At 52.3% G+C, this 283,577-nt stretch overlaps 3 protein-coding genes across 5 annotated transcripts; 2 read left to right on the top strand and 1 right to left on the bottom strand.

The window, feature by feature from the left end:
- Positions 1-11,590: 11,590 nt before the first annotated feature.
- Positions 11,591-49,510, top strand: RXRG (retinoid X receptor gamma; the record flags this gene model as incomplete). Its single annotated transcript, XM_084266110.1, has 10 exons — positions 11,591-11,687; positions 37,746-38,005; positions 40,973-41,117; positions 41,800-41,979; positions 45,201-45,361; positions 46,219-46,348; positions 46,957-47,089; positions 47,820-47,911; positions 48,125-48,230; positions 49,069-49,510. The coding sequence occupies 10 exons, from the start codon at positions 11,591-11,593 to the stop codon at positions 49,214-49,216; spliced, it is 1,452 nt and encodes a 483-aa protein (XP_084122236.1). The 3' UTR covers positions 49,217-49,510.
- A 7,881-nt stretch (positions 49,511-57,391) lies between these two features.
- Positions 57,392-99,236, top strand: LMX1A (LIM homeobox transcription factor 1 alpha; the record flags this gene model as incomplete). The annotated part of the gene is made up of 8 exons (XM_084266254.1): positions 57,392-57,467; positions 58,086-58,272; positions 93,032-93,264; positions 97,999-98,168; positions 98,321-98,398; positions 98,512-98,581; positions 98,694-98,864; positions 99,076-99,236. 8 exons carry the CDS (start codon positions 57,392-57,394, stop codon positions 99,234-99,236), a joined length of 1,146 nt encoding a protein of 381 aa, XP_084122380.1.
- Positions 99,237-141,334: 42,098 nt separating this feature from the next.
- On the bottom strand, positions 141,335-271,719 carry PBX1 (PBX homeobox 1). 3 transcript variants are annotated; one of them, XM_084266155.1, is made up of 9 exons: positions 271,370-271,719; positions 268,550-268,623; positions 167,437-167,681; positions 164,435-164,625; positions 163,442-163,577; positions 160,205-160,364; positions 152,453-152,565; positions 150,912-151,001; positions 141,335-144,279 (listed from the first exon to the last, which is right to left on the bottom strand). In XM_084266155.1, the coding sequence occupies exons 1-9, from the start codon at positions 271,558-271,560 to the stop codon at positions 144,187-144,189; spliced, it is 1,293 nt and encodes a 430-aa protein (XP_084122281.1). In that variant the 5' UTR covers positions 271,561-271,719; the 3' UTR covers positions 141,335-144,186. The 3 variants fall into 3 exon arrangements, with proteins under 3 accessions (XP_084122281.1, XP_084122283.1, XP_084122282.1); XM_084266156.1 differs by lacking the exon at positions 152,453-152,565 and having other exon boundaries at positions 144,229-144,279; XM_084266157.1 differs by lacking the exons at positions 152,453-152,565; positions 160,205-160,364.
- Between the last annotated feature and the right edge of the window lie 11,858 nt (positions 271,720-283,577).

Below are 283,577 nucleotides of genomic sequence, written 5' to 3'. Positions count from 1 at the left end.
CACATCACTTACTACACTGCTGGAGATGTCTTCTCTGGACACATGCAGAAATAGAATAACTGGGATGAAAAAAATATTCACTGAATAGCCTTGAAACCATTGATCTGGTCTGTTGTTGAAGTCAGTATGTTTTAAGAGGATGTCCCAGTCAATAAATATGCCTGTAGTGATATGGGCAGTTATTTGAGTTTCTCCCAGAAAGCTTAAGGACTTTAAACTGGGTTTTCTCTTTTGTGGTAGCACTAGGAACTGCACTGCTTCTACTAGGCACTCTGGTTTCTGGATGCAGTCAGTAGATCTGAAGTGATCATCCCTGTGGGATTATGCACTGTAATACAGGTGTATGCGTAAATACTTAATTGTATGGTGTTTACTGTGGCTCTTTCTGTGCTGTTAACTGTAAATGTATTGTAAAATACCTGTTCCTGAGTAGGTCTGTGCCCATGGATCTGGGCCCAGGTGGCTGTAAAACAGAGAGGTGTTTGTTAGAATTTCATGACTGCGTGTTATTTACAAAGAAATTGGAAGCCTGAGATATGTCTGTGTGTGTATATATATATATTGTGAGTATGATTTATTAAGCTGTTAAAGGACTTTAAACAAGAAAGTAATTCTTAAGTTATGCTTAAGTTATAATAAATTAAGAAACTCTGACTTAGAATCTGAAATGTATTGTTCTATTTGTAACAGTATTTAATAAAATGTTTTAAATTTAATGGTCCTCTTTTTTGGAAATGTATGTCACTTAAATGATTTAGGTCAGCCCTGGAGGGATATGGCTTCAGCAGCAGAATGAGGGGCTGGGGGAAGACTGGCTGAGTAGCAAAGCAGTCACTTAGCTTTTTTTGTTTTCAGAGTGGTCAAAGAAACAGTAGCCAGCAGATGGCACTGACTGCCTGGGAGCCAGCACAGCACTGCAGCCCAGAGCTGCACCCCAAATCAGCATCCCCGGCCCGGAAAGGAAGGAGGAAGGCTCAGCGATGTAAGTAAGGTGCCTGGACCAGCAGTGCTTAGGGGGGAGAGGAGAGCAGAAAGAAGCAAGTAGGTGATCTTGGTGCACGGGCAACAGCACAAACCCGTTGTGTCCTGTGAGTCTTCCTCGCCCTTCCTGCTGGGAAGGTAGTTGAGTGCTGGGAGACTGGGGGGCTGACAGGTGAAAGCACAGCACTGGGGATTAGCAATGACTGCTGTCTAGGACTTCCACTCCCACCCTGGCTTGGGCTATAGCCAAAGACTCTCCTGTGAGCCAGTGATGGCCAGACACCCCTGTGGCCACCCCTCCCCAACCCAACATAGCTGAGGCAACTGCACTGTGGCTCTCCATAGCTACAGCCAGCTGCCAGCCCTTGATGACAAACTGAGATGCATTCACCCTAGGCAAGGCACATCAGGCCTGTGCACAAGGGAGTCAATTAAGAGGTGCTGCACCACGGTGGATGGGGCCCATTGCTCTTTATCCCAAACCGATTATCAAACTGAGAGCGGCTGTCAGCACTTCCCCCGCCTTGACAAGGTGGGGCCCAACCGTGTGAGCAGATGTAGAGCAGTAATCCTTCAGGTTCCCTGAGGGGATGTAGAGATTAGCCCGAAACGCCCTGCTCTGAATCCCTGCAGGAGCTGTTTTGAGAGCTAAACCACCACATGGGTCCCCCAGCCTGTCCTTGTTGTTGTCCTCTACACGCGTGGTCCTGTAGCATCCTCTGGAGAGAGCTGCTTGGGCCAGCATTGCTCCCACACCGCTGCAGTCAAAGAAGCTCAGCTTCTTCTTTCCCAGGAGCTGAGCAGAGGTTGTGCTTCTAGCAGCCATCACTGGGATCATACAGGGGCTTTATTGCCAGAGAAGACACTATAAAATTACTCCTGTTCCCCCAAACCTTCATCCCTATTCCAGAGGCAGCAGGAATGAAACCTCATTTGAGTGGGAGTAGTCTTCTATCTCTCCCATGTATCCCTTAGATCAAAGACTCACAGAAGTGGGGGATCCCCTTCCTTCCAGTGACTCACAGGTTGTACCTCTCCTCGTAGCTAACCTTACTCCAGGGCACAGCCAAAATCCTAACCTGTGTTTCTCCAGGACACTTGATTCCTGACCCTCTCCTGTCACTGGGTTTTTTTACTGCTTGAGGGTATGAATTACAAGTTACAAAGGCATGGTGTGTCCGGGCCTTTAGGATTCTCAGGAAGTTACTTGCCATGGATGTGTGCCTGTGTTGCGGTGCCTGTGATCACAGCTCCTCTGTTGTTTGCTAGCTGTGGAGTTCCTGTGCTGCCTGGAATGGGCAGGGGATGCTTGCTGCCAGGTGGTCATTTTGTAACTCCATTGTATCGCTCCTCTGTATGGTGCTGTGCAAGCAGTGAAGGGCCACAGGGCCTTTACTGGAGCGACACTATTTCCTGTTGCCCCATTTCCCTTAAATTCCTTGGCTCTCCCCAGGCCCGTAGCCTCACTCAGAATGGGGGTCCATGTTTTGCCTGGCATCTTATTTCAGAGCGGATGTCTGTTTGCTCTGTGACCTATGGAAGCTGTGAAGGTGACATTAACTGGGAGGCACGCATGTCCTTTCACAGCTCTGCGTGTTTGCTGCTTGGCAAGGGGATGGTTTTTGTGGCGTAACTTAACACATTCCTGCTGAACCCAGCTACCCGGGTGGCTTTAGCTTTTTACATCTGCAGTCTGACAGGAGGGGACTTGGAAACAATATTTCATTTGAAGTCTCAAACAGACAGGTAGTGTTTGATTTTGGGCCCTTGGTGATACAGTGTAACTCCTTTCCAGATTCGGGTTGTGCCTTCTGTTTTCACAAGCAATTAGCCATCAAACAAGCAGTCATTTACTAGGGCCTGGCTGAAGATGCTTTCCAGAGCTCCAGTTTTCAAGGGCTGGACTGGACCCAGTGTTTGGCCAGCAGTTCTTCACTCACATAGAGAGGTCACAGCTCCAGGCTCTGGAGACTGGAGGTCTTTGCAGCGCCTTGCGTGCTTTGCTGAGGACTGGCAGCAGGGACTTTTGAAGCAGCAGCGGCTCCCACAGGAGCTGGTGTCGTGATGAAATCACTATCCTGCTCAGCTCCTGCTCTGGGAGCTGTCAGAAGATATTAGGGCCAGGAGGCCAAACTGCAATATAAAATGTCTGCACAATGCAATATACTCAAGTCTCTGTGAATCTGGTTTCTACCCAGAGTCTTGCTCCTGCTTGAATTCCTCTGGTTCTTGCTGGGGGCTGACTCCCTCCTCTTGGCTTGAGCATGCTGCTGATGTGTGGCAGGTATTTGGTGAGGGTCTTCAGCACACAGTCCTGGAGGGGAAAGTTGTCGTGTTGAGCTTTTGGTCAGGGACAGAGGGGACCACAGGACTGCTGTTCCCTGGGAGTCGTAACTCACATCAAATAAGAAATATAGCATGGACTTGCCCATGGACAGGGAGGCCATCCTGTGGGCAGCAGAAGCTTGGTGGAGGGCAGAAAAGCAGGGCCCACCATCAGAACAGGGGCACAGCTGCGCTACAGAGCTCCCCAGCCTCGTTCGCAGCCTCTCTTACCCAGCATTTGGGGTGAAACAAGCAAAATTGCCAGTTAGATTTACCTGGTCCAGTCAAAACATGCTGGATGGTTATTGCTACTCACCTGCCACTATTAAATCTCATCTAGGAGGGAGACAGACTTGGCCAACATTGTTCAGCTGTGGTTCCAGTGTGAGAAAGAAATCCACTGCCCAGAAAGTGTTTCCACAGCTGATGATGGCCAGTGTTTTTTTCAGCTCAGGAAAGCTGCTGCCAAGAACAGGACAGTGTGCAAAAAGCACAAATGCCTCCTCAGCAAGGCAGCAGATGCCCCCGGGCAGCTGCCAGCAGGTTTTCTACCTGCTTTCCCACTTCAGGGAAGGACATTCCCTGAAAAGCCCAACAGTTGCTTTGACTTTCAGTCTGGGCCAAGTGGGACCTTCATCAACTTCTCGCCTCGCCAGCTGCCATGAAAGCGGCAATGGCAGGTGTGAAATTGCAGGTGACTTGCTTGCTTCTGGCACCCCAGTGCTGTCATTTTGGACTTTTGACAACCTCTGAGTGGTGAGGAAGATGGAATCACGCTGAATCCATCCCTTCTGGAGCAGGCCTAGAGTCATGGGAAGGGAAAGGGTTAAAGGCAGGGAGAGGAAACACTTTGTTCGGTGCTTATTCCACAGGGTGGTTTCTGGGAAAGGAGGGGCTGCAGTCAGCAGGATGCATTCACTTTGGGATCTTGGGAAATCAAGTCCAGCCTGGCCTAAACCAAAAGGAAAATATAACACAGCCCACAATGCATGGAACAGTGATGTCCCTACCTCACCTCATCTCACGTCAGTGCAAACAATCCAGATAACATAAAAACCAGACATGGTGAAATGCTGGCTTCACACAAACCGCTAAGGTATCCCATGGTGAAATGATAAGGGTTGAGCAGAAAATGGCAGGGGTAGTCCTAGAAGGCTCCATCCTGAGAGAGAAAGGGTCCTCTCCAGCCCTCACTGTACTTTCCTCCTCCTCCCTTACCTCAGTTGGTGTCAGGGACTCCACATTGATCCCTGGGTGGAGAGCGGGAGATGCTCTCTCTGTCATGCGGCTGTTTCCAGACTGGAGTCTGATCTGGATGGCCCTCAAAGGCAGCAGAGGAAAGCTCTGCAGAGGAGTAGGAACTTCTGAGGAGTTGTCAAAGAACACAGAAGATCTTTGCTCCTTCACAGCAGATCACTTTTCGCCAGCACACCCTGCAAACAACCAGATATAGAAGAGGTTCTTCTCTGTCAGGAGCATTTTTGGAGATAAGCCCACCTGTGTCAGCTAAAGGCCAAGGATTTGGCTGGAGCGCTTGATGGTGATAAAGTAGTCATTATGGAGTCATGCAGGAGAGAGCAGGGAGATAGCCCATGTTCTCCTCTGCTCCCCCTCCTTTCCTAGAGGAAAGAATAGCTCCATTTCTAAGACCCCTTTTACCTGCCACTTGCGCTCTTCTCGCTGACTTGTGTTTTTGGTGGGTACAGGGCTTGGAGTAGACGTGAGAGACCCTCACTGCATGCCCTTGGAGGGACCAGCAGCAGTTTGTGCTGTGAGGGCAATTGGTAAAGCCGCAGTGGATTCTGCATGCACTACTCAGACATGCAGAGTTTGCTCAGGCTGGTGGTTTATTTGCACTAAAGACAGGGCAGCCATTCACCTGAATGCATTTGTCACTCTGCTCTTTTGAGCCAGGGCAGCGGGATATTGCTGCTGAGGTCAGGACAGATCGATCTGGTTCATTTTCTTTTTCATCCCTTAGCAATTTCATGGAGAATATTCAGTGCCCCGTTTAATTTGCCCTGCCGGAGTAGAGGGTTTAGCTTCTGCTCGGGGTGGTATAAAATCCCAGCCAATGTGCCAGGAGGAGCCTATGTTAATACTCAGTGTGTTTAAAAAAAACCCCAAACAACCCCATGCCTTTCCTAACACTGCCTGTAAAACCCAGACTTTAAAAACACACCGGATATAAAAAGTTTCTTGTAAAGAAACTGTGCTTACAAGCAAGCTCCTGGCTTGCTGAAAGCAAGCAGCTGCTGGGAAGAAGGCAGGCACCCAGAGCTCGCCCTGTCCTTCCGACTGTGATAGGCTCCATTCAGCCGTGTTAAATCCAGCAGCGGTTCCGTTAGGTGCTGGCAAAAGCATTCCAAATGCCACCAGACAAAGCTGGTGACACACATAGGCACGTGCCTGTGCACCAATGCACCATAGGGCAGTGGATGCTTTTGTTTTGCCACTTTTTGCTTCCAGGGTGGATTTTTGGTTCTCAGCCTCTTAAACAGGGAATGGCCCCACGGTACATCCTTCTCAGCATGCTGAGTGGGAGCAAGGTTTGCAGGTCAGGTGACAGAAACAGGTGATGGTGACACTGTGATCTTTTAAAGCACTTCATTCGCGTTCCCTCTGTGAGCAGGGGAAACGGAGGTGGTTGCAAACAAGAGACAGATGCTCTTTGCTTTCATGTCAGCATTGAAGTCTTGCTCCAGAAAGTGATTCTGCCTCAGAGAAATGCACTGTGCAGGGGTGAACCATCTGCCTTGGAGGAGCTTTGGGAGTGCGGACTTTGCAAGGAGCAAAGCTAACTGAGGCTGTACCCTGGAAAAATGAATGCTTGGTTTAATTGCCAGTGCTGCTGAGGGCCAACTCTGGGAAATTTGTGCCTCTGCCCTGTGTCTTAACCAGAATGATACTGAACTCCTTAGAGAAGAGCTGTGGGACCTTCACAGACGTGCTGTACCAGGGGAATGACAACATGCCCTGTTCTTGTCCTCCTGCCCTTTCTATCTGCTGCTGGAAGCGAGGCCAAGCAGGCTGCTGTTCTGATCTGGGACAGCCGTCCTTCTGTTCCCATGTCTGGAGCAGGAAAATCTAAGCCTTTGAGGTATTTGAATGCTGTGGGAACAGGTGCAATAGGGGACCTAAAACCCAACAGATCAGAAAACATATGGGACTGCCCCAGCTCTTAATTAACCTAATTGCCGCAGCTTCCACAGAGGCCTGCATGTTTGCATAGTGTGTTGTTTCCGGTGCAGGCACGCACCGGTCGCTGTGACAGACTGCAGACCCGGTAATGCTATCAGCAGCCCTTTCCTTCCCAGAAGGCACCCAGTGGACCAGATCCAGCTGGTGGGCCCACTCCTGCTTAGATTGTACAGCCCACCCCTCCAACGAGGTGCTGTAGGCTTCTCTGGAGGGAGACTGCGGGTGAGGAACGGGATTTGAAAGCCAACAAGGGATATTTCAGCCCAGAAGTTTGGCTGGTCTGCCCATCCTCCATCTGAGGATGTCACCTGCTGCAGGGGCAGAGAGTCATTCAGGCTGCAGGTGGTTGGCTTATAAACACACCAAGCCAGCTCACCTGCGTGTTCGATGGCACAGTAAACCCACTAGATATTTATAGAAAGAAATCATGTCCTGGCTGGTGAAGAGAGAACACAAAACGCTGTTTGGTCACAAGCATGACCTGCTATACTCCATCCTTCAGGACTTCAGAGCACAAGAAAGTGTAGTCAGGCACCTTTACTAATTTCTTTGGATGCTCAGACAACAGCAAGGTTTTATTTTTTCACTTCACTCTTCCTCACTAGAAGTATTTGGAGAACAAAGTCACTCCCTGTTTAGTTAAAGATTTGTCTTTCCATGGCACTGAATTGCAAATAAAGCTGTTGTCCTAAAAATATGAGATACCTCCAAGTTTCCTGAGGTTGAAAGATGTCCTCTAACAGCAATCCATGCATTGTGCTGCAAACTGAGATGTGAAATCAGCTGTCCAGATGTCTGGCATAGAGCAGCCCAGCCAGACGGCTCTTTGTAAGGGAGCAGCTATTCCCACAGATGCATTTCACTCCGGCAGAGCCTGTGTCCTCACTGAAGCTTAGGGGCTGGTGTCTTGGAGTGCAGCAGAAGGAGCTGCTGTGAGAGGCATGGAGATGCTAGCGAGAGAGGAAGGAGAATGCAGTATCTGATGTGGGCACATCTTGTCTGGTCGGCTGAGCCAAATGTTTATCACCTTTGGATTTGCCATGCTGCCCAAAAACCAAACCAGACGTGTAGTAGTGTTGGCAATCTCTGTAGGAACCTCCTGTCTGCCAGATTCTCTCTCCCTGCCCTCCCAGCAGGTGCCAGCTGGGTTTTTGCTTTCTTTCATCCTATGATCATGTTTATCAAAGCAAGCATGGTCAGGGGATGCAGAGCCCAAAGGCTTACTAAAATTAGGCCTGATCTTTGGTCCTGTTTGTAAGTAAGCATGTTGACGTCTGACATACAAACTGGCTAAAATCAGGGTTTGCAAGTCCTAAGTGCAGCTCTGTTTGTATTGTTGTTTGCAAAACCCTTTGGAGCAGCAGCGCCTGGTAGAACAAAACAGCAGCGCCCAGGCACAGATCAAAGAGCCCCTGTGAAACAGATTTCAACACCGACAAGCAGCCTACGCTATCGAACCAGCTGACAAAGGAGGATCACGGGAGGAGCCCTATGACTGCGATTTTGACACAGCCAAACCACGTCGCACGCCCGTGACTCAGTACCGGAGTCACACAGGTTCACTGCAGAGACCTCTGGGTCTGCTCTGCGAAAACAGCCAACGAAGACGACGTTACGTCCCAATTAAGTTAATGGGGCTCACACAAATCTTTCAAGTTAAACACAGTGGTTTGTGTTTTAGTGGGTCTGGATCTTGCTAAAGCTTCCCTTCTCCCCATCAGAGCTACTAAAACAACAGTGGTTAATAGGGAAGAATTACAAATGGCAGCTCAAACCCCAAAGCGTGACCAGAATGGGTATTTGGAATGGCTGTAAAAAATACCTTCAGAGACTTGATGAATAAACAGCAGGAACAAGGAGGGAGAGGGAAAAGTGGGGCTTGAGCCCGTTTTGTAAACTTAGCTCCTGTGGGTTTATTGAACAGAGAGGAAGTGTGGATATCATCTGTCTGGTGTGGCTCACTGCCTAACATGCCATGGAAATCAGTGCCATGGGGTAGTGCTGTCCTCACACCTGGGCTAGAAGAGCATTCCTTCAGTGGTGGATCTGAAACAACAGATCATCCCAACTCCATTCTGCTCTTTGGGTGACCCATTTGGTCTAGTTCAGGTCTTCATGGGGATCTGGACGGCCAGCAGTGCTCCTCCAAGCCCGTGTTCAACCTGCCTGCTGCAAAACGGCTTCCAAACAGCACATACCAAGGTGAAGTTGATCTCATTTTGCAGCAGCTTGGGTGCACTGCGACACGCCACTGGTACCAAGCACTCTGTTTTCCTTTCCCCTGCTGCATGGAGTCCCCATATGCTGCAGCTTGTGAGAAGGAAAGGGGTGTATGGGGTACATCATCCCCCAGGACAGGGATGGAGCTCTAGTATGGGTTATCCTCATGGGCACTGAAAGGCTGCAAGATGGAAATACACAAAAGGAGGTGTTTTCCACTCTTCATTCACCTGTCCTGGAGATTGCCCTCTCAGCAGCTCCTTCTCTACTCTAGGGAGACACGAGGGAAATCCTGGTTGCAGTTTTAGCTTGGAGTAAGGAGCAACTGCTCAAACAGGCTGCTGTTAGGAGCTTTATAAGCCAAACCCAGTATCATAAACTTCACCTGGCAATCAGGCCTAATGAACATACTCCCAGGAAGCTTTGCCAGGCCTGCTCCTATTGCGATCTGGCCATAAAGGTCCACAGCCTCTCATCTGACGAACAGGCAACAGCATTTTTTATCCTCCTAACAAGGTTTCCTTAGAAATGGATCCACCGCTGAATCCCAAGTCTGCCTGGCATATTCCGGGGGACATCTGGCATAAATTCTTCATTATTAGATTACATTAGTTGCAGCGATAATCATTCACATGGGATTATTACATCCAAGCTTGTCTTGTTGCCTTTATCCTTTCACACATTGTCTTTCCTGGTTCCCCTTCAAAGGGCTGTTGTGAGCCTGCATCGGAGCAAGAAATTAACTCCTTAGTAATTTATGCATCATTTCCTCCAGCCACCTGTATTTAGGGCAAGAGCAATAAAATATAATCAGGAAGTGGGTGGGTATTGTCACCGTGAGGCTGATATAATTCCTTTGGTATTGCTGCAAGTCCTTCCTGTCCCTCATCAGCTTATTTCGCTGGGCTGTATCAGCAGGACATCGATTCAGCTCGGCTGCGCGTTTGCAGAGTTCACGCCGTGTCCCGCTACTCGCGCTTGCAGAGTGCTCCGAGCGGAGGTGTAACGCGTGGAGAGAGCGGTGTTTCGTAGCCTTGCTTCTGGCTCCCGCCCTGTAATCAAACCCACGCCACCTAACTCTGCAGATTCATTTCTGGAGTGGCTCCGTGCGCCGGCGTCTGCTGCGGTACATTAGGTCTGAGAAAGGGAAAGGGACAGCAAGAGGGATCTGAGCACCCCAGCTCAGGGCACAGAAATCTTGCTGTCTGTGAGAACTGGGAGAGGCGAATCTGAGCGGATCTGAAAGGTCAGTGGCAGGTTTGAGAGGCTCTGGAGCCCCTGACCAGTGACCTGACCGCTGAGCAGCCCTCCCAACCTAAAAACAAACTAACAAAAGGGATCTTGGATCCCCCTTACCCACAGCAGTGTAAGGATACAAGAGGGGTGATGCTTTTGGGGAGAAGAGGCAGCAGACAGAGCACACTAGGCTTTTTTTATGGCTCAGCTGATGCCACAGGGTATCTTACCTTTCCATATCTCTTTTCCCACCTCCTAGCTCCAATCCAGACTACCCTGCAGGGTTTCAGCTCCATGAGAACATGAATTTGGAGAATTTGTTGCAATTTCAGATTACAAATTCCCTGGAAGTGCAAGCAAATCAAACTAGCAGTTCAGCACCCTTGCTAGCTCTGCCTGCCTGGACTCCCTGTGGCTCTTTCTCCTGCTGGAAATGTCTCTCAGCAACATGGAAGGAGCTGTGCGGCCCACCTTGGCTTTAGCAATGCTCTGCCTGCCAATCTGAGGGATTACAGCAATGCCAAGGCTCCAATTTCTGCAAGTCTTTGTGAGGAGAAGTTCAGAGACGATTTTGCACTCTGAGACCCGTGTGTTTTGTTTCTCTGGAGAAAACGAGGAGAGGGAGGTGGTTAAAACCCCCTGGCAGGTCTGACTCACATCCCAGGGGAATATAGTCTTTGTGCGGTTGTGCTGGGCTGGGCGGCACGCAGTGTACGGGACATGGGGCAGCGAAGTCAGAGCAGCCCTGCCCTCCACAACCCCAGCCATGTTGACATAGCCTGAAGGGGAGCACAGAGGAGACAAGATCCAGAGATTATCAGCACAGACAGGGGAGAGGAATGTCGTTTGCTCATAGCTCCTTTCCACCAGGACTGGCAAAATCCAAACACAGAGGGAAAGCGCAGGCAGACGCCCACATGTGGTTTGGGAGTGTGACGGAGATAAGGGACAAAGCTGGAGGGGCTCTAACTTCAGCACAAATAAAACTGGTTGCAGTGCAGGGCTGGTTGTCTTCTGAAAGCCTGCTGGAGGTGAGGGTCTGTCCAGGTCACCTCCAAGCAGCTGGTGATGCTGCCCAGGAATGAACACACAGGACACTGCTCCCTTGCCACCTGCCCCCTTGCTCCTCAGACAGCTTTGGTGAAGCGAAAGCCAGTCATGCTTGGTGCCCACTGGAGTCCAGCACTGATGTGGCTGACACTACTGCCTTTGCAACGGCAAAGCTTGTCATCAGAGCAGGTATGCTTGCAGATAACAGAAAAAAGACCAGCGAGGAAGAAAGCAGAGCCAACAGATGCTTAGGCAGGATGGCAGTTGTTTGCTTGGGTTTATTCCATAGAGAGACAGGGTTAGAAAAGAAATTGCTTCCAGAAGACACCTTCTCAGCAGAGCGGCTTCAGACTGACTCTTTTCTGCAGCAGCCAATCCTCCCCAGCCATTGCAACATCTCCTGCTTTCCAGAGAGACAAGAGCCCAAAGAGCAAACACAGGAAGCCCCAGCCCCGGTCAAGGTCTGGGAGGTAAATTTGTAACTGGGGACAGATCGTGAGGATGCTGCTCTGTAATATGTAAACACTCCTTTCTTTTCCCAACAGCCCAGCTGAGAGCTGATCCCAAACCTCCCTTCATGGTTGAGTCCGCTGGAGAGACAGGACGCCGGTTGGAAATGCAGCCGGGCACACAGGCTCCTTATTCCCTGGAGACGGGCTCCTTCCCTCACTTTTGTAAGTCCTCACCGCGACCTGACGTGAATTGGCTTGCCCAGCCTTCTGCAGCAACAGGCACGGACTGAACAGGGCCTTTATGGGAGCTTAACTGAGCCACAGGCTTTGGAAAGAAACCCTGGTAGCGCTGCGGTCCCCGTTGCAGGAGGGTACGGCTCAGATTAAACACCGGGAAAAGCTGTTTAATGGGAGTGATGGAGATGTGATGGGACAGCTGGGCTGGGGAAGGAGGCGGCAGCTCTGTCCCTGTAGGCCTCTGTCTGATTTGGGGCAGGGAGATGGGTGAGATGAGCTTTCCAGGTCTTTTCCAGCCTTGCTTTCTGTAAGTCTGCGCTTTCCTCCCACAAACAGGGAAAGAACGGCATTTGGGGTGTGGAAGGGGAAACTGTATTTAGGGGTGAGGGTGGCAGTGGCTTATTTGGGAGTTCTGGGCACCAGCTTATAAAGGTTAATAAAGGGCAGGTGGAAGTTACATGTAGAGCTCGTCAGGAATCTTCCATGAGATTAATACTTTTAAGAAAATGGTGTTTCTCCAAAAACCGAAGCTCTCCCTGGATAAATAGTGGTTTTGTCAAATATATCAAATATGTGTGCATGTGTGTACAGGGAGAGAATTCCACTGGGAAAAAGCCATAAGGCTCTAATGCATTTCAGGTCCCTTTGAACCTGGTTTGTGTTTTGAACGGACTCAATGTGTTTCGCTCTCTTTGCTGCATACTAACACTTTGCAATATGTGTGCAACAATATTCTGACCAGAAGGAATATATTTACGTACCTTTATATTTAAAACAACTTCCCTCCCTGCTTTTTGCAGGAAATACGTCACATATTTGTATCAAGTTTAATTAGCATCAGCAGATGACAAACTGTCTGGTTCCTGTCACGAGGCAAACTAGTGGCACAACGCTGGAACTGATCCAGTGGGATGCAAAGTGACCTTTGCACCAGGGGCTGAATCCTGGGAATCCAAACCCACCTGTCTTGGGCAGATCAGAAGGCTGGAGAGACTGCAGTGAAGTTGCTTCCCCCAATCGTTGACTCCCTTCCTTTGGCTGTGCAGAGCATGGCTGGGCTTTGTGTGTGTGAGCCAGGCTTGGGGAAAGGGAAGCAAAAGGCAGGACTGAGAGCTGGGCAGGAACTTGAAAGCATTTCGGAAGAGCCACCTGGGCTGATAGCACTGACATACAGGTCCCCATATGAACCCTGAGCGATTCTAGTGGGCTTTCAGTAGGGCCACACGAGTGAGGCAATGCAGGGCTGTAGGACATCCTTGGTGTGTTTCTGTGGGGGCAGAACCCATTTTATAACCACCTAGGGCAGCAAGGAATCATTGTAATTAAAAAAAAAAAAAAAAAAGCCCTATTTAATTATTGTTACAAGTAACCCAGACCCTCAACATATCTGGAATCTGAAGCACTCCCAGTCTGAAGGGAGTTTGGATCAAATTCCATCAGTTTGGGAAGGTTTTCTGGCTTTTTAGTGGAGTGATTCAGTTTATACATGAGGAACTGCCAGCAAACACCAGGATGCCAACAGCTCCATTTCCTATAGAAACCTGGACAAATAGGTGTGTGTGTAAGGGAAGGACAGAGATGGTGTTCAAGGCTCAGGGATCTGAAAAGCTGATCTGGGTCATAAGTGCCAGAAGGGCTTGCAACACACCAGTGTACCCCGATCTCCCAGGATGAAGGCAGGCTGCACAAGAGCTCAGCCTGGTCCTCAGCCCCAGTCTCAGCCGCAGCCCCCAGACTCCAGAGGTCCCCAAACGGTTTGTCATCAGCCTCAGCTGACAGAGCCCAGAGTGGAAGTCTAGCGTGTGCTGCCAAAACCAGCTTGCAGGTACTCACAGGTTAGCCCCTTCCACTCTGCATCTGTCAATAAAACGAGCGTCCTTCCTATCCTGACTTTTCCCAGCTGACCTTTTTAAGCCCGGTTGCAGGTTCTGCCCGATCTTCCCCTTGACAGCTCTGAAGATTCATTCCGAACTTTGCAGAGGCAATTGGTTTACAGGAGAGATCAGCAACCTTTCGTGGGCCCAGGGCTGGCCTGCCTTTCTCTTTCTCAAAGACAAGCTCACGCCATCCCTAAAAACACTCACAGGGAGCCAGAAGATGTTGCTTTAACAATAGACAAGACTGTAGGAGAAGACTTCTATTGCTGAGCCTACTCCCTGGAGCAGCAAGGGGACAGTAAAAGGCCCTTACTTAGCCAATGAGGGTTTCTTCTAAGATAGACCCAGAGTGTAGTAGCAGGCATTATTGCAACGAGAACAGCAGGGGAAAGGGTGGGTGTTTGCTGCAGGTGTTTTGACTCTCCTCTTGGATGTCTTTCAGCTGAAAACCTAAGGCCTTTTTTACCCAGAGGGTGGTTTGGAGTTAGATTTTTCTTTTCTTGCTATGGTTTTCTTTGGTTTCTCTCCTTGCTTCTGTTGTGGTAGTTTGCTGGGGTGGCTCAGAAGTTGAGCTGAAGGTCTTTGCTGTGTGTGATACCTGGTTCTTCAAGTAAGTTGTGCTGAGCAATATCCTGCTGCCTCTCTGGGGAGGGGTGCTGGGTTGCCCTTGGAAAAGGGGGAGGATGGGGCAGCAAGGTGCTATCACAGGGCACCACTCACTGTTTACTGGGGCTGTTCAGCCTTGAGAAAAGAAAACTGAGGGGGGATCTGGTCAATGTTTATAAATATCTGAAGTGTGGGACACAGGGGGAAATGGCCAGCCTCTTTTCAGTGGTCTGTGGGGACAGGACAATGGGCGATGGCCTCAAGTTGGAGCACAGGAAGTTCCACACCAATATGTGGAAGAACTTCTTCCTGGTGAGGATGATGGAGCACTGGGACAGGCTGCCCAGGGGGGTGTGGAGTCTCCTTCTCTGGAAATATTCCAGACCTGTGGAGGCACCTACCTCTGTGACTTGTCCTAGGGACCCTGCTTTGGCAGGGGGGTTGGACCTGATGATCTCTGGAGCTCCCTTCCAACCCCTACAATCCTGTGATTCTGACAGTGTGAGCAGAGAGGAAGCCTCTGGGACACTGAAATAGTGCAATAAACAAGAGCAAACCTGGATGTGCCAGGATGGGGAGGCACAGGGTGGTGTAGCAGTGCATTGCTGTGCCCTGCAAGCAACAGTGTGCAAGGTCTTCTCTATCTTGGTGATGTGAGCTGTCTGAAGTAGGTTTCTCTGGAGGAGCATCACACAGGAGTGAGCCTGAAAAAGCCAAGCAGCAGCCAGGATGTGAATGCCTGCTCTGTGCTTGATGGTGGTGGCTGCTGAGTGCCGCTTTCCCCTTGGATGGCTCCTGCTGCTATGGGGGGTTTCTGCACCCTCTGGTTTGCTGTCTTCTTATGGCTTTTTAACAGGAAGCCTTTGATGTGATTTTTGGGAGCAAGTTGCTCTTGCTTTGGCCTGCCCCTTCTGAGCTTTCTCCAGAAATGTTGTTGGATCCTGAAGGAGATATTTTGGGACTGGGACCTGGATGGCCTGTAGATTACCTGTGAGGGGTGTCTGAGGTGGCAGCTGTGGTGGTGGGAGGCCAGGCTGCCTCCACCCTGACAGGCAGAAGTCCTGTGCCATCTGGAGTTTTACAAGGGCTTTACCTGTACTATTTGGCATACCTTATGTCACTGTGGTTACATATGTGTGTTTATTGCTAGAAGAAAGTCTCTGTTTTCAGTCCTTTGAGGAAGAGAGAAGCACAAAACTGCAAATCCTAGTTGGAGAAGTTGTGTTCAGAGACCGGGAGAGACTTGGGGGTGGATCCTCTTCTTGTTGGCACCAACCCTGCTGGGCTCGAGGGCACGAAGTTGAAGTGCACAAGGAATCTGGATCCCCTTCTAAAAACAAACAAGATCTGGATTTGTAGTCCCTCAGCACCCTGGGGAATACGTGGCATGTTGTCTGCTGCAAACCCAGAGCAGATGAAGTTGGCTGGGGAGTTTTGAGGCACAGGCTCGCTCCTTGGGTCCATCTCCTTGGGATCCCCAGCTGAAAGGAAGGTGTCAGGACAGAGATGTCTCAGGCTGGGTGCTGGAGAGCACGTTTGCTTGTCCTTGGAGTAGGAGCCAGCAAGGTTACAGGAGGATGCAAGCAGTGTTTTGGGAGGAGGGCTGCCTCTGTGTCTGGCTGGCCCTGGGTGCAGTGAAGGGGTTAAAGCCCACCCATTCTGCCCAATCAGTCTGGCTTGCCTGTAATAACCAATTAACAGAGTGTAATTGTGCAAATCCATATGTGGCAGTAATTACTGGGGAGATTAATGGATTCCTTCCTTTCTCAGTGGACCCCACCATGGCTTGCCAGCTTCCTCCCACCACCTGAAAGGACTCTGCGAGGGGGCAAAGCAGGAGCTGCTCTTCCCTGGACACTGTGATGAAGCTGAGCAGACAGGGAGGCCCCATGGGGACTGCCCAGTGCTTGTTTAAATAACCCTTTTCATCTCCCTGCATTTTCTTACTTAGAGCTTGCGGATCCCTGGCTCGGACCCGCCTTCCGAGGACAGTTCGTGCCCAGCCTGCTGGAGCCTGGGCTGTCCTGTCCCTGCCCTCCCATTGTCCATTCATTCCCTGTTCCCCTTTCCCCTCTTTAGCCCTAATTGCTGCAGAATATCGTGCTTGTTTGCCCTCTTCTTTTGTGGCTTTGTTATTTTAGTTGCAACGGGTAATCCAGCAAACTGTTAAAGGCACACACAAGGGGAAGAGGGGACAGCAGAGCACTTGGGGCAGGTTTTCAAGCCAGGCAAAGGGGTTGCGTTTGGGGGATGGTAGCTTGCAAGCAGGCTGGGTTTGCCACATCCTTTAGGATGGGTTTGTCTCAGGCATATAGAATCATAGAATAGTCTGGGTTGGAAGGGACCCCAAGGATCACAGAGCTCCAACCCCCTGCCACAGGCAGGGACACCAGCCTCTGGGCCTGCATCTACACAAGGTTGCCCAGGGCCCCATCCAACCTGGCCTTGAACACCCCCAGGGATGGGGCACCCACCACCTCTCTGGGCAGCCTGTTCCCGCACCTCACCACTCTCTCTGTAAAGAACTTACCCCTAACACCTAATCTAACCCTTCCCTCCTTCAGCTTCAATCCATTCCCTCTTGTCCTGGCACTGTCTGCCCTTTTAGATATGGATATATGGCGGCAGAAACAGTGTGACCCTCAAGCAGGTATTTCCCTCTTCAAATGCTCTGGCTGGAGAAACAGAGTGCTGATCCCTGCTGAGGGTGAAAGGGGGTGCTTTTGGGGACCTGCCCAGGTGGCAACCTGCTGGGGGACAGCATGGCGATGATCTCTGCTTGTGCAGAGAGCCAGGCTGTGGGGAGGGCTGATGTGCTGTCCAGGAAGCCATCCTTCCCTGGCTGCCTGCACAGCTGGGGATGGGGCAGGTGGCTGGGGAGCCAAGTGCCCTTAGAGCCTGGGATGGCAGGGAGCAGTCACATCATGTCTCGCATTGAGTATCCTTGCTGCCTTCCTCATCAGGTCAAAAAAGTGATGCTGGGGTTTGAACCTGGGTGATATTTAATTTTTCTTTTTTTAAGCTGGGGCTTGGAGTAGGACAGAGCTGTGTGTGCTGGGTGAGAGCATCCCGTGGGTGTAAAAAGCAACCGGATGGAGCCAGGCCAAAGGTCCATCAAGCAAATGATGGATGCTTACAGGGGAGGTGGGAGCAGGGTGTGCTTGAGTATCCTTCCTCCCACAGGTACCTCCCAGCAGTCTCTGCCTTGAAAGATTCAGCATCTTTCTTCGGTGATAACTGTGTGGGACCAGGACTGGCTGCCCCCAAAATATGTAATAATATCTGCACAGACATCCCTGCAGAGCACTGGCCTGGCTGTTCCCCAGTAGTCCTGGCTCCATTGCTGCCATATACACAGTGATGGATGCAAATGATCTTTTTCTTGTTGCTGACTTTTTTTTAAAGGCCAGGAATGTGGCTGTACAAGGTGCTCAACATAGAGGTGAGCAAGGCTTTTCTCCAAGGAGGGCTGCAGATTATGGGGAAGGTTTGGGGAGATCCTTGCCTAGAGGTGATGGGAGTGCAGAGAAAGGTGCCTTGTCCTAGAGGATAAGGAGAGGTGAAGAGGCCTGACAAAGATGCTGCTTGCTTGGGGTCCTGGGCACCATCCTGCACAGCTAACTTGGTTTCCAGCCAACAAAAGGCACTGGGGCAGGTCTTGGGTATTGCAAATGGGATGGGTTTGTTTGTCAGAGCTGTGTTCATTGGTGTCAGCTGAGGCCCCTGACTATTTTAGCTCTTCTGTTTCACCTGACCAAGGGTTCGTCAATACTTGTCTTCCCTTGTTGCTGTGTCATCCCAGGCTGGAGGTGATGTGTGCCAAAGCACAGCTTGTAAATGGTTCTCCTGGACCTGCTCTGCCTGCAGGAGCAGGTCCAGCTCTTGGGGGAGCAGCCTTCTTGGAAAACTTCCCACCTGGCCACCCATGAGGATTCAGAGAAGTACTTGGGGCACTGAGGGATGTGTCTTGCACTATTTCCAGGATGCTTGAATTTTTGGGTCTTTCCTGCCCTGGATTTTGGGTTCCAGGGCTGCAGGATTTGGTGGATAGGTGTATTTTTAAAAGCCTTGTTAATGAAATGAGCCAGGGGAGATTGATTTGTGTGGGTACAGCTTGACTCTTACCTGTCCAAAGTTCCCTGTTGGAACGGCCCTTGGTGTGTGCTGTCTGTGCTTGGGTACTGCCTGATGGAGGTGCCAGGGACCGTGTTTATAACTATCAGGGACATCCCCTATCCTGCTGCTGGTGAATTCACTGGTATAGATGAGCCTTTGAGGCTGTGCTGCTGGTCTAGGAAGCTTGAGACCTGCAAAAGGACTTGGCTACAAGAGACCGTATTGCTGTGCCCACATCATCCCAGGCCCTTTGTGCTGCTGTGCAGAGGTTGCTCCTCCTGCTTAGAGGCTTGAGAGGATGGGTCTGAAGCGTGTGGCTGTAGGCAGGTGCTCACTTCCTTCTTTCCCTCTCTATTGGGAGAGGTTGGGGGGCAGAGAGCAGATATTTGACAGTGCCAGCACATGTCATTCCACATTGCTGCAAATTCTTCATGCGTTCGCTCCTTGCTGCTGTGCTGGCTCAGCTCTGTGTGGTGTGGTCTGTGCTTGTCTTGAAATGGGGCTGTTCCTTTCTGTGGGGCACAGGCAGTTTTGTCATGCTCGTGTGGCTTTAAATACCAGTGGGTTTTCCATTTGGTGTAGGGAAACATGTGGCTTCTGGGAGGGGAATGTGTTTGAAGTGGAGTGGAGGGCATTGATGAGGAAAGGAATGCTCACTGTAGCTGGCTTCTTACCTGCCCTTCGGCTGCACAGGTGGGTGGAGGGTTTTAAACAGCTTCTGCAGGGAAACACTGAGAGGAACCAATCTCCTGGGAGAAGGTTTTGGCTGAGCTTCATGTTGTGTTTGTCTCCCTTTGGCTGCCACTGAAAGGTGAGTCTCCAGGGAATGGATGAGGGATGTGTGTATCTGTCAGGGCAAGGCAAAGAGGTGGCTCAGTCCCCTGAGCATCAAATGTACCAGGCTGCCAGAGTCTTCAACTGATGTTGGTTGGATCTATAAAGAGATGGTCATGAAATGAACCTGCTGGTTTTCTGTGAAGCAGAAGCCTACGAGGCTTAGGGGACAGCCCCAGACCACCAAGAGTGGAGCTGTCTGAGCTTCCAGTGGAGGCAGAGGCAGCGAGGTCTTTGTGTAACCCCATTCTCCTGCCTTCTTGCTGCTGTTTAGCAAAGGGCATCTTTGGGCTCCAGCTCATCTTAAATGAATTTTATGCCTTGTAGCTTGGGAAGGGAGACTTCGTTGTACTTTGTTTCTTCCAGTTGCCATGCCTAGGCTGTGTCCCTGGCTCTGGTATTTGTGGAGAGGCTGCACAGGCATTTCTCTGCAGCATGGCATTGAACCAGATGTCTCTGGGCAATGATGTTGCCTGGCTTATTGTTTAGGAGCTTTTTTGTGGTTGTGTTTGTTTGTTTATTTATTTATTTTCCTCCCCCTGGTGACTCAGAAGCATTATAGGCGTGAGCCAGGGGCTAGCAGCATGCAGGGTTGCTGCATGAAGAGGGCCAGGCCAGGGTTGCTGGATCAAAGTATTTGAAGCAACGGAAAGTCTTTCCAAGATTTGCTTGGAAGTCAGGAGAGCCATCCCCAGGAGCTGCCTGGCTCCCAAGGAGCTGCAAGCATCCTAAGAAAGGGGCAGCAGCCCCACCATCCCACCATGGTGTACAGACAATGACTCCTTGACTGGAGCAAGGACTAAACTATGAAGACAGCTGGTGGAGAAGTGCTAACTGAAGCTGCAGCTCAGCGATACTGTAGATGTAGTTTTCCTTAGTCCAGATCAACAAAAATCTCTGTGGCCACAGGATGCAAAGCACTAAACTGGTGCAAATGCCACCTTCACATCAGCACAATTTTTGTCCTAAATCCAAGGCACAGCACTGTACCAGCTGCTAGGAAGAGAATGAACTCCATCCTGGCTGAAACCAGGACAGTTTGCTTAGAGAGCATGGGTTAGAAACCTAAAGGTTTGTGCTGCTCTGCCCTCTCCTGTGGCAGGATATAGAGAGGCCTGGGATGAGGTGTCTTATGGTGGATATCAACCTTCTGGGCTTTTGGGGGCCTGGATGCTGTGGCTGGTGGTGGCTACTGTGCTCTCAGCCATGAAGGTATTGGTGCTAGCCCCTGATGTGAAGCTGTTCCTCTTGGATGCATCTAAGCCTTCTTCCCCTGAGAAAGAACTACTCGGAGCAGAAGTAACCCCTGTTACCTTGAACTCCACAATATCCACATTTGCCTGCCTGGTATAAATAGACCATCTGAGGCAGACAGATGTGATGGAGATTGACAGGTTGTCTCTGGAGTTTTGCACTTGCTGAAGCAGGAGGAAACGTAAAAACATGAACATGGGGATGCACAGAGTGAGAGCAGCAAGCAAAGCCCCCAGCTCTGTAGGAGGCTGTGGCATGTGCTGGGAGGGGGTGTGCAGGTGGGAACTCTTTATGGTTTTCTGCAGGGTAGAAGACCTTCCCCACCCTGTGCTGAGCTCTGGTGGTCATCAACAAATGCAAGGTCCAGCAGATACCTCGTGTGGCAGGGCTGTCCCCTGCCACCGTGTGTCAACCAGCTCAGGCCCTTGCCAAGGAGGGGAATGTAGTGGATTCATGAAAATCCAGGCTTGCCAGCCAAAGAGAGTGAAGAACGGGTCAGGATCCAGGAGAGTTGTTTTCTGAAAGTTTTCCAGGAGTTCCTCAGAGAAGGACAGAGTCTCTGTCCCCACATTCAATAATGCAGGGTTAACCTGGTCAGGGAGCCATCTTCTGCTGAAATGTTTCATCTGGGAGATGGTTGGTTGTTCTGGGAAATCAGTGAGATGGCAGGCAGTTGCATGAGCTGTCTCTTCTAAGAACCCTATTTTTTTTTCAAGGAGATGAGGAAATCTTGGTCTTCAGGGTGTAGTCTTCTTTGGAGGAAGGTAACCCAGCTGGTTTTGGGTGTTTTGCAAAACTCCTGGTTCCACATCATGTGTACACCAGGGTTAGAGGGGCTTGCATTTCAATGGCAACCAGTATGTCCTCTGGTGCTCTGATGGGAACATTTGCTTGCAGGAGGTACCAAGTGAACCTTTTCTTCCCTTGTTCTTTGGAAACCCCCTGCTGAACACCAAATGACATGTCGAAGTGTACTTGAAGAGCTGAGTGTTCATTTTGCACCCTCCTCTGGAAGTAAGCCAGGTGCTTGCCTGGAAAAGCGGGAAGGATGTGTGACTATCCTGGTCGCAATATTGAGGTTCCTTTAGGTCTCTAAGACCTTTATTCCAGCAAAGCTGAAAATGTGGAGTGACTTCTCTGAGAGTAGGTAGGGAGCCATGACCTCCCAGACCTTGAGCAAGCACTCTGTTGACCCAACCATTGCTCCTCAACGGAATGCATGTCCAAACCTCTGTCTGCTGTAACACGAATCTCGTGTATTGTGGGCTTGCAAACCCAACCTAAGGCAATGGATGCTTTTGATTTAAAAAAAAAAAAAACAACCAAGAAACAATTTTCTGAAGAGTACAAATGGATTTTTAATTTCTTTTTTGATCCACCTTCCCAGGAATACTTTGCCGCATGCTTTTCCGTGACGCTACCGCTGCTGACCTTTCTGCTCTGGCAAGGGGGAGTCGCTGGGCAGCACATAGGCAGCGATTCTTCGCTGTTACAAAGGCTGGGATTGTTGGCAGCTTGACGCCCCAGAAAGTGTCTAATTGACTTGACTCTCTCTAGCTGGGCTCCAAATGGATTTTCTGCCTCAGGATATCTCGGCGCTATAGTGGACCTGTTGTTTTTGCTCCTCGTGCGATATTAAAAAGCGCGTTGTTGGGGCAGAAAGCGTGAGTCAGAGCGGATGTGCAGAGGGAGCTGCCCGTTGCCCTGTGGATGAGTGCCGGAGCGGGGCGAGACCGGGTCACCTGCCATCCGCAGTCAGGGGCTGAGACGTTTCTTGGAGCATCCCGGAGAATGGGCTTGGCTTGGTGGTATAGAGAGGACACTTGGTGCTTGGAAGTGAACGGGTGCACGTCTGCCCTTTGGATCTCAGATTGGGAATGCTAGTTATTAAAATGTCTCCTCTTTTTGCAGTATTTGCCCATTCTGATGCAGGCTTGGTCCCAGGTGCCCTCTGGGCCGGGCAGACAGGTTGCTTGGCTGACTCCATCACCCTGTCATCTGGCACTGGGGTGCGTGTCACCTGCTGCATCTGTGACAAAGTGTGCTTGTGCCACCACTGGTGCCTGCCCCGGAGTGGGGTTGGGGGGTTAATTCCTTGTGAGGGGTGGGCAGCTGGGCCCCACAACCAGCAAAGCTGCTGGAGGCGCTTAGGCAGGCGTAAGAGGATTCAGTGACACCGCTGATTAGTGTCGAGGGCCTCATTACGGCGCTGGTAATTGAAGGTCTCCCAAGGTTTAAGCACACTGGGAATTATCTGCCCTCAGAGCCCGCTCTTGGCTGACTGTGACGGTGCTTTCTGCAAGGTAGGCAGTGCCCTCCCTGGAGCAGCCTGACACTGGGGATGGTGGCCTGTGTCCTCCAGACCCTGGGGAGGGGACCCATGGTGGGTGGCAGCCCTAGGGGTCGGAGAGCAGTGAGGAAGGCCTGGGGAGGAGGAGAGGGCAGGCTGCGCTACTGCAGGTGTGCTTGCTGTGCTGCTGCTCGAATATGCTGCTGCTGGTAATTGCATTAGCTGGGTGAGGCTCTGTGGCTAATTTTATTAGCTGGGTGTCTGTGCTTATTGCTTTAGAAAAGGCAGCAGTGAGAAAGGGTGAGGCTGGGTGGGAAAGGGATGAAGCAGTTGCTCCCTTCTTCTCCAAGGGGTCCCAGGGGATTAATTGCTTTTGGTGACTTTTGTCTATCCCAGGCCACTGCCAACTGGTACGGCAGGTAGAAGAGGTTAGCTCAGTCTGATTAAACTTGAGAGGCCCAGGTTCACATCCATACTCTGCCACTGACTTCCTCTTTGGCCCTGAGCATGTCACCTGGTGTCTGTGCAGCCTCCCTTGGAGGCAAGCAGGGAGAGGAATTGGCATTTTTTGCTCCTGGGACACTCAGCCTGGCATTCAGCTCCTGTTACACCTCACCAGCTATATGAAGTGAGTCCCAGGTCTGGTACCAGCACCCTGAGAGCAGTGGATTTTCTCTGGGACTCTGTAGGTCTGAAGCAGCATGCCAGGAGGGAGATGCATGTGCAGCTGTAGGGTTTTGAGGGCTGCAACCTTTTTTTGTATATGTTGCTGCCACATGCATAATTATAGGATGCCTCTGCCTTTAAATAGAGATGGGCTGGGGGGCTGATGGGAATTTTTTGGTCATGTTTGAAGTTTTCCAGGTACGATTTAGTGTGCAAGGAATAGGAAACCATACTTAATCTCTAGATTTCATGGTTCTGGGGCAGGGTGGGATAACATTATTCCACTTTAGACCTTCCTGTGTTTAGGGTCTGGCTCCAGAGACCAGCATCTCAAAAGCCTTGTTGGAGTAGTGCTGGGACCTCTTTGAGATATGATTCCAACATGGTGCTGCAATACTAGCTTCAGTATGTCAGCCTTGGAAAACTAATGAGGAGGTGAGTCGGGGGACCCAAACACATCATTAGACTCTCAACATTAGGCTTGAGTTGGCACTGCTTTCTGGGAGTCCCACCATAACTAGTGTCCCCCCTGAGTGTGGCTGCTGGAGAGCAGTCAGTGGCAGTGAGTCCCACAGACACTGTTTTCCTTGGTAAAATAATGACGACAGTCACAATGTCTTCTCATTTTATGTAACAAGGAGGGGCAATAGAAAGTATTCAGTGACTTGCAGCAGTGACTTGTGCCGTTTGTAGCAGGAGTTGAGGGGCTGTCTCTGTGGGGTACTCCTTCCCAAGAGAGGCTGAGCTGGATACTTTTGGGTACCAGGACTGACTTGATTGATTTGGGCTGGAACCTCTCCATACCCAAAACCCCATGGTAGTCCTCTAAATTAATTGCCCAATGCATTTTTTTTTTTCTGGAGGAAAACTCTGGGAGGGGGTTTCCTTGGGCTTGCTCAGTGTGTGCATGTGTTCTGCAGCACTAAGCGCTCACTAACCCAGATCTGCTAAAAATCAATAAAGTAATCCACTTACTGCTTGGGACTGCCGACCTTTTTAAGGAGCTCAGAGCTGTTTTGTCGTCTTTCCTCTTGCCTTTCTTCTGTGCTGGAAGAAAAAAAATGAGGGATGGAGAAGGGGGTGCTGGCAGAGCTGGACTCAAATCAGGCTCTTTGCTCTGGGCAGATCAATAAAAATAATTCCCCACTAAAACTTCATTAGCATGGAATTAAAGCTGCTGAGATCCCGTGTGGCCGTTAAGAATTAACGCTACTACTAAACCTCAGCACCGTTGGCGCTTAAAACATAAAGCTGCTTCTTTGCTCACACCTCTCTGTCCCAGCACTGCTGGGGCTGAACTGGGAGTGCAGCTGGCTCTGCCCCAGGGCTGCTCTGTGGGGACACAACCCTCTTGTCCAGGCTGAGGGCAAGGGACAAGCCAGGCTGAGATGGCAGCAAGGTTGTTGTGCAAGGGTGGATTTGTGTCCTGAAACAGTGGCTTGACTGGGGACCGTGGGGTCAACAGCCCTGGTGTGTCTCTGCAGGGTGATGGGCAGATGATGGGGAAGGTCTCTGGGTGGGCGCGGGACAGGCAGGCTTCCTGGCAGGCAGAGGTTTATCCTGACACCGGATCAGAGAAGCATCCCTCTGGTAGGCTGTGCCTGAGGCCACACAAAGTCTCTGTCTTTTGTGGAAGTCTTGGGTCTTTATTGGTGGGGGGGAGGGTGTGTGTGTGAGGGTGTTGAAAAATCACTTCTTTTGGAAAAGTGGATTGTTTGTTGGAGCTTTGATTGAAAAATGTTTCTGTCAGTCCTGTCACAGAGGGGAGAGGGGAAAAAAAAGCTTGCCCTGCTGAGAAATCCAATTTTCTATCTGAAGATTGAAACAAGCCCTTGCAGCAGGCTCCTCTGCAGCACTCTGGTTTTCTGTGTGCTGGGCTTTGGGGTATCCCTGCCTCCTGCCCCTAACTAGGGTCCCCAGTTCGACTGTGAAAGGACAGCACGGGAGGCAAAGCCAGCATTAGCCTGAGATAGTAAACTTTCCCGGCGGGTTAGAAACCCCTGTGGTTGGTGGTGATCGGATGCTGCTTGGATTAGTGCAGGGTGGAGAGGGTTCTGGGGGGACCCACTAAAACAGGAGCTGTGCCTATGGCTTCTGCATCTGGATGTTGCTGTGGGCATGTGTAGGAGGGCTGGCCATTGCTGAGGACACTTGCTGGGGATGTCCTCTTATTTTGGGAGGGTGGCAGGGGAGGACACAAACTCAGCTGAGCAGGGAGAGGGACAGGACGTGGCACCACGCAGTTAGACAATGCAATGTTACACTTTCATGCTGGTTATCCAGCTCACAGCCTGTGGCCCATGAGGGGCAGGTAAGCATGCTGCTCAGTTGCCTCTCCTCCTCGGAAGCCGCTCTGCCGTGCCATCGCTCTTTGTGCAGTACAGCAAATGAGATGTGAAAAGTGGCCAGGTAGAAGATACAGGAGCAGTCTTGTCTGTTTGTATTCCCCCTGCAAGACTGCAGTTACTTGTGGGTTTTGCCTCAGTAGAACTTACTCTGAATACTGATCTCTTTTCTTTTTCCATTTTTTTTTAACTGAGAGAAAAACCAGTGCCTGTGTACCTAGGCTGCAGCTAATGGGCTACGCAGAGCACTGGTGCTTGTGCCTGCGAAGCTTCTTGCTCCTGACACCACTCTGGTTATCTATTCATTCTGCTAAGTGGAGATGTGCTCCCAAGTGTTAGACTCACAGGAGTCCAGACAAACTCCAAGTCCTGGAGTGTCTCAGATGTACCTGCTACCCACAGAGCTGTGTGCCTGCAGCATGGCATCCTCCTGACATCATGCTGTGTGGAGGCAGATGCAGAATGGAAATGGGAGGAAGCTAAATCACCTTTTAAAAAAAGTTTAAAATAATTAATATCAGGGAGGGAGGAACCCCTTGTTTAAACTCTTTGGCAGAAACAGGTATGGCAACACCCAAGAGCCAGGCAAGAAACAGAGCTAAGAGGGTAACCTTTCCTTCTGTGCTGACAGCCCCTTGGTGAGCATCCAGTGGAGCTGCGGCTGAGTGCTGTTATCAGCTTGGCTGGCACGGTGCACGCCTTCCCTTGCAGCGTGCTTAGCGCTGAAGGGCAGCACAGGCCCTTGGGTGTCCAAGGAGGGACATCAAGAGCCAGCAGGCCCTTGAAGGATGCCAGACATCCTCGGCTGTTGTTGTGCTTCCCTCTTTTTGGGTTTTTTTATCTTTCTTTTTTCCTCCCTTTCCTCTCACCGCCTGCACAGCATGTTCCCCATCCTGTACACAGGGGTGGTTGGTGGCCTCTCTGGGAAGGCAGAGCCCCTTGCTGCATCCATGCCCCCTTTTTCTGCCACACAACAGGTGCCAGCGGCAGGGCTGCAACCTCCACCGTGGCCCTGTACATAAGTCATTGCAGACCTTGGTATCTGCTCGCTTTGCAACCTCAGGGAAAATTCCTCCCTCCTTCATTCCTTTGAGGTGACTTCATCCTAGGTCACCCAGACCAGAAAACAGAAGCAGTGGGCTGTGCTGTTGCCCGCATCCCTGCCTCTCCTCAGAATTGTAGGAGGCTTGCCAGGCAGGGAACTGGGACTGTTCCCCCCCCCCCCCCCCCCAAGTACCCACCACTGGAGAAGGCGTTGCTGGAGACTGCCATGTGGCTTTGCCTGGATCTGGCAGCTTGGTTGCTGCTGGTTTCTACTTATTTCCAGGAGTGCTTCAGTGTCAGGGTGGGTGGACGTCACACTGAAGTTGTGGATGTGTGTATGGGACTGTCTGTGAGTCCTGCTGCATGCTGCTGTCCCAGCTGTGAGCACTTTGCTGACTATACATGGCATGGATTGAGCCCCCGGGCTCTGTCCTGTGTCCCTGCCTCTTCTCATCCCATACAGTTTTAGCAACTGGGTAATGAAGCGTTCTGGGGGTGGTTTGGGTGTTTTCCAGACACCTTTGGCTGGAGTTGAGGACGGGAGTTGAGTTTCCAGCTCCACCAGCCCCAGGAAGGTCCTGGTCCTGCTCAGCCTGGCTGTGTTTCCTTGGGGTGACTGCAGTCGAGGATCACAGGGGCTGTGACTTGATGCCTGAGGCAAGGATGAGCGCAGGACAGGACTGCAGAGCTTCCCTGCCCTGCGCAGCCGTAGCTCCAGAGTGTACGGATGGCTGGAGGTGTGCTCCTGCCCTGTCAGCCAGCCCATCCTCGGGGCTGGCCCTTAGCGTGTCTGGAAAACACCTCCACATGGCTGGGGCTGGCGTACCCGATAAACTGCATCGAGTCTCCACTGGTGGAAAAGCAAAGCATCCCCCTCCTTCCCCACGATGCTCCTCCCCTAAACAACTTAACCTCCCACCCTCCTCCCAATTTCTGATCTATACTGGAGCCGTCATGCATTGATTGGCATTTTATCCGAGCGATTATGCTACCCGGACGGTACGGCGTGAATTCGCAGGGAGCCGAGACAGCTGAGCGCTGCAGCCAGCCCTGAGCGGCGGCGAAGAGATGTCTCATCCCGGCGAGCAGCTGCTGCCGGCGTGAAGCAAGGATGAGGCCACAGGAGGAGGCAGCTGCCCCGGCACCCTCGGAGAGCCCCTGCTCCTGCAGAGCCATGTCCCGACCCCGACGGGCTGCGCCGTGCTCCGGGCGGCTTTGAAGTTAGGAGGCGGCAATCGGGTTTGAAAAGGCAGGAGATGAACTGAAGATTAAACATGTATGGGAATTATCCGCACTTCATTAAGTTTCCCGCGGGCTTTGGCAGTAAGTATTCGACTTGGCTTTTTGCAATCTGTGCCTTCTGGGTTAGGTGGAGGAGCTGATCCCGCAGCAGGAGTGTTAGGGGGTGGGGGATGGGGGGGGGGGGGGGGGGGGGGAGTGTTAAAGAAACATATTTAACCTGACTTGTACACGGCTGTAACCTACAGTTGCTGTGTGTTTATCCCTGGCGCTGTGCTGTGAACTTCAGCGCAGCCAAACCGAGCTGCCTGTAAGCGCGCAAGCTTGCGCCGAGCCGGGACTCTGCCCTCGGAAGTTTAGTACGCGGCGTTTGAGATGCCGTGTGTACGTCTGCGTGGGATGGACCGGATCTCTGCATTGAAACAAGTGTCGGTCTGCCTGCCTGCATTTTCATTAAGTGGTGGTGGGGAAATAAATGACTTTTAAAACGTAAACCAGCCCCCTAGAAAATCTAAAGCGGGCTCTTGCCTTGCCCAGGGGGTTGTCTCCTGCCCTTGTGACACAGATACTGCCGTAATCGTGTGAAGCTGTGTCAGATTAGCCAAATGAGGCCGCACAGTGAGCTGGAGGTCTGCAAAGGGCCGGGACCCCGAGCTGCAATACCCCTGTGCCCGCCAGCGCTGCCTGAGCCCCAGTTGTAGAAACCAGCACCGCTCTTAGGCAACGGGCTCCACAATTCCTGCGGCTCGCTCGTTTTTATTGGAAGCTGTTCCTCTTTGCTGTAACACGGGTTGGGGGGGCGGGTGTGTGTATGTATGTGTGTGTGTGTAAGGGGAATGGGTTGAGGAGCTGTGGGGTGCTCCCCAAGCACGGTTGGGAGCGGGAAGGTTGGAGAACTTGGCCGGGAGCACTCACAGGTTGGCCGCTAGCAAAATGCTGCTGCAGCTCCAGAGAAGCTAAAGGGCATTGATGCTCATGGACATGCAAAGCCTTAGTATCTATGGAGGACTCAAATTTTTTTCCAGGCCCTTTAGGGTTGGATAAATGCCTCCGGGACTCGTGCTGGCAGCCCCCAGGCTGTACACATCAATCTGTTACTCCCCTGCTTGAAGAGAGGTTTGTGTAGACACGGGGTTGAACGTGGAAAGTTCCTGCTATGTGCGTTTTTAATTTTCCCCCTCCCCCTTGCTCCAGCTGCTCACCTCTGGTAATTCTCCAACTCCAGAAAAGTCATTGGTATTGCATCAAGTCATCCCCAAGTTTCATAAGCGCTTGACTTTCCAAAATACCTTTCTAAGGCAGTTTCTGCAGAAAAGAGAGGACTCATAGGAGGAAACTATTGCTCACAGGGGGTTTTAAGGAACACACGCAGGCAAGCCAAGCTCTCTCGTATTGCCACAATGAGAGTGAAACAATGGAACTGTTATTTGTGTTTAATTGGTTCGGGATTACAAATTTATGAGAAGGAAAAGTGCATATGAACTGGTCCTCACAGGAACGAGGCACCGATCCTTGTAGAGTCAGGGGTCACAGCTCTCTGCAGAGCCTTGGGGTTGGTTCTAGGAGAGGAAGTTGGTAGCAGGAGCAGGGATGTTTTTGTGCCAGAAACAAAGGCAAAGGCACTATTATCCAGCCCACCAACACTTCACTACACTGAGAGGTTAACTTGTGCTTAAAAGCGTAATTAACTTGTGTTTTTACCTGCTCCTAAGGATGGAGGAGGAGTTTCCTGCAGGAGAACTTCTGACAGCAATGCAAAAGCATTGGCCAAGTTTTGTTTTGGTGGCTTTCAAAACGGTTGCTTTGGTCTGTCCTGTGCTCCCTGGACACTACAGAACTGCAGGTCACCGCTCGCATCTACTTTCCTCTCAAAGCTGAAGGGCTTCCATTCTCCCAAGGCAGCTCAACAGGTCTAGGGAGGGCAGCAGATGGTGCAGAGGCTGCCTTTCTATGGGCTCTTGGGTCTGCAGAGAGGGATTTCTGGCTGTTGGGGAGGGCAATCCCTGCTTGGGCCAGGCAACTTTAGGGCCATGTGAAAGGTACTCAGCTTTTAGAAGGCATGGAGCAGGGTGGATCATGGTGACCATCAATGGAGACGTGATGGGGCAGCTTCCTTGCACCCTCACCACAAAGCCCGTGCAGGCAACCTGAATCTCTGGCATGCCAGCCATATGTTCATTGTCTTTGCTGCTCCCCCCTCCTCTAAGAATAGCTATGAAACTGTTCCTCATCCTGCCTGTACTGTCACCATGCAGGAGGGGATGTCAGGGTGGTGGAAAAGGGCAGTGTCCACACTAGACTGTCAGCTTGTTCTGTTCGTTGTTCTTGCAGTGTGCTGCTGGAGGGCAGGGTTAAGGTGATGTGGCTGCTTCTGTTCCATCTGTCTGGCTCTTACTGTGGTCACATTTCCCTTAGCACTGAAGTTCTGAGCTTCATTTTGAACAGAATGGTACAAAAAGCCAAATAAAAATATGCATTTGCTTTCTTTTAGCTGTCACACGTGCTTTAACTTCCTTCCAACCCAAATGCAGATAAAATTAAAGTACCTGTCTTTGATGAGGTGTGTTGGTCTTGAATGACTGAGTCACCTCACCAGATCTGTCTGAGAGTGTACGTGGACAAATTGGTAACAAGCACGTAATTCTGGATGCCAACAGGGCAGCCAGACCCTGCAGTGCTGCAGGGGAGTTTGTAGGGTAGCAGGGAAGTGTTCAGGGGAGGCACCCTTAGAGATGTGCGCTGGGGCAGATGGATTTGCCTTCGCAGCCTGGGCCACAGAAGCAAGGAAAGGGCTTCAAAAATGTGGTTTTTATCCTCCAGGAGGATGCATTTCATCCGGAGCCCAGCTCCCAGGGCAAGGAAGGATGCTGTGCTGGCTGTCCTCTCTCTCAGAGCACTCTCTGGCACAGTTGGTTGGGGACAAAAACTAACTTGGCTCTTCCACAAAGTCTCTTTTATTAGTACTCATGTAACTTGGCCCGTGGCCACGCCACCTCCGGCTGCAATCTTGTTCAGCTCCCACAAGCGAAGCAGGGTTAGGCCAGGTCGTTCGGGGGATAGGAAGGCTTGCAGAGGAAAAGCCAGGCCGTGCCTGGGGTTGCTGCCCAATTGATTGACACCTTTTTGTCTTTTGTGGTTCCAGGTTTTGCAACCTGTGGGGTGATTATTATTTTTTTTTTTTCCCTGGGTGTCACAGCTTGCCATGTCCATACATGTGACTGCCTATGAGAAGATGGAAGAGGGCTCTCTGACACAGCAAATGTGTGAGAAAATCCAGTGACTGGGCAACTCCTGCAGAGGGAAATGCAAGTGGTGATGTTGTTTTCATTAGTTTGGTGGTGTTTGTTTTTTAAAGCAGGAGATACTTCCCTTCAATTGCCTGGGGCAGCCACAGCCCCTGCCGAGGGCAGGATCCTTTCTGATAGGGACCTGTAGCCTCTCCAGGAGACCACAGGTGTCGACGCAAAACCCTTAAGACCTCAAATTCAACAACTTCTATTTCTTTGGGGATGAGAAACTTTATCTGACACTTGGAACTTTAGCTGACACTTTGCGTATCACATAGGGTTGTGATACCTTAGTAGGATGAGTCCTTATTTTAATTAAATGACAAGCAGTTGCTAAAGGAGTCTTGAGATCACCACAGCCACACTTACCCAGTAATGCATGGTTCCTGTCAAAATTATGGCAAAGCCTGTGTAGCTTCTGTGGATTTTGCTCCTCCTTTCCCCTCCTCCTAACCTCAGCTTCCTGGAGAGGAGAATATGGGGTTTCACTGCAGGTGTGTCTCATCCAAATGCCCTTGGATGTATTAAGCTATTGATCCGCTGTCCAATTTCAGTCAAATCAAACCAAGATCTCAAAATAGCATCAGATGCTGAGCCTTCACCGGGGTAGGTGGAAGTCTTGTGTGCTTCCAGCCCACTGCTTCTTGGGGGACAGGTTTTGGGTTGGCCACCATTTGCAAGGGCAGCGCAAACACTGAGAGGAGAGGGAGCAGCTCTTCCCACCACCTTGAGAGCAGAGGGAAACCTTCTTCTGCTTGTCGGTTCCATGTCCTGCACAAGACCCCTGTCGCTTGCTCTCATGTGTGCCAGCACACCTCCAAAATGTTTTGCTGCCCTGTGATGTTAGCTGTCGGGGAAGGCTGCATTATTTATTGACTCAGGAGTGGAGTGGGAAGCGCAAAGCGCAAAGGTTACTGGACCTTAAAAGCGAGGTGAAAACAATAACCTTTCTGTAGGATATTAGCCTGGCAAATCTGTGCTGCCTGTGGAAATCTGCTTGGATGGTTAAAAATATCACCAGAAAGGGAATAGTTTTTCGGTTGAGCTTCCATGTATTAAATAGAAACTTCTTCTACAGTCATAGCAGCAAAGCTTGGTTTGATTCCAGTTAACATGGGATGCTACATGACTGCGTTCAGCTTGAGGAGTGTTTTTCACAGGTATTTCCCCTTGAAGGTCATCCCCAAGGACAAGCTGCCTGCCAAGTTGCACCTCCCACACACGCCTGTGTTCCTCTGCTGAAATCAGCCCTCCTCTGCTTGTCTCTTCCCACTTCTCCGTGCTCTCTGATCTGTGGAGGATGAAGTATCTGCAAAGTTTTGCTAGTGATGTGTCAGGCAGCGCAGCTTGCACCTCCCATTGTGTGCACCAATGAAACGAGCCCTATCTGTGTGTATCTGAGGCCTTGGAAGCACAAAGCATTTCATTATATGAAGAGGGTTTTTCCATCTTTTTATTCTCTATGAAATTAGAAACAAAACTGTGAAGGTTGAAAGTATCATCATCTCTAGACTTGCCAGGGATCTGCAGATCTGAAGGGGTAGGATTGATTTAGGCTTTAACTGAAGGAAGACACCGGTGTTTAGTTAGCATGGTTACCTTTCCTGTCCAGACTTTGTAAGGGATTGGAGCTGAAGGGACGTTGGCCAAAGCAAACTTGCAAGCCGTGCTGGTTAACTAGACAGTGTGTGTAGGACTTGTATGCGTCTGGTCCCTGTGTGTTCTCATTCCATTTTCTGCTCAAACATAATTGCTGAGTCTGGTGTTTCCTGCCATAATTTGACTGAAAATCAGCCTGCAACTGATAAAGCTGTCTTGGATGCTTCTCTTCCCACTGCCTTTGCTGAGATGTTTGGGGTTGCTTGTGCTCACTTGCAGGTTGTCCTTGCTTCATCGTCTGGCCCAGCTTTACCTGTGAAGTGCTCACAGCACAGGTATCCAAGCTGGACTTAGCGAGCTAGCATTAGTCCCATAGTGGTTTAGCTGTGTTAGCCCAGACCTGGATGTGGTGGATCTGGAGCTGTGTGCTCTGCAGGTACACTTGCCAGACATCTACATGTCTTCTAAGGTGTAGACAGCATTCATCTACTTCCAGTTCTGTGAGGCTGTTTATGCAGGTTTTTCACTCGTGGGCTGGGATTTTGCTGAGATCAAGGTGAAACACAGATGGAAGTGGAGTATCAAAACTTTGTGTGCTTGCTCAGCTTCAGTGGGTGGTGGGTCAATGTAACACTGTTGCTTATGTCCTCAAGGATGCTGTTTTTAAATATAGAGACACAAGTGGTTCTTGGGGTCTTCCTTTATAACTTTTTCTGATGTCAGCTGAGTTGTCTATGCTGGCATTATTTCTGATTCTTAGTCTTTATGCTAAAGCAATGGGATGGACTTTGTGGCTCTTTGCATGCTTCCGACCCACAGCTGGTCCTTGCAGAAGGAGATTAGGTTTCAGATTAGATGTTAGGAAAAAATTTTCACTGAAAGAGTTGTCAGGGCTTGGAACAGGCTGTCCAGGGTGAGGCTGAGTCACCATCCCTGGATGTGTGTAGAAAAAGGGTAGATGAGGTACTTGGAGATATGGTTTAGCATAGGACAGGAACAGTTGGACTTGATCTTAAAGGTCTTTTCCAACTTTGTGATCCTGTGAGATGTGATGCATTTGCAGAGGCAGTTTAGAACAGCAGAGCACCCAGAAGCAAGTTTCTTCTTTTTAAACTTTGCTTTCTACAAAGACAAGGCGTATGTGTGTGTGTGTGTGTGTGTATGTCTGTACAAGAGAGCTGGGGTCAGTGGGGAGAGGTGTGTGTGTGTTTGCCTCGGGCACCAGGTTCTCAAAAACACCATGTGGTTTTGGTGGGGACATCAGAGAATCCACACAAGGCAGTTCCCTTCTTTCTCTCTTCCCTTGCTCCTCCAGGAGAGAAAGAAATACAGTGTCAGGCTTCCCTGAACCTCTCTTCAGGAAGCTACCTGTCTGGGCGTTAATGTGGAGCGGGGGAGATTTGGGGAGTGGGGGGGGGAAGACATAAACAACGTAAACAGCCCCATTTCTGTGTGTCAGAAATGAGCTGGCCTTAAACCTGGAGCAAGTCATTCAAGCAGTAGCAAGCCCTGATGCTCGTTGTGGGGTCTCAGCCAGTTTCCCCCAGCAGACACAGGGGGACCCTGCTGTCTGGGAGCCCCGCTCAGTGCTCACAGACAGGGGCTGCCCAGCGCAGAGCCCTCGCCTCCCGACGCAGGCTGCCCTCCGCTCCGTGGGGCCCTGCTGCAGCTGGCTGAGTCCCTGGCATCGCTTGTCACCTCGCATTACCTGACAGACGGACTCCGGGCCTGCTTTGGCCTGTGTAAATGTCACCTGTGCCGAATGCTGCTGAAGAGGTGGGGGCGGCCAGCTATGGCTGGCACGCAGGGCTGAGGCCCGTCTCCCCAGCCCCCCCACCCCACTCCATCCCAGAGATACTTCCCTACTGCAGAGCTGGTCCCACTCAGCTGTCATACTAACGTTTCTGGTTGTGCCCCAAACGATGGGAGAAGATGCCTCCAGGAGAGCCACAGCATCATGGCAAGCCCACTGCCATTCTGGCTGCTTTCTGCTGGGAGATGCACGTCACTGTTTTCAGACAGATGAATCAGACCTCCAACTTCTGTGGTTGGTGCTGTCCGAGCCAACCTGGCTCCTTTAGACTGAAACAGTTTTGAGGGTGCTCAGCTCAGGTAATTAGTAACCCCAGTGACAGGGATGCTTTGGCATGGCTCTTCCTGCACACTGTCTGCCAGCTGTGCAAGCTGTTCCTTGAGCAAGCTGATAATGGAGTAGCAGTCACACCTTGCATCCCTCTTGGAATGCTCCTGCTGGGAAATGAGCAGCTGAGAGATGTGCTTCTGCATCCTTGGGGACCAACTTGACAAACTTATGCCAGGGAAGGACTGGAAGTCCAAGCTTGGACCAAAAACTTTGACGAAGGTTGGTCAAAGTTACAGGAGTACTTTGCTTTTCTTCCCCACCCCTCCTTCCCTCCCTCCCCCCCCAGTTTCTAAATGAGGTTTGTGTAACAGTTTATAACAGATGGATATAAGCAGAGCCTGGATTTACACCTGTGTACTCTCCACTTTCATTTATCCATCTTTCTCTACCAGCAAACATTCCTTCATTCATTTGTGCTCCTGCTCTGGTGTCTCATTGCTGGGGCAAGAGAGGAAGGCACAAGCCCTCCAAGGAAGGCTTCCTGGCTTCAACCTTTCATCCCATCCTGGGTCTAGCATGTTCCTCTGAGTAGACCTTGGACAGTTATCTCTGTTGTGTACAGAAGCACCCCATGGGCCTTGCCCTGGCAAGCAGACTCCTTGGGTGAAAACCTTTCTCTGGGTCCTTATGAAAATTGGAGCCCTTCTAATGGAGAAGCATAGTGGTGACTGTTTCTGGGAGGTCTGGTGTAAATGGGAACAGTTAAACAGCTCTCCTGGGCAGCTTATTGGTTTACATCTTTTTCATGATGCTTTCCAAATATGCCCCTTTCCGTGTTAATGGAAAAGGACGAAGACTCATCCTTCTCCTTCGCTGTCCTGATGTGATAGACTTCAGCCAGGTCTTCCCTTCAGTGGTCTATTTTCCAAGCTGAAGAATCCTCAAAGGCAGTATTGTTTATCTAGATGTTTAAAGAGCCATAAACCCAATTTCATTATAAGTCTGTGCTACAGATGCTGGGGAGGACAGCACGCTTTGAAACCAGCCTACTTCAGGTGATGAAAAATGCGTTTGCTTTTCCCTGAAGCTGATAATGGCACAATTCGGGATGCTCCTTATAAGTCCCAGGAAACAACCAAGATGCCTCTGTGAGCTGAGTGCTTCGGTAAGGCAGGGTCCAGGCAAACAGCACGCCCCCTGCCCGCTGCTACAGGCTCTCCTGGCAGCTGTCTCTGGGGTGAAAAAGGCCGTTGCTCTTAGAAGTAGTTACAAGGTAGGGATTTTGCTGCCTGCTAACAGAAAACAGGCTGCGTGCCTCCGTGCTGGTGGCGGGGGATGTGGGGTGACTCTGCAGCAGCAGGCAAGAGCCCTGGCTCTGCCTCTAGACTGCCTCGCTGCCTCCAAGGCTTCTGCTGTTGTCATTGAGCCGGCTTCTTCTCGCTGCACATTGCTTTCCCACTGGGAGAATTGATCCAAAAAGCCAAAGCAAGAATTGACAAAGACCTTTTCTCCCCCTCCCTCTGCAGAATTAAGTCTGAGGTGGGTTGATAACGGCGGATCGAGTCCTCCTTGACTCTGACAAATGTCTTTAATGTTATTCAGCAAGCTGACCTTTTCCCGTCTTTATTGTGCATCTTCCCTTTGAATCAGATTTGATTGTTACTTCAGGTAAAATAACAAACGCTGTCACGTAAATAACTTTGCAATAATGTTAAAAGGAGGAAAAAAACCCCAAACAAACAAAACACCAAAGCGCTGCCTTACTTGCAAATGCAATGGGAACAAGCATCCTGTGTGCCAGCCAGGAAAACCAACTGTGTGACCTTCCCAGGCAAGATCTTTGCCTTGCTACTCCAGGGAATGATCCCCTGTGTTGGAAAAACCTAACAGAGAAACAATGGTTCATTGAAATGTTAAAGACAACTAATGCATACTGGGGTTGCTAAATTCTACATGAGGGAGAAAGTCATATAAATCCTCAAAATACAGATAGATACCTAACCCATAGGGAGTGGTGGGCGTTCAGTGCCCAGATACCCTCTGACTATTTGAGTTTGATCTCCTAGAAGACAGTATTTAGGTCTCTGCTCTGTCTCTTGCTAAGTGAGGAAGCGTGACAGAAAAGGTATTTTGTGGGTGCCTTGTCCTGTTACCTGCACTGTTAGCCATTCCTGCCCCACGTTACCTGCATTGCTAGCAGTTCCTGCCCCACATTGCTCTAGCTCCTCCTGATGTTGTTTGCTTTGAATTTTGAGAGCTGGGGGAATGCACGCAATAGCACAGTGGAGAGGTAAGAGGGTGGGAAGGCAAAGAGCTGAACCATCATGGGAAGAGGAGCCTGCTGAGCATGGTGCCTGAGCCATAGCAGGGAGCAAAGGTGCTTTGTAAGACACGGGGAGCTCTTAGGGTTTCCAGCCTGGTTGGTGGGGGTTTCATGGTTTCAGATGTGTGCTGTCTCCAGAGCCAGCTCTCACAAAAGAAATGGGACCTCTGGGAATAGCTCTGAGAAAACCAGCCGCAGGCAGGCAGTGGTGCCATCTTCCAAATCAGCTGAGGCACTGAGGCAGCGAAAGAAGATTTGATTATTAAGTATTATCTGCATAATATGTTTTGCTGCTGTGTGTAACTCTATTTCCTGTACCATAACTGATGTTTTACTCTTTCCCTTTATAGCATGAGGCGCGTTTGCTGGCTGGCTTTGGGCCTCGGCCAGCATTGAAGCTGACACAAGCGAGGCTGGGCAGCCGATCACTGGGCAGCCAGCCTGGCTCGCAGTGTATTTACTCGCTGCTCCTCCCTTTAGATTCCCCTGTTCACGCCAGCTCCACATCGGTGAGCCCCTCATCAAGCCTTTCCACGGGAAACTCGGTGGACGGGCACCACAACTACCTCGAGGCCCCCGCAAACGCCTCCCGGGCGCTGCCGTCCCCCATGAACGCCATCGGGTCTCCGGTGAACGCGCTGGGCTCGCCGTACAGAGTCATCGCGTCCTCCCTCGGCTCGCACCCCGTCGCTCTGTCCTCAGCCCCGGGCATGAATTTCATGACGCACGCTAGCCCGCAGGTAGGCAGATGCGCGCGCTTGCTTGGCTGCAACCACCAGAGCGGGTGAAAGCCCCAAAGCTCCAGGGAACGGGTGGGCTGGTGTGTTTTGGAGTTGTGCTGTAAGGAACAGTAGCCAGCGTGTGAATCTTTCTTTGTAAGTCCCCCTGGCACAGACATGGAGAAGACACCTGTATTTGTTTCAAAATACCTGGAACAATGAGGAGGAGAGCGCCGATGCCCAGGTTCCTCCTCAGTGCAGTCCCCATCCACAGCATCTATTGCAGTGTGTCTAATTACTGTACTCGGAAATAATTGAGATAGCCAGGGGCTGCAGCATGTGAAGCTTTCCCTTCCTTCCTGCAAAAGGATGCCTGCCTTGTTTCATTATTTGGGAAGGAGACAGGCTTTCTAGAGAGACAAATGCTGATGCTAAATGCCAGCCACATATTCTGTGTTGTGTATAAACTTTGCTGGAAGGAAAAATTTAAGCGCTCCTGCTCTTACTGCTTGAGCTCACTCAGGTGCTGAGGTTTCCTCCTCCAGGCAGCGGACAGACTTGGGTGTTAGGGTTGGTGCCTTCCCAGAGCTGAATTAATGCTCTGGGAGTTGACAACTAAGTGGAAATTCTGCCTCCTGTTAACAAGATTTTGCATTTTATTTGTGGGACCTGAGGACCCTCACGGCTCCTGCTGAAGAAGCAGTGAGGAGATGGTCCCTGAGCCCTCTCTGCTGCATACCCCACTGCTACTCCACAGTCCATCCGAAGCTCTTTATAGCACCTGCCACTGAAGGAGGGAGAGGATGGTATGGGGAAGTCCCTGAAGAGCTCAGAGAGTTTCAGGGTGATTTGGCAGGTTTGACTTGCCTTTACCCAGCATCATCAACTCCTGCCTGGGTCTGGGGTGTCTGCGGTGCATGGGCTGGCATCCTTCCTCCCTTCACACCACCCAACTATTCCCCATTGACTTGTCAATGTTTGTGCCCGTGGCATCAAGGGCAGGTACTTCACAGTGGTGGAGCTGGTGGCAGCGTCGAGTGCATGGAAGCCTTTTCCTTTGGGGCTGAGGATGCTCTGGGAAGTGGTTTCCCCAATCCAGGCACTGTGCCAAGTTCCCGGTTCCAAGGAGAGGGTTTCATTTGTGTTTCCTCTAATGCAAGGAGACAGCTGGGCCTTGGGGATTTGGCAAGGAGGCAGCTAATGGATTTGGGTTCAAGCAGTTGTCCCAGATATCATACATGATTGCACTTAACCTGCAGGAGCCAAGCTCTGAGGACACTGATGGCTAAAACTGCCCTGTTATTGTCTCAAAGTGCAGAGAGAGAGAAATAAAAGGTGGTACCTGTGCTCTGAGTAACATTTTTAAACCATGAAAAGTTTCTTCTGGCTCAGCATAATGCCAAAAAGAAGTTTTCAGGGTAAAAAAGAAAGTGACTGGACACTTGTTGGGGGGAAGAGGTTGATTTTTGCTTTCCTTGTGCCAAGTTCAGATTTCTGCAGCTGCCCAGCACCTGGGCTACGTCTGTGCTGGGGAGGGCAAACCTCTGTTCCTCTGGGCAATTTTTCCCTGTATGTTTTTATTTTCCAGTGGGGTAAACCAACCTGGCTCCTAATGTACAGTTTTTTGCTGAATAATTTGTATTTTCAGTATCATCAGACCTTTGAAGCCTTGGAAATGAAGGGACTGTAGTGAGGGAAGGTGAAAGCAGGCTTCTTTTCATCTTGTTATTTCTAGTGACAGGTCAAAAAATCCCAATGGGATGAGCCCTTCTTGATCTTTGCTGAAATTCCCAGTGGAAATAATACTATTTTATGGGAAATGGGCAATTTCCTGGAGCAAATGGAGAACTTGGAACAGCCAGCATGAAATCTGGGTGGTTTAGGTGTTACAGAGACTGCAGTGAAGGCTGTGGCTGAATTTTCATTCCAAGCCCCGTTTTCCATCTCTGCTTCTGCCCCCTTACTGGGGAGAACTTCAGCTGATAAATTGTCAGAAACAAGCTCAGTGAAGAAGAAACCATCTGCAGCCCTCGATGCACGGCAGTGGGAACGGTGATTTGATAGCGGCCTTATAGAGGCAGTGTCCAGCCCAGATGTGCTTAATGGCCCTTAATCCTCACTGCCCTGCTGACAGCACCTGGAAAGCAAATAGCAATAAAAGGAAGCCCTGGGCAGCATCAGGCTTTGGTCTCTAATCGATGTCAGTTTGTAACCTTTAGCTTGGAGCAGCCAGGAGCAGCTCCTCCAGATCTTGACTGGGGGCTGTTTGCTTGCATCTCGCTGTAGCTGGTTTTAGATGCTCAGCCTGTGTGTCTGTGTGTGTGTGTGTCCCTTTTTCTTTTTTTAATCTGGCAACCCCAAATCTGCTCTGTTCTCCAGCCTGTGATAGTGTGGGGGAACCTGAGTCCCACAGGGAGTGACCAAGGTGGCTGTGCTTTTGTGTGTTTAATCAGATTTGCATATCACAAGGCAGGGAAGCTAACATACTTAACATATTTTTTAAAAATATTTTTACTTAAAAGGTATTACAGCTTCCCCAGCCATGCAGTAGTGCAGGTTTAATTGGCACAGATGACGTGGCTGCAAAGCTCTTCCTTACTAAGCTGTTAGTGCTTGAGGCCATAAGGAGCCAGTGCTCAGCATCCTCTAATGAAGCAGGCAGGAATCCACTAGCCTTGTCGCTTGGAGGCTGTAACTGAGCAGCTGAGGATTGCTGCCTGCCCTTTTCCAGCTCTGCTTAGTCCTGGCTTTGGCTGTAGAATCAGGGAAGGGTGAGAAGCAATATCTGCTACCAAGCATCTGCTTAAAGCCCCCTCCAGCTGGATTCACCCGAGGATGTCTGTCTGCCTGTGGCAGCCCCATGAAGTTGCTGCGGATAAGCTTGTGGGACGAGCCCAGCAGGAGCAGCAAGGGAGGGATCAGCTTGATTTTTGGGGGTGGTTTCATCGAGGTATGTCAGCCCTCTAACCTGTCTTGTGGCTTCTGCAGCTCAACATCCTAAACAATGTCAGCAGCTCAGAGGACATCAAGCCCTTGCCAGGTCTTCCAGGCATCGGGAACATGAATTACCCGTCTACGAGCCCAGGATCCTTAGCCAAACACATCTGTGCCATCTGTGGGGACAGGTCCTCAGGTAGGAGGTTTTCCTTCTTGGGGAGAGCTTTGTGGAGTGAAAACTCCCCCGATGCTCTGAAGCAAGGCTCGTGCAAGAGGGAGCTCCACTGCAGAGGCATGCTGTGGCCATCCTGGCACTGCAGGCTTCATAGCTGGGTCTGGCTTAGCCACAGGCAAGCTGCGTGTTTTGCAGATGTGTTGTGTTGTGCCCAAAAGAGAGCAAATCTAACAGCCACACTCCTCTCCCTTATGTCAATAACCTCATTTCATGTTTTGTTCCCGTTTATCAAAGGTAAGCATATCAAAACCTCAGTATTCCTATTTTACTGGGCTTTGGCTGCACCTGGGTTTTCTGTCCTACCCCCATGACCTGCAGCCTGGACGTGCCTTGCAGAGCCCCTCCATATCAGTGTGCCCTGTTTACTACCTGTGGCTTTTCTGCTCTTACACTGCAGCTGAGATGTAGTTCCACATCCTTCTCTTGGGACACAGTGCCTCCTTATCGTAGGAAAGTGGCAGTCCTGTAGTTAGGCTGCTGCGGGTCACTATCACTGTGAAGAGCCTTAAAGCCAAGTCAGGCCTGCCAAGGTGATACCCTGCAGCCAATTTTTTTCAACTTTGGGGTTGGCTGGAGCTTTTCCCTGCTGGAGGGAAGGGCAGATGGCTGCCTGCCCATTGATGGCCTCTCCTTCCCTCCCCAGGGAAGCACTACGGGGTGTACAGCTGTGAGGGCTGCAAAGGCTTCTTCAAGAGGACCATCCGGAAGGACCTGATCTACACCTGCCGCGACAATAAGGACTGCCTCATAGACAAGCGCCAACGCAACCGCTGCCAGTACTGCCGCTATCAGAAGTGCCTGGCGATGGGGATGAAGAGGGAAGGTATGTGCAGCCTGGTGGAAGGAGTGGGCTCATAGAAACTTTCATTATGCTCATTAGAGTCAGTCTGGCTCTTGGTGGCCCTCTGATGCTGGAACACTCCAAAAACCCACACTGGTGGCTTCAGGGCACTTTTTACTTCATTTTGTAAAGAAATGAGGCTGATGGGGAAGCCATCACATTAAGTTTTCTTCCCATCCTACCTAAACATGCATACTGGTGACTGTTGAGCCTGCTAACTGATTTTGACCCAAGCTTGCCTTAAGTTAGTGACCCTCAATGGCCTGGATCCCTGTGACCCCTAAACCTCTGCTGGGACTGTGAGGAGTCCTGCAGCCTCCTTGTCTCCTGTGTGAGGAGCAACCCCCTTTTTTGTTTGCAGCTTACTGTCTTCTTTTGCTACTGCCTCATTCTTGCACTGGACAAAAAGAATGAACAATTCATTTCTGTCTTTTATTTTGCCATTCCCTGTCCTGTCCACTCTTAACATCACCCTTGGAGATGAGCTCTGGTACAGCTCGCATCCTGTACTGTGGTTCATGCAGCCTCTTCCCATACTCCTCATACACTGCAGGACTCTGTTGCTGGCCCAGGACCAGTACTGGTCTGGAGGAAGGATCTAACCTGAGGCAATTGGATTTAGAGAGATTTTATGCTGACTTGAAGGAAGCCTTCAGGAGCTGCTGAGGGTGACACGTGTCTGTGGCAGGTCCTGCTGCCCTACCTCTCTCCCACACAGCTCTTCAGGGTGCAAAGGTCTTCATAAAAGCCACCACTGAGTGAGTCTTTGCTGCAAGGGAAGGGAAACCCAGTGGAATGGGTGTTTGTCCGTCTACTAGCTGCTTCCTCCTCGGTGGTGCAGGGACCACTGAGCTGCACATTGTCTCTCCCAAACGTCACTGACAGGCACAAGGTCAGGTAGTGAGAACCAGCACAGCATTTAAGCTGCTTTTTTCTCCTGAGATAAAATAACTGTGCAGCCTCCATGATTGAAGGCTAGTGGGAAGTGTAGCTGTCCCCTTTGGAGGCTGTGGTGCTCCCCTGCAGATCATGCAAGCCATTCCCTGCATGGAGCTCAGACTGTGCAGGGCAGAGCCTGGGGAAGCAGCTGTAACACTGGGCAGAGGCTGAGCCTTTTTCTGTTCCTGGTAACAACATCAGCAGCAGCAGTGCTCTCCTGCCTTTAGGGCAGCGGGGGACTGCAAAATGCCAAGTGTGAATCAGAAACCTAATCCTGGGCACAGCTCTCCCTTCCAGCTGGGTGCAAAGTGGTTTGGAGGACCAGGGTGTCAAGGCGACTTCCCTTTGTGAGGCGTGAAAATTTAAACCCTGGGATGTTGGTGCATCCTGGGGGGGGTTGGCTGCAATAATCACAGGGGCTCTGTAGGGTGGGCAGAAACTGGGGGATAGATTGCAGCTCAGACAAGGAATCCTGGATGAGATTGGGGCTGAGTGATGGGACTGGTATTTCCTTGGCAGTTCTTTCTTCCACTAAGATTTTGATGACTTTAGAAACACTTCCCTGGCTCCTTTCTGTCCATTAACCAGAAGAGGGCGAATGCTTCCCCCAGCTGTCTGGCACATATGTGCATCCCCTGTTGCCTTCCCTCACTAGCACCAGACTGGATGCCCCACTGAGCTGTCTCCCTGAGTGTTGCCAGGGGCTGCCAACTCCCCAGCATCTAGGCAGCGCTGGGGACCACATCCTCCCATCTGGAAGAAACACGAGGAAGTTCTGAGCTTTGCAAAGTGCCAAGGAACCTCCCATGGCTTGGCCTTGCTCCCAAAAGCACCCTAATGTAAGCCAGGCTAAGGCAAGGCTGATGCAAGGGGTTATTTCTTGACACCACTGCAAACAGCAGAGCTTTAAAGACCCATGGAAAAGGCACCTCCCAATCCAAGTATCTGACCTGAAAGCTTGTCACACCCTGCTTCCAGCAACACTTACCAAATTGAGAAACTGGGGATCAGAGTCTTGGTCAGGCTCTGTCAGCTGACCCTTCCTTGGTGTCCCCTGGTGCAGGTCCCTCCTCCTCTTAAAGGACTCCTTACCCCTTGGCATCAGTGATTTTCCCCACTCCTCTGGAGTGCTTGGTACTTAGCTAACAGGCCAGGAGGCTGTTAAGCTGCTGCAGAGTGAAGCACCAATGTCTGCATGGTAGGGGCCAGCTTTGCAGCCAGCTTTTTCCTCAGTGAACCTTTTGTTTCAGGTATGCCTGTGGCTCAGTACAGGCCATTCTTGGACACCAGGCCAGCTGCTTACCTGTCCCCAGGGGTAAGGGTCCCCTGTGCTCAGGCAGGGGAGTGATGCTGGCAGGACTCTAGTTCTGGGACATTCCTCCCCAGGCCATGAGCTAAACTTGATATGACACCTGCTGGTCACCCTTTTTTTAAGCAAGATTTTCTTATCTCCCTTTTTGGACTTTTCCACAAAAAATGTGTACCCAGGACTTCTATTGAGCATGAGGCTTGGTGTGCCATGTCCTACACCAAGCTGTCTTCCACACACCCAGCAACCCTGGGTGTGTGGGGGCTGCATGAGGCTACACAGGGAGGTGTCAGTTGATAGCTGGGATCTAGAGACAGTCCTAGTGATTCTCTTCCTTCTGTCAGTTTTTGGAAAATATAGAGAGATGGGAGGAGAGAGTGAAGGTGTTGGGGCATTCAGAGGTGCTAAGAATCATCTTTTGGTGGAAAGGGTTTGGGAAGAGAGGTGGTAGGGGAGTGGTGACAAACAGAGCTGGGGACAGGCTGGGTAAGCTTTTGCTGAGGAATGAGATAAGCAATGCATGTGTATCCAACTGGGGGCGAGGCACCATCTAGCCCTGCTGCTGGGTGCTCTGGTCCCTGTGGGACACGCTATCAGAGTGGCAGACTTCAGTGTCAGGGTGCTAGGTCCCACCTGCCTCCTCCAGCATCTAGACAGACGGGTCCAGGCTGCCACCTGGAGGTATCAGCTCCCCTTTCCTCTGTTCTGGAGCTTCACACCTTGGAAATCACAACTTCTTGTCACATTTTGGAGGCCAGCGGTCTGCAGCAAGTACAGAATTACTGGGGAGCAAAGGGGGGGCAGCCAGTTTAATGGATGTTCATCTGGAATGTCCATTTATTTTCTGTCCTCCCTGTCCTGAGGGGGCTTTTCATCCCTCCCCCAGAGGAAAGGGGACCCGCTGCGAGCAGGTAAGTGTTCTGTGGGTGTCAGGAGCCACCTTTCTGTCCTGCAGCGGTGCAGGAGGAGAGGCAGAGGAGCCGGGAGCGGAGCGACAACGAGGCCGAGTCCACGAGCAGCGGCAGCGAGGACATGCCCGTGGAGAGGATCCTGGAAGCCGAGCTGGCAGTCGAACCCAAGACGGAGGCGTACAGCGACGCGAGCAGCGAGAGCTCAGTAAGGGCACTAACGCCACTTTCAGCTCGGGGTGAGAGCCTGTGGGGCGCAATTGGAACTGACAAACCCCGTGTGAACAACGTGCCTCTTCACAAGGGGTTTTTCCTTTGCGCCTCCTACAAATCATAGAATCACAGAATCATAGGGGTTGGAAGGGACCTTGAGAGATCATTGGGTCCAATCCCCCTGCCAAAGCAGCTCCCCAGCTCATATTGCACAGACAGGTCTTGAATATCTCCCGAGATGGAGAAATCACCAACAATTTTTATTTCAAAGCTGTTCAAACAGCATCTAGAAACCAGCCGGTGCGTTACTTTCCTCACACTTCTTTCCCAGATCCCTTTGGCTTCAGTGAGTAGGGAGGGCAAGAGCCAGGTGCCGGAGAGTCTGGGCCCTGTGCTGGTCCTTGGTTGCATAGCCCTTACTCTGCTGCTTGTCTGCCCCAGTGACCAATACTGGAACGGAGCTGTGAACTGCAGCTTTACTGGTGTGGTTTTATTGGTTTGGATAAAGCTGCTGCTCGTGCCAGCTCAGGGGCTGCTTGGTGGCTTTAGGTATGTGCTGGGGAGCAGGGCTGCAGCCTGCCTGTGGGACTTGCTTTGCAGAGAAGAGCAAGCAAACAGAGAAGTCTAGTAACCCACTGATGGGGCTGGTTGTAGGGGGGATAGTGGCAATAAATCTCTTCCCAACAGCACACTGCTGAGGTTATTGGCAATTTGATCGTTGTACTTGTGGCTCTGAGTCTCGTTAACTTGATCCGATGGTGTGTGCGGTGCAGACAGACATTATCCAAGACTTTACATTGACAAACTCCCATTTTTCTCTGCTCTTTTCCTTTTCATATTGCTCTTGATCAGACAAACGATCCTGTCACCAACATATGCCATGCGGCTGACAAGCAGCTCTTCACACTGGTTGAGTGGGCCAAGCGAATCCCCCACTTCTCTGACCTGACACTGGAGGACCAAGTTATTCTCCTCCGGGCAGGTAATGTCCCCTACGTGTGTGGCCTTTAGGGCTGTTTCTGGTACCACACTTCTATCCCTTTCCTGGGCTCTGTGTGCTGCCAGCCAGGCTGGGTGGGGGATAGGAAATCTGGAGCTCATCCATCCTTGCTGGTGCAGCGCAAACAACCTGTCCTGAGCTGGGATGAGCAGTTGGCAGAGGCTGTGGATGGGGTGGTGGAATCTGCTGCTTGTTGCCATTTTCATGCAGACATAGGAGGGATGGGGGAAAATGAATTAATGCAGTTCTCATAACCGCAGAACTTAGATCAGCATGTAATGTGCAAAATGATGTCAAGGGTTTGCTGATGCAAGGAGTGTGGGCTTTAGGACAAAAACCATGGCATCTCCTTTTTAATTATTATTTTTTGGTGGGTTTTTGGCACTTTGAGGTTGTTTTCTGCCCCTTCATTGCTGCTGGTCAGGGTTTGCCCACACCTTGCAGTGTTGGCAAGGGCGTGCAGTTGATACCAGGGGTCCCATCTCTTCTGTGAGCTGAAGCCAGCAGGGAGAAACCAGCTCTCCTACTCTCCATGGAACTGATTTATTGTTTTCTGAACTGCCTCTTATCCCACACACTTCCTTCTGCAGGCTGGAACGAGCTGCTCATTGCCTCTTTCTCCCATCGCTCCGTGTCGGTGCAAGATGGCATCCTTCTGGCCACGGGCTTGCACGTGCACCGCAGCAGTGCTCACAGTGCTGGTGTGGGCTCCATATTTGACAGGTATGTGGCCTGTTTCTGTCATTGCCCATCAGCAGTGGCCCAACTGCCTCCATCTCTCCCCTTGGGAAGGGAAACATATCATTAGTGAGAGCTAGAGCAAACCCGTGGTGATTTGGGGCAGAACTAGCTTAGAATGAGACAGGGGACACTTGACTGGCTTAAAAATCAAGAATGGGATGAAAGCACCTTGGAAAGGGGTTTGCAGCAGCAGAAGCAGATCCTTGAGCGGGTGTGCAGGGGGAGGGATGCTTATCTGCCTTCTAAGAATTTGCCCTAACTGGATCAAGAGCTAATACCGATCAGCTGGCAAAGCCTTAAGCCCCAACACGCTCATATACCGATGGCACACGCCTGGCAGGGCACTGCCGTCCCACTTACACAACTGGCACGATTATGGGTGGTGCTGTGTTTCACACAGCCAAATGCAGAGGGGAAAAATCCTGTGGTTTCCCAAGTGAATGCAGATTGTTCCTCCCAGTCTGAGCAGGGCGTGGAGAGCATGTGCTGAGCAAGGTGGGAGCGGGAGTGAATTTGATGCTGGGGTCTGGGAATGCTGCTGGTGCGCACATAGAAGAGCAGCGTGCGGTGTGGCTGTCCTTCAAAAGCTGCCTCTTCCTGCAGAGGGGAATTGGGGGTGTTCCTAGTACCTGTCCCAGATGCTTTTCAGCCTTCTGCCTTGCTGTCCCTACCTGTCTCTGATCATCTTCCCACCTGTGTCCCCCACATGTAGGGTTTTGACAGAGCTGGTATCTAAAATGAAAGACATGCAGATGGATAAGTCGGAGCTGGGGTGCCTGCGAGCCATTGTCCTCTTCAACCCAGGTAGGTCCAAGGCCTGGGGCAGGCCCAGGTGACAGGTACAGAGCCAGGGGTCTGTGGCAGTGAGCATCGGGACTGCGGATGGATTTGTCCCAGTCCCTGGGTATATGGTTAGAGAGCCCGAGTCCTCTCCTGCCCGTGCTCATGGTCATGCTGGCGCAGAAGGGTCTCTCCTGCAGTGATTCCTTCCCTATCAGTAACCTCTCCCTCATCCAGATGCCAAGGGTTTGTCCAGCCCCTCAGAAGTGGAATCGCTGCGGGAGAAGGTCTATGCCACGCTGGAAGCCTACACGAAGCAGAAATACCCGGAGCAACCAGGGCGGTGAGTTTCCCCAATTCCCACCCTGGAAAGGGGAAACTGAGGCAGGGGTCTCTGCTCTAGCTCTGCCAGAGCCACGCTGGGCTGCATCCTCTGGGGCGAAACAAGGGCAGGACATCAGCCAAAACTGCCCGAGCCGGCTGGCCTGTCCTCAGCGCCCTAATTCTGGATCAGAGCCTTTAGGGTGCTGGCAAGATGCAGTTTTCCTGCTTTCCAAGCCAATCCTACCCTCTGCTGGCCAAGCTCTCAAACCGCCAGCAGCCGAAGCCTTCCCCATCGCCGCCAGTCAGGGTGACGCATCCAAACAGCATCTTCTCCTATTTTTGGCTCCGGGTGTCACCGCAGAGCGTTGCAAGTGGGATGTGGGGAGGGGGAGGCAGTCTGCCTGCTGCACCCCCTTGCAGCTGCGCCTCGAAACAGGAGTCAGCGGCTGGCAGAGGCACTGCTGGGGCGGGGGGCGGGGTGGGGTGAGTCGCACACCCTCTCGGGGGGTCAGGGGTTTTTTGCAGGCTCTTTCAAGAAGGATTTCAAGGGCACCATGGAGGTGTAAGTCACATTCAGATTCTCTCCAAGACTCGAACCAGTATCTGATGTACTTTAAAAAAAAATTATATACATATATATAAATTTATAAAAATGCAAAATTCTCTTTTGAAAATAGATATCATTCCTTCCACACATGTGGAAAGAGATGCTTATTTTGAAAGCATAGGAGAATCTAAGACACAGAGCTCTCCAAAGCATTTTTGGAGAGGATTTTGGGCTCTGCTCTCCTGAGCAGGCTTGAAAACAAGTGTGAGAGAGTGGCCAGTGCCTCCTGCATGCCTCTGTTCTCTTCCAGGTTTGCCAAACTCCTCCTGCGCCTCCCAGCACTGCGCTCCATTGGGCTGAAGTGTCTGGAGCACCTCTTCTTCTTCAAGCTGATTGGGGACACCCCCATTGACACCTTCCTCATGGAGATGCTGGAGACACCTCTGCAAGTCACTTGAGGGTCTGGCTCCACCCTGGCCAGATCCTGGCCCCTGCACAGCCTCCCACCCCTCTGCTCTGGGCCTGTGAGCTCAGGACATGTCCTGTACCCTCCACTCCTCCTTGGTGGGATTGTTGTGGTTTTGTACAGCTGTAAATCACCCCCCTCTAACCCTGCCTGGCTGTGGGGAGGCTGCAGATCCTCCAGCCAGCTAACCACCCTTGTTTCCCCACCCTGTACAGATAATTGCTTTAAATTATTTTTTCACTCTCAATAAAAGCCAACAAAACAAATAAAATAATGTATGAGAGGGGCACTGACTGCAGCTTGAGCTCATGGTTCTGGCTTGGGATGGGGCTGAGGGACCTTCCCCAGACTCTGGGGCAGCCAAATTCAGGGCAAGAGCATCACTCAGGATATCACTGCGTGTGCTGATGGGCATGGTCCTCTGGCCAAGGCACAGCAGGTATTGCTGCTTCTTGCTCCTAAGGAAAAACCTGGAGAAGCTTGCTGCTTTGAACTGGAACTTTTCATGCTACCATCTTAAACAGAAACTTGTGGACTATTTGAAGCAATTAGATAAGTGATTTATTTTTTTTTTTAATATGTTGCTGCTTTTTTTTTTCCTTCTGAGCTAATCTAGCCACTAAGGGAAGAGCCAAAGTGCTAAATTTTGGTCCAGGGCGAGGATTTTGGGGTGCTCAGGAATAACTTCAATTTTTCTGAAGCTTCATGGATCCTCTTCTCAAACTCTTTCCCCCTCATTATTCTTGCTCTGGGAACAAGCTCTTCCACCCCAAATCTATAATCTCACGCCTCCCTAAGGGAACCTTGCAGAGAGGGGAAGCACAAGGCGCTCCAACCACGCCTGCCTTGAAGGTCTGCCTGGTCTTTCCCCTGCTCCCGCGGCGTTGCTGGAGCTCCCCATCGCAACCCAGCTCGCCAGAGCCAAACGAGTTAAAGACATGAATTTGTTCGATACATGGGGCTTATCCTGGTGGGAAAACGTCCTCCCAGGATCCCGGCACAACCGCCTGCGTTATTATTCATAAAACAGGTGTAGTGTTAAGTGATCTGCCCCCTCCGACCCCCTCAGCAGCCAGTGCGGTGAGACGCAGCCGCGCTTCGTCTGTCTGCCTGACAGATTGCAGCGCTGCCGCTCGGCGACGGGGGAAGTTTTGGGGGGAGAAGGAGGAGTGACAACAGAGAAGGAGGATAAAAATGAAACTCCTTTTTTCTTTTTAATTTTAAACTCCCATCCAGGGACATGATTAATTCTGCAGTATCTCATTGTGGAAAAGAGAACTGGGCGGGGGGGAGGGTTGGTGGGAAGAAGAAAAAAGCAGGAGAAACGTCAATCCAAAATTATGGAAAGTCTTTTATGATACAGGAAAAACCTCAAATTTCAAAGGGTGTGACAAGCATTTTTAGTTGAAAAACTGTGGAATTTAAAAGTTGATTTTCCATTTAATGTTTCCCTTTTAAGACAGAAACTGTTCAACCTGCTCCCTGGGCAACCTTCGTCATACTTTGAGATGCTGCTGTGTGGGGGCTGTGCTGGGATGGTACCTACACCATGCTGCTGGGCAGAAGCAGCAAGGGGTTACCTCCATCTTGGGCTGCTACAGCCCTTCCAAGAGGTGTGGGCTTCTAAGATCTGGTCCCCAGCTCACTGAGTGGGGTTTCTCTTTCCAGTTGTAAAGCCTTGTGTGTCTCTTTATCTCCCTGCTCCCAAGTTTGACGGTTTAATTCAAGGAGGTTGGTTGGGGTTACAGACTTAGCAGGAGAAAGGCTGCAGAAGGCGATGCTGCTGTGTGGAATCAATCCTTCTTGTTGAAGTATCTAGAGGAAAACCTGAAGGTCCTCGTGCGTGCTGCAGACCTTTTGCTAAGATGGTGTCCAAGTGCTGTTTTGGAGCCCTGCAGCGCTCAGTGGTGACTTGGAGTGTGCCTTGGGTCTGTGTTGAGCTGCTGCAGCACAGCAGGCTGAGCCAGCCAAAAAGGGCAGGATGCTTCCAAACCAGTCACCCACACCAAGTCTCTTTTGGGAGCTCACGGGCTGTTCTCAGCACACAGTTGTTGCAGCTGTGACCATAAGTGTTTACACAGAGGCACAAGGTTAGAGTTTATTGTTAGCCAAGACCTCTGAAAGTGGTTTGGGCCATGCTCCACGCTCTCTGATAGGAGCATGATGCCTCTCAGTGGCTTCATTACAGGTTGACAGGTGATAGGACAAGGGGGAATGGCCTTAAGCTGCACCAGGGCAGGTTCAGATCAGATGTTAGGAAAAAGTTCTTCACTGAAAGAGTTGTTGGGATGTGGAACAGGCTGCCGAGGGAGGGGGTTGAGTCACCGACCCTGGGTGTATTTAACAGACGGGTAGATGAGGTACTTAGAGATCTGGATTAGTAGAGGACAGGAAAAGTTGAACTCGATGATCTTAAAAGTCTTTTCCAACCTAGTGATTCTGTGAGTTGAGTCTGAAGAGGAAGTTGGAGTCCCTGATGCTCCACAGCAGCTGACCAGCTCAACACATGGGCAAAACAGAAAAATAAAGCTCAACACATGGGCAACATGAAAAATAAAGTGCCCAGGAGCATGAGACCCAGCACCTACCCCAGCTGGCCCCACACGTGCCCACTGCAGTCGGTGCAAGCAGCGTGCACTGAACCCAGTGAGCGGTTGACCTCGGCTTGTCTGGATGCTGAGTGAGCTGCTGTCTGCAACGCTACCAGCCACTTTTTGAAGTTGGAAGAGGTGGGATGTGATAACCAAGGCTGGGGCAGGAAGTCTCAAAGGGGCTGTCTGCGTTTCCCACACACCCTAATTCTTAGCAGTCTGCCTTGAGTCCCTGGAATGGTGGTGGCTGGGTTCTGGGCCACAAGATCTCCAGGTTGCACTTTGAGCAGGGCTTCTCCTCTTTCTCCAGATGATTAGTGTGGGGTTGGAGTTTTTTTGGAAAACTTTGTGTGCTTGATCATCTTCTTAACACATACTCCCCCACCCTGTCTGTCCCTGGTCGGGCAGCAAGAACGTGGGTCCCAGAGTGCAGCTTGCTTGTCTTAAAGTGTTGTTAGTAGACAGCTGTCCTATGCAGAGGAAAGAAATCATTGAGCAACTGTTCTCTGTCTGAAATTGTCAAGGACCTGAGGTTTGATGTAAAAACCCTGCCCAGGAGCAGTGCTCCCCTAACCTCCCGAAGCTCAGGGGCCAGCCTCTACAGCCACCCTCACAACAGTTAGTAACAACTCACTGGTGTACATTTCCTTCAGGGTTAACCGCTGCAGAAGAACACCAGCTTGGCAGGGCTGGAGCACACCTGATCTGCAGCCTCTCAAGAACCTAATTTTCATAAAATAGTAAAAATCACTGTCATGGATAAGCCAAAGAAAACCTCTGTCCTCATGCATTTATTCAGCCCTATCTTTTGGAGCACAAGGAGTTAAATAACACCACCACAGAACTAAAAAAAATAATCAAGAAATACTGAAGTTTAAGTCCCTTCCAACGTGTCTCCTTGCAGACACATGTTGTAATGATGCCTTCAAAAGCCAGGCACATCAGCCACTTTTCAGGAATACCAAGGAGAACATAACAGTGTCCACCTACCTCCCCTTCCTGCTGAAAACTGGATCCTCCTCTAACCTGGATCCTTCTCCCTCCTCTGAATTTTGCTCTGGCCAGATTCCAGTAGCTGGGTCCTGCCACCACTCTGAAGATGCAGTCACTGGTTTCTTCATGAAACCCCTCACAGCCTCAGATTAAGTCCTGCTGGTTTTTTCCTTTGGCTGGGACTGATAAATAAACCAGGGTCCAGCAATGACTGGTGCAGCACGAAGTGTCATATTCTCTTTCCCACCATCCATCATATCTCATGATCTTTCTGAGTAAGCAGCAGGTTCCTTCCACCACCAAAGCATTGATTAATTCTGAGCTGCTTGCTCTGTAGTGCCCCGCAGAGGAGACTTCAAAAACTAGTGGGTTTAACCACTTAGGATGAGGCCCTTGGAAAATGAAAAGAAACCCTTCAAACTCCACTGCTCGTGCTAAGCGTCATGGCTGGACTTGATGATCTCCAAGGTCTTTCCCAACCTAGGGATTCTGTGAGTCTGTGAAGCTGGATTTGTTTCTCACCCAGAAATGAAGTGGGTGTTTTCCTGCCCCATCTCCACTTGGGTCCTTTGCTTTGGTTCCTACCAGAGTTCAACAACCAAAGTTCCGGATTTGGATTAAAAAAGAGGAACTCTCAAGCATCAAAGGTCTGATGTGGTTTGTATTCAGTTTGGCTCTGGGCTCCCTGCTGAATTTAGTGACTTGAGGGCATGTCCTATATAGACCTGAGATGAGTTTCGGATACTGACAGTGTGGCTCTGAACTGAGTGCCACCACACCTGGCCTTTCCTTGAGGACTGCTGGGCTGGGCCATTGCACCTGAGCTCCCCCAAGATGCTCTCTTTGCTGCCTGGTTTCTCTGCTTGGTCCCTCTCAGCTCTCCACGGCCCCATCCAAGGCCAGGTGAGAACCCAGGGAGGCTGCTCTGAGCGGGTACCTTCCCGGGCACCACATGGCACGGGGAGTTGCAGTGATTAGGAGGCACATGGGGCTCCCAAAGCTGCTGGTGGTGGTGTCAGAGAGGGTGGCTGAGCAGCAGTGTGTGTACCCTCAGGAGGTGATAGCTTTTATTTCATAACAAGGTACATTGTGGTGGAAAGTGTGATACAACAGAGAAGCCCTGATAAATCCCCAGGCCCTTGCCAACATGGGCAACGACCAACCCATCCCCATGTGAGGCCAGCAGCTGCCTCCCCACACCTCTCATCTCTCTCCCTGTGCCCTCTGTGCAACCAGGTCTCCCCAGGGCAGGCTTGGTTTGGGGCTTTCAGTGGTAAAGGGAGAGGACTCTACACCCCAGGGATATTGTCATGCATTGTCATGGCATGGGCTGATTTCTGGCTTGCTTCTCTAGCCAGGGCCAGCCAGCCCAGCTGAGTGGGCAGCACCTGGTGCCTATAAAGGGCTTTGAACATGGCAGGAAGAAGGGGGGTGCTGTTTTGGTTCCTGAGTGGAGTTGGTTTCTGGTATGAAAGGCACCTGATGATGCATTATGGTCCTCAGTACCTCCTGTCCCAAGGGAGGTGGCTGGAGTATGTGAGCCTAAGGAGCACAACTCATTGTCTTCTTCAGACTCCTGACTAGGTCTAGCCCTTGCTGCCCCTGTGTGATTCTGCTTTGCTGGGCAGTGTTAAGGTGATACTGGAGGAAGGATCTGGCTCCTGCTGCCCAGGGCCATGTCTGTTGCTGTGACTGTGGTTACTGACCCTCAGAGCTGAGTGCTGCTGACCTCCTTACAGCAGCCAGTGGCAGGGACCTGCTGGTCCACCCAAGCTCCTTGGCACAAAACTTGTGAGCTGGGCAATGCCAGTAGGAAGACCTTTGGGGGAGATGTGCTCCTGCAGCACTGTGGGGTTGCTAATTTGGTAGGCAGCTCCTGTTTAATGCTGGTTTTCCCAGAGCACCCAGTTCTGGTAGCACCTGGTTGCCTGCAGACCCTACAGCTAGAAGGAGAAGGCCAAGTCCTGCTTCTCCTCTAATTTAATTTCTCTTCAGCTGCTGCTGATGTGACCTGCTGTACCTAATTCAGTCCTGAGTGAGCTCATCTCAAAACCCTGGCCCTCAGGTGTGTGCTCTGATACTTGCAACCTGTGTGCAGTGGGTGTGTAAATCATAGGCAGCAACACCCCACTGCAGACCCCTCAGCACTACTCCTCACCCTGATCTTTTTACAGACTGAGCCTAAGAGTTATGCAAGAGTGCTGTGACATGAGGCAGCCTCCAGACCACCCCTTGCCTGGAGAGGAGGAAGAGGAACACTACCACCACCACAGGGTAACAACATCTAGGCTGGAGTGAGCTCCCTCTCAGCTGTTTCTGCATCTCTAATCAGCCCAAATCAGGTGAGCAGTCTGATTTGGTAAATCAGGTACAGGACCACAGGTGATGGCAGTGCTGGAGGATGGTATCTCCAGCCCATGGGGTTGACTGCTGATTGTGTAAGGAAATTCTAGTGCTCTGCACAGCTCTGCAGCTGGGGTGGGGTGGCTGTGCTGGTTTGTACAGGAAGAATATGAAGCCTGGAGTCCCTGGTCATGCTGCAGTCATTGCTGGGCTGGTGCCTTGGCAGTGTGGCTCTGATAGCTCTGGCTAGAGCTGCTCAGAGACTTTCAAGAGAGACAAAGATGGAAGCATCAGTGTCCGGTGCCTCCCTGGTGCAGCTGCAGCTCAGCTTTCCTGGATGTGAGGGATCAGAGCTCATTCATACTGACCTGTGCTTTTGTACCCAAGCTCCCCCTCCAGTTGTACTGGGATATAGTGAGCCTGTCTCAGGACCCCATTTCCCCCTCCTGTGGGATTTTAGCAGGGTCATGATCCACCCATGCTAACCTGTGGCCTCTCTCCTTCCTATGAGCTCCCAAAGGACACGACCTTGGTTCCTGCATCACCCACGTCATCTGGGCGTGGGGAACACTCAGTGATGAGGATGCCCCATGGAGAGGCTGGGAGTGCTCCTGTCCCTGGTGCCAAGGTCACCAGTGAACACGGGAGGTGAGGCCCCTAAAACCCTCCAGGAGTTTGTAGCCGGTCCCTCGGAGCTCTGAGGCTGGTTTGTCCCCCACCAGCTGGAGAGGGAGGACCCCAGCCCTCCTCCGTGCCGAGGGGAGCCACTGCCCAGGCTGCTTCCGGCAGCGGCAGGTACGCCGGGAAACTGCCCCAAAATAGCGGCTGTCGCTCCCGGGCAGGAGCGAAGGGCAGAGCCGGGCGGGTCGGGGAATCGCTGGGGATACGGGAAGGCTCCAAGTTTCGGCTTCCCGGGCCCGGAGGGATCTTTCCTCCGCGGGTTTCCCCTCCCCGAAACCGATGCGGTTTGGCGAGGCAGGAGCGGAGCTTCCCCGGGGCCGCCGCCCGTAGCGGACTGGGCCCTGCTCGGCGCCAGCGGTCCCCGGGCGACGAGCCCTCCGGGGCAGCTCTCCGGCTTTGTTTTTCTGTTGTTTGGTTTTTGTGGGTTCCCTCCTCCCCGCATTCATTTTCCTTAAAGACTCCGTAGCGGCGAGAGCGGGGCGCCCGGGGCGATGCTCAGCGCGGGTGAGCGCATCCCACCCCGGGTCAGGAACCGGCTTTCCCCAAAAAACCCTCCCTGCCTGGGCTTCTCCTGGAAGCGGGGGGGGAGCCGATTTCCAGCCGGTTTCGCTACCGGGAGAGCCGCGTTGGCGGGGCACCACCCTCCACCTTTTTTTTTCTTTCTTTCTTTCTTTTTTCTTTTTTTTTTTTTTTTTTCCGCTTCTTTTTGGCTTCCCTTCTACGAAAAGAAGGAGAAAAGAAAGCAAAAAAGAAGCGGGGGAAAAAAAAAACCCTCCCTCCCCCCCAAAAAAAAGCCAGGGAGCGGAGCCAGGGCTGCCCAGCCGTGCCCCCCGGAGCCGGGAAAGGGCCGCCGGCCCCTCGAGGCGTGGCGGGGCCGGTGCCTGCAGCCAGGCAGGAGAGCGGGGAGGAAACTTATTTCGAGTGGGGTGGAGAGGGGAGGGCAGGGGGTGGGGGTCGGGCAGGGAGGTATCAGCTCCAGGAAATGTGCCTTGGCAGCAGTCGGACGGGCGCTTCCCCGCAGGTTGGTGCACTCCGCTCCGGAGCCGTCCAGGGAACCGCGGTTCGTTCCCCGCCCCGGGCAGCTCCGGCGGCGAGGAAGCCGGGGGAGGCCAGCCCGGGGAGGCAGAACCCGCCGCAGGACCCCTCCGGAGCGGTGGCTGCGGACGCTTCTCCCGCCGGCTCCCCGCAGAAAGGCACCGCCCGGGCCGCCCCAGGTAAGCGGCAGAGCCCCGGCCGACGGCAATCCCGCATCCTCCCGTCCCGCTGAGGGCGGAGGGGGGAGGTGGGCCGGGGCCGCCCGCCCCCCGCGTCGGGGTCGTGGGGCTTGGTGAGACGCAGCGAACCCACCCGGGACAACGGCTGCGAAGCCGGAGCAGGGGTCCGGGGGGTGGGTTTCCTCCCACTCGGCGGCAGGGAGGGATAGAGGGGAGCGGGCGGGTGGCCGGGGCGGGGAAGCCCCGGCCGGGGGCGGCGGGTCCGGCGGCCGGGCTGAGCGCGGCGTGTCCGGGCTGTGTTGGCAGGCGGGCGGTGCGGCCCCTCGCCCGGCCCTGTTCCCCACCATGCTGGATGGGCTGAAGATGGAGGAGAGTTTGCAGAGCGCCCTGGACCCCGCCGCCCCCTTCTCCTCCCTGCTGGGTAAGTCGGGGGCACCCCGCTTACCCTCCCGGGGATCCCCCCCGCCAGGGTGGGGCACGGCCGGGCGGACCCCGAGCGATGGGCACGGGAGGGTCTGGGGAAAGAGGGGGGTGCCCGGGGTCAGCTTCTCCCCCCGGCTCGTTCCTGCCCGCAGCCCTGCCCGGCGCCGCTCCCTTCGCCCGGCGAATGCCCCCGGCGCCCGCCTTCCCCGCTCCCGTTTCGTTACGCGGTTGCATTGTGTGCCGCCCCCCCGGCCCCAGCGCAAAGAAGGCCTTTCCTTCGTATCGAAAGAGAAATAATTTATTTAGTTTTATTTTCTCCGTTTTACTATCCGTTTCAAATGATCGCCTTCTCCCCGAGCTGCGGTCCTGCCGCCGCCTTTCCGAGAGGAACGAAATTGGGGGCAGTGTTCCCTTTCCGGAGCTCCCCTAAGGCATAGGTCCCCCTCGGATCCCGGAGCAGCGCCCCGCACACTCCCCCGGTCCCCCCCGACCCACCAGCCTGTACGGGGGAAGCCGAGACCAGCGGGATCCATCCATCCATCCATCCCTCGCCCGGTCCGTCTCCCCATCCCATCTCTCCCTCCACCCAGCCCTGCCCCCGGGTCCTTCTCCGCAGGCAGAGCCGCGACCCCCAAGTCCGTGTGCGAAGGGTGCCAGCGAGTCATTTCGGATCGGTTCCTGCTGCGCCTGAACGACAGCCTGTGGCACGAGCAGTGCGTCCAGTGCGCGTCCTGCAAGGAGCCCCTGCAGACCACCTGCTTCTACCGCGACAAGAAGCTCTACTGCAAGCTGGACTATGAGAAGTAAGTGTCCCGCTGCCTCCCAGGGAGCCCCTTCACCCCTCTCCCACCGCCCAGGGGCACTGGCGCTTTGCCGAAAGCCCCCCCGCCGTTTCCCCTGCCCTGTGTGTCCCGAGAGGCATCAGCCTTACGGCGCTGCGCGGTGACTCGTGCTGCTCCCCCGCAGCCTCAGTGCACCCTGCTTCTCCCCTCTTTAGAGGTGTTTTCGTTGTGCTCGGATTGTGCTTTGGGAATTTAGGAGTCTTTTGTTGGGAGACCCTCCAGTAACCCCGGGGCTGCTGAGGGACGGGGCCAAGTGTTTTCCTGTGTCCTTTGGCTTTATTTTCCTACTGAGTGTCCACAGGAGGAATGTTATGTCCTCCCAGATCTGATCCTGGATGGGGCTATTTTCCTTGTATCCCCACAGACAGGACAAGGCTCTTGCCTGCCCCACTCAGATGGGGAAACTGAGGCACTCGGCAGGGGCCAAGAAAGGCCCCACTGAACTTGGAACATTTACTGTCATGCCAGAGGCTTCGCCCGTGTCTGGGGCTGTGACAGAGCAGGAAATTGGATGTAGGTGTTTAACGCTTCCAGCCCTGACACATCCCCTTTGTAAGTGTGGGGCTGGGGGAAACAACACGACAACGAGAAATTTTTTCTTCTTTTTTAAAGAAGAACCTTTCTGCTGGGAACGAGGAGAAGGCTGCTCAGCCCTTCCTTTCCTGCAGCTGCTTTGGGCTTTTTCCTGCTTATCCCACTCTCGCCGTTCCTGCCGGACCCCCGTTTCCCTGGCTGGCTTTTGGAGCCCGTTAAATTTGTGTTGTCTACGGGCTGGTTTGTTTCTTGAGGAGGGTGTAGCTTAGGGGGCCAGATCCTTCACTATGGCGATAGCGCGGCTGCCGGAGCGAGCCCCACGAGCCAATTCCCAGGTCCAGAACAGTCACGGGCGATGCTCCCGTCCCCGGCCTTTCGTAGTTTTGGTGAGCATGCCGGGGTCCAGCCCTGCTCCAGGCCCTTTTAAAAGTTGGGGTTGTTTCTTTTCCCCCCCTTTAAATCCTGTATTGTGGGTCTGAGTTTAATCACTATGGATACAAGGCAAATTGAAAGCAGAATTTGCGCGCGTGACCTTGTTTTTGAATGTTTACGAAAGAGTGGAAGAATCAGCTGCCGCAGGAGTGGCGAGGAGATCGCTGCTCTACGGGGTTGGGCTATTGGTTTATATTATTTTTTAAGCAAAAAATGTATCGAGATTGGGTGTGCTGCTTGTTTGTCCATAGAAATTTGGCTACCGGTTCCCATCGGTTTCCAACACAACTCAGTGTGCATATTTCTGCGTGATCCGTGCCTCCGTGTGGAGTGTTAAGGAGAAACTGGGGGAAATATTCCCGCAGAAATGCCTCTCCAGCTTGCAGCACAAGGCTTTACTCTCTGTGTGTTTAGCCGCAGCTTCTGAGCTTTGGAAGCCGGCTCCCACCCGAAACCTTCCTCCTGTATCTCTCAACTGCGAAAGAAATTGGTGCTGCAGTTGTTTTCTTGCTGTGCACATCTTGCTGTTGGGATGGACTAGGACGATGGCAAAAATTTACTAGGCTCTGGCAGCGGCACCATTTATCCTGGTTATTTCCCAGCTGCATTTGGGCTGGTAACCTCTGCCTGAGCCAGGGAGCCGGCTTTGCGGCAGGCTGTTTCCCCAAGGTGTGATAGTTTTCACCCTGCTTGCCTCTACTTCTCTGCCCTTTTGCTCACTTTGTTGTCCCCTTAAATTCTAATTTAATTTTATTTTTATCAAATTTAATGTTTTTGGCTGTGGGGCTGCAGGTCCATGTCTCTGCTCCCTTCATTCCTCCACTGTGCCAATGCTGCAACTCCTTACCTGGGGGGCAGTGAGGGTGCAGGGCAGAGCCGTTTCCTTTGGGTTCTGTGGAGCTTTATACCCGACACTGTATTTAACAAAAACCCCTCTTTCTTTGCCCAAACTGCCTGTCCTGCCTCTGACCCGGGTGCAGGAGCGCTGTGCTCGTCTCCACTGTGGTGCCGATGATGCCGATAACGGGGGCTTTCGGCGCTATAAACATGCAGGAAAAGAGCTGCTGCTCTTGGATGGAGCTAATTATCTCAAGCCGTGAGCTGGTTAATTAACGCGGGTGGCTGACCCTTCCACGGCGCAGGGCGGTGGGAAGTGAATGATCCACCCCGCGGCACTGGCTGGCCGGGGGTCTCTCCATCAGCGCGTGAAGCATTGGAGCTGGGGGTGTCGGGAAAGAGGCTGGGACCCTACCTACCAGTGTCGGTGGTGGTGTTGGGCTGGATTTTAATCCAAGGAAGGGATTTCCCTTCCGTGCAGCGACTGTTGGGATGTTTTACCGGGGATGGGGAGGTGCGGTGTTTGCTGCCGTGTTCCTCGCTCGCGCTTCGTTTGTGACAAGGCTGTGGAGGGTTAACAGTAGAGCGTGAGACAGCCAAGCTATGCCTTTAGTTATAAATACACCCGTGGAAAGTGTTACGGATGGTTTTAAGTGAGCATCTGACTTGCCGGACTCGAGAAATTGAGGAATCATTTATTAAAACAGATGTTTTGCATTTCTTTGTCTTTTGTAAAGAGGAAGACCTTGGGAGAGGACCTGGAGAGGGATGGACTAAAGTCTAGGGGTACCGGGCTGGGTCTTGGTGTTTCTTTGAGGTGGCCAGGGTCGCGGCTCAGGACCGGTGGCAGCCAGGGCAGTGATGCTGGCTGGGGACTTGGGGGTCTGGGGGTCACTCTCAGACCAGTTTCCCTGGTGCTGGCGAGGAGGGCTCCTGGGGAGGGACCTCTCAAGCCCGTGCCCCTGGGACGGCGTCTATTTGGGGCAGAGGACGTTCGTTACAGAACATCCTGAATCGAGCGGCAGCCCCCGGCGCTTGTCCAAACCTGATAAGTCTTAACTATGACAAGGTTCAGGCTTCGCCCTGGCCGGCTCCCCGACTACAGAACGGCCCCAGCTGTGGGGCCCCCGTATTACTGACCAGGGGGTGGGCTTTCATGGTGTGAGGTTTTGTGGGGGAGAGCAAGGTCAAACCTGGCTATAAATGGGGAGGAGTGCTGGAAGCGATGGGCAGAGTGGGGATAGGGAAAAAGGAGCTGCCCTGAGGGGTCAGGATCCACGTGAGGGTCAGAACGGCTGAGCCTGTGGGTTTGCAAGAGCTGTAAGGAGGACATGGAGCCACAGGGACATCCCCATCCCGAAGCCCTGATGTGGGTGATGCCGGTGGTGTACAGAAACCCCACCGTCCGGTTCTGGGGGCTGGGAGCACTGACAGCGGTGCAGTCGTGACGGGGGGTGCAGCTGGGGAGCGTGGCGACGGCAGGACGGCTTGGCACGTCCCCAGCCACGGCGCAGAGCCCCGGCCCCAGCCCCGGCTGGCAGGAGCAGATGGCCAGCACATCTCAGAGCAGGCATGGCATGTGGGCGCCGGCAGCAGAGGGGCGGCCGCAGCCCCTGAGCCGCCACCACCGTGCCGGGCTCCCCGGCCGAGAGAGGGAGGCAGTTGTGTGATGCTCGCCTTGTCTTCGCACGGCTTGAGGGCTCTGTGCCGCTGCCAGCTACTGCGCTGTTGTGGCAAAGCTTCCCCTGCTTGGCTCTGAAATCCCCTGCTCCTGGAGTCATGGGGTTCCATGGGTGCCTCCACCTTCCCCTCCATGAATTAAAAATGAGGAGGTGCATCTGGCTGGGAAAGGAAAGAAACAAATTCACCCGGCCTCTGGACGCACACAAAAGAAAATGCCTGTCAAGGAACCCATCGATGTTGAGTTTTAAGATCACACCCCAGCATCTTCTGATGGGGGATGAGCCTGAATCCCTGCAAGCCTGGTCCTGGCACACCATTGCTGGCTCTGCCTGGGAGGAAGGTGGGATCTCGGGGCAGCGCAACCTCCTCTCACCCACTGGAGGCTTGTCTGGCAGCTGCTGCCATAGAGGACAGAGCAGGAAGAGGTTTGAAACGTGGTGACTGTTTGTCCTGCTTACCTTGGGTAATGAATATCATTGTGCAATTAGCGGCAAACCCTGGTGCTGCTTCCCCAGCCCGCAGAGGCTGAGAAGGGCATAATCCCAAGCAGACTGATTGAATGAATAAGGTGGTGCTGGATGCTTTACTGCAGCCTGGTCCCACCAGCTGGATGCTCCCTATGGTCTGGGGGCGGAGGGGGTGAGGTGGAGTGCTGGTGATTCACAGTCCTTTGCCTTCTTTTGCCTCGAGAAATGGGACTTTCTGCTCTTCCTGGGGCTGATGGGAGAGGATGGTCCCTCCGAGAGCTGTGGGTCAGCCCAGCTACAGTGCAATGTGCCCCCCAGAGATCCTTCTCCCTTCTTGTAAGGGCAGGGAGGATGGTGCTACATTGAGTTTCTCCATCTGGCTGGGTGCTGGGGGCAGTCGGGCTGGCCTGGAGCACGTAGCAGAGCACATGGCAGCAGCTCTGTGACGTGATGTCCTTCTTGCTGGTCTCTCTTCTTCCATCCCTCTATCTTCCGATGCTTCCCATCCTTACTGCCAGCACCACGTCTCCTGTAGCAAACCCCTCTCTGTCCTCACCCCCTTTCCCCCAGCTCCTGGAGAAAACATGCTGACTCCTCACAGGCTGGGATGGCTGACCCCACCCTTGTCCTGGCTAGGGGTGTGGTGGTGGGTCCCACTGGGCTGGGACCAGGTGCCAGTCCTTGGTGTTTTGTTATCAAGTCACCGTGTTGTAGCGGGGGGAAGCAGTGGGATGCAGTGACGAGAAGGGTGTTATGGGGGCTGCCATGGGATCTGTGCTAGAAATGCCAGGCAAATAATGCCTTGCCCCGTCTCTGACACCCCATCCGCCCAGTTGTGGGGCTCCCCCTTTTCCAAGGGAGTAGAGAAGAGATTTAGCATCTTGCCCTTTCCCTCTGACCTTGGTTAGATTTGTACCTTACAATTAACGTTTCATGGAAAGGCCTGGAAGGGACCGATGGTTGGGAGCAGGGCAGCTGAATCCACTTGTCCTCTGTCCCTCAGTGGTGGGGACAGGAGGTGGCTTTGGGGTCACCCTTGCTCATTGGCAATGGGGCCTTGGAGGCTGCAGGTTGGTGCTGGCAGAGCGGGGACCTGAGCATCCTTTGGGCCTTCCATTGTTTCTGCCATCTTATTTCAGACCTGCAGTGATTTATATATATTCCCCTCCCCTTTTTCTTTCCTACTCTCTTCCTATCCCCATGGCACTGTGCTCCCCGGTCAGCCTGGATGGGGTGCTTGGAGGTGGGGAAACCACTTTAGATCTCTGTGATCCTGGTGAAGGCGCCGAAAAGAAATTGGCTTGGGGAAAGAAAGGGGGGTTTGTTTCTGTTTGATGAGAATTTTGTCTTCACCAGCTGGAGAGACAGCTGGGGTCCTCTCCTGCCCCGGCTCGCCAGCCCTTGCCTCGCCGGTTCTTCACCTGCTCGCAGCCGCCAGGCACAGGGAGGGATTTTTCCGAGCTGTGGATTTAAGAGAGGCCAGAATGTGGTTTCTTGCCCAGGCCTTCCTTGGGGGGGGATTTCTGGCAGGGTCTTGCTCACCCCTAGGTGGGTTCAGGGAGGGTGGTAGTCCTCAGGCGTTAGCCCTGCTGATGGCTGCTCAGTGTGTGGGTGGGATTTTCTGGTGGCTGTGCACGCTGTTGAGGAGGCTGAGCTCCACCAGCCACCCCCATCCCCACCAGCAGTGATGGGGTGGCCCCAACCTGTCCAAACCCACGGTGTTTTCCGACTCTGATTATGCATGCTTGCCCCAGGGAGTGGCTGGAGAGGGGAGAAAGGGCAGTTTGAGGATGAGGGTTGGTCACTCCTGCTTACAGGAGTCCTGCTTCTGGCTGAGGAAGGGGAAAACCCAAAGGGTTGCATCAGGTCTGGGTTCGTGGTTCCCCGCTGCAGGTGAACCCCACAATGTGCAGCCGTGGGGGGCACTTGGCATGCCCCAGCGCTGGAGGGTGTCTGAGGAAGAGGAAGCTGTAGCCAGGGCCGAGGGAGGTGGGAATGAGGGAGGTTCTGGGGGTGTTTTTCATCTGAAGGTGCTTTTTGTCCCTTTGTGCTCATTTTTGCCTGGCTCCTGCCCACTGCGGGTGCAAAGTGAAGTGGGGGACAGGGCCCTGGGCTGGAGCTCTGGGCCTCTGCCAGCCATTTAATAAAGCATCTCCGCTGTCAGGGGGGTAACAAATCTCTCTAAAGCGTGGAGGAAATATTTGGATTTTATTAGGGTAAAATACTGGGGCCAACCCAAAAGAATACTCTTTTCCATAATTGTGTTTTCATGATGAAAGTTGAATTTCTGTGTATTTGTGTGATAATCTGGAAGGGAGAGGCTGGGGTGACTGAAAATGCTCCCTGATGTCACAGGCACTGCGTGGCCATTTGTGAAAGCCTATAGCCCCAGCATCCTAGCCTGTAACTTCAATTTTGTTCCTCAATACTTTTACCCTGGAAGGAATCCTGCCTGGGCAGGAGGAAGCCAGCTGATAGCCAGGTATCTTCTGGTGCTGTTGGTCTTCAGGGGCCATGGGTGCACCCAGGTTGTCTCATGCATCTCTCTGGAGATCTCACTGCAGCTCTGTCTGAGCTTTGTGGGGTTTGATGTGTGGAGTTTTTTTTTCCCTTTGGTGTCTTTTTTGTTTTGTTTTGTGGTTTGTTTGGGTTTGGTTTTCTTTTAAATCATCACCCCTTGGTTGCCCAGGAGAGGAGTTGTGTAATCTCTGGCTTCCCAGCCCAAATATTTACAGACAGCCAAATCCTGAAGCTTTTGAGACAGTGTGGGGCAGGGTGACCACCGAGCTGACTGCTGAGCAGCACTATGCCAGGGCTGCTTTGGCAGCAGGGGCACAACACTGGACCGGTGGCACTGGTCTCTGCTTATTTGGGGGCGTGTGTGTGTGTATCTATTGTCTTGCTTACCTGTTTTGCTGGAATCCTATTAACAAAACCCACAATTTCTTCAGCTTGTCAGGGATCCTCCGTGCTTTTGGGTTGGACATCTGAAAATGGTGTTTCCTTCCACAAAGATTGTTTGGTGGGTTGTTTTTCCAGGAGGGTGACGTGTGTGTCTCAGCACAGGGCTGAGACCTCGTCGCATTCAAACAATCCATTGTCTCGTATGGCGCTGTGTGCTCGCACACACCTGCCTGTTCTGAGCAGAGGCTTAGCATCTCCCACGCCTGCAGAGCCGATCCTCTGGTTGGGTTCCAGTCTCCTGCAGCTGGTGCCCAGTTTGGCTACAATGGGCTGTGGTGATGTGCAGGGAAAAGGGCTGAAAACTCATCTCTTTCACCCGTGAAGTGGAGCCAGAAATAGAAACACAGGCTCCATTCACCATCGCAAGTGCTTTGAGCATCTTGCTGGCTGTAAATTTTTGGTTTCTCTCCAGATTTGCCTAATTTTTGTCGTGTTTTTCTTTGAGTTCCACCTCAGGCTGCTTCTGGCCAAAGGTGACCAAAGGTTCTCCCAGACAGACACTGAAGGAGAACTGCTCTGTATCCCAGCACATCCTGGTGGGCAGCGATGCTTCCCCTTGTCTGAGAGGCGCTGGGGCTCCATGTCTGCAGGTGAAAGCACCCTGTTCTTCCTCAGGGAGAATGCCTTGAGGGGCTGAGCACGCTGGAGGAGGCTTCCTCCGCCGGTACTCACATTCTGCGAGCCCATCGGGGCTTGGCATTGATCCTTCCCAGCTGTCCCTCCCTTGCCACCCGTCGTCTGTATGTTATCTCTCGCTGCTCCTCACCCCTCTCCTTCCTTGCAGCCTTCGTTTCCTAACGCTGCTCTTAGGGAGAGTTTTCTGTCCTTGACAGCGGAACAAATCCCTTTTCACGCGACCATCACTCCCCGGCCCATTGTCCTGCACCCCCGCCGCCACCGTGCAAAATCTACACCCCCCCACCCCCTACCCCCCACCCCACCCCGGTGCGTCTGTTCCTCTGGAATGATAACCACTGTCACAGTGGGGCAGTGAGCCCCTGAAATCCCTCTGGGCAAGGTCCCCTGCCCTGCAAGGGAGTAAAGTGGGGTCTGAAAAGCACCAGAGGCAAGGGTGGTTCTCAGAGAAGACATTGGGATGCGATGTGGGGGTGGGTGCATCCTCTCCTTGTTTTGTGCTGCAGAGCTCCTTGGCTGAACCTGGAGTCCGTGTGTGCCAGGGGCTGCTCCTTCCCTGCCTGGGGCTAGAGGGGCTGTGCCGTGATTTGATTTTTTCACCGTGTAGCACCGCTGAATGGGAAGAGGGAGGTGGGAATTTTCTCTTTGCTATTGAAAGCTCAGGGAAGCATTTGGCAAGAAAAATTTGGAAAGGGGAGAAAAACAGGTGAAGGGACCTGAAGACTGTTCTCAGCTGCACTGATATTTTTAATATATATAATATTTATTTGAAAGAGACGGTGTTGTCACTTCTTCTCTCCAGCCCCTGCCACTGTAAGAACATAGGGATGGTTTGGTCGTCAGAATTTTTGCTCAGTGTTTGCTGGCTCTCTTAAGCCTTTATTCCTGGAAAGCAGTGTCTTAGCTATGCAAAACGTTGCTAGCCTCTGCGGTTGTGTGTCTAAAGAGGACAGGAGGGGGGAAGCAACATGTCCAATGTTTGCAGGTGTCTCTACAGGGATGATTTTGATGCCATTGGAATAATAAATTGACGGGTGCTGGTAGTGGTGGGAGACTTTTGTCAAGGCCCAACCCCAAAACTCTCACTCAATGGCTTCTGTGTCAAGCCTGGATTGGGACTGACCCACAGCACGCTTCTGGGGCAGCTTTTCCATTGCTGGCCTTCAAGGGTCTCTAGGCAATGTGAGAAGAGGGTTCAGCTGAGACAAGTTCTGAACTGCTTGGAGATGGAGATGCTGAGATGCTCTTGGCCACAGGGAGAGCTGAGAGCACCTTGCCCACCTGAGCCGAGTCCGTGAACCCAACCAACCTCTCAGCTTGGGCACCTGCAGTCCCTGGTGTGGTGGGGTGGCTTGGGCTCATGTGGCTGGAGTCTTGCTTGTGCTGGATGGGCGGCCAGCTGCAGTGCTGATGGGGAAGTGAAATGCTGAATTATGTATATCTTACAGCATCTCTGCTGCCGGGTAGAGTGCTCGAGTGGTATTGAGCAGGTCCTTTTAAACAGCAGCCTGGATGTAGGAGTGTGGTTAGGAGAGCCATTAAGTGTTTGAACCTTGTCGATGCCTCCTCAGGTGAAGGTTGCTCCTTCCTTCTGCATCCATAATTACAAAAGGCTGAAAGAGCAACCTCAACAGGCTGGCTTAAAAGTTTAATGAAGCTTAAAGACTGGTAGGTTGGGCCCTTGAGTCCGAGCATGTTTTAGCTCTGGCACTAGGAAGGAGAGGGTTGACCAGAAAGGAGGAGAAGCCTCCTGCACACATCACTTTGAAGATGTTAAAGCTCACACTGACAGAAGGTTCTGTTACAGAGATGTATTAAGAGAAAGAAATGGGTAGAGAAGGTCTGAGAAGGGTGAAGGGCGCCCTGTGTGGGGAAAGAAGGCCCAAGAGAGGTGAGTAACCTTGGTGAGGGGAAAGCTATCTGTGAGAGGGATGAGGTTTTCTGGCTGGGGCTGCACAAGATGCATGTGTGATGGATGCCTTCTGCTCTGCAGCTCCAAACCTGGGCAGTGCTGATGGATGAATGCCAGAGGGCAGCAGGATCTGTGTGGCTCACCAGCTTTGCCTGGGGTAACGTGCTGCTTACATCACCTGCCAGAGATGCTACAGGGTGTAGAGGACTGCTGGCATCCTGGTGTCCAACTGGCTCCCAACAAGGGCCAAAGTGTCTGTGCCCTTGGCAGTCTTTAGGGGAGGCTTTTTTGTGGCGCCAAACCCACCTCTGAACCTTTTTTTTGCCAGCAGAGATGGGGAGCTGAGTGCTTTGCCATTCTCTTCTTCTCACCTCATGGTGAAACCACAGCTCTTCATGGCTGGGATGAAGATGGAAGAAACGTGGTCACCACTTTGGTGCCAGAGTATATATGGGGACACTGCTAGCTTGGTGGGACTGTTTCTCCATGGACAGCCAAGTTCAGGGGCACTGATGCCACCCATCCCCTTCCGAACAGTGTGATGGGAAGAGGTAGATCTGGCTGCTAAACCACAGAGCCCAAATCCTCCCTGCTCTGCTGGGATGGCCCATCCCCATCCTTCAGAAAAAGTGCAATTTCCCTGCCAACAAAGTTTTTATGCAATTTCCAACTGCCTTACAAAAATCCCAGGAACTCCCTGAATCCTTGGCTTTTAAGCTAAATATACCCCCACCCCAAACTGATCTTTTTTTTTTTTTTTTTTGCCTGTTTCAGGCTCTTTTGCTTCCAAACATCAGTCTCAGTCCTTCCCTCCCCATCTCGATGCTTGCAGAGCACTGTCTTCACATGGAGCAGACACTGGGCTTGCCTGGAAGCGATGCTTTGATGCTGTGCAGGTCTCCCTGGTCGGCCGCTGAAGCTCACTGAGCATGTTGTGTGGGTGAAAGGTGCTCGTGAAATCAAAACCAAACCTATGTCTTCCCCTTTAGTGCTTTCTTCCTGGTGGAAAAGCGCAGGGAAAGTCAACTGACAGCGCATCTTGCCGAGGCTGCTGCGTGGGTTTTTTCCATAAGGATTAGTGGTTCAAGAGCGGGGATTTTCAAACTGACAAGCCCTTGGCAGAGAAATAATTATAGGCTTTTTATGCTTTGTCTTTCCTAAGTAGTTCTAAATTACTTTTTCCCTTGGGGCATTTTTTTTTTAAGCCTGCAAAAAAAGCCGGGGGGTAGGGGGGGTATAGTGTGGGGGGAAATGTGCATTTCTTCAGTGTCCTTGAAAATATGCAAGATGTTTGTGGACACCATTCCAGTTCCAGCTATAAGATTATTTTCTCTCTTTTTTTTGCATGTGTTTGTTTGCTTTAATCACGTCAAATCAACCCACGTTTCTTGGCCGGTGATGCTTCAGAAATGGATCTTAGAAATGGGAGATGGAGGGAGATGGATGTGATCACTTCTCAGCCATCTCAGGAATGCGGGTTTTGCCTCTGCAGTATATTCCCTGGGGTTTTTACTCCACTCCTTGCTGTGAGAGAGGATTTCTGGGGCTAGTGGAGCTGGCTTTCCCCATCAGTATCCATTATTTGCTTGCACCGGGTTGCTGCGCATCCTGCTGGGAAACCCTGTCCATGCCCTGTTTGTTTGTCAGCATCCTGCTGCTCCCAAGGGCTGCAGAGTCCATCTGGGCTCACCCAGCCCCATCCTCCCTTGGATCTTCTCCTCACCTGCAGCTCCCTTTGAGCAGCTTTGGCCGGTCTTTGCTGTTTGAAAGAGGCAGCAGGATGTGAAGGGGAAGGAGGAAAAGAAAAGCCACATCGGTTGAGGCCAGCTGCATGGCACACGTGAGCTCGTGCCTTTTATCCCTACTAAAACCGACCTCCTGCAAGTCTCACCTTAATGAGATGCCCTAATTTTCCCAGCAGACCTGACGTCTCCATGTCATCCTGATGTGTTTTACCACGGCTCGATCCCAGCCTGGAGCATTTTGCTCCTGGCACTTTTGCCCCTCCTTGGGAAGAGCCTTCCAGAGGATGCTGTCTTAAACCAGAGCTGTCCTGCACCTGACCGGTGAGGGGGTTTCCATCCATCTGTCCATCCCTGACACTGAACGTGGCTTGCGATGTAAGGGGGTGGGGAGGGGGGCCCTGGGAGAGGACCCCGTTGGCATTTACACTTGCCGCAATATAAAAGGGCAACGCCAGGTCCTGGAGGGGCTGCGTTATTGCATCGGCTGCTGCGGCAGCGCCGGGATGCTCCCTGGGGATTACCGGTGCAATATTCCTGCTGTCGGCGTGGAGGGGGCCAGGCTGCTGTTAATAACGGCGTTGCTCTACCTTGCCTTTATTAAATGAGGGAAGCCTTCGTTCCTCCTGCCCCAGGCGTGACCGGGTTCAGGCTTTGCGGTGAGAAGGATGGGGGGTGGTGGGGGGTGGTGAGGAGAAGGTGTTTGAAGTAATTAGAGCTGCTTGGTGGGGAGGAGGGAATTGCTGAGAGGGGAGAATTGCCCAGAGGGGGTGGCAGAGATATCTCAATGGGGTGTCCTACCCCAAAACCCTCCTGCAAGCTCTGCCCAACCCACCCTGCGCTTCTCAGGCCTTCATCTCCCTGGGGCTGCAGCATTCGGTGAGCAGGGTGGTGAGCACCTTGCTTTCCCTGCTCCCCCCCTCTCCTGGAGACCCTTTTACGGTTGCCATGGTCTGGTTATACTTGTGGGGAGGCCACGATGTAGCTGCAGGGCTTAGGAAACCCCTGGCACCCTGCAGAATTGATGGGTGATACTGCCAAGAGATGTGGTACCAGGAGGGGGACCTGCCTGTCCTGTCTCTCCTCTGCCCCAGCCATCATTTCTCAGAGCAAAGGCGCTTTTTTTGTCATCTTCCCCTGTCCAGACACTGCGAATCCCACTAAAACTTTTGACTGGAGCAGGGATTACGTGCTCAGGTTTCAGCCCTTGTCTGTGAGCAGTGTATACTTTCTGCCGGGGCTCAAGTGACATTTTGTGGGAGATAGGAGGGTATTAAGTGTTGGTCCTTGCAGATAAAAATAGCCACTGGCCCAACGACATTTTTCTGTCGTCTTGTCGCTGGTCTGACCTGGCTGTGTCGCCTCCATGCTGGTCTTTTCTTAGCATCAGGTGCTGGGGGCATCCACAGCCCGAGCCGGCACGGTCCCGCTCTGAGCATCCCCACCTGGCTGTCACAGCGACGCTCTGTAAGCATCGTAGCTGGTGCTGTGCCGGGCTCTCGGTGTAGGCTGGAGGGGAAACCACACCGGTAGCGGCAGGGTTTGTGTTCACAGGGGCTGGAAGGAAACACTGTCCATCCTGCTTGTTGAGAACCCAGCCTAAATAAGCACAGCAGCCTTAGTCCCTGAAACCGGACCACGCGGATCAAAGCAGGTACCCTGAGTTGCCTGTGATCACAAACCTCACTGCTGATGCAGGAGCTCTCCTGATTTACAGGGGTCCTCATTCGTGCACACGTGTCCATCTGTCTGTTTTCCCTGTTGCTGTGTTTCCGAGCTGATGTTTTCATCCCGAGGTTATGGCCAGAGCTGGCTCGGGGCCCCTCAGCAGCATCGGCAGCGCTGACTCTTGCCGCTCCAGAAACACAGGGCTGGGGCCAGTCGAAAGGAAAGGGAAGGAGAGGAGAGGAGGAGGAGGTCTGGCTCACTGCTGAGCTGGGACCAGATCCACTCTGGGAGAGGCTCTCCCACCCTGCCTGCCCTGTGCCTTTCTCAGGCCCTGCTCTGAAGAGCAGCATCTGTCTGCTGTGCCTCTGAAAATAGTCAGTGTGGCTCTGGAAGAGGTTGTGTGCAGCTGGTAGGATGGCAGCAGGAACAGTCTCTTCTGGTGTTAAGTCCTTCTTTCTCATGGCTGGGCTGGAAAGCCCTCAGGCATTGGCCTCTGTGCACTGTGCATCCTTTGAGGATGCCTTGGTTACATCTGCTTGTTGTTCTGATGTCCACCAGTGCATCCTTCTCCCCAAGGACCTCTTTGTGGACCTCCTAGATGCATAATCAAGCTACCTTTGATGCAGCTTTTTAACTGCAGCCATTAAACATCTCTCTCAAACAAGTGAAGGCTTTTGGGAACTGTGTCTTTCCCAGATTCCCTTTACTCTCTGCTTCAAGGCCAACCTGGGGGGTGGTTCTTTCATGGTCTCAGCCATCCGCTGAAGTGCCTCTCCCATCAGGAGAAAGGAGTGAGGTCTTGGTGTGCCCGGAGCCGAACCGATGCAATGGCACTTGGTCACTTCAAGTTGTGGGCGATTACTGAGCCCTTGCCAGGAATTCTTCCAGTGGGATCGGGAATGCTCCTGGGTGTTAAATTTGTCCTGCAGTGTGTAACCTCTAAGTAGAGCCCGTCGTGTTTTGTAACAGATCATATGATGCCGGCGATGGCAGCCACTCGCCCTGTGTTTCAAGGTCAGTGCTGAGCTCAGGGCCAGAGGGACAGCTCCTGGCTGCAGCCATCTCACCGGCCTCTGCTCCCTCCTGGGGTAAACTTGTGGAGCCTTGGGAGCTCCGTTTGGAGATGGAGGCTGTTTTGCTCTCGGGCAGTGAGGCTGTAGCCCACATCTTGGGATCTCCCCTTGTTGGGCGTGCTCTTGGGCCCAGCATGGCTCTGGGATGTGAACCCTGCCCTCATCAGTCCTGCAGCCCCTTGAGGGTTCCTCATGTGTTGCTGACACACTTGTTCCCACATCTGGAAACCGCTGTCCCTGTAACCAAAGGCTGTGTGTCAGGCTGCAGCTCCAGCCCCTGAGAGTTTTACAGCATCGTGCTAAGGACAGGAGCTTCCAGCATACAAACAGACAATATTCCCTTCCTCTCAATACCTTCCAGTGAGGACTCAGTCTTGAACATCTTGTATCCTTGAGGAGAACCACTGTGCAGGGACACGTTTCCTGGCAAAGGTGAGGAGTGCAGAGTCCTCGTCTTGGTGGACAAGCAGCACAGATGCTGCTGCCTGCCCTGTCCCTTGGCTTCCTCCCAGGAAAGCTCAGCCATCCCCAGGAGAAAAATCTCCTGTGGTCTTTATCAATAAATAAATGTTTTTCAGCCTGTCACTGCATCAAGGGGTTCTAAGGGACTTCTCTTACAGGTCGTTAAATAAGAATAGCAGGGGTTTAAAATATTAAGGGGCAATTGGCCCTCGCCGGGTCTCTCGTTACACGGATGTTTCATTTATAATTTGGACCCAAGTTGGGATGTGCTGAGAGATGCTCAGGCTGCAGCCTGTGCATGGGGGTTAATGCAGTGCTCTCTCCTGCCAGAAAATAATAAAAGCCAGGGACTGTCTAGGGATCGTGCGTGAAGGATTAGGAAGAGGATATGCACGGGCCTGTCTGCAGCTGGTTGAAGTCTAGCGCAGAGGGGTAAGCCTGGAAATCATTGCTTGCTGAGGGTTGTGAGGGGGCCAGCGTGGAAAGGGAGCTTGTCTCCTAAAACCTGGGGAGCTCTGCAGCCGGACAGTGTTTTTAGTCGGAGGCGGCGAGTGGAACATCTCTCCCTGGGAGATGTCTGTGCCGGTCAGGAAGGAGGAAGCACCGTAGGGTAGATGCTTCTGCCTCCGCTTTCCAGGTGTTCCGTATGAGTGGAAGATGCTGGGCTTTAGGGATTGGGTCTTCTGTTGTGAACGGAGGATGCTGAGCTCCAGGGACTGGGGTTTCCAGCTTTCTACAGGATGCCCCATCAGATCTCTGGATTCTGCCAGGAGCTTGGCTTAATCCACACTGATATTTTTAGTTTCTAAAGCTAGAGGTCCCAAAGTCAGGGGATTCAAGGAAGCCATCCATTACCTCTCAACAGAAAGAACTTCCAGCTTTTGGGGTCTGGGAAAAGCTGGAAGATGTTTGGGTCTTTTGTGTGTTTGGCTTCTTGATGTCAGCACCGATGGTTCCTGAAACGGTCACCTGGAGCTGGCTTGGGAAGCTAGAGTCACAGCGCTCTGTCTTAGCAAAGACTTCCTCACACCAGTTGTTCAGTATGAGGATTTACCTTGCAACCACCACACTCCTGGAAGGTGTTGGCTGAGGCAGAGGCATCTGAATTCCCTAGGGCAAGTTGGGGCGTTATGGCCCTCGCCCAAGAGCAGCGCATTGCTCTTGTGGCAACTATTAATTGCTTCCTGAATTTAAAAAGCACAAACGAGCTCGCTTGCCAGGGAACAAGTTACCTGGCACGTGAACGTCTTGCCATTAATGTGGGGCTGACCCTGATGGTGATGTGAGGATCAGAAGAGCTTTCAAAGAATTTACCAGAAACCATTTCAGGGGAGGCCGTGTGTTGTAAATCCTTAAGTAATGGGATGGAGGGAATTAGATTAGATAATAGTTTGCAGAAACCAGGCGTGATTCCCTGTTGAGGATCTTGAGATAGAAATGTAGCGTGGTGAGGCAAAGCCCCCGCCTGTCCTTATCCCGGCAACCGATGAGCGGGGTTTACAACCTGGAAAACAAGATTATTGAAGGGTTTGTTTTACACACCGCAATAACCAGCGGTGCTGGGGAGCGAAACAGGGTCCTGCTGTGTCCAAAGGTGCATTGTAAAGCTGCAGCAGTTCCTGGAGGAGCAGCCCAGGATAGGGCTGATTGTGTTGGGTTGGGGATGCCTGTTGTGTCCAGCACCCATCGTAGTAGGTCCTGGGTACCTCGCAGGTTTGGCGTGGGTGTTTTGGGCAGTCCCACGCCTCTGCTGAGCTTGCCTCTGCTCTGCTTCAGGAGGCCTTTTAGCTGCGACCTTTGAGGTCCTTGAATGAGTCCAGAGAAGGGCAACCAGGCTGGTGAAGAGGCTGGAGGGCAAATCCTATGAAGAGTGGCTGAGGGAGCTGGGGATGTTTAGTCTGGAGAAGAGGAGGCTGAGGGGAGACCTTATCACCACCTACAACTACCTGAAGGGAGGTTGTAGAGAGGTGGGCGATGGTCTCTTCAGCCAGGTGACAGGAGATAGGACAAGGGGAAATGGCAAGAAGCTGTGCCAGGGCAGGAGCAGATTGGATATTAGAAAAAAATTTTTTACTGAAAGAGTTGTCAGGGCCTGGCACAGGCTGCCCAGGGAGGGGGTTGAGTCACCATCCCTGGATGTGTTTAAAAAAAGGGTAGATGATGTACTCAGGGATATGGTTTACTTTAGGATGGGAATGGTTGGACTTGATGATCTTTAAAGGTCTCTTCCAACCTTGTGATTCTGTGATTCTGCCACAGCAAGGGAGGTGGTGTCCCATCTTGCTCTCACAGCCTGCCCTGATGCCTGCATCCTGCCTTGAGCTGTCCCAAAGCTGTTTGCAGGTTTCTAGGGGGCCCCAGCCCCTCTTTGCCAGTTCCCCAGCCCCTGAATGGGGCCACTGAGCTATTTCACAGGGAGGTGCTGGCACGTGGGGCTGTTTGCTGCCTCTGCGAGCCCACAATGCCTGCTGCTTGCTTCCTACCTCTGTTGGTTTGCCCTTCCTCAGGCTCCCCCTTTGCTGGGGGAACAGGATTGGGGATGCCATTGGCTTTTCCTGATGGATCTGCTTTTACCTTTTGGGTTTTCCCCACGTGTGCCTGTGCAAAGAGCTCGGCAAACACTGTTAAACTGCGCTCATTTGAAAGGGCAGGCAGGAGGGGGGGGCTGGGGGGTGGGAGGTGGAGGGGAAGAGTGTTTCGCCTACAGCAAAATAAGGTATTTCCCAAATCCAATATCTATGCAATGAGCAGCAGTGCAGTGGGAATTGCGCATCCTTTCGTGGGGCAGTGCTTGCAGGGAAAGCAGTCAGCGGTCAGGCTGCCTCAAGCCCTAATAATATGGTCTCGTTGGCTGCCTGGGGCAAGGTGTTGGTGCTTAATAGACCAAAGCTAGTGGCTGGTGTTCGGCCGCCTGTTCGTGCTGGCGTCGCTGATTGCATCCGGCTCACCGTCTGTGTGTCACGGGGCTGCCTGGCACGTGCACTGGTTGGTGCTGGGGAGGGGGTAAGTCTAGGTTAGTGTGTGCTTCTGCACCTCCTAATTTTGCTCCCTCCAGCAGGACAGAGTTCAAAGGGGCTCTGGCTTTCCTGGAATAGGAAACGGTGGGATCCACCCTGGAGCCTTTGTTCTTATTTTACCCAGAAGGGTCCCACCCCATCCGAGAAGCCCTAAATCCAGCTGGGTGTGGAAATGGGGGCGGAAAGGTTCGTGCAAGATCTGCACTTCATTCCTGCGGCTCTGGTGGCGGTCATTCTGCAGCATGTGTGAGGTGGTGGTTGATCTGGGTCTGGGGTGGGGGGGTTGTCTTTATTCTCCTTTAGAAAGAGAGGAAAAGAAATTCAGGAGGCCCCAAATTTCCCTTCACTTTCCCCGAAGTGAGATGGGCTTGGAGGAGGGCGGCTCTCGCTCCGCGGAGCAGGCGCTGGTGTCCAATTTTCTGTCTCACTGTGTTTAATGGACCTGCAAGCCCATTGCAAAGCTGAGATTGCTCAGGCGAACGCCCCGCAGCCAGATTGCAGGGTCTTGCTTAACCCAGCACTGCCGGGTTTCTCGCCCCGGTTTTCATGTGAGGTCTCGGCTTCACCTTTTCACCAGTGAGAAACTCCCCGGAGTGGCGCAGCCAACGCTGGGGAATGGTGGTTTTCCATACTGGTGACACACAGGTCACTCTGTCTTAACCACCCCAGGAGGTAACAGCTTAGAAGGTGTTCAGCAGGTTGACAGGTGACATCATTAGGTTTCAGTGGTAACACGCTGCAGAAGTACCCAGGAAGACTTGCTCAGTGGTTGATTTGTTACCCAGTAGCTCCATGTTGCTTCGGCTTGGACTCTACTCAGGTGGTGTTCCTCTTGGTGAGTCCTCTGCAAAAGCCTATGAAGAAGGTGCCCAAGCTGGCACAGGTTCTCAGACAGGCTTTGGCTTTCTGCCTGCAGACACATGACCTCATGGCCTGGGGTGACATTATCACTGTGCTTTGGCTTTGTGAGAGCCCTTTTGCACCTCTGTATCCCACAGAGGAAACACGTGAGGGAGGGGAGATGGTGGTCTGGTGTGCTGGATCTATTGCTATGTCCGCCACCCCTGCCCTGTGGGTCATGTCGCTGCTCTGCTTTGGTTCTCCAGGGCCTGGGAACACCCAGTGTGGGTTTGTATTTCCCTGGGAAATAGGGGCAGGGAAATACAATATCCACATTTCTAAGGCCCTAGGGATGACTCTGGAAGAGGCAGTGTGGAAGTGCTAGGGATGCAGCTTGTAGAGGGGTGAGTTTTGGCGGCTTGCAGTCCCCTCCATGCTGATGCTGCAGGGAAAGGCTGTTTTTCTCTGACATTTTCCACCTCTCTGGAGGATGAAGGGTTTCCCTGCCTGCCCTGGCTGCCGGCAGGGGTGTGCAGGCAGGAGATGGGCAGGGAAGGAAAGGAGGAGAGGATAACACCCCAGCCAACGGGCCTTGGCCATTTCTGGATGAGTAGGTCATCTGGGTGTGGGAGGGGAGCCGGTGTCCAAGCCAGCCTGGAGAGGCTGAGGTTGGGTGTATGTGCGATTTGGGGGAAAGTGAGAAGGGATTTCTTAGGCGAGAGGAATGTGAGTTTCCTCCTTCACATATGTCTCCCGTTCTTCCAGTTTGCAACAAAAGTCATCAAATTGCCCAAGACCTGGCAGCAAGGACAGCCTGAGAACAGCCCACAAATCACGGGGAAGTGTCTCCCCTCCTCCCTGGCTGCCTCCAGATACTTGCGCATCAGGAACCACTTTAATCCCCCTCTGGGTGATAAAACTTCTGCCCCTTCCCAGCTCCAGGCGGCTGCACAGCCCAGAGCCTCCAGAGCTTGTGACTGCTGTAGCGCTAGGCCTGGTGTGTTAGAAATTTGGGGTTCCCTCGAGTTGGTTGCACTTCTAAATCCTACTGAGTAGGGCTGAGGTGCTCAGGTGTCAGAAGTGGCAGCAGTCATTTGGAGGAGACACCATAACGTTGCTGGCTTGACTTCCCTTGTCCCCACAAGTCCTGCTCAGTCTGCCTGAATTATGGGACATATAGGGCCCCAGCTGAGAGGCTGAGGAGCAGTTGTGTGTCAGGGTGAAGGGCACTTTTAATTACCCCAGCCCCTTCCTTGAATCCTGCCAGCTGCTGGGGGCTTTTTTTGGTAGAAAGGCCTGCTGGTGAAGCAGAGCTGCAGATGATCCGGTGAGCCTTTCCGAGCTCTCCTGTTCACCCTGCGCATTATGGGGTTGGGCAGCCATTGTGTGGTTTTGCAGGCACCTGGTTTATGTTGGGAAATGATGGTCCATGAGAATCGCTGTAAGAAAGACACTCTGGTTACCCCATTTTGGTCATTTGAGTTGTTAGAGGATTTCCTTACAGGAAAGCAACTCTATCCATCTTATTATTAAGCATAGACTAGCAGTGATAACAGGATGAAGACCACCGAAGGTGTGTCCCATCTTCAAGGACCACCCCTTGTACCCTGTCCCATAGGCACATGTTTCATTAAGCGGTCCATGGGCTTGTGTGATGGAGAAGACATGGGCGGGCCTGGGCGTGACCAGAGGACAGGAGCATCCCACACTTTGTGCTGGTCAGTACGTGGCATGCAGCAAGCAAAGGCAGCCACATGAGACCTTGCAGGGGAGGACGAATTACTTCTATGTACATCTTAGGAGCAGGGGGTCTCCTCTGGTAGCGTGAACACAGCTGTTAGCTCTGTGCATCAGTGGCTGCTGTCCCCACACCTTGCCTGGCCAGGGTGAAGGTGTCAGCCCTCTGCCACCTCACCTCTCCCCTGCTGCAGGGGCTGACCTGCCTGGGAGCCAGGCCTGTGGCCCCTGCTTGGATGGGAGATGTTTGCTCGATGGGGCTTCCAGAGCCTAGGATGAAGCTGGGTTGCATTTAACAGCCCTACTTGGGATGTTATTTTTTCCTACAAGGCCCTCACCCATCCCAGCAGGATCCCTGAGGATCGCCAGCGTGCAGTGCCAGTCTTTCTTCAACCCTCTGGGTGAAACCCCGGCCCATCGTGCTGCTTGTGGGCCACAACAGTGACCTGATCTCCGGGGTTATGGTGGGGGTGCTTTTTTAATATCTCCAGGGTCCCCTTCAGATTGTTTTGTTCCATTCCATCTTCTCCAGTCTATTATGTCCTGCTAATGTTATTAACATACTAATTAGTCCCTAATTGCAATTGCCAATGAAGATGTCAGATGGGGCTGATGCTAACCCTGATCCTTCACATGGCTCTGCCACTCTGAATTCTGCAGATTGCTCAGTACCTCTCCCATCGTCTTGATTATTTTACCTGCTTTGGCTTCGCAGAGGGACGCGTGAGTGTGATTTCACAGAGTCACAGAATTGTAGGAAGGGACCTCAAGACATCATCGAGTCCAACCCTCAAAGTTGTAAAAGCTCGCTAAGACGTAGTGTGAGGTGGGTTGTGAAACCCCCCCAGAGCCAGGTTTGGTGATGGGTGTAACTCAGAGGTGTTTTCTGGTTAGTCCCAAGGTCTCATCTTAAAGGCTGGGGAGGGATTGTGCCTGAGCCTCCAAGCAGCCCCTTTGGGAGGCAGAAGGAAAAGGGCTTTGGGAAGTTAAAGAGCAGCATTTGCCATCCTGCCTATACATTCAACCCTCTGGCTGCTCAGGCATTGTGCAAAGGTCTTCCATGACTATAAATAGGCAGAGAGGTAGGCAAAGAGATGGCGAGATGGGATGAGGACAGGCGGGGAGCCAGCCTTGGCTGGCATCTGGAGCTCTCGTCGCCTTCGCGTGCTGGAGAGGTGCGGTTTGTTCCGGCCACGCTGCTCTCGTCAGGCGAAGTTTGCCCCCACAGAGCCTATTTTTGAACACCACACACACACACCTCCCCGCCACCCCTGTCCCGGGTACCTTTTGGAGGTGTCACAAAGAACTGGGGCTGGCTTACAGCGAGGTGCCCCGGGACATCAAGCCACGTGCTTCGAATAGCTCTGTGCAGACGTGGCCTATGGAGATGAAATGTGGCTCTTGACCGATTGCGAATAAATCAGGGTCAGCAGCTTGAATGCTGGCCAAGAAACCCAAAGGGATAAAATATAGCCTCTCTACAGACTGTTAGCAAACAGCACGTGGGCTGAGATCTGCTAGATAAATTTATGCGCTGTGAATTGTTCACCCAGCTGTAGTGGAGGGATGGACGGACCCACAGAGAACTAATAACCATATGTGGTGGACATGCCTTCGGTGCTGACCTTTAGAGGGTTCAGCAAGGCTGGGAGGTGGTACAGTGCCGTCGTGTTAGGGCTGTTGCTGGAGAGAACAGGCGCACGCGTCGCTAGATGCGGGTGAGGTGGGGGTTCAGGCTGCCTCTGCCTTGCACGTCTGGGAGACAAGCTGGCAAAGTAAATTAATGCTCCTGACCTTGGTTTTTACCATCGTGTCATTTGACATGTGTTGAGGATAAATATTGGGTGCTCTGCCTTTGCCTCCCTATTTCTGAGCCTGTGGGACTTACCAGCCAAAGAGGTGTCCGGTTCCCAATGCACCTAGGGACATCAGTCTAAAACGGGAGGAGGTGGGAAGAGGTGGAATTCTCACCCATACCCAGACACGGGGCCTCCAGCACCCACCGTCCCCCATTTCAGGTGAAACTGCCCTGGCCACAGGGGTTGCCTCGTCTTGCTCACCCCAAATCCCCCATAGCCACAAAGAGGAACATTGATTTCACATCGGGATGAGATGTCCTGGTGTTGGAACCTTCTCCAGGCAGACTAGCTTCATGAGCTTTTGGGCTCAGCTCAACTGCTTTAAACCAGAGAGATGGGCCTGAGCCCAAAACATGGAGCCAAACAGCCTTGTACTCGTCCAAGCTGCGGACGAGCATGAGCGGTTTGTGGCTGGTCCCTCCTTTCACTAATCAGGCATCTGCTTCCCGCCCTCTGCCCCGGGAGGCTGGATGTGTGCGTGCTGTCATCAGATGGGACTGGCTTACGTATCGACAGCTTGTATGTCAGCGTCTTATATATTGACATCTCTGCCCTGGCTTTAGCTCAGCTTGCAGGGGGGGACCCAATTCTGCCCCGTGGGTACCAGACCCTGTGCCCCCTGTCTGACTACAGGAGGGCGGCCGCTCTGTTTTCTTGTCTCGTTTTACTCTGGAGCCGGAGGGGGAACCTGAATTCCTCTGGCTGTGATTCAGGGAAGTTTGGGGAAATAAAATAACCCACATTTTTTTGGGGTGGGGGTTGGGGAAAGGATTTCTCCCTGATGCTGGGCCACTCCTGGGCAATGCACCTTCCCTGGGCTGCAGGGGGGCTGCAGCAGCATTTTGAGGTTGAGAGCTGGATAAAGAGGCTTTTCCCAGGCCAGGTGTCCTCGGCAGCCCGGGAGATCTCTCAGGGGTGGACCAGCCCAGCATCTCGTGCTATTGTGGCTGGGAAGTCTGTGTCCTAGCCCTGGTAGGCTGTGGCTGGGGACTCCCGCCTGGGCGGCTAATCCAGTAGCCCCCTCGGCACCCCCGCTGTGCCTTTGCCTTGGGCTGTGACTTTTGACATGGGCAGGACACATTTAACAGTGTGCTCTGAATGCTTCGCCACTGTCAGCCTGACCGGTGAGCTGTGGGGCTGTGTCACAGCTCCTGCCGGAGTGATGCCAGCGCCGGCATCACTGTCCCAGCCGGCATCACTGTCCCAGCCGGCACCGTGGACCCCTGTCCCAGCTTTAGCCAGGGCAGAAAAGAGCCGCCGAGGACTGATGCGGCCATATGGGTGCAGGGTGAAGGATCCCTACCCTGCCTTGCACCGCCATGTTATTTGGTGATCTCACTTGCCCTTTTAAAAGCTATTCAGACTGTGTAGGGGCAGAGCACAGCGAGTTTCGAACACTGATGGGTGTTTTCCACTGAGCTCCCTTTCCTTTTCTCCCATGGCAGTGAGGGTTCTGACAAGATCTCCCAAGCAAACCACAAACAAATCTTGGGGCAATGAAACTGGTGTGAAAATAGTGTGATGTGGTGGTTGGGTCGAACGTGCTTGTTGCTTTTTTTTGGGGGGGGGGAATGACATTAAGTTTGTTGTTTGTTTGTTTGTTTTCATTTTGACGATGTGATTTTTGCAAGGGGGCCAAGCACCCTAGTGACCGCTCCTTTCTCATCAGAGTCTGGTCCATCCCTTAAGAAAAAAGGGACAGGGACGTGAGAGCTTTTGAGGAGAGCAAACGTTGCCGGGGCAGGCAGGAGAGGCATGCCTGGAGCTGTTTGCTCATCACCCCCCAGGCAAAAGCACGGAGCTAGAAGGGGCTCCCCAACACCAAAGTAGCAGGAAGGGGACGTCTTACCCCTCGCCTGCCCCAAGGAACTGGCGTGTTTAGTGTTTCAGTGAAAGAAATGAGGCTTCTGCTGGTTGATGCAGGGGTTAATGGACCTGCTCACTACCTGGACACATTTTTATTGCTATTGGTGGTATTTGTAGTCTCCATTGGTTGCAATCATTAGGTTCCAGAGTGAATGGTGGGTACAGGGATAGTCTGTGCTTGTCTCAGGTGCAAGGGCCCAGCCCAGTTTTAAATTAATACCTTTCAAAGATGTTAGCTTCTAGCTGGAAGGATTAACACTGTTAATTTTGGGGATCCTGCTGAGGGTTCTGTCCTGAGCCCTGTCCTGACTCCGCCACTCTGTGGGCTTCCATCCCACCGGCTCTTTCTACCACCGTGTGTTTTGGGGCCAGGAGATCCTTCTCCCAGCTGGAAGCGTCGAGCCATCCTTCCGCGAGGAGTTCGCAGCTAATTGGTACAATCAATATTTGTTTTGCAAATGCAATTGGAGGGAAAGGGGGATTGAGAGCGCCAGAAATTCAATTGATCTGTAAAAACAGATACCGTGTAAAGGGAATCCTTTCCCTGCCAAGCAAATATTTAGAAAGGAGAAGCAATAAAATGAATAAGCAACAAAGTAATATCCTGCTTCGCCGGCCGCCAGAGGCTGCTGGGAAGGGCTGCTGCCCCCAGTGCTGCGATAACCCCAAGCAGACGAGCAGCACCAACCTGTTTCCTAGAGAAACTCTGTTTGCTTTTGCCATCTAATCCATCAAAAGCTCATCCTGGTGCCTTGGCAGCGCTGGGACCTGTCTCAGGTAGCCTGGCAAGCTGGGCACTGGCCCTGCACCCCTGCGATGGAGATGGTGGCACAAGCCCAGCGGTGGCACAGGGCTTGGGGTTGTTCCTGCCTCCTCATCCCCCCTCACTGGGGTCTCTGCTCTTTGCTGGGGTCTCAGCCTCCTCCAGCATCCCGGAGGTCTGTGAGGGATGTGGGTGCAGTGGGGTGCAAGAGGTGCACGAGGCAAAGCACTGATAGTTCATCTCTGGAAGGAAATTCAAAATGGTAAAGGAAAAAGAGAAAAAAAAAAAAAAAAAAAGGTGTCTTTTTCAGATCAGAAAGCTCCATAAAAGTGATTTTGAGTAGAGCACTGGGGTCCCTCTTTCCCAGGCTGCTCAGCATCCCTGTGCACAGCCCTTCGGTACCCGTGTGACTTGAACCAGAGAGGTTGCCTTGGGCTCATCTCTTAATTGAAAAGCTCTGGAAATCAAAGATTTTTCAGAAAAAAACCCACCCCTATAATGTACATACATGCTTGTGTTTATATATAAACTTCTACTTTCTCTGTAATATATATATATAGTGTTTATATACAAACAAGTTCTTGCTCTGTAATGTATATATTTTATATATATAATATATACAATAGGAAGAAAAGTGATTTCTTATATACATTATAGGAAGTACGGGAAGTGACTTCATGGGGAAACTCTGAGCCAGCTCTGGCAGTAAGAACTTTTGGGGCAGCTTGGAGCCTTCTGAATATCTTTCCCTCTCCCCCATTACAGATACTGACCCTGCTAATCGGTGTCAGGGTCCGAGACTGCTTCTCAGTCTGGCAATTTTCTGGCATCAATTAGATCCCTTTTTGGGGGTGTTCATGGCTACTGAAGTCACCCTGCACAGCTACACTCTCACCGCACAGAAATCTAACTGAGATTTGGATCCACTTTGGTGTGAAATGGAATTTTCAAGAGTCTGTTGGCTAAAAATGCAGGTTTTTTTCCCTCCCAAACTTCTCCAGGCTGATGAGGAAAAAAAGCTCCAAAGAAGCAAGTGAATTCTAAATGCTCAATAATCCCATTTTCCCAAGGTTTTACCCCAAGATTTTATTATGAGACTGAGCTCCTCTGGGGAGCTGATGCTAACACACGAGGTGTTATTTGGGAGTGGGTTTCTTGGCAGGGGATCTCCATTGTTGAGTCCCGGCTGCCCATTGCCGGGCTGCATCTGCCGATGGGGCACAAGAAAACCCCCACGCTCCATCACCTCTTATTGCTGCCCCGTCTGGGGTTCCCTGGGGGCTGCAAAACGTGCTCCCGAAACCCCAGCCTGCGAGCAGGCACTAGAAGAGAGCTGCAACGTGAGCTCAGTGGAGGGGGACTTGTGTGTGTGTGTGGAGGGGAGAGAAGATGGCTTAAATTTAATGTCTTTTTAGATGAATCTTTCCATTCATTCCAGAGCATATTCCTCTGGCATTTCCAGCACGCTTGTTTAGCTGAGTAGTTAACAAACTTCATCGAAACACATGTTATAGTGCTCTCTAGTGCACGGAGCTATGAATGAAGGATGCCTCTTTTGAGATATCTCAATGTGCCGAGCGGCTTTTACTCTGGAGCAGCCTCTTAACCACAACAGCTGCTTCCCATTGTGGAAATGCTATTGGAAACAAAAAAAAAACCCCATCACCCTCCACAACCAAACCACCCCACAAAAACACCATCCTGACAACTTGACAATGCGCAGGGATGATGTTTAAGCAAATCCCCCTATGCCAGGGTGAGCAGGGGCACCTGGAAATAAAAGATAATGCAAGAAATAACCCAGTTGGGAGAGCGGTATCTCCTCGCTGGCAGCGCCCGGTGTGCTCCCGCGGATCTCTTGTTTGCTGAGCCGGACCGAAGCAGCTGGTCCCTGTGTCCAACTTAGTTTGTTCTGTTTAGCTTTTGCACAGCCGAGCGATTTTTATAGCCGCTGGAGCGCCGGGAAGCTCGGCAGGATATTGGTCGCCTCCTAATGAGAGTTTGCCGCGTCGGCACAAATGCCCAGTGAATTTTAAACGCCTGGGAAACAGCGGCTCCCGCAGCCCCATCCCCGGATGCTCGGAGAGCCCTTGGGGGAACCTAGGTTTCCTCTCTAATAAAGGAAAAGGCAAGTCTTGATCATAGCCTAGGAGACGTGAGAGGAGCCGGGAACCCCAGCATCAGGACTGGACCACATCTACTGGCACTGTCCTTGCTGGCGATGCTCTGGGAAAGCCCCCAAAAGCCAAGGGAGCCCGTGTTGCCCTGAGCAGCTGGGGATTTGGGTCATCCTGAGTGTGAGATCAGACCCATGGGACCAGGCTAGGGGCAGACTCGGTGCCTAATCCCTTCTTGAACCTGTTGGTACACAGTGGATGTGAATTTGTGGCATGGCTGGGCAGGTCCCCAGCCCTTCCTCTGCTAGGATGTTTAGATGCGGGATCAGGCTGCTGCCTGTCCCTGAGGAAGGAGGTTTCACAACTCCTCCCCTTGCTCTGAACACTCTTTCTTTTTCTTTCTCTTGTTTCCTGTAACCCTTTTCCTTCGGAAATTCAGAATGGAAAAGAGAAAGCTTTTCATTTTTGGGCTTGGTTTTATTTTCATTTTCCATCACGGGAGGTTCACAAAAGATTCAGAGCGAATATAATGATTTGCAGAAGGGGGGGGTACCCTAAGCTGGAACAGAATGAAAATTATTCCTTCCCCCACAGTGATACAGCGGGTGTGTAAAACCCCCAAGGGGTAGTAGGGAAACCAGCCTGTGGGATTCTTTAGCTGGGGCTGCTGTTTCTTGGAAGGCCAGGGAAAAAAACCAAGAGGTTTCAAGATCACAGTGTTTTATCCATGAAATGAGAGACATGAGCAGCATTACCTTCGTTTCCTTCTCCCCTGTTTATTCCTACCCTGCTTACAAAGCTGGCCAAACCGGGGTGGCAGCGGCGATGGCGCATCCTCTTGCTCTGGTGACTTTGCTTTTCCATCATTTGCCTCCCCATTAATCTCAGTACAAACAAAGGCTCTGAAGAGACAAGCTGAAAAGCTCCTGGGGGTACGTTTAAATCAGTCCTTTCTAATAATGTCTGCCGACCTCTCTGTGGAAGCACTGCTCCCCAAGGAAAGGACACGGAGCCGCGGCAGCGTGCTGAAATATGGTGGGGTGTAATTAATTCTGACCTCTGGCTCCCGCTCACTCGCTCTCAATATTAAATTTGACTAGTGATATTGTGGTTTTTCAATTATCCTTGTTTTCTTGGGGGCATGGCGGGGGAGGGGGGTCTCTGCTCGAAATTCTGCTCGGTGGGAGATGCATCGGCTGGGATGCAGGGCTGCTGTGTCGTGGCCTGGATGGGGATCTATCCTTGGGTCGTCTCCCTCGGGATGGTGTTTGGGCTCAGACGTGGTGTTGCACGTGGCGCTCTCCTTCCTACCCCGTGTGCCTCAAAAACCAGAGGCTCACTAGGTGCTGTGATGGGGCCAGCTCCCTGACGATGCTTCCAGTTCTTATGGAGGAAGGGGAGGCACAAAAAGAAGCAGCCTTTGAGGAAACAGGGAGGAAAATCAGCATTTTGGTGTTCTTCCCAAGGGGTCACTTTCTAGCCACTGCTGAAATCAGCAGAGGATTTTTATCACCACCCTGAGGACCCAGAGGGGACCCAGAGCCTTCAGCTCCTATAGGGCCTTGACGGTTAAAGTCTTAATAGCGTGTCCTTGGTCAGCAGCAGAGCGGCCTAAAGCTGCCTTAGAAGCTGTGTGCTTGCTTGACCTTTTATTTTGGTGTTGCGAGTGTGCTTTGGCAGCAGCTCTTTGCTTGGAAGGCTTTGTTTGTTTGCTTAACTCCATCATCCTGGCAGTGCCCGTGCATGTCCCGGCGTGGTCTCTGGAAGGTCTGGTGGGTGTTAAGTGACCATTTTCGGACCTCAGCCAGAAGACAGGGATGAAGGTGCCCTTTCCTGGGAAGGCTGGGATGGTTTGTGTGTAGCAGAGGGAGGCTGAAAGGGCCCGGTGCCAATGCCCTCCTCCTCTGCGGGCCCACCACCTCCCCAGTGCTCCCTTGTCACTGCAGTCCTCTGCCGTAGGTATTGGGTGGGGGGAGGAACGGACACAGATGTGGGAGTTGCATAGGTGCCATAAGCATCAGGGCAGGAGCTCATTTAGGGATGTTCCTGCAAAGCGCCCATGGAGGCTCCCCCCTGGTTTAACCCCTCCAGACCCTCTGGAGTCTCTGGAAGGGGCTTCATGTTCGAATGCAGGCTGTGTTTGATGGCACCCACTGCAGCGATGGGCTCTCCGAGTGCAGGGCTGGGATGCGCAGCAGAGCGGGATGCTGGCTGGGGTGGGACCACTGGATTTGAACCCTGAGAGAGCTCGGTTAGGTGAAGAAAGGTGAAAAGCGGGTCTGCTGGGGCTTCCCCTCCCTCCCTTTCACGTTCCTTGGCCTCTGGGAGAACACAGCCACTGGCCAACTGCTCCAGCTGGATTCGCAAGAGGCCAAGAGTTCGCTTTTTGGACTCCCTGTCTCCAGTTGCCAGCAGTGGCTTGGTGGGACCCCAGGGAGAGCTCACACCCTGGGTCCACAGAGGCAAGCTCACACACAACCAGCCCCGGGGATAAAACCAGCCCCGTCTCAGGCCGGTTGCCGTGAAGTGTCAGAAGACGCACTCAGGCAGCAGGAATGAGAAGGGCTTGAGCCAGAGGGGGAGGAGGGAGGAGAAGGGAAATTAAAAAAAAGAAAAGAAAGAAAGGAAAACGCCACTTGCTGCAAAGCGAGCGAATTCTCCAATAAACCCGAATCTGCTGAGAATACATTTTACAAACGCGCAGCGAAGTTGACTGCTTTTGTTTGGCCGTTTGTTAAGCATTAACTAAAGAATGCCATGGTCCAGCCTGCTCGGTGTGAAACCTAATTCTCCCCCTTTCTGGAGCCATGGCATGGAGTGCTCAATTTTTTTCTCTCTGTAGGACTGCAGCCTTCTGGTACTCCAGCCAAAAAACACTCATATTTTAGCAAGCTTAGCCCCAGCCCCGTTGCCAGGCAGTAAAGCGAACACTTGTCCGCTTCAGGGGGGAGGGAGCCCTGAGACTTGGAAGGGTCAGGAGAACAGCCCCAGGGAAAACATCACTCCTCCATCCCACCAGAGAGTTCTCTGAGGGTTTGGGGTGCAGAGGGAGGGAAGGCAGCGGTGTCTGGGGGTGCTTTCTTCTGACAGCCTGGGAGCCTGGTGACCAGGGGTGGGTTTAGAGGTCCCCCAGGAATTGCTGGTGCCAGGTTGCCCTCCAAAATGCTCTCGCCATCCCCAGAACATGCCAGTCTGCTCTCCGCAATGCTGTGATGGACTCAAGCCCATTCCTAGTTGGTCCTGTGGTTTCAGCATCCCTCCTGCCAGGGGTCTTTGTGGTCCCCCCAGTGCTGCCGCTGGGAGAAGCCCTCGTGGGCACCACTCAAGGGGGTGCATTCGTCCGTCCTCTATACCAGAGGGTATAGACACCGTCTATACCCTCTGCCTCACCCCTTCACCCCAGGAGGACTGGAGGCGGGGACGGAGTGACATGAGCCCAGCAGCAGCAGCACAGCGCCTTGTTCCCAAGCTGTGGGTGCAGGCTTGACAGCGACTGGCATTTTTCCACTGCTGGCCTGTCGAGGACCTGGTGCTGCTGTTCCCCCCTTGTGACAACTGACAATGAGTGAGAAGATGACCCGGTGCCAAGACAACTCAATCCGGCGTCCTCGCTCCCCACGGAGCCCTGCGGCTTGCTGCTGGCGCCCGCCGCCAGCCTCCTCCCGTGCCTCTCGTGCTGCGCATGGCTGTCAGTTCATCCCTGTGCCAAGGTCATGGCTTCGGGGGGATGTCATGGCTTTGCTTCCCAGTGAGCCGTTGTTTGGGGACGGCTGTGAGTGCAGTCAGGCTGGAGCTCCCTGCACCTCTGAGGGGTCGTTTGGGGTTTGCTCATTCTCCTGGGTCGTGGTGAGTGGGAAAGATGAGTTGGTCAGGTCTCTGCACCAAGATGCTGCATAACCCAGCATCCCTGCGGATGCATCTGTTGCTGGCAGCCCTAGCAGGGAGGCAGGCAGGGCAGCTGCCTGCACTGCTTCATGGGGACCAGTGGTAACAGTGCCTGCCCTGGTCCTCAACTGGGAGCCTGTGGGGTCACTCAGAGGCTGCCCTGGCCCTTCTCATGGCACCCCTGGGCCAGGCTGGTGCAGGTGGGGAGGAAAGCATCCCTCCGCTGAGGATTGCTGCTGTGCCTTACCCACCGCCTGAGCCAAGCCTCCGTGCAAGCGGCATTTGAGATTTGTCCGTCAGTATTTAATATCAGCATCCCTGACCCGCCGCCCCCCCCGGGGAGGCTCCGAGGGGCTGCGTTTGTATGCGGCGCACGAAGACAGACAGCAGCCGGGAAGCGCCTGTCAATCACCGCCCCTTTCAGCCTGTCACCTCAAAATAAAGGGGGTAGGGGACCAGGGCAGGGGGGAGGTGGCTCCGATGGGAAATCGGGCTGCCTGCACTGCTCCCCTTCCATCGGCACGGGGAGGGATGTGGGATGCGCCGCGCCAGAGGTGGCTTCAGCCATGTGGCAGAATTCCTAGGTTTCGGTGATGCTGTGTGGATGGGAAACCCCAAAGTAGAGGTCTGGGGTGGCTTTCCCAAGGAAGAGGAGTTGCGCCAAGAAGTGGGACTGCATCCCCGGGGGAAGGGGGAGGTCTGTAAAGCTGCAGGGGGGATAGACTAGATGTCCTCCAACCTTACACATTCTATGGTTCTATGATTATCCATGTGGGGGTATTATCTGGGAGGGGGGATTATCTATACAGGGGTTATCTGTGCATGCTGTTCCTCCCTCTGAAGGAGCTGGTACTGTCCCAGACTGGTCCAGGGCTGTAGGAATCTGTGAGGCCAGTGATGCCCTTTGCTCTCTCCCCATTACCTAACCTGTGGTTGGCTGCAGTTTTTACGCCCATGACCCTTCTGTGCCTTAAAACTGGGTTTATTGTGGGTGTTTAAGGAGCTCTTTGTGGTTTCATACTGTGGAAGATGTTTTATGGGGCTTTCTCTGCATCTCATGTTGCCCAGGGATGGGGGAGTCCTGCATCAGGCAGTGTAGACACCTGGTTGTGTCTGGCATCCCTCAGTGGGCGCTGCTGGGGTCTCAGCAGATTGGAAATGAAGTGATTCATTCAGCTTGAAGTGCCTAATGTTAGGCAGCCATTTACATTAATCTCACACCTTCCTGTTTTGCAAGACTCTTTGGGCATAGAAGCATCCCTCGCTTGACCCGTGCTGCTGTGCCTAATTGGCAAAGGTTCATGGCTCTCTAATCAGTGCCCTGGAAACAGAGACTGCTTGCACGTTTGTGAAGATGAGATGGCTGTAATATAATACCTTATCAATGTTTTAATACAGAGAGCAGTTAGCAATCCCAACAGGTAGGGCTTAAACTTCATTTAAACAGGATGAGGATGTGTTACCAGACAGTACAAATCACCTCCACTCCGACATAAAAGGGACACGATTAAGGACGAAATGATTGGGGAAATATTAACACAAGCCTGCATTTCTCAGAGCCAGAACAAGAGAAAAATGACCCTTCAGAAGGAATGCTTTCAAGGGAACGTACATCCCTCTCCTCCCCGGGCAGTCGCGGGGATGTTGGAAGTACATACATCTTGAAGACTGACAGTTGTACATATCCCAGGAGAACTGGAGTTGAATGTACAAAAATAAAAGGCACTAACAGCATTCCCTGGAATTGTGAAACTTCCCAACCTCTGCCTTGGGCATGGTGGTTTTCCACTTTCCACAGCAACAGCAGTGGGTTTTAAAAGCTTTATGATGCCCCTTTCCTATTTCTTGGGGGATGGTACGATTCACTGAGCATGCCCAGGGTTTGGCTGGAATGGGGGAGAATGATGCCCCCCATCCCTGTGTTCATTGTCACTGTTTTGGAAGAACCCTGGGGGGGAGCAGGAATAGCCCATGTGCTGGCACAAAGTGTCCGTGAGAGGTTCTGGAGGTGGGAGGGAGCTGACGCGGATAAAGCATCAATGGGGTGCCCCATTGAGCCCTCAACACCCAGCCCCAAAGGCTGGTGGGCACTGCTGGCGGGTGGCAGGGTACCAGCTGTGCGCACATCTGGCAGGCAGCCTTTGGAGCTCAGTGCTCACCAGCCACAGCACAGAGCACCAGGGGGCTGATGCTGTATGGCTGACCGTGCCCATCAGTGTGAGGTGTCAGGCGTTACCCCCCTTCTCCTGCCCGTATCTGCCTTCCTCACACCAGCAGCACATGCTGCCGTGTCTGGACTCTCTGGCTCCGCACAGGCGAGGGCTGAGCTCTTGATGTCACAGATGTGACCAGCTGCTGTCGGCTCTCCCGGGCTCGCTGCCTGTGCAGAGTCAGCCTGTCCCCCTTGGGCAGTTTGCACAGCTGACCCCCTTCTTCATCAGCAGTTGGGCAAGTAAAGAGGTGAAACGAGGAGGTGAACTGAAGCTTGGCTGGGGTTTTGCGGGAGCAGAGGCTGCTTGGGGGCAGCAGCAGCAAGATGTGTGCGCCCCTTTGCTGCTGGGGAGCTTTGTTCAGCAGCATCTTCGGGTACCTTCACCTTGGAAGCTGCCTCCAGGGCACAGGGACTTGCTCTGGCCCCCGTTTCCTTGGTTTATGGGCTATCGAGCTCATCAACAACCACTTTTTAAAACCTTACCCGTTTTCTGATGGTTTTGCTGTGAGTGTTTCACATACTTCTAGTCCTCCCCTTGTTGGACTGGGGCCGACTCAGCACTTTTCATTTCCTATGTGGGTTTTTTTTTCTAGCAGCCAAAAAAAGGAGAATAGATTGAAAGCCAGCTGGTGGCTGCGGGACTGCACCACCCCAGTCCTGCAGCCCCCCCAAGTCTCCCCCAGGGATGACACATGGGATGGGGACCACAGAGGTGGGAGCTATCTGGGGTCAGCAGAAGGCTGGATGCAGCACTCCCCACACGGGTCCCTGGGGCATCCCCAGGCTGGGACAAGGGTGATGCTCGGAGATAACCTCTGCAGGATGTGTGCTGACTTTTGACTGCTCTTTCTGGGCCAAAATCATCGAGACAGGGGAATAGTAATGTCCAGTTCCCACAGATATTTAGGATGAGGCTGGGTAAACAGTGATATTTTTTCTTTGTGGGGCCCAAGCCAAAATCATGGACATCTGCAGGTGGTGGACATGGTTCTGGTTTGGTATCTTCAAACATATCTACTGGGGGACACATCTCCTTCACTTAAAACATTCAGACCAAGGTTTAGGTCTGAGTGCTTTCATGTGCTCTCAAGAGGTGCCACCTCTGCTCTGCTCGCCTCAGTTTCCCCAACTGCAGATCACTGCTCACGTTACTAAGCCTTTTGGTAAGGACATTTAAAGTCAAAGAAAGAAGAGCTCTGTTTCAACCTAAAGTGCTATTGCTGTCATTATTATTATTGTTGGCTTTTCAGTATTAAGCCAGTGTGTTGAAACCTGCAACCTGTACAATTAGGGATGCTGCAAACACCGTCACATCAGTGTCAAGGAACAAGCTGAGCTTTTCCTTTTCCTTTTGGCACATCAAGTCTTCACCAGCCTTAATGTAAAACTTGTTGCCCTGAAGATTCTTATGATGTATTAGACATTCCTGGTGTATTTGCAAGCAGGAACAGGGCTAGGGCTGTTCCAGTGACACGGACCAGAGGGATGGGGTGATTTTGTGGGTGACTGACAGCATGGATGCTTTCTGCAGATGCTTATTGAGAGGCACAGATAAACTCGCTGGTCCCAGTGTTGTCTCCAGCATCTCCTTATGTCTAGGTGTGAGCTGGGGGAAGGTGGACATGTCATGTTAGCTTGATAAAACTCACATAGATGCGGTGTGTCCCGTGTCTCATGGTGGTCGTGGCTGGACTGTTGGGCTTATACCTGTTTGCTTTTCACCCAGCGTGTCCAGATGGCGGGGTCTTCATGCTTTGGCCACATTCATGGTAAGCACCTGGTAACACGTTCACCAAAAATGATCAGGTTGGCCCAAGGCAGCATCACCCCTTGGCACCCGTGCCGTGTCACTGCGGGGTGCCAGCACCAACGGGTGACACAGTGATCCTGTGCTGACGCCTGTCTCCTTGCCATGGGTAACCCTGCCCCTTTGTCCCCACACCGCACTGTGCGCCAGGGGTGCCGCTGTGGTGCTGCCGGGGCATCCCAGCCGGATCTCCTCTTGCTCCCCCAGGCTCTTCGCGGTGAAGTGCGCCGGGTGCCTGGAGGCCATCGCGCCCAGCGAGCTGGTGATGCGTGCCCAGAAGAGCGTCTACCACCTGCACTGCTTCTGCTGCTGCGTCTGCGAGCGGCGCCTGCAGAAGGGCGACGAGTTTGTGCTGAAGGAGGGGCAGCTCCTCTGTAAGGGCGACTACGAGAAGGAGCGGGAGCTGCTGAGCTTGGTGAGCCCGGCTCTGTCGGATTCTGGTAAGGGGCCGCCCGCGCCCAGCGTCTCCCTGGCTGGTCCCACTCTGAGGCCCCCTGCGAGCATGGTAGGGGCTGGAGGCAATGTTTTGGCTCTCTGCCCTGAACCTCTGCACTGTGGTCCAAAGGGAAAAGCTCTACAAGCACCGTTGCATCCTCCAGCTGGAGGCTCTCCCACCTCGCTGGCAGTGGTGTGAGCGGGGACCTCAGCAGCGGAGGGGCTGGAGGATGCTCTGGGGACCATCCCTTCTCATTAGGCTTATTTCCAAGAGGGTTTGTGCCCCTGGGCTGTGCTGGGCACTGACACCCCATCCTCAAGCAAGTACAGCCTCCCTGGGTGTGGGAGGGAGAGTTGTGCTGGCTGGAGGTGACATCTCCCACCTCCCCACCTGGGAAAACAGGAGCTTCCCCTGATGTTAAGACATTAAATAAGCGTTTTCTTCCCTCCCCAAAAAATCCTGATGCCAAGTATCCCCCTGACTACCTTGGGCTAAGCCTTCTGTGTCCCTCCCCAGTGCCTCACTGTCCCTGCCTGGGACTCTGGAAAAGCTGAGAGCAAGAAGCGAGCTGCTTTTGTTCTAACCAACCTTTTTCATACCAAGGGGAAACTGAGGCACAGAGCTAAAACATGAGTGGGTGGCAGGGAGCCTGCCTGTCTCCCCAGCGGCTTCCTGGGCAGTTGATGGCCGGTGCCAGACTACAGAGTCAGCGTGGAGACCTGTGGGGACACTGCAGAGCCAAAAGGAGGGCTGGAGGAGAGGTGGCACCACAGCTGGAGATGGGGAGGGGACGGGCATCCTACTCCAGCCAGGGTGTCACTGCCACATTAGGTTGCCCACAGCATCAGATCAGCATTAAAACACGCATCCACGGCCAAAGCAAATCAAATCTGAATGTTTCCCAGGAAGACAAATTTAGTAAGAAAGCCCAGGAGTGGGGGCCAGGGTGGGGGGTTAGAAATGATCTGCTAACAAAAACCCTCATGCAAACACTGTCTCCACAGAGCCCCGCTCCTCACAAGGCTGCACAGCCCTGCACTGGGTGCCTGGGTTGCTCAGCTCCTCTTAAAAACTCTCACTGGGGGTAACAAGCTGCTTTGCGGAGGGAAGGATTCACCTCCGGAATGTCGTGCCCTGGGAAGGGCCACTGGCACACTGGGGAGGGGGACACGTCCAGACACTGTTTTTCTCTGCTGGAACCAAGCACTGGGTTAAATAAATCAAAAACTGAAGAAGAAACCAACATCCTGTTCAGGAGGAGGGTGTTAAGACATGAACCAGGGCAGGTCGCAGGCTCAGCACTTACCACCTGACAAGGAGAAGTTGCAGGGTGGGGGTAGGTGGGGAAGGGATGGTTTTGGGATGGAAAGCCCGTGTTTCTCTTTAATCTCATGCTCCTCTGGAGCAAGAGCCTGGCTGGTTCAGAGCGCTGCCTGCGGCTGCTCTGGCTGAGCTCACTGAAAAGACAGACATCCTCCCCTCGAGTAACCACGATGATATTTCAAAAATAAAGAGTGAGGAGGTGGTTGAAGGGAGCCAGTGAACGATATTCCAGCGCTGGAGGAGCTGGAGAGGCAGGAAGGCAGCAGGATGCGGCACGCTGGTGCTGGCTCTTGCGTTAGCCCTGGGAAAGTCCTACATTGATTGAAGAATTATTATTATTATTATTATTTGCCTTTCGGGATGTGCAAACTCTTTCAGTTAAAATAGGAACCAATGAGGAGACGTCATGCAGGAAAATAAGTGAATTGGCCTCAGTGATTTGGGTTTATTCCTAGTGGGGGAAAAGGGCAGTTTGGGAAAGGTTGGGGAGCTTTTCCTCCCCAGCGACTCATCAGCCCCTGGTCCAGCCCTGCTGCCAGGGGCTCTAGCCAAAGCAAGAGCTTCAGCTAGCAAAACCCTCCAGGGGAAATGCTTATTTAGGTGGAAACTCCCACTGAGACCCGAGGGATGCAAAGGGCCAGTATGGAAGTCAAAAGGGCACAGCAACCCCTTGGCTGGTCGGAAACCCAACCCAAAGCCCCTGGCAGTCACTGGCCTGAGGCAGGGAGGTCCTGGCCCTTCCCATCTCCCTGCAGACCCCATGGCTTAGCACCGCTGTCCCTGCCTGGTTTTGGTGGCCACCAGCAGTTTGTCCTGGGATGTCAAGTGCTCTAAGGCCAGTGGCACAGCGGGGGTCAGCTCAGGTGCACATCCCAAGTGGATGCTCAGAATGCTGCAGCTTTGCCCCCTCCTGCTGCAACCCCCCACCCCCCATCCCAAGGACCATGCTGGGGGATGCAGAGGGGTGTCCCTGCCCGAGAACTGGTCCCAGGTGCCCTTTCACCAGCAGAGCATGCGATGTGCATATCCAGCCTGTCCCCCACCATCGCTGCTTTGAAGCCCCCCACCCTCCCTTCCCCACCCCCCGTGCACCGAAGGCCACTTTATGAGAAAGCGCAGATAAAAAGCGAGCCATATGTTGTCTGTAATCTCCCAAACCCTTGCTTCAATTACTGCCTCCCCCGAGCCTCTGCTGCCCAGCCTAAGTAAACAAGCCCCTCTGAAAGAGGACCCCGCTTTCCAATTAAAAGCGTCCTAACGTTTCTCCTCTCCCTAAATCCTCCTGAGCGAGGAATGTCCTGGCCCCGACGGCGGGATGTGGGCTCGGCGGGTCGGACCGAGGGCACGCCGCACAATATCCATCGCCCCGGCCCCTTCCCAGGTGACGTCAGGGGCAGCCCCAGACACTCATTAATTTCTCCCCCCTCCTTGGTGGGGAAAGGCTTGAAAGGGAGAGTTAATTAAAAGTAATACCCCTCCAAATCCGGCTTCGCTTTTCCTTCTTTCCCTTTGACACTAGGAAGGATTTGGGGAGCAGGTGTTGGGGGGGAGGGATCCTGGGTGGGGGGCTGATTTTCCCCCTTGGCATGTGTTTTGAGCATCATTTGCTTGATAGAGTATGTGAGCTTCTGGCTCCCCCACCCCTGCCAGTCTCTGCCCCTCCTAGATTGGAGGGGATCTGGGTGCTCACCTCATCTTAGGGTGCAGGAGGATTCAGGCACTGAAATGTCTCCCTTGGTTGACATTCCTTCTCCCAATATTTGTAAAAATCTCTACTCCTCCACAAACTAACTCTACTCCAAACTAAACTCCTTTGGGTTTCAGCTCAGCAGAGCAGAGATGCTGCTTGTGCAGGCACTGAACAGGAGGCAGCAGCAGCCACTGTTCAGCCCCATTAGCCACCATAGACTCCACATCCCAGGGGTACCTGGCACTGGGGCTCTCAGACCTAGTATTGCTGCGTCCTTTGCACTGGGACATGCAAGAAGGAGCAGTCTGTCTATCCTGTTGCCATTGCTGCCCTGGATGTGCTCTGTGGGCAAGTGGCAGCAGCAAGGCACTGACGCCCAAGGTCCAGCACCCAGCTCTGGGCTGGTTTTGGGACCACATCTCTCCCCATCCCAGCCTTTCCAGCACTCGTCACAGCAAAAGTCTTTGCATCGGCTGGTGAACTCAGGAGGTAGCCCAGCAGCTTGGAGGGAGGAGGTAACTGGTACCCAAGAGCATCCTTGCTCCTCCGCTGGGATCATTGCCTCCCCTTGCCCTGGAAATCTGCTCCTGTCTTTCCCCATCCCCAATGGGACCGCCATTGGATTTACACTTCTCTGGTGGTGAGCTCTGGCCGTGCAGTAGGACCTGACCTGCCATACCCGCAAACTCTGGGCCAGGCTCACAACCCCCTGGTGCATCCCATCTCCTGGGACCACAGCAGCCCTGGGATGGGTCGTGGGCCAAGCATAGCCTTGCAACCTGTGCCTGTACCAATCCAGCACCTCAGCTCCATTATCAATTCCCAAACGTGTGGTGGAGGAGCTTTCTGGAAGAGGCTGTAAGTGATTTACGGCTTGTGAGAGGGAAGGACCTGTGCTGTCAGACCTGCATTACAGCACTCCCATGCAAGTGAGGTCATCAACACAGCGGTGATGCGGTAAATAAGGAGGGCTGGTAAGAGGCAGGGCAGCACTGCCTGCTTTCCTGGAGCAGCTCCTGCCCCAAGGTCCCAGGGTGGGAGCAGCAGGGAGATAGACACCAGTGCCTGGGAACACAGCAGAGCCGCACATCTCAGCGAGTGCCTGAGGGATGAAGCTCAAAGCAGCCTGGGCTTCTATCCTGTGGGACTTAAAACTCCACAGGAGGAAATACAGGCAAAAAGGTGACTCTTGTATCTGTGATTAAAAGTCAGTGCTCTAAATGGAGTTGACCTCTACAGTGGGGCAAATGAAAGGGTTGTGAGGTGTTGGCTAACAGGTTGCCCTCTCTAAGCATCTCTGCTCCCCTCCCTGCACCCTGACCTCTCCCAACCTGGGCTGTGCAGGCAGAGGGACCAGATGCCTGATCACCAGCTGGGCTGGGGGACAGCCCTGGAGGCACAGCGGTCCAACGTCCTCTGGGAGCAAGCAGGGATTGGGATCTGATGAAGGGAAAATCAGGTATTCCAGCGTTTCACGGTGCAGCTGCTCAGACTGTGGGGGAAGAGAACAAAAGGCACATCTGCTGGATGAGTGACCCCAAACTATGAGCCACAGCAGCTCTCCCCTTCTCTGAGCTAGTCCCGAATCTCAGCTTCTCATGCACATTCACAGGGAGATCCCCACCAACACCAGCTTAAGTCTCCCAGATTAACTGAATGTGGTGGAAGATGGTGCGCATGGCCCATTGTCTGTAAAGGACCTGCTTTTATTTCCCTCCCTGTCAGGTAAAAGCGATGATGAGGACAGTATCTGCAAACTGGGCCAAGCCTCGGGCAAGGGTGCTGAGGATGGGAAGGATCACAAGCGGCCCAAGAGACCCCGGACAATCCTGACCACACAGCAGCGGAGAGCATTCAAAGCATCGTTCGAGGTCTCCTCCAAGCCCTGCAGGAAGGTATGAGGAGAAAAGCCCATGCTCAGCTACCTCCAGCCCCCAGGGATGCCCTGGATGCTGGGCAAGTACTTGCCCCAACTGCTCTGACCCCTCCTAAAGTGCCCCTGACAAGCTGAGCAGGCTGAGACATGGCTGTCATTCCTCTCTCCAAGGTGCGGGAGACGCTGGCAGCTGAGACGGGGCTGAGTGTCCGCGTAGTGCAGGTCTGGTTCCAGAACCAGCGAGCAAAGGTGGGTGCATGGGGGTAACCCCCTGCCAGCAGCTGGTGCTGGGGCTCTCCTCCCTCCTTGCTCTGGCTGGGGAATGATTTCATCCAGATTTTTTTCCCCTCCTTCTTGCCTAGATGAAGAAGCTCGCCAGGAGGCAGCAGCAGCAGCAGCAAGATCAGCAAAACACACAGCGCCTCAGCTCAGGTACCCACCTTGCACCCCATTTCCCAGTCCCCTCTCCAGGCTGCCAAAGGGAACTGGGCTCCCCAAAACAGTAGCAGCCTAACTGCTCCCATGACTTGCTCTTCTCTTCCAGCCCAGACAAATGGCGGTGGTGGCACAGGGCTGGAGGGGATGCTGAACCCCTACACCACCCTGCCTCCGCCCCAGCAGCTCCTGGGCATGGAGCAAAGCGTCTACGGCTCTGACCCCTTCCGGCAAGGGCTCACCCCACCACAGATGCCTGGAGACCACATGCACCCCTACGGTAAGGCTGCAAGGTTTGCCTCTTGCCTTCTCACTGTCAGAGAGATGCTGGGCTGGGGCAGGGGGCTGTGTGATGGGGACATGGATGGGGGATGCGGTGACAGTCCCAGCTTCCCTAAAGCCTTCACTGCAAAAGCTGGGGGTACTGGTACTGTCAAGGTGCCAGAAAAGAAAACAAACTCTGAATCCCTTCTCCTTCCCTGCTTCCACAGGTGCCGAGCCCCTCTTCCATGACTTGGATAGCGATGATACCTCACTGAGCAACCTGGGCGACTGCTTCCTTGCCACAGCAGACACAGGGCCGCTCCAGGCACGAGTGGGGAACCCCATTGACCACCTGTACTCCATGCAGAACTCCTACTTCACCTCCTGAACACAGCATGGTCCCCAGGACAGGGCAGCTGATACCACCATGCTGCCTTGGAGGGGGGGAGGGAAGGGGGGAGGGTGGCAGAGCCCCCAGGGTTGGGGGCTGGGGCAGGGTGGAACGACACTGCTGGGATGCTGTCAAACAATATGTTGTAGCTTGGGATTCCCAAGGAGCGAGTTAAGTTATGGGTTGCATAGTTTCATGTTTCTCTTAGGAGCCTAGGATTAGGGGCAGGAGCAGTTTCTGCAGCTGGCTGGTGGGATTTCAGATTTCAAACGAGGAGCAAAATTTCTCATTTTGGCAGGGGGGAAGGAGGGAAGCCCTTCCCATGGGAGCATCTGGTGCCCTATCCCCTCTACAACACCCTTGGTCCGAGCAGTGGAAAGAGCAAACTGCTGATTTTCACTGGGGGGTGGGGGGGCGTGGGGGAGGGGCACAGGGTGGGGAAGCCCTCAGCATCAGCTGGGCTTTGAAATTTGAAAAGCTGCCCATGCTTTGGGGAAGCACGGGGGAAAATCTTATCATCATGGGGTTTTCCCTCTGTTCCCTCAAGCAGCTTGAGCGCTCGCTGTTTAAACACAGGGACTTTTAAGCTAGATGTTCCCATGCAAATATAGAAAGCTAGAAACCCCTAACATCACACACCCCCCCCCCCCCCCTCCCCAGTCCCTGAGGACGGGGCTGTGTGTGTGTATGTGTATGTGTGTGTGTATGTGTGCGTGTGGGCACACACGCGTGTGTGGGCACACAGGGGTGTGTGTGCCCACAGAGCTGTGTGGCTGTGGATGACATACGGCACGGCCACACCTGCCAGATTGTATCAACAAAGTTTATTTCTAAGTCTATCAGAAATTTACTGTACAGCAAAAGTAACTTTATTTTCAGCGTGAACCATATTTAAGGAAATACTCAATGCACTTAAGTTATAAGATGAAATAATTTACTTTTTATAAACTTTATGTTTAGGTTGCAAAAGCCCAGTGGCAGGGAAGGAACACCAGTTTGTTTCAGGTGACAGGTTTGGGTTCCAGGGTTGGTTATTTTCGGTGCTCTCAGGTTGCCCTACTGGTTTCGAGGTGCAGTTGAAGCCCAAAGCAGGGCTGGCGCCAGGGACCTGCTCCTCCTCCAGCAGATCGACAGGGACAGCACGGTGACTGGATCCTGTCCTCGCTGCTGGATGTGTCCAGGAGGTCTGTGCGGGGTGGACAACGCTGCTGGAACTCATGGACATCCCAGCCTGTTGGGGCTCAGCTCTGCTTCTCACCTCTCTCGTTGCCATGGCAGGACCCAGCCTGCCTCTGCCAGCAACCCCATCCTGTACCCCCAAATATGGGTGCTAGACCAGTGCAAGCTGCTGTCCTGGTTCTGGAAAACACCACAGCCCATATCACCATCCCTCGGGCGAAGGAAAAAGGAGGAAGAGCCCTGCATTACCCACCCCGTGCTTGGGTTCATCCCTGCGGGAGCCGTGGGAGCCCAGGGAAAGTTCTTGGTGGGGTCGAGCCTTCAGCTGACCCTCACCTCATCCCCACTCTCGTTTCCATGCGTTGTGTCCTTTTGTGCTGCTGTTCACAGATGATGTAAGCAACAACCCGTAAAGACGTGCAAGTGACTGTGAGGCTCAAAGCACTGGCTGATCGCCACTGTGCTGTCTGACACTGAATGTAGCAGGGTCTGGAGGTGGCTGACCCGGCGGGAGATGCTGACACACTGTCAGAAGTCACGTACCAAGATGAAATTAAAAAAGACAAAAAAAAATCTCCAGGAAAAAAAAAAAAAAACAACAAACCAACCAAACAAAAAAGCCTGGTCTCTTCTTGTGTGGGGTGTCCTGTTGGTTTGGAGAGGGAAGGGGTTTGGATCATCTCCAAAGTCGGCAAGGGTTGGGTTGGGTATGGTGAAGCTTCTGCTCTTTGGGTTTCCAGTATTAAATATTCTCTGCTCTGGGACGAAGCTGACCTTGAGGGTCCTCTGTGGCCAATGGGCAGAGATTGGTGGGCCTGGGATGTGACACATTTATCTCTGGCTCCCATCTGGGGTGGCTTGCTTGGAGCTCTCTGCTGAGCACAGCAGGACCAGCTCAGTGGTGACCCGGCAGCTTCCAGGCAGCAGAGGTGACTCCCAGCCAAAGTGACAAAAGAAGAAGGGAGGCCAGACACCAGGCAACCTTCACAGCAACAAGGAGGGGTCTTGTAGAAAGGATGGGCAAAAAAAGAAAAGCATTTTGCATGTTTGCCAGCTCTACACACCAGCTCTTGTGTGTCTGCACCGCCAGAAAACCTGGCTCCGTAGTTACACCCGCCCACAGCGTTTCTGTGCTGGTAGCACTGAAGGACAGCTGGAGATGCCAGGCCAGCCAGGCTACTGGCAAAACATTTTCCTCCAGACATGTGAGCTCTTGGCTTAAAACGCCCTGCAGATCTCCTTGGTACCTTCACAGCCCTGGTTGCCATCCTGCAACCCAGCAGAGCATGGCTGGGAGGCATTCATCCCCCTCCAAAGCATGGGGGCTGCAGGAGTGGGGAAACATTTCTGCAGGCTGGGTTACCCCATAAATCCTATCACTTCATTGTGAACCCCAATGCTCTGTGGCAGGGCCTTGGGCAGCTCCGTGCTGGGACTGTCTAAAAGACACGGGTGGTTATTTCCCAACCACAGCTGGTCTCATTTCAGCTCCCTGACATGGAGAGGTTCCACAAATACATACAGATGACACCAAATTGGGGGTGGGGATGCACAATACGCTAAGATGTTCAAAACAAGGTGTTCTCCTTCCTGCCCTTCATCGGCCACTGCTTGGCCGTCCCTGAGCTATAAAATGCTTTCAAAGCCCAACATGAAAGAAAAAAAAAGAAAATATTCCAAAATGGTGTGAATATATGAAGAAAACTTGTGGTTTTTCTTTTGAGAGATGCATTTTCCCAAGAACAGCCTGGATGTCTCAGGTGGGTTTGGGGTTTCTCTCTGTTTCAGGACAGAAGATCATGGCACCTGACCCTATGAACAGCAACTGCTGCAAAAGCTCCAGCCCAGTAGTGCCCGGTTTGTTCCAGTCACCCAGTCACATCTTGGCACCAGGTGCTGGGCAGCCTGCATGACCCATATGGCTCGGAGCTGTCCAGTTGGTCATTCTGCAGCTGAACATTTCCCCTTTCTCCCCAAAACAAAGACTTATTTTGAAGCTCTCCGTAGGCTCAGTTTTCTCCCAACAATTACATCTCAATTATAAAACATCTCTGAGGCTTATCTGGCCTCCATTGCCCCGACCATGAACTGCAAAAAGCACAGAAATAAGGCTGGAGAGGTGTCTAAAATAGAATCACAGACTGGGCTGGGCTGGAAGGGACCCCAAGGATCACAGAGCTCCAACCCCCCTGCCACAGGCAGGGCCACCAACCTCCGGGCCTGGATCTACACAAGGCTGCCCAGGGCCCCATCCAACCTGGCCCTGAACAAACCCAGGGATGGGGCACCCACCCCCTCTCTGGGCAGCATGTTCCAGCCCCTCACCACTGTCTGTAAAACACTTCCCCCTAATATCTAATCTAATCTAACATGTAGGAGAAGGCTTTCCATGGAGAATTACATAAGCTGCATTGAGCTGTGAGGTCTCACCCCTCACCTGTGCCTGCTTGCTCGTTTGGGATGTAATTAATGAGTCACCAGGTGAAGGTGTTTCAGGAGGGAGGGTAAGACCCTTTAAAAGCAGGATTCACAGGTTGCCTGGGTTTGGGAGGAGGTGGGAAGATGTGCCCTAGGAAGCTGCCTGGCCTGATTTGAGATGCTCTCGTGAAGGACAGCAGGGTAGGTGCTTGCATGTGAATTTGTCTGTGTTTCTCCAGCCCTTGCTCTTGCAGAGGCTTGTGTTGCAGAATTTCTTTATGGATGCTGTAGTATTTGTGTTGTACTTTACTTGTGCAAAGTATGAGGGTGGTGCTGGAGTGCTAGTGGGCTTTTTTAGTGTGGGTAAGTATAAGGTTTTGGGCTGGCTGTCTCCAAATCCAGCTTCTCCATGGATGATGTGGAAAGGCAAAAATACTCTCTTAATTTGGGATTGGGGGGGTGGGGAGGGGGGAGTGCAGCAGTAGGGGAAAAAGGATTGGACCTGCCCTGGTATGGACAGGTTGGCGATATTATGGCTTGGGATTTCTCTGCCCCTAGTCTTGGAAGTGCTGCCCAGTGCTAGTGAAGCAGAGGAGATCTGAGCTGGGGTGAATTGGATAGCAGACTGGAGTTGGAGAAGTGCTTTGCTTGTGGAAGGAGGAGGGGAAAGTGGATTTGGGGAAAGTGGAGCATGTGTGGTGTGGAGGAGCTGCTGTGATCTGTAAAGCCAGCAGGAGTGTGACTTGTAGGATCCAGGTGTAGGTAATGCCTGGGTTAACACCATCCAGGCTTGCAAAAGGAAAATGGATGTTTTTGTTAATGGTTACTAAAATCCTTAAAAATTCCCCTCACTTGGATGCTTCTTAAAATATTATGCTTAAAGGTGGTGAGGTTTTAAAATCTTTTAAAGATAAAAGGCTTTTCTTCCCCACCCACAGCTATCTCCCATTTGAAAAATGTTCACCTACATCAGCCTAACTATCAATTTGCACTTCCCAAATTGCTTCCCCCAAAATAAAACCCCCATAAAACCCCCTGTCATACAGACTGGCTGCCTACTTCCTCAGAAATCTTGTGGAAATATAATGACATCCTCTAATCAGAGCATCTCAAGGTATGTGTATAAAATTATGTGATAGCAGATGTGATTTTGGGGAAGGATCCCTATTGTGGGAGGGCTGAATCTTTGCCTGGTAAAATCAGCAGAATTCATGGTATTATGTCTGTCCTTCTGCTGGCCTGTGTGCTTGGCAGAGCCTGAACATGAGCCCAGCTTGCAATTGTGCAATGCAGCAACAGATGTGGGTCCTCCTGTCATCTGGGTTTCATATCCTCTTGTGCCTTATTTCAGGGTGAGGATGGATCCTGCCAAAGTAAAGCTGGCTGGGTCTTATCTTCTGCAAGTGATGGAGTTGCTGCATGGCAAGTGACTTCTTGTCAGGCCAGGTGGGTTGTTAGATGTCCCTGGGAGGGTGGTGGGTTTGCTGTGGTTTGGGACTGATGCCCCTGGGATGTACTTTTGTGGTGCTCCTTTGCCATGTTGTGCTCCATGTCTGAGCCTGCTCTCAGCCTGAGGAGCAACTCCCTGGGGCAAGTGATATCCTCTTGTCAAAGCCAGGAAGAAAAGAACAAGGTCTGACATGAAAACAGGCTCTACCTTGCTCTCCAAGACAAGGGCAATGCCAGGAAAAGGTTGGGAGCTGACCTCTGTGTCTCTAGTGACTCGAAACAAAGCCCCCTCTGTTCTGGTGCTGCTTGGTGGCCAAGGAAAGATCAAGCCAGAGATTACTTTTCAGTTGAGGACACTGATTAGATGATATTGATAGGCAGGAACGAGCTAGCTCTGAGTGATGTTATGTTAATTAACTTGCTCTTTGTGAATGGATGGTATAGGGGCTTGTGGCAGATGCAGACTGGGGAGAAACTCTAAATGGTATTGTCCAATTCTGGCTGGATTTGCATCTGGAGAGTTAGGTCTTGATAGCATTTTTAGGTGTTTGTGAGAGACTTGTAGTGAACAGACACAGGAGCTGGGGCCTTCCTGGAAGCATGTCACTTTAGTAGCAGATGCTGTCTAGGAAAACCACCTCCAGATGAAGGGTTGGAGCCTTGTCTTGCTCAATGTGGCCTGGCTCAGCATGTATCTGGAGTCAGGGGAGCTGTGCTGGATCCTGCCAACTGAGATGTGGCTACTAGGAGACCCCAAAGCAGACAGCTTCCCAACAGAGAGCAGCTTGGTGTGGTGAGGAGGCCCACCCATGTGTGAACACTGGGCAATGCACAGCCACCCCACACTCAGGCCCTTGCTGCACAGGGTGTTTATGGGGTATGGGCTGCTTGCTTGTGTGATGTAGGCGTGCTCTCATATACAAAAAGAGCCTGCAGGAGAGTTCCTTATGTACTCATGTCAGTGGGTCATCCTTCTGCACACCTGAGGTGGAGAGGGTGTGAATCCCATGGAAGCCCTGGGCAAGGTCTTTCCTTGGAAGCAGACCTGGGAGACAGCAAATGCTGCTTTTCTGGTGGGAAAAGACCAAAGCTGTGGTTGCTTCTGTCACCATTCCAGAGTGAAATTGTTTGCCAGATGTCTGATATCTACACTGATGCTGTTGTGGGCACAAAATGTCACCCATCATTAGAAATTGCTTGTCTTGTGACACATGATAGGGCTCAAACCACTGAGGATGAGTGCCTTGGCCTTATGCTAAGCCTGTGAGCACGATCACAGGTAGTGCCAGCTGTCTGAATGTGACATACATTTGCTAAGTCTTTTCTTCCACTGCTCATCTGCATGGGAATCTCATTTTTTTTAAAAAAAAAAGCTTTAAGACCTGGTAAAGACTTGCAATAGAAAAGCAGGGGAAGGGTTGGAAGCTCTTCAGGTGTAAAAAGGTGAATAATAGCTTCTTATCTTGCTGCAGATCAGACCAAATTCTTGCATCCATTCTTCTGAGTGGCAATGTGTTGGTCATGAAAAGGTTATCTTGTCAGCTGTAGACCTCCTAGACACTGTGGAGGCTGATGTGCTTGCTTGGTTGACAAGTATAAGTTCACAGGCTGAGGATGAGTGTATCCAACTGCAAACCATGTCAAAACACTCCAAGTGATCAAATGCTGACAGCACTTTCGGTGAAGAACAGCAGATTCCCACTGCCTCAGGCCCTCTGAGCTGCTGCTTCAGAGGGGAGATCAGATTTCTCCTCTGATGACCCTGAGAACAGGGGTCTTATTCAGAGGGATACTGGTTTGATTGAATCTCAGTCTCTGGGCAGAGTTAATCTCTGTGGCAGGAGGCAGGCAGATCGATGGCATGGAGATGGGGAGCTGGTGGAAAAGCCCAGCAAGTGGTACCCAAGGGTCCTTATCAGCTTGGTGGCTTCAAGCAGGGTGAAGAGCAAATAACCCCTTCTGACCAGTCTTATTTAGGACTCTTGGAGAGCCCAGACAGGAATAGTGCTCTGAAGAGCTGAGCTTTGGTATCCCAGTGCTCTGAAACTGGCTGGTGCCCAGCAGCTCTGGCTCTCCCCTCGCCTCTGTTCCTTGCAGTATGGATGCAGTAATATTTGCTTTGGGGAGGAGGGGCTGTGAAGGGAGGTATCCACAGAGCCTCGGGCTCCTCTGTGCTTTCCCAAGAGCATCTGTAAAGAAACAAGTCTGTGCTCAACATGAGCTCAAAATGAGAGCACGGAGGGCCCTGAGGCTGAGCACGGAGTGTGAGGAGGAGATGGGGAAACAGTGAGCAACCACCCGTTTGCTGGGTGAGGCAGGGACTGTATGGAAAATATAGCATGAGATCATAGAACTAGAGATGTAGTGTAATGCCTGTGCCTTGGGTGGCTGATTATGTTGTCCTGACAACTTCGAGCTGGTGTCCCAGGGTTGGAGGCTTTGGCTCTGCAGCTGAGTTGCATGTAGGTATTTGGGAAGTAACTGGAGAGCCCCTGAGGAGCTTGGGGAGAGGAGACTGGTGAAACTCTTCCAAAAGGATTGGCTGGAGCCTGCCAGAAGCTATAACCGACTGTTGGCTCCTCTGCCTCTTCCTGGAGGTGGAGGAGTGAGGAAGGAGTGGTGATATCCCAGTGCTGCCAACAGAAGACCTGGGGGCTGTGGCATGTGAAGCCTCAACCCATGGGGCAAAGAATGCCTCTGCAAGGAGGTCTTCAGCAAAGGCTGGGGTGGGGTAGCTGGAGGCAGGGCCTGAAGCTCAGGCAGGATGCAGTGGTTAAAGGCTAGTAACCAATGTGGCAGAGCAACTAGTTTTTAAGAAGGGGCTGTTACCTGTGGGTGGGACCGGGGTGGTTGTGAGGATGAGGGATAAAAGGAGCAGCCCCACCATACATGACCAGGAGGCCTAAGGAGGGGCACTGTGGACCATCTGAAAGCCTGTTTTTACCCTCAAATTTAAGGTATGAGAAATGGGGCAGATTCTCAGCAGCAGCTGGCTGAGCCCAGCCAGCAGCAGGGAAGGAGGACAGCACAGCCTATGTCCAGCCAGTGGCTTTCCCATGTCAAGCTGGGAGTGTGAAATGGGAAAGGGACAGTGAATCCAGAGAGAAGTGTCAGTGAGTATTTGGCAAGGGATTAGACCCATGAAGGAGCCCAAAAGGCAGATGCTTTCCTCAAAGGCGTTGTGATGTGTTGAGCAGCAGAGGTGGCACCCAGAGGCAGTGCCATGCCCCAGAAATGGTTGTACAAATGGAGCTGCTCTGCCTCTTTCCCAGGCTCTACAGTTCCCATCAATTAGAGGCTAATCACTTCCTTCAGAAAGCTTTTTAAGTGCAAGCAAGCTTATTTGAGATGATGAAATTGCCTCCTAATTGATTTTTCCTGTGGTTTAACAGCTGTTTCCCCAACTTGCTTATTTTTTTTCCCCTCTTTCCTCAAAAAGAAAACCTGCTGTTGGTATGACCAGCTCACCTCCAGCCAGGAGCTTGTGAGGAGCTCACACATGTTTGTGGTGGTGCTGGCTTTTTGTGAAGGGGGTGACAGAAGTGCCTGGCAGAGAGCATATTAGCCTGGGCTGGAGCTGGCAGGGAAGAGCTTCCCCATTAAATATGGATAAGTAGAAGAGATGCTATGTTTTCAGTTCTCCCTGTGACTGCCTCAGAGCTGTGGCTGGCTGGGGGAGGAGGAAGGGTCCTGTTTCATCCCACAGCCCTGGGCCACCCGAGCTTAGGTGCTGCCTGACTGCCTGCACCCGGCCAGCCCTTCCCGATAGCATCTGGGAGAGTACAGTAGGTGCTTTGTGACTGGGGGGGTGGATCTGGTTACTTGGGAGCAGCTCTTCTCCTGGGGAAGATGATGACAATGTGCTTGGGGGGGTGTGGGGCTGGGGTGGGTGTGTGTGTGAAAAAGATGATGGTGCCAGTTTGTGAATTCCACTGGGATTGTTTCAAGGTGCTTCCTTAGGAAGAAGTCAGTGGTCTCCCTGTGCATGAGGGTGTTACAGTGGATTGCCTGGCTTGTGTTTACCCACTCTTGCTGGCATCCTTAATGTGGTGTTGGTTTAGCTGTGCTATACACTACATGTGTCTCCTGAACATGTACCCCCTTTTTAGCTGCTATTATAGGTCCCACTCTGCATTCCCAGCAAGGCTGGTGGTGGCTTTTCTCTCTTTCCTGGCAAATGTTTCTACTTTGCTTTTCTGCTCTGGTAAGGCTTATGCAGTTGCCTGGTCTGTCACCTCCTTGCCAGAATAATTTTGGGGGACTGGTGTCTTATTTCTGTCACTTAAGGCAAATAGGTTTCTGTGAGTCTTGCATAAAGCACGCTGAAGATATCTGTAAATCCATCCACTGCTGTTCTTTCCCTCCATGAGGGGACTTGGGTGTGAGCGCAGCCCTTGTTGGACTTGAGGGATTGCACTGGTGTAACTGAGGTGAGACTGGCCTCCCCACTGGAGGGATGCACAAAGCTGTGGGAGATCAGGCTTCCTGGAGGCTGGGCTGCCACCAAGTCCTTCTGGCCAAAGGTTTCTCAGCTTGAGGAACTCCCCAGGCTTTGCTCAACTGAGCTGAAACCCATGGGAACACTTGATGTGCTTGAGTTATGGAGGAGATGCACAACTGCTATTGGCTCATTCTTTTCCTTTGCTGGGTGATATGACCAAAACAGGCATGGGATGTGTCGTCGATTGCCTCTAATACAGGTGGTTGGTGTCTTGGCAATGTCATAAGAGAAAGTAATTTACTCTTCCTAGCTCAAGGTCTTACCCTCTATCCCTCTTCTGGCAGCAAGCTCCAGTGGACATGAGGCTGAAAGAGTCCTCTGAAGGCTCTTGCTGAGTACTGTGGTGTGCAAACTTCTCTCTGTCAATCTCTCAAGGCACCCTAATGATAACTGTGTTCCTGGTGGGGCTTTCTGCTGTGTGGGGTGCTTCAGTGCAGGAGCAGGATCATTAGCCGAAAGGTGAGAGGCTCGGGAAGTCCATGGGAAATAGAGCAGTGAAATAAAGATGGTGATGAACCTTTGCCATCTGCTCCAAAGCAAACTGACTGTGGGGAATATCCGGAGCAATGCCAACACACAAACCTGCTCCTGCGATGTGTCTGCAGTCCTGCTGCTGTGGGAACTCACCAGACGAGGCATCTCAGCAGCCAGTCCCTAATAAAGCCTACAGCGTGTGTGGAAGCCTCACCTTCACATTGGAGAGCGATGGGAAGCTGCCCTGCGGTGCCAAGCAGGTTGTTGTCTGAGTATTTTAAGCTGTGGTTTTGGTGCACTGTGTGCTGGTGGGTGACTGGTGGCTCATTCGTGCTGCTGGCTGTCCTGGGAGAGACCCTCTGAGCGCCTTTTTCCAGGAGGGTGCACCTGGCTGTCCTGTCCGTTAACATCCATGGATTGGGAGACACAAAATACTGCTCTTGACACAGCACCTGCACCCTGTGGCCCAGACTGAGGGCTCTGTGATAACTGGCTGATGAAATAGTCCTCAAAACTGCAGTGATGTGTTGGCTTGGGCAAGCTTCCCTTGCAGGGTGAACAGATCCAGTTTCAGGGCTAATGGGTTTCCCAGGATTTGCAGATGTGAATTATTTGCATTCTTGACTCCAAGGTGAGTGCAGGTGCATCAGGTGGTCCCTGTGAGCACCCCTTTGGTGCATGCTGTCCCCCCCCACCTCCCAGGGCGCACAGAGCTGCTATTGTGCATAGCTGCCCGAGTACCAGCTGCCCCTGAGAGACAGTACATCAGGAGCTCAGGGTGCTGCTCAGTGCTGCCTGAGCAGTGGTGCTTTCTAAAGGTGTCTCCTCTTTCCTCACCAGGAGAGAAGCCGCTTAGAGTCAAACCCTGAGCTGGCCCTTGGGCTCTTGGTCAGGGGTTCAAGGAAAGCAGCCTTCCCTGTAAGCCACCCTCCTCGTGTTCCCTCTGCTTAAACTCCAGGACTATTTAATGCACTTCAGCTTCTTATAAAGTTTCTGTCAGGACGGATTAGCAGCAGGCTGACAGATCGCTATTGCAGCCCCAGTGAACTTTTAATACCTGCCAGCAAGTTCTACGAGCCCCTTAAATCCTTCCGTGGATGCTTGGGGTAGGGAGCAAAGGTTGCTGCTGATGTGGCTGTGTGCAGGGTACTGCCACCTCTGTCCGAGCTGTCAGCATTAAGAAATGACCTCCAGGGGTTTTTGACATCATGTTCGTTCCCCAAGGCCTCAAAACTTCTTCCTTGATGCAAGTTGTAGACCCCCTCCCCATGGGGTGAGGTGCTGCTGGGAGTGGGCTTGGGGCTTCAGGCACAGGAGGGGCAGCAGCAGGTCTTGGCTCCTGTCTGTCTGGGGAAGGTGCTGGGGTGTGAGCAGAAACCAGGGCGATGTGGGGGACCCAGGGGGGCTGTGCAGTGAGATCAGAGCATGGCTCAAGTGAGACAAGCTGCCCTTCAGTCAGGCTTGGTTTGATCTGGAGAAGTCGTGGGCAGCCACCCTCGTAAGGGTCAGCAGGCTGGTGGGTTTGGAGTGGGTGTGGCTTTTCTTCCTTGTACCAAATTCTACATCTTTTCATTTGAATTTGGATGCACCTTTTCCCACTGCTGTCACCAAAACTGGGACAGCATCAGTGGGGAAGCTAGCTGAGGAATAGCTGTCAAATATCCATGTGAAGGGGTGCTGTGGTGGGCTGAGGGGGGGGTGACTGTGGGATGGAGCGACTTAAGCTTTTCCTCAGGATCTCTGGGTCCCTGCTGGGTACCAGCACAACTCCCAGTCCTTTCCTCCCACAGCTTTTGCCCTTCTAAATCCTCAGCTTCTGGAGGGATGGTATGTGCAGGAAGACTTGCTGTTTGCTATACTTGATAGTTTCCAGTTGTTGGGGGAAAAAGCTTGAAGCTGCCTTTACCAAACTCCCTAAGCTCAGAAAACCTCAGAAGATACTCAGTACTTAATTGAGGGCACATGACTCATGCTTGCATGCTTATGGCACAAACTAGAGATGGCTTTTGGCCAGGGTCTTTCTTCCAGGCTGTATCTGAACACATCTTGCTATTTAGGTTTCCCTTACTGGGATGCACGTTCTCCCAGTAGGCAACTTGTGTACAGAGTCTTATTAGCCTTTTGAAATGCTATCTTTCTCTGGTGCAGTGCTGGACAAGTTTGTGTGGCTTGGCAGAGATACAGTTGTTCAACAAGAGGCTGCAGCTGAGCAAGATGTCTTGTCTTGGCATGGCCGACACATTGTGGCTGATATTTTGGCCTCCTGCCCACAGGATGTGCCTTAAGGCACCCAGAAAGTGCTGTGGAGGTGGATGCTGTGCACCCTGCAGCTGTTGGTATGCCAAGGTGGTGGTTGATATGGTCTGAGGGGTGGGTTTGCAGTTGGCCTAGAAACTCTACCCAAAACTGGACCTCTGCTCAGGGCTGTATGTGTGGCTGTCAGGAGCCAGGACACAGACTTTCCCATAGCAGAAGTATGGTGGGTGTGGATAGAAGGGGGGAGCCCTTTGTCAACGGAGAAGGACGTGGGGTGCTGGAGGAGCCAGGGTAGGCACAGATTTTCTGCTTGTAGAGCCCTTGAGAACAGGAGGAGACACAGACCTTGGTTTGCCATTGCCTGTCCCAGCCTTGCCCTGCTTGAACTGGGTTAACTTGGGCAGCTGTTCTTTAAGCATCTTTGCTATTTCTCTTTAATTGTACAGCAAAAAGCTTCTCGCAGGCTGGGCTATCATCCCACCAATAGCAAAGCCCAAACACAGGAGAGAAAGGGGTGAGGGGTGGGAGGGAGCACAAGAAGAGGGGGGCCTTTGAAGTGAGCTGCCCAAATGAAACGTGTGACATCAGAGAGATGGCAGATAGCTGGCAGAACAAGGCTGCCTTTGAGCCTGCCTCAGGCCTGGCCAGCGTGCACTTTACACTCCACCTCCCGAAGCTGGAGATGAAAGATGCCCCAGGCAGCCTGCCTGACCCCATTGCCTCTGCTATCTTCACTTGATTGCACAGTGTTTTGCTCCAAACAATTCTTCACTGTCTGGGCTGCACAGGTGAATCTCCTGGCTTGGCTGGTGAGCGGGGATGCCGTGCATAGCAGGGCTGCTTTGTTGCGGTTGCTCACCTGCTTGTGGGGTGGTTTTCTTGGTATGAGCATTGTTTGACAGCAGAGTACAGAGCAGAGGTGGAGAGGGAAGGATGGGGCAGAACTGGGTGGCCTGGGGACCAACAAAGGTTGTCTGGGGGATATGGAGTTGAGGAGCATCCTTGGTCAGATTGGTGAGCCCAGAAGCTTGTGCTGGATGCTATGGACAGTGCTCAAAGAAGGAATCCAGGCTGGATTTGAAAATATCTTTCTCTGTTTGTTACTGGATTCAACCTGCTTGTGTTTCTCAAGCACCCTGGTTTTTCTACATAGGGTCCTTGCTTTCAAAAAAGTGTGTGTGGGAAGACACTTGCAGACATGTCTATACAAAGAAGAAAATGCATCTTTGAGAAGCTGCTCAGTTTCAAAAGAGGTGTCTGATGGATTTGTGTAGAAAATGGGATGTTGGAAAACTGCTGCAAAGAAGCCATGTGCCCAACAGGCTGACAGGACAGCCTGGCTCTGAGACTAAAATGGGTCTTAGGAAAGGAGCTCGTGGTGGGTCAGGTGTTTGGGACTGGGTGTCTCCTACCAAGCCCACATGAACATGGAAAGGAGGGTTGGAGCAATACAGGTCACAGACCATGTGTGTGGGGAGGGTGCATCAGATAGCCAAGCTCTCGGAGGGGCTGAGGCTGCAAACTGTGGACCTCTGTTATTCCTCTGTCCTCCATTTCTATTAATCTGGGATATACTTACCTGATGTGAACCATGAAACCTGCTTTCACAGCACTTTACACTTTCTAACCTCTCACTGGACATCCTAGGACTCTGGGGAAAAGTCAGGGCAGATGCTGCAGTGGAAGCTTCAAACCCTTAGCCAGGACACAGCTGATGTTGCCACAAGTAGGGCTAGAATAGACTCTTCTGGACTGGTCCATTTCTGAGCACCTTCCAGCAGTATAAAGGCCAGATGGGACCTGTGTCTCATGCATTCATGGCTGCTCTCATGGGACCTGTGTCCTTTCAGCTGGGTTGGAATGGGCAGAGTGGGTAGACATCCTGGTAGTGAGAGCCAGTGGTCCAGAGCAAGGGCTATCACAGCTGGGCTGGCCACATCAGCCCTTGTTTAGGACAAGGTAGAAGAGGATGAGTGCCAGAACCAGCCTTTGGAAGATCAACAGCCAGTGAAACTCAACCTCCACGTGTGCTCTGTAGGCAGCCAGGCTCAGGAAGGTTCTGAGTGTTCAAGCAGCACCACAGATGTGTCCACACAACTTTCTCAGTGGCTTCTTCATGACCAAACACAATCAGAGAGGCGGTTCCTAGATTTGTGTGAGTAGGGCAGACTTCACTTGTTTCCCCCCCAAAAGGCATTAGGACAGCTGAGCTCCCATATGAAGACCTGAGCACCCTTTTGACCTTTACTGGAAAGATCAGAGCCAGGTTTTCCCTTGCATTTGGGGACTAATAAAGACCTAAAAGACCTAAAATCAGTGTTACTAGTGGGAATGTGGAAATTAATTGTCAGTCCATCACTCATCTTGCTCTATTACATTCAGTGATTGGAAGTTGGCCTCAAATACATGAGCACAGTGTCTACTGTGACAATGAACTGCTGCACAGGAGATGGCAGTGCATGACCTAAAGTGGTCAAAAGCAAAGAAAAAAAAATTGGGCCAGTACTGCTTTGTGGGTTTTTTCTAGTCCAATGCAATGCTTCCCTTGCTTGGGTCCTTTCAGGTCAGTGTGACCCTTTGGGAACAGGAGATTAAATACATGTTTGCAGAAGGTGATGCACAAGGGAGGTGAAGTCTTTAGGATGTGTTCCCTTACTGTCTGTGCTGATAGGCAGTGAGTGATCTGCAGAAATTTGTGCAGTAAGGACTTGGGAAATGGTGAAGCTAGCAAAAGGTGACAGAGCAGGGAAGTCACAGATCACCTGGGGTGTGGGGAAGCACACAGAGGTGGCTTGTGTTCTGTCTGGACTGTCTTGGAGCAGCACTAAAGAATAACATGCCAAGTCAAGTAGACCCTGGGGCCAAGGGAGGTGACTTGTGGGACTGTACAGGCATTAAGCAGTGACCTCCCAAAAATCGTTTAGGACCAGGCTGTTTGGAGGGGTGAATTACACCAGTGCTGTGAGCATCTTTGCATCTCCAGCTACCACATCACCCTACCTAAATCTGGCTTTCCAGCCTCGGGGAGCAAAAGGTGTTGATGGTGACACCTCTGCCTGCCTCCCCTTCTTGGAGATGGGGTGAAACAGGCTGTAGTCATGGCTGTGAAATACAGCTGAGGTTCCTGCTGGCTGGAGGGTAAGTACTACTGAGCTAACTCAGAGTCTAGCTGGGTAGCAGTAACAGGCACAGCAGCACAGAGCTCAGGTTTGGGCTGGGGTGGCTCCACCCAGCTGTGGTTTTAAGCTCAATTCTTGCCAAGCTTAGCTTTGGAGTAGCTACTATGGAGGAACTGTGGTTGTGTTGTGTGCCCAACATGTCCAAACACCTCTCATCTTGCCATGGAGCCTTGCTATTTATCCTGGTAAGAACACTGCTTCTGAGCCAGGATTGCTGCTAAATTCTGTGAACCTTTGAGTCTCTTGAGCCAGGCATGGTGAGATGCTGTTGGCCTCAAGCTGCCTGGGGGTGGTGGAGAGATGACAGCTCCCCCTTGGTGGGAAGGAAGCCACCTCCTCACAGCAGACCCACTGAGTGTGGCTGGTCTCATCTGGCAGCAGTTCATCTGTCCTCACCCCTGGCAGTCAGAGGGTTAGAGCTTGAGGCAGCACACCAGCTCGGGAACTTGCTGTTGCCCTCACACAGGTCTCATTTCTTTAGTGTTTCTTGAACTACTGCTGGTGGGAGAACAAGTTTGCTGTCCTATGCCAGCATCCCCATGTGCTCCCCCCTCCCTCCCCCCCCTCCCAGCATGATGCCAGGGTTTAGGGTGGGGGGAAATGGACCAGTTCAAGGCAGAAGCAGACCTGTGGGATCTCTCTTGCTTGGCCTAAAAAAGTTGCTTGCTAGATTGGAAAATGTCATGTAAACACCTGGATGGGGCTGTCTAGGCAAGGTGTGCCTCAGTTTCCCACACATCCCTTTTCCAAGGGACACCATGTCAAATCAACTAGGTCAAGGTCTCCAGGTGTATGTCATACAGGCTCTGAGGGTGCTGGACACCTGTATAGCTTTGTGGCTCTGTATCTGAGCTTCCTTCCTCTGCAAAACAGGGAGAAGGGCATTCACCTCAGGTTCTACCCATTTGGGCAGGGCTGTCTGCTGCAGCAGAGCCTTTTGCAGGCTGGGGTACTAATACCAAACATCTCTGGGATTCCCTGCTTCAACATCTGTGTCCACCAAAAACCTCTGCTGGGGGCTGTGCCCAGGCATGGAGCTCAGGACTTCTCCCTTACTGGTGGGAAAGGGACAGAGGGCCCAGATTAGGATAGATGAGTTTACTTTAGGGGACCTCAAGAGGGAGAAAGGGGAGAAATGACAGCTGGAGCAGGTATTGGGGGCCTCCTACCCCATGCCCTGATGCAAGGCAGGGTGGACTCTGTGCTTGCTTGTGCTGAGCATCCTCTGATGACCGAGGCTGCTATGCTCTCATGGTGCTGCTGTTTGGGAGCTTTCCCAATCCTTTATGCACTCCTTTTTAGGCAGGAACAGGAAGGAGACAACAGGGAACAAAACCAAGGGGAGATGATCTGCTCCCTGCTGAGGAGGCTAAGATGCAGAGCAAGGGGGCTCCTGTCCTCTGCTCTTGTTTAGGGGTCCAGGAAGACATTTCCACCTCTTCATCTTGCCCCAGCTCTGAGGACAGCCAGGGGTCTGCAGCACTGGTGAAGACCCCCATTGCTGATCCATCCCATATCCCTAAGCTTTTCCAGCAGGACGGTGTCCCTTTGCCATGAGATGGCACCACAGCTGTCCCTCCTTGTGGGACCTCTGCCTTGGAGGTGGCTGCAGCAGCTCAGTTCTCATGTGTGACCCCCCCCCCCTTCCTCCCTCCCTCTCCTTCATTAAGCCACCAATCTCTTCCCAATAACAAGGGGGCTTCTGTTCGACAAAACCTGCCAATTAGTCATTCTGGCTGGGTATAAACGTGGCACTTGAACAGCTGAGGGGACGGCGGGCAGTCCTGCCCCTTCTCGCGGTGTTGCCAAGCTTGCCATTAACACAATGTGACAACTAATCTCTCTATAGCATCTGACTGAGCAGTTTTAATTAATAGCTCTGTGCGCTCGCACACACGCTCCTACCCCCTCCGCTTCGCCCAGGTACCGCATGCCTTCAAAGCTCCTTCCTCTGCTTCACAGGACAAAAAGAGGCACCCTCCCCACACACACACCCCTAATTCTGCCCTGCTTAGTGCTGAAACGCTGCTCATCTGGGGCTCCTGGCCTGGGGCTGAGCTGGGGCTTGCTGCTGCCCATCTTTCCCTCCCCTCTGTGGGGTTGAGGGTTGCAATAAATGCGGTGGCTGTGGGGCAGTGGAAGTGTGTTCTCAGCTCTGCTGGTGCTCAGAGCATCCCTGTGGTGGCCTGTGGGAGGTGAGGGGCCAAGCAGGACTGTGGGGGCAGGGTGTGGGGGAATTGGAGGACACTTGAGGGGGCATTTGTGTTGCTTCTCACAAAAAAAAAAAAAGCTCCCAAGCTTTGTCCAAGTGCATGATGACATCAGGAAAGAAAACATCCCCACCACCGGAGGTTGGTGTCCCTGCCTGTGGCAGGGGGGTTGGAGCTCTATGATCCTTGGGGTCCCTTCCAACCCAGACCATTCTATGATTCTATGATTCCAGGTCCTTTCCTGATGTAAATGGGTATGGCTTGGCAGGTGACTGCTGGAGTTTCGGTGCAGAGGTGTCCCAGTATGACAACTGGAAGGGCTCATCCCTGGTGAACTTGGATGCTGCTTTAGCTTGAGGATACCTGTTCTGGGCCACTGCTCTTGGTGGTGTGGCAGAGCACACTGTGGTTGGAGCAAGAGCAGGGCTAGCCCCCAGTGTGGCCAGGAGGGTTGCAGAAGCCTGGAGAGTCTGTGCTGGGCTGTGTGGGTTGCTGCAGCAGGAGCAGCGCTCAGTCCCTCATGGAGAGGGAGAAATTGTTGTGGGTGGAAAGAGCTGGATCTTTCTGCTAAGGGCTGGCAGAAAAAGCTGGACCCAGGAGAGGGTCAGCAGAATGTAAGGGTATGAAGGGGTCCCCCATTCTCCTTTTCAACAGCTTAATTCAATATTATGGTGCTTCTGATCCGGGTGGCCCTGGGGGTAACCAACACCAAAGATGGCATTGGGGGAGGGGTGTGTGAATATTCTGAGCCTGCTGAAATTGCTGAGGCTTTGGATAAGAGGAGTACATGGGATCATCTCTTCCCATGGTGACATGGCTCCACCATCCCCCTCCTGCCCAGGGGCTGCTCAGTGCTCTTCCCTCAGACTGCCAGAGCAAAGCCTCAGTGGCAGTGGAGGAGCACCCTGGGGTGCTTAGGCAGAACATCCGTGCTGTCTGCAGGTTCCTGTTTCCATGGCACGTGGGTCTGGGAGTCTTGCACTGTTGCCTCAGCAGAACAGCTGCAGTGGTGTTGGGACCCCATAGCCTTTCACAGTGATGTTGTAGGAAAGGGAGAGCAGAAACCACCACAACTGGTGATGCTCCTGCCAGATCTGGCCTGCTGGAGATGCTTAAATGATTTGAGACTTTGGAAATAAATAGGGGAGCCCTTGTTCTCATGAGAGGGCTGTGCTGTTGCAGGACTATTGGATAACGTGTCTCTGGGTGGGAATATGTATCTAGCCTGAAAGCATTGCTCATTATGGACAGATGCAGGGGCATTTACTTTGTTCTTGTGGAAAATGCAGGCTTGTGTCCCCAGGAGATGTCTCACCCTGGAAACACAGGAGGTGTGTGGGACACTGGGGTGTTGTGTAGGTTCCTGGAGACAGCATCTAGGAAGAAATGGCCAACTGGCCTCACATCCCTGTCTGCCTTGGTCCATGCTGGTGACCCCTAGCTTGGGTTTGTGTTTCTTCTGGTCTCTCCCCTGCCATGGGGGCTGCCCAGGTTGCATCCCTATATGCCAGAGCTCTGGCTGCTGTTCCTGGAGCATGTCTCTGCCTTGTTCTGGCATGTAGTAGGGGCTGGGACTGCCCAAGAGCTCCCTCAGTCCCTAAGGTGATTTGTTCTCAACATCCTGGGCACCCAAAGCACAGCACTGGGACTTCTCCTTGCTCTAGGGCATGGGCCTGGCTGCCTAATGCTGGGTGAAGCAGCCTGGGCGCTTCCAGCATTTGTCCCTGCAAGGACCATGGAGGCTGTTGCGTTGCACAGAGCTGCAGGAGCCTTCCTGCTCCCAGCTTGCCCTCCCAGCAGAGATCACACATGCAGATGCAGTGGAGTCTCCTTCACCAGGCAGCTGGTGAGCGCAGCCACTGGTCTGCAGCCTGGGAAACGCGATGTGGCCCAGCTGTGCCTTTACCCAGCCCTGTGGAGAGCATCCCTGCCCTGCAGCAGGGACAGGGGAGGTGGCAGGGAGCGATGCAGAAGCCGGTGCTACCGGGCACCCCCATGGCACGGTGGTGGCAGCCGGATGTGGGACCTGCCCCATCTGCACGCATGGCAGCACGGCAGGGAGCTAATGAGAAGCAAGGTGAGAGGCAGGAGACGGGCTGACAACTTACTGGCTCTGCAAGCTGCTGGTGGTGTGTGGATGGCAGAAGGATGGCATCTGCCCCCATCCCCCCCCCCCCGCCTCCCTCCCCAGCATCTCCAGCCTCATAATGAGGTTATTACTGGCCCGCTGCTTGATGGCTGTAACCAGCATCTCTTGCCTCTTCATCCTCCCAATTCCCACTTGTGGCTACAGGAGCAATGACTCAGGGAGGAAGGTATCACCCTGCCCTCACTCTTGGGTTCAGCCCAGTGCTTCAGTGGGAGGCAGGTACAGTTTTGACCTTGCTTGCAGAGGAGATGATGCTCCAATGCTCACCGCCTGTCCATCCCCTTTATTATCTCTTGAAGGCTTCTGGCCCATCACAGCCTAGCTTGACAGGGAGAGAAGTCTCAGAGATAATTAAGTTCCTACAAGTTTTGTGAAAATAAAGGAGAGGGATGTGATGAGAGCTTCGGTGTTGGGTTGGGCTCCTGATGGGGAGGCTGAGCCAGGGAACGATGGCTGCCTTCCTCACGGAGCTTGTAGGAGGCCTTTCCCCAGACCTGGCTCAGGAAATTGGGGAATAACACAACTCTTTTTGTCCCTGCTTTAGGACTGCTGGGGGAAGGATGGGATTTTCTGGGGTATGCCCAGGAGTGGTGACATCCCAATGCACCCCATGAAGGAATTCCCTTGGGGATAACAAAGGACTTGTCCCATCAGCTCCTTAAACACTCCTGAAGGATACAAAGCCAGTTACCAGTACAGCATGGTGTGTGCCAGCTGTCCCTTGCCCTCTGCCTGCAGAGCACTGGCTGAAGGGTTCCAAAGGCTTTTTGTCATCCCACCCCATCTAATGGCAGCTGCAGACAGCTTTGCTGAGCCAGTGGCCCCCAGCACGCTATTCATGTTTGTATTAATCCCCAATGCAGCATCAGAAACCAGTGTGCTACCAAATCCCCTGACATCCAAAGGCTGGAAAACTGGGCTGCTGCTCACTGGGCTCTGCTCACCTCTTACCTCTGTGTAAGGGTCCCCTGGGGAGGGGTATGTAGGTGCCAATGCTCGCTACCCCTGACCCCACAGCTGACCATGGAGACCCACTTCTGAGCACCCACATAGTGCTGTGGCAGGAGCTGCCTGTGGTTCGGGGTGCTGGGCAGGGACTGGCTGGTGGTTTCGTGCCTCAGAGCAGCTGGTGCCGATGTCGCAGCTGATTACGCTGAGGAAGGAGGTGAGCGGGAAGCGGTGACACCTCGCTTACGGTGCCCTGCTGTTGAGGGGCAGATGTGGAGGCCGACACATGTTCCTTGCTGCTAATTAACCACCTCCACTGTGGGGTGGTGATGGCACCCTGCCCCTTGTGAGGGGTGCTGTGGCCCTGTGGCTGTGGGTGTTTGTCCCCATACTGTCCCTTGGAGCCATGTGGTCATGTCTGTGGGTTGGCAGGATGGTGGGTCACTCTGCCAGCAAGCTCCAGTGCCATTGGGTAAGGAAGAAAGTCAGGGCACTTAGCTCTCACCCCTCACACAGACATTGCTACCCATCAATTTAGAGGGATCCCAGCACCGCCCTGGCTTGGGTGCCCTATGGGAAATCAGGCACCCCAAGACCCAGGTACCTTCCCTGCACCCTGGGGGATGAGGAGAGACAGTGCCTGCAGCTGGAGGGGATTTGGACCCCCAGAAGACCTGCAACTTCTGTGTAGTACAGAGCAGGCCCTTTTTTGCAGGAGAATATTGATGAAAAGGGGAGTTTTTGGGGTGTTTTGCGTTTGCTCTGGCATGCACAGCAGAAGCCAGGCACTGCTGTTCCAGTCTGGCTCCCTGAAGAGGCATGGGAGTAGCAAATGTCCACCCAGCCTGCTTGTACCAAATTTCCCCCTTAAAAAAAAATCCCAAGTGGAGAGTGTCACAATCTTGCTGAAACCTGAAATTCCTGACTTTGTTCTCCCAGCCAGGAGCATCTTATGGTGCACCTGTCATACCAGCCCCCTTTTCCTGCCCAGCCTGAGCCTGGACTCCCGAAGGGAACAGCAGTGCTGGGGGGGGGGGGGGGGGGGGAGAGAAGCCCCCTCCTATCTATTTGCTCCAGCTTTCCACCAAGTCAAACAACCAGATTTTGCAGCAAAACCCTCACCTGGCTTTGGGCACAGTGGCTGTGGATACAGGACTCACCTTCAGGGATGCTTTGGGGCCAGATCCCCATCCATCCCCAAAACACCTCGGTGTTCAAGCATCCCTCGTGTGTCCCTAGGGGATGGGGGACAGCGGCTGGGGACCCCACAGCTGCCTGGGGAGGTCTCTGGGGCCTGTGCGGGCTGCTCCAGCTCCTCTCCGCGGGCAGAAGCCTCCATCTCGTGGCCGAGCCCTGAACGACAGACATGCTGCAGGGCAGGGGGGACGGGGCCTGGGGCTCTGTCCTGCCCCCGGGGCTGCGGCAGGAGCCCCGCTGACTCGTAGCCCTTTTCTTCATCGCTCACCGCGGAATGAGCTTTCCCCCGCTGCTGGGTTGGGGAGACGCTCCCTATTGAGCTGCTTGTTTTCATTCATCGGTCTTGATCTCTTCCGTGTGAAGCATTTCAGCAGCCAGAAGATTTCCAGGGGGTCACGAAGTCTTTATTGTTATTGTATTTATTCTTTTCCTTCCAGCTCTTATTTCTGGAGCTGGGCTCGAGGCAAGCAAGGAGGCAGTGGGGTAAAATTAGGCAGCACCCTGTGTTGTCACCTCTGCTTGCTCCCAAGGTATATTGTCCCTGAGAAAAGAGGTGGGGAAACTCCATCAACCTGTGCAGGAGTCCCATCCCCTGGGGCGCTTCTGGCCCTTGCTGGGACCAGCAGGAATGGGGCTCTGCCTAGGGCAGGATTGGCCCATTGTGTTGGACAGCCAGGTCTTCTGAAAGGTTTGTTATCCTGCTCTCCCATCCCTTAAAAGTGAGTGTGAGCAGTGTGTGGGACCGTAATCCTGTTAGTGTTGGGTCAGTCTGAGGTGAAGGAAGGTCTGTGTACCTCAGTTTCCCTATCTCATGTGACCTTGCTCTGCTATTACTTCTCCCTCAGCCTGGCCCCTCTTCCAGCCCCTTTAAGGCAGGGGCAAGCTCTGCTTTATGGCATCCAGTAGCTTTTTCACCTAAAATCCTCAGCTCACTTAACTCATGAGTTCCATGGCCCTCCTTTTTTTTTTTTTTTTTAAAGCAATGTGGCAGCTTTGACTGGGCAGCTCGTCCCTCAGCTGGCTGCCTGTGCCATGTGGCTCTCTTGGGGCTAATTCACAGTGGCTTTGGGATCCTGCAGCCTCACCAACCCTCAGGAAGGGATCATGCCAAGCAGGGGGTCTGTCTGACCATGTTTGCAGGGGGAGGAGACTGTGATGCTACCCACTTTCTAGCTGAATTCTGGGATGGATTCTGCATGGGTTGCCACTGGATTTTGGCAAACCTGGTTACACAGAGGATGCCCCTGCGGGCGGAGAAGCCTGTGCTGACCTCAGCGGTTGCCTTCTGCTGTCCCTGTCCTTCGAAGCTCCATACAGAAAATCAGGAGTGGAGATGCAGGTTTCTCTGAGCTCTCTCAGAGCAGCAGCCTCTCCCAGTTCTCTCTTTCCCCCATCTGTTATCAGTGGCGCAGGTACGGCGCGTCTGCGCGGGCGCTTCCAGGGCATCCTCTCATTTCAGCAATTCCCAGCCGCAGCTCATCGGCTGACTCACTGTCAGCTGGAGATGGCTGCCTGAGACAGCGTTTGGCTGGGGACTCTGCGCCACGCGGATCAAGGACAAAGTTTGACAGAAACCCAAAGAGACAAACGGCGGCGAAAAGTGAAGCGCGATGACCAGGGCTGGGTGACTCTCCCACCCATCAATTGAAGTTGTGGTGTGCTGGGGGTAGGCTTGGCAGTTGTCCGTGGGGTGACTTGCAATGGGAAACCTCTTGTACGTGACCTCATAGTACATCCTATACCCAAAAGTGGGGTTCCCACCAGCCCTATCCCCACTGCTGCTGCAGGGCTCCTCCATCACTGCATCTCCCCAGGCAAATGTGCACACCCAAGGCATTTCCCTCCAACTTTTTTATTTTCTTGCTTTTCAAAAATTAAGACCTTATTTCAGCATTGGGGAGTGGGGGGGGTGGGGTGGAGCCACCCATTTCAGAAATTCCACGGGGGATTTCAAGAAAACCAGATACATTTGCATCACACCCCAGTGCAGAGAATTGGGTTGTGAGCAGCTTTCATCTGGGGCAGCTTTTGCTCCCTGCCCGGCGGGATAGAAGTCACAGCAGAAGTGACAAAGACTCATAAATTTTGCAGAAGAATTTAGTGCTTTCTGGGGAGAAAAAAAAAAAAATTAAATGTGGTTGAAGTGGGGCTGAGAGCTGGGTGTGATGCAGGGCAAGGAAAGTTTCTGCAAATGTCTGTCCCTTAATTAATATTAATACCTCTCCAGCTTTCTATCTCTGCTTTAAATAAAAGGAATCCAGCCGTGGCAGGGTTCCCACCACATTAAGAAACTCGTGAAGGCGCGGTGATGGATGCTCTGGAAGATGGCTCTCATTAATGTCTAATCCTTCCCGTCAGCCCCAGTTGTCCCCAACAGAGCTTGTTAACCATTTTTTGCACCTGTTTTCAGGGACTTTGGGAACTGGGGTGAAGGGGGGGGGGGGAGATGGCATTGCTTCCTCCCCTTGTGTTTGGGCAATGGGGCAAAGAGGACTGTGAAGAAGCCGTTTCTGGTTTGGGTGGAACCCTCAGCCACTCCTTGCATCATCCTGCCTCAGGTTTATTGCAGGAGGTCTCTCACAGGCAGAGCCCAAAGCTGCTGGACTGGAGTTTGCTGGAGGGCACTGGAACGTGGTTCTCTTCCCTCACAGGCTGCAGCTGTAACGTGGAGGGCTGCATGTACCCCGCAGCAGCTGCTCCTGGGCGCAGGGCTATGTGGTGTCACAGCCAGGGAGCTGCCTCCTATTGCTGCAGGTAAGTGCCGACAATCTGGGGAGCTTTTTGGAAAGCACCTGCTCTGGATTTGAGTGAATGACTAAGTTTTCTCTTTACTTTTTTCTTCTTTTTGGAATTAAATCGTGTGAGTGCACGTGGAAAACACGATAGGTCTCGAGGCTGGAGGGGAACAGTGAGTAGTTTTGGTGTCCATGGTGTTAGGCTGAGAAAATCCAGCCACAGCTCTGCCACTGCAGCACTTTGCTAGCAGAGGAAGGCTTGTTGTCCTCACCCCTTATGTCTCCATCAGCAGCCATGCACCTTTGCAGGGAGAATGGGCTTCCCATGGAGGCAAGACAGTGAGAGCCCCTCCCCTGAACACTGTTTTTCCCCCCAGTCTATATCCAGGTTGCAGTGCTCCCTGAGAACACATGGCAGCACAGCGTTCTGGAGGAGAAAGGTGCCCATCCTTCTGTGCCCAGCCTTGCTGGGTGTCCTTAGAAGGGAGGTCACGGAGCCCTGCCAGACCTTGAGGGACCGAGCTGCCCATGCCACGTCCCAGGAGAAATGGATCTGTGATCCTGCTGGTGGTCTTGCCAAAAAAAAAAAAAAAAACCCAGCTGCCCTGCTGAGGGGGTACCTGAGATGCTGGGGCTGTTGGGAGCAACTCATTGGGGTCTTTCTTAAATGACATGCAGCTTCTCCCTGGCCCAACCATGCAGGATAAGCAAGTCCTGACCTTTCTGGAAGAGAAAGGTCACCCAAAATCGGGACAATTGTTCGACTTGGTCTCCTATGTGTACGTTTGGGCTGAGAGTGATGGCTCGACTTGCTTCTCGCCCCTAAATAGTGCGAGGAGACTCCCCAGAGGGTGGGCGTGAAGCCCCTCGGAGCAAACCGAGTCCCCGCCGTGGGAGCGGTTCTGTCTCCTTTCCACTAGAGGTAGCTGGAGCCACACACAACCCACCCGGCAGCCCCGGGACCTCCGCATCCCCAGCCCCGAGCCAGTATCGCCGGGCAGCCCCGATGGCCCTGCCACCAAAGGCATCATCTATCCCACCGCCGGAGCTTGGCCACCCACAGCTCACCCTTCCCGGTGGGGACCCTCTCCCCTGCCTGCACCCCACCCACACCCCCCCCAGCACTGCCAAGGCTGCATCAGCGCTTTCTCGGTGTGAACCTCCTGCTTTGGGGGGCTTTATTTCTAAAAGCAGAAGCAAAAATCCATCCCTTCTGCTCGCTGCTGGAATTTGTCACGCGGCTTCTCAGCCCTGGAGACAGATGTCTGTGGTGCTGGGAAAAGAGAAGAGTAAACTGCTCATGGCTGTTTGTTCGCAGAGGAGGAGTAGGAGAGAAGTTTGGTGGGTTTAGGCAATCTGTTTTCTTTCTTTCCCCTTCCTTTGCTGGCTGACTCTGTTGCTGCTGTTTAGAGGTGTGAGGAATGGTCACCCTGGGGAGATGTAGGCCCAGCCCCAGGGACCCCTCTGGCTAAAGGGCTCCTGGGATACACATTTTAAATTTCTTTTTTAATTTATTAATTGAGGGGAAGGGGTGTATCATGGAGCACAGCTTCCCCTGGGGAGCTGTGATAACCTTGCAAAGCGAGGAGGGAAAGGAAGTCAGGAGGAGCGGGGATTATCTGCCTTCCCCACTCCCAAAGGGAATTTCACAGCCAGGAAAGAGGCAGACTTCATCTTCACCCGGAGGGAAAGGCCCTGATAAATGGCATGAAGGATAAACAAGAATAAACCCCTTTTCGATCTCACTTTGCCATGCCCAGGGGTACTGGCTGTGCCAGGGGCTGCAGCCCCCTGCCCCGAGCCTGCCCTGGACCCATTGTGGTGGGTCAGGGTCCTGGCTGGCACAGGGATGCTCATGCCACCAGTCTGGCCATGGTTCACTGATGGTGATGGAGTGACTTTCCCAGACAAGGTCGCTCACTGGCACTGGTTTGTACAACATGAGGGACTCGTGTGGGATGGGGGAGAGCCCTTAGGACCTTCTCTGTGGCTGCCACAGTGGCCAGTCCTTGCATGTGTCCAAACAAGCAAGGTCTGATGGAGCTGAAGCTACTGGGGAAGAGTAATTTGGGGTTGCTTGGCTGGGGCCATCTGCAGCTCTTCAAATGTCTCCCAAGCCTGCAGCCTGTCACACCAAAAAAGCCTCCATGATGCTCCTTTACATATGGCTGCAGGTCCTCAGCTGCATCATCCTCTTTGGTTGGGTCTCCTGGGTATCAGGTATCGGTCTAGTTTGGTCTGACCAAAGCCAGCAGCTGCCTTGGTGCCCCAGTCTGGAGGGGGCTAATGAGTCCAGAGAAGCAAGATTGTCCCGATGGGGGAACTGGCACCTTCTTGTGTATCAGTCTGATTCCTAAACCAGCACTGGAGGATCATCTCAAAACAGTCCTTGGCTTCATCTCCAGAGGGTTTGCTTGGGGCTGGCGGGTGACATTTGGGTATGGTGGAGCATTCGCCCAGCGCTGCGGGACAAGGACGAGCACGCGCTGACGAGCTTTGACGAATGAAGACCGTTAATATTGAACACATAATTACGCTAGCCAAGGCCAAGAGTCCTCCTGCAGTGATGTGTGTGGAGGGCATCAATATTAAGGTGAGTTACTAAATGTATCTCAGAGGTGAACTGAAAGGCGTTTGGGAGGTCCAGGGATGACTTTCGGGGCTGCGCTGTGCCGCGGCCAGTGCCGAGAAGCTTCTTGCTGGCAGCGTGGAGAAGAGAGGGACTTTCCCCAAGGCTCTTGAGATGTCTCCATGTTTGACAGCTCAAAGAGGAGGGGTGCGTGGCCAACCCGTTCTGCTGAGCTCAGCCTTTCTGGAATCAGGGAATCAGCTTAAAATGCTTAATTTTGCCCACTTGCATGCTGTAAATGAATCGGCCTGGGGAAAATAAATCCTCGCAGGGTTGGGGCTTTTCGGGTGCTTGGCTCCCTCCTTCTACCAGGCAGCAGAAAACTTTGTCGTGGTTGATTTCTAATGCAAGTTATTCTCACCTAAGCCCTCAGGTCTCAGGGCTGGGGCTTTATAAAAGGCACTCCCAGCTCCCCAGTGAGAACTTTTTTTATATTTATGGAGGAAAAGGAATAATTTCTCTCTATCAAAAATGAATGAAAACTTGAAAAATCTCTACTGGGTTTATTTATTGCCTCATCTATTAAAATAGCCACAGATCTATTCAAGTGTGGGGGGCTGTACTCTTCCCTGCCTTTTCCATGAGTTGCAGGATACTCTTCTTCTTTCTTCTTCTTTCTTCATTTTTCTCTTCCCCTCTTCTTCCTCTTTTTCTTCCTTTCCTTCCTTCCTTCCTCCTCCTCCTCTTCCTTTCTTTTTCTTGTTTTCTTTTTTCTTGTTTTCTTTTGTTTTCCTCTGTTTTTCTTTTTTTTCTTTTCTTTTTTTTTTTTTACCTTCCAGGAAAAAGATATTGCCAAGTTTCTCACAAGGGGAAAATGTCCTGGAGGACATGGGGAGCATGACTACTTATCACTGCGACCAGGCAGCAGAATGATCTCCATCATTCTGCTGCCCTCATCCCATGTCCCTGCAAATGCCTTGGTGGCCCATGCCAGCCTGCCAGCCCATTCCCATCCCTGCTGGTGAGCTGAATCTGGGGTTTTCCACACCTCTGAACCAGGAGACATCCACTGCAGGTGACTGCCAGTTGGGTCAAAGGCAGCAGAGATGCTGAGGGATCCCTGAGACATCAGCAGACCGACCCGCACCGGCTCTCCAGGGACTGCTGGGCTGTTCTGAGCAGGTTTGGGCATTTCTGCTCTGGGAAGGAGCCTCACCCACCGAAAAGAAGCTGCACGGAAGATGCCATTGAGCCAGAAAACCCATGGCAGTGTTGAACATGGTGGGTATGGGAAGGGGAGCCCACCCCCCTCAGTGCATGAGCAGGGCCTGGGGGAGCTCCCGGGTCCCACTGATGGAGGTTTCATTCTTAGGGGAACGGCAGCAGGGGTGGTGTGGGGGCAAAGTAATTGCTTTATTGGTATTTTTTGTTGCACGTACATCAGCCCAGGGCTGGGGAAGGGCCGGGCTCGGAGGGACCAGGGGCACCATCTCCTGCCCCACACCAGTCCCATGAGCCCCCCACTCTCCCCACACCCTCCCTGCCCATTCCCTGTCACAGCTCAGAAAAAGCTTTATTTATACTCATTTAGCTGCTTGCCTTCTCCCTAATTGAAACCATTAACCTTCTTGCTTAATGAAGAAGAGGACTGGGGCTGGCAGGGGGGAAGGGGGTCTCTGAGGCTGGCAGACCCCCCCTCCCAGGCTGCTCTGCCAATTCCCTCCACCGACTGGAAAACGTGATTTGGAATTTGGCCACTGGGAGCTAAAAGAAAAGGAAAAATAGGGAAGGGGGGGAAAAAACCCCAACCCCACCCAAAACAACTGCGCCTTGGTCGGGGGGCTGGCGGAGAACAGTTCCCCGTGCCCCCCGGGGCCGCAGCGGGGCTGACGCCGGCATTTCATCTCGGCAGAGAAGTCATCGGCTCTGACCACGGGGAGGGCTGTGCCCGCCAGGTCCCACTTTGCTCCCCTATATTTAGCCCATTATGAATATGGAAGAGCGTTGAAAATGATTCGCCCAGACATCCCTCTGTCCAGCCGAATAACATCAAAAGGCGGGAGCGGGGACAGGAGCTGCTCGCCCTGAAAAGGGGCTCTGGCCCCCCGCCTGGCCTCGTGGGTCAGGGATTGGGGGTCCCTGCAGCCGCGTCGGGGAGGGGGAGAGTCACCCTCGTGGCTTTAGGGACCTCTACCGTGGGTGTTGGGGGTGTTTTGGGTGGGTGCCTTGGGATGCTGGCTGGGGGGAGTGATATCCCCCCCCCTCACCACCACAGCGGGCCGAGCAGGCGCCCGGGGTCTCAGCTGGCTTTGGAAGGGGCTGCGGCGGGGACGCCGCACGGTGCCCAGCTGCGTGCCGCGCTCTGCAAGGGCACGGTGGCCCCATCCCTGCCTTCCACCTCCCCACACCCCCCAGCCCCAGCGATGGGCCAGGCCGCCCGGGTCCCGCAGCCCAGGAACCGCTGGTGCTTGCTGCTTTGCTTTGAGGTCCCTCCCCTCCTCCTAACAGCAGGGAAGAGGGATGCTGCCATCCTGGATGGGTTTGCCAATGCTCCATCATCCCCAATCCACTGGGTTTGGGCATCAAACACTCACCGAACATCCCAAGCATGTGACCTGACAGCACGTGGCTGCTCCTCTGCCGTGCTTTTCTGGGCTGTCCCTGGCATTAAACACCTTTTTCCTAAGGTGAGCTACCCTCCCTCCCTCCCTTTTTGTGGCCCAAACCTACCTCAAAAGTGTTTGGGCATCCTCTTACTGCTTCGCTCTGGGGCACAGACACCCCTCTTTGGGCACATGCTCCTTTTTAATCCACTATTTCACCTCTGTCCTTTGCAAGGAGTATTACTCTGGCTTGAAAGCCTAGCATGGGGGGGACACACCCCCTCCTAGGAGAGGCCCCCCAGCTTGGCTGGGCTGGGTTGGGGTTTGAAGAGCACTTTGTGCGAAGAGATTACGGTCGCTTTTGGGCATAGCGGAAAAGAGGGAAAACAGCTTTATTCAAGCCGTTAATGAAATGTCATCTGCAATTCCCTTCCACGGCTGTCACGTGGCTGATCCACAGCACCCCCGGGTTGCACCAGCTCACACAGGGGGGGTGGGTGGTGGGGGTGTTACTTCAGAGGCGGATTTTGGAAAGGGGAAATGCACATCAAAGTACAACTGTCCCATCTCCAGAGCTCAGGGATGTGCTTTCCACGGGTGCTATTGCAGGTGAGGTGGCTCAGCCTCCCCCGCTCCCCCCCCAACTCAGGGGACAAGGGGAGGGGGGGAAGTGGTGTCAGCAAAACCCTTTCAGAGCAGTACACCTTTTTGGGGAGGGTCTGGGCCCAGAAATCTACTTGGCTTTTATTTTTCCTCTCCCTTTGTTGAACATTTACCTCCTGAGCCTCACTGCCCCACCACCCCACCCTGGGCAAGGCTTAGTGACGTAGTTCAGACCCTCTTTTCCGTCCTCCCTTTGCCTCCATTACCTGCCCCCTCTCCCCTCCTCTGACCCTTCCCAGTTTCCGAGAGAGCCTCTGCAGCCATGAGCAGGTTTAACTAATCTTTCTGTCAGTGGGGTACTTTATGGAAATTGAAAACTAATTAACACTCATCTCAGCAGCTAATCATATAAAACCCCACCACGTTGGTCTCCCTGATTTTAAAATAACGATGGCACTTGAGCAGGGAAGATCTTGATCAAGCCCACCAGGATGGGACAGAGCCGGGATGCCCCTGAGATCCCAGGAACGGGTCACCTGCTGCTGGTGCTGGACCTGGCTCCCAACCCACTGAATCCATCTTGCTCATCCTACAGCCCTTCCCCTTGGCTCCCTCAGTCCAAGAGGGGAGGGAAGGGCATTTTTGGGGCGAGGGTGGTGTGGGGCTGGGAGGGTGGTGGAGATGCACGGTCAGAGATGCTCTTGCCCGCAGTGACTCATCCGGCTTTAATTGCTCCCTGAAGTTGCTGGCTGCTGGCGGCACTGCATCAGAGATGTCACGTTATAGTCATGCGTGAAGAGCTAATGGTCAAGGGTGACACCACCAACAAAACATCCTCAGGGAAGCTGTCAGCGATGGGGGGGATCAAAGGGCAGGGAGCGGGGCTGTCTCACTGCCAAGGGTCGGGGCTGCTGCTGGAGATGCAGGTGCCCAGCGTTGGGGTGGTGACAGTGCCTGTGGGGCCAGAAAATCATCCCGCCTGAGATGCGGGTGCTGGCCCCTCTCAGGACCTCTGAAAAAGATTTCCTTCGGCTTTGAAGCTTCGTGCTGGCATGTGTTGGGAGGACTCACTCTGCCAGTGTTGTTGGACCAGTGCTAGCTAGGCTCTGCTGTCTCCTGTGCCATAGGGAGGTGGCCTGGGTGTGGCAAAGCAGGACACGAAGGTGAGTCTCAGGTATGCATCCCCTGCAGCAGCCATGGGGCACCAACCTGCCCCTCTGAGCATCCAAACACTCCCGTGCCCTGGCTGGGATGTTGCTGTGTCTTGGGCTGGTTGGCATCTACCAAGGGTTGAAGGGAAAATGTGGACGAGACACACACACACCCCCACTTCCCCCCCCCCATCTCACCAGTGCAAGAGGTTAAGTGATACAGTGTGGCAGGGTGCTTTTTTTGGGTGCACACGTGTCTGCAGGCTGCAGCATGGTGTCCTTTCTGGGTGCCCCATTCCCAGCACATGGGCTGTTCCTCAGCAGCATCAGTGTGGTCCTGGTTTGCCTTCAGCTTGGTATTCGTGTTTCCAGCTGCTGCTGGGTACGGGGTCCCTGCCTCCCACTGCTGCCCCGGCGGGATGAGGCGGCAGGTCCCTGCCCTCCGTTGGCTCGAGGAAAGCCAGGTGAGACAGTGTGGATCAGCCTGATGGAGCAGCAGCCCTGGCCACAGCCATCCTGCCGAGAAGCGCGGCGAGGGAGGAAGAGTTATTGCTGCCGTCACACACCGGCTATTGCCTCCCAACAAAAGGCAGCGTCTGCACAGCCAGGAGAGAGCCCGAGGACAGGGACAGCCCGAGTGACCTTCAGAGGACACACAGCAGACAGGCCGAGGCTCTGATCGCCCCAGACAGGTGCGCCCGTGGGCACCCCTCCACCTGGCCTGGCGCAGCGGGAGCCTCCCGGGATGCTCCCCACAAGCCTTCAGCAGCGATCAGCTTCAAAACCTCCTCGCCAGCCCCCGGCCCCGGTGTTTTGTTGTGGTTTTTCCCCTTCCAGCACACATCAAGCTTTCAGGTTTCTGAAAGGAGGAAGAGGTGACGCTGCTGCCGGCGCTCAGCTGCTGTGCGGTGCCTTCCCTGGACTGGCACTGGAGTTCGGATGCCTCCCTGCCGAGCATCACTTTGCAGCCCATCCCTGGCAGCCTGAGCTTTGCAAGGAACCTGCTCATAGTCGCTGGGGCTCAAGGCTGAGGTGACAGCACCAAGGATCTGGGGGACTGAGCTAGGGGGGGAGGGGAGGGTCTCACCCTAAGGCCAGGGGTCAGGGTCTGCTGCTGTATTCCTGAACAGCTCTGGGACCTGAGGAGTGCTGGATGTGATGGCTTAAGGTGCCTCTTGCCCCAGGGGAAAGGGTACTTATCAGCATCCCTGTGCTGGTGTGAGAAACCACTTGTAGGCAAGCTGAAATTACCGCCCAGCTGGGGTTTTGGGTCTCTGGCTCAAATTCACCTTGGTGGTGGGCGGGGGTGTGAGAGCAGGAGCAACACCATCATCACAGAATCACAAGGTTGATAAAGACCTTTAAGATCATTGAGCCCAACCCTACCTGTCCTCTTCTAACTCATATCCTTGAGCACCTCATCTATCCGTCATCCCCATGCTCATCTCCCTGCAGAGGGCTGGGGAAGAGTAGGGGCAAAATGAAGTGGTGGGTGGGGGTTGGAGAGGGTTGTCAGCAAATGTCACAAAGCAAAAAAACAAGCTTCAGAGCCAATTAAGTTGGTATAATGCGGGAGGAGTGCTGGTTAAAGACGTGGTAGCGGCTGAGCTGCGCATCCATTCATTTAAATGCAGTTTTCCAGGGGAGCAGCGTGCATGCATATCATTAGCGCCAAATATCTCTAATAAGGCTGTCTCCGCTAATATGCCAAGAAGAGCTTAATTAACTTCGCTTCGCAGCGAGCCAGGGAGGTTCTTGGAACGCCTGTTCCTCTGATGGGGAGAGAAATGGGTCTTGAGTCAGACACGGGCGGGTGGGCAGGGATCCATGGCTGGATGCAGGGAAGTGGGGTGGGGGGAGCTGGGGGGGGGATCTGTCCGGCTGCATTTAGGTGGTGGGGAGCAGCTTCACGTGGTGTGCCCGAGCATCAGAGGAGTATCATGGCTATTGGGAGCGAGTCGGTGGCTGGCTCCCCAGGACACATAGGGCCACGGCCTCCCAGTGCCCTGCGGTGAGCACGAAGCTCCAGCATCTTGCTGACTCCTCAGCCACCACCACTGCCCTTAAACAGAGGAATGGAGGAACCAGCCCAAGATGTAAGCAGCTGTTGATCCTGCCTGTCCCTCTGCATTTCCCCCTTCTCAAGCCAGCAAATCCCTCAGCTGGGGGGGGTCTGCATCAGGGCTTGTCCACAGCAGCATTGCAGAGTACAGATGCTATCGTGACATGTGCTGCGGGGGCCAGAAAAGGACCCTGGCCTCTGTGGGATGACACGACCAGCGGCAAAGGCAGGGCGGGAGGGTGCCCCATGGCATGGCACCAGGACAGTGTTGCCTATAGCTGTATGTGAACATGGTCTGTGGATGGTGGGCATTACGTCTTCCCTTGGGTGTGGAGGTGGCAGCTGCTGGCCCTTCTGCACAGCAGCCTTATCCTCAAGCCACACCGGCAGCAGAGGCGATTTATTGGAGACCCCCCCACTCAGCACGGGGCAGCGTGGGTGACTGGGGACCCTCCATCCCAGCACCAGCCCTGCGCTGGCCGGGCTCCGGGCAGCATTCCCTGCTTCCCTCACAACCCTCTGAGCCCCTGGTTAATTAATTGCCGGCACTTAACTTGTGTGGCAGCATCACCTTCCATTCTGGTGGGGCTCTGTCCCAGTGCTGTTGCCGCCTTTTGCAGGAGGAGGGGGTGGGAATTGGGGGGGGGGGGGGGGGGGGGCGGGGGTTGTGTCTTGCTAGCGAGACCCTCTTTGTTTCATTGGGAAAGGTGTCACGCTCTGGTCAGGCTTTGGGAATGCAGCAAACCATGGACATGGGGTTCAGCAGACAGAATTCCCTCTATTTTTAAGTATGTCCACATCACCCCACGCACCTTTGGGGGTGGGGGGTTGCTGGGGGTGCTGATGGGGACCCTCCATAGGGTGTCCCTCCCGAACAGCTGCTTCTGCACCACAACGAAAGGTTAAACGTTTTAATAAGCACGAGCCACATGTTGAAAGCAAATCGAGCTGCTTGCTTTGGCACTTTTTTCTTCCTCCTCTTCTTTTTTTCCTGTATGCAAATGAACTGGAAGCTTATTAACAAGACGAGAGGCTGGAGCCTAATTAGCAGCAGGATGAGGGAGCTGTGCTGGAGCTGAGTCAGCAAATGGGGAGAATCACTGGCCTGGCCCTTGGCGAGCACTGCAGCGGGGCCCCGCCGCCGCCTCCCACTGCTTCCAAATTGCCCCAGAACCCCAGGATAACGGGAAAACCGCAGCGCCTTTCCAGAAGGGTCCGGGGAGAGTGGCTTCACCTGGGGGCTTGCTGTGGAAATAGCCTGATCCTGGGTCACACCCACTACCCCTCAAAAACCACCGGCTTTAGTGTCTTTCCCCACGCCGGTTGCGGAGCAGCTCGGGCTTTACATGTGGAGCTGGGGCAGTGCTTCCCAGCGTCTATTGGATATTTTGGGGTGATGCTACCGAGCCATGCAGTGATGGATGGGGGGGTGTGGGGGTGTTTGCTGTGTGAGCTGAAGTGTGCCCAGTGGAGGGTGGGGTTGGAAGGATGCTGGGCTACTTTAGTCCCTGTCATCCTGATTTTGGCTGGGCTCGAGTTAATTTTCTCCCTAGTAACGGGTGGTTGGGGCTGTGCTCTTGTGCTCTGGATTTCGCAGGAGAAAGATGTTGATGAACACGCTGATGGGTTCTAGTTGTTGCTAAGCAGTCGTTACAGTCAAGGACTTTTCAGCATCCCCTACCATGGAGGAGGTGTGGGCCTTTTGGAGGGGGTGGGGGGGCCTTTGGGAGGGGCCACAGCCAGGACAGCTGATCCCACTGCCCAAAGGGCTATTCCATACCACAGGGAGGCACGGTCAGCATATAAATTGAGGGGTTGCGGGGGGAAACTGAGGCGCAGTCACTGCTCCGGGGTGGGCTGGGCATTGGCCGGTGGGTGGTGGCGCAGTCACACCCTGCATCACTTGTTTCATATATTCTGCTGCTATTGTTTTCCCTCTTCATTTTCTGCCCTGTTAAATTGTCTTTATCTCAACCCATGAGTTTTTACTGGGGCTTCTTGTGGGATTTCCCTCCCACCCTCTCTCCTGAGTCGCATCAAAACAAAAAGAGAGGAATGCCATCACCTCCTCACCACGTCCCCTGTCCTGTGGGTCACTAAAATGCTTCATCCATTCCCCCCAAAACCAACCCCATTTGCACGCAGCCATTGTCAGCCCCAGGGCAGGGCAGCTGAGAGGCACTGGCAGAGCCCAGCTAATTAAAAATGCAAATGAAAGACGGGGCCCTGCACTGCTGCTGTCGCCTTCGGAAGGTGCAAATTACAAGAGGGGCTTTGTTGGCAGCTTCTCATCCGGAGGTGCGTCCCTGTGCCCCCACGGCCACCGGCATCAGCCCCTGCCCAGCAGCCAGAGGAGGGTTTTGTCGGTCCTCCACCTGCAGCAGCCTCCAGACCTGGAAAAAAGGTGATAGAAGAAAGGATGGGAGAAAATAAAGATTATCTTTTAAACTTTAAAAAAAAAAACAACCCAAAACTTTCCCTGATTTGTTGTTTTTCTTTGTTCTCTTCCCATCTCTTGGTGGGGAAGAGGAGAAACGTAACCAGAGGCAAATGCTCACTAAAATCAATGCCCACGGTGATGGCTGCATGCCAACAGGCTCGGTTTTGGGGTGAAGGAAGCATTTTAGTGGCCTGCAGGATGGGATTCTGGTGTGGATGGCAGTCCTCTTGCTTTTTTGCTATGTATTTCTTCTGCTTGGTTCTGTTCTGGCCTTGCTTCTGTGCCATTGTCACCCACAGCCACGCAGAGCTGGAGCCTGAGCCCATCCATCTGCCCCCTCCTCTGGCACCCGTCACCCCGGGGTTCCCCCTTCCCACACCTCCAGTATGCAGAAGGACCCCCACAATTCCCCTATAAAAACTATTAAAACTCTACCTCATTAGCAATAATTAAAAAGCTATAGCACATATGTTCCCAAAAGCTTATGCCCTCAGGCAGAGCTTGGTATTTTATTCTACTTTACCTTTCTTTTCTCTTTTCTTTTCTTTTCTTTTCTTTTCTTTTCTTTTCTTTTCTTTTCTTTTCTTTTCTTTTCTTTTCTTTTCTTTTCTTTTCTTTTCTTTTCTTTTCTTTTCTTTTCTTTTTTCTTTTCTCCTTTTTTCTTTTTTCTTTTTTCTTTTCTTCCTTTTTTCTTTTCTCTTCTTTTCTCTTTTCTTTTGTTTTTTCTTTTTCCTCTTTTCTTTTCTTTTCTTTTCTTTTCTTTTCTTTTCTTTTCTTTTCTTTTCTTTTCTTTTCTTTTCTTTTCTTTTCTTTTCTTTTCTTTTCCTTTTTTCTTTTCTTTTTTCTTTTTTCTTTTATCTCCTTTTTTCCTTTTTTATTTTTTCTTTTCTTCCTTTTTTCTTTTTCTCTTCTTTTCTCTTTTCCTTTTGTTTTTTCTTTTTCTTTTTCCTTTTCTTTTTTCTCTTCTCTTTTCTCTTTATTTTTATCTTTTCTTCCTTTTTTTTTCTTTTTTTCATTTTCTTTTCTTTTTTCTTATCTTTTTTCTTTTCTTCTTTTTTCTTTCTTTTCTTCTCTTTTCTTTTCTTTTCTTTTCTTTTCTTTTCTTTTCTTTTCTTTTCTTTTCTTTTCTTTTCTTTTCTTTTCTTTTCTTTTATTTTTTCCTTTTCTTTCCTTTTTGTCTCTTTTCTTTTTTATTTTTTCTTCCTTTTTTCTTTTCTCTTTCTTTTCTCTTTTGTTTTATTTTTTCTGCCTTTTTTCTTTTTCCTTTTCTTTTCTATTTTTTCCTTTTTTCCTTTTTTTGTCTTTTCTTTTTTCTTTTTCTCTTTCCATTTTCTTTTTTCCTTTTTCTTTTTCCTTTTCTTTCTTTTTTCTCTTTTCCTTTTATTTTTATTTTTCTTTTCTTTTTTATCTTTTATCTTTTTTTCATTTTATTTTATTTTCTCCTTTCTTTTCTTTTTTCTTTCTTTTCCGCTTTCCTTTTATTTTTTTCTCTTTTGCTTTTATCTTTTCTTTTATCTTTTCTTTTTTCCTTTTATCTTTTTTCTCTTTTCATTTTATTTTATCTTTTCTCTTTTCATTTTTTCTTTTCTTTTTTCTTCTCTTTTTTCTTTTTCTCTTTTCCTTTTATCTTTTCTTTTTTCTTTTCCTTTTTTCCTTTTCTTTTCTTTTTTTCCTTCTTTTTTCTTTTCTCATCGTTCTCCTTTTCTCCTTTTCTCTTCTCTATTTTTATTAAATTTTTAATTTCATTTTGGTTTTATCTTATTTTATGCTCGTCTATTATTTTATTTTGTATTATTTTTGTTATTATTTCATTTTAGTTTAGTTTCATTTTTTATTTTTTTATTTATCTTCTATCTTACCTTACCCTCTCTCAATTCCCTAGGCTCCTTCAGCACCCCCCCCCCCAAAGGATGAGCAGCATCACCTGTTCAGCATCCCCTTGCAAGGACACAGGGACCACCCCCCTGCCCACCTGGTGCAGGTTGGCGGGGGGGGGGGGGGGGGAATGGGAGGGAGATGCTCCCCGCATCTGAGGCACAGTAAAATATTTTACTACAAAGCAGAATTACTCTGAAGAGTGATGGGCTGACTTGCGAGACCCACTCAGGTTTATGGAGGTCGTAAGTTAGAGACTCCCGGCGAGCTGGAGGAAAACATAACCCTCGCCTTTTATAGGCCAAACTTCCTGCCGTATATTAAACCCTCCGGCAAACGGACGGGGGCTTTACTGCCAACTATAACTTTAATGGCTCCCGAACTAACCCCCTCGCTTGGTTTGGAAGGGTTATTGATAACTGGGGGGTGCTTTGGAGGCCTTGCGTGCCTGGTGTGCCCCAGTGATGGGTGGGAGTGGCGGGGGGAGGGGGGGGGTCGGAGGGCGCACCCCCTCTGGTCTGGAAGCTGCTGCTGCTGGGGATAAAATGCACTCCCCCTCACCACCAGCAAGAGGCATTGCACAAGTCGGGACATCACACAGGGACTTTGGGAGGGAACTGGCATGTCCCTGGGCATCGGCAGGCCATCTGGCCCCTGGGGTTTTTCCCCTTTCTCATCCCCCTTAAAATAGAAGATGAAATGGAACAATGCAGTGGCTGCTCACGGCTGGGGGTGGGGGTGGTGGTGGGGGGGGGGGGGCGGCGGTGGTGGGCCAAAATCCCAAATGATAAGTGGGTAGCAGGGAAGAGACAAAAGCAGGGGCGAAACAATCAATTTCTCTTTTGGGGGAGGGAGGATGCTGCACCCAGAGTGGCTCCTACACCCATCCCCCTAGATGCTCTGGGAGGCCACACAGGCCCCTTCCCCACCTTAAAAACCATCCAAAGGATGCGTGCCAGGCCACCAACCCCAGCCCAGACAGTATCCCATACCACCTCCTCCCCCCACAGCTCCCTCCCCTCAATCCCCCTCCTTTGCATCACTTTCTTCCACCCGCCTTTTTGGGGCGACCTCCTTGTCAGGGCCCAGCGAGACTCAGCATTTCTCCGTCTGGCGCCCAGGATGAGCCTTTATTAAACAGCTGTGAGCGAGGTGATATTTAAACTGGTATTAGGAGAACATGGTTGGAGGGAGATAATTCCTGGGGTGGTCTGGCAGCGGGGGTGGGGGGTGTGTGGGGGGAGCTTTTCGGGTCTCCTGCAGGAGAGCGATACAGTTAATTTGCAGCCGGAGCTGGAGGCTGGCCCGCGCTGATACTGCCGTGTTATTTAGAAGAGAAAGGTCAGGCTGGAGATTGAATAATCATTGACAAGAAATCCATGGGGGAGCGCGGGCGGCAGCTCCGGGCGAGCTCCAGCATCCTTGTGTGTGAGTGTGTATGTGTGTGTGTGTGTGTGTATCTGGAAGGGGGGGGGGGGAGGGGTGTCTTTCCATCCCCTTTGGTCCCCAGGGAGGTGTCGGACGGGTTTGTGGTGGGGGTCCTGCCTGTCTCCTGCTCCAGGGACTCACAGCCACTCTCCCAGTTATCCCCGTTCCACCTGATCCCTCCGGCACCAGGGACTGGGTAGAGCTGACCTTGTTTTCACCACATGTACAGGCTCCTTTTTAAATTACAAATTATTCTTAAATACATTAAAAAAAATTCTTGTGTTTTTTTTTTTTTAAAACTAAAGCCCCCCAGGAAAACACAAACCAGCAACCCTCCCTGCCCCCCCTCCCCATCCCCGGGTGCGATAAAAGAACATCCCCAGTCAGCTTTTTGGGAAAGAAACACACTATAAAGACCCCCCTCCCCCCCCCAACCAGTGCCCGAGCAATGAAAGATTGAAACCTGGTGTGTCTAGATGCGCCTGCTTGCCCCAGGGAAACTGAGGCACGGGGGGAGACACCAGGACCAGCCAGGATGCTGCACATCAGGCATCCCCCCCACCCCCACTAAACCACATCCTCTGGCTCTCCCAGGCTAATAAAGGTAATACCCTTTACTAAACACCCCCTCCCTGCACCCGCTGCACCCCAAACCACCCACCCCACAGGGCACTCCGCTTTCATTTTATCCCTCCCAAAAAATACGCTGGGTTTGGTTTTTCAGGTTGGGTTTTTTTGGTGGATTTTGTTTTGTTTTGTGGTTTGTTGTGTGTGGGGTTGTTTTTTTTTGCAACAAAAGAAACTATTTATTTGGAATATGCATTACCAGTACAAATCAGGAAACTGTAAAACCTACACCTTGTTAGTAGCGTCATAGAACAGAAAAGTCTCATTTGGGATCAGAAAGACAGAGGCCTTTTTTTTTTTTTTTGTTCTTTTTTTTTCCTTTTTCTTTCTTTACAGAAGCAGAAAAGCTTAAAGTTTCAAACCCAGGTCGGAACAGAGAGTCTTTTTTTTTTGTCTTTTTTTTTTTTTTGTTTCTTATCAGGGTTTTTCTCTTCTTTTCCTTTAATATTTGGAATCCGTTAGGAAGAGGAGGTGGGGGGGAGAGGAAGGAAACCAACACGAAAAAGATGGGGGGGCTGGGGAAATGAAATAGGAGAAAAAAGCAACTGGGAACAAGTGGAGCATCTTTACAAGGGCTATTTGCAAGAACAAAAAAAAAATAAAAATGAAGCAAACTGACAAAACCAACACCCTCCCACCCTCCCCAGGCAACGTCTGATTTACAGCATCTTCATCATAATAATAGTAATAATAATAAAGTTGTATGAAAAAAGACTCCAGGAAACCTCAGGAGTAAAAATAACACCCTGAACCCTAAACTGGTCAGTGATGTGAAAAGCTATGGGGTTTATTTTTTTGGGGTGGGGGTGGGAGCAGGGGCTTTAAGAGCAAACCAAAGCGATGCTAACTGGCACCAGCCTCAGCACCTCCATGTGAACCCCATGCTGTTGCTTCTCCCCACATTTTGGGGTATAATGGGGGGTAATTTTGGCTATCGGGGCGGGGGGGGACAACACACAGACACGACACTGCCACATCCCGTCCTTCATCCCTCCCAACACAGCCAGGGCTGGGGGCCAGGTTGTGAGACCTCCCCCCCCATCCTCAACAAGGTCTGTGGTTGAAATGAGTACCAGAGCAGCCACCCCAGGATCTTCTGTGTATCAAATAATGGGGACACCTCCCCCCTCAACCCACCCCAGCCCATGGAGAAGAGAAACCTCTCCCTCCTTAAAACCACCATTGCTTTTCACATCACTTGGGTCACAGCTCAAAGCGCAGGGGGAGCGGCGAGGCCGGTGCCTCGGCACTCAGCATCATCGATCAAAACCCTCCTCCCCTCCCAAGGTAACACCAAGAAAAAGAAAATTAAAAAAAAAAAAAAAAGGCAATTTCTGGATCTCAACATTCAAAAAAAAAAAATCCCAAACCCCATAAAAGTGTTAGGCTGTACCTATTAACGCTCACTATTCCAACTGCATTTTCTTTTTTCTTTTAAATTTTACAAAATTAATTACCATCCCTTCTTCTTCTTGAAACGCTGCGTGAGGGGAGATGAGCGCGCACGACTCTAACGCTGGGCTCTACCATTCCTGAACTAACTCACAAACGAGGGAAAAACAGGGGAAAAAAAGAAAAAGAAAAAAGAAGAAAAAAGGACCAACCAAACCAGGAGAGGGGAAACCAAACAACTGGGGAAGGAGAAGCTAAAAGGAGGAGGAGGTGGATGTAGGTAGTTTGATGTTATAAACGATACAGGAATGAAGCGCTTGTTGCCACAGAAAGAGCAGGGACGGGACCTTCCCCCCCCCCTCTCAATTTTGCGTGCGAAGAGGGTTGGGGGGGAGGGGAAGGAGGTTTGTTTTTTATTTTTAATTCTTTTATTATAAACACTATTAAATTCCGACTGCGTTTTTGGTTTTGTCATTTTTTTTCTTTTTTTTTTTTTTCTCTTTCCTTTTCTCCTTTATCTGAATATACAAGAACATTCATTATCAAATGTTCGTTATCATCAATACTACAAAGAACGAGACACAAATCGCAAGAAACAATGGAAAATGTTAATAAAGCTGAAAGAATCGTCGAGGTTTTTTTTTTTGTGGTTTTTTTCTTTTTTTTTTCTCGTTTTTATTTTTTTTTTTTTTGAGTTTCTGCAGGTTTTTTTTTTTCTTGTTTATTTTTTGTGGGTTTTTTTTTTCTTTTTGTTTTTTTGTTTTTTTGTGGTTTTTTTGGTATCGAAGTCAGGTTTTTCTGGGCAGAAAAAAAAAAAAAACAACCAACCAACCAATAAAGTAAAAAAAGAAGAAAGGGGGAAAAAAACCCCGAAAAACAAACGAACAAAAAAAAACCAACCCAAACCAAAACACCCCACAACACTCAAAGTTGGGGAAAAGGGGTAAGGGGAGGGGGTAAGAAAACCCCCCAAATTAATAAAAAATAAAATAAAAGGGAAAAAAAAAGCGAAGAAAAAGGCAAGCGAGCAGCTACGCTGACATGGAACAAACCAGAGGGACCAAGAGGGGAACCCAGGAGGTGATTCTTGCAGTACCGTGGAGGAGTGAGTGCCCTGCCTGCGCAGGGGGGTGCAGGTGGGATGGGCAGCCCCAGTAAGAGGGTGGTTTTGGCTCCTTCCCGGGTTGGGTTTCCAAGAGGTACGGTGGCATTCTCACTTCTGCCACTCTGGAGAACAGACCTGCCCCAGCCCTGCGCCCCCGAAATGCTTGGCCAGAAGGGTTTCACGTGAAATACGGTGTAAGTGGTTAAAAGGCTGCACTGGGGGAGGAGGGGAGAGGAGAGCAGGAAGGTGCCCAATGGGCAGCACCTTGTAGGGAGCCAACAGTCTCCTTGCTCCCAACCTTCTCCTTGCTCATAACTTATTCCCAGCCGGGAAGCAGCCCCAGAGCTCACGCGTCGCATCACGCTGGGCAGCGCCGTCCCTGTCCAACGGTCTCACAGCTGGAGACTTTGGAGCTCAGCACGGAGCAGCCGGTGCCGTTCCACGTCCCACCTTTCACCTCCTGCTCTGATCCCACCAGCTCAGGAACAGAAAAATCTACTGAATTAGGACTTCTGGCACGTGTGTGTGGGGTGGGTGGGGAGGTCACATTTCAGGGCGGGTGTTTCTGGGGCCTTCTGGGCTTGTTCCCTGGGGAAAGGCAGGTGTCGCCTCCGCTTCAGGCGAGTCACGCTGCTGGCCCCGCGCTGCAAGGTGACAGTGTCAGAGCTGCGGGCGCCTCCTTTTCTCAGGCAAAAGGGTGGGAATTTTTCTGGCAGAGTTTTAATTATCAATGGTTCCTGCTTAGCGCTGCTCTGCGCTGGCAGCTCCCACCTCAAGACAGCCAGGGAGGGCAAGGACACCCAAGATGTGGCCAAAAGGTACAAGGGTCCATCCCGAGGTGCCAGACACATTGCACCTGCAGCCAGTCCCCCCCCCTGACACCCAGGGTCTTGCCATGAGCTGGCTCAGCCTCCTCACATGCGTAGGAAGAACCAGCAGCTGAAAGCACTGCCCGGGCACAAAGCTCAGCCCATTGCCCGGGGCAAACTGGTGCCTCCCAGCTGCCTGAGGGGCTGTGTAGGCAGGATGAAGCCTCGCTCACCACCCCTGCACTGCCTGTACTGGGAAAACTGGGCAAGAAATCCCCCAGGCGCACTCCCATGACTTGGGGCGCCACTGCCACAACAAAACCAGCAGCTCTGGTGGAAAGACATCCCAAAACATCCACCCATGCTATAGAGCCTTTGTCCCCGAGCAAACCCGTTGTGTTCACCATTATGAACACACCCAAAGCACTCGCCCCCATCACACCCAGCCTGCCCACTCCTGCCACTGCCCATCCCTCGCTGCAGCTTTGGTAGGGGTTTGGGAAGGCAGCAGATGCCACCAACCTTTTATCAGTCCTGCCTGCCCTGGGAAACCCCACCTGCTCTTCCACAGCAGGGCACACGCTCCCGAAAACACTGGCTAACAGCCCGTGACGTTCTCCTTGCCAGAAACAAAACCAACTCCACCGCCGACCTCGCTAGGTGCTGCGAGAAAACCGCTGGGTCCCACCAACCATCAACACCTGATCCTGAACACGGCCACAGAGGTGCTCAGCGCCTCCATTATTAGCGAGGGTCATGGGATTTTGGCCTGCCTCTGTCCTGCTTCTGTCCCTCCTCTCCTCCCCTCCAACGGCAGGCAGGGAGGACGGTGGGGGCTTCACGGCTCAATTTTGGGATGTGCAGCAGAGCAAAGCAGCAACTGGGAAGTGCTGGTGGTTTTCCCAGTGCTGGGAATGGGCCAGTACCTTTTGGAAGTGAAGGATGGCACGCTGGCTCCTTCTCCTACATGCATGGGGGGGGCTGGGGCTGCGTCCACCCACACCGTGGCCAGCAGTGCCAGCTCACCGACGCAGGGCTGGGTGCGGGGAGGCGACGCGCTGGCGGAGATGAAGCGACAGCGGGGCTGCGGTGGCGTTTCCCTGTGGAGAGGTAGCGTGAGAGACGGGGCAGAGGGTTGAGAGGGGCGCTGCCTGCTAGGAAAGGAGCAACACGTGACTGAGGTACATTTGCGGCTCCGCAGAAAGACGCTCAGCGTGAGGCCATACGCGGCTTTGGGGCTGTTTTGCACGGTGGCGGTTGATTTTTTGCTTTTCCTCCTTAAAATCCTTCTACCTGTTGACATATCCTTTGGTGGGAGAGGGTTGGAGGGGAGGGAATGGTGTTGTGGTGGTGGCAAGGGATAGGGGGGAAAGCGGCTTCTACCCAGAAAAGAGAGGGAAGAGAGTATAAAGAAGTGTCCAGATTGGCTGAAAAAAGCATCCCGACGAAGAGAAGAGAAGAGAAGGAGTCTTCTTGTGTGTGCTGATTGGGTTCACCTCCAGTCTGACTGCTGCGGTGTTAGGAGAGGCCCCCTCCCCTCCCGCCCCCGCCGGGGCTGGCTCAGCCAGGGATGCAATTTGCTGGGAGATCAGTTGGAGGTATCAGAGTGAACGCTGCCAGGGCCTTCTGTGGGGGAGGTCACCGACGACGGGGTAGTAGCGTCTTGCCAACCTCCATTAGCCTGTGGGAAAGGAGACATGGAGACATCGGTCACACAAAGGAGCACCTGGCCTGACCACAGCCATCCACCTGCCTCAGACCCCCCAGCTCCTCCCTCGGCTGACACAGGAGGGAAGGATGTCCACTCTGGCTGCCCCATCCCACGATGGACCGCAGGTCTACATTGGTGGGATGGGGCCAGAAACAGTGCTGTCAAAAACAGGGGTGTAGGGAGGTGATAAATTGCAAGTGCTGATGGAAATTCTGTCCCTTAAAAAGTAGAGAAACCCCAAACTCTGTTTGTCTGGTTTTTAACCCCCCAATTCTATCTTTCCCCATAAGGAAAGAGGAAATAGGCAATGCCTTGCTCCAGAAACCCCATCCTGGGATTTTACCTGGACCCAGGTGCTGTGAACATGCTGAACAACCAGTGGGTCCCAAGGGACCTCTGAGCTGTGCCATGTCCTCCAGCACTGCTCCGTGTCCCCTCCTTGTTGCCTTTCTGGGCACCCCTCCTTACCAAGTTTTATCATGGGGAAGACATCATCCCACATGACTCTCTTGCCACCGTACAGGCCACATTCAGGAATCTGGGCTGCCTCTCTGCTCCCACTGCAGCGCATTCCCCTCCTTGCTTTGCAGCAAAACCACAAAGTCCTGCCACCCTGGGTCTGCCCCTCAGTGCTCCCCATTGTCTGTCCTCAAGTGACCCCAAGTCACAACGCAACAGAGGTGACACCACCATACCCCATCTGAGGGTTTGGACAGCAAAGCACAGTGGATGAATGGGTTTTTTTCTCCTAAAAACAGACACAGAGCCCAGTTCCCCAGTCTCGAGAGTGGAGCTACTGGAGGGCCCCGGCTGCTGCAGGCAGGAGCCAGCAGTGCACAGAAGCTGCTCCTCCACGGTTGTCACCCCCTTTGGAGAGGAGCAGATGTTGCACCCAACCTCCTCTGCTCCCTCTGACATTGATACAGTGCTCAGCTAATTAATCCTTCCTAACCATTGCCCAAGCTTGAGTCGGTAGCAGTCACCACCCCACTTTCGGTGTGCCCGGGCTGTTTCGCCCTCCCATGCTCCATACGTCACCCCGGGCAGACCCCCAAAGTGAGGTGAAGGCAGGGAAAGCTTCATCACCCCAAGGCATCGAGCAACCATCTGGACCTTGCACTGCCGAACAAGTCCTGCCTGTCCCACGGAGAGCCAAGATGGGAGCAAAGAGCTGGCCAAGCTGTAGGAACCCATCTTTTGAGGGTTCCTTGAAGCAGGACATGCACGAAGCAGAAGAGACAGAAGCATGCTGGATGGCTTGTGCCTTCTTCCATGTGCATGGGGAGCTTCCACGAGCTAGCAAGCTCGGTGCCTTAAGGCACCGGCGAGGAAGATGGGACTCACGACCAGAGCTCACTAGCGGGTGGGCAAACCCTGCTCCTCTTCACCCTGGGTGCAAGCCTGACACCAGACTACGCACAAACACCAACACCCAGAAGACTTTGCCGTGCCCCCCCCCCCCCCCCCTCTCCAGCCCAGCTTCCATCCACAGCCGGGCCCCCAACCCACCGTCCCCAAGCTCCCTCCGAGATGCAATATCCACCCTTACATGTCTTGGACCGCTGCAAGAGGCAGCAATTACTGTAGATTATCAGCCCGACAATGACAGGCCGCGTAAAGAGAGACACAGAGCCAACTCCACCGCCCCGAGACTGGCATATTCAAGTACACTTAGGACATTAATAGCAATTTACGTGCCATCAGTGAGAGAGAACCACAATAGCTGTGCTGGCAGCCTCTTATTACCAAGCCTGTTATTTGTTGGAGTTACAAGCTATAATCACAACAGAAACTTTCAAAACCCTTATCTTCCGTGACGCACCAAATCTATTTCAGAGCCGTAATTGCTATGTCACCGGAGAGTTTGCTGCTTAATGCACTCAGATGCCATTTAGTGTTTGCAGGGTCATTACGGCGAGCAGGAGGAGGGGGGGAGAGAGTGGAGGGGGCTGCACAGAGCAGGGCTCCGTCCCTATTGTGCTCAACTATTTTTAGAGAGGCTTTTGCGTGCCAGCTGCGGTGGGAAGGAGCGGGAGGAAGTGTCTTACAGACAGAGACTTTGTGAGGCCTCTGTGTTTAGCAGCCTGGCCCCCAAAATGCTGGGGAGCCCCATGGTACTCAAGACTGGGAGGCAGGCTTCATGTGTTGTGGGGGTTTGTGCTGCCGGTAAGCACCTTGGTGGCATCCAGTGGCAAGACAAGAGGATGCTGGGGAGAGGCCAAAGCGGATTGGGGCACCCTCCACAGCCCCACACCTCCACCGCCCCATACCCTCCTGCTCCCCCCATCTAACAAGGCCCCAACTCACAGGACAAGTGATGGGAAGGGGGACCCAACATCGGCCATGCCTATAGCATCTTGATGGCATGGGTTAGCCTTCCATGAGGAGGCCAGGACCTGTCCCAGGCAGAGGGTATGTAGGCACCAACCACACTCATCCTTCCTTTCCTGGAGCTCATCCGGCTGCTACATGGATCAAGTCACGTGCTGGATGCATCCAATTCCACCCAGACGGCCCTGTCTTTTTCTGAAGCAAGGAGAGCCCTTGGGATCTGATTACAGTAAATCCCTTGGGATGTCTCTCAGAGACAAAGGAGTCTTCTGAGGAGGCTGCTCCTCCTCGCAGCCCTGCACTACAGCTCTGATTTCTTCAGGAAGGGCAGAATCCAAAGACTGAGCAATGTCTCCAGGACATCTCTTCACATGTCACCTTCTGTCTGGTGCCAGAGCACAGGCAAGGCCTTGGTGCCTGTCCAAGTGGTAGAGCCCTGGTGATGGATTGCTGAAGCAACTGTGCCCATTTCCACAGGCCTCACAGCATTTTTGTCACCTCCACCAAGACTGCTTGGCTCTCTGCCTGGGCCTCCTACGTGGGGGTGGGAGATGTCTTTCTGATTATTTTTAAAGGACTATTCTGCTTCACATGGAGGCCACCTCAACCTCCCACCTCCTGGGCCAAACCTCTTTCCCGCCACAGCTGGTAGGACAAACACAGTGGAGAATGCAGCCTCATCTGGCCATCACTTTGCAAGGGTCTCAGGCATACAAAGGCATCTCTGATGGATGGGGCTTGGGCACCAAAGTCCCACCAGACCAGCTTCCCTACATATCCCAACTTGCCATCATGATGGTGAACCGTACGTAGCTTGCTAAGGAGCAGAGAAACAACTTTCTTTTCAAGACCCAAACCCTTAGAGAAGAGGGTCTCAGCACAAGCAAGGAGGCCCTACAGGTACCAGTGCCTGATACTTGCTGACAGAAGTGGATGGAAAGCCCAAGGGCACAACCCACCACTGACTGCTGCCATCACAGCAGCACAACAGCACTTTTAGATCAAAACCCGAGCACTCTGATGGACTTTAAAAATAGCTCTTCATTTTAGACTTTGCAATGATCTACAAATTAAATTAAGCCCAAAAAGAAGTTTCCAAAATAATTTTTCTTGAAGGTGACTCTAGCTCATTCATCAACTAGCAGCCAGGGGACATAAACCACTTTTAGGGTCACTGGGCAGGAAAGGGTGGTGTTTTGGGTTGGGCCCTTCCAGAAGATCGTGGCAACAGAGATCCAACTTCTACTGGAAAACCACCAGAACCTGGGCATTTAAATGCTCTGAAGCCCCCAGTGTCAGGGACCCCTGGCTAGGTACACACACAGACCCCCCCAGGTCCAGACACCTGCCCCTTCATCGTGCAAAACCCCCAACCTCAAAGCTTGCAGAAAGGGCTGGGTCAGGCCCCTAACACCCGCCCCCCACTTCCAGGTGCAGGGCAGTCCTCAAGACAGGTCCTGCCTCTACCACCCCTCTACCACCAAAAGCGTTCCTGTCCCTTGCCAGGCCCGGTGCTGCCCGATGTGGTTCCCACCCACTGAGGAGAAGGCGGCTGTTCTCGCTCTGCCTCAGCCACCGCCGCAGGTCACAGAGATCGTGATGGCTGGGACATCGCCCATTATCCTGCTAACGATGCAGAACAGACTCCAGCCCTTCTCGCCCTGCGGAGAGGTCTGTCAGCCACGGAGCTGCAGAGCTGTGGAGGGAACTGGGCTTTGGGTAGATTCTGCTCCTCAGCTGTCATGACTTACATGCGTTTAAAGATTCATCCTCCGCTGAGGAAGGCAAACCCCGAGCGCCATCTCCCCTGCCAAGGTTTGCAGCGGTGAAGCTGGGCAACCTGCTGCTGACTTCCCAGCCCTGACGGGCTCCGGGGATGACTTAACCTCAGCCCCGTGTAGACATCTTTGTGACAGGGCTCTTGACTAGGTTTCGGCTCATCTCCTTCCAGCAGCTCACAGGGATGCTCGGGTGACGCGAGGACGGCAGCTTTCTGTGTCACCAGCAGCTTTCCTCTGCATCCCGCTGCCCTTCCTTGATGTGAAAGGGTTCAGGGGAGAGGCAGGGAAGCCCTGCCTGCTGCTCTGACTATGAGACAGCCACCCTGCCTGCACCCAGCAGCTCGCCAGGACCTTGCCCAGGACCAAGGCTTCCCAGAGGGCATCCACACTTCGGGATGGATAAACTGGGATTTGTCAAGAGACCAAGCTGGATGGGAAGAAAGTAAAAGCTACAGGGAGGAGCATGCTGCCTAGGATACAGGGGAAGCAAAACCTTTGGGGACAGAGAGACAACCCAGAAGATGCTTCCAAAACTATCTTCCCAGCTCTGGACACCCTGCCTTGCTTCCCATGCCTACCACAGCTTTATGGGGAAATAAGGAGTCACCCCCAAACGCGGGTGGTTTCTTTGCCCACTTTCCACCCTGCCCCTCTCTGAACAACATCCAATTTGGGCCATTTTGGGCTCCTGCCCTCCCTTACAACCAGCCAGAGCAGCCATAAGATGCCATCATGCCAGATGCCCGTTTGGGAAGCACAAGGGGGGGATCGCTGAGCCCCTGCCACTGCCAGCTCACCAGTGCTGCTTGTTCTCCCACTGCAGGACCAGTATTGGTTCCACTATTTCTTTCTTCTCTCCCCCATCGCACCCTCCCTGCTTGATAATCCCCAGCAGCAACTCCCCCCACCCCCCCAAATTTTGGCTTAACTCAGCCCACTGTTATTTTCCAAGCCAACTGCAACCGTAATCAGCTCAGCCTCTTTCCTTGGGGGTATTTTAATTTATACAAAAGTATCATCTCTTATCATGATCAGCCTGCGATTCATTTACTCTCCAAGTATTAAAAAGCCAGAAAGGGAATAAATTCAGCGCAGGAAGAAATTAATGTGGAACGATAGGCTCTTTCATGTGGCATTTCCAAGCGCCGTTTTTGCAACAGGCTTATGTAATGAGACATAATTATCTGCACATGTTCAATTACATTACTTCACAAATCCTCCCTGCCTCTGCCTCCTGACGTCAAGCCGCCCGCTAAGCCACAGTGCCTGCAGGAGAGGGGAGTGCGACCCCCCGTCCCACTGCACCCTTACCCCTGCATGCTCTCCCCATGCTGGCGGTGGCCACTCGCATGCTGGTGGACCAAAGATGGTCACACACAAGGTGATGCATGTGGCACAAGGCTTGGCTGGGTGATAGGACTGGATGGTCCACCCATCTGGGCTGCTCAGCCACAGGACCACCATCCCACCCAGAGGACCATCACCTTCCTGCCCAAGCATAAGACCACCCTGCCAAAACCTTCAGCCTCCTCGAAAGGGACTGTGGCAGCCAGCCAAGTCAAGGGCCAGCCGCCCCCTCCTCCTTGCCACCCCGGACACCACCACCCACTCGGTGCTCACAGCCTCCTTTTCCAGGCTGCCCTCCTCTCTCCCAGCTTGCTGTCACCGCCGCTGAGATGGCGGACGATTGATCTGAGAAATGAAGTTGGATTGCTGTCCCGAATCTACACTGGGTTCTCCTTGTGTGTGTCTGATCGATTTCCCCCTGTGCGACACAGCTTGTCGCTACGAATTTTCATGCTAGTCAGAACCCGCCAGCACACCCAAGAACAAGGAGAAGATGCTCCAGAGACCGCCCTCCCCCTCGTATCCTCCCCCAGTCCGGTTGGGCGAGGCTTGCTGGGGTTGACATTGGTTGGCTTTGTTGTGTTTTGCTGTTTTTCCTCCCCCCCCCAACCCCCACCCCGCCTTCCTTTTATTTGCTGCTGCCATCCCCATCGCCACTGTGTTTTCAGATGCTTGGCTGGGGATGGGTTATTTTTAGATGGCCGCTCCAGGATGGTGCCATCGGCCTCCTCACGGAGCCATCTCTGGACTGGGGCGTGCGCGGTGACATTCCCCACTGCGGTTCCATGAGGTGTCACCTGTTTAGCAGCTCCTCTCGGCCGAGCGCGTGTGGCCGCAGGTGCCAGGCAAACGCTGATCGGCTCTGACAGTCCTAGACGCCAGCTGCCTGCACAAAGCCTGCCTGGTCGCCACTTTTTTGTGGGCACAGCTCTGCCGTTGGCGTGACCGATACAGAAGCAATAAACTAGGTGACCGTAAAAGCAAAGACAAGTCCTACTAAGTGGCATTCTGAGCCCTATGGCTTTGAAATAATTGGGAGTGAGAGAACAAAAATGAAAAGGAAAAAAAAACCCAACGACTCAACCCAACAACAAACCAAAACCCAAGAACCCAAGACCCTACTTGTTATTGTTTTTTCCTTACACTGATGCCCTGCGGACTATACATCTGACTTGCTGCGAGTCCGTCACTGTATCCTCCTGTCTGGCTGATAACATGGCGAAGGGTATCCACCTAAACAGACCAACGACAACAGAGACACAAATTAGAGTGAGCGAAAGGTTAGTGGGCAAAGCTGCTTCGGTTCATCTTTGCCAAGATAAAAACAGAACAGTAATAATAATAATAATAATAAACAACAACAATAATAATGATATACATTTAAAGAAGAGGAAAAGAGAACCACCATTTGCTTCATGGTGAAAGTCAAGCCAGAGGACTGCTCCTGCCGCCCTCACCACCCCCCGCCTGCCCCATCAGCTCTCCTTGGTCCCAAGGCTTTTGACCAAAAAAGCGGAGAGGGAGAACAGCAAGGATGGGGTGGAACATTCTGGAGCACATCTCTGCGGCAGGCTCCACCCTTGCACTTGAGGACCCATGTCCCTACCCCCATCCACTCTTCAGCCTCAAGCTCCAGGAAGCTCATGGCAGCGGAAGGAGATCCTCGGACTCGGCCAAGTGCCTTCGTTTCGGAGGGCCCAAGAAGGGAATATACCTACCATGGCAAAGGCACTGGCAGCTCTCCTCTGGGTGCCCCGCTCCTCTCCCTCCACTCTCCCAGCCCAGCCCCAGCAGTGGTATTGGTAGTGAGCACGTCCTGTTGCTCACTGACAGCACGCTTGTTCTGCATCCAGCACTGCAAGGAGAGCAACCTCGACTTTCGAGAGCTCTCCTTGCCAATGCAGAAGTGTCAGAGTGGCTGTCATCTCTCAACAGAGCCTTAGACACCAGAGTGGACTCATGGCACGTCTAGACATCAGATGGGAGGTGGGAGATCTATTTTAAGGTCTGTCTTTTTGCCCAAAGCACGGGTTGATGATTCAGTAATGCTGCTCAAAGCTCCCTCATTCTGTCTGGCTGGTGTATACCTGGGTGGTGTGAGTGCCTGTGCTCTGGTGAGGTGGGGAGATGGCAAGGGGTGGCTTTTAGTTAAAAAAAAAAAAAGTCTAGCTGGACATTTGAGCATTTTTCGCCTTTCAGCAGACACCTGGTTTGGCATCAAAGGAGTAAGTGGAAGCCTTGAAAAATGAGACACCAGTTCAAACATCTGGCCCCTTCCCTTGGAAGAATAAAGCAAGCAGAACCTAAACCTCAGCTGTTTCATTTGAGTTCATGCCTGTTCTCCTGAACCTCCTCTCCTCTCAGTATGACTATCAAGCCAGAGCCAAATGCATTCACAAAGTGTGGGCAAGTCTCCTCAAGACCATGGTTGGTGGTTTGGTCGGGTGTTTGGTTTTGGTTTCTTTCGGATCGATTTTTGGGTTTGTTTTGGGGGTTGTCGCTGTTGCTTTTTTCAGTTGGTTGGTTGTTTTTTTTCCAGTTTGGTTTGCCTTTTTTATGGGTTGGTTGGTTGGTTTGTGCTGGTTGAGATTTGCTCTTTGCGACGGGAGGGAGAAGTGCCAATACAATCAAAGGCTCCTCCAACACTAATGCATTCACTGGCAGTACATCGGATGGGTCCCTACCTGTGACTGCACGTTGGCTCCAACCTGGGCCCCTTGGTAAGAATCCCCATTGAGAGACTGCACGCTCATGAACAAATCTCCAGAGTTTGACATGTTAAAAGAACTGGAAGAACCTGGAAAGGAAAGAGTGAGGCACCTGAATCACAGAAAGGAAAAAGATCCACCCCATGACTCTCAGCCAAGAGGAAGAAACAACATGCAAAGCAACCACAAAAACAAAACACACAGTCAGGTTAGTAGGATGAAGAACAGAGCAAGCAAAAATAAATAAAGGATGCACTCTTGAGGTTATTCAAAGCCACATGTTGTTACAGCTCAATGCCAAGAACATTCTTCAACAGCTCCTCAGCTGGAGGAAGGACTCTTCATGCTTTAGACCGAGTCAAACAAAAGCCAGCCTGGAGGACCTGGACAGCCCTTTCCCTTCATGTCAGGGCATCAAAATTCTTCAGGCAGCTTTGAACGCATTGGTTGTTGGAGGTGTCCACCCGGCAGACCGCCCCGGAGAACAGCATCACCCAAGGAAGCCTCGCTACGGAGAGCGGAAGCCTTGGTGCACACCACTGCTGCTTCTGAGAAACTCAGATGGGGCTGGGTGAGTCTGCACCGGGCTGCTCTCTGCGGGATGAGCACATCCAGACACCACCCAGCACCAAGGCTGGAGCTCCCACGAAGCCACACCGGGAGCTCTGCGAGGGAGTGGTGCGTGGGGTTTGCCTTCAGGACCCATCACTGGTGGCAACAGCAGTGCACCAGGAGCAAAGGCTCACAAAAACCTGAAGGTACCTGGTCTAGACTCCCAGTATCCATCACATTGACAAGTGCCTGTCATCGTGATGGGCCACGAGAGAACGAAAGGGTGTCACAGCCAGAGGGAGCTCTGTGAGCAAACTCCCCATCACATGCACCAGTCGCCACCCTTATGCTAAAAAATTGTAACGGTGAGGACAAGTGGGTGGGATCATGGGGCAAGGTGGGGGGAAAAACATGGAAAGAAAAAAACCCACCCAACAAACCCGCCTTCAAACAAGGCTTCAAGATATCTGAGCACCTCCTCAACTACTGAATGGGAGAAACAAACCCATCATGTAACTGGAAGGCAGGGGAGGAGGGAATGGAGTTAAAAAATTTAAAAAAATAATAAAATAAAAGAGGTTTTATGGGATTATTTTAGAACTTGTCGTGCAGATCAGCGCGTTAAGTGTGAGACAGCTCAACGTGCAAGGTTTGGTTATATATATATGACGTTAGCCTTGGAAAGGAGAGACTTCAGGGGCCCAGGTCAGCTATGCTTTCAGCTCCAACCCCAGATACACTCTCATCGTCTCCACTGCCACTTCCAACTTGAAAGACTGGCAACCACAGTCCTGGTGGAGCTGCCCAACTATGGCTCATGTGTATGCCTTGGCAATCCCCCTCCCTTTGCTGAGAGGGAGCAAACGCTCCGAACAGACCGCGTGTCTGCCCTGGAGGTGGACCAAGAAGGAAGCTGCCTCCAAGAAAGATGAAGGAGCAGCTGGGAGGTCTATGCTGAGGACTTCACATTCTCTAAACTCTTTGCGGCTCTCTGTGACTGGCTTGTTTGTCAGGTGCTGGCACTTCTCAGAATTGAAGGAAAGCAGAAATATCAGTGCTGGATACAATGCCCAAGCCAGTCAAGAGACTCATCTTGAGCATAGCGAGTCAGGGATGAGGACCCTCCCACTGGTGCCTAAGAAAAGCAGAGCCAGGAATAGCTCCTTGTCGGTGCTTATTGTCAACCCTGCCCAAGCTGTGCCAGAGTGCAATCCCGCAGCGCTGCGTAACAGAACCGGGGCTAGGCAGAAGGCAGCTGTAGGCATCACCTCCTCTCTCAGCTGGCAAAGGGCTCCTGTCACATCCCGACCTCGCTGGTTACTTGCTATTTTAAAGGCAAAAAACCTATGGAAATGAGGTGGCAGACAGAGGACAGCCCAACCCTGACACCGCTCAACTTCAAAGCACGAAGACGGGCACGTTTTGCCTGCACAAAGGTGTTTCCTGCAGGTTTTCTGAGCGATCGCTTTGACCGCCAGCATAAAAGGACAGCAGAGTAACGTGGCTTCACACTCCCACAGTGGCTGAGAACCAAAAGATGCAGAAAATATTCTCCTGTTCCTTTAAGGTGAGCAGAAACCTTTGAGACCACAGGAACAATCAGCAGCAGATCTGGGAAGAGGACTGGGGAATCCCTGAGCATCCCTGGCCACCTCTACCACTCCAACCGCAGCAGAGAAACATCTCATTCCACCTTCCCCTACCCAAACCAAAATCCTAACAAGAATAAGAAATAAAAAATGCCATCAACTTATACAGCTGTTTTACTGAAGGTTAACAAACCTGGCTGGAAACTCCAGGCTGGGAAGGAGGAAATAAAAATAAACAAACATCCACGAACTCCAGTTCTGAAGAGTGTCGGTGTCCTGGAAATCACGAGGAGCGCTGGAGATGTCACTGACAAGATATACACTGCTATTGGCACGGGGTATTTTTACAATATATGTGCATATCTGAATGGTAAATACGTCTCGCCGCTGATGCGGATGCGAAGATAAATATGCGCATAGCAATGGCCCCGCGCGTACAGATGCGCCCGTGTCGGAGGCGTAATTGCAGAGGGCCCCTTGCGCTGCTGCTCTGCTGCTTCAGCACTCTGCTCTCCACGCACTAGTCATGTATGAAAATTACGATGGCCCAAAGTCTCAGAGACATGGCTAAGAGGGCCTGATGCACTGGGGTGGGAGAGGGGGCAGGAACGCCAGGGAAATTAACACTCCGGTATCCTCCACAGAGATAAGATCTAGGAATACAAGGCAAATCCTTCCAGCAGAGGAGGATCCATCATAAATATAATCTGTCCCTCCAGAAGGCTCCGTTGCGAACACACCAAAGGTTTTCAGTGGTCATGATTTGATCTGGGGCTCCCCAGAAACTGAGAGGGAACAACTGTCTTTGGGCTAGTGAATCCATGAGGGAAGGGCTCTTATATTGGCACAGAAGTTCCTTGATGTTACTGTGTGTAGACAAAAAAACCCAACCCCAAAACCTGAAAACCAACAACCAGAAAAGCCGATTCTCTTACTAACAAAGGTTCATCTTCAGCATCCAGACAACTTATCAAACCCACACCTATCAGCGCTACTCCTTTGTGTTGAGTTTCTACCAGCAGCTTCAGAAAGAGCGGTGGAAAAGGTTAAACAAGCTATGGGTACTCAGACCCTGCCCCTGGGTGAAAGCCTACATCAAAGCAGTGCCTGCAAAGAGGTCTCTCCCACCCTTACGTGTTCTGATGACCAAAACCCACTTCACATTTCCTCCAATTCAAAAATCATCACAAGGTTCACTGCTGGTATTTCTTGCCCCACTTCTCCAGCTCCTCAGAATGCTGCTTCTTCAGGCTTCTCTGATAACCACTCTCATGTTTTGATAGTCTCCGCTTCCACCTTAAATTTTCCCAGACTTCTAACAAGTCCTTTTCTCTAACGTATCTCACAATTCAAACTGCATCCAAGAAAAAACAAACATGGTAACAACGCTCATTGGAGCTGACATCAAGCCACACTCATCTGCTGCCTCAAACCACCTACCACCAATGAGACAGAGACCCAGCACACTGAACCAGTGAAGCTGACTTTGGTCACATACCTAAGACTCCTAGTTGAAGTCACTGGCAATGACTTGCCATCCATCAAGAGCATGGAATTTACCCCCCCCCCAACTCTTCCTTATGTCTCTACCATGGTCAAAGGTGAGGGAAGAATCTGATGGACCATGTACCTCCTCAGATTGGCAAAACCACCGATGTAGAGAGGAGGTCTAAAAGCCTGGGATGACCCAGCAGGACATTTGCTCTTTTTCACTTGCCAACCAACACTCCAGGACAGCGAGACCATGAGCAGCAGACTTTCTCTGCTGAAGTAGGATCCTCTGCAGTGCTGTGCTCTGCACAAGTGATTGCCACAAACAGAAGAAGGCAGAGAAGATACAGAATCAAGCCTGTGCCTGATGAAGCATACCTCCAGAAAGCACGATCCCCTCCACCAGTAGCTCAGCAAGATGATTTTTACAAAACAAAAGGATAAGCAGGAAAAAAAACTAGCTCAGGACAATTTTGGCCGCTCTGCATGGAAGATTTCATTGGATGTCATCACCTATGTGCGGCCCTTGAGGACTCCGGTTGGCAAAAGGGTCTGTCCACATAAAACGGTTTTCATTTGCCATGTGGTATTTGTGCTGAGATTGTCCAGGCAATCATAGCAAGGACGGGGAGTTGTTAGCCCAAATGAGCCAGACATCTCAGTGTACTTGAACATCTGGCTGATAAAGCCCAACTGTGCATACTCAGGATGAAAAGGTGTTTGACATTCAGGCCTGGGTGACTGAGGATGGGGGACCCTGCTTCGAACGTGCCAGATGGCTAGACAGATGCAATCCTTGCCCTTGTCAATGTGTGGCCAATCTCTTTGACTGACTGTGGCCATTCACCGATCTCTGGTAACATGGGCATCAATGCGGAGAACAGATGGGTCTGCGTAGCCACAGCAGAAATGAATTTAGCTTCTGTCCCAGGTCTCGTTGCATCCATTTCCACCTCTTCTTCCAATATCATGGCCCTCCAGGGACCACACTGCTGGTTGCTTCTTTCTCATGACCTGTCCTCTGCCTACTCTCTTTCTGTCCACGTGCCCTACAATGTGTTTAAACCAAAAGGTCCAACAAATTCCCAGAAAATCAACTCTTTGTTCAAACTCTTTCCTCACCAAAGTCTCAATCGATATGAAAACAGAAAGAAGTCCATGGTGTAAAAGAGAAGGCATCATCCACCTTAGTCCTTCGCCTCTTCTTCTACTTCACTGCTCCTCCAAGTGCAATTTTGGCACATCCTGATGGCTCACAGCCATCCTCCAAACCTTTCAGACAGGTGTTTCAGACCTAGGGTCTACAGGTGGTGCTTCTTGCTTCTAGCACCTCCAGGGCAACCTGAAGCAGGAAGGTCACCCAACTTCAGATGTCCTCGGGATGTGCCTTTGCCCTACAACGTGACAGTGCTTGACTGAGCTTACATTCACACAGCTCAGCTGAGATCTCAACCTGGGATGTCACTGTTGGAGATAAAAGCCTGAGGCCCTTCCAATTGTTTCCTAAGGAGAAGAAAGTGGCTTCTGGGCCAGACAGCTGGAATCTGGGCCAGGAACACTTCCCTTCCATCAGAAGGATCTCTACAGCCCCACAATCTCCCCTTGACACGCTGCTTTAGCACTGCCGCCACTCGAGGCACGTGAAAAGAGGTCGATGTTTCTGGAGTGCAGACAAGTGAGTCAGAAAGAGGACCCAGGAGCTCAAGCCTTACACGTTAATAACAGGGCTGTTTGTCCTTCCTTGAAAGCGTAGTGTTACCCAGGGACTCTCCGAGCTGTTTACTGCAGGGTACTGGCCAATTTATCTTTGAAACAGCCGCGTTACTGCCTGTGGGGAAAGCGAAGAAGCAGCCTCGCACCAGAGCACTATTTAACTGGGCAGGCACTGGGGAAATGCCTATTCCACTACACATGGGCCAGATCCAAACCCATACAAGCAATGTGAAGCTCTTCCCTTGCTATTCCAGGCCTTTAGATTGGACTGCAAGTGAAGAAAGAGGAAAAGGAGAAAAGCTGTGTCTTTTTGTCCCAAGCTGACGTGGGCTGCAGAACAGCATGGGCTACAGGACAGCATCACAGGGGGCAGGTATCTCCTGCAAAACTGGCACTTCTGGTCTCTATCCTCCAGCCTTTTCTACACAGGGGTTTTAATGTCAAGAGACTCCACCTGACCACATATTTTTGAGTTGAGCTGTTTGGAAAGGATGAATGTTTTAAAACTGCAGCTAAACCTTCAGCAGTCGCAACAACGGAAGGAGAAGAAGGGAAAAAATCCAAAACCAAAACCACATAAAGAGAAGAATCAAACCAAATTCCTGCAACCCATCTGTCTCTGCAGAACTCTGCCTCATCTGCTGAGCTCCTGGGCTGAGCGTGAGCAGGCAGCACAGCTCACCTACCACAGCCCTGAGGGAGGACGACGTGGGAGAGGTGCCTCCAGCAGTATTCCTGACCTGCAACATCTCCGCTCCGGGTGGCTCTGGGGGCAGCTCCCTAGCAAGGAACATATCCCCTGGAAACTAAGGTGTTGTCTGTAGGGACTTTTCCCTCCCTTTACCAGTTGTTTCCACACAAGCCACACAGGCCAGTCCCGGTGAGGTGGGGACAAGCTCCTCAGTGCAGAGTGATCCAGCACCACTTGCCACAATAGCTCGTGGGTAAGGGACTGCCTTCCTCCTCCCACTGGGGAGCTGGTCTGTGAGATCAGCCAGAGACTCACACCACTGGCTTACCCCCTGTGTTTGACCCCTGCCTCTGCTTTCTCCACCTTACACCCAAATCCTCCAGATCTGGGGTGTGATTCCTCTGATGCTTGTTACAGGCTGGTCTGCACTCACTACAGAACCACATCCTGATAGCAACCAGCGCAGGGTACCACCAGTGCTCTACTTCACATCCAGCTTCTCCTGCTGTCCACCATCCCCTTTGCTTCCGCATCGTTTCCTTCCTCTCAGCAGCCTACCTGGCAGCAGCAAGCATCATGCCCCAGGGAAAGGCTACACATCAAGCACATACCGAGCTTGAAGGCACAAGGGTGGCAGGTTCCCACTCCCCCTCCCACCCCTAAAAAGAAAACAGGCACACAGATATTTGCATAGATAACAAAGTACACGGCACCCATGAAGTTCACTTTTCCCCACCCCCCCTCTTTTTAAACAAATCCCAATTTTCCATCACTTTCAGGAGTAGACCACAACCTGCTCGGGATCATTTTTGGGTCAGCTCTCCTCCTGGGATGTACCACGCATGATCTAAGCATTGTTCTCTAGCAGAGGAGTTGAGATCTGGGCAAAGTGCTCTGTGCTTTTGACCCTCAAAACAAGCAAATGGAAACCACAGCAAATGGGTAGGAAAGGGGGAAAGGGAAGGGAAGGATCCGTGGATTTCCCTGGATCATGTCAACACAAAGGGAAAATAAAATTCACACAGGGCAGACTCTTGCAGGTATCCAGACACTGTCACATAAGCAACCAAAGGTAACCACACCAGAAAGAGAACCGAAAAGTAAAGATCTACCCAAACCAACCCCCAAAATGGCATGAGTCAGGACATCCCAGAAACGCTGGGGTTTATCCATTAGGGTCACCCATGCTTTCGGCCCCAGTGAAATAAAATCAACAAGAGTTTAATTATAATTTTTTCCCCTCCCATCACAGTGCAAACGATCCCAGCAATTTTTTTTTGGATGGTGTTTCTGGTTGTGTGTTTACCACCCATGCATATAACCCCCAACATGGCACCGGCGCTCTGATCACACTGCTTTTCCAACAGAAAGAAGGGGGGGTGAGGGGGAGGAAAGGAAAAAAAGAGGAAAGCGGGGGGGTATGGAGGGGGTGTGGGGGGGGGGATGGGGAGGTGAGGAAAGGGAAAATTCCAAACCCACAAGGAAAATAAAGTACCCCCCTCAAAACAACCCCCAAACCCATCTGTCTTTTTTTTTTTTTTTAAAGACCACAAAAGTGAGGCAACCAAACCCAGAAAATAAAAATGGAAATAACCAAAAGGCAAAACCAAGAGAGAGAGAGAGATTAGAGGGGTGGGGGAACAAAAACCGAACACTAATGACCCAAAATAAAAAAAAGAACCAAAAACTAACCAGCTGAATTGGGAGTTGAGGGTGAGTTAGCCTGGCTTCCATGGGCTGACACATTGGTAGCCGTGACAGCCGTTTTGGCAGCATAAATATTGGCTTCCTCTTGAAATTTACCTATGTTCTTCTTGTACCGGATTCTCTTATTTCCAAACCAGTTTGATACCTAGAGCGAGTTTAAGAGAAGACAAAGACGTTAACGTTTCAGCTCCAGCGAGTGTGGCTGGGTGAGGAAGGTGGATTAATTCAGGTTAAGCAGTACATATTCTATTCCCCACAGCCCCCCCCTAGCTGGTGAAGGAAGCACCTTCTATCCCCCCATGTACCATACCACGCCCAGCAAAGGTGGTGGGACCCCCTTGGGAGGGCTGGGGTTGGGTGGATGTGGTTCCTCTACGAACAGGACATCCACTATTGAGATGTTCGATGCTCCACAAGAGTCGCTAGACACACCCCACAAAAATACCAGGTGGGTTTTAAAAGAAAACTGAGTCAAACAACCTGGAACTGCACAATCTGAAAATGAAATGTGTCATTAGGGATCCTCCTTGGTGCCCCTCTGACAGGGACAGATGCCCTGACTCCCAGGTGTCATCTCTCCTCCTTTAAGAGAAGCCAGTGTGGCTTTCAGGGAAAGCACCCAACAAATTTACTTGGACCTGGCTGCCCCACAAAATTGCCTTGGTATGACTGGAGCTCTGCCTTTGATCTGCTTCAGTGAAATCAGTGCTGAAGGACAGAAGTGGCTGCTCTTCATCCAGCGCTCTACGATTGATCACAAGCTGCGATGTAGCCGGAAGCTTCAGGGGAAGGCTGGGGAGGCAGCATGGGGCTTGTCCTAAGACACAGCTTTGGTCCCAGGGAACAAGCATGTCCTTTGGAACAAGGGAGATGTTTCCATTTTGTTTGTCCAGAGACCACTACAGGTCTGTTGTGGCTGTGTGCCCAACAGCGTGCTGAACGAGGCTACTGGATTCATTTCCCAAAAAATAAAGCATCAGGCTGAACTTCTTCAGGAGTCACAGGGGTGGCTGGAAACGATGGGCCGGATCTGAAGGCAGCACGAAGCGGGGCAGCCCTGCTCATGCCGGTCCTGGCAAAAGCTGTTTCTCTGTGCCTGCAGCAGCACAATGAATGAACCTCTGAAAGGAGAGCTCCGAGCAGGTGATCCTCACACGCCATCAGGGTGATGTCCTTGCATTGGAAGTATGACTGCTTGAAGGAAACTCCCAAGTTTCAGGCTGTGGAGTCTGTGTAGAGCCGCTTCCCAGGGAAAATGTTAGGGTACCTCCCAAAGGCCCTGAACTCAGCACTGCTAAAACCTTGCTCAGGACCCTGCTGACGATACCCTTCTTCGCTTGTGGGCACAATGTCACAGCAAACAGTCTTGGAGAAAGCATGGGAAATATTCAGCCTGGAGTTTGGGAAGCAGCTCTCAGCTGCTGCACAAGAGGGAACACAGAGAATTAGGGGAACGTCTTCCTATGTGCACATCTCTGAGCAGAAGACAGCTTCCAGCCACTACTGACTTTGTAAGAGAAAGTTCGTTGGGATGACGAGGCTGGGCAAATGCCAGAGGAGGCTGTAACACTCCCACAGGAGCTCCAACATGAGCTGGCAAGGAGCTCCATCCCCCTTCCCAGTCCAGCTTTCTCACTAATGACAACGTGTTCCTTCGTGATCTTCCCACTTGGCTGTCTTTCTGCAACAGCTCTTCTGGTTTCAAATGCTGGAGCCAGTGGGGGAACTCCGAGGGCCATGGGGAAGAAAGTCGAGATAAACAGCCACCACAACCCATCTTCAGCTTAAAACTGGTGAAGCAAAAAACCTGTCTGTCAGCCTTTGAGTTCAGATGAGCTCTGCTCACAACTCGCATGGCAGATTGATGCCAACCCATGTTCCCACTCAGGCTCAACAAAACCAGAGACTTGGTTGTGCATTAGTTTCTGCCTTCTTTGGGTGAAGAACGGAGGGAGATCTTGGAGACAGGCACAACACTGACTTGATACAGCACAGTCAAAAAGCTTCCTAAGCGCAGCATCTCTCCTGGGCATTTTCCCCTTGCAAGGGAGAAGTTGTAAGTGCGAACAGATGAATTAAAAGTGAGAGGGGAAGCATCAGGACAGCTGTAGTTTTACTTCAACCAATATGTGCTGTCTCTTGTAGGTGACTGGGCAGAATCGTTGTTTGAGTCTTCTGACCCAGGGGATGCAATTGGAGTTGCTCAGCAGGCCTTCAACACGGTGATGACACCTACCCTTGGATGCTGTTGCTCCTGCTGAAGGCAGACACGCTCTCACAAGGACACCAGATGCTACTGCTGTCTTCAGTTTACTCAAGCGACGAACAGGCATGTGCCTGGGGCTGGGAAGCAGCCCAAGATGGGGAACACTAAGGCAGCCTGGAGGGAGTGCTAAGCTCACATGAGGACAAGACTACCAGGGGCCATATAGAATGGCTTTCTATCATGCAGCTTGCTCCAAAAAGAGAGGCAATAAAGAAGGGCAGGCCTGACCAACATACGGTTGAACACTTCAAGGACTGCATGCGGTCCTTACAAATCCCAGCGGCGCCCAGGTGAAAGCTCCAGACTCCAGGAGCTACATGGCTGTCTTGAATGTATGGAAGTAATTCAATTTGTCTTTATTGACCACCTTTCTTTGAGGGATAAACAAGTCAGGGAGATGTCATGTTCCACAGTGCAAGAGTAATATCAGAGAGAAACGACCCTGAGAAAGCCCACCCTCCCTGAGCACACACTACAAGCGTTAGCCTGTCTGAACCAAACCCTTCCCACCAGGACCTCGTCCATTTTGCCTTATCAATGAAAAACTGCCCAACTCTTCCCATTGCCTTCAAATCCCTTGGCTTGAAGAATGGACTTGCAGCACAAACAAACTCTTCTCGCAAACCGGCTCAGCACTAATTCCCTGAGGAGAAGACTATGAGTCTGTGGGTCATGCCACATCCGTGCTGTTAACACGGTGGCTGCGCACACAGACATCGCTCCATGAAGTCTTCACCCCTTCCAAATCCTCTCCCAAACTCTCCTTTTCCATCCCTGGCTTCAATCTGCAAGCCTGCTGTCTACTCTCCCATCCACTTACACTAACTTGTGCTGAACTCATTTAGCAATTAAATGCTGGGACGTAACCGAGGTGACTGTGGTCTGGAGTGCCCGTCACCACACCAAGGTCTCCCATCAGTGGCAGCTGTCTTTGCCGTATCTCTGGACCCTCTCACCTGTGAGACTGTGATGCCGCATTTCTTGGCTAGCTCTTCTTTGGCTTCCTCACTGGGGTAAGGGTTGCTGAGATGGGAATAGAAATACTCATTCAGGATTTCCGTGGCCTGCTTGTTGAAGTTTCGTCTCTTCCGCCTTAGCATGAAGAAAGAGGGGAAAACAGAACAAAGAGGAAAAGGAATCAGTGCCAGGGATCCAGAAACAGGAACACAGTTTTAGAGACTCTGACTTTCCCCACTTTCCCTGCTCCTGGGAGCAGAGTGCAAAGGATTCATGGCCAGGAAACTTCTCATCTGCACCTTGCCAGCTCTCAGCACCTTCCAAAGCAAGTTAAATCTCCTCGAATTCTCACTGCAGCCTCTTGCTGACTGGCACCCAATTCCTCCACCTGGGAAGGGGAGTCCTGACCTGGCTGCCCTGGCCCAAGACATCGCTGCAAAGCTCCATGCTGGGAAGGCAGTGATGGACATATCCTTGGGAAAGTCTGTTCCCTTCACAGCTGGGCACTTGCCTTGTACCCTGAGGGAAGCCACCTCTCTCCCCCACCCCAAGCTGTAGCGCAAGCCACGGTCTGCATGTAACCACCTTGGGAGTGGAGGAGTTCTACAGTGAACTGGAAAATCTGGGACAATGGGAAGAGAAGGAAAAGGATAGGGTCCTAGAAGGAACAGGCTAGCTTTCATCCCCAAACTGAAGCACACATTCTCATTGCAGAGTTTTCTGGAATATGCCACAGAATTCCCTTCTGCCACAGCAAAGCCAGCAGCGTGCGATTCTCAAGGTACAGCCAGGAGCCTCCCAGAGACACTGGATGGAATTACTGTCCCCTTCCTTGCTGAACCACAGCAAACTAAAAGGAAGGTAAACGGCACCTGCAGCTCAAGACCAAGAAGCACTGCCCTTCAGCTGGACCCAGGTTCAGTCCAGAACCTCGAAACACCTCTCCTGGGCCTGCACGGTGGGGTGGGATGGGTTTGGTGGAGCCAACTTACCGTGCATCCAGAAATCGGGAACGCAAGATCATGACGGCTTCACATGTGCTTTGCTTCAACTGCATTTGGATGGAGCTGAACTTGCGGTGGATGATGCTCACCATCCGCTCGATCTCCTTCGGCGAGATAGGCCGGGTCCGGCTCTGCTCGCGCAGCAGGTTCATCACGTGGGTGGTGAATTCGTTGCATGCCTGGGATGGCAAGAAAAGCAAAAGAAACCCCAGGATCGGAAGGTCATTCGATGGCGTCAAGGATAGTACAGAGAGCTGGTAGGGAAGGAGAGACACGTGGAGGTCTCGGTGGCTGGGGCTTTTTAGTGCAGACTCCGAGCAGAAACGTGCTGGCTCTTGGGGGAGAGAGAGGTTTCCCTCCTCTGCCAAAGCAGGTAGCATGAGAGGCTCCTAACTAACATGCTGAGAAGCACAGGAGCCAGTTTTCTTTGTTCTCAAGGATCATGGATGGAGCTGGGGCAGGTGAAGCCCTAGGCCTCATGTAAAGCATGAAGAAGTCCCATCCACTGGGACTGGGTGAGCTATAGATGTATCTGAGGAGGACCATGAACCTTTTGAGACTCCTGCTGTGATACTGGGGTCCAGATGGGACACGTCCTGCAGAGCTCCTGGAGTTTCACAGGAGCAGCCTCCAGAGACACACGGCACTGCTCCACGCTCTTAGCTCATCCGATAAGGGCTAAATAACAATAATTAAAGCCCTAGTGAGGCGGGAGCCCTGACAAGTAAGGGCAAACAGGTAATAATCCCAATTAGTTGGCTGCTGGCACAGCACTGCCTGGCTGCTCCTGCTGTCCCCACGCCATGCTGTGAGCACATGGTGGCACGAGGAGTCAGGGGGACAAGGGGTGGGTTTTGAGACTCAATTTAGGCCGTTTCATTGCCCTCTCTTACATCTCCATAAGCACCTCATGGGTATGACAGGATCCTCTATTTCAGGATCCAAGCCCCTAACACTAGGTTCAGAGCAGCACTCAAACACTGATGGCTCAAGAAGCCTCTGGTTTTCCTGGGGCAGGGGCAGCTGCTCGCTGTTGCCACCCCACACTGTGGAAAAAGGGGCTAGCAGGGGAAAGAAATACTGATTTTGGGGACTGGTGACATAGGGTGAGGGAAAGGAAGTCAAGCCTATCATTCCAAAAGCCTCCATGCAGTTTCTCCCTCATTTGTCCCCACAACCTGTCCGTAACTGGTCCAGAGGTGCCGAATCCCCACCCACAGCTCAGACCCAACAGGGAGATGTCCTCAAGGAGAGCGAAGCCCCTCTGATCGCCCATCACCAGCTTCAGCTGACAGCTCCCATCTCCCAGGGTGAGCGGCGGCTATGAGAGCTCTCAGCCAGGCGCCTCTTTGCTCCCAGATGCCTGAGCAATTTCAGCTCGTCTCTTCTTGGCGTGAAATAAAGAGCATTAAAGGCAAAATTGCCGGCAAGCGCCGTGCTGTCACAGCAGCAGCCAGACGCCGTGAGAAGCCAGGAGCTCAGCTCCCCCAGTCATCAACGAGGGGACTGGGGAGAGGGAGAAAAGCTGAGCCCTGGTTTTGCAGGGCTGCGGGTGATGATACCAGGATGGGGCTTGGCACAGCTGTCCGCAAAGCAACTCGGGGGCTAAGCTGCTCCCGATGGTGGGTTGGGAGAAGGAAAGATGTGGTGACCCATCTCACCACCCTACCAGGCTTCTCTCACCTGGGTGTTCCTTTGGGGAGAAAAAATGATGCAGAAACAGAGCAAACAAACAAAAAAACCCTGCCCAAGGGAAAAGAGGAACAGAAGGTCCTTCCCTGAAGCCTGTCTGTGGCTGTGCCCTCGAAGATGTGTCCTTGCTGGCTCTGCCCTTTATGGGTCTCTCTTTGGGCTTGGGTGGTGAGGGACATGGGGTCTCTCCTGCCACACCACCCTGCATCTGTGCCTTGAGAGAGTGACTAGAGGAATGGCTGAAGACAGCACCAAATCCAATCTGGCCCCTGTCCACCCCTCTGCAAAAACACCTTTCATATGCTTCTCCAGCACAAGAGCCCTGCCTGGCCACCCTGACTCCAGTTCCAGCCCAGGGGCACACATCTGAGGTAGCTCCACACCGCTCAGCAGCCTCAGTTCGGCCAATATGGCATCTGAAGGGGTAAGACATCCCCCAGCCCCATCACACCACCAGTCAGCTGGGTAAAACAGGGGCCAGGATGGCTCACAGTCCCATCACATCATTAAACCAGAGACCTGAAACCCTGCCTGGCCCCTGGCTGCAGACTCCATCCTGCACCCAAAAAGGAGAGATGCTTTTTTGCCCACACTCTGTAAACCACAACCTTGGGGTAGAAACCACGTTTGCCACGAGAGCAAGCCACGTGGATGGAGAGACATCTGCAAAATATCCAGAAGTGTCTGAAGGAAACTGGTTTTGAGCACTGGCCTGCAATACCGATCATGCGACTGTCAGCGTCACCAGTAGCTGCACTCATGACCCAAATAGCCTTTCCTTTTTTTTTTTCCCCTAAGAATCTTTTTTGGGAAGAAAAAAAAAACAAACCCTTTTTATTTTCCCCTCTGGAAAAAGAACTTCTGAAGCAGAAAAAATATTCAATGAAGATTTTGATTCAAGCCTTGCTTGGTAACCTGCTTGCACTGAGGCCAGCACCTTGAAGAGGACTCCCCTTTCACAGGGCCAATTTCTGGCAAGATATTAGGCGAGGAGTGAGAAGTGAAAACCCAAGGGGTACCCCACGCCAAGCCTATTCTCATGGCACACCCCAGCACACAAACCCAGCCCTAAAAGCTCACGGTCTCACTCCAATACCAAGCAACAGTTTGCATTTGCCCGCACGCTCCTAACAATAGATGTCAGTAGCGATCCAGGCTGCGCGCATCCACGCCGCGGTGCCAGCACCGGATGGATGGATGGCAGTACGGGACGGATGGCAACTCTCCCAGTTGTTCTGGCTCCCGCTCCCACTAACTCATGACCACCATCCCTCCTCCGTCGTGAAGGAGCCTGTTACCTGCTCGTACTTCTCCAGCTCCGTGTGGTAGATCTGCCGGATCTGGGAGAGTTTGGCTCTGTAGTCGGAATGCTCCACCGAGTTGTCGGAGCCGGCTCCACCCGATGCGGCGGCGGCGGCAGCAGCAGCAGCTGAGCCGCCTCCTTTTTCAGGGCCTGCTACCCCCTCAGCCAGGAGCATGTTGTCTAACCGCATCAGCTGGGGGTCCGTGGGCTCCTCTTCCTGTGCTCCCCGGATGCTCAGCACTGCAGGAGACACAAAGGAGACAGGAAAGACTGAGTCGTGCCGGGAAGAGGATGCTCATCCCAGATTGCACTAGAGGGGCTCAGTCCCCATCAACAAAGCAACACCCCAGCTCCCCTCCCTGCTGCAGAGAAGGAGCAGGGCAGCTCCAGCAGAGAGATCACACCAAAGGTAATCCAGAAAGCCACACTCTAGTGTCCAAGCCCCAGTGAAACTGCTAGCAGCACCAATCAAAAACCCTACCACCACACCCATTCTTGCTGCCAGAAATGCCAGGAGTTTCTAGCCCAAACTTCAGCCCACCCAGGGATCTCTCATGTCACCTAACATGTTGCTTATGGCCCGATCGATCACTGTTTGCATCAGCTATCAACCCCAGATAGAAGTAGTAGAGTCCAGGGCTGACTGTTCCTCAGTTTCCCCGTATTTAAATAAGGAGAAGGATTGCCAGGCTATGCTTTTAGTCACCCAGTGGAAAGAAAAGTAAACCAAGTAAAAGAAATGTATTTTATTCTTTGGAAAACACCGTTTATCTAAGAATCTCATCATTCCAGTGAAGACCAGCCCGTGCTAAGAGAAGGGACAACACCAAATCAAACCTCCTGGAGCAATCTGCCAAGGAGAGAACTTTCCTCCCTCCTTTGTACCCGCTGCCTCAAGTATTGCTTCTAGTAAAAGTCATCCTCCTGCGGGGGCTTTCCTGGAAAAAACCCATGGGAACATCCCAACCGCTCTGGAATGGCTTGGCAAATGGACACAGCTCAGGTGTGAGTGATGGAGGTGCCCTACGTGCCCCCCATGCCTCTCCCCCCCGCCACGGTCTGTGTTGGAACACAGAAGCATAACCCAAGATTTCTATATGCACACAGATGTGTGCAGCTGCAAAATAAATAAAATAAACCCTTGATGAGGGAACAAAGAAAGCATTTCCTAAGAGAAACAAGCCCTACTTCCCCATCTCCTCCAGCATAGGAGCTCAAAGCTCTTTGCAAACACTCTTACAAGCCCCCCAGCACACGTTCATGCACATCCGGAGCTGGGTAATGCTGCATGGAATTTAATAAAGCCGTGCCTGCTCCCACCTGAGATAAACTTGTCCCCCTAAATCTGTAGCAGGAACAAGAAAGAGTAGTTTTCTCCATCATTAAAAAAACCCCAACTTAAATCTACAATCAGTTGGCAATAAGAAGTAAAACCAGAACAGCTAAAAACCCCACAAAGTATGTTCTTTCTCACTCCAAACTAAGTCAGAGAAGTATATAGCTATTACCAGTATAAAACTGAAGTAAAAGCCCCTGTCGAGAGGTCTGGCTGACACTGAAAGAGCTTTTTTTAAAGCCTCAGCCTCCACTGAAATCGTTATTTTCAGGGCTCCAGCGTTTATCGGTGGTTTTGTGATTAAAACATTTGCTGTCAACAAAGGTGGGAAGGTCAGGGAATGGAAAGAGGGGGGAAAACCCAACAGCAGTTAAGTTTGCCAAAAAAAAAAGAGCTAATAATAAGTAATTCCATGCTGGGGAGGACTGCTTGTGTACGGAGGGAGGGGTGGGTGCATGGGGCCAAATTTGGAGCTGGGTGCCGGTTGCTGAGCCCTGAGGAGACAGGTCCGGCATCCTCATCCACTGCAGGAGCCTTCCCACGGCACTGCCGGGGATGATGAATGCGAGGGGAGAAGTCAGACCTCATCAAGGCAGCGGGTTGGGGTCTGCAATCCATCAACTCTGAGAAGAGGTAAAGGTAGCCCAAATCTTTCAAAGGAGGAGAGCAGGGAGGTGACGGGCTGTGGGTGAGGGACTAATTTGGTATGGAAAAATAAAAGGAATAAATCCCTGTTCTTCCTGGGGAGGAAAAAAACCCCAATGCTAAATTAAAGCAGATCAAAAGCCCAAACACAAACAGAAAGCTACATAGGTTAAAAAAAATAAATAAATAAGTTTTAAAAACAAACCCCGAATAAACAAATCAAAAGCGTAGTTGCCAAAACAGGCGCATCTGGATTTCAAAAGGGAAATATTTTTAGATAAAAAATCTCAGGAATCATTGACCTGACAGGTAGGCACGAGTGATTAATTAGTTGATGTTTGGAAAGCTGCTTCCTGATGAAAAGCACTGCATAACCCCTGAGCTTTATTATCGTGCAACACACATGGACCAGCACCCACTGGGTGCACGTGTCCTGAGCATCCTTCGGATGGACACGTGTCTCCGCAGCAGAGACCCAAACCCAGGCGGGGACCATGTAGAGACACCCTGGGCTTGGCTGCCCACTCAGAGTACAGCCAGGAAGTAAATACTTAGAAAGGCCAACATGGCTAAGGAGAACTGATGCCACCAATTTATCCCTGGAAGGCTGCACTCAGCCTAGGAGAAGACAAAATGATTATTTAAAAGCTGCTTTGTTATCTTACCAGTGCTGTTGCTAGCTCATAGGCACCTCCTGCCATGATGCTCTAGGTGCTGGGTGGCTCCAACCCTCCAAATATTGCTACCCCCACCCCGCCTCCCCCGTGTTGGGATACGGTCCCACACAAAACAGATGGAGGGGCTTGGAGTGAGTCAGTACAGGCAGCATCCGACCTGCGGTGCCTGGGTGGCTGATTGTGACAAGCCCCCCACTCTCCCAAAGGTGTCAGCTTTCCCGCCAAATTCCCAACAAAATAAAGTAAGCAGAATGATCCTCGGTGGTCTGGCAGCGAAGGGAGGCTGCAGGCACGCTCCCACCCGTGCCCCGGCATCCCCAGGCCCCGCCATTTGCTGCTCCTGCTTCAAGAGAGGGAGGGAAAAGAAGCAAAAAGAAGAACAAAAAGGAAGATAGCGACTGGCAGCTGGGGGGAGAAAAATTCCTGCAAGACTTTCTGTGCTTGGCTGCTTTCCTGCTGGCTCGGCAGCCCCCAGCCCGCGGCCTGTGCCGCTAGATGGTGCTGGGCCTGCGCCGAGGGCCCCGCTGCCGCAGAACGCGTTTCTATACGTAAATATAAATACACACAGGCAGATGTGGGGATATGGAGGGGTCTGAAATGCAAACCCAAGCCATGTCCCTTGTCACTGTCACGAAACACTGCCCAGCTGACCGTGGAGGGGAAGAGAGGAGCCCCACGGCTCACAGCCACGGCACAGTCACCGATGCCACCAGCGTGAGCAGCTGGGGACCAACGAGCCACCAGCCTGAGGTCCGGTCATGGACGCTGCCACGCCAGGGTCATGGAGACCCGTTCCAGCAGCTGGGAAATGGCTCCCGGCTCCCACGCTCGCTCCTTTTTCCTCCTGAGAGAGGTACGGCAGCCACGGTCTGCAGAGGACATTGTCCGAGTCCCAGGCTGGCTCCATGGCGGGACTGGCCTCAGAGGATCAGGGAAGGAGACAAAGCTGAAAGTAGGTCCCTGGCTCCACATCTGCCCTGTGATTCAGGGACGCAGAAGAGAAACTGCTTCGAGCTGCCAAAGCTTGTGGATGCTCACAGGTGTTTCCCACTGACCCCAGCATTTCTGAGGAATGGCTGCGGAGCAGCCAACCCCAGGTTCACAGGAGACAAGCAGCCAGTACCCCACACATGTCTGTGTCCCCACGCCACAGTGCTTGTGCCCAGTGTCAGCGTCATGGGGGCAGCCACGCAACCAGGGTGGGTGCCATGGGGCAGAAGAAACGTCAGACATGGTCCTAGCAGGTGTCTTCAAAAGGGACTGCACCCTGGGGGGCTGTGAAGACACCCAAGAAATCCACCAAGGAGGGTACCCAGGTTCCTCCTGGTCCTCCACACCACCTTCCCCTCCCTTCTTTACTCCATCCTCCTGCATCTGAGGAGCCAGCTCAATGCAGGAGCAGAGCACACAGCCAAGGCCGCCCCAAAATACTTCAGCTTTGCAACCCTTCCGCTCTCCAACCCTTCCAACCCCACCAGATCAGAGATCTGCAGGCAACACAGGTAAAACAACATCATGAAGGCAATCAAATGTACTGGGAGTGATGGCAGCAGCTTAGCAGGAGACTGTGCCTTGGCAGTGACAGCAGAAAAGGATGCTCAAGCCTCCGAGCTCTACCTGACTTCTAGAAAGGGTGACTTATCCTACTGTGGTCAGTGTCCTCAGGCTGAGGAGATGCAGAAAGTGTGGGCCAGTCCCAGCCATGCTCCCAGCATGGCATATATCCATTCACAAGAGGCTGCAGGGGTACAGCATTCCCCCCACTTTCTCATTGTCGCGTCTCCCCTTGGGTGCCGCTGAACATGTGTGCACTCATCCCCAGTTAGGTACTGGCCAGGATGTCTGGGGTGGAAGCTGAAGAGCAAGCAGACAACACTGGAAAAGGCTATGACCAAGCAGAAGACACCAGAGGAAGCTAAGGCAAGGTGGAACAGTGGGGAAAGCCTCTCCTGGGATGCAATCAGGTGATCCTGGAAGAAGACACAGTGACCAACATGGAGTGCACCCAGGTCACGATGACAGAAGACAAAATCCCCAGAACCAGCGTGGCCGCCCGTGAGGGCTCCACTGCACAGGACCTGAGCTCCCTGACCCTGCACTGACTTCGGTGGGCAGTGCAGAGATTTGCTGTTGGAGGGTTAAAATCCCCTCCAACTACAGGAGCTGGCAGTGCCTTTACAGCTCCGCTTGCTGACACCACCACCCAAGGGCTGGTCCCACCAGCCAGACATTCAAACAAACCCACCCTAAAATGAAACCTGCTGGGTGGCTGCAATGAGTTCAGGAGGAGTGCTGCCCTCCCACCTGACCTGGGTGGCTTCAGGACAGACTTTCTCGTGGGCTTTTCTGCCTGTTCCCAACTTGCTGAATTGCCTTTCCAGGGGGACATTTTAAAGGAGAAGGAGATTTCAAGTAAATGATTACAACTTATCGAAAATAATGTGCTACTTAGCATCGGAGACAAGCATCCTGGCAGGCAAAGATGGGAAGCAATGCTGGAGCAGATGGGAGTAATTAGGTTGTGATTTTCAGAAGGGTTTTCTTTCCTGCCTCCACTGTGCATGCAATGTGCTGGGAGAGGGGAATGAACAACCCACCCAAAACCAGAGGTTCAAGAAAGGTGTCTGATTGCTCTGCCAGTCTGAGCTGGCCTTTGATGTGATGTTCCCATGGAGGGACCAGAGATGCCCAGAGCAGCAGTGCCAGTAGTGGAGTATGGCTGGCTGCTCTCCTGACCTCACACAGCCACAAGTGGGGTGAGATGCCTCCTCCCCCACCAAGGCTCTCATCTGCCCCCAAAACATGGACACCTCATCTGTGCATCGGATGAACAAGGTCTTCCCTAAATCCTTCCCTGGCCAGTGGGTACCCCTGTCGTAGGGACGATGAAGGCACAGCAGTTCCTCCTTGGGACCCCCAAAACCCCTGTGTAGACCCATGAGGCACACAGCCAGGCTTTGAAACGCCCACCAAGCCTCAGCCCCCTTACTACCTTTTGCAATGTGACCACCACCCGTAACATTCGCCAGGGTGCGGGGAGCCCCAGCTTCAGGAGCCACACCAGCTCACTCCACCTTCGGGAGCCACACCAGCTCACTGGTTGTCTTTAAACATTTGGTTTTACACCTCAACCAGCAGCCAGCAAACAGAGAAACAGACACAATGCCAGCAAACGCCCCTGCTAACAAAACCAGTCACTAATCACCTTATTTTAAGCCGATCTTGATACTCCCTGGAGCCTGAGTCCACATTTGCCAATGCTGAAGGTCAACAGCACCGAACCTAGTACAAAGATATTCCCACCTGACTCCTATTTGAGAACATACACATGGAGAGGCTCTCGGCTGGCTGGCTGCATCCTCCTCATGTTCATAACATGGAGCCACAAAGCAGCTCTGAAGAGGGGTTTGTTTCCTCGGCTGATCCACGATGGCATGGGCACAAGCCACAAGCCCCCAGACCTCATGCACCTACCTAAATTCCTGGTTTGTTGGTGGTTTTTTTCCCCTATGCAAGCATATCTGCAGCCAACTTTCTTCTGCAACAGCAAGCCCCAGACACAAAAGGAAGATCCGGTGACTTGGACCTTCTCTTTAAACACAAAAGCACGTTTGAGGCCCTGTGCTCACAAGGAATACATCAACTCTCAGAGCTTTATGGAGGATTCTAAAGCACCTCTGGCTGGGTCTTCACACCACCTGTTCAAAGGTGGCAGACCACAGCGTCAGGTCTTCTTGGCAAAGTCTGTGGTGACCACGTTAAAAGGGTATCAAAGATCTCAGTTCCCAAGGTGGAGCACTTCTGTGTTAAGTAATCACAGGGAGTTTTATACCTCAGGTGGATGTATTCACCATGTTTGCATAAAGCTACTGAGAAAATCAACATCTAAACGTCAACACCCACTTCCAACATAAACGGAAGCTAGAATTTCCAAATACACAGACACCCACACCAAAGAGAAGTCAGGATCTTTTTTTCTCTTACGATTGACATAAAAGTTCCCCTGCTCACTCCAACCTTTCCAAAACTTACAAATGGATGAACAGATTTTTGCTCAGATTTTCCAAAACAGGCTGCCGCGAGATGAGGCATGGAAAATTTCAGCTGGCAAAATGGCTTTTTGTGCATCTACTTATTTATTTTTTTCCCTGAAAAAGGAGGAGGAACATTGTGAAACTGATGGGCCGCTTCTGTCACCAGCTTTCACAGCCCAAAGCCATAAACCAAACAAAAAAAAATCCCAGCAACAAACCAAGCGAGAGGTTTAGACCCATAAGCACTGCCAAGCCACCCCAGACCCTCACAAACCCACCTCCTCTCCCGACACTGGAGCACCCATGAGGGCTGTTTGGAAACAATGTGCTTCAACAATCTTGTGAGAGGTGCTTTGACAAGTTGAGAAGCATTCCCTTAGGTCATAAAGCCCACAGAGCTGTCTTAAGATACCTACGCCCACAGAGATGGGAGCAAGTCACATCAGAGTAATGGTCCATCTAGCCCCAGGGGCCAGCTCCAGATGTGGCCAAGAAGCCATGATGGAGACCCAACCAAGGCCATCACCATCAGCAGAACCATCAGATACTCAGGGCAGGGGCACTTCCCCCAGAACCCTCCTACCCACCGCCAGTTTTGGGAGCTTGCATTGCAGCCTGCATTCAGATCAATCAAAAATGTCTCCTCCCATTTCATGCTATTGTCACCCACCTTTTTTTTAAAAAAAAAAAATCAAAATTTGGGTCAATTAAAAACCCAAATATGCTTTAAAAACCCCAGTTAACTTCCCAGCTTTCTGAGGTGGAAGAGTCCGAGTTATTTGCTGAATCCAACCCGAATGAAAGAAAAAAAAGAAGAAAAAAAAAAGAAAAAAAAAAGAATTCTGAATTACCCTCACATCATTATTCTGGGGTGTGGGGAATGGGAGAGGGGAATTTATCACATGCCAAAAAGTTTCTCAGCTCCCAGCAGCAGCTCTCCGTCACTTGAGGAGATGCAGTTCGCATGTGCCACAGAAGCTGCAGAAGAGAGACGCGTATTTCACAGCGCTGGCAAAGACTCTACACCGGTTTTCTCCTAACCCCATCCCAAATGCCAAACAGGCTGCCATATAGCAAGCGAGGATCTGGCAGCAGGATGATCAAAAGGTCTGAAAAATTATCACAAACGCATTAGGGCAGAGAAGAAAAAAATCCTACACACACCCCCTCCCAATTGGAAAATGATCTAAAATAGCCCTTTCCATAAAAATAAGGAGCAATGTTGCAGTGATTACTGAAAAACAGATTCCCCAGAGGAATGTGACTCCCCGGGAAGCTGAATGAACACAGATGAGCTCGTCTTTCCAGTCCTTCCTCCTCGCGTCTCGCTCCTGCCGACCAGTTTAGCTCATGGCTAGGAACTGAGCCAGGCAGGACACTCCCGACCCCGGTCACTGCTGCGTTGCAGTCTAACGAAGCAGGGTGGATCAATGTGAAATCTTTCCCAGTTTTCTCTTTCCAGACCCAAGCTATGCCTACCCATGGATGCTCCTCTGCAGGTCCATGGTCATCTCCCATTGGCTTTGGCAGCAGAACTCCCTGCTGCAATTGTCACCTCTGAAATTTGGGGGCACTCAGAAGCGATCAAACCCCTCGCAGCACAAGCAGATTACTGAACAGAGGAGGTTTAGCAGCTGAAAGCAGGCTGGAAGTGCTCATGAACAATAAAAACAAGCTAAAGTTAACCATGGACAAACCACTTCCTCCCCTCCCAGTTCACAGCTGCTTCAAGCCCACCTTTGCCACACCCCACCAAGAAGCAAATCCTCACAACTCCACCTAATTAAGCAAATCAACTTCACTGCTTCCCAAATAACACTCTGCAAACAACCCATCACCCCAGAGCCAAACTACTACTACTACTGGAGGAATCAGCCCTGCCTTATCAGCTTGCTTTCCTTTCAAAGAGCATGGATAAATTTTGGCCACACACAGGTGCCCTCCCCATGCTACTGAGTACCCCAGGCCAGGTTCACAGTCCAGCTACAAAGCTGGCTGATGTTGGGCAGAGATGCTGAAGCAGGTTGGAGAAATCCCAGGCTCTTGGCTTATCTCAGGAAGCGGTTTTCCCTCTCCAAAGCCGGGCAGGATTAGCAGGCTCCAGTTACAGCTCTGAATCAATCCCTTATCTGCATAGGCAAACCCAGCACAGCTCAAATTCTCCCGCCGCATCCACCACACTGTAACAGAGAGATTGTCTGTGGCCACCCACCCTCCTCCATCCCACCCTCCTCCCATCCCACCCCAACCCCTGCAGTGGGCAGGGGGACGGGGACAGAGACCGATCCGCAGCTGCTGCAGGCAGCAGGAGGAGATAAAGGGCAGCAGGACAAGATTCAGTACTGCTCTTCTGCTGCTGGCTCAGATTTGAGCAGAAGATGTAACCCAGCTAAAGACCACGGGCTGGCCTGGCTCAGGGGAGCAGTGTCTGCCACAGAGAAAAGCTGGGGCTGGGATGGTAAACGGGCATTACAAGCAGCGGAGTGGGGACACCAACACAAATGCATGCACGCCCCTTCCCGCACACCCCTTGGAGCATGTTTGGGATTTTTTCCATCCCTGGATTGTGATACGGGGCAAAGGAATCCAATTTTGCTCTTGCGATGAGAGGAAGAGGAGGTTAAACACAGAGCTCTGCTCCAACAGCTGCACCTGCCATGCTGGGACCTCACCTTCTCCTGATGAAGTTTCATGGACCAGAGTCCTCTCTGCAGCACGGAGAATGCAAATGGTCACTCAGGGACCGAACAAGCCATCGTGCTCATCCCAGGAGAAGGTTCAGGTTGGTCATGCCTGGAGACACATCCCAGCGCAGGGTGGAATGGACTGTGGGGCTCCCTAAGCCCCGCAGGAACAAATCAGCAAACAAAAGATGGGATCGCTCCCAGGACAGGTCCAGCAATAAACCCTCCCTCTGAATGCCAGTTGGGCTGGGATCTGCCTCCAGCTCCAGCTCGGTGCTTTGCATATGAATTCTCCTTGCTGAAAAGAAATGGGTCCTTTGAATGAGCTGAATCTGCTAATGAGAAGCCAGGGCCTCCAGAGCCCCTCTGAGGACAAGGGTCCCATTTCCACCGCCCCAGGCCAAGCCCTGAAACCCGAGAACAAACAAAGAGTGGTTTTCCCCAGAAGGAAGCTGCCTTTCCAGCCTCCTCCGGTCTCCGAAAGGTCATCTCCCCTGGACACACAGGGCCTGCAAACGGCTGCTGGATGCACAAAGCAGCGGGGGCAGAAAGTCATAGGTGAAAAGCCTGGCGAGGGCCCAAATGAAAAGCTGCATTTCAGATTCTCTTCTTGACCCATAAGGCTCCGTCCAAGGAAATGCTGACTTGGAGCTCAATAGATGGCAAGGTCCCACTCAAGCCCTGCGTTCGCTGAATAACGTACCCACTGCCCATCACCGGCCGAGGGCACGGCAGCTCTGTCGCCAAGGTGATGGATTTTGTGCGATACAGGAGAGAGTTTTCAGGTCTCAGGGCCAAGCCATGGCAGGAACCACCCTGTTTCCCCCCTCCCTTTCTCTCCCACAAAGCAGGCAGCACAGAACCGTGACAGACATCTACCAAAAGCCAGGGACAGACACGTAACAGCCTCCCACTGCGAGTGCCTCAGGGCCATGTCCTCTCCCCTCCACTGCCTCTCCTGCTTCCCAGCACGCCTCTGCCCAGAACCACGTTCCCATTTCCAGCAGTGACCTCCTGATGCAACCCAAGAGCTGAGCAGGGCCCGTGTCACTCCTGCTTACTTGAAGACAGCCTCATTCCTTGTGACTTGAAGAAGGTGGCTGCAGGGACAGCCTATCCTTTCGGGGGGCACGCAAGGAGGAGGGAAGCAAAGGAGAGGGAAGAAGCAAGTATTAATCAAGGACTTGCCATCCAGGGTGAAACCTCAGGGATGGGTTTTCCAGCAGGGAACATACTGCCTCATCAATGGGGAGATTGCAGCTGCTACCAAGTATAAACACATCAGAAGTTCCTAAGGTCAGTGATCGTTTCTGAGAGCCAGCCAAGGCCCAGGGTCTCTGCCCTTTGGAGGATGTTCACTGCTCTCCCCTAGGAGATAGGGATGTTCCATACCAGATGCATCAGAAACCATTCCTCTCCATGTCCACCTCTCCCCCAGCCACGGTACCAAGTGATTCAAAGCTGCCTCCATGAAACATTTGAATTGAATGTAAGTTATATACCTATGAGGACAGGTCAAGTCCAAAGAACAAGAAGCTACCATAACCAAAGGTGTTAGAAATCCCACCCCAAGCCCTGTAGAACAGCCAGTATTTGGATGCACACATCAGGCACTGTACAGTCTCAGGCACTGTACAATCTCAGGCACCTACTTTCAGTGGTGGCCTGTACTGGGACAGTATCAGGCCACTTCCTGGTGTTACAGATGTCACCTAGATGACAGGCCCAGAGCCAGCTTCCCCGGGTGACGCATGTCACACCCTGTGCGTTTCTGAAGAACCACAGCTCTCTCAAGCCTCCTCCAACTCTTTCCAGACTTGCCCTACACACAGGGTCTCTCTCTGCTACACACAGATCACACCAAAGCCCACCTGAACATTCCTCTTCTATTCGCTTGGTTTCCAAGCTCAGCACACCTGCAGTGTCTCAGCAGAAAGGTCAAGTTTATCCTCAAGCCTAGATGAGGTCAAGTTTGCCCCCAAGCCTAGACAGCCCATCAAGCTAAGACACGCTATCCTGAGCCCAGCTTTGCTGGGATTCAATGACATCGGGCAAACAAACGAGCACATTCTTTGCACGATGCTTGTTCCTCACCCCGCCATGCCGACCTGCTGAGCCCGGCGTCAAACCCGTCCCTGAGCGCGCCAGACAAAGCCCGATCCCTGAAAGGCAACAGCCGGTCGGCAGCATTTTAAGGCCAGAAAACAGCTCTGAACGTTCAGTTCCTTCTTTAAATAGAGGCCCCTTCTGTAAACGATCTGTTTGGACAGGAGGGAGAGTGCTGCAAGAGTCCAAGCGCTTGTGAAATAGGATCGGCTGCCTTCGCTCCCGCTCCATTCAAAACATGTGGGGGGAAGAAAGAAACCCAAAACTGGCAAGGCAAGAGGGAAGGAAAGTGCCTCTATACCTCTGCGCTGCTGGAAGGGTGTGAGACACCTGAGAAAGTGGGGAGAAACAGTTAAAAAGGATCAATTAGTGGCATTTGTGTTTCGAGGCGCCTGCGTGCGTTTCATTACATTCCGTGCAAGGGGCTGTTGACGCAGCTTTCCATGCTGCGGGGCGGTGGTTGTAACGAGATCCGGCTCTGCCTTCTACCTCGGACAACCCCAACTCAGGGCTTCACCACCAAGCCCACCCGCCCGTACGGTTCTGCAGGCAGAGAGGGGCTGACACCCAGCCGCACTGCACACTGGTCGGATGGACGGACGGATACACAGCTTCCCCCTCCTCTGCTCCTTTGAGAGAGGCCCCCTGCCATAAACAGAGGGGAGATTAAAAAGGGAGGGGGGGGGAGGGTTAAAATAAAAATCTTTGCCCAACTCCGGCTGCGTCCCAGATCAAAGATCATCTCCAGCGAGGCCATCTGGTCCTTGTAAATGTAAAACCAAATTGAAAGCCCTGCCCTCACCTCCTCTGACTCCCTTGGCAATATTGCTTTTACTGGCTGGGGACGGAGCTCGCAAAAGGCATCTGTATGTAATATAGAGCCCCCGTGCAGCTGGGCCGTAGGCTCACGACCCCCCCTTTTTGTTAATCACGAAGCAGAGGTAAATGTTTTCTCTGGATCTTCGGGGCCCCTCTTATTCCCAGAGGCTTTTGGGACAAGCCCACGGCAGCAACCCCATGGTGGAGGAGGGCTGCTCTGCATCCTCATCACTTTTCTCCATCTGAGGATCAGGTTGTCATCCCTGTCCTGGTTTAAAAAGGGACACATTGGGAGGGGACGATGTCCCCAGCACCCCAGCAGCATCCCCACCATCACAAAAGCCAAGCAGCGCCCTCCTTCCCCAGCCCAAGCAGGTTTCTCCTACCACCACTCCCCATCTGGGATGCAAAAGGAGATGCAGAGCAAACAGAGAGAAAGCAGAGGGCTGAACCGAGGGCTTCCAAAGAGGGGATATGACACATCCGAGCCAAAAAACGCCTTGTGAGAAACCCCAACAATTGCCAACCCAAATACTCCAGGCTCAACTTGAAAGGCAAGTGGGATCCGCTCTCAAGAGGAGAAAGCTACACGGGAGACGTCGCAGGCAAAGGGAAGGCAGCTTGAGGAATTCCTACCCATCAAGCTTTATTGTGTTATTCCAACTAAGCAGAGACAAAAAGACAAATCTCAGCTCCCTACTTTCATTTATAATTGAACCCAGTCCAGAAGGATGGAGCAAGTACCATCTGTAATGCAGAGTGCATTAGCAGCCGGCAGAATGAAATATTCAAATTACTGTAGGCTACCTCGCATTTTAATGACAGGGTTACAAAAACCTGACTTGTAAGTGGAGATTGGACTGGAAGAACTGAAAGTTTGTTTTTCCAGTGCATGAATTAACCTAACAAAATGTTACTTTCAGGAAAAAAAAAACAAACAACAAAACAACCCAACAATAACCAACCCCACGTTTGCACGGGTAATTCTGCAATGCATCCCAACAGGCCCCTGAGAAATAAATATATGATTCCATTTAGCTATCCTAATTGATATATTGTCCAGGGAGATGAAAAAACTCGGGGAAAATAAGGGCAAGGCTTTTTGCTTTTGGCTGAAGATACTAAATATACAGCCAGGGGCGTGCACGAGCCTCACTAACGTGTACAACAGGGCCTATATGGAGCCGTATGCGTCCACGGGGTGCGCCAGCGCGACGTTTGCACGAGCCGCGGCCCTTTGCCGCCGTGCACAATCTGAATATGCAGATCACCCCCTTGATTTCCGTGCTTGTGCCTGCGCCGGGATCCATTCGTTTTGATATCGTTAATCAGGGCTGCCGAAAAGCCTGACACAGTAAGTGGCTGTAGCCCCTAGCAGTAGTCAAGATAGAGTGACAGGCTCCATTTAAGATGTCACAGCATATAATAAAGTGTAAAACTATACTTAAAATAAACGAGATAGAAACAATAAACTTGACTCCAGGTTTGAACTTTCTGGGAGAGCAGCGGAGAGACGCCAGCACACGCGTGTGCGAGCAGGCACCGGGCTGGGGTGGCTGGAGAGGATGGTCCCGTGCCAGCTTGGCATTGGAGTGAAAACGAGGAAGGTTGCCTCCTGCATCCTCCAAAGGAGCCCAGCTTCGCTTCTCAGCAGCCCTACGGTAATAACCACTCATCAGGTGGGGCATCTCTGGAGCTTCTGGAGGTAGATGGTAAGGAGGAAGACCAGGAGTCAGAACTGGGATCTGCTGGGGACAGAGGGGATGGCTGGCCACGACGGGCATTGGGATTTAGGCAGACAGCCCACTGAAGGGGCTGAACTTTGCTCCCAGCACCACAGCAGAGAAGATTTACCCACCACAGGTGGCACCTCTGGGTGCCTGGATGGAGAAAAAATGGTCCAAAGCACCTTTCCTTCACTGTGAGTGTCACTGGTTCCTGGCCACGCTCCTGGGGTGTCCCTTCCCCCCCCATCCCAGGCAGCTGCACTGGGATGGGATGGAAAAGGAGCGATGTCCTCAGCATCTCCAGCCTGGGCTTGGCCACATGCCCCAGGACCAGGAGCTACAGCAGATGCTGGAGCCATTCCCTGGCAGGTTCAGGATCAGGCCCATGCAGGGAGGACACACTAACAGGTCCAAAAGCCCCATTTTGCTCCTCAAATTGCCACTCTGCACCCCAAAACCTCCTGTGCACCCAATGGCAGCTCTCTGTGCTAAGACAAACCAGTTTCTCTCCCTCCTGCTAAGCAGTTAAATTAGAGAGAACTCAATTAATAACAGCTGAATATTCTGTCACATTTAGGAAGATGTATGGTAAGACAAGCGAGTTGTGATGTCTGTGACAGAAATGATAAAAGTTCTCCCGACACAGCCTGGCAGATACTTGGCTGGAGGAACCACTTGCTCTCATGGACTCCAACGTCAGCGCAGACACCAGTCCCAGCGCCGCCTTCAAAGGAGAGACACTCCAAATTGCACAGGAGAACCACTGCCAAAATCGTTTGCAGGCAGCTCCCTCCCGCCCTCCTTCTGGGATCCATCTGAGATGCAGAGACGAGACCCTGAAGAAGACCTTGGCCAAGAGAGGTCCGAGACAGCGCCTGCCAGCCACCATCAGCATCACTCAGCAGAACCTCAAACCCTCCCGTGTCACCTCCAGGCCACCCCATGACACTCTCTCCCAATTTCCCTGCTGAGTCTGCCTCAGTTTACCCATTTACAAAGGGGACAGTTCTCATATCCCAAGAAAACTACCCTGGGAGGGGCCAGGGGCAGCGTTTACACGGCACCATGTCCATGGGCAAGCGCCTACCCACCTGGTAAGACGTTCTCCATCTAATTTAGGGATGCAGCGTGTCCGGGGCACACACGGGAGCGGTGCTCTCGAGACCGCCTCCTCTTCTTCTCGGGGGTTGTTTTTCACCGGTGTTGTTTGCGAACACAGTTTTGTTGCTAAGAAACTACCTTCATATTGCTCGGAGAGCAAAGACAAAGCAACCGTCAAAATAACACCGTATTTTGACAGTAGCCAGATTGTAACCATAAATGATCCATTCTCCCCGCTCCCCTGCATCCTCGTTAACGGGGTCTAAATACCACGCTCCCATCTCTAACCTGCACCCTGTACGTACACACGGGCAGCGCACAAGGACCCCTGACCAGGGGGTCTGTTGAATCCATTCATTCCCCAAGCGAAAAGCTGAAGGAATCAGAGCTGGGAAGAGGAGGGGGCTCTCTGGGGAGGCTCCACAGCTCCCTTCTAGGCAGGAAGATGGCACAAGCTCTTTAAGCGAGATGTACGTTAGAAACAGCAGAGTGTCCACACCAGCCAGCTCTGCACATCAGCCCTGGTTTGGGGTGAAACAAAATAATCTGTTGGCATTGGGTTTGTTAGGTGGGTCTGGGCTGGTTTTTTGGGAAAAAAAGCAGGGGGGGAACCAAAACACCCTTTTGCTGCTCAGTTTCCAAAGCATTCTGTGCCTCTCGCTGCCTTCAGGATGAGAGATCCTGCCCTGCAGGAAAGATCAGAGCAACCCCTCACCACCACCTTGACACAGATGTGTTCCCAAGCCAAGTCCCCCGCGCCCTGAAAAAGTTTGCCAATGCACTCACTTCCCAGGGTGGGAGGACACCTCTACCTTTCCTGCTGGAGCGTCTCTGGCCCCTCTTTGCTGATCCCACTGCAACTGGGAGGGCGTGGGTGGGTACCAGAACATCTGCACCATCCCTAAAGAAGGTAGGGAAGAAGTAAAGGCACCTCTGGAGCAGCAGCAACCACAGGAAGACAGATGTTTCTTGTACTGACCCAGGATGATGCATGAAGCTGCAAGGTTCAGTGGATGCAGTGAGCTCAGCAGTGCCCAACGTGCACCAAAAAGGTGGAGGAAAGCAAACGTCCTGTTTGGAAACGTCCCACGTGCCCTGCAGGCAGGGGGTAAAGGAGAGGGGAGAAAGGACACCCAAGGCTGTGCCCACTGGCTGCTGGGAAGGAAAATAGAGGACAAGGCAGGTAAACTCAAGGCTGAAACTGCAACCAAGGCAACCCAATGGGTGCCTCTGCAAGCACCTGGTGCAAGAAAGGATGCCCAGAGTCACAGCACTGCGGTGGCGGCTCTCACCACCCCCAGCAAACACAGACCTGCTGTCCTTGAGCATGACCCACTCCTGGCAATCACCGGCTCGACACGCAGCAGAGAGCACAGCCTCACTGCTCTGCTTTACAGCCCCCACAGTGCCCTGGTGCAGACAGCATCGCTTGTGGCAGGGATTGAGAGGGCTTAGGAGACCAGCACCCTGCCTTGGATGCTTTTTAGGGCAAATAAGGAAGAAAACTGCAGCTGTGGGGAGTGATCCTGCAATATCAGGGTTGTTTGACTCTTCCTCTGGGCCAGCTGGCCCCTGGCTCTGGCTGACCCCTCAAGATGCTTCTGCGCGTACCCGAGACCCCAGATCCACGCCGAACAGCCCCGTCTCCCGCAGAGCAGCAGCTTGCCACGGGCGCTATCCCTGCCAAAAACCTGAGCTCCACCCCACAGCCACAGTAGGAGAGAAAGGGAATGGTGAGAAGAGCTCTGCTGCAACCCACCAAACCCCAAACAACATTTCTCCTCAGCAGAACAAAGCCTTCGGAAATCTCTCCTCTGCTCGTGTCCCCTGACCCACATGAAAGCGGCATTTTTCTGGGCTAATTACACAGGCTGCTCTGAGCCTCCTGGCAGAGCATGAGCTGCAAAGGCAGGCACATCAAAGGGCTCCCAACTTTAAAATAAATAGAGAGCAACGACAGCACGGTCCACAGGAGACCTCTCCCTGGTGCCTGCGCTGGCCACCGGGTTTCAATGTTGGAGGTGACTGGGTTCACAAGACCCCTGGCAAGGAAAGCCAGGGGAACCTGGAAAGGGGCACACAGCTAGTTATATGCAAGGCACATTCACAGCATCAGGCAAGGAGGAGGAGGGTTGGTCCATGCAGGACCAGCCATGGTCACCATAAAGCCTCCTGAGGTCTCCATCCATGGGAAGGACCGACTGTGGAGCCTGTCTGCAGGCTGGGGTGGGACAAGCTGTGGGGCGCAGGATGGAGCTGTCAAGGTTGGGTTGTGGGAGAGGATGGGACAGGAGTCACTGCCACACATCAGGCAGTGGTGGCTGCCATCCCAGCTGGTGTGAGCACCAGCCCTGGGCGCTGCGTGCCTCAGTGTCCTGAGGGGTGAATGCCCCTGGAGCTCCTCAGATGCGATTTTCCAAACAGGTCCCTCACCCTGAAGAGCAACCTTGGTCCTGCTCAAGCAGAGTCACTGCCTGTGCCTGCAGCTCCTGACAGACAAGAAACCTGCACTCTGCTGCTTCCCATTTGTTTGAGAGAGACAGAGAAAATGTCTTTGCTGTCCCCTCCATAAAAGGGCACCAATCCCAACCTACCACCATCCCATGGTGATCTGTCCCCACTCCTGGCCCAGAAAGCTGCAGATACTCCTGGCTTTCAACTGCACACCCAGATGTGCTAGGCACAATTTGCATCAGAGACAGCTGGGGAAGATAAAGCCATCCTACCAGCTCCTTGGCCCCCACCTTTCACCTTCTCCTCTGGGCTTCATAAGGCCTTGCAGCACAGCCAGTACATGCTCCGCAGAGCAACCAGCCCTCGCTCCTCCTCACTGACTAGTGCACAGGTAACTCCAAAACAGCAAGGCATGACCAGAAATCCTATGGGTCTTCAGCGTCTGGTCCTTCCATGGGCAGCAATTACCCAGGAGTGCTGCTTTGAGAGATTTCTGCAGTGCCTTGGAAAAGGACAGGGGCAAGGAAGTCCGCAGGGGATGCTGTGATGTTCAAGAAGATCAGTGCACACAAAACTGTCACACAAGGGTTGCTGACCGCACTCCTGAACCCAGCCTGGTCCAGCCCTTGGTCTCCTCACTTCTCCCGTAGCCTTGGCTCGGGGAGCACGGGGACGAGGAGGAGGGCTGGACCCCATGCACCCCACCTCCTCCTGGTGAGGAGAAGGAAGATGAAAGGAAGGATGAGGCTGGGATGGCCGAGCGTGGGATGCGAGGGGAAGGTGTCAATTAAAGCAATGAGTCCCTCCGCATCCCCGTGCCTGACAGCCGTGCTGAGCGGAGCTGACAGCCGGAGCGCCGGCTGCCTTCCCCGTCTTGCTCGCCGGCGTGCGCTTTCCCCCATGCACCCCCAGCTCCAAATTGGCAGGGCCGGGGCACGCAGACACCAGCAGGAGCGTGGTGTCCCTTTCCCTGCCCCCAGAGATAGTCCTAATAATGGGAGTTACCGTGATCTGGGGCTTACACAGGCCGCAGCCAGCCTGGAGGCGGATGGCAGGGAAGCGTTTGGAGACGGGTAGGAAGGAAGACAGAGGCAGGTGCCGAATTGCAGTCAAGTCACTGCTGAGCATGGCAAGGTCCTGGCCCCCATGCAGGATGGCATCGCCTGGGTGCCAGGATGCAGGGAAGGTGGCAAGCCAACAGACCAGCAACTTGCCCCCCCAAAGTCACCTCCCCCAGCAGCCAACCCGTATCCCTGCTCCCCCTCACCTCCTCCTCCTGGGAATTGCATCCTGGGAGCCCCTGCTTCAGCCCCCTGCCTGCCCTCCCCGCGGGCTCAATCTGATTACTGCTGATACACATCTCCTCCTGGGCTCCAAAACACGCTCTTCCCAGCTGAAGGATTCGCACGGACACGGAAAACTTGTCCTGATTGCGGCGTTAATGGTCGTGTGGCCCATGTCATCACCGAAATGGCCTTAGGGGGAGAGTTGATGGGTCTCTGAAGTCATCAGGACTACCCCACCTCATCTTGCTCCCCTTATTAAAACCATTCATCCTGGGAGCTAAATGAATATGTTTCATCTTCAAATGCTGAGACACAACAGCAAGCAGGCAGAGATCTAATAGAACAATACCCATCTAATCATGCCGATTTTTCTCTCCCCATCCTGCCTTCATATTACATGCGCGGCCACGAGACCGAGCCAGGGCCGCGGGCGATGGCTGAGGATGGGGCACAGCCCGCTCCAGGCTTTGCTGCCACCACTGCACCTCATCCCCTGCCCCCCACCTCCATGCCAGGGTCTTCCCTCCCTTTGCTGTGGTGGAAAAAGCCCCAGGACTTTGAAAACTAATAAGCCAGATAGATACAGAGCCTAACAAGTCCAAGGGAGCCAGGGAAGCAGGGCAGGCCCTCCGCCACTGGCAGACCCCTGCTTCCCATGGGAATACCACACACTGTACTGCCCATGAATCATCCCGGTGCTCCTTCCCACACCCACTGCAGGTTTTCCCAGCTCCCGTTCCCTTAGATACAGAGTTTACTGGTTTCCCCCCACCCGTTTGCCAAAGCACCTTTTTGCATGCATGACGTCAGGGTAAGGCACAACGATTTTGTGTCTGTTGCATGTTAAGGGTCTCCAGTACAATCCCTGCCTGGGGATGGTGTGATGGAGGATGGGAGCACTGGGAAGGGCTGGCGCTGGGAAAGGTGGTTAATCCACTGCATCTTTCAAGAGCCCGCTGGAGACGCCGCTGGCCTGCTCTTCCTAACCAGGGTTTGCACAGCAAATGCCCACTCTATCTAATTATTACTGATAATAACGGCGCCTGGCTCGCTGGATGCCATCTGGAGCCCTGCCACGTGTGCCCGCCAGCCCCGGGAGGGCTGGGAAGGGGGTGACCCCACAGGGTGAGGGCTGGAGGCTGGTGGCTGGCCAGGCGGTGGGTACCAGCTCGGGATCACCCCGAGGACCCGGCGGGCCCACCCAGGCTGCTGTGCTTGTGTTCACTGCTGTGGCAGGCTTCATAAGGCTCCGCTCTTTGACTGGCGTTGAGTTTATGTGAAAGTAATTAACAGTAATTAATCCTTAATTACAGTAATTAGCCAAGTCGCAGTAAATTAAACCACATCTGGAGCAGATGAGGGCTTCCGAATGGGAGGCTAGTGCAGGCGACAATCGCAGAGATGCTGAATTCATCTGACAGCATCTGATTAAGGCTACCTGTTGCAAGTGCCTCATTTGCATCATGTTTTTGTTTGCGTTTGGCAGTAACCCTTTCAGTGAGGCTCCCACCCCGACCTCTGCTCCCCCCTTGCCCTCCTCCATCTCCCCATCTCCCCCGCCATCCCCAAGAGCTGTGTGGAACCGCAAGGATGAAGGAGCATCTCCAAGCCAAGGGTCTCCCTGTCAGCATCCCCATGCCTCCAACCAGCCCAGGCTACCCCAGTGTGGTGGGGATGAGCCAGCACAGAAGCAGGGAGCCACAGGGCTCCCTCTCAGGAGAGCAGGACCTGCTCAGGGGGTAAACAGGGCAGGGGATGACCGATGGAGGCAGAAGGATGGAGGCAGCAGGATGGAGGCAGCCAGCTTCACTCCTCAGCTTCCCCACATCCCGCCTGGTAACAGCTACAATAATAATAATCATCATAAAAGACCTGGTCTCCAAAGGGGAACGTATTAGCAAAAAGGGGCAGGTTATTATTAATACCACTCAGCATTTACCCAGCGCCATGCAACCTCGGAGACCTTGGCTGATGTTTAGCCACACTCACAGGGAGGGGGAAATCCTTCCCTTCCCTTTCTTCCTACAACAGAGAAACCACAAGACAGAGAGGTGAAACAGGGTACAGGAGGCTCAGCTACAGCTCATTGTGTTTTGAGCCCTGAAAGAATGAGCTCGGGGAGCAAATCACACTGGCCTGACTCGGTTTTGTTGCCTCATCCCACGTAGCCAGGACACACGGTCGGCTCTGAGAATCAGGGGAATACTGAGGACAGTTCCCCAAAATACCTTGCACTCTTCTGGTCCTCAAACCACAAGGCTCACCAGCACCCTGAGACAAGGATTTCCATCAAGTCAGGAAGATGCCAACAGGATTTTCAAGAGCAGAAACTGCAATCGCAACAGTTGAAATGATTTCAGTAGGTATCGCAAAAGCTTCAGGGCTTAACTGCACACAATTAGTGAGAGTGAAGGTTCTGTGTAGCCTGCCTCTTTGTTATATGGTACAGGGTGAATGGGTGGTGTACCTAGGCTCACGGAGCCCAGGTAGGGGGTGTTTAAAAACCCTTCAATGCTAAAATATCATCTATCCTCTGGAATTAAAACCATTCAGGATTGCCGAAGCCAACAGCTGCAGCAGGCCCTGGAAACCATCAGAAGAACCTCGTTTTATGAAAGAGAGAAAAGAGCTACATCTGCCCCAACTTCAAAATAAAAGCTGCCTTTTGAATTTCTCGCACACACCAAGAGCCTTGCAGGGAAAGATGTGGCTTCCCCACCTCTGCTTTGGCTTCAGCATCAGGCAGGATTCCCCCATACTGCTGAAACCCAGCCAAGCCCTGACACAGCCACCGACTGCCCAACATCTGATGCCCGTCTGCCCCAGAAACGCACTTTGCCATCTATACCTTGGTTGGAGAATGGGAAATTCACAGCTTTCCTCCCCTCCCAAGGAGAAATATGGTGTTCACCAACCCCCAGGGCCGCCAAACGGAGCAGGGAAAATAAGTAGACTGAAGTGATGCTCCAAGAAACCTCACCTTTCCCAACTAAGCAGGTTTCTCAACACAGATGCTACCTCAAGATGACTGTGCCTTGTGCAAGAACGATGTGTGTCTGCTGGGGCAGGGAAATAATTCTGCAGTCAACTTAAAAGGGTCCACGATTCACACCCCAAAATGAACCCACGCTGTCCCTCCAGTGCAATTTAGCTTTCAATCACTGGTTTTCTCAAGAGATAACCCCCCCCATCAGCTTTGCTCTCGAGATCCTTCACAGCCATGGCATTTGCAGCAAATCACATTATCTCGCTGCAGCCAGATTTTTGGCTAAAAAAAAGTAAAATAAATTAAATTCATATGAATAAAAGATTCCCTCACAAATGTCTTCAAGAAACACACCCCCTGAATCCGCAATGCCAACATTTTTGCCTTGCACAAAAATAACAAACTGGGGAGCTGTAACAAGCAGGCAGAGCCTGCTCCGGCCAGGCAAAGGGAGCACAGGGCATGGCTCTGCTACAGAAACCACCACTGACCTCAGATAGTTTCATGGTGGAGGCAAGAGAGCCTGGTTGGGCTTGCTTCTCTTCCACTGGTATCAGCCAGCCGTACAGACTGTAGACGCTAAAGATGCATCCTTCAAAGCTGCAAAATGATTCAACATCTCAACTTGGGTGAATAACCAAGTTTTCAGCACACCAAGAACTCGACACTCTTGGGAAGACAGTCATTTCGCACCCAGGCTGATGTTTCATCTCAGTTTCTTTGTGTCCTTGTATCCAAATCGCCTCCAATCTTATTTGTCCACGAGGTTTCATCTCTGCACACACAAGGAGGTCCTTTCCCCATGTGTTGAGAAGCTAAGAGCAATGGCTCCCAAGACAACTCCTAGCTGTCCCACCCTGGATTGGGATAGAATGAGACCCCTCTGCCCTGGAGACAGCATAGGTGAAGTGATGCAACCTCCTCTGCTCACCTGTCTGTTGCTTCTCTCAATGCTGGCAAAGACTCGCAGGAATACGAGGTCTGGCTCTGTGTCTGCTACAAGCAGCATTGCCATTGGGATCAACTACACCCAAAGCTAGAAGCTCCCTAAACTTCCAGTACTGCTCCGCCCAATTGCCCTACCTGCTTGCAACTGGTACATCTCAAACTTTCAAGCCCACGTCCTTCATGGTGACCCCAACCTGCATAAGCAGCAACACGAGTTTCTCTGGCTTATACTTACGGGGCTGGGAACACACATCCCTGCTCTCTGCACTATCAACTACGGGGAAAACACCAGGGGAAACATCCCTCCCATGTTGGTGGGGCAACACCTAGTTGACCCAGCTCCACTAAGTTGACTGTCTTCACCTCTTCAAGCTCAAATAGCCCCTCAGGACTTTAAGCTGCATAAGTCCTTCAAAAAGCAACCCAGTGGTTGCTCCATTCCCAGCAGCTTTGCACCAGGTCAAATGAGAAAACCAACAAAACACAGAAAAATTCAGGATGCCATGAAGTAGGTAGGGACATCTCGCTCCTCCTCTCCTGAAGAAGGGACTTGTGGCCATACCCAGCGACAAGGCCAGGCAGGGTCTTCCCCACCCATCAAATATCACCATTTTTGGACCAAGCACTAGCATGGAAGTTTTAACCTGAATACCTGCATGGAGAAGTTCCCAGATAAAAACCAACCAGAACTAAGCCTCTATGTCGTACAGTCCAGGAAGCCAACGTGGTCAGAGGAGGACCTGGGTAGGCAAGAGGCGGCAGATCTGCCCAGCCCTGCCATGGACCCAGCACGGATGTGCCGTCACTGCAGACGGACACACACATGCACGTTCTATGGACATGTGTGCACTCCTTTCAGGCCAAAGACTCAGATCCCTCCTCATCTGCACAGTTCGAATTAATTATACACTTTAATTTCATGAATTATTAATTTGATTCTGACTCGGCAGCTTACGATTATCCAGCGCTACAGACTATGCAATTCCAGCTTCATTAAAACATCACCAGCTGCCTGAGAGACAGACATTAAATAGCAGAGAGTAATAATAAAATTAAGCTCCCTGCGCATAGCAACAGAGTCTTCCCCAGCCGCACGCGGCGAGGGCCCGACTGGTAAATAGGTCCCTTCCAGGAGCTTTATTCCCTTCCCCGAGGCTGGTCCCACCCTGCTCCCTCACCAGAAGGATGCTGCTCCCAAAGATACGTGGTAGCAGGGGACTGGGGGTCTATAAGAGCAGCCCTGGGATGAGGGGCATGGCCAAGCGATGAGGGTGAGCAGCATCCCCCTCCCATCGCCCTCCTTGGCGCCCGCAGCAAGGACAGGGAAGGCTCCGGGGCTAACATCACCTCCAAATAAATAAAGCTGGAGCGCTGCCTCCCAGCGTCTCCCTGGCAAAACAATTTATAGAGGGAAAATGTCGGAATTTAGACATTCCATTTAGCTGCTTCAGAAATCTAAGGACCCCAAACCTTGTGGGATTTGAGAAATCGATGGAATTAATTAAGGGAGATGTCCAGCGGTCTCCGCTAAGTAATCAGCAGGTACAGTAGACCTGAAATTCTATAAAGAAAAATGGGAAGGGATGACATTGAAGGAGGCAGTGGGGATTAAAAAATGAGCATCCGAGTGGTAAAGGCGCACACCCATTGATCGCTGCATTACGGATTAAGGCTTCAACGAGCAGCTAGAAGATTCTGTAGCAGAAAATGGTTACAGAGGATGAGCATGAGCAGAGCGGATATATATAACCTCTGACAGCCGGGAACAACTGAGACGGAGGATCGCTCTGCAGTGAACCCCAGAGCAGGAAAGTTTTGGGGAAGGGGAGGAAGGGGAAGTGCAAGGTGGGGGGGAGCTTGGAGGGAGCCATTTTGTGCGAGGGAGACCTGCCCAGGAGCAGGGAGCTGTGTCCCCTGCCTGCTTCAGGGAGGAAGGTGGAGAGTGGCACCCAAAGCTGGTGCTGGATGGGGGAACATGGGGGTGAGCAGCGAGGTGAGGAGGGGGCACTTGCACGCCGGCCTGGGAGGCCATCACAACATTTGATGTCTGGAGTGAGGCGCAGCTCTCTCAGGGACCACTGCCTTTAATCCTGCACCCCTCCAGCAGCCCCAGGATTTGGGTCCCCAACATCCCACCTCCGAGCCTGGGAAGGCACCATCCCTACCTGAATCTCGTTCGGGTGGCAGCAGCTTCCCAAGGCTGCTTTCCCCACAGCACAGCCCCAGGCTGCTACTTGCCCCCAAAAGCTAGGTGGGACCCTCCTTGCAAGGGCAGCTGCGGGCAAGGCTGCGTTCAGGGACACGTCACCAGTGAGCACCCTCAGAAGGGAAATGAGAGGGGCACGATCACATCTCCAGACACTCTGGGTATGTATGGGACGGGGATAAAGAAAGATCACCTGGGAGATGCCACCCCAAAACTCCCTCCCCCCACAGAATCACAGAATAACAAGGTTGGAAGAGACCTGTGAAGATCATCAAGTCCAACCATTCCCATCCTAAGCTAAACCATATCCCTAAGTACCTCATCTACCCTTTTTTTGAACACATCCAGGGAAGGTGACTCAACCACCTCCCTGGGCAGCCTGTTCCAGGCCCTGACAACTCTTTCAGTAAAAAACTTTTTTCTAATATCTAATCTAAACCTGCCCTGGCACAGCTTCTTGCCATTTCCCCCTGTCCTATCTCCTGTCACCTGGCTGAAGAGACCATCTCCCACCTCTCTACAACCTCCCTTTAGGTAGTTGTAGGTGGTCACCATTTGGAACCAACGGCAGACAAGACCCAAGCTTCTCCAGAGGTCCCAAGCTTCGCCCAGACCATAGTATCTGAGGACACCGTATGGCAGCTGGGTCAAGGGAAGACTCCAGCAATGCAATGAACTCAATTTTCCATGCCTAAACCAGGCGCTCGCTGGGAACATTACAGCTGCAGCCACTGCTTTGTGCCAACAGAGCTGCTGCCTGAAGGAAGCCCTCAGGAAGCAGCATCCCCCCACCCAGCCCTCCAGCCCACACCGAACTGGGATCGTTGTGACATTTCAGTGAGAAATTACAAATATAAAACCAACCCCCCCACACCGGGGCCACGTGTGGCAGCAGCTCCGTGTCTGCGGGGGTCGCAGGGCCAGGGCCAGCCCACTGTCACCCTCCTGCCCACTCCTCATGCATATGCATCAATGCAAAGCCAGCATGAGCTAAATGTCAGCGGTGCCAGCGTGCGTGTGCAGCTGGAGGGGACCCTCACTTCGCAGGACAAAGGCACGCGCTCTGGGGGACGGGTGGCACGGACCAGCCGGGCGCACGGAGGGGGAACTCATCCCCACATGCATGTGGCTGTGGGCACTGAGCTGCTCCGGAGACAGCTGCCAGCTGGCAAGGGTGGGGAGGGTGCAACACCCTCCCAGAGAAGGGCTGTTTGCAGTGCCATGGGTGCACAGATGGGTTCAGCAGCCCCTATGTCCCCATGCTGGCACTGCAGCTCCCACCACCACTGCTGCCCTCCACACAGGAGTATCTCCATCCTTCATCCCTTAAGTATCTGTCCAAAATCCTGTGAGGATTAAAAAAAAAATTGCCTGAAGGTCATAGGCATTTTGAGCTGAAGCCGGTGAGAACATTCTAGCTGGGGAAGGGTCTGCAAAAACATCTTTCTTCCCCAGCGCGAGCTGGGCCACCTGCCCAGCCCTGCAGGAAATACAACCATGCTTGGATGGACAACCTCCACAGAGGATCTGGGTCACCCCTCCCATGTGGCTCTGCGAGGTGGAGCAGGACACCACATGGACCCTATCTCCATCACTGAGGACAGTATTGCCTTCTCCACTGCTGCTTGAGCAAGGCAAGGCACAGGGACCAGGGACCAAAGAATGGGCAGTTGCCTGTTCGAGCTGAAGTAAGATGCTCCTACATGCGGGAGGCTGAACAGCCCCGTCCCCATACCCAGCATAAGTCACCAACATAAAGAGGCCAGACCTCCTGAGAAAGATGGGTTTAGCAGACGCAGCAGAATGCACACAGCTCATGCTTCCTCCACAGAAAGACCTCCTTTGTGTCCAGCATGGACTTTGAAGGCTCTCTCTGCCCACACTTCTCTGCACATCCTTGGATCAAGCCCCTCAGGGTCTATCCCCAGGGTCTCTCAAGCCAACCCCAACCTGTCCCCACACAGGAGCTGCCAGTCCCACAGCCCGATCCAACAGCAATGCCTTGCAATCTCACTCGGGAGGCCTCACGGGTGTCCAGCGACACGCCAGGCGCTGTGTGTTTTACAATCCATGTGTCAAAGAGCCCTGAGCAAAGACTGCAGCAGATGCAGAGCGTTCAGCAGATTCATTCCCCTGGCTGCGTTAAGGAGGGAGGCAGGGAGCAGCCACAGCCCTCTGCCCCCCGCCTCCCCAGTCCCCAGCAGGCATTTGGCATCCAGCACCACGGGCTCCCAGGGTAGGCGCGCTCATTGCCACAAACATCCTCCCTCAAAGCAGGACGCCTTCTCCCATGGGGCAAACATTAGTGGGACAACTGGAAACGTTCAACTTGATTATAATGCTTTAAGAAAAGGTCACGGTGAAATTTCAGCGCTTTACCTTGAGCTCTGTTTGTTCTCTGCGGGATGAGATGGGAAGAGTCAGCTTGCCCTGGCTTGTGGCATCCGTGTAGCTCTGATTGCATTTCACGGGCCGGCAGCAGGCTGTTGAGCCACAGCAACCCCCCACCTCCCCCCCACCAGCCCTGGGGACTGAGATAAGTCACCGCCGATGCTCTTGTGGGGGCACGTGCTGGACCACCACACCACAGCCGGACATGTTTTCACTCTGAAAGTCACACGATCCTCAGCCGATTTTGCACTGTGCTTGCACTTCTGCTGTCAAAACAGGCCAAATAAACCCCCAAAGCATGGAAAAGCAGCCAGCAATTCCTAGATAGCATCTCCCTCAGAGTCGGGAAGGTTTTCCAACACTCCATTTAGCTTCATCTCCTCGTCCCTCAAAGGGAGCTGCAGCCAAAACCACAAGAGAGCGGCACTGTGGGACTTGAGCATCACTCGGGCATTGCCCAGACCACAGGCAACATTTAGCCATCATGCACACCCCAAAAGGACCTTCCACCTGCTCCAGGAGCAGGAGAGCAAGGCAAAGGTAGCCAGTACTGAAGGGCCGACATGGTTTCTCTGCTGTGACTATAATGAAGACCAGGTCTCAGCCCTCGCTGAGCAGTTTGATGCTCAGGAGTATCCCAGTTTCCCCAGCCCCTCTCTTTCCACTCCAGCACCATTGCTTTGGGACTCATTACCAAGCTGCTTTGCTCTCCAAGCCAAGGTGACAAGCATAACTGAAAGGCCCACAAATGACACAGAAGGTATCTAGTGCTCCCCAAAATGCACGGGAGCAGCATAGCAGCCCTGCTCTTCTGTATGTCAGAACAGGAGCAGCTCTGACCTGCAGCAAAGGGCTTTGCCGTCACTTGGGCAAGAGGGAAACCAAGGTCAGTTTTGTTTGTGGCCAACTGAAGGATGCTGTGCCCCCAGCAAAGTTCCTGCTGCAATAATTAGATCTGTCGTCCAACAATTTGCTGCCAGGGAGAGTTCTCTCTAAAGGTCTCCAAGCAGAGCCAGGAGACGGGTGCTTAGTGGACATGGAGCCCTCTGCACTCACGGTGCTCCAGCCTGCCATGACTATGCCCCCATGGGCAAAGGGAGGAGGAAAAGCCACCAGGAGCTGCCTTCAGCTGGGATAGCTCCCCAGGAAAGCACAGGCAGCAGAAGGTTTTTTGGTGGGGGTTAGGTAAAACAGCCAGTTCCAGCAAACTGGACCAAAAGCCAAAGGTGCTGGGAATGGTTGAGCATCCTTTCCCCAGAAGGAGCTGCATGATCCAGCCTGCAGAGCACTCCCCAAAGGGTATGAGATGCTGCCACTGCACAAACGACTATTTCCTTATGCCAGCTAATGCAACCAAAGCCCGGGGCTGACGTGACACTCCTCCAGCAACCTAGCTGGTAGGTCCCCTCGGTAGCATCCTTCCACCAAAAAGCCAACCTTGGCAAAACCGACACTTGCTTCCAAGCCGGCAACGCCTCGGCTTGCCGGTGTTGCCTGCTGCAGCAGACCCCAGAGACAGGCAGACCCTTGTCCCCACAGCGCTTGCTCTCACTTTCCCGGAACACGCAGACGCACCTGCCCGCGGAGCCGGGATGCTGTATTCCCACCACTCCGGCAGCGCTGCTCACAACTCCCAGCTGCTGCCAAAAGGTATTTTTAGCTGCATTATTTATTTGAACACCTGCCTGAGACTTCAAGGCAGAGTACGGAGCCTCAGCAGCGAAGGGAGGGAGGGAGGAGCAGCACCGGCAGATCTGGACCGCTTCCACTGGAAGATTCGAGAGCGGAGACGCAGGTGCGATGGAGCAAGACTTGGGCTGTGCTGAGGAAGAGGATGGCACGGCTGGGATCACACACCTGCACCACCGACAGCACCAGGTTAACCCAGCTGCTTGCCACAGCCCAGTACCAGTGCAGACTGGGAGGATGCTCTAGCCACCCTCATTGAGAGGCTGCCTTCAGGGAAATCCAGCTCCCATGTATCCAACCACACATGATTTCACCACGCTCTGGCCCAACATGGTGTCTGCAAGCAGCAACACCCATGTCTCCCTGCTGTATGCTGTCTTTTCTACACAACCCACTTTGCTCTCTTCCAAAATCCCTTTTTTTCTGCACAAAACCCATTCCACCCCAAAACCAGGCTGCTACCCTGTTCTGGAGAGCCAGCCTTAGAGAAAAGAGGACAATGCTGCGAGGGAGGAGACACACACGCGCTCTTCCTCCCGAAGACGGAGATGCCTGCATTCACCTGAGGGGTTTGTGCGGGGGCAGGCTATGGGGTAACTGAGGGACCAGGCAGTGGGCACACAGAAAGCAATACAACACCCCCAGCATTATTTCTGCTTGCCATTCTTGCCACCCCATTTACTGATGCGAACAAAACCCACGGTGCTTCCCTTCCTTCCCCTTCTGCTGAAATAATCCCCCCCTTCTCGCTGAAATCAGCCAGGAAAAGGCAGAAAAAAAGGAAGAAAAAAGGGGAAAAAAAAAAAGAAAAGAAAAAAGAAAAGAGCATCTAAAAATAAAGGCCAGGCCAGAGTCTGGGCCTCTCGGTTGGGCTCCTGTGCTCACAGATCTGCTTATTTTGGCCTATCTCTCCCCAGCGATAAGGCAGCTAACAGCCCGTTATCAGCCAGTCGGTGAAAATGTGCTCCAGCCTGATTAGGGCTCAGTCTTTGCCAAGGTTATAAACAGCCGTTATCGTTCTCCCAAACAGAATAATCCGGACAGTATCAGCTCAGAAACATATGGGCCACACAGCGAAGATAGCCGCTGACGGACACTTCATTTTAATTGTAACGAGTGGTTAGCAGCAGCCTCCAGACAACAGCCACAACTGCCCAATTGGCAGAGGGTTCTCCTCTCCTCACGCAGCCCTCCTCCCTCTCGCTTGCTGCTGGTTTTCTTCCTCTCCCCGCTGCCCTCCTCCCCTCCACACTGGGGTGAGCATCCCTGCGGTGCTGCCAGACCCCCGCCCAGCTTCTATGGGGATGGGGGGGAAGCGGGGAGGAGGGGCAAGCAGCACCCTCCGTATCTCCGTGGGTGGAAAATGGGCATTAAGAGTGGCCACGTCACCCCTGATGTGCTTACTGGCGTGAGCAGGGAGCAAGAGGGTGCACGAGGTGACAGCAGGGAGGCACCGCACCCATGGCCACCTCTCCACAGGGGATGGAGGCAGAGCAATGGGTGCCCACCGAGCACAGGACCCACGTACCCAGGTCCCCACTCTGTGCAGCATCCTGGCTTTTCCTCACTGCCTCCCATGTGCCAGCTCAGCAGCAGGCAGGGCACAGGAGGAGGGGCAGCAAACCCTCATTTCACATTCTCCTGGTGTCCCTTCTGTGTCATACTTCTTCCCCCGCCCCTTCCCAAAAGGGGTGGTTTAGCTCAGAGAGTCTTAAACACATTTGCATTCCCAAGACAAGCTTAGGCATAAATTCATCTCAGTGCAGGGGGCTTGCTCTTTTTTTTTATTTTATCCTCCCCATCCTCCTTTTTTTTCCTCTTTTCTCCTTTTCTCTCCAAACCCAAAAGGAATTCAGCAAGAACCCTTGCAATTACAGCAATGTTGCGCTGTGCAAGGCAGGATTACAAGGGATCCGAGGGCTTTCCTTTTCTTCCAACTCACAGCATGCGGTGTGGCTGCTCGGTTTTGTTATTAACAATACACAAGGATAAGGCTCTTGGCCCCCCATTAAAACAACTAACCTTCTTCCCACTTTCTTCTCCAGCCAGCCCCATCTCCAAGAAATCACACCTGAGCTCCATCCCCTGCCCCCAAAAAAGTGGAAGAAAAAATGGGGACACCCCCCCCCCCCCGCAAAATACCCCACCCCAAACCTGACAGCACAACATTAACATGAGTAGAAAAGCTAAAAACCTTGGGAAGACCCAAGCCTGAGCTTCAAGTCATGGATGTTTTCTCAGATAATCTGTATTCCTATCTGAGTGCCAGCAGAGCTGTGATCAGAATATCCAAGGTCTCATAAAAGATTCAGGGCTTATTGACTTCCTTGCCTTCACTGTCGGCTCATGGTGCTCCTGCCTGCTCCTGCTCAGCTCCCAAAGCACCCGCTGCCCCTTGCAAGTTGCCATCACAGATGCCAAACTCGAAGACATCTACTTCCCCAGCTGTGCTGGACCAGAAGAGAGCTGGGCGGTGGAGAAAGGCTCTCTTCCCAAGCTGGGGGATGTAATTCCTGGCCCCCACCCTCCCAGTGAGAGGTGCTTCAGGAGACCCTTTGCCCCTGTGGGCATCCCCACTGCAGAAAAATCCCTCTTCGGTGTCCTCACAGCCACAGCCCAGCATGGCAGGCAGGTGATGTTCCACGCGCAGCGGGCAGAAAAGCAGGTTTGGGTTATTTTAATTCAAGTCACACGTTTAGGTGAAATCATTCCCAAGGTGGAAGAAGAAAACTTAAGAGCAGGGACCAACCCCCTCAAGAGCAGGTTCCCCCCAGACCATAAAAAGGATGAGCTCTCCGAGGGCTGTCGCCGGCAGCACCGCAGCCTGGTTTTGCTGCATAAGCAGCCCCAAGCAAATGTGCCGACCAGATAATCCAGTCCCTGGAAATTTATGATCAGCATTACTCGGCCACGGCCCTAAGGAGAAGGCAGGGGATGGGGACAGGCACCCAGCCCTCTGGAACCCACCTACCCACCATCGCTCACGTACTGGCCCGTTTGAGGCACAAAATAGCAGGTGAACTGCGAACACGGTGCAAATGGTGTAGTTTACATACTGGAAATCTTCATGAGTGAGCTACGCAGAGATTCCCACACACCACCACCATGCAGGGTACAACCATCATATCCACCCGAGCACCCTATAGTTATATTTCCCTGTCCTAAAAAAGCCTCACAAACCCACCAACACTCCGGACTTGAAGGCACCGCACAGTATAGGACACAAACCCAAATAACAAAGAAAACACCGTCTAGGAACACGGAGATTTATATACACATATATGCTCAACCACACACGTGCCCCTGTTTGTTTACACACCGTACGTGCATATACCCTCGTTGAGCACGCGCGTACACACCCCCGCAAGGCATTCCCAGCCACGCACGCCTATACGCTTCCGCACATACATAGAGCCTATTTATACATACACACACCATGCAAACGCTCTACGCGCCCTGCTCGGTGACAGCTCCGATTTCCTGTAATATCATAATATTATTTTTTAGATCAGTTAAGGTATAAAATGTGCGCTCTCTCAGTCTTTAATATTAATAAGTCTTGTAACTAGCAGTTTCTCGTAGCTCCGAATTCTTGAGCACAACTAGAAAGGGCACTTATCCTGAAAAATCTAATAAATTTACAGTTTTATATACTTCCTTCAATTGTAAAAGTCTTGTTCAATAAACTTTAAAATGCCACTATAGAGCAATAACACAGACAGTATAAACCCAGCCCTGGGAAAGCTGTGCAACCAGAAATTGTTCCCCTTTCTGCTACAGCAATAAAGTTTTATATGTTTGAACTGACTGTAAAAAGGTTTGAATGTTGGCAACTGGGGAATAATCTGTCTTCTTTATAGTTATTATCATATTTCCCACAAGACCCTTTGGTCTGTGTCAATCCTTCTCGTATATGACACCTTTGTACTGTCAGCGAAAGCAAGAATACTTAACTTTTTGCGTGCGCGCGCGGCAGTGACTGGAGGTCCTTCCTTCCTTCCTCCTTCCCTCTGCTTCTCTTCAGATCACAGCACCCGAGAATAAATTACCTGCGACATGCTGCGCTGGAAGCCTTGTACCAAATCAAGTTGATTTGGAGCGCAAAGATCCAACCCTCCCCTCTCCACCCTGCAAAAAGGGGTGCTCAAGGTGCTGGCTGCCGCCCAAAAGGGATACTGCCATCCCCAAGGCTCCCCAGGATGCTGCAGCTGCACTCCCACATTGGTGGCAGCTCCATGTTGCTCTTTCTTAAGAAAGAGGGTTTGTTTGGTTCTGCCACCATCTGAAGGCAAGGGCAGGTCCAGCACCAGCAGCCCCAGGTTCAGCAGTTGGAGCTGGAGCACCCAGACGCCTCCTGAACAGAAGCTTGCTGAATCCCAATGAGATCCAACCCAGAACCCAAAGATGCAGCAGGACAATACAAGGAAACTCCTCAAACTCAACCATTTCACGAACAGATGACAATGCTTTTACTGTCTGTGATTTTTATCGAGCTGGGAGCTCACAAACCAAGAGGATGATGACTTTTGTCCTGAGACCTGCAGCAATCCTGTACCTCAGCATCATCCATGCAGGGCAGATCTCCAGGTGAGAGTGCGAGAGTGCCAGGGGAACCCAGTCTTCACCCAACTCCACGCAATCCCCAACCGCAGGACATCTTTCAGGTGGCAAAGATGAGGCTCAATCAGAGATTGAGATGTCAGAAGAAGTGATGTTAAAGCACGTTTGGAAAATGAAAAATGAGGAGTCACCAGGACCAGATAATACCTGCCTAAGAGTTCTGCAGGGACTCAGAAATAAAATGATTGCATATTTTCATTAGCAACTCAATCTCTCATTACACTAGAGGACACAAAGTGTCATACCCTATTTTTAAAAAATGGAGTGAGATGAGCCACAGATTCACTGAGTTGTGAGTCTCCCTTCGGTACCAGCTGAGATGATAAATAGATAGGATAAAGCCTCAAGATGGACATGGCACCACTGAGATTAGCTGTATCTGTAAGGAAGAGGAGAACATACCTTGCTAATCTATCCTAATTGCTGCATACTCAGCTGGGAGGGACCCATAAGGATCATTAATTCCGACCCCTGGCTCCACACAGGGCCAGCCAAGTCCGAGCATGTGAGTCCCCCAAAGTTTCTTCAGTTGACAAATTCAACTCTTCTCCCAGCACAAACAAGACTAAAAGTTGGTTAAGAGGTGGAGAAGAGCAGAAATAAATGGCTTTTCCAACAAGACCAGGGCTGTAGAAAGTTTGCCTGCTGCTGCTCAGTAACTTTCTTGCCAGGATATGAGCACGAGCAGCAGGAGGTTTGAGGAGAACAGGAGCAACGGAGGTTAGCAAGGACTGAGGCTGAGATACTCCTCAAGGACATGTCAACCAAGCTCCAGGAGCTAGAGGTAAAGTGGTGGGTACAAGTCAGAGAGGGTGAAATGCACAGGGAGGTAATTTAATTGCACACAGTGACTATGGCAAACTTTGCGCAGTCAGGCCGGGCGCCTAGCGAAGCGTGAAGGGAAGGGGCGGTGAGAGCTGCCAGGGCTGCAGGATGCCCCACATCCAGGCTGCCCCCCACCCTGAGGCCACTCACTCCCTGAGAGCCCATCAGACATGGGAGATAGATGGAGAGACTTTTTACCAGGGCCTGTAAGAGCTAGCACAGGGGCTCACGGGCTCAAACTAAAAGAGGGTAGATTTAGATCAGATACAAGGGCAAAATATTTTATGATGAGGGTGGTTAGACACTGGAAGAGGATGTGGATGTCCCATCACTGTAAGTGCTCAAGGTCAGGTTCAACGGGGCTTTGAGCTACCTGATCTCTGAAAGGTGTCCCTGCCCATGGCAGAGGGGTGGACTAGATGATCTCTGAAGGTCCCTTTTATCCCAAATCACTTTGTGAGGCTGTGGTCCTGCAGGCAGGAGATAACACCACCCATGGGGTCTCCTCATAGGGGAGCTAAAGAGTTGATAAGGGGGAGGGACAAAAATTTGCACTGAACATTCACTAGCCTTCAAAACACGATTTTGTAGTTCAGTGGGTAACTGGCAAAGCCATTTTTGTGAACCAGAAGAAGAAGAGGTTGGACATGCACAGCCTGCCCTCCCCTGTATAACCACAGAGCTGGAGAGGCACCGACCGCCATGGCTTCTCCCCACCCAACCTGTCCCTCCAGACACGAGAAATGACATTTGAGACACAAATTGAGCACTGTAACCACGAGGTTTTGATTCTGGACCCCAGCTCAGCACTGTGCACAACCACCCATGAACAAAGTTGAAGCCACTCAGCCTCCCATCCCATCTACTGCTGACCAAAGAGAAACATCAGGTCGAAGGCCACCTCTGCTCCTGCCCTGCTCCACGTTTGTGCTTCTCACCTCACCAGCTGAGCCCCCAAGATCTGCAGACCCACCCTCAGCAGGACCCCAAACCCTGAGCCCCTCAGGTCAGGCTGCTGCTTGCCGCCAGCTGCGCCCCTTCGCGCCTCCCAAGCGGCACAAGTCCCTTTGCCGAACAAACAATGAATAAACCTCTCGGTGCTCACCACGAAGATGCTCCATGGCGTGCTTGTGGCAAGCCCCCCATCCCTCCTGCCCCAGCCCACCAGCGGAGCGGCGAGGGTTAAGTCCAGCCGGCAAGGCGCATCTCTGTTGCAAGAGTCCATTACCTCCCGCCACATTACCTCATTCATTTCTTATATGCGGATGGTTTATTCTCCCATGAGCACCCTCGCTGGCAGACATGGCTAGTGTAAAGTCCCCTCCCTCCTCTGTATTTCTCTATCCATCACATTTAACACTCTGACAGTAACAGTCTATAATGTTTCTATTCTACAAAACCGCTCTGTCAACTCCGGGCTTCCAGAGCAGCAACTGAGGAAAATAAATAACATCAACGCCAGGCCCGACAGTATCACAGCTTGCTTTCTGCTGGGGGTTTGGGGTTGGGTTTTTTTCAGGAAAGGAAGGGAAAAAAAAAAAAAGGAGAGTGAGAGAGAAAGGGGAAAAAAGTGCAGGCTTGAAACGTGCAGAAACGGGCGGGAGTTTCCTTCCCGCCCAAACGAAGGGCTGGGAGGCCCTTGGAAATGAGCACAGTGCTTCGATGCAGAGGAAGGGGGAGCCTGCTGGCCCCCCTGCCACCCATATTCCTGGGGACACGGTGGCTTAGGGGAGGGGGAAGCAGGGGATGGTGGCCCGGCTCCCCTTCAACACCTGCAGCTAAGGGCAGAGCTCTGCAGAGGCTATTTAGGGGAGCAGAGGCCAGGCAGCAAGGAGGAGAGAGGCTGCAGCTCCCAGAGACAGAGGGTTCAACCTGCCACCACCCACTGTAACCCCCCCAGACCCCACACCAGCAAAACCCTGTGTGCCCTGCACCAACCCCTGGTCAGAAATCACTAATCCATTTAAATAATCCGCTCTGGCATTCACGGTGTTTTCCATCCCTTTTCACTCCCATCCCCTTTCACTCCCATAAAATCCCCTGGAGCCAGCTCCTTTCCAGTCACCCCAGCACCCTGCCATGGGGAGGGCGAGGGGGAACCGCACCCAAGTATTACCAGCAAATAATAACAGCAATAACAATAACCTTAAGAAACTGTCTGTCAGTTTAAGAAAGGGAAAATTACGCCAAAAAAACTCCACTTTTTTCAATTATTTTTGCTTTTTCCTTGAAGCAAAAGCGTTTGTTTTAGAGTGGCTGCCTGCAAGCCCCCGCCTGCCTTCCGCATCACCCGCACAGGCCTGACAACCAGAGACCTGCTCAGGTGGTGTTTTTCATTGGGAAAAAAAAAAAAGATATATTAAAAAAAAAAAAGCATGCACAGGAACTTTTCCGATCAATTGGAGAGAGACATGGGCCTTGACAGCCCCGCAGACTGGGGGAATGTGCTCACCAAGCAGCTCACAGAAACCGCCACGGATGTGCCTGCCTGCAGCAGAAAGACGAGGGGGAAAAGCATGTGAAGAGCCAGAGGGGATGCTCAGTGGTTTGGAGGGCTCAGAAAACACCGGGGACCATCTCAGCACGCCCCCCCCCTAGTTATTCACTTCCTCAGTTCCCTTTGTGTCAAGCAGCTCTGAAATCAAGCTGATATCCTCCAGCTTGACACCACACAGGGCCACCGCCAGCCCCGGATGGGGATGTGCACAGGGGTTACACCAGCCCGCATCACAATGACTCCTTCTAGTGCAACAAAAAAAGAAGGAAAAAAGGAAAAAAAATAAGGAAAGAAAGCAAAAAAGAGCAAGCAGAAAACGGTTCCCTCTTTTGTTTACATACCTGCCAAGGGCTGACGCTGGCTGCTGTCAGTCATTTGTATGAGCTGACAGTTTCCTAGCCGAAGGCAGCACAAGAGATAGCAAGGCAAGCAATAAAGAGACGGATCCTGCTCCGAGAGCCCCACGCCATTCCCCCCCAGCTCGCCCTGCGATCTCTGCGCTAGGAGGAAAACACACGGAGCATCCAGAGGGGCTTCGAGTCTGGGAAATGAACAGTGTGCTCTGACTCCTTGGCGAGGGAATTGGCTCTGCAGGAGCGACCCCAGAGCAATGGCAGCACCGTGCCCTGCCACGCATCCGAAATTTGGAGATGGACAACGTTTGCACCCGAGCACAGTCTCCGGGATTTCCCTGGAGCGGGGCGGTTCACATGGCACCCGCCACAGTTCAAGTTCACTCGCTGGACCCTGTCACCACGCCCCCCCCACCCCCCCCCCCGACCTCCACAAGCTGGGGTTTGCTGCAAAGCCCCTGGAGCTGCTCAGAAAACCCCACACCGGGGAGGATTCTAGTAGAATTTTTGCTACTGGCTGGAACGGGCGAGGGGATTAAAGATTCCAGAACCAACTACCTTTGCCACAGACTCCCAGGTCCTCTGGCAGGAAGGGCCTTTACTCCCCTGTAAAAAGAAACTTCCCACTTGCAAAGGCAAGAATAAAGCTTCCCGCAGAGGCCTGACAGCATAATGTGCATGCAGGCCCATGTGTACACACGTACACCGACACAGGCGCGCTCGCAAGGCCAACGTTCAAGAGATATACAAGGAATTAAGGCACGAACCCAACTCTGAGCTTTGACGTGGAAAAAAACCCACACAAATGCTTTTTCTTTTTTTTTTTCCTCAGGTCTAGCTGTGTTATTTCCCATTCATAAATATCTCCCTCAATAGCTATATACGTACCCAGATAAAATTCGTATTTAGCTAAGCCCTGTCACCAGGAAGCGTGTTATTTGCTCTCTGATCGCCGTTGTTATCCAGTTTCTATATAAAAATATAACCTTCCTTTGCCCAACACGAGAGAAGAAACTGGGCACTGGGGCTGATCAGAGCGCGACCGGAGAGCAGCCCTCGGAGGGAAGCATTTGCAAACAGTTCACAGGCTGAGATTTGTTTCTGGAGCCCATCCGTGTTTATATAATTAATCCATTTCCTATTTACTTTTGCCTCAGGATTTGCTAGCAAACAGTTCACAAAGCTACAAAGTGAAAGTGGTGGGCTTAGGAGGAGCTGGAGGGGGGGGCTCACAACTCAATTTACTCCCCAACACCCTGTGGATAGATACAGCATGTGGATAGATACAGCAAGTTTGGCTGCTGGGTGGGAATTTCAAGGATGGAGACTCACTTGCAGGACCAGCATCATCTTCTGCTCGTGCCTGCAGCAGAGTCCTCCAAGACTCAGAAATCACAGAAGCAGAGGTGCGTGGGAGTGAGGAAATCCATCCCTTCAAGAAACACAAGGTATGGGGGGGTGTGGGGGTTTCTGCAAGGGAACAGAGGAAGCAGGAGATGCCTCGCAGCTCCCACAGCACCCCAGGTGCAGAGCTGGGGGCTCCCTGGGAGCAGGCAGCACCAGAGGGCAGCAGTGCCAAAGCCACCCATCCTCATCCTGCTCCCTCTGACCCCAACCGCCCCACCCAGGCCAAACTGCCCAGTTCCCACCAGGCTATTTCTCACCACGCACCGACACGGAGAAAGAGGCAACAGGAAAACACAAGCCCTGGCCACCTGATCCCCCTCCTTCACGGAAAGCTCGGTGATGCTTACCAGAGTCAAGAACAGCTGGGTACCAAAACAAACTTAAGCCCCTTTTGCTGCTGTGCAAGCATCGTGAGCATCATCCAGCATCCAGCTGACGCGCTCCCCATTGGAACACGCCCGGCTGGGACTCAGCAGATGGCCCCCCACACCGGGGCATTTTTGGGCTCTGAAAAAACCTGGGTGCTGCTGCAAAGGAAAGGTAAGGAGGGTTTTGATGGGAAACCATGGGGCAGGCCCGGCATGCAGGCAATGCATCACCACAAGCATCCTTGCAAGCATCCCTCCTGCAGCAGGCCACGAGGCCAAACTCAGCTGCATGCAGCGCAAGGGCACTCACGGGCCCCAGCTTCATCCCGCACACCCTCCTTCTCTTGCCGTGCTCCAACCTAAAGCCCACCTCTGGAGACAATACCAGCTAATGAAACCCACAGCCCGCTGATAACAGGAGATCAGGCAAAGCGGCGGCGGTGGCAGCAGCAACCAGGCTGCCGAGCGGGCTGGGGATGCATGTAATCAGAAGGGTTATCTAATGCTAGTTTCATTCTAATTGAGTCACTACCATATGTCACCCTGCAATAACAACGCAAGCAGCATGCAACTGAATACATATTTAATTCACATAATGGGTACAACAGTAGAAGTAATCAAGGCAGTTTGCCATAAGCCATAAAGAAGTGTAGCGCATTCCTATCGAGGAGCAGTCTGCGCTCCGGGAGAAGGGGATGGTGGGGGCACTGTGCTTGCTGCAGAAGCTGCAAAGGAAATGTGGGGGGTGGGAGGGTGGGGGGGAACCCCCCCCAAAAAGCATCCCAGCATGGACTGAAGGAGAGACGACCGTTCGACGCGAATGGAAATCAATGGCGGGATATTGTCGACGGATCGTTAGCCCCTCCAATATAATTAACAGTAATGGATTTATTGGTGGAAACTTAATGATTTGAATGTTAAATACCGGCCTGGAATTGCAGCACACTGTCCAGCTGAGGGGCAGTCGCTTTGTTTCCAGTTCCAAAAAGGAAGGAAAAAGTGGAAAAAATCAACCCAAGCTGGGAAAAGGTGTAACCCCGGAGGCAGGGCAAGGCGGCGGCGGCTGCCCCTGCTCCCGGCTCACCCTCCTCTTCCAGCGGCACCTGAGGGCCCTGCTCGCCGCCTTCATTTCCTCTCGCAACGAGAAGATTAATACGATTGAGGACCACTCATCAATATCTTTGGACAGATCAACCGGAGTTTTCATTAAAGCCATATTAATGCTTTTGGATACACAGCTGCGGACGGGTTAGGGCTTCAAAAAGAAAGCCCAGAGAGGAGAGAAAAGGAGAGGAGCAGCGTCTGCTCCCAGTCGGGAATTAACAGAGCGCTGGCCTGTTCCCTCGTTAGCGGCCTCTCCCACCAACATGTTTTGATGTATTTTTCATGAGGATAAACAAACATTCATTTCACTTTGGGAAGGTGCTTGGTGTAATGTATTGGCAGCCTCAGCAGCAATGAGGGGACATTAATTTCAATTCTGGTGTTTAAACACTTTGTTGAGCCCAAATCATTCATCCCTGGCTCAGCTCAGCCCCGGCGTGGGGAAACAAGGGACAAGCAGAGCCCCAGCCTCACCCTCCTGCAGAACCTGATAGGGTTTATTCGCTATTTAAATGGCTTAAGAAGGAACATTAGGAAAGAGGTGGCTCTACCCTGCTGCCTGCCTTGGAGTACATCATCAGAGAAAGACTCCCAGCCTACGTGCTGGGAAATACCATCTGGAGAACAGGCTCCAATAAGGGTTTGCAGCTACGATGAAACCACAAGGACATGCCAGAGATGGGCAGACAGTGGCAGGACAAAGGGGAATGGATTGAAGCTGAAGGAGGGAAGGCTTAGATTAGGTATTAGGGAGAAGTTCTTTACAGAGAGAGTGGTGAGGGGCAGGTATGGGCTGCCCAGGGAAGTGGTGGGTGCACAATCCCTGGGGAGGTGTTCAAGGCCAGGCTGGATGGGGCCCTGGGCAACCTTGTATAGCTCCAGGCCTGGAGGTTGGTGGCCCTGCCTGTGGCAGGGGATTGGAGCTCTGCAATCCCTGGGGTCCCTTCCAACCCAGACCATTCTGTGATTCTATGGTTTGCTCATCAGCAACCTGCCCCCCTCAAAGGGGTGTCAGAAGTGTACAGGCTATATGTAAAGCAACACTCTGGCATTCCCCAGGGAAACCCAGGTACAGATACAGGCAGCTGCATCTTCTCTCCATCCCTGGCCATTGGGTCCTCACACGCATCACTGAATAAATGCAGCTGGCAGAGACTGTGCAGTGGAGCCATGACATGGAGTGTGGGGACATCTGGGAAAATGGGAATGAAATACGGGTTGGAAAAGGACATGGAGCCCTGCTACACAGCAGAGGAGAACAGGACAGGCTGAAGAAAGAGTGGCTGGCAAGACAATGCTGCTTTCGTTACTCTTATGTGTCTAAGTGGCGACGCTGCTGGCAGAAAGGCTTTTTGCAAATCATCTGTGGGTTAAGACACACGGAAACAGCAACATAGGAAAACGATGCCTTGCTGACACACTGCATGAATGCCAAGAGCTTTGCTTAGCTCAACCCTCCCTGAACACACTCACCATCACCCAAAAGGAAGCTGGGAGCTCCTGCAGAGTCCCATCCCCAACCTGTTTCAAAAAAAGAGAGGTCCCATCCAAATATTCACCTGAAGAGCCAAGGCAGGCAAGGGCAGGGGGAGATGCACCGCACACCAGGACACCCAGAGCTGCCCCTTTGGTTCTCCTCCTGCTTTTGTTCTCCTTCTCCTCCTTTTTCTGATCACCAAATATGCAAGATACCCTACAAAAGGTAAACTTAAAAGAAGTTACAGTATCTGACAACACATCAACAGCTCTCTGGGAATGCCACAGAGACACTGCAGTTGCTTTATATTATAAAGGATGCACAGAGGGACACAGACACATACACATGCTCCTGTCCAGCTCCACAGGAATGCAGACAATACCATAAAAACATTCCTCCTTTCGCTTTATTTGGTGCAATCTGCTTTTTGGGGATGTTGTAGAGGCAGCAGCACTGTCTCCCTTATCTGCTTTTAGGGGTAAAAAGCTGCTTTAAGAAGAAAACATACTAATGCCTGGAAAGGACAGACACCATCCTGCACCCCAAAAACTTCAGGGGTATGATCCCAATGGAAGAGCTTTCATCAACATCCGTGGCTTCAGGATGCAGGGGTGTCCCTTGGCACTCAATGGCTAACCCAGCCCCATCGAGGTCTCTTCCTCACCCTTCATCTCAGGCTGATAATGGTCTATAGCCTTCCCAAAAACTCCTCCCACATCTCTGTCCTGACTTCTCCAAAGGGACATTTTTCTGGTGGCTTTGCAATGGACACAACTGACCTGATGGGTCTCCTTGGACGTGCAGCTTTCGTGCTTTTTAGATCGAACAGATTTCTTTGTGGTAGGGTTAAAAAAAGCCAAATCTACAATGTCAGGTCCCCACAATGAGCACATACCATCAGGCATGGTCGCTACCCCAGAGAGCAACTTGTCTAACCAAACTCTCCAGAGAAGGGCAATAGGGGGAAGGACCAGGTCAGCCCTCCATAATGCCAACTGTCCCAACTACAGCTCACCCACCCACACACAGCAAAGCCACCCCAACTCCTGAAGCCTCCCCATCCTGCTGGGGCCACTGGAAAGGAAAGATCCATGGTCTGTAGTCATATGGAAAATCCCAAAGCCTTCCCTCCCTCTGCTCCCCCTACCACGTTCAATAATCCTGTTAAACTGAACCCTGGCTGGATTAATCTCTTTCCCCAGACAAATGGGTGATTATTCAGGCATCACATTGGGATTTTTAGGGTTTGTGTGTGTTTCTACTGATCTTCTCTTGGCTGCTTTTGTAACTGGCTTTTACTGCTCCCCCGACAGCACGCACGATTCAATTCAGGCTCTCTATTAACACTCAGATACAAATACCTGCTCCCCAGGGCTCCCCACAACAAATACCGGCAGAGCTTTGGGGAATCCTTCCCTACTTCACCACCAGTTTGGTGGTCAGGAAAAAAACTACAGCTATTCAGATTTGTCCTTAAAGTCCTCTCCTCTCTAAAGCTCACTGAGACAGGCTCCACAAACACTCAACCCACACAGCTTAAGGCCAGAGCATCCAGAAACCAACCTCCTAACCAAGGCTGGCAAATCCAACACATGCCTTGGACAGTTTTGCTAAGGCATGTCCTAGGGTAGATTTAGGTTGGATATTAGTAAACAGTTCTTCAATAAGGGTGGTAGATCACTGGATGGGTTACCCAGAGAGGTGGTGGAGGCCCCATCCCTGGAGGCATTCAAGATCAGGCTTGATGGGGCTCTGAGTCACCTGATCTAGTGAATATGTCCCTGCTCACTGCAGGGGGGTTGGACTAGACGGCCTCTGAAGGTCCCTTCCAACCTAACACATTCTATAATTCTACTGAGGTCAACTGAATTTGGCACCCCAACATCTGGGTGTAAACAAGTACCCTGCCTGGGAAACACTTGGGTAGAAACATCGGGCAGCTCCTGTACCTCCTGCCTGGGGGAATAAATGGAGATCCAGTAGGAAAAGCAGGAAGGAAAGCCAAAGTGACACTCCTCCCCCACCCCCAAGACACTACTCAAGCTTCTTGCCTGGCTAACAGATGATCACCTGAGACACTGTCCCTGGGTCCCATGTGGCCACATTTCGAGCAAGGTTGAGCTCCATGTTACCAATAATTAAAGGAGGAATTGGGATCAGGATATGTGATCCATACCTTACACAAAGAAACGTAACCGTGGGGGCTCCTTTACTCCATGGACCACCTCTACAACACAGCTTCTACCTGCCAGCACCACAGGTTCCCCTCACCTCACCTCTGCATTCCCACACATGGGATTATGTGCATGCACACAGATACATAAACATGGATTTATACTCCAGCTGGCCCTGCCAAGGCGAGCCAGCTAGGAGCAGCCAGCTGGACCACAGAGCTACGGGACTGCTCACCCTACCCCAGCCCACCCTGCCAGTCCAAGGTGGGCAAAAGAGCATGTCATTCCCCCTCCCCCCCAACATGCCAGCACAACCCTTCAGCTGTGAGCAAAGAGGAAGGGAAGGAACCAGAAGGTCTCTGCAGCTGGTTGGAAGAGCTGGCTGGTGTTCACCACACTGCTGGTTTCCACTGCAGTGGAACACACACGGTTCTGGTTAATACTTTCCCTGCAGACAGCCAGGAGTCTCTGAGACACGAGACTCAGTGCTTGGTATCAGAACAGAAAGCACGACACAAAGTAATGCTGCTCCTCAGGAAAGACCAAGCTTCACCAGCGAGGTTTCCCCCATTGCTTAAGGTATCCTTAGAAAACACAAACCAGTATTTCCAACTTCTCCGTGGGGCCTGGTTGGCAGCATTCGGGACACGCCACACGCTTGACATCGCTCTGTCAATTCCTGCCTGCATCACGTCAGCCCAGCTCGGGGACTGGGGACAGGAGCGGAGGGCTGGCAAGCCCAGTGCTGAGCCAGAGGGGCCGTGGTCCTCGGGAGAGACTCGGAGCACCAGGGTAAAGGGATGCTCTGCAACTCTATAGAAATCCTTCCCATTGCATCCATTCCCTTGCAACAAAGGACAACCCAGAGCACTAACCAGACCAAAAAGCCACAAAATTCATGCAACCCCAGCTCTCTCCCCTAACCAGGAGAGAGATAACCCGGGCAGAATTCCCACTAATCAGTTAATGCATATAGCAGTCTTTCCCAGCCAGGGTTCCTCGTGGCTAAATAACAGCCTTTATCCCCCAATTTCCCTTCATCATTTGTCATCTTCTTTCAAATCAACTCTATATTTCCTGAATCCTCAAGTACTAACAGGCTTGGGGAAAAAAAAAAAAAAAAAACCAACACAAACCACAACAACTCAGAGAGAAAAGTGTTTGTGACTCACCAGAGAACTGGTTAATGTTTCCCACCCCTCTCTCCTCTCAAACCTCCCCCTTTCCACCCTGGGCCTCCAAACACTTCCCAGACAGCTTTGGATCAGCGTGGACACGCTGACCTGGGGAGGAAACCCAGCAAGCAAGAAGGCAAATGGGTCACAGTGCTGGGAAGAAGCAAAACACACTGGGATCTCTAGCAGACGCGTTTCCTGCTCCCCTGTCCCATCCCATCCCAGATTTGCCCAGCATCCCTGGGATAAAACACAGCCCTGCTCCAAGCGGGGCTGGGACCATTCCCAAAGGACAAGGGAAGGAAAGCAGCTATGGATCACACTGCCAGAGCATCCTCCGCACAGGACAGGTGGCACACATCCCCCTCTGCCAGAAGCCCCCTTTGAGCTAATGAGAACAGGCAGAGATGGGAGTTTCTGCACCAAAACCGGGGTCTGCGAGGGTGCAGAGAGGCAGTGGGGCCACGCTGAGGCCTTGACAGGTGTGTACAGAAAGACAGGTAAGAAAACAGAGCACAGAAGTGTTACATGCTCGGGGGGGAGGGGGGTTATCCCTCTCCACATAAATCCGTGGGCACGACGGGTGGGGAAGGCAACAGGACCCAGTCACTGCCACGCTGCTCGCCTCCCAAGCAGGGCCCACCCTGCAGTCTCCAAAGCAAAGCAGAAAGAAATGGGTAATTTCTTTAACACCCCCCTGCCATGTTCCCTTCTCTCCCTTTGCTTTCTAAGACCACCCCCACACCCCCAGATAAATTGTGTAAGGGCAATTTAGAGGACACCCGAAAGCAAAGCCGAATGGCTGCTGAGTAGGGAAGCAGCAACAACAACAAAAATATCCAAAATGGGGAGAGGGGGGGACTTAAAGAGAGACAGGACTGGGGAAAAAGCAACACCAGCACAAGGGAAGGGGAAAGCGGGGGGGGGGGGGGCTGGAGAGGGGGGGATTCCTCTGGAAATCATTAATACCCAGGAACCTTCAGGACTAAACCTGAATACAGACACTTAAGCTCTCAGCTCTGCCATTAACGCTAGGGCCTAAATTATTGATCTTTTGCCTTTATCAGCATAACAGTCACGTCCCGGTATCAAGATCTAACTACACTGCGGTCCCTGTGCTGCAGCCACTGAAATAATTAGGAGAAATTCTCATTAAAGGAGAGTGAAAGGTTCAGAGATGGAGAGAGAGAAAAGGGTCTGGGAGGGTGTTTAATGTCTTCCATGGGGTCGAGAGAGCGCTCTGATCAAATCCCTGTGCGGGGCCGCGGGATGACAGCTTATCAAAAGGAGAAGTCCAAAGCACAGGCTGGGTTGCGCCGTACTGGCGCCTGCCCGCAGCCACCACCACACGCAGAGAGAGGGTGAATGGGGTGGGGGGCGAGGGGGGATGCATGAAAAATAAATAAAAACCACCCAAAAAAGAGAAAAAATTAATAATGGAAGGGATGCTGGGGGCTTCCTCGGAACGTAAAAGGATTCAGGCTGGGGAAAAAAAGCTGGGGTGTGGGGAGGGAAGGTGGGTACAAGAGAGCTGGAGGAGGAGGAGGAGGGAGGCCAGGCTGCTCCCCAAGGCACACGGCCACGGCGCTCACTATCGATTTCACTGCGGACTGCGCCGCTCGGGACGCCGAAAGGAGACCGCAAAGCAAGAAGGGAGAGCAGCTGAGAGTAAGGGAAACCGCCGAGAGGATGGGGGGAAGAATATCAGCCTGGCAACGACACTGGTCCCAGCCAGAACCCCCCCATGAAAGATGTTACAAAAAAAGAGAAATTAATTGATAAAAAGGGTAAAAATGCACACCCTCCCAGCCCAAAATCCAAGGAGACAAACCACAAAGCCTGGAGGATGGGGATAGGGGGGGAAATCCCAGTCTGGTGGGCAGCAGAAAGAAGTCACCCGAGATCTCAGTGCGACTGGGGAGGGGGTGATGGAAAGATAAGGCAAGTGACGGACGAAGAGGGAGGAGGACAGGGATGAATGTATAAAGCCTGTCCCCTTCCCCCCCCTCCTCCACAAGTTTGCCTATATTTAATGTCAATGCACTGTAATTTAAAAGAAAAATTCCATTTCACTCGGCTAATCAGAACGGTTAGAGAGCCCATTACCACAAACACTGGAAACATCTGAAATTGATTATTTTTTACTTCGTGCAGTTAATGAAATCCTCCAGCAACTGCGGGTGAGCGAGGCAGAGGGGTCCGCGCCCGGCGCCGGGGATGGGGATGCCGGCGTCGCCACTGCCGTCGCTGCTGCCACCACCCCTTTCTGCCCAGGGCTGCGCGGGAGAGACGCGGGGCTGCCGGAGCGGGGCTGGGCTCTCTGCCCACCATTTTGTGAAGGCTGGAGATATTTAGCATGGGCGGCACATCCCGTAAGGAGCACCACATCATTAAATGTCTTGGGCTGGTGCGGCGGGGAAGAGAAATGCAGGATGTCACTGCCTGATAGGGAGAAGACTCAGAGGTTATTTATTAGCGGACACTTACCACAAACTGCATTTTCTCCATTTGCATTCGATATGCTGCAGCCGGCTTAGCGCTGGGAAAAGGCAGGCGGGATGGAGGGACCAAAACCCTCACTCTTCCTCTGTTCTCCCCTCCTGCCCCCGCATCCATCTCAACCCCCCAAGAGCCCACCCTGGTCCTTGCCAGTCCTACTCGTCTGTCCGCTTGGTATGACCTGGTCACACCGACTTTCCCAAAGAAGCCATGGGGCTCCCCATCGATGTTCTCCAAAGAAACCGTCAGGGTCCCCGTTGATGTTCTCCACCACCATGGTTTAAGCAACTAAGCTCTAGGTTCCAGCCACCAAGCCCTGGGGTTCTGGCGAGGTCCCCAGAGCTCTAGAGTGGCCCTTTGGCCACCCATGCCAGATAAATCCCTTCTGCAAGACCATCCAGAGCAACAAGCCAAAGAGCCAGCAGAATGCTTGGACATTCAGCCCATCGCAGCCCGGTACCAAATCCATCCCGAGAACATCACAAGGGCATTCCAAAGCATCCCTACCTCAGATGCAGGCGTATGTGGGGTGCCGCCATCCCCTCCATCCCATGGCCGCAGCCTCTCCCCCACCTCCGAAAAGTGGCCGAGTGTAATTATGCAGAAAGCTCCTCTGGAGCTATATCAATAAGACAGACGTCTGTTGTATCATTCTCTCTCAGTAAGGCATTTCTTCTCCCCAATTGCTCATATAGAATCATAGCCTAATAGCATGCTATTAACATAATTGCCAACACAACTAGTGTTCCGTGTCTCACAGCCATTTGCTTATTTTGCCATAAAGAATATCAAAAACCAGCCCGAAAACCAGCAGCCGGGCTGTGCGGCCAAGGGGACCGGCCGCTCAGCTTTACCGGCGGTTTCGGGACCTGGCCAGGAGAGGAGCGGCACCAGCATCCGGCCCCAGCTGCGGACCGCGGCACCGGCAGCGGGCTCTGACCGGGCTCCCAAGCAGACGTGTGTGAAGATCTAAACGGATTCTGCCAGGCGAAATGAAATTCCCATTATTTTTAATTAATCCTTAATTAAAATATATTACTCCGCAGATTCCGCAAATCTCTCTTAATATGCAAATGCGGCCCATTCAAGGATATTTACATATCATTAATTAAAACGGCACATTCTTTCAGTCTAACAAGCTGGGAGCCGTGGCTGTTGCCACACTGGCAAGAAAGCCCAGCCTGGCACTGCCAAATTCAGCCGCGAGAAAGATGTTAAGTGTCACGGCAGAGGTGGGAGAGCGGTGATGGGGCTGGGGAAAGGAGCTGGCTCTCAAGGCTCTCACCCACCACAAAACAGGGAGGCAAGCGTGGGAGATCCCTCTCCGCAACAGAAGAGCACCCTGGAGCCTGGCTAGAGCAGTGGATAGGGATGCTCAGTGACACAGTAGCATCCAGGGAGGAAGGAGGTGTTTTAGCAGAGCCAGGGGCAAGGTCCAGGCTCTGATCACAAGATTGGTGCTCACCCGCACACAACATTTGAGAGCGGCTGGTTCTCCGTAGGCTTCGTGGCCAGGGATACTGCTGTCCCACCAAGATTTGTCACCAGGCAGTATTCCCACTCTCCCTGTCTACTTCAGCCTTGGAGCATGGAGATCTCCCTGCCTGCTTAGAAATCAGGAGACACACCAGCTGCAACCCACCACCGAATTTGCTCCAGACAGCTTCACATTGAGCAAGACAAACCACCCTCTCAGAAGGGTCAGACCCTACAAGACAAGCCTTCCAACAGTCTGAAAGTGTGGAGGTGACAATGAGCTGCCTGAGGAAAGAGCTTTCTGTCCCCAGGAATTCCCTCCTCCAGGGCTCTCCAAGATGAGCCTGCACCTCCTTCCCCAAGTCATAAGGGCCATGCTCTTTGGGCAACATCACAAACACGTACCCCATCACCCATGCAAGCTCTGCACCCAGCCTGTCCCGCAGAGCTGTAGACCCTGAGATGCATTTGAATCAAACCAGCATGAGACAGCTGAGAGGTCAGTCACTGTTCCAGCACGGGTCTTAATGCTGCAAAGAAACTCACGTCCAAGAACTCTGGGGAGGCTTATCCAGCAACTGGTCCTAGCCGGGTACAAATCTATCACCCAAAGAGCCACGGGTTTGCACAGCTCCCCACTGCTGCCAACCGATCTGTGTCTTAAGGGTCCCATGAGCTGGTGTCAACAGGAACAAAGCCCCCAAAGCCCAGCTAGCAGCTCCTTCCCAGGACGAAGGTCACCACCAATCAAATAGCATCTATGCATTCCTATCTCCACTGGTGCCTGAAAGCGAAGGCCGGCCAGACCCCCACAGCGAGGCACCAGGACAGACCCTTATATCCCCATCAGAACCTGGACATACCGCTCCTACAGACCTGGAGGTCTGCAGCCTGCAGAACTTATTTCCATGAGAATGACAGCCCCGCTTTGGTTCTCTCCATACTGTCACTACCTTCTCCGAGACAGAGCAGACAGCAGAAATTCAGCCAGCAGCTCTTCACACAGGACTGACAGATACTCTCAGCGACAATTAATAAGCCCCTGTCCTTCTCCAGTGCTTTTCATCAGAAGACTTCAAAGTGCTTGAATGAACTTGTCTCCACCACACTCCAGAGTAGGAGCAAACATGCATCACCCTCTTCACTCAGCTGGGGAAACTGAGGCACAGTGCAGGGAGGCATGTCCCCTGCCACACAAGAGACTTTATGCACAGTAAAAGAAAAACCACCCAGCTGGATGAGGGAACTGGTGCTGAGCATCACTGGGTACCTTGCTGGTCACTGCCAGGGTTTGAGAGGGACATCGGTGAAGAGACATTTTGCTTCTCACTTGTCCCATTCTCCTCCTTCCTCTGGCAGCTGCCACCAGGTTTTGGCAATAAGGGCAGCCTGGCTGGGTGCACCTCTACCCTGGTCTGGCACAGCTGCCCCAAGAACATTTCCCCCCTCCCCAAGATACCCACATCACACAGGCACTGGGTACCCACCACTCCACACGTTCACGCCTTCCCAATAAATGAGGACATTTGGGTCACACAAACCTTTGATCTCCCAGGTCTTCAGAGGAGCAGGAGGGGACAACCGTACTACTCCAGACAACTGGGCGGGCGCGATAGGAACCAAACAAATCCAGATGACTTGTCTGCCTGTCACTGCCTCCCGCAGTCAGAAGCAGCAGTATCTCCATGTACTGAGTCTATTTGAGGCCACACTTACCCTTTCCTGCTGCACAGGGACTCACTCGTTTTTTGAGCAGGCTGAGCCTTCAACCAGAAAGGCATATCAGCAGGAAGGGTCTTCTCTTCTTCTCCCTTTTTTCAGGCTAGTGAAGGGAAAACCTTCCTGCTTTATGGCAGACTGCCCCTTCTGCAAGTTTACACATCGCTTAGAATCACAGAATCATAGGGGTTGGACAGGACCTTGAGAGATCATCGGGTCCAACCCCCTGCCAAAGCAGCTCCCCAGCTCATATTGCACAGGGAGGTATCCAGACGGGGCTGGAATCTCTCCAGAGAAGGAGACTCCACCACCTCCCTGGGCAGCCTGTCCCAGGACTCTGTCACCCTCACTGTGTAAAAGTTCTTCCCCATGTTGGTTCAGAACTTCCTGTGCTCCAACTTGCAGCCATTGCCCCTTGTCCTGTCTCCACAGAGCACTGAAAAGGGGCTGGCCATTCCCCCTGCATCCCATACTTAAGATATTTATAAACATTAATAAGGTCCCCCCTTAGTCTTCTTTTCTCCAGGCTGAACAGTCCCAGCCCACTCAGCCTTTCCTCATAGGGGAGATGCTCCAGGCCCTTAATAACCTTCGTAGCTCTTCTCTGGACTCTCTCCAGGACATCCCTGTCTTTTTTATACCAGGGACCCCAGAACTGGACACAACACTCCAGGTGGGGCCTGACCAGGGCAGAGTAGAGGGAGAGGATCACCTCCTTTGACCTGCTGGCCACACTCCTCCGGATGCACCCCAGGATCCCACTGGCTCTCTTAGCCACCAGGGCACACTGCTGGCTCATGGCCAACCTGTCATCAACCAGGACACCCAGGTCCTTCTCCACAGAGCTCTTCTCCAGTAGGTCATCCCCACTCCTCTATCAGATCTTCAGTGCCATACCAGTTCACCAAGGCCCACATAAACTCTGCAGCTGGCAAGCTAAGTGTGCCGGAGAGGCTGGACCTGCCTCCACAGCATCTCTGGTCCCAAGTTCTCAGGAAGCAAGGTTGGGGGTGGGGGGCATTTGTGCTGGGCTTGAAACACCCATCCAACCCCTGTGCCAACCTGCCAAGGAAGTGGCCAATGCACCAGATGCCACAGACAAAGCCCACCAGCACTGTCTACCTCACTTGCAGGCAGGAACTTCTGGAGACCCTTCTGCTGACCCCCCCCACCACACCACAGCCACAGGAACCATCCAGGCCAGTGACTTTCACCTGCCTCAGAGCTGCCCAAAATTCCCCCAGTCTGGAGCATTGGGACACCACATGGACAACGTACAATGAGGTGCCAAATGGCTAAACAATTATGCCAATTAATACTCCCCCAGCATCTCTTACAAGGGAGAGGTGTTTGAACTTTGGTGGCCTTGGCCCTGGGCCAGCCAAGGTGATTAAATCACGCCACCCTCTGCTCTCCCTCTGCAGTTCCAATTGCACATGAAATTGCTCCTCACCTCCTGGTGCACCCAGCTGTGTCTCGGCCACCTGTACTGGGTTAAAAGCCACTGCCACAAGCCACAGCCCCAAGCCAGGGGTCCACAGACAGAGCCTGGCTGTTGGAATGGCCCCATATCCTGCAGTGGCTCCTCCAGTAAGCTCTGAGGAGGAGGGGACAGCCACATCTGGCTTCTCCCTTCTCAGCACTGTCTTCTTTTCACCCAAAATTTTGATGGTGTGGGTGGTGGAGAAGGTCTGGGGTCCTGCTGTGCTCCCCAGGCTGGGGTACCAAGACAATGGTTCCCCAGGCAGGCAGTGACACTGCCCCATCCTGCGCAGAGGGACAGATGGGCACCCGTCTCCCTTCTCACCACCCATTCCCCTCTCAAAAACCATGGCAGAACAAATGCCACAGATCTTTACAGCCTCAGGCCCAGTGAAGGCTGAATGACAGGAGATCACTGGAGGAACCCCAGGGTCACTTTGTCACCCGGGCTGGTGCTCTCCAAGCCAAATCCTCCCAGCAGCACCCACCAGCAGCCCTGAGATGTCAAACCTGGAGTGCAAAAGGGCATCAGCTTCCCAACATCCCAGAAAGGCTGCTCCCTGTCCCCAGCAGACACCCAGCACCACCTGGGGACTTGGCACAGCCTCCGGTTACCCCAATTCAGGGAGGTGACGGGACCACAACTGGTGGACAGAGTCAGCCCTGCCTCCCTCCCCACTGCTGGTGCACGCTCTGCCATGGCACTAATCCCACATTAATATGCTCACCACAGCTGAAGCAGCCGACGTAATGAAAAAGCCCATCCACGACGAGATAATTATATCACAAAACTATTTTAAATCGATGAGAGCCAAGACAGATGGGGCAGGGGGATGCTGGGTACGGGCTGCCATCACTGCACCACTCTGTCCTGCCACCTCTGAGGGCCGCACTCCCTGGCTCCGGGGGGCAAGGGACACCCCCCCCCCCCCCCCCCCAACAAAGCTGCCTGCATCAGGGGCTGGGCAAACTGAGGGTGAGAAACACAAAAGAAAAGCTAAATGTGGCCCAGCAGAGCATGGCCTTGGAGCCAGCGGGACTGCCAGCGTGACTTCTGGTGCCCCAGCGCTCAGGAAGGGCAGCAGCTCACTCCAAACTCACCTGCTCCCAGAGGTGGGGGGTGGCAGCTTCCATTTAAAACCACCTGCAAAACTCATCCCAGCTCAAGGGCACAACCCCAGGTGGACTAGGAGCTGTGAAACAGCCACCTGCTTTTGAAAAAGGCCCTTTCACACCCGCCGCTGTCTCCCACGTGGCCACACAGCACGGACAAGGCTGAGCAGGGGCAGAGGATGTCAAGATGTGATCTGCGGTGGGGACCAAAAAAAAAGAGGACATCCCTCCTCCCACCCCAACACAAGAGGACGCAGGGCCACGGATGAAGTCACCACCTCCGATGTTTCCACACACCCAGGCTCAAAGAGAAACCCCAGCTCTAAAGGGAACAGCCTAGAAGGAAAATTAGCTGGGAGAAGAGGAAAGCCTAGAACCAAAGGAACCCCGACAACACACAGCCTCCCCCCTCCTCCTGCTTCCTTTTGCACCTTGTTCTCTCTCTCCTTTCCCCGGTCGGGTTTAATTTGACACCTTGAGCTTTGGTAACGAGGTAGGGAGAGGAGAGCCACAGCGGAATTCATTAGGCTGAGCACTGCAGGGCCCGCTCTCGGCACGCTAATGACATCGGAGGATAGGGAAACGAGACAGCCGCCACGCCGGATGAAATAAACATGAGCACTGTCAGCCCTGACAGCAAAAGGGACAAAATAAGGCAGGTAGAGACCTTTCCCCAGCCGTGCAATGCAAAGCGACAGCTTCCAAAGCCCCCTGCCCGCAGATCCCCTCTGCTTGGGAAAGGGGAGGGTGGCCAAGAAAGGGATGGAAAAGAAAAGGGGCGATTAAATCACCCTTCCTGTGATTAAACCACCCTCCCCCAGGCACCTGCACTCCTTCAGTCCCCTTCCACAGCCCGAGGAACTCTGCCCACCTCCTTCCAGCTGACCGGTGCAATCCCAGACTCAGTGCAGCTGCTCCCAGCATGTGGGTTTTAGGGGTGCTGCCTTTGCCTGGCATACATCCTCTTGCTCCCCCAGGCAGCACAGGGAAGGGGGGTAGCAGGGTCAAACAAGTATTTGCCTGCATAAATCCCTCAGGCTCATCATGAGCAAGTCAAGAGAGGACGGAGCTCTGGTGTGCCACGGGTGCGATGTGCAGCACAGGGACATGTGTGTGCATGGTGTGCCATGGTGCTGCACAACCTGGCAGCATCACTGGGCACAGCTGCTGCCGACACTCAGCATCACCTTTGATTCTGGAAACCCTCAGGCAGCTAGTGACACCTTACCCTACCCACAAACCCAAGTCCATGAGTACCTGGATATGTGGGTGGTACCGAGAGAGCAGCATTTGAAGGACAGTACACTGGTCACAAAGGGCAGGAAAACCACGAGCTCTAAGAGAAAACCATCCTCCTATATTGGCTCACCAGTTCTGATGTGGAGACATCAGGCCAGGATGGTCCCAGACTGCTTCCCTTGCACGATCTGGGCCTGCAGGATCATCAGGCAATGCTGAGGTCTTCCACTGTGTCCAAAACATGAGAGGATGGTTGCAGGACTGGTGCCCCCTAGCAAGGAGCTGGAGACCCATAGTCCAGCCTCTACTCCAGCACAGCCCCCCAGCATGGCACAGCCTCTCCTCCATCTCCTAAAGCCACTCCTAGCACCCTCCTCACCCAGCTCCTGGTCCCTCTGCTGAAGGTACTCTTCAGGAGGACAAGGCTCCTTGCTATTTAGGGCTGCTCTGAGTTGCACAGGTGATGGAGGGTGGAAGGAGCTGGCATTACTTGCAGTGGATCAGGAAGAGCAGTGAGGGCTTTGAGAAACCACACCTCAAGGCAGGGCCACTGATCTGACCTGCCCAGCAATAATTCTGTCCCACACCAGGCTGAGCTCAGGGCCCAGCACAGCTCCCCTCTGACCACCTCTTCTCCGATTCATCAACCAGTGCAACAACCAGGACAGACTTTTCCTCAACCTTCCTGATGCTTTGCAAGGTAAAATTCTTCCCAACCCAAGAACACGTGACTGGCACTACAAGCAAACCCCTTCCTCCACTGACCTGTCCCACCCCTCCTGTAAGGGAAGACAACTTCTTCCCACCCACACCAACACACAGCACAGGAGCTTGTGTGCATGATGCCAAGCAGATCCCTTAGGTTGACAGATGCTCTCTTCCCATGAGGAATACCAATCTTCTGCTTGGGTCTGGGGGCAAGATTTTCTGGCTGGGCAAAGTTTCCAGAAGGCTCTTTTACAGCATCTTTACTCCAGCGCTTTTAGTGCTCCCAGTTGTTGGCTCTGCTCCCAGGACACAGCAGCATGCAAGAGGGAAGGGCACACAATGGAAAAAAAAAGGCAAACTTGTAGAGCACAAGAGCCCTGAGCATTACTCAGGGCCCCTGGCCCATACCAAATCTGAACAAGTCACACATACACACCTGCCTCAGTTTCCCCACCTATTAAAACAGTCAAACCCTCATCTGGGCCTTTTCTCCTACTCAGAGCACAGGGTGGCACTCCCTGACAGATGCATTGCTATGTTTGCTGCATCTTCACCACCCTGATTTTCACCCCAGCAAAGAACCCCACACGTTGATGGCAATATGGGACCCATCATGTGGTTTAAATGACCCAGGGCTGTTTCCCAAAGTCCACTCAAAGGCCAGGAACACTTCCAGGCTCAGACGTTCACTCTCCGCTCCATCCTCTGCTTTCATTCCCTCCCCCTTCCCATTCCCCCAAGCATCCCTTGAAAGCGAATGGCAATTGAGTTTGTAAGTCCCTATTCATCAAGGAAATTAATTCCTTATGCATAATTCATTTCTTTTGTCAACTTTTTTTCCCCCCCAAATGCATCGGGAGTGGAAGCAGCAATGGGAGAATGGGAAAGCATTGAAAATCTGAGGGGGAGAAGCAGTCCTGCTACAAGCTGACCAGCCCATGCTCTGCACCAGTCCGTCACTCCAACTCCCAGCTCGCAGGACATCCCATGAGATGCCCGAAGAGCAAGGCCACCAGAAAGCTTTAGCTACCAGCAAGCAGAGAGTTTTCTGGTGGGATGGAGAAGACCTGTGGGCTTGAAGTTTGTGCTATGTCTATGTTGTTGCTTATGTTTGGAGGTAGTCAAGATGAGGATGGCCTCACTGTGGTTGTGCAGCATCTCAAGTGACAGGTGGCCAAACAGTGGTCCGGGGCTAGCATGGAGCAGGGGTACCAGGGTGCCCAGGAGCCCAAATGTGAAACCACAGTGCTCTGGTCCCTGAAGCAAAGGGGGTGGCAGCCTCCGATCGGGTTTTCTGTCCTCCTTCCAGCAGGTTATGCTGGCTGGCTGGACACATCCCTCAACAGCTGTCCCCTCTGGATCCAGGGCAAGCTATCCTGCCTTCACCACACGTCCTGTCTGTAAGGAGGCATCCGTACAGACATCCATCTGGGTTATTTATGGAGGAGAGCTCTGGAGCCGTGTCAGAGCCCTGCTGACTGCAGAAGCTTTGCAGATAGGTTTACCTCGTTGCAAACACAAGTCTGGAAGGAGGCCTGGAGGTAACGCTCCCACCTTGTCAGCTCTGGGAAGCACAACCCACTAAGATGAACGCAGCGGCAAGAGGAAGAGTTGTCTGGAGTTGAGCCATGCCTGCCCTCAGGGAGGCCTCAGAACCCCCGTTTCCTCCCAGTGTCAGGACAGGCCCATGCCACCTGCAGCACCAAGTCTTTTCCTTCCCTGCAGCTCGCATAGCATGGCAAGAACAGAGTGACTCTCCCTGCCAGCTTCATACTGCTCCTTCCCAAGGCAAGGTGATCCTGGCTCTCACTGGTGCCAGCACAGCCCAGCTCAGACACAGGGACACCACCACCGAAAGCTCAGAGGGGAAGTGCTGGGGTTGTGTGCAATGCCATAGCCCCACAGATCACTGTGGGTCCTGCAGGACTGGGTACAACAGCTACTTGTGTTACAGGGCTTGGTTTACCGCCGACCTACTGACATTTACACTCGCACGCAGCCAGCAAACTGCCCTCAGATACCTGACCAAAAAAGACTGTGGCACTCGGCCCGTGCTGCTAATCCCCAAACTTGAGGAGAAGTTCACAGGCAGTGCTCACACCCACGTACCGTCACTTCCCACCCTGTGAGCTGGGAAACCCCATATAAATAAAGCTTAATTGCTGCTACTCCGACGCAGCTCGAGCAGGCAAAACGAGCGGTGGCCAAATGAACAGCAGAGCCCTGGGATTTCCCAGCTCCTCCGCAGACCAGACCCTTCAGCTGACATTCAAAATCAAGAGGACCATCGCCTTACCTGGCAACCTGGCTTCTTTCATGACTGAATTTCTCCCTCTGCTAGGGAGGGGAAGGCATTTCTACACTGAAGTTGAATTCTGTGCTCGTGACTCTCAGTGGCACTGAAGAAAAGGAGAGAATTAAGCAATGGGCTGAGGTGCCGCTACCATCTCCAGCTCTCCACAGAGGGGATGCAGCCCTGGCTGCATCCCACCCCAGCCCATGGAGCAAAAGGCAGCGGTTCATGTCGTTCCCTGTACTAAATTTGGACAGTAAGTAACACCACCTTGTCACGGGGGTACAGAGAGCGTTTGCAACGCCCCATTTAACTGCACTGTACTCCTATCCACAGGCTTCATCAGCATATTTCAGCAGCGCCTTGATGGATGAAGATAGATGGGAGAACATCATCCTTGGTGAAATCACTGTTTTATCAAGGTTAAACCATCCCCATGCTGCACCACCTCCCTTTGTTGCTTCATTTCCAATCACAAAATTAGCGGCAGACAGACGTAAAGAGCATTTGCACAGATCCCGTTCCTCCTGTCCGAGCTCAGCTCTCCCTTCTGCAGGGTGGGAAGGGAGGGGAAGCATGAGGAGACCTCTCCCACCTCCATGCCTAAGCCCCTCCAGCTCTGTGGGCTGGGGGACCCAACAACCCCAAAATCCACACGGATTTAATAAAACTACCTCTGCGGCATGGAGGCCAGTGAAAGCTCAGCTACGTTGGCCATTCCGGGCTCTCCAACAGCTCCCACTAAAGCAAAAGAACCACCAAGCCCTTCTCCTTCCACCCTGGCACACCGCATCCGCTGGCACATTTCTGGGGGCTGAGAGCTACAGCCACAGTGAGCAGAGGATGAGTAAGGAAAGCAGGAGGCAGGCAGGCTTTTGGGGGAGAGCCAGATGGCCTCACGGTCAAGGTACCAAGGGGAGCGGGATGCAGAAGGGCAGCAGCAGCACAATAAATGACCTTTCTCCATTGTGAGCTGGCTGGATGTGGGTGGGAAAGCCTGGGCAATCTGAGGAAAAGGGCATTGGAGCCAGGGAGGGAGGTGAAAGGCTTTCATCTCCAGGTCAGAAGTTCAACCCAAGCCCAGGTCAGCAGCAACAGAAAGCTGTTGCCTTCTGACACCTCTCCAGAAGCCAGCTGGGCAGGCTGATGGATATCACCACGGCTCCCAGCCCCAGTACTCCCCATGTCTCCACCTGGCAGGCCAGGCAAGTCTTCTTCCAGCTCCTCCCAAGAGCCATCCCCTCCAGATTCAAGGGACATGGCCCAGGCAGAGCTAGGTCCTCTCGCAAACCCCATGGGAGCTCTGTCAAACCCCTTCCATGGAGCCCGTCTGCTGAGGAGAGCTTGTCCCCTTGCTCTGTTCTACCAAAAAAGGAGAAAAACGTGGCCTTAAGCACGATCCAGGGTGGATCTCCTCGAGTCACACAATTTTTCCAAGATCAGACATCGTACACTTGCCATGCAGAAGACCTTGTTCAGTGTCACAACAGGGCCCCAACACATCTTGGGCAAAATCATTACCTGAAGAACCCTTGTGACTCAAAGGGCCCATCATCCCGCTGGAAACCCTAGATCACAGGCTCCCAAGTCACTTTGACACAGATTTCAGAGACCGTTTGGGGCTGAGTCACCCCTGTCCGAAGACACGGTCCCAGCAGAGGACAGCACCTGTCATGCCTGCGGCCTGGAGCCAGGCACTCACTGGAGGAACATGATCCCAGCGGCTTCAGAAAATGTAAGGCCAGACGCCCAAGGTGGGCAACACGCAGCTTTTGAACAGCCTGCAGGGCCCCTCGCTGCAGCCCTGGGCTCCAAAGTACCTTTTAAAAAAATGTGAACCCCTTTTATAGCGCTGTTTGTCTCCGCAGGGCATCTTTAGGTTACAAGAATATCTCCGGGCCTGGGGCCAGCTGCCGCGTTGTGTGGTCCCCATTAAACACAGATGGGTCGGAGTGCCTCCTGCAGGGAGACCTGTTCCAGCCATGGCTTTGCAGAAAAGAAAAGTCACAGAAAAGTCAGCCTTGGTGACCAGGCTTTCTATCTAGGCTGTCACTCGTTGCCTATACCCCACGTAGGCCCTTTTAGTACCTTTCAACAGAGACTCAACAGCAGTTTGCACCAAAAGAAGTGTAAGATGGCTTGCAAGAGCCGTAGCTTTACAGCTGGGGAAACTGAGGCATGGGCAACCCTGAGGGGTCAGCCCAGGCTCCTAAAAATGCAGCACTAACCAGCCTGACTGCTGTGCAGCCGCCCTCCTTCCCTCTCTCCTTCACTCCAGCTCTTCTGGATCAGCCCCAGGCACAGCCAGCCCAGCAGGTCAGGTCCATGGGGGCTGCCTGCACTCCCCTCCACCACCTCCTCCAGTGGGACCTCTCCTTTGCTCTTTCACCAGCAGGAAAAAGCATCCCTGCTATGCAGCTGAGCAGCCAACTGACCCTGGCAGGCAGTGACCTGGGAGAAGGTCACTTACCAAGTCCTGCCACATTATCTGCTGCCTGCAAAGTCACCCTGCTGCCAGGGTGGGGGGAGCTGACACCCTTGGGGGGGCTGTGGGTACATGCACAGACACCCCCAAACTTTCCGGGAGAGGCGGTGGGTTTCACACCTCATCCTTCAAGACCATTTCCCCAAGCCAACAGCACATAGGCTTGGGCAGGAGCAGGGCAAGACTTGCCCTGGCTCCCCCCATCCCCTTCTGGGAGCAGGCAGCCCTCAGACTAGCAGATACCAGCACACCAAGCCCAGCGGAGAAGGGGCTCGGGACAATATGCTCACAGCGAAGCTTCCTCCGAGCTCTGTGTGAAGTGGTTGGCTCCCGCTCCAAAGCAACGTGGTTTACAGCCCTTATAAAAACATTTATATAGACTCCCTGTTCCTATGCATATAAGGCCAACATCTTCAGACTTGGGCAGGCCCCAACACCGTATTCAGGCGGAGGGAATAACCCAGCTTCCCAGTGAGCCGAGCACATCCAAAGCTGGACAGAAACCAGCCAGCATCTCAGAAAACCTCTCTAAGAGCTATATATGGATTTTGGAGCCTGATCCCAGTTCACACTGGGAGAAGAGGCCAGGAGGGTTGTGCTGACCAGCTCTCTTCAGATGTGACAACAGAAACAAATCACCAGAGAACTAAAGAAAAGAGTTTACGGCAATAAAAAGAAAAAGCTGGAGATCTCCTATGATTCACCCCATCCCCAGCACAGCGAGGTAAACGAGCACACGGATTAAACAGATGCAGTTTATGCCAGATCTTCAAACAAAACACAAGCAAGACTTTCTGCAGTGTATGTCATTAAAAACCACGGCTCTTGGTAACAGTACTGCAGCAGCAGATGTTTACAACAGCCAGGATCTAGCTTAACATGAGACACGCAGGTTGAAAACACTCTCAGCACCTGAATCCTTCAATTTGCAAGAATCCTGGTCCATGCCTGGTAGGACAAGACCATTCCCTTTCACCCTTTTCATACTGGTTGCTTCCTTATCTCCTTGGGTATCCTACTGCGGGGAGCAGAAGTATCTTCTCTCAGTTGCTACTTCATACACTACCACCACCAAGAAGCCTTTGTCCTGGGTTTACCCAGGACCCAAACAAAGTGTTCATTCCCATGGCCGCCCTGCCCATTCCTCCCAGTAACAACCAGCTTGTTCCAAACCCATGCAGCCATCAATACTTGTCCCAAACTTCTCCACTGGCCCAGACCTGGGCTGTCTTCTGCTGCAGAGGTGGCAGCACCTCAACCATGGGGCAGTTGGGCAACTGTCAAAAGCAAGGGCGCTCTGCAAAGCTTGGCTGCCTCACAAGCACATCCACTTCCAAGACTCAGGGGCATTGGGACTCCAGTTCCTGGAGACAATTAAGAGAAATAAATCTGGTTGCTTTAGTCCTGGCACTGGAGGGGGAACGACTTTCCCTCCTGCTAATGGAGATGCTTTTCCTTACATATATATCAGCTGAGAAGATGTCCAGGCAGAACATTAAATTAGCCAGCCTCTATTAATTACAGCACTTCTATAGCTCTTCCCATCTTCCAAGTCCTTTACAAACAGCATTAATTCCTGTGCATGTTATCTCCATTCCAAAAACCTCCCTGAAGAGCTGGCAAAACTCCCCTGAAGCCTGGAGAGCCCTTGGGGTGAGTAGTCCACACCCAGCCTTGTGGTCCATCCAGCTCCCACCCTGTCTTTGCTCAAGACCATTGTTTGGAGCTGGAGCCCGTCTAATTTACAAGTCATCAAAGGGCCAAGCCTCCCCAGAGAGGTCCTTCTCTGGGACTTACTGCTGTCCTCCCACCCCTTAGGGCTGCCAGCTCTCCAACTTCAGCATCTCTTCTCCCCTCTCTCCCCAGATGGAGAATTCCTCCCACCATTAAAATTAACAAGGTGGGTTTGCAGAGACAGAGCCCTTCCTGCTCCGAGTTGCAGTCCTGTAAGCACAAAGTTATACCAAGCGTCATTTATTTAACTGCAGAGCAATGAGGAGCAGGGAGGGAAGTGGGGCGCTGCCCTCCCAGCACACGCAGATGCTGCCTGCAGTTCTCTCCTGCTCTGGTCCGGCAGCACTCCCTGTGCCAAGAGCTACAGCCTGGAAAATGGCACTTGTGCTAAAGTGCCTGCATTAATCAAATCTTCATTCACACCAGCAGAGAGAGAGAGAGAGAGGGAGGGAAAGGCAGATAGAGATGCCACCAGCTCCTGAGCCCAGGCTTTGGTCCCCTGGGGTGGGAAGAAGCACGCTCTGGTACTCTGCCGACCCGCACAATCAGCGCGATGCGATGGAAGCAGCGAGGGCAGGAAAGGGCAGTGGAAGCCTCCATGTCGCAGCTTTCAGACCTAAGTGTTTCCAGGAGGAACAGAGACATTACAGCTTTCCAAACTGGATTTAGCAACCCGGGGAAAACAGACCTATGGCACAAGAGAGCCATGGGACGCCCAGGAAAATCACTGAGCTGTGCTTTGACATCAGAGACCAACCACAACTTTCCAACTGGCTCCCATCCCTGGGACCACCAACCCATCATCTGCAGCAGGCTGTGGAGATGAGCTTAGCAATGGGGACATCACAGGTCAGTCCCCAGGGGCAAAGAACCCATGAGAGCCAGCGCTAGACTTAAGGCTACTCCTAACACCATCCAAATACAGAGCAACCTCAGCCTCTTTGCCACCATGGGCAGGAGCAGAACTCAGAACTGAGCAAATCACCTCTGCACCAACCCCATACTGGGAAACCCATCACCAGACTGGCCCCTCACACCCCAAGACAGCAGGCTGGAAAGGATGGACAGACACATACAGACTAAGCCCTTCTCCAGCACCGCAACAAGAGCATCCTCACATGGGATATTCTTCTAACATGTTCTTGGACTCCCATCACAAAGGCGAGTCTACCAGCAGATAGTTTTACACTTGCACACACAACCAGAAGAAGAGGTTGCTCAACTTTGTATTCGTTGTGACTTCTCACATGGCTTCTGGCCTTTGATTGATTCCTTCAGTCTGCAAAGCAAGAGCATGTTCGCTGTCGTCTCTGGACTAGAGAGAGCAAAAACTACCTTGATTTTAGTCTGCCCAAGGATCACACACTCCCACACACTCCCATCTCGGGGACTGTAAGACAAAGCCTTGTCCAAGCTTATGCAGCTATCTATGGCACCGGAAAAAAGTCAAATATAGATCATCCAAAGCCCAAGTGAGTGGTCTGCTAGGCAAATCAGGGAAAAAGCACTGTACAGCAAGTGCAAAAATGGCAAGGTGGAGGAGGGTTTCCCCTCCCTCCCACTTTAATAACCCAAGGTTGCAGACAGGAAGAGCTCTTCAAACTCCACCGAGCCTGGCGCGGCAGCATCATGACCTTCACCAGTTTTCCGCTCATTGGAGAGGAAACAAACACAACATGCTCCAGTTTCTTCCACTCTTCTGCCTTTTTCTGTTCCCCGCAGACCCTCTGGACAACCAGGCAAGACAGACCTAATTCTCTAAGGAAAGTCAGCTGGAACACAGCCCTGCCAAGATCTTAAACCAGAGCTTAGACCAGACCTATCCCTTCCCTGCTGCGAAGGTACAGCAAGAAACAGTACCCAGGCCACAAGAAAGGAAGTGTGAAACTCAGCAAAAGCCCAGCACCCTACGCGTGCCAGACACCCGTGGCTTCAGCACCCCTGAGCAAGAAATGGGAAGAGGTGCTGGCATATGATGGGACCTCATCCTCCCAACGTCTACAGCTGGTTTCAGCCCTTCTCTCCTCTGCCCTGTTTCAGAGTATAGAGCACAGGGCAGCACTGCAAGGCAGGACAAGGTCACCTCCAGGCTTTGGATACAACACAATCTGGTGTCCGACCTGCAGCAAGGGCAGCAGGCGATGCTCGACAGCCCATTGTCTCGGAAGCCATCAACTCTCAGCTCTGCCGCGAGCTGGCCGAGACAGCCACAGGCTTCCCAGAGCAAGGCACGCCACGACACCTTTGCTCAGCGCTCAGAGGCAAGAGGAGGGAGAAGGAGAGTCTGTCTGAAGCCACTTCCCACCTGGCCCTAATAAGTTAATGCAGAAATCTTCCCAAAGAGTCTGGCTATAGGAGACACTGGTCTCCACTGAATCAAGATCTGTTATGTTGTAATATAATAGATGTAAATTAAAACAGAAAATCTATCATGCCTCTAATGTAGCCTGATAGCTGAGCGTGTGGATCCGTACAAGCAGAAGCACAGAGAGGAAGGGTGATATATGGCGAAGCTGGATGGAGGGTGAAAAGCGTGGCGAGACGAGCCGGAGAATGGCGCAGCCCGCTCTACGCTCCTCAGACCCAAGGGCAAGAGAGGAATAAATGTTGATTAGTGTTGATTTTGTCCGACGAACGCTTGTCAAGTGACAGTTGGACTAAGCTGCTCTGAAAGAGAAGCATTAATCTTGGTCTGGTTTAAGTAGAGTATATTAATTTGTGTCATTTTTACTAAGTCGTACTGAGAAAGGCTTCTTACTGCTTTGCATCTGACTGCTTTGGTGGTTTAGCCTACTTTAGGGGTTTTTTTCCTCCCTTTTTCCCTCCTTCCCCCTTTTTAAACAGATACGGCGGCAGCAGCAACATATTCAAATAGCTCAGCAGGAGAGCGGGGGACCAAACGCTTCGCTCCTGGATTAAGAAAATAAACTCCCAGGGTGTTGGCATAGCAACAGCATTTCAGATGAACTGCTATATATTCTGTGATTAATAAATTAACATTTTTTTCATATGGTTGTTCCTCCGTTTCTTTCCCTCCTTCTGATGGCAGAAAGGAGAGCGGGAGGGGGATAAGCGGTGCACATGGGAAATCAGCGCCTATGTCCCTGAAAGCTGGGGAGGGGGGTTTGGCCAAGCAGGGTGCCAGGGTCTCCTTCCCACTCCAAGCACCCGGCCACAGTACAGAGCTTTCTGCACCCTGCGGAGGCACAGGAATACAATGGGGATGTGACACCCCGAGCGCTAAGGCCAAGAAGAAATGGGCCTTGAGTGGAATGGGACGGAGATGCGGCAGAGGCGAGGAGGCAGGCACAGGGGTAGGGTGCAGGCAGCCCTGACACAGGCAGGGCTGGAGGTGCTGCTGGTGTGGGGACGAGTTCAACTCCTCTTTCAGGACTGAAGAGCTCAGGCTGGCCTAGGAGTGTGGTCGTGGAGGAATGATGCGCTCCTGGTGTAGGCAGCAGCATGAGCAGGCACTGCCAGCCCTGCCACCATCGTGCTCCACTCTTGCTCCCAGCAGGACCGAGGGTTTCACAAGCAGGTCTGTGCCCCTTGCTGGTGGCTCAGCTCTTTGGCAGCCACCTTCTCTCTGCTGCCTGCCTTCTTTTTTCCTTTTACTTACTTTTATGGAAAAGGGACTGGAGGGAGAAGCTAGAGAAAATACCGTGAATTAAGAGCAAAAGACTGCAAAGTTCCCCAGAGCAAACTGCATGCACAGAGTTAATTTTCCATGGCTGGAGCAGGTAACAAGAGCTCCCACACGTTTCGCAAGCCTCTCTGAACATAACCAGGCGATCCCATTCTCGTATGAACACGAAACCAGAGCCTCCCTAAGGAGCACCAGTGAGTGACTGACCCAAATTCAAACACTTTCTTCCTCCTGCCGGCACTGGCAAAGTGACCGGTACTGAACCGTGTCCATCCTCAGTCCCTTGCTGTGCTGCAACACTAAGAGTCTGAACGCAGGAAGGAGGAAACCAGTAACTCAGGAGTCATTACAGCCCCCCCTCCCCAAATAATAAGGTCCGTGGATATTCTGAGCCAGGCAACCTAAGCCAGGATAGCTAAAGGATGAGCATAAAGGCTAGCAGGGTGAGATGCGCCCCGTTTTCAAACTCATACCAGGTGGTCTGCACTCTGAGAAGGTTCATGCTTGGTCTATGTACTGCTGCCCCCTGAATTCAAGAGGTTTTGGGCTATTTTTTGAATTTAACTGTAAAACCTCTTGTATCTGCAAACATGCCCGGAACACGCGCATCACTCATACTGCTCATGGCCTCTTTGGTACCACAGCAATCCTCCCCCAGCTCCTCTGCCTGAAGCTGCTTTGCTTCAAGCACACACCAAAGTTGAAACGTTTTCTCTTCTTACCAAAACCCAAATTTCTCTAAGTTTCACTAGAGCATGAAATCATTTTGATGCAGTTTGAGTTATACCCACCTCAAGCTGCACGTGCACATAGACATGCAGTAGGTAAACACTGCACACCCCTGAGAATTAAGATTCAAAAAAAAGCCAACACTTTTAAAAGCATTTCAGCTGCTTGAGACCTCGAGTCTTCTTCTGAGGTCTCAATAAGCCTCTGACCGCGCAAAGCCCTGGCACAACCTGTGCCATGGGGCCAGGTCCCTCTATGTTCCCTATACCATGGCAGCGTAGAGCAGGGTCTCTACCCAGAGACCTTCCTCTGCTGCCAGGAATCCTACAGAAAGAGAAGCCTTGGAAATCAAAGCCATCAGGGAGAGGGAAGCAGAGCATGGCCCTGCAGTACTTTCCTCAGCTCCTTACTGCTGCTGTGGGGGACAGCAGGCGAGCAGCACCGCACTGTGTCCTCCCCTTAACGTTATCTTCCACTCGGAAGCACAAAGGAGTACTTACAGAACCCTCGCTGGTGTAATGCTGTTTCTCAATGACTTTTCTTATGGATCCTGGAGGATAAGCCGTATCAAAGTGTTTCCACAGCTACATACAGAGAGCTAGGGGTAACCTAAGCCTGCTATTTAAGCAGCCAGCAGCCTCCAGCCCAGCATCAGTAGCTTTTAGGGGGAAGATGGAAGTGAGCAAGCATTCAGGGTGACAAAGGATACTTAGCACCAAACTTCACAAGTGCCTTAGGATACTGGCACATTCTTCATCTAGTCCTGTTTGAAAACACATCCTAACTCACATAATCTTTATTAAACACACCAAGGATGAGTCTTCAATTAAGGACTGAGTATCAAATCCAAAATAATGCAGAGCCTGGGATTTATCTACACACACATAGGTAATGTTCCTCCTCCCTCCCAAACGCCATCCGCAAGAGCCCACATGGAGTCACTGCAGCATCAACACTACCCGGTCCTTCCCTAACGCCTTTCATCTAACCCAAGAGATTTTAGAATAAATCAATCCATCAAAACACCAAGTCCCAGCATCAGCCCCTTTGCTCACCAGGAAAGGGCAAGACCCCGGCAGGCAAAGTGCGTGCACACGTCACAGCTCATTTGCCCAGGGCTGAATTGAGGGAGCCAGGGTCAGTATGGGAAGAGGTGCAGTCCCAGTTTTCCAAAGTATATGGTCCAGGAGAGAAAAAACAGGGCACTGCTTGACCACAAAGGACCAGTGCCACAACTTTGGTGTTTTTCCAGCAGCCTATAACAGCATGGAAAAGACCTTGCCGGCGTTACCTTATTATCTGTGCAAAGAGGTGGTGTCCCTCCAGTAAAGAGCCTTGCTGACCTGAGGCACTACGTCACACTGCTCCTTGGAATGACTAGTCCTTACAACGGTCTGCTGGACAAGAGGGTTCTCAGTGTCCTCTTCAGGGACAGTATCAAGTGTGAGATCCCCCTTTTATAAGTGTGAGTAGTTAACCAGTCAAGAACAAGATGGAGAAACACTCAAAGAAATGTAACTTAAAATAAAGACAACGATAACAAACCCTCAGAACGACCTCCTAGAATTTGTCTCTAATGATCTGCACCAGGTACCTCTGTTTCCTCCAATTTTCCCAATTTAAAATGAACCCTGCAAACAATCGGGAGCTCGCAATAGAGGAGGACGTATGTAAAATAGTGCCAAACTCACAGCGTGCTGCAAAACGCCTCCCGCCCCTTTCAGCTCTTGCCCCCTGCAGTATAATCCCCAGCAATGTTATTTAAACGCTGCTTCTGCCCTCACTCTTCAATCCATCCCTTGTCCATCCTGAATTTCACTGTCCAGTTCACAGTCCGGGGTCACCTCCGTGTTGCCCATTCAATAGTTCCCTCTCCATCGGACACACAGGCCCTTCAGCGGTTTATCCAGGGAGCAGTGAAGTGGCAGCAATTGCCCCCTGAACTTGTCAAGAAGGACCTTCTTGGATGGGGAAAATTAATCTCTAACCATCCCCAAAATCAAGGGGAAAGTCAAACTCAGATCAAGAATACCAAACAGGGGACTGACAGAATCATCACATCCACACTGCTCAAAAATCCCAACCCAGAAGTCCACGTCAACCCAACTACCTGATTTAAGGGTCTCTCTTTTTAGGGGTCAATCTTAATTTGGTGGGCTCACCATCAAGCCACCTCCTTTGTACCTGCACAGCTACATTAACTGTCTCTCCTCTCTGTAAGTTGTAGACAAGACCACAAGAAAGAAGCCTGTAAGAAGCCTTCTGCTACAGTTGCTCTCTTGCTTTTACAAAAGACCCCATAACAAGTCCAGTGCTGCACAAAGGAACGGTACAAACAGGTAAAATCTCATTCGAATCATGAATCCTGGAGTCGCTCCTTCTTTTATGAAGTTTCCAGGTGTTTCCCTACCACGTGCTAGCAGCACCCCACACCCCCTTGGAGAGTGGCTGCCGGTGGGTCTCCTGGTCTGCCATGGAAATTAATGACACTCCACCACAAAGGGAAAATTTCTCTCCCTATCTCCCTAGTTCCAATCCCATCCATCTGGAGCTCCTGAAACTCCCTTTATTTCTCCAGTACCGTTGCATTAATAAGATGTCTGGAGACACATGCCATACCCAGTTAGGAAAAGGAACTAAGATCTCTCCTGCTCTATCAAGTGTGGCCTCTGCAGCCCAGAAAGCCCACTGCTACCCTTTTTGCCAAACCACGCTGCAAATAACACATCTAATTTGCTCTCCGCTGTGCTCCTTAGGTCTTTTGCAACATTACTGATTTCCAAGAGCTTTCCTCCCACTGAATCTTTCCGGTTTGGATCGTGAGGGTAGTATTTTGCAATTCCTTCCTCGTGCATTCATGAAGCGTTGCTGTTTGCCACTAAAAAGCCGCTTGCTGGGCTCTACCCCAAAGGCAGCTGCGTTTCAATGGTCGGGAAGCTAATAATATACATTACCATACCAGTAGGCAAGGAGAGACGGGCACTGATGTTTATGTCTTCCCCACTGCATGACGCGGACAGGTCTGGATTGTTGGTTTTTGGGGTGGTTTTTGGGGGGGGAGGGGAATTTGGAGAGGGAGGGAAGTGTGCAAGACGATCACGCCACGGGAGCGAGCGGCAGCGTGCCGCCAGCACCCCAGCTCCCAATCGATAGGCCATCTGTAATAGAAGATCAATCGCTTCCATTTTGCGAGGTGTTAAGTGTGACGGGGATTGAATTAAAGCCGAGACCATAAGAGCAGCTATAAGTTACGCCTTCCCCCCCTCTTTTTTTTTTTTCCTTTTAAGAAACAAACCCATAAAACGGTACTTTTTCCCTTCCCTCTTCCCTGCCCCCTCCCTTTCCCCTCCAAGATTTTCAATTAGGTGAGTGGAAGGACGAATGGTGCAAATACATTTTGCTGAAGTTCTAAGTGCTTTTGAAGCCCCCTGTCAAAGCATTTAGTAACGCAAGATTTAAGATGCCCAATTAATTTTTCCCCAACAAGGAGCCAAAAGTAGATGCAGGAGGAGGTTAAAAGCTAAGTGTTTAATTAATATTAAATTTATATGATTCTTTATCACTGAAAGCATTGTAAAATTGAAAAAGCAGTTAATTTTATGGTCACTGTGTATTCCTATGCTTTGATCTTTGATCCGTGGAATGAAATCGCGGAGTGTAAAGATTCTCCTGCTTTATTATACCTGTCTCACGGTAGGGATTGCTGAGCGAGGTGAGCTCATCTCAAACCAAGCAGGGTGGTACCCAGGCACCAAGCCTGCACCCTGCCCGGGGTTTGGGGGTGCACAGTGTGCAGTCGTGTCCCCCACCCCAACAAAGGGGAACTTTGTGCCATTCGGCCGAGGACAGCATGAAACTCTTCTGTACGCCACCGCTGCCTCGCCGCTGATTCCTGGCCTCCCCCGTGCCTATCCGCCAGCGAGACAAAGAGCTATTATGCAGAACGGATTTCACTGGAAAGAAAGGGGGGGGATAATTTCTGCAAGGGGGTTTTATGTGGGGTGGGTGGGGTTTTTTTATATATTTAATCCCGCTGGGAGCCTCATTATAATTTAGTTATTAGCAGGGGAAAAAAAAAAAACCAAATAAGTAAAAGAAATTTAACATCTTAAAAAAATACATATTTAAAGGGAGGAGAAAAAAAATCAACAGGATGAAAGTTCTCTGAGCTTCAAAGCAGTTGCAAATTCCCGATTCACAAAAGGCAGCCCCAGTGGCCTTGGAGTCAGCTCCCCATCGGAGACCCATTGCCGCTCCCAGCCCCAGCAGGCAGAGTCCCTGGACAACGGATGCCCACAAAGCCCTCATGGACACCGGGGACAAGAGCACGTCTCCACACCAAGCAGGACCATCTGATCCCACTCCTTTCACCCAGCCCACCACTTAGAAACCCTTTGAAAGGCCACATACATCTTCCCCTGTCCCTTCAATTCAGTGCCTCCTGCCCAGAGAGAGGTATTGTGCGTATATTCATGTAGTAAGAAAGTGAGAGTTTAAATGGGAATTTAATCTTATTAAAGACTTGATTTTAGGGTAGGTACATAAGTCATACATGCGAAGAGGAACAAAGTAATGAAATGGTGCAGCTCTCGGGATACAGCTGGGAAAACTGAGAAGTCATTAAGGACGGACAAAAAGTAGGCTTGATATCAAGAAATAAGATCTAATTAATGGCACAGCTTCTTAAGCGGCGGGAATTAATCCTGTTAACCCTTCGCCTCCACTCTTCAACTTACTTTCAGCTGCTGTCAGAGAACAGATACCTTATCCCCAGATGAGAGATTCCTACACAGCAGCAACACACGTTGCCCCAGGTCATGTGGCAGTGACAGAGCAGAGCCTGGAAGAGAAATCAGGTTTCTCCTCTCCCATGGGATGCCAGAAGGTGGCTCCTCTTCTACTAGGCAGAAGAGATGTCAAACACACAAAGAAGCAGTCTATAACCTCAGGGAGTCTGAAGTGGGATGGATAACAACCACCCTGCTGTTGTCAGCCGGTCATCTCTGCTCCCATCCATGACACGAGAAGCACAAGACACAGATTTGTGTTTTTCCCATCCCCATGGACGGGCCACGGAGTCCAATCATCAGAGACGCCGGTCGCCAAACCACCCCCTCCAGCTGGCACTTCTTCAAGCCCACAGCCAGCCTGGAATTTTAAGGCTTAAACCACCCTTAGCCCAGCCAAGACAAGAGGTCAGATTTCCAAACACTCAGAATTGGCCTTGACCCAGGTAACCAGCTTTCAAACCTTGTACAAAGCACATCAACCAAAAAAACCCCAAGCCTGAGAAGTATCTGCAGTTGTCCATGGGGGGTGGTGGGGGTGGTGGTATCTACAGCTAGGGAAGAGAAACTGGTAGCAAGGAGCCCACCTCCTGTTAACATTCACATCTAAGGTGGTGCTTTCAGGATCTGCTTGACATAAGTCTTGCATGACTTTTGCTCCTCTTCCATGGACCAGAAGTCCTACAAGCATGGAAGTCTATCTTGGGAAGAGCTGCCATTAAACAAGATGTCCAGGGCACACATACAGCACACAAGAGACCCAGTCATGCTCTGACAGCTCCTCTGCCTCTTTCCAAGGACAGCAGGTCTGCCGCAGCTCTGGCCATACACAGGACAGCCTCCCCGAGCAGACAGACCGACTGTATTTTACACATACGCGTGCAGATATCGACAGATGGAGAGAACAAAAATTACTGTGCCCATAAATCGAAGCTTTGGTCACGTCAATTCAAGAAACAGAATAGAAGATTTAGAGCCAACAAACCCAGCTTGTGTCAGTCAGGCTGATGAGCGCAGGCGCCGAAACACACACCCGTTAGCACGGGGAGGCGAGACGCAAGCACACGCACGCAGAGACCCCGCTTCTCTTCATCTATTCTCAGCAACTGTTTGTCTGAGGCCACATGCAACTGGATTTGTCAAGCCCCCTTTTAACAACTTCTTGTCACAGTCCATTACCAAATTGCATATAGTTATATATTCCACTAATTAGGCTTCTAAAATATCATTAACATGTCTCTTGATCATTAGCATAACGTATGAGGCGTCCTCGTTAGGCACGACTCGAGTTTGTTAACGCGGTAATGAAAGGCACAGGGCTGGTACTGCAGGAGCCGTGCAGAGATAGGAGGCTGCGAACATCAAAAGCATCAGTACCAGGCTTAAAAAAACCTAACGAGATCAGAGGGAGGCAGGGGCAGAAGCCAATCGCCACGAATCCAGGGTGATGCGGAAGGTGGAATGAGCATCTCCAGGCAGGCGGGTACTTCACATGCACCACGCGTCTTCCCCGGACTAAAATAACATTGCAGTGATCCAGGCACAGCACAGGTCAGGGATGAGTCAGGATCGCAGACCTGGCTGCATCGTCACTGGGGTCTGGGTAAAACAGCAGTGATGGCCAAAGCCTGTGCGAGGCCTCGGCCCCAAGCCCCACAGCACACATCTGCATCTCCAGTTGAACCCTTCTTGTCTGGGTTGACCCTGGAACACCCCTCATGTCTCCCTGAGCCAACCCCGCTCCACACAAGGACACCCTGCACCCAAAACCCAGCACAAGAGACAAACACACTCCTCCCTCCTCCAAAACCAACACCGAGCACTCCCTCTCCCCAGCCCTGAGATAAAGCTGGTCAGATGTGATGCCAGGCACCACCCTCACCCTGACAGCTCAGACTACCCAACATGGAGCAACCACCCCAGCTAAACCAACGATGAAAAACCACCACCCACCAGGCATTGCACAGCAGGAGATGAAGGGTGCGGGAGACATCGGCCCGGGATGGTGCAATGACACCTTGGTCAGGAATGTAAGAGAAAGGCCTGAAAGGTCTCCGGTACCCAAACACAACCCCCAGACAGCAAGATTTGCATATGGGCTTCAATGAATCCAGGGCCAGGGGGGTGAAGGATATGAATTAATAGCCAAAGGTTCGACCAGGACAGATGCTTCCACGTCCAAGCCAGCTCATGTATCAGTGGTTACCACCGTTGCTATAAATAAGCAAGGACTTTTTCTTCTTCTTCTTTTTTTTTTTTCCCCTTTGAGCGAATAACTCAATAAGTCACCGCATGAAAGATATCGTAAATAGCTCCAGCAGAGCCCGAGTCAGGGCTGCTTCCAATTAGCTTTCACTTACGCTCCCCCCGCCTGCGCCAAGTTCGCAGAGTTTGTTCCCAACACGCCGCTCGCTGTCTGGGGAGAGGTGGGGAGCGAACCCCACTGCAATCCAGGCCACCGCTCCTCCACGTTAGAAATCATCTTTTCATTAAGGCGGCGAGGACGTCAAAGCAAGTGAAAACAACCCACATACGCATTTATCTTTGTCCAGATGTTAATGCAAAGGGGGGGTGGGGATGGGAGTGGGGATGTGGGGGGGAGGAAACAACCAAGAGCTTTTCCTCAGCTGCTGAGAGTGAACACCACCACCACCACTGCAGCAACAGCTTGGAAATACGAAGCAACAGACAACTTTTTGTTAGAACAAAGACATAAAACAAGCTCGGCAAAGGCAGCCCCAGAGCTTTGTACGTGTGTGTGTGTACAGAGACACCCCCTGCCCCCATCCCTATTACCGGGTAGGGCACAACAGGGGGAAGATGGAGGATTTTGTGACTCTTCATCAAAAAAGTCCTCTTCTGCAACACAAATGTGTTAAGACCCTTTTTGAAATCTTACTCTTACATACACCCTTTGTGTCCCACGTGTGTGTGCACCTTCACACAGCAGCTGGTCCCGACACCAGATGACCATGGCAGCTCGAAAACTGTCACCAGGAAGATGAAATACATTGCAGGAGAGCATGGGATGGGTTGGTAGCTTGTAGGAACAGGAATCTTGAGGAAGGGGCTTAATTCCCCACCATCATTATCAGGGAAAGGCATGTGGAAAGTTCCGGTGTGTCCGTGCCTCACCTTTTGCCATTAGGATGGTGATACAGCTGCCTAACCTGAGCCAGGGGATGGAAGGGGACCAGGAAATCAAGACCTGCTCATCACGACACCACTTTAGCCAAATCTCCCTTCTGAAGTCACCCCACAACTAGGTCCTATTCACAAAGGAGCCCAGCAATCCCCTCCAGAGCAGCACCCGGAGGTCTTCCCTAAGCAAGCAGATGTATCTGTTCATGTTGGAGCAGCCTCCCCTCCCTGCCACCCCAACCATAACACTGTACTGAAATATGGATGCTGGAAAGCATCCACGGGTTTGGGGAGAGGGGGTTACAGCAGGCAGCGCAGCACATACCGCTTTTGTTTGCTTCCTGCCTTTCAAGCCAAAAGAAACAATCACAAAAAAAAGCCACTAACACTTGATAATGCTTTTTGATTTGAAAGGGGTCAGGAAAAAGTTCCAGGAAAGGGAAGAGAAACAACCTTCTTTTAAACCTTTTAATGCAGTGAGAACCAGCTCTCACAGACTACAGGTTTATATTACTCCTGGTAGTTTTTTAACCATCTTTATCCCCCTTCATACTCCATCTTCTTCCTGCTCCCTCTCCCACTCCCAAATGGCGGCAGCGCTCCATTAAAATGGAGCTCCATTAAAATGGCCAGAGAGGAACCTCTCCCCTCCCCGTGCAGAAGGGCGCTGGGTTGACCTCTCCACATCTGGACACGGCTGCAATCTCCGGCTTTCCACTGCAAGTGCTGGCAGAGCAGCGACCTTCCTGCAAACACGGCCCTCTGACATCCCTGCTCCAACCCACCCATCTCCTGTCCCTGCGCTGAACTCACCCACCCTCAGCCCCGGCCATGGACACAGCACTGAGGGGTGCAAATCCGCTCCATGGGACCCAGAGAGCTCTCACCGGCACAGATTCAGGGTGCATTTGCTTGGGAGATTAAAGGGGGTCAGAGAGAAAAACAAGAGAATCCAGCCTGCAAACCAGCCTAACTTAACTAAAGCAAACAGCCTCAAGAGCGTGAAATCCCCTCAAATACCCCAGAGCCATTTCACTTTCGATCACCTGGAGAGCACTTGCCACCACAGGCTGCCTTTATCCAGTACACCGATGCTGCAACCAGCCAGGAGGGGTTACAGACCCATCAACATCTCAGTCAGTGCAGTGGAAAAGCCTTGGTGGGTCTTCTTCCTTCCTGCACTGTGTGAGTCCACCCGATCTCACCAGGCTGATGAGTAAAACTGCCTTCCCCAGGCACCACAACGTATCCCACCAGTCCAGCACAAGGTGGTCCATGCTCTGGCTTCTCCAAGCCACTCATAAGCCAAAACAGATGGTCACAGAGGGGACCACACCATGACCCCTCACCATGCAGCCCCAGCACACCCTCCCCTACAAGCCCCAGCTTTCCCACAACTCACAATGCCATGTTTTACCATGGGAGCTGCCTCCCCCAAAACACCGATTGTAACACACAGGAGGCATTGCTGGAAGACCACAGCAATGCTCCTGTGAACAGGAGACCTCATCCCAACAGGACCCACCAACAACCCTCCCAGCCTACTTGGGGCTGATTTTCCCAACATCCTCCCACCCAGACTGCAGCCACCCCAGGCAACCCGGAGCTCCCCACACCTTGGACCATCTTGTCTGGAAAAAGCAGGGCAGACACTAACAACTAAAATGCAAGCCCTGACTCGGGCCAACAACAAGCAGAAGCATTCACACCAGCAGCATCCCTCTTTCCCAGCCAGAGGAACAGGAAGGTGTTTTCTTTGTAGGACACAAACAGCTTTTCCTGTGCACATCACCCCACCACCAAACCCCTCCTTTCATAGCTCCAACTACTGACTTTTTGCCCTCCTTGCTAGGTGAGCATGGAGACCCCATTCTCACCCCATCCTCCCCGATACACTGGGGGCGGGGAGGGGGGGTATGTGTGATCGCAGCGATAAAGCCTCATGCATGCAGGAGCCATGAGCCACCCCGCTGCCCGCAATCAACTTCACTTGTTTATTTTCATTTAGGCAAAACTTCAACGAGGCTGAGGGGAGGCTGGAGAGGGGACAAACCCCTGGAAAGCTGGGCTGTGTGCTGGTCTCCAAAGGGACTGAAACTGGGGATGGGAGGAGGGGCCAGCTCTCCTTTCCAAAGAGCTTTCAATAGGAAACAGATGTCGAGGGCCCAAGCACCAAAATCAGGGTCTGGAGCGGGCTTCCCTGGCTCCACGTTCCCGACAGAATCCACTCTAATTAAAATCTTTCGGTTCGATCATGAGGCGAGGGGGAGTGGGGAAAGGTCTGGGGGCGATGTTCTTCTTACCTCTGCACAGGCAAGGGGACGAGGGGCAGGGCAGAAGGGGGTGCCAGGGCACTTTAGGTTGGGTCGGACACCCCATCCTGTACCCCCAAGCTTAGGCTCCCTCCCCCCTAGAGGGGCTCAACATAAATTGTGCTGACCTGGAGTGAAAAATTGCCTCATTTCGGTACCGAAAAAATAACATTACATCATGTAGGCTGTGTCAGGTTCTAACAATGCCCCCTTCCCACCCACCCCCAAAGCGAGGGGGATGTAACCCAACACTATGAAAACACCAGCCCTGAGAAGAAAAGGGGCCTTTGTCGTGGACCATCAGCTCCCTGCTCCTGCCTGAGGTGAAGAAAGATCTCTGAAAATGTTGGGTTGGGAGGTACAGACTGCAGATGTATCTGTCCACCCCCCACAGCCCCTTTGCTTCCCCATCCCCACTTTCAAAGCCCTGCTTCTCCCTTACTTAACTTCTGCCATTACTGGGATCCAAAGCTCCCTTCTCCCCCCAGATCCCTCAGCAAAAGGCAGTCCCCTGGAAATAAACAGGGTGCAAGGATAACCAAAAGCCAAGTGGTAGGATCACTAAAGCCTGACTTTAAGCTTGGATGAGTCAACAGCATATGTCCAAGTGAGGATCCATCCTGGCTTTCTTCCTAAGGGCACCTGACTCCCCTCACAGGAGGGGATGCAGAGCAAAGGACACATGGACATCCACTCCCAGCTCCTGGAAAGAGAAACAGGGGAAGGCCAGGACCTGAGCAGCCATGAGGGAAGCTGGGGGGTGGGGGGGTGGGGGTGTGCCCTGCCAAGCCACTGCCACCTGAGCAAGTCCTCATCCCACCAGACCAGACACAAAGAGCATCTGCCCATCCTGTGGGGACAAGCATGAGCCAATGAGGAGAGGGGAGAAAGGAAATCAGGAGCACACAGGACCTGCTAGGGTTCACCCAGGCTGGGTACAGGCTGAGGGGCTGTCCTGCAAGTGGGAACAAAGGGGGTGCAAATGGCATGAGATGTCCCAGAGCACACATGGTGCAGGGCTTGGGGGTTGCCTTCTGCCTGCCAGGATCTCGCTTTTCTCTGCCGTGAGATGGGGAAACTGAGGCACACACCCCAACAAAGCATGCCTTGCTTAAACCACACTCGCCAGCAGCACCTCAGCTTGCTGAGCAAACCCCCAGCAGAGGGAAAAGAGCTGCTGCGGCCCGCGGGCAGCACAGCGCCAGGCCATGCGGGGGTCGGAGAGAACACCCAGCTTGTCCCAGGCCCTCGGCTCTCAAATGTATTTTCTCATTAACGTGTAATACGGTTTTATTGTCTCACACAATGTCTGTTTTCGATCAGTTCCTTTATCCCAGACACTGCCGCGCGGAGAGACCGAGGAGGCCAGATGGTTCATGTTGCAGGAGTCTTCCCGCTCTTCCCCGCCCGCCCTCTAATTCCTTGCAAATTCCTGGAATGCTTGCGCCCCTGAAAACCAGCCCCGGGCAGGGCAGAGGCAGGCATGGGTCTCCAGAGCAGGGGCTGGGGGCCCTCCCCAGCATCCCCTCCTTGCAGCCAGCAGCTCACATGGGGCAGGTCCCAGGCAGCAAGCAGTGGCTCCGGGCTGTAGACTTCACCGGCAAGAGGTTCACACCCAAAACCAGAGATTGGCTGGTCTGCTCCCTCCTTTGCCCACACTCTTCTGCTTCACAAGGGATGTGCAGACCCCAAAAACCTCCTTTCCTGCTCTGCCCCTGGCCCCAAAGGCACTGCCAGCACCAGGGCTGCAGGCAGTGGGGTGGATGTCTGCCTGTCCACCCCTAATCCCCACCACGTGCCCAAGGCCACCAGGCTGCACGGTGCTCAGCTCCAGCTTTCACCCACGCCTCCTGGCGATAATCCCCACACCAGCAGCTGGACGCAGAGGTTTGCCGAGCCCTTCCCAAAATCCAGGGGCTGATCCAAGCCTTGGCCAAATCCACAGGAAGGCTTCTGCTGACTTCAAGCAGCCTGCCTCCCCCCACCACCACTCTGAGCCGGCTATCCAGACAGGCAGCTTGGCTGGCAGCTCCAGCCCACCCCAAAATACATCCTGGAGGTCCAGGAAGGCTCAACACTCCTCCCGCCATCCTCCCAGCACCTTTGCAAGCACCTTCTTTGGAGGAGGAAGGAGCCCGCCAGCCTCGGGAAGGAGCCCGGCTGAGCACAACCCAACAGCAGGGGGGAAAAATAAGGGATGCCAAAAGCGATCGTTCCGTTTGGAAGAAGGCCAGGAGACTAGTGTTCACACCCTTAAACTCAGGAAAAGCGCCACGAGAGCACAGATAATCCCATCTGGGAAAAACCTGAGTCTGGTGGAAAAGATGGCACCTTCTCCAAGGCGCCTGAGCACCGCGTGGCATAATTGGGATGTGGGTCATCCCAAACTGGACACCAGCTGCAGGGTGCCACAGTCTCTCTGACCCTGTCTTCAAGAAGCTCTGTATGAGCCACATTTTCCCCAACTCCATGACAGCTCTCACCTGGGATAAGTCCCCACACCAAGGAATGGCCAGAGAGGATGCACAGCCTCTCTCCAGGGTTTGGCTGCCAAAATACTGCGTAGGCTCCTTGGAGACCTGCTGAGCAGACGGGTATCTGCTCCCAGTTCAACTGAATTTTCATGAAGATGACACAAGACAGCCCCACTGCCAAGTTTCCACAGCTACTCCTGAGAAGAGGGGTGCTAGAGCCCAAGAGGCACCTCCAAAATCTCCCTCGCACACGGAGTGAGGACGATGCCTTGTTTTTTCTCCATTGCCTTTCCCCTTGCACCGAGTCACTCGGCTCATTTTAACAAGGCCTACGCCAAACCTGCCTCCACCTGGAGAAATGCCAAGGCCCACAGTTAACAGTCCTGCCAAGTTCTGAGCGACGAGGAACAAAAAATACGAGGGTGGGAGGTCTACAGCGGTAAGTTTTAGACCTGTAGGATCATGCTGTTTCCTCCAACAACCTCCCTACACCTTGCCCACAAGCACAGCAGTGGAAGAAGCTGCTTTTGCCATGTCACAGTTGGATGCTCAGGAGGCAAAGCAGCAGAAGCTAAAGGGCTCTGAGTTGTTTAGTTTCCACCCAAGAAGCCCATGAGCAGAAGAAACACTGCCATAAGCTGTAACTGATGGTTCTGGGGAGGGCCCAAGGCCTGAAATGGCCAGGAAGAGGGACAAGCAGGGAATGTGCCCTCAGTACAGCAGAACAAGAGGGCTGGCAATAAGCAATGGTGAAGGGCACGCAAGCATTTCGGTGATTTTGCACTACGTAGCAGAGAAAATATCACCTGCCACCTTTTGGCATTCCCACTGCTCAACTTTGGCTCCATCCAGCAAGGGGAAGAAAAAAAAAAACAGGAAAGAGCGAGCGAGCTGAAACCTGATCTCCTGAAAGGCCGGACTCGGTGTCTGGCTTTTCTTACCGGCTCGGCCGACCTGTACGTGCCAGCCTGGGAAGGCATAATGGTTCCACCGACAGAACTTCATTAACTTTTTATACACTCGGCCGCTAATTTATAATCATTAGTGGACAAACAGCCAACAATTACACAAGCAGCACGTTAAGAAGAGAGGGAGAGAGCCTGAAGGAGCGGCGATGGAAACTCAGTCATGGCTGGGAAGGAGCAGGGATGGTCTGTCGTGTGGCCCCCCCCCCTCCCTCCCCAACCCCGTCCCAGAAATGGCATGTGACAGGGGCGACCTCTCACAAGATTTACTGGCACAAAGGTTCATCAGCTGTAATTAAGGCGTCAGAAAGGCGAAAGGCATAGGTGAGCACGGGGAGGGGAGAAGTCTCACAAGCCCTCTCGTTTTCAACACAAAAAAATAATTGTGAGGCAGGAAGAGGAGGAGCATGGATATTCCACGTTTCCAACTCCTGGGGCAGGCAAGGCCCCTGTTTGCAGAAGAATGTGAAACTGCGCGTGCAAACAGCACAGAATTAATCCTGATTTAATGAAACCTTCAGACAGGTCAAGTAACCCCAGCGCCTTTCCCTGCCCCAGCTCTCCCTTCTGCAGCCCTGGCACCCTGGGTGAGCAATGCCTGCAAATACCCAGATCCTGAGGATGTAACTACCTCGATGATGGAGATGTGAACGTGGGGGAGGGTTTCAGACACCTCTGAGATCAGCGGGCTCTGTTCCCCAGAAGAAAACTCAAAACTAACTCCACAGTGCTCCTCTCCTGCCTGATTTCCCCCCAGCCCCAGCTAGCAAAGGCTCGCATCACCCAGCCAGACCCTTGCTGCACAACTGGCAGGGAACAACAGGCAGCCTCCCTTCTCAGCAGCAACCCAGTCAATCAAGAAGCTAAGATCTTGCAGATTCAGATGTCCCTGCCATACAGGCAGCAGCAAGGAAGCAGAGTGACCTGACCAGCATCACTCAACAAAGCATCGTGGCCCGAAACCAAACCTACACCTCTCCCAGCTCCCGCACAAGGGCTGAGCCCTGCTCTCCTGGCCCACGCCAGCCAGTCCTTTTTCAAGACGTACGCTTCCTGCTAAACAGGTCTAAGGAACACCATGCACCTCGCACAGCAGCCTCTGCGCGGGCATCTCCCCACAGCCAGCATAACTCAGCGAAGCACCCACTGCCTCTCATCACAGCTCCTTTCCAAACCTCCACACAGAAAGAGCAGCACCCGACTTTGCAAGGCTGAGCAGCACCCCTTGAGAAAGGCAAAATGAAGGGGGGGGGGGGGGGGGGAGTTGTCTGCGACCCACCCAGCTCTGCTCCGAGGCAGGAGGGGGAAGATGCAGCAAGCAGCACGGCCTGCGCAGGACCTGCCATGCCTTGCAAGCCAGGGCTTGCCATGCATGCAGTGGGCAGGTAGGCAGAGCTCTGAGCGTACAATCCCAGACGTCCTTGGAGCTGGAAAAAGCCATCGTAGCTCTCCAGCTCCAGCCGCTCCCCCCTCCTGCTCCCTGCGGCAGAGGCGTGCGGAGAGGCTCACAAACGGGGCCTTTCCTTTTCCACCCACAAAAAGCAAAGTGTGGGTCTAACAAACACTGACTCTTATCACATCAAGAGGCAAAACTGTTCAGGCCAGAAGGATGAACCCAAATTCCTCATGTGACAAGCTCCCTTCTCTCCACAGCTGCTTGAGAACCCATCCAGCAACCATGTGGAAAACAAAACAATTTAAAAACATAAAAACCTCTCCACTGAGAAGTGGAGCTTCAGGTGGATCAAGCAGTAAAGTTAATTTACTCATTAAATTCAGGGCAATTCAAGGGGTCAAGCAGTAAAGTTAATTTAGATGCAAATTCAGACCCCCTCATCCTGCCTGGGATTACCCCACAATGAGATATGGCTATAAGATGCTGGGGCAAGCTTTTAAGAAAGCATCTACCTGATCCACTAAAGATACCCAGCACGTCATTTCCATAATTTTCCCATGGCTGTTCAGTATGTCCCATGAAAACATCAGTCCACACACCTGGTGGGGAGAAAACTACACATGACAAGCCATCACACAGTTCACACGGGGTGACAACCACAGGTCCAATGGTGGGATACGCAGGGAGAGGAAGGGAGACTGTTCCTGCAAACTTTGTTTTGGCATTCCTGCCTCAGAGAGAGTCGCAAACAGAACTGCCCAAACAAAACACAGGGTTTGGGGACTCTTTTTGTTTGTTTTTTTTTTAAAGACAGCACCACTTCAGAGGTGGCTCTGTCATTAAAGGTATGAGCAATATAAAACTGAAGTCAAATTTCAGAGAAACGCTTCTAATAAAGGCGGCAAAGGCTTAATTTCAGAAACATAAATATGAGACGTTTCCATCTTTATGCTTCTCCAAAAGCAAAGGGAGGGAGTCATCGTTACTGAAACGTGTTGGGAAATTGCGCTGCACAAATTTGTACAACATTTCTGTCAGCCCAAATACACATTATTACTATTTCTTTTCCTCCTCAAGACCTTTGGGGGGAAAGGGGAGGGGGGGCAGGGGAGGAGACCTCATCTTGCTAAAGACACATAGAAAATGCCAGTGCCTCTCCAGCTCATAAATAACTGGTCCGTACCCCATCTCATGGGGATGCAGACATGGCATCTGCAATGGGCTGCAGAGAGGAGGGAGTATATCCCACTGGATCCAGGTCAGCATCCAGTCCAAGGGCTGTGCAGTGGCCATACGGGCAGGACAGGGGCACAAAAGTCTGCAGAGGAACTAAGTATGGCACTTATGAGCCCTCCGCTTGCCACCCCACCTCTCTGCCTTCCCCACACCACCCAGGTCACAAAAGAATGGATGGAGGGCAAGAGGACCTCGTGATGGGGTGACATCGAGTTGGTAGGAAGTGCCAGCATCCGGGAATCCTGGTGACAGAAGGAATTAAAAGCAGACAGGCTCCAAGGAGTAGGGAAGAGTTACTACAGCCACCTACTAAGTCCAGGTAGGCTCATAAGCAACGGATGACAGCGTTTTGGGGAGAAATGCAGAGGTATCTGTGCTCTGCCAATCCAAGGACACCAAGGACAAGGTGGGAGGTGAGCGCAGGATCAGCCACTGCTCATAAAGCAGGACCCTCACCACCCCAAGCAAGGAGGGGACAGCCTTTTAAAGTAAGGGCATGGTGAGCTGGGTGAACAGAGCCCAGCAGCATCTTTTGCATCTCTAGAGCAGTGGCAGCAGCATCACATTGTCCCTGGGGGTCTCTCCTGGAGGGGCCTTTACACAGAGACAGGGCTGCCCCCCTCCCTGCACTTTTGAGAATGCTCCTCTCAGGCTTTTGGTGCTCCATTAACCAAAGACTGTGTCAATGGAGGCAAGACCAGCAGCAGCAACTGCCCGTGGAGGGGCCAGCCTCATCCACCTCCAGCTTCCCAGGAAGCCTCAGGAAGGGGAAAGGAAGGGGGGTGGCAGAGAGCAGCCCCCCACCCCAGCCACGGCCAACCCCATACAGACCTCAGCCAAAACCTTCCCCGGCGAGGGGGGAGCTGAAAAGCCAGCACCCCTGCGTGCAAGCCCCCTCTCCACCTCCCCCTTCTCCTTTCCCTCCCCCTAAACTCACTCTCGGCCCCGTCCTCCCAAACAATCTCGCCGCAGGCTGCTTTTGTAAGCCTCCAGCCCCAAAAGAAAAATGATGGGTTTGAACTCTTAACCCCGCCCCAGAAAAAGGCTGGAATTAAAAGGGGTTTATGACTAAGTATGCAGATGGGAATACTGTAATAACAACAGGCAAAATGTTTGCCCAGCAGTTCTGGGCTGGTTTGGGAGGGAGGGAGAGCAGGGATGGGGCGGCTTCTGGCCGGAGGATGACGGCACGGAGAAAGAATTTGGTGGCTGGGAGGGAAAGGAGGTTGCTGATAATGCTGGGACAGAGGCAGGGAGGGGGTCCGGGACCCAAACGCTGCATCGCTGGCACTTCAGGGAGGTTGGCTGAGGCACTGCGGGTTTCTGGCCCCCTGACAAAGGCACCGGCGCAGAGGAGGCGAGCAGGGGTTGGGGCAGACGGCAGGAGAGCTCAGCTCAAGGGCCAGCTCAGCACCAATCATGCGTCTTGGGGGACATTGTCACACTCCACGAGGCTGGGACGCTCAATAGGGAACATGCATGAAGGCAGATGGCAATGCTCCTCCACATCCCAAATCCCTTCTGACTGGGGGAACCCACAGCACAGACTCCTGCCAAGAGGGGAACCCACAACTGCAAACAAGTGTCTAACTTTTAGCAGCCCTGTGACTCCAGCTCTGCTGCAGAGGTGGTAAAATGTCAGCACCTAAGTCACCTAGGACAGCACTATCAGGACATCTCCTCCCTTTTAGCAACAGGCTGCACCAAGGGCCAGCAACTGGTGCACCCACTGTCCTCTCTGTGGGGACGAGGCAGGAGAGACACCTCAACATCTCCCTGCCACACAACAAGGACTCACCCTGACACTGCTCAGAGCCCACCAACAGCTCCCTGGGCTGTGCACGGGTATCCGGTCCATCAGAGAGGTTTGCTCCACAGCTCACTGGGGCTGCCAGTCCCTGGTGGTACACCAAACCAACATCTTCCCATCCTCCTGAGCTTGATACAAGATGCAAACAGCTCACACAGTATCACATGTGGCTTGAGAGCCACAAGCTAGAAGAAAGCCACCAAAACCCCCAATCTTCAAAGTCACCAGGACCTACAGGAGAGAAGTTCACGTGTGGCTGATAGACACAAACCACAAACACATAGACACCCCTCAAGCCTCCAGAGGAACCACAATACTGAACTATTTGAGTGATGCTACAAGCACGGGCAACTCCCCCCGCAACGCTCACTGGGCGCAGCCCAGCCTGATGCAAGAGCAGCCCTTTGCCAAGGCAAGCACCTCGCAGGGCTCGGAGGCTGGGATGGGAACACACCCCACCTGCTTCCCCACAGGGGTGAGGAGGTAAAGCCGCACGCGAAGAAAAATTCACAGCCCAACAGGCCAGCCAGCAACTCCAGGAGGCTTCCCAGCTGGCAAGGCAGGGGATTTCCAAGTGTGTCCAGCACCCGCCTTTGCTCAACAGGGACCTCGGAGTTCACAGTATCAGCACAAGGAGCTTTGTCTTGACTCTGGTCACCTCCTGCTGACCCACTGCATTTACCAGAGATAAACTGCTGCAAGGGGCCTGTGGACAGTAAAAGGTCTTCCGCACCATCACAATCCTCCTCCAGGTCTGACACAGTGCATTGACGAAGAGAAACAGCACAGCCCAACAGCAACCCAGTGAGAGGAGAGCGCACCCCCCCAAACTACCTCCACAGCACCCAATACTACTGCAGCACAGTCCAGGAGACAGGGAAAAACCAAAGCCACCAAACTTGTTCCTCTTAACAAGCAAGGAGATGTTTGCTTTGCCTCTTGCACTGAGAGAGCGTCTCTGTGCAGACTTTTACAGACCATCTGTGGGGTCAGGAAAGACGGTCGCTAGCAAAGGGAGCATGCACAGCAAAGGGTGACAAGGGAGAGCCAGGCTCCAGTCCCTTCTGGCTCCACAGGCTGCACTGGACACAAGCCACACAAATGCACAGCTCCCTTCACGGCCGCTGCTCCGCGATGGCATGGCAGCGAGAGCCGACACGCCAGGAAGCACTCAGATCAGGTAATGGAGGGTGTAGGAGGCTCGTGAGATGATTCCTGTGAGTCAGATGAGCTGGCCAGGGCCCAGCTCAGCAAGCTCTGCAAAATCAGCAAACAAAAGAGGGCAAAACCTGGACCTCCCCAGCCCCTTCCTGCCTCTGAGATGACCCTGCGAGCAGTCCCAGCAGTGGGCTTCGGAGAACAGTCAGCACAGACTGAACCCAAGAGCTTCTCCTCTCACCCACAGTTTCCAGAGTGCTTCTCAGGATTTAAGGACCATGTGGAAATGCTCCTTTGCAAGCCCTCTGCAGTCAGCAGTGTCTCCCCTCCCTGCCCACTCACATGCCCAAACCTCAACTGCCGGGCACCGAGCTGGTCCTCACCAGGGACAGCCACATTTCCCCACCAACAGGGTGGCCCAAAGCAGGAGAAGCCCTCGGCCCTGACCAGCACCACATCCCTGGAGCTCGCACTCATCTGCACCAGGAGGATCTCCTTTGGAGGCCAGAGGAAAGGTCCTTGCTTTGCAGAGACAGACAGGAGGCTTTCAGTCTCAAGAAGATCCGGGACTGAAGCAAAGCCTTGGCCCAGCACATCTCTGAAGGATCACAGGACCTCTTGGAGAGCAGCCGTGAGCAAAGGGTCACCATAAATTTCACAGAGATCTCTTCTCCCCGGGGGCCTGAGGTCCTTATCCTCCAACCTCTGCCAAACTCACTGCTAGAGCCAACCCAGCTTCCATAAAAGCCCCACAAAATCACTGTCTCAAGGTGCTGCCATTCTTTCCTTTTCCGAGACTTCCAGATGTTCCAGGTATCATTATTTTTCATTAAAAAAATCGAAAGAAGGTGAATGGTGAGAAGACATCTGGAAGAGGGATAAATACCCATCAGGTATCATCCCAGTTCTGACAGCTGAATGAGTTAGGCAAGTGCTAACGAACAAACAGGCTAAATTGCTCCTTTCCCTTCCTGCCAGCCTGAATCAAGGCTCCTGAGCACCCCAAATGCCAGCTCAAGAAACAATCCAGTCCCAGCTTTCGGTAGCAGCCGGAAGTCCAACCCAGGCAGCTGCACTGCCCAGCTGAACCTGCCTACATGGGCTGTCCCCCCCCCCCCCCCAAGCCCCCTGCCCTGCCACACAGCAGGGTACCACTCACCACCCAGGGTGGGGAGCCCTGAAGCTAGCTGCACAAAGGACCAAGAGGCAACACAGGCAAACCAGCAGCCTCCATCCCTCCGATCCCTAAGGGCCCATAGCCCCTTCCTTCCCCTGCTCCCAAGGGGAGGCACACCCAGTGCTAAACACTGAGGCTAACTCCATCCGGTCCTCCTTCCCTACGTCTATTGTCGTGAAAAGTTTATCTGGTTTCTGCCAAAAATAAAAATAACGCTGCACCTCCCCTCTGCCCTTCATACTAAGTAAAAGCAGCTCTGCTCCTCACCCAGGGAGGGGGAGAAGGGTTTAAATATGAGCGCCCCCATCTACTCAGTACTCCTCCTCTCCAAGGACTTTCACACAGCCCTGTCCCGTCAGCCTGTCTGTGGCATTTGATTCCTGTCTGTCACTAAGTGATGAGGACAAAGGGTGAGGAGTCAGGAAAAGGTCTGAGCTACTTTGTTCATCGTCTGGATACGAACTTTGGATGAACTCCGTGGGGAAAGAGAAAAGCCGCATGGAGCGGGACGCACCGTGCATAGTGCTCTCTCTCTTCTGAGAGGGGGAAAAAAAAAGGGAGGCTTGAACAAGGGGAAGGGGTGGGAGGGAAAGGGAGAGAGAAGAGCATTCCCCATCCCCATGGTGGCAGGCAGTCCTGAGAGCTCTCTGCTCCGAGGAGACAGAAGGATATTCAAACCGCCTTCCCAGGAGGCATGTTCAATAAAGCAGGATGCCAACGCAGCCTTTTCTCAAACAAATCTGTTAGCGGCGGGCCAGGGGCCAACCGCAAGGGCTTGCTTTTTGAAGCAACCAAATGGGAATTTCCTAATAAAATACAATTTTTTTAAAAAGCCCCACTGTGGCAGGGCGAGAGGGATGCTTGCTGGCAGCAGCAAGAAGTATCTTACGCACAGGCCTCTCTGGAAGATGAAATGCAGCACAGGGAGGGGACATTTGGGGTGCAGCCAGGGCATCGAAGCACCCGTGTGCTCCCCCAGTTCTCCAGGCAGCCGCCTCCACAAGCAGGGGGAGATGACTGCCTGCAGCCATGTTAGGTACTGGGGTAAAGGCATACAACCACGATTTCTGCTGTGCTGAACCAGGGAGGAGGCTCACCCTATGCTGCAAGGGAAGCAATTTCCCTCGTGCAGACCTTGAGGACCTGGAAAATCCACCACAGGGCACACTTGGCTCCCTTCCTTCTATCCGCTTTTCAGAGGGAAGTCAAACCAGTTTGCAACTGGAAAGCCCTGTGGTAGTCCTTCCTGCAAACGATAATTAAATTCATTCTTCCCAGGCAGCAAAGCCACCACAAACCTTCTCCCGAATGGCTCTTGCCAATGAGCCACGATGCCCATGCTGGGATCAGACCCAGCCATCGAGGATTCCTGGTGAGGCCTACACTCAAGATGTGCCAAGCCACACGGGAAAAGGATCCAACTGTACACGCAATCCCACAGCATTCACAGGAGTCCTGCTGAGCGCTGGAGGTGATGGGTGCCCAGGACAAACCACCCCTCCACGCTGCCCTAGCAACACCCACTGAACACAGCAGAGGACTCACAGCCCCACGGACCAGCCAAGAACACAGCTCTGGCTCTCCAACTGTGCAAGTCTCTGCCTGAGGCACGAGCAGTTGGACATCCAAGGGTTCAAGACAGAGTTTAAGGGGGTTACAAAACCTATGAGGGCACCTGAAAGTAATCCACAAGAACATTATCAAAGGTGACCCCAGATCCCTTGTCTCCCTGCTAGACACCAGCAAAGAGAAAAACACTTCTGCATGACAAAGCTCTGCTCAGGACACCACCATACAGCCCTGCGTGCTGCAGCAGCCCACCCACAGAAGGCACTTGTGAGACCTTCTCAGCCAGGCACACCGCATAACACAGGGTATATGCTGCCTTTCAAGGTGGGAGAAACATCATCACTTGTGTGGTACTCTGTACAGAAGACAGAAAGATGCAAAGATGATCAGGGGAACAGCTTATCCTAGCTCTGGGCTGGCCTCTCTGCTTGGGAAGAGGATTTCTCACCACCAGGACTCTTGGAAGCAGAAGGGATCCAAGGCTCAGCTTCACTGACCCACAGCTACATACAGCTTCAGATTTCCCAAGGTCTTCCAGCTGCGCACCAGGACAATGACCAGGGAGAAAAGGAAGAGGAGAGGGAAGGAAGCACTCTTCTGCAGGGAGACAGCTGGTCCGTAGAGGCTGGGAAGGCAGGGTCCTCCCTTGCAGCCATCAGCCACCACCACATCCCAGAGGAGCGCACACTAGGACCTAACTCACACATCTCACACGTGCTGCCCAAGACCTCTGACAGAGAAACTCTGATCTCCTCCAAGTATGGCCAGACCTCTGAAGCACACAGCAGAGCGTGCCAGGGCAAATCGACTCCACAGCGAAAACCTTGGCCTGTTTGGAGGAGTTTATTTCAACGCTTGCTCCAGAAAAGTCAAAAAAAGCTCCTCTGCCAGTGGGAGGGACCCATCCCCACCAGCCCAGACAAGGCAACCTGGCTCAAGGCGACAAGCTCCCAACATGGAGAACCAGACAGAAGGAGGGAAAAACTGGACGAGCTCTCAGCTGGATCAGCCAATAATCCTTTTTGCAGAAGGTGGAAGCTGGGGCTGTTGGACCCAGGGCTGTTTCGAGAACAGAGAGTAAGAGGAACAGAGCAGGGGAGAGGGGGCACAAAGAAGGTAAAAGAAAACAAATCTGTCTTATTATTGCTTGAAACACAAGGAGACTGATTAAAACAAACAGACTCCCCTGCCCCTTCCAAGGGGTTGTCTCATCTGCTTCCTAAATCTGATTCCCATTTGTCCCTGCATGGTTCTCATTTGTTCTTCATTTAGGTCTCCTCTGTGCTCCTCACCGAGCCCCAGAGCTGCAGAGACCAGCTCCCCTCTGAGAGTGCAACTGCTGGCAAGGCTCAGATACCAGGGCTTGCGGAGGGGAGATGTGGCAGGAGGGAGGCATCAGGCTGCTGACTACAGACAAGAGGCTGAGGAGATCCTTGGGAAGGGCCTCTAGAGGAAGGAGAGCATCACTGCTCAGGGGTGCTGACAGGAGCTGGCCCACCTCTGAGGTAGCAGACCCGGCATCCCTGAAGGGTGAAACAAAACACAGAAAAAGCAAAAACAGTCCAGAGGAAGAGGGGCTAGGGCACGAATAAAGACCCACTGCCTGAGTAGCATTCCCTCTTCATCACCAGACAGCCTTTTGACTAAAAAGGAGCTTAAAAATATCCAAACGGACCTACCTCCAAACAGGAACTGCAGGGACCTCTCCTAATTGCGCAGCCCCTTTCTCAATCGCAGCCTACATAGGATGAAGCAGGTCCATCCACCGCCCTCGCCCACAGCCGCACGCCTCAGCACACGGGACAGGCACGGTGCAGCTCCTGAGCCGGCATTGGGGCTGGAAGCACCGTGCCATCACAGCCCTCCCAGCACTCACCTTCTGCCCTGGCCCCTGGCTGTTAGCCCCTCAGGCATACAGCCAGCCAGGCACACTGCCTTTGCCAAAGGTCGTTTGCACTGCCTAACCAAACATGGCAGAAAAAGGACAACAAAAATTGGTCCTTCCACCCGTCTGGACTTCACCACCTGCCCCAAAAGCACCAGAAGTTCGGACACTGCCCCTACCATCACCTTTCACTGTCTTATTTCCTTCCATATTGCTTGTGGGGTTTTCCACAGTAAGTGATCCCTGTTTGCCCTTGGAACAGTCTCCCTAAACCTTCAGCCATGCCACTGTGCTGCTGCATGCGTGATCCTACCCCCAAGAACCCACAGGACAGGGCCGCACAGCCTCCTAGACTTAGATGCAGAAGAGCTATTTCTAAGGAGAAATCCCACTCCAGGCTGCACACCTCCTGGGCACACACCACAAACCTGTCTGGATGGAAACACAACACCCTTTGCAGCAATAAAACCACCACCAAGCACCCGCTGCCCCAAGAGGAAAGTGAACACAGCCCAAGCTCTCTGCTGCCCGGGCTAACCCCGCATCCACCTGATCTCAGAACAGGGTGCAGATAGTTGTACTGGTTACCAGCACACTACATGAAAGCATTAGACGGCTGTATAGGTTACCAGCACGCTACATCGTTAGATGATTGTACAGGTTTCCAGTATGCTACACAACATCAATATATGGCTGTACAGGTTACCAGCACACTATGTAACATCATTTCCACCCCCACTTGCTGCCCAGGCAGAGGATGCATTGCCCATCAGTCGCTCTCCACGTTCCCTCCTGCCTGTAAGGAAAGCAGAGACCCCTGACCTTCTCTGCCACATCCCCCCAGCCCCTCTGCAGCTTAAGCAGCCCAGGTGCGCAAATGTTACCCAATGCCCACGTCGGGCGGAAAGTAAATTCCACCCAACAGGGGAAATGCCAGCCACGGCCAGACCCCGGGATGTGCAAATAGCAACCGGGGACCTTCGGGAGAGGAGCAGCCCGGGCCCAGGCGGTCCTACCGATAATCCTTCTTGGGATGCCTCCCCCTGAAGCTCACGGAGCAGAGGAAGGAGGCTAATTTGACTATTTGAGGGGCGGGGGGGAGGGAAAGGAGATAAATTAAACGTTAGTTATTGCGCTAAATGACCTTTTCAGCCACCTGGGGACAGAATTGCACTGGGGCTTCAGAGCAAGCAGGTTCTGCTTGTTCCGCCATTCCCATGTCTCACACTTCAACTCTTCTGGATACATTTAAGGGGCTCTGTGTGCCCCCCCCAGACACCTCTGTCCCCCCAGCAACAGAGCTGAGAAACAGCCTTTTTGGAAAATCCCGCATGAGGTAGGGAGGAAGCAGCAGCCTGCTAAGAGCTTGCTGAGCAAGGCGCTTCAGACGGCTTCATTTCACATCGCTGCAGACGTAAATCAGGGAATCGCTCCACGGGTTTTTCTCCATTCAGCGAGGTGTATCGCAACTCCCCTTTCCTACCACCGACACCCATCGACACTTCACATCTGCCGACCAGATCTAACAGCCAGGGTTTTTCCAGAATAATACATTCGCCGAAAACACCATTCCTGCCACCTGCTCCCCACCCCTCCCGACAAGCAACTGCACCAGGAGCAGGGCCGCAGCAGGCTGCCCACTCTCATCAGGCACAGCACAACGTGGCAGCCTGAAGCTTAACAAATCTGGCTCAGAAACGAAGAGGTGGCTCCTCATAAAGCAAGGGTCATCAGCCAGCGTGGTGGAGCACATCCCACTGCCTCCAACTTTCTTACATGAGAGCAAACGCCCTTCTGGAAAGCACATGCTTCCACACAACACATACTGGGGACGGCTGCGCCTGGTGCTACAGAGTCAGGATCGACAGCCGTGACTCCTTCCAACTCCTTTCTCCTGCCCTGTGAACTTTGCCTTTCATTTAGATTTGCAGTAATCTTATAAATAATCTTATTACTGCAAATTAATCACCTTGTTGCAAATAATTTAGCATATAAAGACCCCTGCCCAAAACAATCAAAAAGACTAAGTTAAAGCACTTGCAACCACTGGCATTTAGAGACTTAAAAGCCAAACGCAAAGCTTAAAGCTGGAGACTGATGAATCCTGAGGCTCCAGGTTATGTACCACTCAGTGTTTCACCAGAGAATCGCTGCACTGGGAAAGGAAGGAGGAAGAAAAAAAAAAAGCAAGCTGTGTGTAAACAAGCAAGCGTACACCCACCAGCAGCTTGGGTTTTGAAACATTAATGTTGAAATTAGAAAGGCACATTTCAGGGAGTTACGGGCAGATTCGCTTTCATTTTGGCTCCAGCCTTGTAAATATCAAATGTCAAAAGGAAATAGTCATGCTGAATTAAGAGGAAAAAAATATAATCCCTGCACTGCAGAGACATATCCGGGATCGGGACCGTTGGGAAAGGAGCGGCGACCAGCGACGAACACTTTGCAACTGGAAGGGTATTTTTGCTGGGTAACCTGCCACTGCTAATTTTGCTAATCAACATCACTCAGGAATTTGAAAATGTTATCCAGCCAGGAGAGAAACTTGATTTTCCTCTTCTGATAACGAGGGCAGGCAGAGCAGCCAGGCCAGGCCAAACGCGGCGTTACAAAATGCTGCCTGCGAAACCAAAAATGGGACGTGGAAATGAGGAGCCGAGTTGCTGGGCTTCCACTCAGGTAAGGAACAAAAATCCAGCTGCCGCCGTTAAGACAGGCTGATCCCACTTGCAAAGGCAGCTCCGCTCGTTTTTCACCAAGGTTGAAGTAAAATGGCAAAGTTATCATTTTAGATTAGCGGGGCTCCTCACAGCACTGCCTGTTCCAAGGGTTTTCAATTTATCAGTGTATTTATAAAAAAAAAAAGGTGGGGGGTAAGAGTAGGAAAGAGCCCATCAGCTCAGGCCAAGCAAAAAAGCTATTTTGGGTACAGCTTCTCCTATAAATAAAAGGCTGGGCAGGGAGAGGATGGTGACAACATGCTGCTCGCTCAAGGTGTCAGAGGGGATTTCTATTATCCACGCTGGCGACCTCCCCAAAACGCTGAGAAGCAGCAACAGCACACCGCTCCTGGGCAGGCACGGCAGCCCAGCGAGGCGGCTTCCCCGCAGCAGTCCCCTCCATCGGCTGCTGGTTCCCCTTTGCCACAAGGAAAAGGAGCCAGGAAAAGCAGCTTTCTGTTCCAGCTTTAAATACACACACACATAGACACACACACACACACAGGGGCAGGGCTGGAGCACAAGGCCAAGAGATTTAATTCTTTGGTGCTTTTTGGGTTTGGTTTTCTTTTTATTTCACATCGACACAGTTGCAAACCAGTAATTCCAGCCCAACCAATCCCCCAGTGCTGGGAGAAAGCATCAGGCAAGTGCCTCCCCAGCCCTGCAGCCGGCCTGACAACACCACGCTTTAATGTATTCAGCCCACAGCCTCCTCAGGCCACGGCTTTCGGTAATTCATCCCTATACCGCCCGCCACCTCAGATTATTTAAGTCGCCGGGGGACGCAACACCTCCAAGACAGTTCTTAGCAGAAGCCGCTGACTGCTCAGCCCACAAAAACATCATTTTTGATTTTAAATGGGGTTCCCAGCAGATGCTCCCCAAAGGTGAGGAGGGATTTAATGGAAAACCCCTGATGTCGATACCTCCGGGGGATGCTAGGGAGCTGAGGGCCTGCAAAGCACCACACAGCACCCACAAGGTAGGGATGCTCCCAGAGCCCAAGCTCTGATGGAAGGCACAGCCTCGGTACCCGCTGGCAGCATTGGGGTGCCACGCATGACCCCAGGCTGGCACAAGCATCTTCTGCCACCGCAGGGAACATTTGTCAGTCCAACCAGACTGGGATCATTGCTGGGTGAAAACGATGTTTGGGGAAAGCAAAGGAGGCAGATTGAGGTTGGTTGATTAGATTATGGACAGCCCCATGCAAATAGGGCCATATTGATCCGGTCTGCAAACACCTGGCTGGGAATACAACCAGCCCCTGAGTATACAGAAGCTGCTGGAGATTATTAACCAGATCCATTGCTGTAAATCACATTACCTCCTCCCAAACCCCAGCCCAGCACCACGTCCTCCCATGCTAGGTGCTGTACAGCCCACATCCCTGTGGTGCAAGGGAACATCACTACATCACTTCTCCCTGCCCAGCACCCAAAAACCCAAAGATCCGGCCCAGAGGGGCTGAGGCCGGCAGAGGTATTTTGCACCTTCCCCACTGCAGCCCCCAAAGCAAAGCACGTGTCACCAGCAGAGTGAAACTCACTGCCCCAGGAATGCAATGGAGGAATAACAATTTATTTTTTTTTTAAATGTGGAAAGAAAGAAAATACCACATCTGCAGATGCAAACTTATCCCCTGCTCCCACTGGGTACCCGGTATTTTGCACCGGCTGCAAGCCACCCTCCTAGGCTCTCTTGCCTCCCAAAGCACCCCAACTCTAAGTGCAGGAAGGAAAAAAATACTAGTAAAATGCTTAACAGCACATTTCCAAGGGATCACAAAATCCTTTGCAGAGCTTCATTAGCAGAGAAGGCAGCAGCTCTTGAATTGAAGGAAGAACTGGGAAATGAGATGCTGAACCGAAGACAGAGAAAGAATCCCATATTCCTCCCTTCTCCCCACCAAAACCCTCAGCTCTGATTCAGCAGAAGTGCCAACAGCAGCACAGCCTCGTGTATCTCACTGCAAACAAAACCATTTACATTTAAACCACCACCCTGCTCCCCTAAAGAATTGCTGCATGCAGTAATTTCCTTGCGACGGGGGAAAAAAAAAAAGCCATGATGAAATTGTCTCCGAGTTTCTCTGCGTTTTGTTTACAGCCACTGCCCTCAGTTGCAGGGCCGGCACACAGCCTGCTAACAGGAATAAATCTAACATTTGAGATCATTTAGAAAAGCTCTGCTCACAGACAGTCAGCACTTTGAAGGGGAAATCCCTTCGCAGGTCTCAAATAAGGGAACTTGAACCATTTTTTTCCCCGGAGAAATTTAGGCCTGAAAGATCTTCGGAGTTTCTCGTTTGGAGTTACAAAGCCCAATAACAACATCTCTTTCCCCGGACTCACCCACACCACTTTGCTGCCAAAACCATTTGGAGGTGAGGGGAGACAGCGTGAGGAGACCCATGAACATGCTGGGAGGTCTTCTCCATCGCCATGTAAGAGGATGCTCTGGGTAGTTCTTATTTACATACAGCCTGGGTTAAGAGAGGTATTTTTCCAACATGCACTAACTGAGCACCAAGACTCTTTCCCCTGCACCATGCCCAGTGCAGTGAGTAGGCAGCATCCAAGGAGCTGGCTGTCCGCATGGCACCTTCCCAGTACCCTCCTTCCCCAGACACACATAACCCATGGCCACTGCCACCCAAAACCTGCTACCAGGTGCAGCCAGTGCATGCAAAGGCTGGAAGACTTGGGAACACAGGATCTGGGGCAGAAGGATGAGCTTATCTATCCCCCAGGAGAAAACAGATGGGATAGAGAGCAATGGGACCCAGCACATTCCTCCCCCTCAAGACCATCTTCCTGGACCTCTCCAAGCATCGCCAAGTTTGCTCGAGCACCCAAAAAAGACAAGCCCTGAAACTAAAGAGAACAGGTTTGCTGTCGTACTCCCCAAATTGTGGGGTGCCCTCAAGAGCAGTAATGTCATGCCGGAGCTGGGTCTGGTTTCTCCGCTTTGTCGCAGGACCAGGGGGGAGGAGGTGGGAGGAAGAGCCCGCTGGCAGCCCTGTGCTTCCCACCTCCTCCCCTAGAGGATTGCAGAAGGCCAATTTTGATTAAACTAATTAAGCCTGCTCCGTTCAAAGAGCTCCAACCACATGCTACCAGGGGAGGGGAAGAAAATATAAAATTAAAATGGAAAAAGAAAAATCTCCCTGCAAGCAGGGTCCTTCAAAGCCACCCATCCCCAGCAGATCCCGATGGACAGTGCTATGCTGGAAGATGAAAACGAAGAAAAAGGACACGCTACAGCAACACAGGTGCAACACTGAAAACCATGCTCCTTCCAGCCACAAGGAGCTATTGGACATGTCCCCCCCTTCCCATCAGGGTGACTGGTTTCCATCCCCTCCCAGTCAGTCCCCAGAGATGGCCACTCCTCTCCGGTACTAGAGCCTTCCACCGAAGTCTCCCACACACTCCCTTCCCTCCCAAACCATCCTTTTCTTCCAGCCCCTTGAGCATTCCCTTCCCTCCTTTCCCTTGAAGACATCAGGTTTCCTGAAGCAATTGTGAGCTGCAGAGAGGTTTCCTCAGGCAGGGCTGCCTGGATGCCCCGCTCTGCCAAAATATTTTGCTTATCCCCAGGGCAGCCACAGCAGGGATGTGGCAGACCCTGCTCCTGTGAGGAGCCGATGCGGCTGGGAGAGAGAAGCATCATTTCTACCTCCTAAGCCTCTCAACCAGAGTGGAGAAAAAACCCCAATAACAATAATAATCATAAATATCAAAGTAAAGACTTCCTTCCCATTGAAGAGCAGGAGGGGGAGTAGCCAGGCGAGAGCTGGAACCTGCCGGGACCAGAGTGGGGACCCCGATGCTCTGGGGCTGGAGCACCAGCACTTTCATTACAAAATTCAAATCGGGGTATTTAACTCTCCCCTGCACCTTGGAAAGCCTCCTGGGAATGCGGGATAAGGAGGATAGCAGGGTTTGAAACCTCAGAGAAGGGCTGGGGTGCACAGCAGGAGGGTGGGGAAGGAAAGCAAGGTGCTCATCCCACCCTGTGAAAAACTTCATCCGAGGGGCCTCGGACTTGCCAGTCTACCCCACTTAGAGGTGTCCCCAGAGCCCCAAAACCACAAGCACTGTGCACACTGCAGCTACCCCCCTTCTCCTCATGCTGCTCATGATGGGGCTTGAGTTGGGGGGGGGTGAGGGGGGTGGTGGGAAGAGAGAAAGGAGGGAATAAGAAAGAAAGAAACCCCATATCATAATTGCTATATTAAAGAGAAATAGCAGGCAAGAATAATAAGAGAGGTGTCAGAAGTGAAATACAGTAACAGACATTAAAAAAAAAAAGACTACAGTTCTGCAATGGGGGTGTTAATTGAACACAGAGCTGGAGAGAACAAAGGGGTGTTAAGGAAGAAAAGAAGGGGAAAAAAATCCTACCTCCTCCAAAGAACTGATTTGAGTTAAGTTTGGTGAAGATAATGCACAGGGAAAGGTAGCTAAGAGGCACCTTATATAGCTATTATGTTCTAAAATTAAAAAAAAAAATAAACCCATTATTCAACAACAATTGCACGGCTAATCAGTGCTGTCTATAAATATTCCACTTCTTAAATCCTGCCCCCCCACCCCCCCCCGTTGGTGGTATGTATATTTTCTTTTAAACCTGAATACCTTCAACACCGACAGGCGAGGGGGGGGGGCATTAAGAAAATAAAAATCTGGAGGTTTCAAACACAAAGTCAGGGTCTTTTTAAGAAGTAGAATTTGCCCGATGGCCTCACCTCCCCCAAAAGAGTGGAGAAAGTGAAAGGATGGGAAAAGCTCTTAAGGAGGAGGAATCAGATTAAATGGTCATATATCCTGCGCTCAGTCTCTCCCTGCCGAACGAGATGGGAGTTGGGAAAGGCTCACAGCTGAAATAGATGCTGCTGCGTTTTGACAGCAGATATTTTCCAGTTTGCCATCCAAGGACCCCACGTCTGCGTAAGCCTTGCCTGATTCTTCTGCTTAGCTATTCTGCTCATGCAGAGAACAGCTTAAAAAAAAAAAACATACCAAGAGAGGAAAAAAGCAAGAGAAGGGGGGAAAAAAAAAACCCCAGCCATAAAGACACAGCCCCTAACCCTGCCTTCAAACTTTTTATAAAATCAGCAACGTGATTTCCGATTTCAACCCCTATTGACGGAGGAATCAATTGTATTTAGGACAACAATGCCTCCCATTTCCATAATTATTATTCCAAAAAGCCAGCCAGCCATTTGAAGGCAGTCCTGCCCCTTCCCTCACAACAAAGCGGCCAACAGCAAGTGAAAACACACCAAATGAACACCGACAACTTCTACAGGAATTTAAGAAGCAGTTTCCCCCCCACACTCCACACACACACACACTCCCACTCGGACCAAACCTCAACTTTTCTTACTTTTAGATAGACATCACCCCAAAAGCAGTTACCTCCAGGTCGCAGACAAAAAGGCAACCCACCAAGCTCTTATTATTATTTTTAAAAGCATTTATAAAGGCTTTAAAACAACCAAAGAGCCCGAGTGCAAAAGGGAACTCTTCGGCCAACACAGACGACCTCTTTTTCCCCCCAAGAACTTTATGGACACTTTGGGTTTGCTGGAGACAACGTTAACACTATGAAATATTAGCCGTAATGTTGCGAGAGACGGTGGTAAAGTCTCCGTAAGGCTCTGGAGTCACTTAAATCAGGCAGTGGGATAACTGAACGCACATTTCTGCACATCATAACGCCGGGGGGGGAACGATGTACGCATGCACTTTCCAACACCCACCAGTGACCACAAACAATCACCAGGATTTCAAAAGGCAACACATGTAAAAAAAAAAAGACCAACAAAAAAAAAAATGGGAAGCTAACTGGAAAGTGGGAAGAGAGAGAGAAGTTGGCTCAACTTTCACGCCGCTGCCCACAAGGAAGGAGTGAGCAAACAGAAGCAGGCGGTACCCTCAGCCCCAGAAAAGAAATCACACTGCTAACTTCCTCCTAGCATCAGGCCCGCAAAGCAATAATTAGAAAAAAATAAAATAAACAAACCAAAACCATCTGGCCCTTCGCTTCCTTACAAAGCACATCTTTGGGGGATGCAGACGGGGGAGAGAGGAGGTTGTCTTAGAATTTGCGAAGTAAAATAATTCACTGTAAAGCTAGACGAGGGGAGATAAAAGCCATCCCAAAAGCCATATCAATTCGACCTGCTCGGAGGCCTCCGTACAGCGGCCCTGTAGCCAAGTGAACCAGGCACAACAGCAACAAATAAAATTAAAAATAAGAGTCTGACAGCCCCGACCCACACCTGAATATCCTTTATTTCCAGCGGCACGCTTCATCCCATGCGAGGTCTCTTGAATTCCCTTTGCAGACAGGAATTATCTCACCCAGAGACTATGGGTACACGCAGCTCCTCATCCCTCCCCAGGACACCTTGGCATCCCCACAGATCCCTGCATTTCCCACCAGGTTTGGCCCCAGAAGATTCCCCATCCCCTAACTTCGGGACTGCACTGATAGCAAAGCCGAGCGGGGATTAATCAGTTATCCTGCCAAAAAGTACTCCTGTACAGACAACGGCATCAAATACATACAGAGAAAAAGGCAGATGAATGTTTTCTTTGGTTCACACAAAATAAACGTAGAAAGAGAGGGGAAGGAAAGGAACTTGGTGGCTGCTTTTTTTTTTTTTTTTGGGGTGGCATGAAGGGAAAGACTATAAAACCACCCATAAAAATTTATCTCTAGGCAGACTGCCTCACCTCGCATCATACGAATGCTACAGAGGTTCCCATACCAAACCCACAGCTTGATATTACGGGAATCCCACAAGGAAGGGCTCCTCAGGAAGGTCAGACCCGGCCACGCAGCCGCGAGGGCTTCAGAGAGCCAAATGCCATCGGTAGGTGCTTTGTCTGGGCTACGCGCTGCACAAACAACCTTTAACAAAGGGCCCCCTTAGTCATTTTATATATATTGCAAGAGTCAAGTAATTGTATTTTCAATCAGCTGCTCACGCTAGGAGGTTTATATATGTGTGTGTGTGTATTTAAGGAAAGAAAAAAATAAGAGCCAGATTCAGGTTTCCAAAAGCTGTTCCCCTTTTATGTGTAACTATCAATGTATATCAACTGGGTGTGCAATCATATTTATTGTCACTTTCATTCATGTCATGCCCTTGCTTATATGGTTTAGATATGAATTATTGACTGTTACAGTCCTTGTTGTAAAAAGGGAGGGGGGGGGCGGGAAGAGAGAAGAAGTCAAGTACTTCGCAGCGTGCTAAAGCAAGGCAGCTGGATCAGCATGAAAAAGCCCACGGATTGCCGCTGGTCGGCTCAGAAAGCCAACAGCAGAGATGAAACACACATACACACAGCCCCCCCCTCCATGCCAAATGTCCATCACTCCCCCCCCCACCCGTTTTCTTAATCAAAAAAAGAGAAAAGGAGGGATTCCGACAAATAAATAAATAAGTGGTGCATGTTACTAAATGTCCTTCCCTGAGCATCTGTTGTTTAAGATCACCCTTGATTGATGACTGCTATTTTTTAATTGTTGCTTTTAAAATTTAAATGCCCCCCTGGGATGTGTTATAAGTGTGTTAGTACATGGTAGGAGGTCTGGAAAGTGGGAAACGGCAGAACCAACGCTCTCATGCCATTAGCTTCTTTAGAAGCCTGAGAACACCCCATGCCATAAAACAACAGTACCCTAAAGTAACTAACAATCTAATATATTGCTTTCACTAAAGGCAACTGACAACTCGCTCTTATGTGAGCTAGCCAGGATGATTGGCAGACAAGAGCATTTTAACCCTTTCTTTAAAAAAAAAAAATAATAATAAAGGAAACCTTTCTATGTATTTGAACAGCACTAGTAGTAGAGCTGCACCATTTCGTTGTGCTGGGTTTTGTCCCCCACTCTGTATTGAGATTATTATTTTAACACAGCGCCGTGTCTTGAAGAAGAAACCAGAGCAAGAGCGAAATTGCAAGGGGTTTTGATTTTTTTTTCCCCCCTCTTCTCCCCAGAAAAAGCAATAAATAAAAAGAGTCTATACAATAGAAATTAAACCATGATATTTTCCCTTCCAGACACAAACCACATCATGCAAGTCCACTGCCAGAAGCATTAAATAACAGCGAGTTATTTCTCCCCACTTAAATACTGCTACGTAGGGATGAGGGGGGGTGGGACCCCTAAACGTGGTGGACTAAAACCCTCAAACAGCAAAAAGAAAAATGATGCAGAGCCAACAGCACTGATTTCCTACCTGTTTTTTCTTTGATTTCACACAAGACATTAAAAAGGGCTGGCTTCATCCTGTGGCAGTTTAAAGCGTGTTTCCTGGAGAAAAAGAGAAAAGAGGGGAGGGTGAAGTTTGGATGTCACCAGGAGGAACAACTTTCCAAATTCACACTGCCTGGCATGTGCGTGCCGGAGGTATGGGGGGGACACGACACACACGGTTGAGCCCCCCCCAGCCCGGCCACCATCCCTGTCAGGACTTGAGTGGCGATGCTGCAGAACAGCCACCTACCCAACGCAGCAGAGATGAATTACGCCAATTTAGGAATGGCTTGAAAATCGCCTTTGCCACCGAGCAGCTCCCACCCCCGGCGCGAGCCAGGCGATGCACCGAGCTGAAGCCAGCAGCTTTTGGGAGCCAAGTTCGGTTCAACTGCCTTATTCCACCGGCTCGCTCTGTCCCCCCACCTCCAATATTAAACCCAGCCACGGAGCTTTATCAGGTTCATCCTGCAAGGCAGAGGGGAAATAAAGCCCTCCTTGCCCCAGTGCTAGAAACATCCTCTGCTTAAAAGCTGTCAGTTCAGGGGGATTTCAGCGCTCAATTTGGAGGCACACGCACGCAGAGAGAACCCCGCTCCTCTACCTCCGTGCTACTTACATCCAGCTTATTTGCAGGTGTTAAAATTTAATTCTTTACATTTGGGACAGTAAACAGATTTCAAGAACACAGCCGGCTGCTTCTGGGAAGGGGAGGGCGTGCTATTCAGCGCCTTTCTTTTCGGCTGCTGTTATTTCAGAGCTGCCTGTTCTCCTGTGGGCTTTGGGGGAAAGAAAAGAGTTGGGGGGGGAGAGGGCAGACGGTTTTAAATCGGCTGGTTTTGAAACTCACCGTGCGCCTGCCGAGGCAAAGAAAGAGCATGATTTGGTATTTTCTCTTAAGCCATAGGATCATTTAGCCAAGGGTTTAGTCATATAGAAGGGCTGTTGCTATCAGGCGCCGGTTACAGGATTTCTGTTTACCAACCGAAATTACACGCAAAGACGATGTGAACATCTGGCAAACATTCACACTACTTACCCCACCACCCACAACATGTTAAAAAGATTTATATATCTGATGAAGTCTCTCAAAGGTATATACCCTCGCAGAACCACAGAGTCCCCTTATCAGCACGCCCAGATGGGTGCAGACATTTGGGTATACACAAATCACGTACATATGCTGGAGGGGCCCTCTTACAAATAACGCTGACACTTTGCATCTTCCCCAAAACTTCATTTTAAAACAAAACAAAAAAAAAAAAAGAGAGGAAAATAAAAGGAAAAAAAGAGGCAGCGAAACAAGCACGCAATAGTGGGATGGACAGAAGAAACACAAAGCCAAAGATCACTGATAAATACAGTGTGTTTGGTACTTCAGAATTAAAAATTATAATAGTAGTAATAATAATATTATTAAGAAAAGCACTGTGAGGAAGCAGCTGAAACAGTCCAGCAAAGCAAACCCATAAAGCCTTCTCCTAGCTCTGTTCTGCTTTGGTTTTATTGATTTGATTAACTACACTAAATTACCCAGGCAGGAACAAGCACAATTCCTGCAACTTTCCGAAGGAAGATTCCCCTCACTGCCCCAGGTCTGGCCAGGGAGAAAGTGCATGATTTGCACCTCCTAACAGCTACTCTGCCCCTGCAAGAACATAAGAGAATTAATAGGATCAGCCCAGCAGCAAGCCTTTTCGGCAAGCAGGAGCTTTATGCGAAACAAGAAGGTGAGGATAATGTAAGCTGAGGTTTGGGGGGGTGTGTGTGGGGAGGTACTTTTATCCCTCTGGAAGTTGTTATTAAGTGAGTTTTGGGGCTGTGCGGTGCATTTTTCCAGGAATACTGTATTCTAGCAATCTGCTCCGGCTCGGGGCATGAATGCCAGGGAAAGGCCACCACCACACCTCGCAGCTCTGGCAGCCCACAAGAAATCTCAAGTGTACTCCAGGCAATTCAGGGCAACTTTGTTTTTTTTTAATTTTTATTGTTCCTTCAACCATGCCTTCAATTTGGGGATTTATTCCCCCCACACACACCTTAACTTTTGCCAGTGACTTTGAAGGTGTGCGCGAGGTCGTGCTCCTTGAAGCTGGGGGCAATTTGGTTACTGCCTCTTACAGCCTTTATTTTTTCCCCCCTTTTTTAAACACCTCTGCAATTAAGGGAGGGGGGAAGGGAGTATTAAAAACTTCCACGTGCGTCCCCCAAGCACAAAACCTCGGCCTCAAAATTAACACCACCACAGGGCCCTAAAGAAGAACATTACTAACGCCCCTTCAAAAAAAACAAATGGAGCAGCACTTTGTGCCTCTTTCGGGGAAGCCTAAAGCAGGGTCGTCGTCGTCCCCCCGCTCCAACAACCCTCTCCCTCCGGAGTTAACACACATTTCCCCCCTCCCCCCCCGCCAAAAAAAGGCAGGGAGAAGCCAGGCCGCCCGCCCGGCCGAGCCCGAGAGCTCCGATGGGGAAGGGGCCGGGGGGAGGCGGGATGGAAAGGGGGGTGCTGCGGGCGCTGCGACCCCCGAAACAAACACCAAGTGGGGAAGGAGGGGAAGGAGGGGATTAAGCCGTCTCCCTTTTTTCCTTTTCCCCTTCCCACGTCCCGGATCTCCCGGCAGCAGGGACACCCCCCCCCATTCCCCGCGATGTGCCCCGCGGCCGGGCGCGCTGCCCCCGCCGGACAACAAAGGCCGGGCCGGGACGCGGGGGAAACTTCCTCGGCACCTGCCCCCTCCCCAACTCCCCCCCCCCCCCCACCCCGTCCACCCTCCGCCGCCCGGGGACGGGCCGCCGCTCTCACCTGGCCTGCGCTTCGTCCAAACTCTGGTCCGTGATGGTCATGATCTGCTGTAAGATGTCTCCGATGTCCTGCTTCCTGCCTGCCTCCCCCTCCGCCCCGCCTGGTCCATCCTGCATGTGCTGGGACAGGCCCGGGTGCCCCGGCATCCCCACCCCGCTGTGCGTGTGCATCAGCCGCGGCTGGTCATCCATCGCCGGCCCCCGGCCCCCGCTCCGCCGCCGCCTCCTCCTGCCCTGGTTGCCGGGAGCGGCGCGGCTGGGCTGGCCGCCTGGCTCCTCGCTTTCTTTTCTTGCTCGCTTTCTTCTTCTTCTTTCCTCTCCCCCCCCCTCCTCCTCCTCCTCCCCAGCCTCTTCCTCTTCGCTTTTTATTTATCCTTCACGCTGGCGCCCGGCTCCGCGGCGGAGAGGAAGAGGAGGAGGAAGGAAAAAATGTTTCAAAAAAAAAAAAAAAACCGAGAGAGAGAGAGAAAAGAAAGAGGGGAAAAATCCCTTTGGCTGCTGGAGGAGGAGGAGGAGGAGGAGGAGGGAGAGAGGGAGGGAGGAGGGAGGGGGGAAGGAGGAGGAGGGAGGGAGGGAAGGGGGGGGTTCCGGGGAAGGGAGGGGAAACGGCGGCGACTCCAAAAGCAGGGCAGCTCAGCCCCGCGCCCGGGGAGGCAGCGGGCGGGCCGGCGGGGCAGGGTCTGCGCCCGGGGAGGCGGCGGCAACGGCGGCGGCAGCAGTAGCAACGGCCGCGGCGGGGCGGAGCGGGGCGGCCGCCCGCGATGGCAGCGCCGGGGCTGCCGGGGCCGGAGCGCGGCGGAGCCCCCGCGCTGCGGGGGAGGGCTCCAAACTTTCCCCCACCCTCGGGCCGGACTCGGGGCTGGCTGGCGGCCCGCACCGCTCCACGGCCGGCAGCGGAGCCCCCCCCTCCGCCGGGCCTGCGCGCACCGCTCCCGGCCCTCGCTGCCTGCTTTTGTTCGGCTCCGGACTCCTCAAACTGGCACGGAGGAGCCCGGGGGGCGGGGGGAGGAAGGGGCAGCGGCGCCTCCCCGCCCCCCAGGCCCCATTGGCGGCGGCAGCGGGAAGGCCGGCCCCCACGGGCCGCCCCGCCTCCTCCGCGGCCGCCCGTCAATCTCCGGGTTCAGAGGTGGGCCGGGGGCCGCGCCCCGCCCGCGCCTTAAAGCGGCCTCGGCCGCCGGGTGGAGGGGGAAGGGGCGGTGCGGCGGCCTTGGAGCGGGTTGGCCGTTGAGGCTTCGGCTTGTGGGGATTTACCCGCCCCCCCCCGCCGGCAGGCCGGCCGGCTTCTCGCGCCTCTCTTAGCGTTTGCTCTCTCAGCCCCGGCTCGGGCCCTGGCCCGCCTCCCCGCAGAGCTGTGCCCCGCAGCCTTCTCGCCGCCCCTCGGGCAGCCCCCGGGCCTTCTCGCCGCCGACCAGCCGGCTCTGCCCCCTCACGCTGCCGCGTCGGGCCCGTATGCGAGGCGGGAGAGGGGTCCCCGCTCGTCCGAAACCCCCCCGTGGGCTCCTTCCCTCTCACCTCAGCCGCTGCCGTCCCCTCACGGTGCCATGTCTCTCCTTCCTCCTCCCGGTCCCGCAAGCGGGGCCTTCCCAAGCGCATCTGTCTGGACGGCGTCCCGCACCCCACGGTCCCACGCGCACTAGCAGAGGTCCCACGGCCCCCAAGCCTGCTGTTCAGGCACACGTGTCCCGGTGTGGCGGCTTCTCCGGCCCTTTTAGACATCCCGGGGGCCTGAGACCATCCAGCGTCCAAGAACCCCCCGTGTACAGTGAGCCGGCATGGCCCTAAGACCCAGCTTGCTTGCGGATTTGGATTTAGAAAAGAATAAACGGAAGGTAGCCACAGTGACACGAAGATTTGTGTGGGGGATGCTCTCATCACATCCTTTTCTCAGATTTGAGGGCTGCCAGCTCCAGGCTTCTCATAACACGAGGGAAGATGGACCCAGCCCCGGTTCCAGACCTGGGTGCAGGCTGGGGAAAGAGGCATCAGGTTGATTGGAAGAGTGGGACAAAAAAGGAAAAAAAATATTTTAAAAAAGGCAATTGTTTTGCTTCCACTCTTCTCCTTTTTAATGAAACACTTTCCAGTGTTTTAAGCAAAACATGACTTTTCATTTTGAAATTTCCTTTCGAACCATTAAAATGTTTTAAAGTGGTTGAAGGCGAAGTGAGATGTTTTGATTTTTGTCGCTATGAAATGTTTCACTCAACACACTCTTTCTGTTTCTTGATTTGCCAAAATTTTTCAAAGGTTTCTGCTTTCTCGCCCAAGACTTATCTCTATATATATTTTTTTCACTTTTCTGAAAAAGGGGAAAAAAAAAAAAGGGAGAAAAATATCCGTTATCTCCATGGCTTCATAGGGAGCGGAACTTTATCCAACAAACAAGGAGCCAAGGACTCCTCTCCTAAGGTCCAAACTTTCAGACACTTAGTCATCCCTTCACGCGCCTGCTTGCACATGAGTCTAGACGCAAGCTGTCTCAAACTCTGGCAGGAACTCTCCCCCCCCCCCCTCCCTCCCCCCCGAGCTCAATCCAGGGTCTTTCAGGTTGGATTTTGAGTGGCTCTAAGGAGAAGGAGCGCAGCCAAAAAGGGACCAGTGGTTTGTGGAGGCAGGGGGACACAGAGACAGGGACATTAGGGACCATGGCACGCAGTGGCCTGCTGACCCCACAGACTCTTGTATTTCACATCCTTCTTCTGCTTCTCGAGCCGTGACACGGTGCCTCAGCACATGAGGTGGACAGGGAGAGAGCAGGAGCCAGAAGAAGACCCTTGGGGGAGCCGGCCCAGGAAGGGTATGAGGCACATGTGGGGAGGAGGCGAGTTGTCTGTGGGGTCAGTGAGCCCCAGGCAGCCCCACGGCTCTGCCCCCCCCACTTCTCCTCACAGGGAGGGTGGCAGAGCAGCCCCAAGGGGAAGCACAGGGTCTGGGGGAGCCATCGGGCCAACACAGAAACGGCCAGGCCCCTGCCTCTGCTGGAGTCTGTAAAATTCCTCCTGTCAGAGATAACTAATCCCAGGGCCTTTACAACACCTCTCCTGAAAAGCACGTTTCATTCCTCCATCTCCTCCCGCCTTCCAAGTGCCTGAGACTGCAATAGGTATTACCGAAAATATTCCCCCCGGGAGCCGACACTGGACTCCCTTAAAACCCAAACACCATCACCCCTCCTTCCCCAAGACGCAAGCGAGCGCTACGGTCTATTATCTCTACACCCACTAAATCTTTCTGAAATAAAGAATAAACATTTCCACCACACGTAGTGTAAGTGTATGTGCCAAGCTGCATCGCTTCCTCTCCTCCGTGGTGGTTATAAAGTGGTTTTGTTTCAATGGTGAAGCAGATGGACAGGTTCCAAGTCTGGCGTCCCCACTCCCTCCGAGTACGGCTAATGCTGTCTTTGGTTTATCACAGATTCCTGAACAAAATGTTTACGGGAGTCTCTTGTTTAAAATCTTGGCTCTGTTGGAGCACAATTCCCATTATTTATTAAATGAAAATCAAGCTCTTGTTAATGCACCATTACCGTGGCAAAGCGGAGCCCTGGCAACCAAGGCCAAACACTTTCTCTGAGCGCCAGGGAAGCATCTCCCCATCATCATCACCCAACACTCACGCCGTGCTGGGATGAAAAGTGGGCTTCTGGTCTCCGATGCCTTAAACATTTTATTTTTGGTGAGGAGAGCCATGGACACTTCTGCTTTGCTGTCCAAAACCGGACACCCCGGAGTCAGAGAGCATACAGATCATCCATAACGTCATGGGAAGGGCTGCACCTGAGACACCTCTGTGGCGATGCCCTTTTCCCTTCACCATAACCAAATTAATTTTCCTCCTGCTTCTGCAAAATCTCTCTCATCTATTCCATGGAAAATCCCAAACCCTTCCTCTTTTCCAGCCAGCCGCATCCCCCATAGCGCCGCGAGCTCCAGCTGGATAGTTGCTCTGGGCTTGAAGCGCGGCACAGTTTACATTCCTAAACGGTTTTCAGAGGAGACTCTTAAACTTTCCCGGAAACGTTGAATTGCCGCTTTGAACTGATTGTTTATTTGTCAATTTAGCCATTAACCTTCTTCCTTACTCCTTTGGCTTTTGATAAGACAGAAAAATGTCAAAGGGGAGGGAAATAGGCTCAGAATTATTTCCCCTGGCGAAGGATCCCAGTCCCCAGAAGCGAAGGGAGTCTTCTCATCAATTTTAGTGGAGACACAGCTTCACCAGTGGTGCCAGGTTAAATCAGCCTTCAAGGTTTCACAGGGCTCGTGCATTAGACTTGAGCAAAGGAATTCTGGAGCAATCTCAAGGTGTAGATCTCAAAGCCCTTTCGAAAGGAGCTCAATAATGCTGGGTCCCATTAAAGGGAGGGACAGGAGGTGGGAAGAACTAGCTGGGCAGTCAGAGAGTCAAAAAGGATTCCCACTTGCCCCGTTCCCATCCCCTGCATCACCTCCAGTTTGCCCAGGTCATGGTGTATCCTGATAAAAACACGTCTTTTAATTAAATGCATCACTTAGTTAATATCTCCTATCTGCAAAACTAAATGCTATAGCTGAAGGAGAGGGGATTGGTGGCTGCAGAGGCCAAAATTCATTCCATCTGAACTCGTTGTTTGCAGCTTATTCAGATGCAAGTAACAGAATTCTTACCCTCGGAAGTTTACCAAAAAGGCAAACGGCTTTTCCCAATAGCTGACATAAACGTGTAAGTGCTACCAAACATATTTACATGTTCGAAATAGATGGTATAATTACAATGAGTTATAGTCAATATTCAGGCTTTCCCGGGTTTAAGTGCTACCTCCTGATACAGCACAGCGCATCCTTTAATTGTGATCACGTGGCTCTTTCTTAGAGACTCGTGCCATTCCCCCCCCCCTCCCCAAACCGTCTGTAATTGAAAAGAAAATGGCATTGTTTAAAAGAAATTCTCTGCCCTCCTGGAAATAAACAGGTGACTTCCCTTACTGAGCATCCTATTTCTGGGACTTTGACGTTGCAGCAAACCATCTGTAACGTCCTTTCGGACATTTTTCCAGACCCCACATTTGAATTTCAGGGAGGAAATGCAGTTTTTGAAGGTTCAACAAAATAAGGGTTTTGAAAACAAGTTAGGTGAAACCTATCAAAGGAAAACATCAACAAAAGCAGGCACGGAGTCTTCTAATAACAGCAGGGCTATTCCACACTGGAGTAGAAAGGACTTTCCCCTTCTTTCAGCTGATGTTCCTCACAGGATACAGAATAGCCGTTAAATTCACTTTTATCTTGTCTCTCTCCTTCTTCAAAGTGCTTCTATAAACAGAAAGCCACATTAGAGGGACAAACACATGACTGTATTCCACAGCTTCTCTGGGACATCTCCCAAGTCAGGCCTCCAAAGGAGACCTCCTCTTCACCACCAGCGCTATGGGCTCACTGCTGCAGTAAGGTCCTTGGCAGATGATTTTCCAATGCAGCATATCCCTAGTCACCTCTTACAGATGGGGAAATGGAGGGACAAGAAGGAGGAGGGCCTTTCCTCTGTGAACCACTGGCAAAAGCTGAGGCTGTCACCCAAATGTGATGATGTAACACCTACCTTCATCACTCTCAGTATCTGTCAGAGAAATACCTGCTGCCTCGTGTGAATAGGTATCTACAATGGCGCTTTTTTGTGTGTCTCAGCCACAAACTCATGGATTTGGGTTGTTTTCTACCACATCATGAACCTTCAAGTGGTCTTCATGGAGTTCATCTGCAGGCAGAAGTTGGTTTTCCTCTTTTGAGCTTTACATGGATTTCCAAGGCTGAGAAAGGCTCAGCTATGGCTTTCTGATTTCACATTCATAAAAGAGGGGTTTGAGGCTATCCCCAAAGACAGTTCTCACCAGCCCTGAGTAAAGAGACAGCGCAAGCAGCCTCGGCCCCTGCACAGCAGTAAAGTTGGTGGGAAGTGTCTGTGTCCCCCCCATGCGAAGTTCTACCAAGATGACCCTCGCTGCTGTCTGAGCTAGAGCCCTGCCATCCCACACACCCCTCAAGTTGCCCACCACCACAAAGCAGTGAGCAAAGAAGAGGTCACAGCGAGAGACCTAAGTCTGTACAGCAGTAAGCAAGCCAAGAGCTCCAACTTGCTGACTCTCTTTTCGATAAAATCCCCCCCCTCCCTTGGCTTGTTCACAGATTCCTCCAGTCTCTCTCACAGGGGTTTTGACCCAGTGTTCCCGCAGGCTTTCCTATTATCAGCTGTCCCATCCTTTCTACACAACTGCTGGAGTTGGACCTTAGCCTTTCGTTTCATTTTCATTTGGCTTCTTCCCCAACTTCCCATATTTGAGCACTTTGCTTATTATCAGTCTAGTCCCTCCTGTAGGTTTTTTCAGCTCCATTCCACTAATTGGTTGGAGCGTGGGCCCAGCATTCCCTAAAAGAGAGTCCCTTCCCCTTGCACACCGTCACTGCCACGTGCTCAATGCTCTCCCCAGGCTCCTTGAGCAGGAGCAACACTTCTTCTCCAGAAGGTGCCGGTGTCCTTGTCTGAATAGGTCTGAGACAGTGATCGATATAATCCCTGATATACGATTGTGTCCCATATTGGTTCTTCACAGCCCAGGAAACACGTCCCCTGGCAGGCTCTGAAGGTTGTGGGACAGACAGATAGGCTTCACAACCAGACATCCATTTTCACTATTGCTCTTAGCAGCAGCTTTCCCAGTAATATCCCTGTATTGCACAGAACCTTGGGAAGCACCGAATTTCAAGAAGCTGACAGCCTCGAACCAGGACATGGACTTCAGTTCCAACAAACAGAAAACATTGGGGTTCTCTTACAGTCAGGAGAACCAAAGATGCTTCACATCACCCTTGTCGATGACCTTGTCTTTCCAGAACACAAGCCACCACCACTTCCCTGCAGCTCCCAGGTCACACAGAGGTGTCAAAACCACTTCCCTCTCACTTGTGAGCAAGGAGGCAGCGCTGCAGAGAGAATAACCACAAATCACAGCAGCAGCTCTCCTGTCCCCAGGCCCAACCCAAGTTCACCAAGGACTGTACTTTCCTTTTACCTGCAATGCTTAATTTCTTACCATGCTTTCCCAGGAGGAAAAAATCTCACCTAGAATTGCTGTCAAGTCACATATCGCATCTCACCCCCGAAAGACTTAGGCAGCTTAAGCCTAGAAGAAAGATAAACTCAAATGCTGCTTGTTCGATAAGGGCACATCTACGCTCCAGCAGCAGCTGGTTACTGTGGGACACATGGGAGCTGGAAGCCAGGATGGGGGAGTAGGTTGCCCACCCCAGGCACTGTTTTCCAGAGGGGCCAGCCAGAAACAAGAGGTTGTCACTCGCTCTGAACGACAGCAAAGCCTGCAAAGCAAAAGCTGTTCATGATCTGTGGAGAGCTCAAAGCCACCTAGCACTCGTGTTCAGTGGGTGGCCTGCTGACCCCGGCAGCTTGCCTTATGCTAGGGAGGGAACGCCCCAGCCCAGAGGATGGAAAGTCAGGTTCAGTAGTATTGTGGCTTGGGGAAAGGGTCTTGTTGGGCCAAAGGAGATGGAGGTCTTAGATGCTGCTCTGCAATCTTCCACACAGCAGCAGCTGTGGCTTTCCCACCTTTGTGTTTAATGAGTGCGAAAGTCAAGGCGTCCAAGGGATGAGGCTCTTTGGGAGAGGGCTGGAAGATGCTTGCCAGAGGGATGGAAAAAGGATGAGAGCACCGTGGTCACTGCAATGGGGAAAACAGAAGGACACATAAAACTCAAAAAGCTTTTAACTCAAATGTGCTGCTTTTCCCTCAGTTTCATACTGGGGAGGGTCCCCAAAGGATGTAAATCAATGAACCTGATTTGAAGCAGTACTGATTTACTCATGGTAAAGACCTGGCTTTAAAATTTGAGAGGGCCCAAGCGGGTGTTGCACAGGAGCCTGTATTTCAGGGCCCAAGCTGGGAGGACCCCACGCAGCTCATGCTGCCCTGGCCTCAAATAAAAGAGCCAAAACTCCTCCTGTGTTCAGCCTCTTCCTCCAGCTAATTGTTCTTTCCCCAGTTGGATAGTCTATTTCTGGAGCAATACAAGAATTAGGACAGAGAGAAAGACAGACACTGGCAGAATCCAAGGAGGAGGAGAAGAGTTCTTCCAGGTCCCCACGGAACAAGCAGTACTGGGCTCCCAGCAGCCGGATGGGGATGGGGTGGGGGGAGAGAAATGGGAGAAGCATCCTAGGGGATGCAGACCACCATGAGCAGAGGTCAAAGGGAGGAGAGGCAAAGGCAGCCACAGCTGTTTGGTTTCGTGGGGAAGGGAACACAGGTGGTTATAGTCAGCTCCAGACTGAAATGCATGTCCTGTGGCCAGCCCAGGGGTGGGCAGCAGATACAGAAGTAGCAAAGGGACATGTGCTGACCCAAAGGTGCCCTGTACCTTGTCCTCAGAGAGCTGCCCTGAGCATGAAGGACAGTGCTCAGCACGTTCAGCCGCTGTTAGGTCAGGCATCACTCTGCCTCTGCTGCAATGCCCCCAGCTCTGCCCACAGCAGCCAACGGGCCTGCTGACCCCCAGGCAACTCCATCTCCCTTCCCAGCCGGCTCAGTGCCGGGAATGCAAACCATCCCGCTGAGACATGCCCTTTCTATTTCCACTTCTCCCTCCCATTCAGCTGCAACAGAGCGAGGCTGGGAAGGGTCAGACTCACCACATGAAGCCCAAGACTCAATGTAAACCAGGGAGAGCTGTTCCCAGGGCTTGGGATGGAGCATGGGGAAATGATGGGCACATCTCCTGAAACCTCAGGAGTTTGCCAGCCTTGTGATCTGAAGTCAAGGCTGTCAGGGACCGCTCAGAGCTTGTAACAGTGGTTATCCCCCTTTGAGCTAAGGGGCTGCCTTGGAAGCTTCAGACAGTCACTGCTCCACATGAGAAAGGGGACTCCTTGCACAGGTACTCTAGACACATCTGGCCAGCTGCTGCTCCTGGGCATTGCCCTGCGGTTGAAGTCAAAGGCATGAGACTGGAGGAAGAGCAAAGGCTTAGTCTAGCCAGGTCTGGAGCACAGGGCAGCGTGGGTAGCACCCTGCTTTACTCCTTGCCCCAGGAAGGGGCATGTGCTATTCTATTCTATTCTATTCTATTCTATTCTATTCTATTCTATTCTATTCTATTCTATTCTATTCTATTCTATTCTATTCTATCCTATTCTCATAGCCTATACCATGTAGCATTCTCCAAGCCAGTGCTTGCCGTCAGCCCTGGAGTAACATCCCAAAAGGAAACAGCTCCTAGGAGACCCCACCATCACAGCCTTCATCTCAATGGTGGATCTCGCTCTCATGCTTCATGATGAAAGGGCTTTTTTTTAGTCTGCACAAACCACTTGTGATAAAAGGCAAATATGATTACTTCCTAGGGTTTTTTTCTTTGAAACGCGGAGCGGATGAGAAAGCATTTGTAATGTGTAATCAGAGGTGTCCCTTAAAACAAGAAATCAATGTTTCTAGTCCTCAACTGATGTAGGACCGGACGGATCCCTCTCAAAGCGTAGAAGAATAGTCTTGGCTTGGTGCCGGGATTGCAGGGGGGAAAAATCTGTGGAGGGACACAGGAATCCCTTGGTGACAGACTGAAGCTAAAAATAAATAAATAAACCGATCGCATTCCTGACTCTTCCCATTAGACAAGTGTTTCCAGGGTGGGCATCTCTTCCACTTGCTCAAGGAAGAGGAGCGAGCTGCAGTGTGTGTTGCACACACACACACGCACAGGCAAATCCCAGGCGTCTGAGGCACGGCTTCCCAGGCTGTATCAAGTGCAAAGTGAAATCACCTGAAGAGTGTCGCTTTAAAAGCCACGGAAGTGCAGAGAGCAGCACCAGCAGCAGTCAATAGCAATTTCCACCGCTGGGTCGATACCATCTGATGGCTGTGTAGCTGTAAAGATTGTTTCACACACATATCAGGAGGTGGGCAGGGGCAGGAAAAGTGGAATTGGTTTTAATGATTGCAGGATTCAAAGTACTCCCGGCTCCCTCTCCTTCTTCCATGAGAAATACATGCACAAAGAATCAGAAATCAAATTTCTAGCCCTGTCAGTTCCTATCACACCAGCTCCCCAGCTTGGACTCCTTCCCAGTTTGCCAGGGAAGCTTTTCCTAATCCACTGAGAAGTGCATTACCAGGAGATGGAGTTGCAGCCTGTGTCCAAACTTCCCCATGGTTTCAGGTCATTAGCTCCACCGGTTTGGGCACAGAGCCCCAGCAGAAGTGCAGCGCTCAGGTTCAGACCCAAAGGCTTTCCAGATGAGAATGATTTCCACTATTTTACCTCCCAAGACAAGACCAGCACCTCCTTTTGCTACATATGCAGGCACCAGCAAAGCACAGCCAGGCTCACACACAAAAAGAGAGGGAGGGTGCCCATTTTGTGGAGAAAATGTGTCTAACTACAGACTAAAAAAATAATAGGGCATTGTTTTATCCCCTTGCTTCACTGCTGCTCTTCAGCCAGCGACTCCAGGGGCAACACACAAGTGGAGGCACTTTGGCCAATACTGAGAGCACTGCTGTGGGATGAAGCGAGCCAGTCAGATGGCCTGGGGTTCCCAGGGTTGCCCCCCACACCCCCTTACCAGTCTCAGCTCTGCATTTCAGCCCCTGTAAACGTGCTGAAGCACCAGTCGCTGCTGCCGCTTCCCTTGCGCTGCCTGCCTCCTGCCTGAGGCATGGACGTTTTCTTGCAGGGTTTTGCTAGCTGGAACTCTCATTTCTGCTAGGAAAACCTCTCCTTGTGCTTCTGCTGTAACTGGAAGCCACAACCGTGTCTGCTTTTGGGAAAAGAAAGAACACTAGTTTGAATCTTTGTCTTCTAATTCATTAATTTGCTGACATCTCAACACAAACCTCTCCGCTGCCGTCACATAGATAAGCAAGATAATTTTCCAAGGAGCTGAGGCCCCACCAGCCCCTCTCCTGACCCTTAGCTTCATCTCCTGACCATCTTCATATCTCTGAGAATTGGGGCAAATCAGCCCCTCCACGGCTCACCAGGTTGTGCCAGATAGACACAACCTACCTCCTCTGCTCCTCAAATCATCCCCAAATCATCCAATAAAACACAAGCCACCGTTGTTGTAACATGCCCACCACAGAATATTTTATTGCTCCTCATTTACCAGACAATAAACAAGAAGCAAACGCAGCAGCCATAGGGATACACTACCACAGGGTGTTTCTTCCACCTTGTAGGACACTGCATGAACCTGTGCATGTGTAATGCACACACACACACACACACACACACACACATCCTTCCCTCTTTTCCTCACAGGCCCTGAGACATCAACCCATATTTGCTGCAGCTTTTCCCTTCCCTTCCCTCCCCTCTCTTGTTTCAAATAAACATCCAACCATTTCCCCACCAGCCTGATTCTTTTATGGAAGAGGTAACCAAAGTGGTTAGAAGCGTGCACCTCCAAAATTCCAGCCTCTGGAGTCCTTTTAGAAGCAGAAATGCCAGGTAAACAGTACCCGAACCTTGAAGCCTGGAAATGGTGAATGAAGTTGAGCTTCACTGCAAGGGCTGGAGAAACTTGAGAAGGGCAGGCTGCAATTAGCAGGGCTTGCTCAAGTTTTAAATCAACTGCAAACCAGACACCAAAGCTGCTCTTGCTCTGGATCCAGCATCACAAATAGGGTTGGGTTTTTTTTTTCCCTGGGAAGAAATATAAGGAGTGGAATGAAGGGGACAGAAACACATAATTTCACCATTTTTAAGCAAGGCATCTTGCTGTTTCGGTTCAACAGGCTCCTGGTGTATGCCTGCCCCTTTCAGAGGACCTCCCAGCGTTCTTCCCCTGTGCTGCCAGCACCATCCCTCAGTCCGGCAGCCGTGCAGAGGTAGCCAGGAGACATGGGGAGACAAACATAGGGAAAGGGATGACTGAAGCTCACTAGCTCAGCTGAAGGAGGTCAGCACAAGGCAGCAGACCTCTGACCCTCAAAGAAAACCAGAAAATAAACTCTGTCTCTCTCCACGTGCGTGACGCTGATGGTGAGGCCACTTGTGCCCTTCATCCTGGCCAGCAACACAGTAGAACCTGATGAAGACTTGAAATTGAGAGCCATCAAGGCCAGGAGAGCCACCAGCATCAACAAAACCTACTCTGGTACTGTGCAGGTAGAAGGGCTGTGGGAACTTCAGGTCAGTGCCTACCCTGCCTGCAGGAACCAC

Source organism: Gallinula chloropus (genome assembly GCF_964237585.1).
Source record: "Gallinula chloropus genome assembly, chromosome: 6".
Lineage (NCBI taxonomy): Eukaryota > Metazoa > Chordata > Aves > Gruiformes > Rallidae > Gallinula > Gallinula chloropus.
Note: the sequence above shows the minus strand (reverse complement) of the source record. Positions and strands in the feature narration are given on the sequence as shown.

Bases quoted from the DNA above. Each gene is read 5' to 3' on its own strand.
- PBX1 (XM_084266155.1), bottom strand. From the start codon at position 271,560: ATGGATGACCAGCCGCGGCTGATGCACACGCACAGCGGGGTGGGGATG. The intron at 151,002-152,452 runs GTAGGGACCCAT...TGGTCTGTTTAG, and splicing joins GAGCCAACGTGCAGTCACAG to GTGGATACCCTTCGCCATGT. The intron at 144,280-150,911 runs GTAAGGAAAAAA...CCTTTCCCACAG, and splicing joins ATAGTCCGCAGGGCATCAGT to GCTAATGGAGGTTGGCAAGA.